General features: G+C 40.0%; 1 protein-coding gene across 5 annotated transcripts; it reads right to left on the bottom strand.

Moving 5' to 3' along the window:
* Window positions 1-63888: 63888 nt before the first annotated feature.
* LOC136866895 (gastrula zinc finger protein XlCGF57.1) lies at window positions 63889-276935 on the bottom strand. 5 transcript variants are annotated; one of them, XM_067143989.2, is made up of 6 exons: window positions 276806-276935; window positions 185074-185159; window positions 178692-178869; window positions 136375-136458; window positions 79762-79844; window positions 63889-66126 (listed from the first exon to the last, which is right to left on the bottom strand). In XM_067143989.2, the coding sequence occupies exons 3-6, from the start codon at window positions 178695-178697 to the stop codon at window positions 65127-65129; spliced, it is 1173 nt and encodes a 390-aa protein (XP_067000090.2). In that variant the 5' UTR covers window positions 178698-178869; window positions 185074-185159; window positions 276806-276935; the 3' UTR covers window positions 63889-65126. The 5 variants fall into 5 exon arrangements, 4 of the variants coding, with proteins under 4 accessions (XP_067000090.2, XP_067000089.2, XP_067000088.2 ...); XM_067143988.2 differs by having other exon boundaries at window positions 276752-276903; XM_067143987.2 differs by lacking the exon at window positions 178692-178869.
* Between the last annotated feature and the right edge of the window lie 11423 nt (window positions 276936-288358).

Below are 288358 nucleotides of genomic sequence, written 5' to 3'. Positions count from 1 at the left end.
AAAATGGTTTTCCGTGGTTTCCCATTTTCATACCAGGCAAATGCTGGGGCTGTACCTTAATTAAGGCCACGGCCGCTTCCTTCCCACTCCTAGCCATTTCCTGTCCCATCGTCGCCATAAGACCTATCTGTGTCGGTGCGACGTAAAACAACTAGCAAAAAAAAAGACCCGATTATTTACGTTGTTATTACTTAATCCTGTCCGTGCTACAAATTTAGGATGGGATCGTTAAGCGACCCATCTTGTTACAGAAGGTAACCAAGTCTAATCAAATTATTCCCATTTTCCCAATCACGCTAACATTTCCCATATATTATTTTACATTTTGGTACTCATCTTAGTTATTGGTAATCCATTGCAGCTTAGCAGATGAGAGGCTCCTTTCGGCCCCTATCCTCCGTACTACTCGCCCATTCTTGATGGCGGAATTCCACAAGTGACTTCCTGGCACATTACCATTTTTACACAAATACTTTAACTATCACACTACTTCACCATTGACAATGTTAACACTGAAAAGTTGACTTTTACAAAACAAATTAATACGCTAGACCCAAGATTTATTATATTACACTGTTTTAAGCTTCGTCCAATTACCGCACAAAAGGACTTGGACACGTACGACGAGGTGTCGAATTATTCGCCCGGCACGAGTGATGTTGTCCGACGCGATACGCCCGACGCAGTTTTCCCTCTTGAAGTGTTCATGATAGCGGTTCGATCCTTCTGAGTACAGGCTATTATTTCCCAGGTACTGTTCGTCACACAGTATTCTATTCTTGCACTTAGTGCTGTGCAGTTGAATTTTATATTAGTCACTCTTGCAATGCAATTAATTAACTTTACTACGATATTTGTAACTGGCACACACTGTCCTAAGTTAACAATTTTCTGTTCACGGTTTTCGAGCGTGGTCACACTTTATGAGTCCCGGCGGATGCTCGCACCAATACATGTTGAATTACTGTAAGCACGACAAGTTTGAATTCAGCTGCGGACGGTCGTTCAGCTTCGAAGTACAATTTCAAATCAAGTGAGACTAGCACAACTCCTAAGACTGGTAAGACTGGGGTAATGAGTGTTCCATGCGCTCGTATATATTGACGAAGCTTTCCCTAGCGCATTAACTGACGTCATATCCATGATGGAGGGGGTGGATTTTTAATATCGGGACTTGCACTCCGAATTGGCCGTTAAAATGTATATCAAATTAATCCACTCCGCTAGCATATCTGCTGGATTAAATATGAACTGACGATCATAGATTTAGAAGATACGGGTGGATTTAGCTCCTCACATTTCGCGCCTTTGGAAGCGTCCCTTACAACGTGGTTTTCGTCCAGCCAATGACATTCAAGCTGTCTGGTTTCCAAGAAATCCATCCTTCAATTTATTTAATTTGCCCATAATTATCGATTATTTTTCCATGCGTGACATCTAATAAGTTCATTACATTGATCCGTGTACTCACAATAATTTATTACTGATTACTTTCGAAGTTACATTGGTGTCTCATCCCCCATCTCTTAAGATGGTATCCCCGACTCTCCCTCTAAATTTTCGTGATTGGCCTACAAGTGGTCACGTGATTTAAGTTTCCACCTGCAATAACCTAGGCTAGCGAATGTCGTTGAAACCGCTGTACTTTCCATTCAACCTTTCCTGTAATTCATGACGTCGCGGAAGTTTCCGTTCGCCCAAAACATCCCAGCGCACTGCACGTGTGGCAAGCTTCCATTGTCTCAAACTACCCCCTTCTCTTTCTTACCAAGACTTATTTGTGGACTTGTATTTTTCCTGGTCGCCAAACTAATGGGCTCCCCTGCTGTGAAGCAGCTAAATTCTGTTGTGCCAGGCTAATCCGTCAGGCTCCAGTCTGTCGTGTTCCTTAGCTCATATTTCAACACTACACAGATGAAATATTTTCAACTACACTTCTGTATTTCAATAAATGTACTATTTCCCTTCATAAATCAAATCATGATTGACATTGGGCCTAAGTCACTCGGGTTCAATACTCATTGAAAACAGCTTTGATCTTAAAATGCAACAACCCGGCCTAAAACAATACTGAATCAGTTAAAATAGTTACGGTACATTGTGTATCTTCATGGGATAGTAGATACCTTTAGATACATATGCCAATATGCAAAATGTACATTGTGAATTACCCAATATCTTCATGGGATAGTAGACACCTGTAGATGCATATGCCAATATGCAAAATGTACATTGGGTATTGACCAATATCTCCATGCAATAGAGGATACCTTTAGATAGACTGTAGGCAATGGTATGATGATAAACGGGATTAAAAGCAGTGGCGGCTGGTGCAGAAAATCAGTTGTGTGCTGTAACCCATCCCTCGTCCAAAAATAAAAATATTTTGAAATATATGCGGTTTTCAAGAGGCTCTCCACTGAGCTTTTCATACTGAACAAGCGCGCAAACAACCCTAACAGAGTCCTCATACAAAACTAATTAAACACACAGCAACACCTGCAATCACAAAACATTCACGAACTCAGGAACACTTCATGTGAGTGCGCAGAAACAGAACTTCGCAACGTTATAAAAATCATTGAAATAAAATTAGCAACATCATAATGCAAAATTACATGTTATAGTGAAATTTATGTCCGCCTCCATAGTGTAACGGTTAGTGTTATTAGCTGTCGTCCTCAGGGGCCCGGATTCGATTCCCGGTACTGCCAGAAATTTAAGAATGGCATGAGGGCTGGTACGTGGTTGAAATGGTACATGCAGCTCTCTTCCATTGAGGGTGTGCCTGAGAAGAGCTGCACCACCTCGGGATGAGGACACAAGTTTGCTTAGTGAAATTTATAAACTAGACATTTTGTAATTAAAGGGCATCACAATAACATGCCCTTATTTTGACAACATAAAGTACATTTTTTATAGTTCATCAATTTACAAATTTGGCTATGGAATAGGCAAGTTGGGAGTATTAAAAGACCTGCAGCTGATGGCTTTCTCTACAGTATTTAGTTTCCCGTTTGCTTTGAGCGATCCACTCTTAAATACTACCGCTGAGTCACCTCCCACGTTCTCATTTCGGTCAAAATGCTGGTGTGATCAGTGCTGCCTCTATGTGGTCGAACAAAGACTCGCTGTGAAGGGATGTCTTGGCTGTTCTTTCCACAGCCTATCGAAGAAGTTAGGCACGCATGCGCAAAAGGCGGAGTTCCTGCTTTGTGGCAAAAGACTTAGAAATTCTCGCTGAGCCACGATGAGCTGAGATCTGCACAGCCAGCACCCGGCGTGGAGCGCACAACTAACGTGGTTGTGAGAAGAGTTGAATGATTTGTTATTCTTTCGCTGGCATTTTTTCATTGCACTGTATTTGATTGTAGATAATATTATTAAAGTAATTTATTTTTCAAATAGACAATGTGCTGCAGCACTTCAGCACATAAGGTACGGCCGCCCCTGATTAAAAGTTGGATTGAGTTTCAAAAATAGGAAAAGTCCTCTCAGTTTTAATTACTGCGTATATGGGGTGATGCCAATATGCAAAATGTCACAAATGGGCAGTCTTTTAATTCATAACAACACGTAAACATCTTACTTAATACGATTTAGGTTAATTTTTAATCATAATATTTTGCTTTATGATGCAGGTGTATAATATGCTATGTAAGTTGGGGTAGCTTATATGAACTTGTTTCTCTTTATATAAGCCTACAGCTGTGGAGATTCCTTTTTGTAGGTTGATAGTCAGATTCCATAAATTGTGATTTAAAGAAAAAAGCCGCTGGGTTGAGTAGCTCAGTGCTCAAATACGTCAGCCTTGTGTCAATATATTAACTGGCACGTAAAGTAACTTCTGCGGGACAAAATTCCGGCACCTTGCCATCTCCAAAAACTGTGCAGGTAGTTAGTGGGACATAAAACCGATAGCATCCTCACTTTATTATTACTAGCACGTACCCGAGGTTTCGCCTGCATTTATTAATTTAACCATTAGATGTTTTTGAACCATATATTTATTTTTGTAAATTTAGTAATACACATAGTTTTTAAATAAATTGTATGAAGTACATTATTTTATTTTTCATTTCACCCTTTCTCACCCTCATGCCTATGAGGACCGAACTTGGACTGTTTCCTATTCATCTTAGCGAACCCGATAACCATGGATTCTACATTGATATTGGTTGTTTTCTATTCACTTTCTTCCCCTGCCCCTTGGAATGTCTTACCCCACAGTACAGATAATAAGTCTTATGTGTACCAAGTTTAGTTGAGAGCTGTGTTGGAGCAGACACAGTACACACTTACATCTGTAATCTCTAAGTTTGGACATTTTATTTTTCACCCCTTCTAACCCCCATTCTGATTGGGGATGAAATTTGACTTAAATGGCATCCAGAGTATCCAGAATATTACAGTTCATCTCAGCGACCACGAAAACAATGGATTCGACATTAATATCAGTCGTTTTTATTTATTATAATTTTTTTGCAATCGGCTTTATGTCGCACCGACACAGATAGGTCTTATGGCGACGATGGGACAGGAAAAGGCTAGGACAGGGAAGGAAGTGGCTGTGGCCTTAATTAAGGTACAGCCCCAGCATTTGCCTGGTGTGAAAATGGGAAACCATGGAAAACTATCTTCAGGGCTGCCGACAGTGGGGTACAAACCCACTATCTCCCGAATACTGGATACTGGCCGCACTTATGTGACTGCAGCTATCGAGCTGGGTTTATCATATTTTATCCCCTCCCCTATGCTTGCTAGGGTTTCTTGCCCCACAGTATTTTTTTCTGAATAGTAAGACATATTTTTACCAAATTTGATTGAGAGCTATTCTGGAACATAAACTCATTCATATGCAATCTCGGTCATTTTGGACATTTTCTTTTTTCACCCCTTCTCATCCCCCCCCCTCCCCCGCCCCACCAAGCCCGATAGGGGCTGAACTTGAACATAAACGATATCTGGAGAGTCACTATTCATTTCAGCAACACCGAAAACTATGGATTCGACACTATTTTCAATTATTTTTATAATTCACCCCTTCTCACCACCCCTAATCCCTAGGGGTGCTAAGGGTGTCTGATTCAGGGATATGCACAACAACTCACCAATGTTTCATCGCAATTGGATGAATGGTATAGGAACACATATGGGACAAACAAAGACACATTCATTTTCATATACACAGATTATTATTATTATTATTATTATTATTATTATTATTACTAATGTTATTATTATTATTACATGGTCTGTCATGTGGTCAGCGTGAGAACATCTGTGGCTTTTGTAACCACGTCTACTGCAATTTGTATTGAACAACTCCTCAGTTGCTCTCATAAGGTTCAGAATTAAGATCTTTGTATTTGGGTTTTGGGTCACATAGCTGTAAGCTTTCATTAGGTAGATCATGGATTTGAATTCCACTCTCAGCAACTCTGCAGATGGTTTTACTGAGTAAGTGGTTGTACAGTTTAGGTCATGTAGTGTATGGCTTGCATTCAGGAAATAATGGGTTCGAACTGCACTGTCGGCAGCCCTGATGATTATTTTCTGTGGTTTGTTGTTTTCACACCAGGCAAAAACTGGGGCTGTACCTTAATTAAGGCCATTGTTGCTTCCTTCTCAATCCTAGCACTTTCCTATTCTTTTGTCGCCATAAGACCCATCTCATACCCTCAGAACTGGATTCTGAGCTGCTGCAGGGATGGCCTGTTGTGTTGTTTGTTGGTTTAATATAATGTTGTTTGTCCCTAGTGCTTGAGATTTCTTGGGGCAAACCCAGCACAGTGGGGCTCCTCTTAATTCTGTGCTTGAATACAGGCTACCCTTAACCTATGGAACAGATGGATTGACAGCCACTTCTAACTTGGAGAACAGAGGAGAGTAAAGAGGATGTGAGGAACGTTTGTCAACTCTAGAGCTGTTTTAATATCCATGTCTATTGTTGAGTATTCAGCCTGAAGGCTGGTCCAACCCTTTATAGCTCCTCCATCAGCCATCACAAATGGCCTAGGTGTCACTGAAGAGTTGTACCAGGGAAATGAGAAGTGAGATTTTTAGTTTCCTGTTGCTTTCCTCACTGAGCCAAAAATTGCTATTAAATATCAGTCTGCCAAGCCTACTGAAAATGATACACCAACTGACCCTATGGGCAATATTTTCACACCATTCATAACAGGGACTGGCTTCATAAGGAATGGCATTACTAGCATCGCTCATACCCAGTAGCGACGATTGGGGTGGGGGGTGCAGAAAATGTACAGACAACAAAATGTACCTGGATTTGTGGGATATAGTGGCGCGGGGGGAGTAGTGGGTGTATAGACATCGAAACTGGAAAAATGCTACAAAGTGGTAATTTTTTTATGCTCTCTGTGTGAATTTTGACAGAGAGGTAAAGATTTACAGTCAACCAATTTAAGTGCGGTAATAACAGCTTTTTGAGATTTTAATTATATACTGTACAATAAGTATGGTACCTCTAGGCCTAGAATAGAGAAAGTGAAATCTGTCTGAAGACGAACAAGAACAGAGAATCTCCTGAACAGAAGTACCTGGATACAATTATTGAAAGGTTCCAGACAATAGGCTGGTTCAGGATATAGAAAGAGGTGGCATACAGGGTTAGTAAAATGATGCTTAAGGAGGTGGAAAGGATGATAAATAAACTCCATTGTCATAAAGCAGTAAGAATAGATGAAATTCGACATGAAAAGATGAAATGGTTTTTTTTTTTTTTCTTTTTTGGAAAGTATGAAAATTATGGTGCTGTGAAGGATTAGTGACAGTTGCTATGGTTATTATAAACAAGTCTTTTATATTCTATGAAGATTGAAGTTTCCTTATACGGTGAATATTTTAAAATTATGATATTTTATACAATTTGTATGTATTTTATCTATACAGTGAAGAACTTGGCATATTAACACATTTGTTATTGTTCTGTACATTATCCAAAATTAACTTTATGTAGAATACATAACCTCTCTTGGCAATGAAAAGGACAGTGAAATGGACAAAGATTGAAAGAAGAAAAATACTTTTAGATGTGCTACCTGGAATGTACAAGGTATCTCACACAAAGATGACCAGCTGGACAACATTCTCGCAAGAAAAGACATTTTAATTGCAGCAATTTAAGAAACAAAAAGAAAGCTTCAGGGATCAAAAGAGACAGTAAATTATTTACAGTTTTACAGTGGGGTTGACAGAGATACTAGAGCACAGGCGGGTGTACTGCTCATGGTACACAAAAATTAAGATCAAGAATTGATAGCTACACTTTTTGGAATGAAAGGATTATCCAATTAAGACTAAAAGTATTCAGGGGTTATCTTACAGTTATAGGGGTATATGCTCCAGTGGAGGGCAATTCAAATGAAAGTGATGGGTTCTACAATGATCTGCAAAAGATAGTCAATAAAATTAACAAACAGGTTATGCTACTATTACTGGGAGACTTCAATGCCAGAGTTGAGAAAATTCAGAATCACATCGGAATCCATGGAGAAACAACCCGTAATAACAATGGAACAAAATTAATAGATTTCACTGTCTTCAATCAGTTAAAGATTATTAACACAATGTTCCCACACAAGGACACCCACAAGTGTACGTGGTCTGCACAAAATCATAAATCGATTATAGATTATATAATTTGTAATGGTAAATTGGCAGATTTAGTCTTGGATACAAGAGTCTATCGAGGCCCTGAGTTGGAAACTGATCACTATCTATTAGTAGCACCTATTCGTCTGAGGCCTAGATGGTATAAACGAAACAAACAACACAAGAAATTAAAACTTCTTACAAGGTTAACCTATTAAGAGACCCCTGGCTGTACCAGAACAGACTTAATAATCTTACACAGATGACACCAGTTAGTGGTAACGGAGTGGTCTAATTTGTGTTCAATTTTTAAAGCAGTCTGATTTTGAGAGTTTGGGAGTTAAGAAAAAATGGCAGAGGAAAAAGGGTTTAAGAATCTGGGATGAAGAGATTGAAAAAGTTATTTCAGACAAAAGAAATGCTTATAAAATTTTTTTGTCAACTGGCAAATTAGAAGATAAAATAGAGTATCACCACAAGAGAGCAATAGCAAAAAGGGAAGTGCAGAAAAAGCACAGAAAGAGTTGGGAAAACTTTGCTTCACAACTGGAGACTGATATAACAAGACCACAACCACAGACCTATAAAATACTCAAGAAACTAAATAATGATGTAAAAGAAGACATACGCATTAATGCAATACCTCTAACGGAGTGGCTCATTTATTTTTGGAACCTTTGGAGAGGTTCAAATATTGAGCCATTTCTTCTGCCAACATCTCTTAACAAGTCTTCGGAAACCATTACACTTGAAGAACTGGAGCTAATACTCAGAAAACTTAGAAATGGAAAAGCATCTGGAGAAGATTCAATAAATGCAGAATTATTCAAATATTCCAGTGCCATCTTCAAGCAAAGATTTCTCAAATTCATCAATATAATTTGGAATGGCAACAGACCACCAGAAAATTGGCAAAAAGCTATAGTTATTCCTCTTCATAAGAAGGGCAGTGTGAAAAATTGTGAAAATTACGGAGGGATAAGTATACTCAACTCAGGTTACAAAATTTACTCTAATATTGTCAGAGAAAAATTATTCAGGTATTACGAAAATGTGATTGGAAATGAACAACATGGATTTCAAAAGAGGCGCTCATGTGCTGATGCTTACTTTACCTTGAAAATCTTATTCGAAAAATGCAGGGAATTTAACTTGGAAACTCACATAGCATTTGTTGATTTTAAGAAAGCCTTTGACCTAGTTAACAAGAACAGACTTCTTAATATCTTAGCAGAAGATAATGTCCCACAACAGTTAATAGATAACATATACAACATGTACAGTGACAACCTTATTGCAATAACGTTAGGTAATCAACAGACTGAATGGAAACCGATCAGCAGAGGTGTGGAACAAGGTTATGGACTTTCTCCTTTGTTGTTCATAATCTATATGAACAACATAATACAGGAATGGGGGCATAAAAGGCATGGATCAATCCCAGTCAGCAGATATCTCACACATCTAGATGCCATACTCTTTGCTGATGATGTTGCATTGGTAGCATCATCAGAAGATGATCTTCAGTGGTCAGTATTTAATCTCCAGAAAGTCTCTTCAAAATTTGACATGATCATTACACTACAAAAGAGCAAAATAATGGCCTTTAAGGGGAAGGACCCTATCCCGAGTAAAATCTGTTTAGATAATAAAATTTTGGAAAGAGTCAACGAATTCGATTATCTGGGATTCAATTTATCTTACCAAGGGGAAACTGATATCTCTGCAAAATTAACTAAATTTACCAGAGCAACAGGAATCATAAATCATATCAGGAAGCCATCTCTTGTCCAAAAACACTCGCTTACCGTCTTTATAACACTTTAGCCAGACCAACCCTTTGCTATGGCAGTGAGGCATGGACAATAAGAACTCAAGACATTTCCAGAATTACAGCACATGAAATGACATTCATGGGCAGAACAGCAGGCTATACGAAATGGGATCGTATAAGAAATGAAGATGTGCTTAAGGGACTGAATGTGAAATCAGTAATCAATTATATCTATGATTACCAAGAAAACTGGAAACGTCATGTTCAAAGGATGGAATCTGGAAGACTACCAAAGGAAATCCTACGCTATCAACCAAGAGGACAGAGATCTATAGGACGTCCAATGAAGCGATGGAAAGAAAATGCAAGACAGTAATGGGCCACATGGCTCAGTACTTGGAAAGATAAAGATGATGATGATGATGATGATGATGATTATGACATAACCTCTCCTGCCTAAAGGCCAACTTCACCTTCCCGAGATGAAAAAACCTGTTCCCACAGATGAGGCCCTGTTGACAGAGTCACGGCGGTATAACCGTTACATCCATTATGGAGGAAATGCTGTGATTTCAGCTAGTCCATTAGCTGAGAGGTGGCAGCCCCACCAATGGTCTTACTTCCTTCAGGCTAGCAACCCATCGGAAGGACATTTTGATTGCTTTCAAGTCTTGCAAAAAGTAAAATGCAAGACCATAATGGGTCACATGGCTCAATACTTGGAAGGAAGATGATGAAGATGAAATGGAGTAGGAAGGCTGGGATGAAATTGCTACACAGAGTAATAGCATTACGGGTAGCGGGTAGAGACTCTCTTCGAGGCAGCTCTACTGCAGGGTGTAGCGATCCTGCTGACGTGAGTCCCAGATCACAATGACTCAGTGTGTAGCATCTGGTAAGGTTCTCAGCTGACTGTTATGAGTGAAAATCTCTACGACATCTGCAGTGGAGAAGATGGACTTCGGTATAGCGGAGTTGATGGAAGACGCAGCCCATTACTCGGGGATTAATAAGAGTGTACTAAATTAATCTGCTGCCTTGTAGATGAAGTAGAGGACTACTAAAGACAAGCGGAGTTCTTGCTGACAGAAAATCCCTGGATTGTGGTAGACCTAGCAAGTCAGCAGAAGAGGAAAATAAAATGGATTGCTTTCAAATGTTTTTAAATGTTTGATAAATTTCCAAATTATTTGAGAACTTTTAAGAAAAAGCGATTGATAGGGAATCTGCCACCTGCATTGATGATTCAACACAAAAACCAGCCTCAGAAAGAATAGTAACAATAATGATGTTATTTGCTTTACGTCCCACAAACTACTTTTTCGGTTTCCGGAGAGGAAAGAATAGTAAAACACAGACTGTGACCAACATTTCTGATACATTCGGAATTGGTGATGGCTCTGTAGGATGTGATGTTCCTCCAAAGTGTATTAAAGGAGACACTTTATAAAGACATCAGGAATACAATTTAAGAATTGGCACATTGAGTATATTAACCCTGACCAATAAAGTCAATGACATGATGGACCACAGGCATCTAAAGATCTCAGGCCTGAGTGAAACAAAATGGAAGGGTTGTGACACAAAAACATTAGATAATGGCTATAAACATTGTTAGAGTGAAAATAAGACAACAGCAAGGAATGGTATGGGGATACTCCTGCACCAGGACATTGACTGTATTTCTGATGTCACCTATGTTATTGAAACAATAATTAAAGTAAGGGTTGTTTAAATGAAGAATATCTTACAATTGTTCAGGTCTACGCTCCCCAACAAGGCTGTAGTGAAGAAAAAAGATAAACTTCCTATAGCAGTTGGAAGACAACATTGATGAAGAGAACCTCATAATGATATGTGACTGTAATGTCCAGTTAGGAACAGAAAGAACAGGATACGAGGCAACCATGAAACCATTTGGGTATGTAAGAAGAACTTTTACTTGTCCTGTGCTTGAGAAACAAAGTCTTAGTCAAAAATACACGGTTCCAGAAGAAAGAAAGTCATAAGGTGACAAGATACAGCTGAGATGGCAAATCAAAATCTCTGATAGAGTATGTTATTACGGACAGAGGTAGCAGGGCTAAAGTGAGAGATGTCAATGTCTTTCCAAGCTAATGTCTTGAAAGTGATCAATCAATCAATCAATCAATCAATCAATCAATCAATCAATCAATCAATCAATCAATCAATCAATCAATCAATCAATCAATCAATCAATCAATCAATCAATCAATCAATCAATCAATCAATCAATCAATCAATCAATCAATCAATCAATCAATCAATCAATCAATCAATCAATCAATCAATCAATCAATCAATCAATCAATCAATCAATCAATCAATCAATCAATCAATCAATCAATCAATCAATCAATCAATCAATCAATCAATCAATCAATCAATCAATCAATCAATCAATCAATCAATCAATCAATCAATCAATCAATCAATCAATCAATCAATCAATCAATCAATCAATCAATCAATCAATCAATCAATCAATCAATCAATCAATCAATCAATCAATCAAACAATCAATACTGATCTGCATTTAGGGCAGTTGCCCAGGTGGCGGATTTCCCATCTGTTGTTTCCTAGCTTTTCCTTCAATAATTTCAAAGAAATTGGAAATTTATTGAACGTCTCCCTTGGTAAGTTATTCCAATCCCTAACTCCCCTTCCAATAAGCAGATATTTGCCCCAATTTGTCCTCTTGAATTCCAACTTTATCTTCATATTGTGATCTTTCCTTCTTTTAAAGACACCATTCTAACTTATTCGTCCACCACTGTCATTCCATGCCATCTCTCCGCTGACAGCTCGGAACATACTACTTATGATATAAATGTTCATTCCAATAGATATTCCCATAGATATTTATTTACAATCCCATTTATGTGATTATCTCAATGAAGATCTTTCCTTGGCCATTTATATTGGTATTACATACCACTTAGTTGAGCAGCTTGTCTTCTTTTTCCCCAAGTCTTCCCAACCCAAACTTTGCAACTTTTTTGTAACGCTACTCTTTTGTCGGAAATTACCCAGAACAAATTGAGCTGCATTTCTTTGGATTTCTCCAGTTCATGAATCAAGTAATTGTGGTGAGGGTCTCATACACTGGAACCATACTCTAGTTGGGGTCTTACCAGAGACTTATATGCCCTCTCCTTTACATCCTTACAACAATCCCTAAACACCCTCATATCTATGTGCAGAGATCTGTACCCTTTATTTACAATCTCATTTATGTGATTACCCCAATGAAGATCCTTCCTTATATTAACACCTAGATACTTACAATGATCCCCAAAAGGAACCTTCACACCATCAATACAGTAATTAAAACTGAGAGTACTTTTCTTATTTGTGAAACTCACAACCTGACTTTTAACCCCGTTTATCATCATACCATTGCCTGCTGTCCGTCTCACAATATTATTGAGGCCATTTTGCAGTTGCTCACAATCTTGTAACTTATTTATTACACTATACAGAATAACATCATTTGCAAAAATCCTTATCTCTGATTCCACTTCTTTACTCAGATCATTTATATATATATATATAAGAAAACACAAAGGTCCAATAATACTGCCTTGAGGAATTCCCCTCTTAATTATTACAGGGTCAGATAAAGCCTCACCTACTCTAATTCTCTGAGATCTATTTTCTAGAAATGTAGCCACATATTCAGCCACTCTTTTGTCTAGTCCAATTGCACTCATTTTTGCCAGTAGTCTCCAATGATCCACCCTATCAAATGCTTTAGACAAGTCAATCACAATACAGTCCATTTGACCTCCTGAATCCAAGATATCTGTTATACCTTGCTGGAATCCTACAAGTTGAGCTTCATTGGAATAACCTTTCCTAAAACCGAATTGCCTTCCATCAAAACAGTTATTAATTTTGCAAACGTATCTAATGTAATCAGAAAGAATGCCTTCCCAAAGCTTCCATACAATGCATGTCAAACTTACTGGCCTGTAATTTTCAGCTTTATGTCTATCACCATTTCCTTTATACGGAGGGGTACTATAGCAACTCTCCATTTATTTGGTATAGCTCCTTTGATGAAACAATAATCAAATAAGTACTTCAGACAAGGTACTATATCTCAACCAAATGTCTTTAGTATATCCCCAGAAATCTTATCAATTCCAGCCGATTTTCTAGTTTTCAACTTTTGTATCTGATTGTAAATGTCATCATCGACTTCTTGTGGCAATTTACAAGTAGGAGAAGGAAACCTAAGATTAAGAACTGGAAACTAAAGGAATGGGATAACAAGTAACAGTTTCAAGAGATGAAAAATAATAAACTGCCAGTTTCTGAACCAAAAAGTGGTAATGAAGAATGGGACAACATGAAGAATGCTCTAATAAGTAGTGCTGTTGAGCTGTGTGGTAAAACACACACTAGAGGTAATGTAAAGTGAACTTCATGGTGGAACAACCAAGTAAAGGAAGCAATAAAGAAGAGAAATGGAGCCAGGAGTGACAGGGATAGAGCTAAACTCAGTAACTGAAGACAGAATGAAGAAACTTGAACAAGACAGAAAATTACAGATCAAATGAATTGTTTGTAAGGAAAAATAAAGATGCTGGGATGAATTTACACACAAACTGGAGGAATACTCTAAAGGTAAGATGAAGATGCTATATGGCATTTTGAAAAGAAAGAGAAATGACAAGGAAGACATTAGAGCTATAGAGACTGCTGATGGACAGATAGCAAGTCATGTGCAAGATGTCAGGAATGTCATGAATAGAGACGAGAATTTTAGGCACTAGAAGCAGTTATAATAGGCAGGCATATAGGCTCTTAAATTAGCCAAAATAAGCATGTAAACAGGCACGAACATGTAAAATAGGCAACAAAATAGGCATGAAAAGATGCTTATAATTTAATAACATGCTCGATTACTATAAAAGTAATTTACAACAAGCAACGTTTCAATGTTTTCCGGTAATAATCTTGTTCTCCTGTCGGGCAGAATGTTTTTACTGAGAGAAATCTCTCAATATCACAGGAAGTGATTGGACAAAACTTCAATATAGCCACTTCGTCTGGTTTTAGTTCAGCTGCATCATCTACCTCACCTCATAGCACCCTGGCTACTTTTACCGTCGTTTTCCATCATGGATCCTGCTGCAGGGCTCTTATGGAACGTTTTGCTGACAGCAGCTGCCTTCCCAAAGGTTCGGTCAGAATTTCTCCTGACTTCTTCCACAAACATAAATGACTCCACCTGGGGAAAAACCGCTCGTCTCCAACTCGGTGATTGCTCCTGGCAGCTTGTTGAAGTTTGAAGATGCTCCAGTTTATGCAGGGGGATATTAGCTCCAACCATTGTAGTGCACAGTCTATAGAAAATTGTTGTTGGTCGCTGTTCACAGTGGACTGGTAGAAAAGCTGCGATGACAACGCTTTCTGTACTCATGTTGAATGCATCGCAGTATTTCTACATTGACCTATATGGTATCTTTTCACATTTGATATGAAAAATAATGAAACTGACTTAAATTACAATGTTCTTATATTTCTACAGCTGGACTAATTGGCAATAATGCTTAGTATAAACATAATAATGGCTTCCAGAGAGGCCTGGTGTGGGTATTTTTCTCATAGATAGCCAATTCGGTGACCTGCATGTCTGTGAAGACGAGGACCCTACGTAGGATGATTTCTAGAGCTGAAATCTCCGACCCGACCGGGAATCCAACTCGGGATCCTGTGAACCGAAGGCCAGTATGCTGACTATTCAGCCAACAAGTCGGGCAGTATAAACATACACGTGTTTCATAAAAATAAAAGAGAAATACTATAAGAGGTGATGTTTCTAGAAGTAAGGACTGCCTGGCCGAGGCTCGGTTTACCCAGAAGTATGTGGGTTCGAATCCCCATCAGGAATAATACCAATATTAATGGTCCGTTATTGGACATTATAAATTTTCCAGCTATCTCATTCCTGGAAGCCAGCGTTTCGCCCTCGTGTGCTAGGCTGGGCTCATCAGTTGGTACCTAGCACACCTACCAAGACGCTGGCTTGTGCATACCTTGGAGGCCACTGTGTAGGCCAATTGTAGCTACTGGCAGTGCCAATGCACTATGAGAGACTTTGTCTCATTATAAAAAATTGATGCCTGCCTGGCCATCAGATGATATATATAAATTTACTCATTCGGAACAAATACTTCAGATTCACTATGGGAATTGACATCTATATCATCCCCGCCAGGAAGTCGTGAAATTTAAGAAACAATATTTCCACTTCCGGAGGTGCATATGGCCCTGAGGTTCACTCAGCCTACACCAAAAATGAGTACCAGGTTAATTCGTGGGGGGCAAAGGCGGCCGGGCATAGAGCTAACCACTCTACCCCATCACGTGCTGAGATTAACAATAATGGAAGCCTTTACCTTTCACTCCTGCAACGGCCTTCTTGGAGGTGAATTTGCATTTTCTTGTTCTTAGAAGTACAAAATTTTAAAGTAGGGACAACAGAATTCACAATTTACATGGAAATATATCCTCAGAAATGTTCACTTATAATCTGGAAGTTTCCTGTCAAGTTCGCCGGGTGAAAAAATCATAAAAATGACGTGAAGCAATACCTGAGTAGTGTAGAGGAGAGATCCTTCCTATATGCTTGCCAGAGACTCGTCAAGCTGCCTCTAGCAGTATTCTTACTTATATAGAAGAATTGAAACGGAGGCACTATAAATGTCAGATTTTTGAACATTTTATATGTTGCTATTCGCCGGCTTTGGTCAGCCAGGCCAACTGTCATGAAGAATATCTTCTGTTGCCTGCAATAGATCATGTGTGTCCACAAGGCTGCCACCCTCGATAAAAATGAGAAATAATACCAATATAATGGTCCGTTATTGGACATTATAAATTTTCCAGCTAACTCATTCTTGGTTGCCTATGTTTCGCCCTCGTATGCTAAGTTAGGCTCGTCAGTTGGGACTTAGCACACCACCCAAGACGCAAGGCTAGTGCATACCGTGGAGGCCACTGCATAGGCTATTTGAAGCCACCAGCAGTGCCAATGCACTATGAGAGCTATGTCTCATTTCCAAAAAATAGATGCCTGCCTGGCCATCAAATGATGTAGATGTTGATTCCCATAGGGAACCTAAAATATTTGTCCTGAATGAGTAAATTTATAATACCAATATAATGGTCCGTTATTGGACTTTATAAATTTTCCAGCTAACTCATTCTGGAAAATTTATAATGTCCAATAACGGACCATTCTATTGGTATTATAAATTTACTCATTCAGGACAAATATTTTAGGTTCCCTATGGGAATCAACATCTACATCAAAAAATGAGAAAACCGCGTGATTTGAAATTGTCGTGGCATGCGCCCACAAACTTACTTTTTGTCACAATTTAGCAAAACTCTAGATGGGATGCTAGAGCTTACGCACCCCAGACTCTTTGTTTGCCTCCACCCCCAGCACAATGGTCATTAACCGGACTTCACCAATCCAGACCAATGGCCTCTTCACTGGCCTGGTCTTGTAAAGATAGTCTTTGTAGCCTTGTTATACACCTATTTTAAAAAATTACATTTCAGTTGTAGTCCGCTTCAGTTGTGTAGTAGTTAGCGTGATTAGCTGCCACCCACAGAGGTGCGGATTCAATTCCCGGCTCTGTCACGATATTTGAAAAGTGGCACGAGTCCTGGAACTGCATCCACTCAGGCTGGGCAGGTCAACTGAGTAGAGGGGTTTTGATTCTCACCTCAGCCATCCTCGAATTAGTTTTCCGTGGTTTCCCACATCTCATCCAGGCAATGCCATCGTAGTTCAGTCCCAAGAAAAGATAAAAGGAACAAACGAACTTACCTCCTTACAGCAAGCTTGGGAGAAGACTACCTTTCCACCCATAGTGAAATTGGGATTTTTCTTTGCAATTACAGTTTTTTTTACGTCACGCCGACACAGATACCTCTTGTGGGAATGATGGGATGGGAAAGGCCTAGGAGTGGGAAGGAAGCGACCGTGGCCTTAATTAAGGTACAGCCCCAGCATTTGCCTGGTGTAAAAATGAGAAACCAAGGAAAACCCTGTTCAGGGCTGCTGACAGTGGAGCTCGAACACGCTAACTCCCGGATGCAAGCTCACAGCTGTGTGCCCCTAAGCACACAGCCAACTTACCCGGTGATTTTTCTTTGGGCATTGCCACAGGCAAACTTCTTCACAATAAATCACAACACGTTCTGAAGATAAAGCATACGCGTACTATAGTTCACATCGAGAAGGAGGTATAAGGGCTCGACGTTGCTTGGTTCTCGCATGTCTTAGAAGGTTGGAGGGGTTGAAGGCTTCGAGGTCAAATTGTTCCTCGTTTCTACTGATGAAAATTTCCCAAGACCTATTTCTGGTGACTTCCAAGAATTCCCATTTTTGTTCGTGGGGTAAACAGATCTTGAGAAATGAGAAGATAATACTGTCGAGCACAACAGTTAAAATATTATTCACTGGAAGAAAATCGGCTTCTTAAAAATAGGTTCAAAAGGCATCAAATAGGCAATTATACTCCAAATAGGCACAAACCCATGAAATGGGCATTTATAGGCACAACAAAAGCAACGAAATCTGGCTTAAAGGACCCTAAAATGGATTTATATCTCAAAAGCCTACGTTTCTGAACACAGGAATGAAATAGGCAAATAGGTAAATTCCCGTCTCTAGTCATGAAAGTACATTTTGATAATCTTTTAAATGGACCTATAAACTCAGAATCATATGATTGGTCAGGAATAACTGGAACTGATATACTGATTACTTGGAATGAGCACTACACCAGATGAAGAGTGGGAAATCAGCTGGAATGGATGAAGTCACAGCTGATATGATCAAACCAGGCTGACTGGTGGCCATCAACACCAAACCTCTCTCCAGTGCTGTGTTATTCGACAGGAGTAGGCTACCTCTCCCTGTCTAGACGCACCACACAAGCCGAACATGTCCTCGGAACCATACGTAAACAAGCAGCAGGACCATCTGGCGTCCAATGGATGTATCAAATTCTCAGTGTAGTGTGAGATGAAAAGCAGGTACATGAAGATTGGTCCAAGGGAGTAATTTTTCAAATATTTAAGAAAGGAAGTCATCGAAAGTGTTAGAACTACAGAGGCATTAAACTTCTGTCCCACGGTTTAAAGTTTATGGAAAAGATTATCAAAGCTACAGTCTCAACCATATTAGAGCCTATCTGAGAGGAAGAACAACATAGCTTTAGATCTCACAGGAGTGCTGTAGACCTGATCTTTGCTCATGGAGAAGTACAGGATAAAAATATGTTTATGGTCTTCTTGGATTTGGAAAAGGCAGTTTGTGACGGTCAGATGATCTAAAGAAGGACTTGAAAGAAAAAAAAGAACTAAATGGAGAGTTAAATGCCTTGATGTCTGTTGATGATGTAGTTATTGTGGGGGGGGGGGGGGGGGGGGTGAAGGACAGTAGGTACAAGACTGGCTCAACAAATGGGTGGCCTAAAAGTGAACAAAACAAAATCCACTGTCATGAAAATGAGTAGAGATAAAACAGGTTGTCAAATACACCTTGAGGGACATTTATTATTCACTTATAGAATGAGGAGTAAGGAATTCGAATAATTTATCAAGGGAAACGTTAAAAAAAAATACCAATTTCTTTGAAAACCTTTAAAAAACAAACAATCGATAAGGAATCTGCCACCTGGGCGACAGTCCTACATGCACATCATTGATGATGAATGACTAAACATTACAATAGTACAAGAATTAAAGTACCTTGGGAGCATGGTCTCAAACAAGGGTGGAGAGAGAAGAGGAGCGGAGCAGAGAGTGATCATGGAGGGAGAGACCTACATGCACATCATTGATGATGAATGACAGTACCGTCAGCCGGGGTGACAACGGTCCCAGGGATGACTCCGGTCAAAACTGAGGAAAAATGTTACTGAGGCTTATTTATATATTATATATTCAAAAAATCTCAATTTTCAAATTTCCCTCCAATCTAGGCACATTTTTCTTTCCAGAAAGGGAAATCAATCAATCAATCAATCAATCAATCAATCAATCAATCAATCAATCAATCAATCAATCAATCAATCAATCAATCAATCAATCAATCAATCAATCAATCAATCAATCAATCAATCAATCAATCCTAATCCGCATTTAGGGCAGTCGCCCAGGTGGCAGATTCCCTATCTGTTGTTTTCCTAGCCTTTTCTTAAATGATTGCAACGAAATTGGAAATTTATTGAACATCTCCCTTGGTAAGTTGTTCCAATCCCTAACTCCCCTTCTTATAAACAAATATTTGCCCCAATTTGTCCTCTTGAATTCCAACTTTATCTTCATATTGTGATCTTTCCTACTTTTAAAGACACCATCCAAACTTATTCGTCTACTGATGTCCTCCCAAGCCATCTCTCCACTGACAGCTCGGAACATACGACTTATTACATTATTATTATTTTCACTTATAGTGGTTACATAAATAGACTCTCAGTTAAATGGGACATGTTTCGCCCTCAATTAAGGGCATCTTCAGCCTAAAAACAATCATCAAGAGTACAACTAATATTAAATGTCGAAGCTAAAAGTTTAGCCAGTTATTAAAATTTGGAACATAAAAATGTGAAATGATACAATATATAAAGATTCTAATGGAAACACTGTCAATGATTAAACTAAAATCTTGTCGGAGACTAAAACTTCTTCCATTAAAATTCTAATTAAAACAGTTCATTTAAAATGTTAGTGGAATACCAAAATGGTAATAATGTAAAGCCAACAATATGAGGGCATGAACACAAGCATAAACATGATTGTCATAAATACAATATGTCCAAGGCCGCTGATGAAATTCGTGAGCATAAAGTGAGACAGTAGCGTCAGTTGAAAAATTGTTGAAGTGGCCTTTAGCACTGGTAGTAATACTATTAGCAGAAACCTTGTAAGGAAAAGTCAGTAGATACTGAAATAATGTTTTCTGTAAGAGAAGGAAAAGATGAATTAAGAAGTTGAAACGTAAGGAGAGAATTCAGATTACGTAATATGAAACAGATGAGGACTTACATGTTAGTTGAAAGTTGTTATTTGTTATCTAATGTTGTGTTGGTTACTGCCCTCCTGTTGGCTCTGAGTCTCATGTTGTAACTGTGCTGCAGAGGCGGAAGGGAATAGGGGAGTGTGGAAGGGAGGAGAGGATGGGTGGAGTCAATTGTGACGAGGCTGACAAAGGGGCGGAGACAACCGTATTGCTGGAAGTAGGCCCAATATCTGTAGGTATGGGTGGAGTATTAGAGTATGAAGAATTAAATGTATTAGGTATCCTAAATTTATTCCAACTAACTGACTTTAATAATTTTGGCATTAATTCATGTAACATACTTTTATTGTCTGTGGTTTCATTAAGATCTTGTTCCCTATTGTACGTCTGATCTAAATAGATATATAAACGTTCTAATTCGTTCAACATTCTCCCTTTTTCTATGTTTCAAATTATCACTAGGTCTTTCTCTATGGATTCAAATCTGTGACCAGTCTCCCTCATATGTAAACTCATCGCTGGGTATTTCCTATGTTTCTCTGCATTAACATGTTCCATGTATCTTGTCATAAAACTTCTCCCAGCTTGTCCAACATATGATAAATTACACTGAGTACATTTGAGTCTGTACACTCCTGATCCCAAATAACGATTTTTGTCATAATTAACTTTTTATGATTAAAGAATATGGACTGGTTAGTATTAGTAGTTCTAAAAGCTTAATTGAGGGCGAAACATGTCCCATTTAACTGAGAGTCTACTTATGTAACTACTATAAGTGAAAATAAAAGTATTGAATAGATGGAGTAAAAGAAAAACACCTTTATTGGTGTTGAAACATACCACTTATGATATAGATGTTGATTCCCTAGGGAATCTGAAATATTTGTTCCGAATGAGTAAATTTATAATACCAATATAATGTCCAGTAACGGACCATTTATATTGGTATTACATACCACTTAGTCGAGCAGCTCGTCTCCTTTCTCCCAAGTCTTCCCAGCCCAAACTTTGCAACATTTTTGTAATGCTACTCTTTTGTCGGAAATCGCCCAGAACAAATCGAGCTGCTTTTCTTTGGATTTTTTCCAGTTCCTTAATCAAGTAATCCTAGTAAAGTAAACTCGTGTCCTCATCCCGAGGTGATGCAGCTCTTTTCAGGCACACCCCCATTGGAGGTGAGCTGCATGTACCATTTCAAGCACGTACCAGCCCTCATGCCATTCTTAAATTTCTGGCAGTACCAGGAATCGAGCCCGGGCTCCCGAGGACTGCAGCTAATAACACTAACCGTTACGCTACGGAGGTGGACAAGTAATCCTGGTGAGGGTCCCATACACTGGAACCATACTCTAGTTGGGGTCTCACTAGAGACAAATTATCTCTCTCCTTTATATCCTTACTACAACCCCTAAATACTCTCATAACCATGTGCAGAGATCTGTACCCTTTTTTTACAATCATATTTATGTGATTACCCCAATGAAGATCTTTCCTTATATTAATACCTAGGTATTTACAATGATCCCCAAAGGGAACTTTCACCCCATGAATGCAGTAATTAAAACTGAGAGGACTTTTCCTATTTGTGATTCTAACCTGAAATGCGTTTTACTCACCATCATTTGCTTCAACACTTATTTTTTGACAAAAACAACAGTTGGCTAAACTGTTCATTGTCATCACTTCTAATGTCATCTGGAAGTGTTGTTTATTCCTTGTGAAGGTCTGTATGTAATTTCATCTTTATAAAAAATTGTTTTGTACCTTACAAGTGCAAATTTATAAACAATAGTACAATTGTGTGGTTTTTTGGGGTTACTATGGTCATGAGTATCAACTCAATGCAATTGTCTTATGGGTTATTTTAGATTACTCTTGTTAAATGTTGTATACAATTAATATACTTTTATTTTATTATTCACTTTGTTTGTTTCATACTTCCTGTTTGTGTCGTTATTTTAGTGTTAGTGGCAAAATGGTGAGGTCTGTCCTAGAAACTGACAGTAATTTTTCAGTTGTTAGTGACATTGCTGAGTCAGTTTTAAGTTTCTTGGAAGAAATGCGCTATTCAAAGTAAAGAAATGGCCCCACAAGAAAGAAGAGATGTTTTGTTGAGTCAGGAAAAAGTGTCTCTTTGGAGGATACTGAACGTTGTCCACCTCTTCAAGATCAGTTTCAAGCAGGAACAAGTGGTGAAACATCAGTGCTACCAGTTTTCAGAAAGAAGCAGAAAAGGCATACAAGAGAAGATTCATCAGACTCTGAAAATGATGTTGAAATTCATTTAAATGGAAGTGATGAAGAAACTTGGGAAGAGATGAAAGTAGGCATGAAGGCAGAAGAAGAAGAAGATAATGGTGAATGCTGTAGGAAACCAACAGCAGGAGACTATGTTCTGCTTGAGTTTAGTACCAAAAAAGCAAAAGTGTAATACATAGTAAAGTGATAGATGATGATGGTACTTGTCAAGAAGATGTCATGAACACTTTGTGTGACCAAAGAAATCATACATTTCTGTTATCAAAGTGAATGAAAGGTGGGAATAAGCTAAGCTTCTATACAAAGTTTACTGGCTTCAACTTGAAATGAGACAATTGTAAATGAAAAGGACAAATTAAACACATTTTAAAAAATTTTCTTTTATCTTTGTCATAATTGTAATTTTTAGCTTTAGACTATAGTTAAATATATGATTTCTTACATCAATATTCTTGTAGAAACATGTTCTGTTTGACCATAGTCACCCCCTACTAATTCTTGCATATTTAGTAACAATTGTTGAGTGATTTTAATACATGACCATAGTGTCCCCAGCCCATGGGGTTACTAATGGTCACTACATTTTTAGATGTGAGACAATTACCGGATGTTCGAAAAATGTATTTTAGTAAGGAGATGATACCAAACACTTTATAATAAATCATATTTCATTTTTACATGAATAACTCATAAAATGTGTGAGCTATTCAAAAAAACTGAAAAAGGTCACCTTAGTAACCCCAGTTGACAGTACATTACAACAGTACAAGAATTCAAGTATCCGTGGTCAAAAACAAGGGTGGAAAGAGAAGAGGAGCGGAGCAGAGAGTGATCATGGAGGGGGAGACCTATATGCAGATCACTGATGTTGAATGACAAACCATTACAACAGTACAAGAATTCAAGAACCTTGGGAGCGTGGTCACAAACAAGGGATAGACAATGCTGGTGAGAGCTCATTGAACACCACCCTATCCGGCAAGTTGGAAGACTTCATCATAATGAGTAGGGCCCAGATTTTTATGAAAAGTCATCTTTTACCTGAGTATTCAGAGACAATGCTTATTGACAACTAAATGTATTCTGCAATAAATTTGTTATATGGGAGGTTTTTAAAGGTCATCAAAATGCATTGGTCCTACACTTTCCAGAATAGTCATTTAGGTCCATTTTACAATTTTTTTAAATTTTCATATTATTATAGGCCATTTTTTTTATCAGATATGGTTAAACATTCATTTTAAACTTATTTTTTAGTATCTGTGTTTATAAAGTATGAAAAACATGTCAGCGTAAATATCCTTGGAATAACACATATACTGTAGTTGTGCAGTGCTCATCTGTTTTTCTTGACCATGATGTATTTATGTATGCAGTCTGCATCACTGATTTCTTGATATGCAAGTAAGTATTGCATCAGTCTCAGACACGAACCCGGGGTAATCCCCTCAGTGCCGTATGGCTTGTGTCGAGTTTCGCTGTATTAGAAGTGTTGACGCGGCTCTGGCCTCTAATCGTTCACTCAGTTAGGTGGCAACTGTAGAACTTTTAAGGTGTGTGTTGTACATATGTGAATTTTTTTGTGCAGTGCATTGTTCTGTAATGTGTGCAAAATTAAAGTCACTGCAGATAAAAGGTTCACCGTGCAACAACATTTTGGTGCAAAAACATTCCTGAGGTCTTGCAAATGTGAACAAAAGAAAATGTCCCCATTACTGGGAAAAGTAACTGCTTCGCTATCAAGTCATCTTCCTTTCAGAAACAATTGTGTACGTAATTGTTAGTGCAAATATTCATCTATAAAATCTGGTGCAATCCTAAATTAAGTGATTTCTGTGAATGCCACACTGGTCATACTATTCCAAACAAATCAACCTTGTGTAAAATCTACCTATCAAAAAGACACATTAAACTGAATACGTGAATGTGTGAAGGAGAAAAAATTTATGTATCAATTGACGACACTACACATGCAGAGGGATGTTATGTATGTAATGCAGTGATAGGCAACCTAGAAACTAATAGCCTTGGGCAAACTTTTCTTCCGACCTTAGATGTTTTGAAACCAGGTAATAGTAATAGGACATAGTTGTTTTCATTTCATCTCATGTTTGTGTATACGGAGGGTTATTCTTGAAGCTTGGGATTTTGCGTTAGTCATGGGTTTATTTTATGAACAAGGCTAGTAAACAGCGACCCGTGCGCGAGGCTTGCAAAGCTGGTCAGCAATATCATCGCCACACCTTCTGGACTTGTCGGAGAAGAAGGGAAGGGGAGTTGATGCTTCGATCTATCGAATCAGATACTTCGTTGTATATGAGTTTTGAGAATGAACTGTTACCAAGAGTGGGGGTGAGCCCGGATATATACTGATTCTCAACACGAGAACGGGAGCTAACGAGCTAACTAAGTACAACTTCTGCTGTGAAGCTAACATCCTAACGAGGTACTCCATCACTACTACTTCTACTGTGAACATCTACTTTGAGCGACGTGATTTGATTTTTGAAACAGTGTGTGGTCGCTCCGCGACATAGTTATTTTTGTACAATGTGTTGTCGCTGCGGTAATGTTATCGGATCTGCGTGACACGAAACAAGCTTACGGCTTGTGTTATATTCAGTAAATATGGTGGACGAAGAACTATGTTTAGTTCAAGTCTACGGAAATTTGGTACAAGTCTGTACCGTATAAATAGTATAGCTCAGTTGGTTTGAGATTTCTACTAATATGGAAAAATTCATATCTCTGAATTTTCTCCTCATATGATCAACGCTGATCAGTTATTACAAGTATAGGGCCAATGTCTAATTTAAAGACTAGGCATGTAGGAAGTGTTAGTCCAGATAGCCCGTGCCATATCAGAGAAGGAAGGAAGGATGTCCATGGAGCAGAGTCTAAATCGAGAAGAGAACGAGTAACCACGGAAACCAGATGACGTCAACGAAAGCTGTAATTGGTGAGCTTCAATTAGATAAAGCAAGCAATAGTAAATTCAGTAAATTCTAAATCCCTCCACGCTTTAAGGAAACTTTTCCGATTCATCTCATTTTTTTGTATAATAAATTCATTTGTATTTAATATTGCGTTAATTTTCTTTCTTAAGCGATATTTAATGGTTAATTATTTTAAATCATACCCCTGTGATTTATGTATAAGTCTCTATGCTAGTAAATATAAATTTTGGTTTACAGTTTTATTTAAAACTGTAACCATGGCGCCCAAACATTACATAGAGAAATGGGGAACCATGGAATGTTAATTGTTTCTATTTGCGTGGCAATTTGCGGGCAAGCCACAAATAGTTTATTTAATATTCATGTGTTCCAAGATAATAACTTTCATCTCCCCAAGTGTTATGATGAGAGGGAACAGTTACAATATCAACCAAAGGTCCTTAGATCATGCCCCTGTCGGGTTCAGTACTTACAGGGGATAGGAAGGGCTGTGAGTTTTCACCTTTGTTGTTCGTAGTTTACATGGATCATCTACAGAAAGCTATGAAGTGGCAAGTAGGGATTCAGTTAGATGGAAATGTGATACCATATGACATATGCTGATGACTAGGTCTTATGGCAGTCTGTGCTGAAAGCCTGCAATCGAGTATCTTGGAATTAGAAAATAGGTGCAGCAAGTATGATATGAAAATTATCATTTTCAAGACTAAAGTGATGTTAGTAGGAAAGAAACATGAGAGAATTGAATGCCAGATTGGAAATACAAAACTGGAAGAGGTAGATCACTTGAAGTATTTAGGTTGTGCAGTATGGTGAGATTGAATGAAGGTGCAGCAAAGCTATTGCAGTGAGCTTGCCGTTGGGATCAACAGTATTCTGTAAGAAAGAAGAAACTATCTTTACATTGTTCTGTTTTTAGGCCAACATAGCTGTACAGGAGTGAAAACTGGGTTGACTCAGGATATCGTATTCAGAAGTTGGAAGTAACAGACATGAAACTAGTGAGATTGATTGCTGGTACAAACAGGTGGGGACAATGACAGGAGGTTGTCAGAATGATGAGATAAAAGAAAAGTTAGGAACGGATTTGATTGATGAAGTTGAACACATAAACTAGCTCCGGTGGTAGGGTCATGTGAGGCGAATGGAGGAGGATAGATTACCTAGGAGATTAATGGACTTGATCATGGAGGGTAGGAGAGGTAGAGGGAGACCAATATGATCATGGTTAGACTAATTTTCTAATAATTTAAATGTACATGATATGGAGGTAAAGAAGACCACCGAACTTGTTACAAATAGAGGACTTTAGAGGCATTTAGTAAATTCACAGAGGCTTGCAGACTGAACACTGAACTGCATAACATTCTATGATGGAGACATGTATTGTAACGTGTTGGCGGGGTAAATAAATGAGCACAGCACCTGGTAGCGTCCTATTTCTAAGATTTATTAACTAAGCACTACAATTACAGATAGACACACACACAGACGATAGCCGAGACCACATCTTACGCAAGTACACTTACACTCACTCAGACGGTTCGCGCTCTCTCTCTCTCTCTCTCTCTCTCTCTCTCTCTCTTAGTTTCTCTTATGTTCCATCTACAATGACACACACGTATACACACACAGAGCCATCGATTATTTGCAGTACCCTCTTTCAGCCCCTCAGTCACACTCGTTAGCGCTGTCACGGTCCACAGCCTATACGTCAGCCTCGCAGGTCGGGATAGTATCCGCTGTTCGCTGTACGTCGAACCCCGTTCGCAGTCCGCACACGTCGGCACCCAGTGTTCCCTTCGCGCTGCTCCAGAACACTCCAGGTTCTCCTCCAGCAGCCAGCCCCAAGGGACACCCACGACATCAGGAAAACAGGAACGAGTCCTCGGCTCCACAGGCAGATACTTCCATCAGGCTGCACACTCCCAGGCCATCACTGACTGCGCTCCAGCGAACTCAACCTCGCTCTCACTCACTCACTCACTCACTAACTAACTCTCACTCTGACTGACACTCCAAGTTACTCCCCTCCTTATATACCTGCTCTGGGCCTTCCAGAACAGTCCTGATGCTAGATATATCCAGGAACCTCGCGAGATAGAAGACTCCAGATTAATAGTCGAGTAATATCCGTCGTCCCATGCGGCGCGACCACGGATAGAAGAGAGAAGCGCCGCCCCAGCACTTAAATTTTGCTCGCGGATTGGCGCGCTCGAGCGTAAGGGGGCTGGGGCGATGGGTGACGCCTCCGGCGCGTATCGAGTTGGCATGGCGGACTCTATAAACATTACATTGCCCCCTTCTTAAGACTGCTCATCCCGAGCTGCTCCACGATAAGCTGCAATATGGTTTGTTCGCTTGGCCACCACATTCCCATGGGGGATCCGCTGGGTCAGATCGACGGTGTCCTCGTTCCCGTTGATAACTATCAGCAAGTCTTCGCGTGGCAGCCAGAACTTCGGTGGTTTTCCTTTCCTCCACACCCGCGTCCACTTTCAGGGCTTGAGCGCCTTCGCAGTCCTCTGGTGTGATGCCGGGGACTGGTTTGCTTGTCCGAGATTTAGCCCTGCTGAATTTTCTTTTCTTCCGGGGTTCGGAATTTGATGTTCGTACCGACACGCAGCTTCGTGCCGGAACAAGAGTCCTGGTCAGGTGGCATCCTCGTTCGTTGGTAGGCCGATGACCTTCGATGTTAGGGCCCTTTAAACAACAAGCAGCAGCGTTCGTTGGTCACCGGTTCGTCTTCCATTGGTGCTCCGTCTCCTAGTAGGGGTCCCTCAGCCGTGCCGTTGCAATGGTTGCCTCTGTCTCACGGGCCATCGTCAGAGCCTGTTCGTAGTTCTCTTTCCTGCCGATCAGCCTCCCTGGACGGCTCTCAGCGCCACGTGGTTTATCACAGCCGTTAGCCGCCTCGAGCTTGATGTCACCTCGGGATAATTCTTCCACAATCATGTCTCCTGGTCGCTCGATCTCGGCGTCGAATTCCAGCGGCGTTATATCGGCGCGCTGAGTCCTCTCCTGCAGCTGGACTCGGTAGGTGGCTCTCGGTTGCTGGACACCACAGCGCACGTCGTGCACTCCCACAACCTCTTCGTAGGTAGGACTTGGCTGGGGGCTGCGTTGTACTGTCATCTTCTGTACACGTAGTCCGGCGATCGGATATTCGGCACTCTTCTTGGACGTCGATCCGGTCTCGAACTGGGTCCGGCATGTTCTCTTGGAAGTAATCCCGTCGTCACGTAGGGTTTCCAACTTCACGATGGTCGCTGCTAGTAGGATTCATTCGCGTCTCCACAGCCATCGTTTCTGCACGCAGGGCACTCATTTCCACCACTGGGCCTCGAACTCCGGACTCCACAAGAGCGGGCATCCCTTCGGACCTCTTCTCGTCCAGTTCGTTGTCGTCCCGTACTTCGTCATTGTCGACCTTGGTTTCGAGAGAGCGCACTTCGTTTTCTGACTTTAACGGCTCACTCTTCCGATCAATTAAGTCTGTTTCCAGCTGGTCCGGGATAGAACTCCGTTCAGATCTCAGTTCACTAACGAGTTCGTCATAGGTAGATAAGATTTTGTTTTCAAGCTCACTAAACTTGCTTAGAAAAATCTAAAGTTATTCGGAATTCATTTCACTCGAAGAAATTTCTGCCGACTACAAAATACGCAACCAGGTACACGATTCTGACTCCAGTTTTAACGTAAGAAATATCCACCAGTTTATCACACTTGTCCATCCCACTTCTGACGCCAGTTGTAACGTGTTGGCGGGGTAAATACCGTAAATAAATAAATGAGCACAGCACCTGGTAGCGTCCTATTTCTAAGATTTATTAACTAAGCATTACAATTACAGATTTACACACACGGACGATAGCCGAGATTACAACTTACGCAAGTACACTTACACTCACTCAGACGGTTCGCGCTCTCTCTCTCTCTCTCTCTCTCTCTCTCTTAGTTTCTCTTATGTTCCATCTACAATGACACACACGCATACACACACAGAGCCATCGATTATTTGCAGTACCCTCTTTCAGCCCCTCAGTCACACTCGTTAGCGCTGTCACGGTCCACAGCCTATACGTCAGCCTCGCAGGTCGGTATAGAATCCGCTATTCGCTGTACGTCGAACCCCGTTCGCAGTCCGCACACATCTGCACCCAGTGTTCCCTTCGCGCTGCTCCAGAACACTCTAGGTTCTCCTCCAGCAGCCAGCCCCCAGGGACACACACACACGACATCAGGAAAACAGGAACGAGTCCTCGGCTCCACAGGCAGATACTTCATCAGGCTGCACTCTCCCAGGCCATCACTGACTGCGCTCCAGCGAACTCAATCTCGCTCCCACTCACTCACTAACTCTCACTCTGACTAACACTCCATTTTTTTTTTTTTCTTTTTTTTTCGGGGGGGCCCCCGAAGCCCGCTCCCCCCGCGTGACCAACGACTCAATCTACATGGCCTCCGACATGCTATTATTTCTAAGAAGAAGAAAGAGATAGCAGGGAAGAGTGGGAAGTGATACAAGGAGTATCTGCCTGTTTCCATGTCAGACACGCTACCAGGCGAGATTGTATTAGGTATATGGTGTTGAAGTATGGTATTGAAGGGTCAGGGAAAAACCACATAGGCAGAAAGAAGAAAGAGCCTACATGTAAAACCTGACATCTTGTGATAGCACATGCAAGGATGTGGGCTGGAAAAAGACCAGAGGTTGTGTTAGTTAGGAACAGGTAACATGCACAATACATAAACCAATTCCTTGCCTTTCCATCACCTGGGGATCAGTCCGTCTGGGCACTGCTGTGACTAGCGCGGTCCTTGCCGGCTGCGGAGCCATGCGTCAAGTACCACTAGGGCCTGTCGCACGACTCCACCTCCTTGGGGTACCTCGTACCCAGTCTCCGATCCCGGAGAATGAGGCCAAGCCCGCCGAGGTGGGGGCCTCCTGGAAGGGGGTGGGTCATGGCGCCGGGCCTCCTTCCTCTCTGCCCGCGCCATGGCCCGGTAGACAGGGCAACTGCGATGGGAGGCCGGGTGGCCCCCCGAGCAGTTGGCGCACACCGGCGCGTCTCTAAGTGTTGCGCAGGCCGTGTAGTAGTGATCACCACCACAGCGGTTGCACCTCACCTCGAGCCCACAGCTAACCTGACGGTGGCCCCACCTCAGACAGCGGAAACACTGCAAGAGCTGCTGAGGGGGACGTTTCACTCTCACCTGACTGCCGCTACCCGCTGAGGTCCTCTCCTGATTGGCTCCTCGGTTGACTGCTGTCCTGGGAGCAGTCCTGGGTTGCTGCTTGGTGGTCCTCTCCTGGTGAGCCAGCGTCGCCTTCTGCTTCCTGGTGCGGCGTCATCTTCTTCTTCTTCCCGGGGGTTGCTTCTCGGCGGGGGAAGAGGCCTCGTCCTGGTGGCCCTCTTCCCGGCCTGGTGACCCCGGGGTAGTTGGTGGCTCCGCTGCGTCGCCATCTTCTTCTTTCCCCTGGCTGGCGGCGGCGTCGGTCGTTCCCGAGGTTTGCTTCTCGGCGGGGGAAGAGGCCTCGCCCTGGTGGCCCTCCTCCCGGCCTGGTAACCCCGGGGTAGCTGCCGGCCCCTCTGCGTCGCCATCTTCTTCTTTCTCCTGGCTGGCGGCGGCGGTGGCGTCGGTCGGTGCTAACACTCGACTGCGTTCCCTGTCCTGGGGGGCGCACATCGAGGTCTGCAACTCGACAGACGTGCAGGCAGGCTGGACCTGGGCAGCAGTATCAGTACGCCAGGGGGCGTCCTTCTCCACCGCTGTGCTGCTCTCCACCAACACGGGCGCGTTCCTGGTTTGCGCCCGGGTAACAGGCCCTTCCTGGTAGGCCTGCGTCTGCGACCACTTCGCCCTGGTTGTCGCCTTGTTGGTCTGCGTGTACTTCGTGGAGTACAGCTTTCCAACTGGAGTCGCGCCGTCGCGGCGCTCGGGAGCGCCGCCGTCGTCCTCGGTCGTTGGCTCCGTCTGCGAGGCTGCCTCCTGGTAGCCCGAGACGTCCAGGTGCTCCCTGAGTCCTGGTAGCCGGGCAACCTGGAACTGCTGGGACGCGCGCTCCTCGTAGACCCTGAAGCTGGCTGCGTCGTTAGGGCGGATGATGATCGCCCAGGAAGCAACCATAATGCCGATGATCGGCAGGAGTGGCTCTCCGATGAACTCCGCAGTCGCATTCAGGTGGTCGAAGACGCTCAGTGTCCCTTGGTAGTCGCTTTCCCCCGGCCGGTTGAACACCACCAGTCCCGGGCGTTCATAGCTGGGGACATCCGCCGTGTCGAGCGCGTCCAGCAGCTTCTCGACGGCTCCCTGGTAGTCGTAGTCGACCAGTCTCACTGGTAGGGTCGGCTTCTCCATCTTGGTCCTCCTGTAAAATAACCTGAAACAGAAGAAAGAGCGAGCACTAAGGAGTGCTACAGCTCAGACAATGCTCCTTCGAAAATGTACTAACAAGTACAGCTGCCTGACTAGTACTGGGAAAGTACAGAGCGCCTGGCAAGGAGAGAGAGAGCGAGCGGGAGGAACACGTCCTTCCACTACGGCTGTCGAACTCGTCCTGACTAACACTCCAAGTTACTCCCCTCCTTATATACCTGCTCTGGGCCTTCCAGAACAGTCCGGATGCTAGATGTATCCAGGAACCTCGCGAGATAGAAGACTCCAGATTAATAGTCGAGTAATTTCCGTCGTCCCATGCGGCGCGACCACGGATAGAAGAGAGAAGCGCCGCCCCAGCACTTAAATTTTGCTCGCGGATTGGCGCGCTCGAGCGTAAGGGGGATGAGGGCACGGCCAACTCGAAGTTCCGGCCTGCTACACATAACAGTTCCATAGTGATGACGTCAGTTTTTTTTTTTTTTTTTTTTTTTTTTTTAGTGCAGCGATATGTAGGCACGAGTCTTGTTTACATGGTGGTTTCGTAGCACGTTGTTGTTATTTCAACGTTATTGTAGGTGATCGTTCGTGTTAAAAGTCATAACTGTATGAAAACGCATCAGTAAGGTATGTATTTTCAGCAATAGTATTTGTTAAATACTATAGAATTCTAATTTGAGCAGCCTGATATTAGGAAGTACTGCTAGGTTATGTGATAGGTTAAGTGTACCTACTGAGCTATTATGAACTGTCTAAAGTACTCTAAAGTTTATCTTTTAATTATGATTATTACTATAATGTGTTAGTGTAGTGTATGCTCCTCTTTGCAAAATGGGGCGAACGTGTAGGCATACATCCAATTACCATTCAAATAAGGGGGTGGCTATCTTAACATTTGCGTTTCCTAGCTATAAGGAGAAGCGAGCAAAATGGATTTATACTATACACCGATCTAATTTTGAACGCAGTAAATATGCCTGTGTCTGTATTAAACATTTTTCCGAAAATCACATAATTCGAGTTGATGGTTCCGTTTTAACCGTGCCTAGGGTAAAGACAAAACTAACTGACGATGCTGTGCCAACTATATTTTCTGTGCAGCCGTCATATATGTCTCAACCAATACCTGCCAAAGGAAAATCGCCAGAAGAAGGAGACAAGATATCAAATTATGAGGACTTGTTGGGTAAGTTAGCAACCCTAAATGTACTTGAATTTTCTACCAAAATTGATGTCAAAAAAGGTTTTCTTTTACAAGCTTCAAACCAAATTCATACTTGCTAAAGCTGTGCAGAGAGGGGTTGAAACAGCCTACAGATTTTGTTTTTCAAATTGCTGTGGAAGGCTATACTTTATTTCAGACCTTGATGTCTGATTTAGATGCCTTTTTGAACACCGGAAGTCACAGGGATGTTTTTACAAACTTTTTGAAAATGAAAGTTGAAGAAACTGGCAATTACTGTGATAACCCTGATAAGTCTATGTGTGGTATAGAGTTCATTAATATTGTGTCCAACATCTGCCACATTTTCGGAAACACTTTTTGTAACAATTACTCAAAAATAATTAACAACAACAACAACACTGTGCGCACAAACAAGCGTAAAATAATAACATTTTAGAGACAACAGTTCGCTTATTGAGCATCAAATGATTTGTTATGGAGGGCTACATGTTAATTCAGGCCTTGATATCTGATTCAAAGATGTATTTTTAAACAGTAGAAATCGTAGGGATCTTTCTTTCAATGATTTGATAATGGAAGTTGTCCAACTCGTTGGCTGAACGGTCAGCGTACTGGCCTTCGGTTCAGAGGGTCCAGGGTTCGATTCCCGGCCGGGTCGGGGATTTTAACCTTAATTGGTTAATTCCAATGGCACGGGGGCTGGGTGTATGTGTTGTCTTCATCATCATTTCATCCTCATGACGGCGCGCAGGTCGCCTACGGAAGTCAAATAGAAGACCTGCACCTGGCTAGCCGAACCCGTCCTGGGATATCCCGGCACTAAAAGCCATACGACATTTCATTTTCATAATGGAAGTTGAAAAACCTGGTAATTTCTGGTAATTTCTGTGACAAGTGTGGGTGTGAGCTGCAGAGTTAATGAGTGTTGTGTCGAAGATCTATCATATCATGGCAACTATTTTTCCAAACTGTCATTCATAAATAATTAATAGCATTATGTGCTCAAATAAGTGTAATATAAGGGCATTTTAGAGACAGCAACAGTTTGCCTAGTGACCATCATACTACTTTTTAAATTGTGGAAAACTACAGATGAACTCAGACCTTGATATCTCATTCAGTGGTTATTGTAGAGGATGGTTGCGTAGTTGTATTTCCTCTTAAAACAATAATCACCACCACCACCATCAGTGGTTATTGTAGGGATGTTTCTTTCAATGTTTTGATAATGGAAGTTGAAAAACCTGGTAATTTCTGTGACAAGTGTGGGGGTGTGCTGCAAAGTTAGAGTGTTATGTCCAAGATCTATCATATCATGGCACATATTCTTGCTAACTGTCATTCATAAATAATTAATAATACTATATGCTCAAATAAGTGTAATGTGTAATATAAGGGCATTTTAGAGAGAGCAACAGCTTGCCGAGTGACCATCATACTACTTTTCAAATTGTGGAAAGGTACACGTTAACTCAGACCTTGATACCTCATTCAGTAGTAATTGTAGGGATGTTTCTTTCAATGTTTTCAATGTGTTGATAATGAAAGTTGAAAAACCTGTGACAAGTGAGGGTGTGTGCTGCTGAGTTAATGAGTGTTGTGACCAATATCTGTCATATTTTGGAAAATACGTTTTTTTAACTTATTCATGTGCTCAGACAAGCATAAAAGAATTGCATTGTTTTGAGAGAAAACCATTCGCCTATTCACCGTCATCGTACAGTCCAGGTGAGTAGCCTTCAGTCGAACATGTTACAATATGTAATATATTACCTTGAGTGCATATATTTGTGTATTCGTATGTATACTTTTGATAGTGTTTCTTCTGTGTTTTGTGTTTATAGGCTTATTATTGCATTTTCTTTGTCAAATTATGATAAAAGGTATCGTATCAGCAATATAGCAATTACACGCGACGACGGAGAGTGAGCACTATACGCGTGACGTCACAACTGTTGTTAGCAGGCCTCTATATATCAAGAAGGCCGTGGGTGGGGCGATGGGTGACGCCCACGGCGCGTAGCGAGTTTGCATGACGGACTCTATAACCATTACAGTATGATGTTGAAGGTATGTATATTCATCAAATAACTACCATAAATGCCTCAGATCAATATGGTTATCTGTAATCCAAGTCTCTCCTGCATTTGACTGAATAACAGTGAATTAACAAGATTATGCTTTTCTTGTTTTTCTTCAGTTGATACCAAATAGAATATCGTTTTTGTTTCTTTAGGTCTGGTTCTGTATATGTGTATGGGACTGTTACACCTTTCATTTTTATAATGTAGGTATTTTATTAATTCAAAAGGGGAATAATAAAGAGTCTTCTTTTATGGCATGTTCCGTGTGTCTCGGGAACGAACACGAGGCAATAGCGCGGCCGGGTGACTCATTTGCCGAGAGATATATTGCTTCATGACCGGCTAAGATGATCTAATGCAGTGCGGTAGCGATAACCGTTGCTTCACAGCAATAGTTCAGTTTAACATCTGCGCTATTGGTAGCATGTTCAATGAGTTCGCTTTAAAATAGCGTAGTTCAGTAGGAATACTAATCGTGTGTTTAACGAGTGATGTACGGCATACAACAGAACGGCGTGTATTCTATTGAGTTGTGCTATGCGAAGCATTCTTCTTATACAGAATGCCGCTTTCGATTCAGTCGCAAATTTCTTGGCATCCTCCCTCCTCATAGGAGTACGGTACGTAAGTTCCGCAACACCGGGCCCATTATTAACAAGAAACCACGCAGGAGACGAACCGTTTTAACAGAGGAAAATCTTGACGAAATAGGAGCTTTCTTGGAGAGAACTCCAGCAAACTCCCTGTCGCGTCTTGCCGTACAAGCTAATGTGTCATTATCTTCTGACCACAAAGCAACAAAACTTTTAAAAGAAAAACCGTACAAACCCACCCCTGCCCAATATTTAAGAGGGCCTGACAGTTTCGCTAGGGTTCGGTATTGTAACCGGTTGCTTCAGTCAGTTCACGATGGGTATGTTGACCCAGAAATTTTATTTTATAGTGATGAAGCAAGGCTACAATTAAGTGGCTATGTAAATAGTCAAAACAATCGCTACTGGTGTGCAGAAAATCCCCACCAGCTGAATGTCAGCCAACATCATGATGTAAAAATAGGAGTTTGGTGCGCAAAAAGTGCTCGAAGAGTTATAAGGCCTATAATTTTCCGCGAAACAATACGTGCTGATCGATATATAGACCTCATTCTCAGACCACTCTTTCAAAAGCTGACGGAAGAAGAAAGGAGTAATGGTTACTTTATGCAAGATAATGCGACGGCACACGCTACTAATCGGTCTATGGAGGTAATGCGGGAAGTTTCCGAAGAAAGTGTGGTTAATTATCCCCCTAGATCTCCTTATTTAAATCCCTGTGATCATTACCTGTTGGGGGATGCGTATGTGAACAACTCTCACACAAGAGAACGTCACACTGGCTGAGATTCACCGAGTGTCTGCAAATCTATTTACGAGGTGTCAGGCGTGTTTGACAGCGGGGCGACAATACTTTGAACATCAGATGTGATGCCAGGCAGGTTTTAGAATAATAGTTTCACTGGAAATGGATTTCTATAAGTGTGAATTGCCGTGAGTAGTGGGGAGGAAAAGCGATGGAGTGGCATTGCGCTAGCCTTGCTCCGAGTGGTGCTGCGGAACCAGCTAAAAAGAAAGACCCCGTATTTCGACCTTACCAGCTGCCCTGTTGGATTGAATTCATTTTCTATTTAATTCAATAATGGTATGAGATCTGACATAATATGTTGTATGGCCTCCGGAGAGTCCTAGTGCAGGTCCTTGGATTTTACGCCCGTACGGGACCTGCGCTTGGTGATGAAGATGGCCCCGTGCCAGGGGAATGGTTGAAATTCCCGACTGTGCCGGTAATTGAACCCGGGACCCCAGTGACAAAAGGCCAGTACGCTAACCATTTAGCTATGGAGTCGGACAGGTCTGAAATAAGATGTACTTAGTCCTGTAAAACTCAGGAACACACGGAGTGCTGTAATAGCTGTATAATATGACTCAGTACACTTATGGTGCCACCAGCAGGGAGAATTCAGGAACACAAGGAGTGCTGTGATTGCTGTCTAATATGACTCAGTACCTTTATAGTGCCAGCGGCAGGTGGACTTACTGAAGAACTCAGGAACACAAGGTGTGCTGTTATTGCTGTCTAATATGACTAAGTACCTTTATAGTGCCAGCAGCAGGTGGACTTACTGGAGAACTCAGGAACACAAGGTGTGCTGTTATTGCTGTCTAATATGACTCAGTACCTTTATAGTGCCAGCAGCAGGTGGACTTACTGGAGAACTCAGGAACACATGGAATGCTGTTTTTGCTGTGTAATATGACTCAGTACTTTTACAGTGCCAGCAGCAGGTGGACTTACTGGAGCACTCAGAAACACATGGAATGCTGTTTTTGCTGTCTAATATGACTCAGTACTTTTACAGTGCCAGCAGCAGGTGGACTTACTGGAGTACTCAGGAACACATGGAATGCTGTTTTTGCTGTCTAATATGACTCAGTACTTTTACAGTGCCAGCAGCAGGTGGACTTACTGGAGTACTCAGGAACACACGGAGTGCTGTAATTGCTGTCTAATATGACTCAGTACACTTATGGTGCCACCAGCAGGTGGACTTACTGGAGAACTCAGGAACACAAGGAGAGCTGTGATTGCTGTCTAATATGACTCAGTACTTTTACAGTGCCAGCAGCAGGTGGACTTACTGGAGTACTCAGGAACACACGGAGTGCTGTAATTGCTGTCTAATATGACTCAGTACACTTATGGTGCCAGCAGCAGGTAGACTTACTGGAGTACTCAGGAACACATAGAATGCTGTTTTTGCTGTCTAATATGACTCAGTACTTTTACAGTGCCGGCAGCAGGTGGACTTACTGGAGAACTCAGGAACACAAGGAGTGCTGTGATTGCTGTATAAATTGGCTCAGTACCTTTATACTGCCAGTAGCAGAGAGACTTACTGGAGTAATCGGGGACACATGGAGTGCTGTGATTGCTGTCTAGTATGTCTAGTATGTCTAGTATGTCTAGTATGTCTAGTATTATCCAGCAGCAGGGATACTTAATGGAGAACTCAGGAACACATGGAGTACTGTGATTGCTAATATGACTCAGTACCCTTATAGTGACAACAATAAGATGACTTCTTGCAGAACTGGGGAAGACAAGGAGTGCTGTGCTTGCTGTCTAATACACTACCGGTCATAAGTTTTCGATCACCTATGCACCAAACTAGATGCTTAATTTCAATGTACAAACACATCGTAAGAAATAAATAGACCAACAAAATATTTTTTCTCCCTCTGTCATTAATTAGAATACAATATGGTTTATATTTTAGCCTCTTCAGAGTATCCACCCTTTGCCCTCCGAACAGCTGCACAAACTCTTGGCATTCTGGAAATAAGATTTTGTAGTGTTTTTGTAGATATTGCAGTCCCGCAGCTCTGTAAATTATTCCATAACTCTTCATCATTAGTTGACCTCAGTTTTCTGACCTCCCTGTCCAGTTCGTCCCATAGCAGTTCAATGGGATTTAAGTCTGGTGACTGACTAGACCAAATCATATTTTTCAGTTCCCAACAATTCTCTTTTCTATTGACGTACCCTCTGCACAATTTAGAAGAATGTTTGGAGTCATTGTCCTGCTGCAGAACAAACCCACGACCAATAAGCCTCTTGCCAGATGGAACTGCATTGTTGATCAGTATCTTGTGCTATCCTTCCCTCTTTAATGTTCCATTAATTCGCACTAGATCACCGACTTTATCACCCGCAAAACATCCTCACACCATAATCGACCCTCCACTATGCTTCACCGTAGGTGTCACACACTGACTCTTCATACGTTCTCCAATAAACATTTGACGATGGCTGCCAAATATTTCAAACTTCGGTTCATCCGTGAATAATACCTTGGACCATTATTGCACGCTCCAGTTCTTATGTTGCATTCCTTTCACGTTATTTTGTGACCGTAATAAAGGTGTTTTGGCCGCTATGCGCTCCTTTAAACCTCGTACACGAAGACGGCGTTGCACTGTTGAGACAGAGATTGGAGCCTCTCGCATATTATTGACTTCCTCGTGAATTTCAGGTGACGTACGAGTCCTCTGACGTTTATTCTGTACACATATGAACTGATCTTCCCTATATGATGTTACACGGGGTCTTCCAGATCGCGAAACACCTGCATTGGCACCGGTTTGCTTGAACCGCTGCCATGTATACACCACTGTAGACTGGGCTGCACCAACACCCTTCGTGATGCAGAGCTACAATTACAGCACGTTTTTCAGTTCCAATCTCCTGTTTCCGTCCCATTAGGAGGTAATATGGTATGCACCTGATCAGATACACAAACACACTGCTAACTGCACACAGTGTACTGAAAACTAATGTGAATTACTTCCTACACAGACAGCTGAAGGAATGCAGCCTATTCGAGTAGAAACAACCTGGGTAAAGACACGTCAGTGTTGTTGTGGTTACTCATCAGCGACCCTCCATGCGGAGAACCGGTCAAATACACAACAGAGTCGTTCCGACTTTACATGTTTATGCTTGTTTTATTATCAGAACAGGGCTATGGTAGATTAATTAAAACTACATCTGTGTTTTAACCACAAATTCATAGTTGCGAAAGGTGATGGAAAACTCTTGACCGGTAGTGTATGTCTCCGTACATTTACAGTGCCAGCAGCAGGGAGACTTACTGGAGAACTCAGTAACCCAGGAATACTGTGATAGCTGTCTAATGTGTCTCAGTACCTTTATAGTATCAACAGCAGGGAGACTTACTGGAGAACTCGGAACACAAGGAGTGCTGTGATTGCTTTCTAATATGTCACAGTAACCTTATCGTGCCAGCGGCAGGGTGAAACTGGAGAACCCAGGAACCCGGCAGTACTGTGATGCTGTCTAATATGTCTCAGTACCTTTGTTGTGCCAGCAGCAGGTGGACTGACTGGAGAACTCAGGAACACAAGCAGTGCTGTGATTGCTGTATAATATGTCTCAATACCTTCACAATGAAAGCAGTAGGTGGACTGACTGGAGAACTCAAGAACCCAGGAGTACTGTGATTGCTGTCTAATATGTCTCAGTACCATTATAGTGCGGGCAGCAGGGAACTTATTGCAGAACAAAAGGAAACCAAGAGTGCTGTGACTGCTATGTAATATGTCTCAGAACCTTTAGAGTACCAGCAGCAGGTGGACTGACTGGAGAACTCAGGAAACCAGGAGCATTGTGAATGCTGTCTACTATGGCTCAGTACCTTTACAGTGCCAGCAGCAGCGAGACGTACTGGAGAACTCGCGAACACAGGGAGTGCTGTTATTGCAGTCTATTATGGCCCAGTACCTTCATAGTGCTAGCAGCTGGTGGACTAAGTGGAAAACTCAGGAACACAAGGAATGCTGTGATTGCTGTCTAATCAGCCCCAGTACATTCATAGTGCCAGCAGTAAGTGGACTCACTGGAGAACTCAGTAACACCAAGAGTGCAGCGATTGCTGTCTAATACTTCTCAGTACCTTTATAGTGCCAGCAGCAGGTGAACTGAGTGCATAACTCAAGAACACGGTAGTGCTGTGATTGCTGTCTAATATGTCTCAGTACCTTCATAGTGCCAGTAGCACTATGACTCAGTACCCTTATAGTGACAACAATAAGATGACTTCTTGCAGAACTGGGGAAGACAAGGAGTGCTGTTTTTGCTGTCTAATATCGCTGAGTACCTTTACAGTGCCAGCAGCATGGAAGCTTACTAGAGAACTCGGGAAAACAAGCAGTGCTGTTATTGCGATCTAATATGGATCAGTACCTTTATGGTGCTAGCAGCAGGTGGACTGAGTGGATAACTCAGGAACACAAGGAGTACTGTGATTGATGTATAATATGGCTCAGTACCTTTATAGTGCCAGCAGCATGCGGACTTAATGGAGAACTGAGGAACACATGGAGTGCAGTGATTGCTGCCCGATATGGATCAGTACCTTCATAGTGCCAGTAGCAGGGAGAATTACTGGAGAACTCAGGAACCCAGGAGTGCTGTGATTGCTGTCTAATAAGGATCAATACCTTTATAATGCTAGCAGCAGGTGGACTATCTGAATAAGTCGGGAACACAGGGAGTGCTGTGATAGCTGTCTGGTATGTTTTAGTACATTTATAGTGCCAGCAGCCGGTGGTATACTGGAGAACTCAGGAACACATTGAGTGCTATGATTGCTGTCTAATATGTCTCAGTACCTTCATAGTGCCAGTAGAGGTAAGACTTACTGGAGAACTCAAGAACACGTGGAGTGCTGTGATTGCTGTGTATTATGGTTCAGTACCGTTATAGTGCCAGCAGAAGGTGGAATGAAGGGATGACTCGGGAACACAAGGAGTGCTGTGATCGCTGTCTGATATGTCTCAGCACCTTTATAGTGCCAGCAGCAGGTGGACTGACTGGAGAACTCAGGAACACAAGGAGTGCTGTGTAATATGTCTCAGAATCTTCATAGTGCGAGCAGCAGGGAGACTTATCGGATCATTCAGGAAACCAGGATTGCTGTGATTGCTGTGTAATATGTCTCGGTATCTTTATGGAACCAGCAGCACGTGGAATGACTGGAGAAGACAGGAACCCAGGAGTACTGTGATTGCTGTCTAATATGGCTCAGTACCTTTACAGTGAAAGCAGCAGGGAGACTTACCGGAGAACTGGGGAACACAAGAAGTACCGTAATTGCGGTCTAATATGGCTCAGTAACTTTATAGCGCTAGCAGCAGGTGGACTGAGTGGATAACTCTGGTACACAAGGAATGCTGTGATTCCTGTCTAATATGTCCCAGTACATTTATTGTGCCAGTAGCAAGTGGACTCACTGGAGAACTCAGGAACACAAAGAGTGCTGTGATTGCTGTCTATATGTCTGAGTACCCTTATAGTATCAGCAGCGGGGAGACTTACTTGACAACGTGGAACACGAGGAGTGTTGTGATTGCTGTATAAAATGGCTCAGTACATTTATAGTGCCACCAACAGGGAGATTTACTGAAGAACTCAGGAACACATGGACTTCTGTGATTGCTGTCTAATATGGCTAAGTACCATTATGGTGCCAGCAGCATGCGGACTTAATGGAGAACTCAAGAACACATGGAGTTCTGTGATTGCTGTCTAATATGGCTAAGTACCATTATGGTTCCAGCAGCATGCGGACTTAATGGAGAACTCAGGAACACGTGGAGTGCTGTGATTGCTGTCTAATATGGCTAAGTACCATTATGGTGCCAGCAGCATGCGGACTTAATGGAGAACTCAGGAACACACGGAGTGCAGTGATTGCTGTCCGATATGGCTCAGTACCTTCATAGTGCCAGTAGCAGGGAGAATTAATGGAGAACTCAGGAACCCCGGAGTGCTGTGATTGCTGTCTAATATGTCTCAGTACCTTTATAGTGCCAGTAAAGGGAAGACTTACTGAAGAACTCAAGAACACGTGGAGTGCTGTGATTGCTGTGTAATATGGCTCAGTACCTTTACAGTGCCAGCAGGAGGTGGAATGAAGGGATGACTAGGGAACACAAGGAGTGCTGTGATTGCTGTCCAATATGTCTCCGTACATTTAAAATACCAGCAGCAGGTGGACTGACTGGATAACTCGGGAACACGCGGAGTGCTGTGATTGCCATCGAATATGTCTCAGTACCTTTATAGCGGCAGCAGCAGGGTAATTAGGTGAGAACGCAGGAAACTCGGAGTGCTGAGATAACTATCTAATACGTCTCAGTACCTTTATAGTGCCTGCAGCAAGTGGACTTACTGGAGAACTCAGGAACACATGGAGTGCTGTGATTGCTGTCTAATATGTCTCAGAACCTTTATAGTGCAAGCAGCAGGTGGACTGAGTGATAACTCAGGAAGGCGGAAGTGCTGTGACTGCTGTCTAACATGTCTCAGTACCTTCATAGTGTCAGTAGCAGGGAGACTTACTGGAGAACTCAGGAACACTTGGAGTGCCTTGATTGCTGTCTATTATGACTCAGTATCCTTTTAGTGACAAAAGTATGATGACTTGTTGGAGAACACAGGAAGACAAGGCGTCCTGTGATTGCTGTCTAGTACCGTTTGTCTCAGTACCTTTATAGTGCCAGCAGCAGGGAGAATTAGTGGAGAACTCAGGAACCCCGGAGTGCTGTGATTGCTGTCTAATATGTCTCAGTAGCTTTATAGTGCCTGTAGCAGGGAGACTTACTGGAGAACTAACTCGGAGATACATGGAGTACTGTCTTTGCTGTCTAGTACGTCGCAGTACCTTTATTATCCAGCAGCAGCGAGACTTAATGGAGGATTCAGGAACATACGAAGTGCTGTGTTTGCTAATATGACTCAGTACCTTTATAGTGACAACAGAAGGATGACATCTTGCAGAACTCAGGAAGACAAGGAGAGCTATGATGGCTCTCTAATATGCCTCAGTACCTTTATAGTGCCAACAGCAAGGAGACTTACTAGAGAACTCTGGAACTCAGGAATGCTATGATTGCTGTCTAGTACCTTTAGTACCTTTATAGAATCAGCTGCAGGGGGACTTACTAGAGAATTCGGAACACAAGGAGTGTTGTGATTGCTTTCTAATATGTCTCAGGTCCCTTATCGTGCCAGCAGCAGGGTAATACAGGGGAACGCAGGAAACTCGGAGTGCTGAGATAACTATCTAATACGTCTCAGTACCTTTATAGTGCCAGCAGCAGGTGGACTGACTGGAGAACTTAGGAACCCAGGAGTACTGTGAATGCTGTCTAATATGGCTCAGTACCTTAATAGTGCCAGCAGCAGGTGGACAGTCCGGAGAACTCAGGAACACAATGAGTGCTGTGATTGCTGTGTAATATATCTCAGTACCTTTATAGTGGCAGCATCAGGTGGACTGACTGGAGAACTCAGGAACGCAGGCGTACTGTGATTGCTGTCTAATATGACTCAGCACCTTCATAGTGCCAGAAGCAGGTGGACTGACTGGAGACCTCAGGAACACAAGGAGTGCTGTGATTGCTGTGTAGTATGTCTCAGTACCATCATACGGCCAGCAGCAGGTGGACAGACTGGGGAATTCAGGAGTACTGTGATTGCTGTCTAATATGACTCAGCACCTTCATAGTGCCAGAAGCAGGTGGACTGACTTCAGAACACAGGAACACAAGGAGTGCTTGTAATATGTCTCAGAATCTTTATAGTGCGAGCAGCAGGGCGACTTATTGGAGAACTCAGGAAACCAGGATTGCTGTTATTGCGGTCTAATATGTCTCAGTACCTTTACAGTGCCAGCAGCAGGGAGACTTACTGGAGAACTCGGGAAAGCAAGGAGTGCTGTGATTGCTGTCTAATATGGCTGAGTACCTTTACAGTACCAGCAGCAGGGAGACTTAGTCGAGAACTCAGGAAAACCAGGAGTGCTGTTATTGCGGTCTAATATGATTCAGTACCTTTATGATGCCAGCAGCAGGTGGACTGAGTGGATATCTCAGGAACACAAGGAGTGCTGTGACTGCTGCCTAATATATCCCAGAACATTTATTGTGCCAGCAGCAGTTGGACTCACTCGAGAACTCAGGAACACGGGGGTGCCGTGATTGCTGTTTAATATGTCTCAGTACCTTTATATGGCGGCAGCAGCAGGTGGACTGACTTCATAACTTGGGAACTCAAGGAGTGCTGTGATTGCTGCATAATGTGGCTTAGTACCGCTATAGAGCCAGCAGCAGGGAGACTTTCTGGAGAACTCAGGATCACAATGGAGTGCTGTGATTGCAGTCTAATATGACTCAGTACCTTTGTAGTCCTAGCAGCAGGTGGACTGACTTGATAACTTGGGAACACTAGGAGTGCTGTGATTGCTGTCTAGTATATCTCAGTCCCTTTATAGTGCTCGAAGCAAGTGTACTGACTGGAGAACTCAGGAACACAAGGTGTGCTGTGATTGCTGTCTAACATGGCTCGGTACCTTTATAGTGCCAGCAGCAGGTGGACTGGCTGGATAACTCAGGAACACACGGAGTGCTGTGACTGCTGTCTAATATGTCCCAGTACCTGTATAGTGCCGGCAGCAGGTGGACTTACTGGAGAACTCAGGAACACAAGGAGTGCTGTGATGGCTGTCTAACATGTCTCAGTACCCTAATAGTGCCAGCAGCAGGGAGAATGACTGGAGAACTCAGGGCCTATGAATACTGTGATTGCTGTCTAACATGGCTCGGTACCTTTATAGCGCCAGCAACAGGTGGACTGATTGGAGAAGTTACGAACCCAGGAGTATAATGAATGCTGTCTAATATGACTCAGTACCTTAATAGTGCCAGCAGCAGGTGGCCACTCTGGAGAACTCAGGAACACAAGGAGAACTGTGATTGCTGTGTAATATGGCTCAACACCTTCATACTGCCAGCAGCAGGTGGACTGACCGGGGAACTCAGGAACCCAGGAGTACTGTGATTGCTGTCTAATATGACCTTCATAGTGCCAGCAGCAGGTGGACTGACTGGAGAACTCAGGACCACAAGGAGTGCTGTGAAATATGTCTCACAACCTTTATGGTGCGAGCAGCAAGGAGAGTTATTGGAGAACTCAGGAACACATGGAGTGCTGTGATTGCTGTGTAATATCTCTCAGTACATTTATAGTGCTCGAAGCAAGTGGACTGACTGGAGAACTCAGGAACACAAGGTGTGCTGTGATTGCTGTCTAACATGGCTCGGTACCTTTATAGTGCCAGCAGCTGTTGGACTGACTGGAGAACTCAGGAACACAAGGTGTGCTGTGATTGCAATATAATATGACTCAGTACCTTTGTAGTCCTAGCAGCAGGTGGACTGACTTGATAACTTGGGAACACTAGGGGTGCTGTGATTGCTCTCTAGTATGTCTCAGTCCCTTTATAGTGCTAGAAGCAGGTGGACTGACTGGAGAACTCAGGAACACATGGAGTGCTGTGATTGCTGTCTAGTATGTCTCAGTCCCTTTATAGTGCTAGAAGCAGGTGGACTGACTGGAGAACTCAGGAACACATGGAGTGCTGTAATTGCTGTCTAATATGTCTCAATACCTTTATAGTGACAACAGTAGAATGAATTGTTGGAGAAGACAGGAATATAATTGGAGCCGTGATTGCTGTCTAATGTAGCTCAGTACCTTTATAATGCTAGCAATAGGTTTACTGACTGGAGAACTCAGGAACACAAGGTGTGCTGTGATTGCTGTCTAACATGGCTCGGTACCTTTATAGTGCCAGCAGCTGTTGGACTGACTGGAGAACTCAGGAACACAAGGTGTGCTGTGATTGCAATATAATATGACTCAGTACCTTTGTAGTCCTAGCAGCAGGTGGACTGACTTGATAACTTGGGAACACTAGGAGTGCTGTGATTGCTCTCTAGTATGTCTCAGTCCCTTTATAGTGCTAGAAGCAGGTGGACTGACTGGAGAACTCAGGAACACATGGAGTGCTGTGATTGCTGTCTAGTATGTCTCAGTCCCTTTATAGTGCTAGAAGCAGGTGGACTGACTGGAGAACTCAGGAACACATGGAGTGCTGTAATTGCTGTCTAATATGTCTCAATACCTTTATAGTGACAACAGTAGAATGAATTGTTGGAGAAGACAGGAATATAATTGGAGCCGTGATTGCTGTCTAATGTAGCTCAGTACCTTTATAATGCTAGCAATAGGTTTACTGACTGGAGAACTCAGGAACACAAGGTGTGCTGTGATTGCTGTCTAACATGGCTCGGTACCTTTATAGTGCCAGCAGCTGTTGGACTGACTGGAGACCTCAGGAACACAAGGTGTGCTGTGATTGCAATATAATATGACTCAGTACCTTTGTAGTCCTAGCAGCAGGTGGACTGACTTGATAACTTGGGAACACTAGGAGTGCTGTGATTGCTCTCTAGTATGTCTCAGTCCCTTTATAGTGCTAGAAGCAGATGGACTGACTGGAGAACTCAGGAACACATGGAGTGCTGTGATTGCTGTCTAGTATGTCTCAGTCCCTTTATAGTGCTAGAAGCAGGTGGACTTACTGGAGAACTCAGGAACACATGGAGTGCTGTAATTGCTGTCTAATATGTCTCAATACCTTTATAGTGCTAGAAGCAGATGGACTGATTGGAGAACTCAGGAACACATGGAGTGCTGTAATTGCTGTCTAATATGTCTCAATACCTTTATAGTGCTAGAAGCAGGTGGACTGACTGGAGAACTCAGGAACACATGGAGTGCTGTAATTGCTGTCTAATATGTCTCAATACCTTTATAGTGACAACAGTAGAATGAATTGTTGGAGAAGACAGGAATATAATTGGAGCCGTGATTGCTGTCTAATGTAGCTCGGTACCTTTATAATGCTAGCAATAGGTTTACTGACTGGAGAACTCAGGAACACGAGGAGTGCTGTGATTGCTGTCTAATATGAGTTAGTACCGTTATAGTGACCACGGTAGGATGACTTGTTGGAGAACATAGTAAGACAAGCCGTGCCGTGATTGCTGTCTATTATGGCTCAGAACCTTTATCGTGCCAGCAGCAGGAAGATTTACTGGAGAACTCAGAAACACATGGAGTGCTGCGATTGCTGTCTAATATGAGTCAGTACCCTTATAGTGCCAGCAGCAGGAAGTCTTACTAGAGAACTCAGGAACACATGGAGTGCTGTGGTTGCTGTCTAATATGAGTCAGTACCGTTATAGTGACCACGGTAGGATGACTTGTTGGAGAACTCAGCAAGACAAGGCGTGCTGTGATTGCTGTCTAATATGACCCAGTACCCTCATTGTGTCAACAGCAGGGAGACCTATTGGAGAATAACAATTCAAGGAGTACTCTGAACACTGTCTAATATGGCTCAGTACCCTTTTAGTTTTATCAGTAGGGAGACTTTTGGGAGAACTGGGATGAATATTGCCCAACTGATAGGCGCAACTGTTGTCTTTAAAAATGGAGAGAAATATCGGTTTTTCGATCATTCGTTTTAATTTACACACTTATCCAATAAATTATGTTAGAATTTTATAGTTCAACGTTTTGCTATCTTATTGCAAATATCAACGAGAATTGATTCACAAAAGATGAACGTAGATTATGTTTCACCCGGATATGAACTATTAACTAGTCTCTACATGGTGGTGAGCAATTTTTCTGGAAGGCCATCCTGATATTGCCTCCATAGATTTTCTAAAGAATAGAGGGTGCGGACGTATCGATGAAAGCTATTAATACTCAACTCTTCTGTCAGTAACGTACGCCAAGTGTACATCCACAGTTAAAAATGTTAGGGGAACAAATTTTTGAACGTATGCCATGTTCCACTGAACAATACCTCATATTGCCTACTAAACATTTGTTATGTACTGAACATAGATGGGTTCGCGTTCATTTTCAGAACACAAACGTATATGTTCAAATGGGGGCGAAAAGAAAGTGATAACAGTTCTCCGGGGTGGATTTTATCACAGTTGGAGAGCGTCAGTATGTCCTCCACGAGCATTTCCACGTGACATGTTCCGTATAAGTCGACGGAGGTCACGTTGCAGTACCAGTTCCCATTCTTCAATCAGTACCTGTTCGAGGTCTTGGGTAGTCTGTGGTGGTACAGGACGCCCACGAACACTTCTGCCCAGCCTATCCCACACATGCTCGATGAGCTTAAGGTCGGGACTCACCGCTGGCCATTCCTTCTCTTGAATGTCCAGTTCTCGCAAGGCAGATCTGGTGATGCGCACTACATTAGCCCTGGCATTGTCGTGCATGAGTACGAATTCAGGGCCAACGCCGTATGCAGCAACCAACACATCCTGTAGCAGTATCTGCTCGATGTACGCCGCAGCGGTAAGATTACCACGGACGACGACAAGATCCGTACAGCCATCAATACTGATGCCACCCCCACACATCACAGAACCTTGTCCGAATCGTCGGTTGCCTTCCTGGACAACATTTGGAATGTACGGCTCACCACGGCGTCTCCATACACGTTGATGTCCATCACGCCATGTCAGGGGAAATCTGGACTCGTCTGTGAACAACACAGGTCTCCATTGGTGAAGTGGACAGTTGACGCGGGTAAGGACAAACAGAAGGCGAGATGTGCGATGTCGCAAGGACACTTCTCTTAACCTGTTCATTACTGTCTGGTCAAACACTGTGACTCCGGTGACCCTCCTGAGATCTAGTTGCAGTTCTCTGGCAGTTGCTCAATGAAGCTGCAACGCACAGATGTTCAGATATCGGTTATCATGTGGGGTTGTCATGCCTCCACGGCCTTGTCCAACCCACCTTGTGAACTGGCCTGTCTCACTGTAGCGTTGAATAACTGACGGCGAGATACTGAAATCCACAGCAACACGACGAAAAGTCCATCTTTCCTGGATCAAAGTGACGGCCCTTGTGACTTGAACCTGCTTAAGATGTCTCATGGGATGTACTGATTGACGTACAACGTGCTCAAAGACCGCAGTAGTCCGTGTACCTCACGACACACGAACGCACCGCTATGCACTTTTCTTAAGGGTCACCTGACAGTTTAATACATAGCTACGCCTACAGATAGAGTATACCTTCGATTTGACATACGCGGAGTAGCTAAGGTCTCAAGGTGTGCTGTACGAACCATTGAACCCTATATACCAACTTAACATTCACACACCAGACGTTACAAAATATGCTCCCCGAATTTTTGAACTATCTAGAAATTATTTTATATAAATGATGGGAAGTACTTAGAATGATTTAAAATTATTTTGTTTCCCTATGCATTACATATTAACACTAGAACAGCGGAGGGGGTCAATATGACACCCACCTTCAATTTTTCTTTAATCACGTGCGCACTCTTGTATCATTTCCCTTCAAATATTTTGACTTTTCATCTTTTTTCGTCCCGTTCACGGTGCTGTATTGCACCCAGCAAAATATTTACATTTTCATTGATTTCTGATATGCCATACCCTGGACAGCGGGAGGGGTCATTTTGACACTTGTACAATATTCCTTATTACAGCAGTTTGCATTGTCAGGCAACAGTGTGTACCCGGCCATTATTAGGGACAACAATTCATGAAGGACACAATGTCAAAAGATAGATTTCGGGAGCTTCTCAGATTCCTCCGCTTCGACGAGAAATCAACCCGAGCTGAGCGCCTGTCAACTAACAGGTTCGCTCTTGTCTCTGAAATCTGAGAAAAATTCGTGGAAAATTGCCTTCGCTGTTACCGCCCAAGTGAAAATATTACAGTCGATGAACAATTACTTCCCAGCAAAACCAGGTGCAGATTTACCCAGTTTATGACAAACAAGCCCGACAAGTATGGACTCAAATTCTGGATTGCTGCAGATGTGAACTCAAAATACATCTGCAATGCTTTTCCATACCTTGGTAAAGTTGACGTGCGTCCCGATAAGCAGCCTCTGGGAGAGTACGTAGTACTTCGCCTCATGGAGCCGTTTCTAAACCAAGGGCGAAACGTGACGACAGACAGCTTCTTCACATCACTCCAACTTGCTAAGAAACTCCAAGAGAAAAAGACTTCATTGGTGGGAACAATCAACCCCATCCGTCGGGAAATCCGTACTGAGGTGAAGAAGTCCAAGTGTGAATTGTACTCTACAACCATCTTGCGACAGACTCGGAACCCACAATGCACCTTGACAGTGTACCAATGAAAGAAGAACAAGAACGTCCTTCTTCTCAGCACACGACACCTCAAGTAACAATCAGCACAGAGCGAAAGAAGAAGCCAGAAACTGTAACATTCTACAACGGCACAAAACACGGGGTAGATGTGGTAGACCAAATGTCCCGTAAATATACTACCAAGGCTCCATGCAGAAGGTGGCCAATGCATGTCTTTTACAATATCCTTGACCTAACAGCTATCAATGCTTGGGTCATTTACAAGCAAGTAACGGGTAGGAAGATAAAGCGGAAGAAGTTCATCATCCAGCTGGCAAGTGAACTAACAAGGCGGGGCGAGCAAGGGCAACAACAACAACAACAACAAAATGAGGAGGAAGTTGCAGGACCATGTCCATCTAAAAAGCGAAAGAAGTGCCAAGTTGGTCTGTGTAAAGGCAATAAGTCTAGCGATGCCTGCAGCAAGTGCCTCAAAGCAGTGTGCGGAAAATGTGCACGAAAAATAGAAGTTGTGTGTGCAAAATGTGTTTAGCGTGTTTTCAGTTTTCCTAAAGAATTACTGAAAATGTATAATCGTTGTAATATCGACGACTAACTAAGAAAAGGTGTTCAATTGGTTAATTTTGTGAAAACGTCTTAGAGAAACAGAAACATGGTGAGTTGTGTGTGAATATTCATGTGTCCATCAGTAATATAAAAGGTCCATACACTAATGTCAGGTATTTATGTGTAAAATAAAGTTGTACAAACACAGTAGAAGAAAATACATCTCTTTTTTGTGTTCTAATTTGAACGTTTCCGGTCAAAGTGACCCCTTACCGCTGTTCTAGGTATGTGAGATTTTCAGCTGTTCTAGTGTTAGTGTTAACTTTTCAGTAAATTCGAAGAGAAAGTATCTTCCCAGTAATTCCACAGAATGTTATTACGCAAGTATTAATGATCAGCCAACAAAAAATGACTTTTGTCTATCACTAATGTATAATGTATACGCAAAACGCGAAAATTTACTAATTCGTCTCAAAACGCGAAACCCTAAAATGTCGCGAAATAATCCACGAAATTATGTGAAAACACTATTTGATCAAAGAAAGGTGATTTAGAAAATGATGAATGTAATTCCCATCGTACGAGAACATTCAACTAGTGTTTAGGAATCTAGTTGGTTGTTCTTGTAGATATTGACGCGACTGCCGTCCTCCTTTCCTTGAAATCAGAAAGTGGACTTTCGTGGAAGCTACAGTGAAGGCTTTATGTATCCCAGTCAGCAATGCTGATAGTGAGAAGTCATTTTGAACGTACTGTAATCAATAATCTGACAAGCTCTGACTCCCAGTAATACCGAACTGATTTTTATCCGTCTTTTTCAGACTAATGGGTACAATATGTACTTAGGCTAGGCTCCACTTGTTAAAGGGACAAGATAATGCTTTCCAAGTATCCTTCCTTTGATATATGTAACTTGGCGTTTTAGCAGGGAAATGACTCTCGTGTTTATTGTGCATGTATAAATGTAAAATATATTTTACTGCAAATATGATATCAAGTATCTTTTGGTTTACCTTTTACTGCTGTAAAGTGGAAATGAGGATTTAGTGAAATAATTGATGAAATAAAATGAAAATAGCGAAAAATATACCGAAATGTCATATTTTAAATGACGAAATTAGTCAAACATTCCCACAAGTCCCTATTTTACGAAGGTGGAAAACTTTGGCTTCCGCGATCATAAATGTCGCTAGCTACAACTTTCAAGGGAAAGCTATTAGGCGGTTAATGCAATCAATCAATTAATACTGATCTGAATTTAGGGCAGTCGCCCATGTGGCAGATTCCCTATCTGTTGTTTTACTAGTCTTTCCTTAAATGATTTCAAAGAAATTGGAAATTTATTGAATATCTCCTTTGGTAAGTTATTCCAATACCTAACTCCCCTTCCTATAAATGAATATCTGCCCCAATTTTTCCTCCTGAATTCCAACTTTATCTTCCCATTGTGATCTTTCCTACTTTTAAAGACGCCACTCAAACTTATTCGTCTACTAATGTCATTGCATAAAATGAATTTCATTATAAAGCCCAGATTGTCGTAAGTATACTTTAAAGGTATGGTCAAATGTTTCACCTTTACAATACTAAAAGTTATATTATTTAATTATTTAAATAACTTTTTTAAAAATAACGGAACATGTTTCATCTATCTTGTAGACATCATCAGCCGAAAAGTTTTAAGATCAAGCACAAAAGACTAGGACAAAAAACAACACATTAAAATAATTCGGATTGCCGAATGCGTCAGTTGAAATAGTGAAGGATGTGCTGGAATCTTCTGAGCATAACACTTGAATACTGTAAAAGTGAAATTAAGAAATTGTACACATGAGACGATTCAATAAAATTGGTATTAAAGTCCTTCTTGACTTGATGGTGCTGTATTAACATACAGTATTCCGATGTGTCGGTAAGAACTTGATAATAAAGAGCACAATGTTTAGTTCCAGTAGCATAAAGACGATCGATAAACATGTGATAAACATGAGTGAGGATTCCTGTAAACAGATATTGAGATAATCTTATTGGCGTGATGATGTTGGCAATTCTTGTTAAGAAATTAGGCGGAATATCTGATCGTAATATCGTATGTGGAATGCGAAGTGGAGGGACCTAGAACCATAATGATAGGTATTATTAACGTTAAAAGTAGCATTTCATAGGTAGGATAATCAGTAAAATTGTTAACAAATCCAGTTGAAACCTTCTCAGAGAAACAACAAGAAAACAGATAACTACGCCACATTCACTTACACCAATAATAAGATTTACGAAATCACCAATATTCTTAAGAAACATAATGTCAATATTGCCTTTAAACAGTCAACAATAATACTAATTTCTTTTATAACCAGCATAAAATCAATAACACTGTGAACAAATACAACAAATCAGGTGTATATAAGTTAAATTGCAACCAATGTTCCGCGAGCTACATTGGGCAAACCGGAAGAAGCTTTTTAATTAGATATGAAGAACATGTCAACTCCGCCTAGCACAAAATATACACCGCCATGAGCACTCGTATAACAGAGTACAATCATTCCTTCACTTCCATAGAACAGGACTTAAAAAATTCTTTATTTTTCATAACAAGGGAAATTTACTCAACGTTTTAGAAAATATTTTTATTAGTATAGACCAAAAACGCAATCCTGCTTACAATTTGAATGCAATTTCAGAAACTGTGAATATAATTTTCGAGGCATTGCTCAACAGTTCCTATTTTGACAAACCTTCTAACAAGCTTCCACGCAGTCGTTCCCCGCCTATTGGTTCCAGCCTTCCCCTACTCTTCCCTCATACTAGCGTCCATCACACACGGCCTCCCTAGTTCGCCTCCGGTTAGCCACAAACATCCTTACCTCGCCGAGCTAGTCATTCCTGGGTTGGCGAGAACGTAAGTAATCAGATGTGCCGCATTTTATTTTTCATTTATTCTTCTTTTGTATTACAAGATACTTTAAAAACTTGCCTACTTTTAACGCTAATAATAGCCGTCATTCTCGTTCTAGGGCCCTCCACTGCACATTCTACATACGATACTACGATCAGATATTCCGCCTAATTTCTTAACAAGAATTGTCAACATCTTCACGCCAATAAGACGATCTCAATATCTTTTTACTGGAATCCTCGCTCATGTTTACCAAATGTTTATCGATCGTCTTTATTCTACTGGAACTAAACATTGTGCTCTTTATTATCAAGTTCTTACCGACACATCGGAATACTGTATGTTAATACAGCACCATCAAGTCAAGAGGGACTTTAATACCAATTTTACTGAATAATCTCATGTGTCCAATATTTTAATTTCACTTTTAACAGTATTCAACTGTTATCCTCAGAACATTCCAGCATATTCTTCACTATTTTAACTGACGCATTCGGCAATCCGAATTACTTTAATGTGTTGTTTTTGTCCTTGTTTTTTGTGCATGATCTTAAAAACTTTTCGGCTGATGATGTCTACAAGATAGATGAAACAGGTTCCGTTATTTTTTTAAAAGGTTATTTAAATGATTCCATAATATAACTTTTAGTATTGTAAATGTGGAACATTTGACCATACCTTTAAAGTATACTAATGCCATTCCACGCCATCTCTCCGCTGACAGATCGGAACATACCACTTAGTCGAGCAGCCGTCTTCTTTCTCCCAATTCTTCACAACCCAAACTTAGCAATATTTTTGTAACGCTACTCTTTTGTCGGAAACCACCCAGAACAAATGGAGCTGCTTTTCTTTGGATTTTTCCAGTTCTTGAATCAGGTAATACTGGTGAGGGTCCCATACACTGGAACCGTACTCTAGTTGGGGTCTCACCAGAGATAAAAATGCTCTCTCCTCTACATAGTTACTACAACCCCCAAACACCCCCATAGACACGTGCAGAGTTTACCATCCCATTTATGTGATTACCCCAATGAAGATCATTCCTTATATTAACACCTAGATACTTACAATGATCCCCAAAAGGAACTTTCACCCCATCAACGCAGTAATTAAAACTGAGAGGACTTTTCCTATTTGTGAAACTCACAACCTGACTTTTAACCCCGTTTATCATCATACCATTGCCTGCTGTCCAGCTCACAACATTATCGAGGTCACGTTTCAGTTGCTCACAATCATGTAACTTATTTATTACTCTACAGAGAATAACATCATCTGCTAACAGCCTTATCTCTGATTCCACTTGTTTACTCATATTATTTATATATATAAGAAATCATAAAGGTCCAGTTATACTGCCTTGAGGAATTCCCCTCTTAATTATTACAGGGTCAGATAAAGCTTCACCTACTCTGATTCTCTGATATCTATTTTCTAGAAATATAGCCACCCTTTCAGTCACTCTTTTGACAAGTCCAATTGCACTCATTTTTACCAGTAGTCTCCCATGATCCTCCCTATCAAATGCTTTAGACAAGTCAATATCAATACAGTCCATTTGACCTCCTGAATCCAAGATATCTGCTATATCTTGCTGGAATCCTACAAGTTGAGCTTCAGTGGAATAACCTTTCTTAAAACCGAACTGCCTTCTATCTAACCAGTTATTAATTTCACAAACATGTCTAATATAATCAGAAAGAATGCTTTCCCAAAGCTTACATGCAATGCATGTCAAACTTACTGGCCTGTAATTTTCAGCTTTATGTCCAACACCCTTTCCTTTATACACAGGGGCTATTATAGGAACTCGCCATTCATTTGGTATAGCTCCTTCAAGCAAATAATAATCAAACAAGTACTTCAGATATGGTACTATATCCCAACGCATTGTCTTCAGTATATCCACAGAAATCTTATCAATTCCAGCCGCATTTCTAGTTTTCAACTTTTGTATCTTATTGTAAATGTCACTGTTATCATTTGTAAATTTTAATACTTCTTTAGCATTAGTCTCCTCCTCTATCTGGACATTATCCTTGTAACCAACAATCTTTACATACTGCTCAATGAATACTTCGCTGATGATGATGCTTGTTGTTTTAAGGGGCCTAACATCGAAGGTCATCGGCCCAATGAATACTTCTGCCTGTTGAAGATCCTCACTTACACACTCCCCTTGTTCATTAATTATTCCTGGAATGTCCTTCTTGGAACCTGTTTCTGCCTTAAAATACCTATACATACCCTTCCATTTTTACTAAAATTTGTTTGACTGCCAATTATGCTTGCCATCATGTTATCATTGCTGCCTTCTTTGCTAGATTCAATTTTCTAGTAAGTTCCTTCAATTTCTCCTTACTTCCACAGCCATTTCTAACTCTATGTCTTTCCAATCGGCACCTCCTTCTTAGACTCCTTATTTCTCTATTATAATAAGTGGTTCTTTACCGTTTCTTATCACCTTTAAAGGTACAAACTGTTGTCACATTCCTCAACAATTGCTTTAAGCCCATCCCAGAGTCTGTTTACATTTGTTTTTACCATTTTCCACCGATCATAGTTACTACCACTCTGACTCTGCTCATGGAAGCACGCAAGAATATCGGCTTTCCGTTTAAGCGAATTTTGTAGGTGAACGGAAGCAGTGTGTGGTGTGTAAAAGTGCAGATCTGTGGAACTTGTGCCAAGGTTCAATTTGAGACCAGTTTTTAATCGATATCATTGTGTATATCAGCATAATATTAAAAATGGGGCGTCATCCTATTAAAGCTAGCAGCGGTACTGCCAGCAGTGGTGCCAACGAAATCGAACAGGTGGTGAGAAAGGTACTGGACGAGGCCGTGCTCTCCGAACGCTTCGTGGAAAGTATTGTAAGTGCATTGGCAAGACAGGTGACGGAAATTGTGGTGAAAGAACTTGAGCGTAGTCTCCAGTTCAATGCTGAATTGGTGAATGACCTAAACAAAAAACTCGAGTGCCGCGAGAGTGAAATAAAACATCTCAAAGAAGAAGTTGAGGCGAAGTGCGACTCCCTGGAACAGTACCAAATGAGGTCAAGTTTACGTCTGTTTGGTATCGATGAAAGTGAGGGTGAGAACACAGACGACATTGTTGTGAGCCTCTGCAATAAACTGCACGCCAAGGTAACCAAAGCTGACATTGACAGGAGCCACAGAGTAGGACCGAAGGTGCCAAGAAAACCTCGACCCATCATTGTGAAGTTCACGTCCTTCCCCTCCAGGCAAGAGTTTTTCACACGGAAGCGCCAACTGAAAGGGACACCTACCACGATACGAGAAGACTTGACTGCAACTCGTCTAGCAATTCTGAAGGCAGCCATCACTGTTCATGGACTAAGAAACACTTGGACTGATCACGGGGATATCATAATTAAGTTGGCAGATGGTACAAGGCGTCGTATCAACCGCATGTGTGATATTCCTAGATTGTAATCGGCAAACATCACCACATCAGTACAGAACTACATTCGCTTTTAATGTGAGTACCGAAATATTGTCTTCCCTTGCTTTCATAGTAGGAATTCACTACAGTTAAATTTCACTTTCTCTTTCTCCTCTCTCTCTCTCTCTCTCTCTCTCCTCTTCCTCCCTCCCATTCATCAATCTCCCATAACACACTTCCTATCACATCTTTTACTACATCAGTTATCTGTTTTCCAAGTATGACATCGCTAATTAGAACCCTCTAATTTAAAATTAGATTCATTTGTGTGATTTACCTTGTATAATCTGTTTGTAGTGTGTTCTGCCATTGTTATTAGCTTTGCACTGTCTTTTATTTCTCCAGTGATCAGTATTGCTTGAACTGTATTTAACCGTAGTTCTCTCGTTAGTACTGTTTTAGTTTTAATTTTCTGTTCCGAAGTTGGCATACCTTTTAACACAACAAGGGCATGCTTCTGACGACAGCAGGTCTAAGCGCATTCCTTTAATTCCATCCCCTTTGCTCCCCTCTTCCGTTAACTGCTCCATTCACTCACATAGGTGCTACAGCAAATCCAGGTACTATTTCAGCCGCTACTATCTTGAAGGAAACCGTGGACCAATTTCCAAGAGCTCGTAATGTTTGTCACTGTAATGTGCAGTCTTTGCTCTCCCAAACGCGCATGGATGAAATGCATATCCTGTTTTCTTCGCGCCAGTTCCATGCAATTCTTATGACTGAAACGTGGCTGAGCAGCAAATGCCCCAGTTCAGCTGTTGACATAGACGGGTACATCCTTCTACGAAATGACCGCGAGGGGAAAGGCGGTGGGGGGGGGGGGGTGGCTGCTTATGTTGCCAGAGACCTCAACCCTCAAGTAATTAGCCATTCACCTTCACAGTATGGACTTAAACCAGAGTTTTTGTTTATAGAGATAACACTGACTAGAACGAAATGCTTGCTAGGAGTAGTTTACAAGCCTCCGAAAGTAGGGTATTTGACTGACCTTCAGACTGAAATACTAAACCTTCTGCCAGACTATGAACACGTTATTGTAATGGGCGACTTCAACACAAATTTGTTAGACAGTACCGCAGCTTCAACTCGACAGTTTCGTAACATTTTCGAAGCATGTAACATGACAATTTTACCTCTCGGACCAACCCACCACACTAATAGCAGTCACACCCTTCTCGATCTAATAATAAGAAACAATTCAGCGAAAGTCCTGCAACATGGACAGACATCAGCCCCGGGGCTATCTGGACATGACATAATCTACCTGTCCTACCAATTACAAACTCCGAAACCAAGGTCGAAAATATCATTCAGGGACCTCAGACGAATTGACGCAGATAAATTAGAAGATGCTCTTTCCGTGCCGTGGATGGAGATAAATCGCGCCAATAATCTACAGGAAATGGTCTCAACATTTAATAACCTAGTAACGCAACTCTACGATCGGCACGCCCCAGTGCGTACGGGAAAAGGTTCCAGAGCTCCTAAGCCGTGGATAGATGACGAAATTCGCCACTTAATGGCTAAACGAGACGCTGCTCATAGACGATACAAGCACTACCCAACGGAAGTGAACCACCAGACTTATAAAATACTCCGTAATAAAACGACCTCTAAAATTCGAAGCGCTAGACTACGTTACGCCCATAACTTGATTAGACCTGACGTACGCCCTGCGACGATGTGGAAATCTATAAAATATTTTGGTATCAATAACCAGAAATCTAACGATGAACTAAATGTTAACGTAGATGAATTAAACGACCATTTCATCTCGCCAACGGGAATTAATCCGGTCGTAAAGGAGAAAACTATTAATACATATGATAATACGCCATCTCCACAAAGAGATCAATTTTACTTCAGTCACGTCACACCGCAAGAAGTGATTGACTCAATGAAACGCATCAAGACCAGGGCTAGGGGCGTAGATAATATAGGCCATGAAATGCTCATGAAAATTCTCCACCACATCATTCATCCATTGGTGAATATTTTTAATTACTCTCTGCAACAGGGGACTTATCCGGAAATATGGAAAATGGCCATAGTTCGCCCGCTTCCGAAAATAAGACTGGCGAAGGACGTCGGTGACTATCGGCCGATTAGCATCTTATGCATATTGTCAAAAGCTTTAGAATTCATAGTTCACAAACAAATTTCCGACTATCTTATTCAACACAATCTTCTGGATATCCACCAGACCGGCTTTAGACCGAGACACAGCACCTGCAGTGCATTAACACATGTGACTGATGACATAAGGCAAGCTATGGACAACAAACAACTGACAGTTCTAGTGTTATTGGACTTTAGTAAAGCTTTCGACACTGTTGACAGGGACATACTTATATCCAAATTAAATAGTTAAAATTTCTCCGCGAGTGCACTCCAGTGGTTCAGATCCTATCTCACCGGTCGCCAACAGTGTGTACTTAATAACAACAATGAATATTCAAATTGGCGTACGGTCGACGTAGGAATACAAGGATCTGTACTGGGCCCCCTATTTTTCTCTTTGTATATAAATGGCATATCTTCCGGATTAAAACACTGTAAATACCACTTATACACTGATGACCTACAGATATATATACACAGCAAACCCGAAAACCTACACTCAGAAACACGTCACCTGAATGAAGACTTGATGACCATAGATATATGGGCCAGAAATCATGGATTAAAATTAAACCCATCAAAATCCCAGGCAATAATTATTGGTTACCCTAAATTACTTTGCAAGCTCAATCGAACAGCGTTACCACAGTTGTCCATAAGTGGTACTCCCATACAATATAGCCAAAATGTAAGAAATCTTGGCATAATATTTGACGAACATCTGTCCTGGTCTGCCCAAACTATATCTGTGTGTAGGAAAATATACGGAACGCTACGCTGTCTCAGTAAATTCAAATTCACTTTCCCTTTTAAACTAAAGAAAATTCTTGTTGAATCACTCGCATCACCTCATTTTGATTATTGCGACATAGTTTACAACCTAGGAGTAGACTGGGGAAGGAAATTACAGTGCGCTCAGAATGCCTGTGTAAGATTTATCTGTGGACTTCGTTACGCTGACCATGTCACACCGTCTTACACGCGGCTCGGGTGGCTTCGCCTGTAAGAACGACGCACACTTCATACTCTTTGCTTCTTGCATACTATTCTTAAAAGTTCTCAACCAGCCTATCTCCGTGATCGAATAAAGTTCCTCTCCACAGACCATAACAAAAATACCCGATCCTGCAGCACCATGTTTTTATCCCTTCCTGTAAACAGAACAGCAATCTACACGAAATAATTCACCGTTACCGCAGCCCGACAATGGAATCTCTTACCAGTGGACGTCAGAAGCATGCCCAGCAGCTTAGCTTTTAAACATGCCTGTGTAGAAATACTAGGTAAACATGCATGAATCATCAAATTATTGCCTGAAAACACCTACTCCTACCACCTCTTCATCATCATTTCCCTCTTCCTTTCACAGATATTCGTCTTCTTCCTCTTCTTCTACTTCTTACTAATCCTTCTCTTCACTTCTCAACTGAAGGCGATATTCCGGTGTACTGTAGAAATGTATATATTTTATAAACTTTTTCTTAAGTAGTTGTTATAGTACTCATTATTTATAATGATATTCTTAGTACTCATTTTTCATAATTATATTCTCAGTACTCATTATTCGTAATTATATTCTTAGTACTCATTATTCATAATTATATTCTGCACTTTACGTACGATTTATATTATATAGATGATATGATCTTTTTTTTAAAGTGTGGTTACTTTTGTTAATGGTATTACTGTTACTATTGTCCATATTATCATATTATTGTCATCAGTAGTTATTAAGGGTTCTAGGTTAAGACTGGTTAAGTGTAAGAAAGGAAGTATATCCCTAACTTTGCCAGGATAAATAAAACATATTACTTACTTACTTACTTTTAAAGAACTGGCTCATGCCTGCTTTATCAGCCATATGGTACTGCCTAATAGCCCTACTTTTAAGACCTTCCTTTCTAACACATTTATTTTTAACGAAGACAAAAACACCTTCACGATCACTAATGCCATCTATTACTTCGGTTTCTCCATAGGGCTCATCTGGTTTTACCAGCACCACATCCAGGATGTTTTTTCCTCTAGTTGGTTCCATCACTTTCCGAGTCAGCTGTCCTTCCCATATTAGCATTTGAATTTGTTGGTGATGCTTCCTGTCGTTCGCATTCCCCTCCAAATTGACATTTGGCAAATTCAGATCCCTGCTACAATCACATTCCTTTCCATGTCGTTTCCCACATAGCTGATTACCATATAAGATTATTCTTAATCCATGTCAGCGCTACCATTTCCCGGTCTGTACACTCCAAGCTTCCTGTAGTTCGCATTCCCTTCCCAACTGACATTTGTTACATTCAGATTCCTTGCTACAATCACATTCCTTTCCATGTCTTCCCACATAGCTGATAACCTTATCAAATAATTCTGAAACCGTGTGAGCGCTACCATTTACTGGTCTGTACACTCCAAAGACATCAAGTTGCCTATTATCTTTAGAAATGAGCCTTACGCCTAGATTTTCAAGTTTCTCATCTTTAACTTTTTCGTAGCTTACAAGTTCTTCTTTCACCAGAATGAATACTACCTCTCCCACCATTCCTATCCTATATCTATGATACACTCTCCAGTTCTGTGAGAAAATTTCTGCATCCATTATATCATTTCTCAGCCATGATTCAACTCCTATTACAATATCTGGTGAATATATACCTATTAAATTATTTAATTCTATTCCTTTCTTTACAATACTTCTACAGTTCAACACTAACAATTTTATGTCATTCCTACTTGACTTCCAGATTTCTGTACCCTTATCACCACTCCCTAGACGTTTCCCTGAATGTACCTCGCTATTACACTTGCAAACAAATTTCCTAACTTCTACATACCACTGTGGTTTAAGTGAAGGCCATCTGAGCACAAAACCCTATCTCCTACCCACCCGTTAGGATCTAGAAATTTCACTCCGTTTCCCACATACCAAATCCATAGTCTCATTTAAATCCCCAATCACACTCCAGTCAGTATGCCTCCTACACAGAATTCCACTTATAACAATCTCTGCTTCCTTAAACTCCACCCGTGCTGCATTTACCAGGTCCCACACATCCCCAACTATGTAGGTACTTATATCAGCTTGCCTTACGTTGTTGGTACCAATGTGAAACACTACCACCTTCTCCTTCCACTCCTCCTTCTCTTCTACTTTCCTCAACATCTGCCTCAACCTATTTCCTGGATAACATTCTATCCTGGTTCCCTTTCCTCCACACACTTTCCCCACATGTCTAATGATGGAATCTCCCATGACCAGAGCCTCAACCCTACCCGCCTCATTTGATCCCCTCCCCTCCAGCTCGGCCCTATCATTCCTGATAGCTGCAGAAGCTACTTCCACCTCCCTTTCCTCCTTCGCATAACCCTGTCTTTTTCTATCATCTACTCTACATTTCCCATTCCTCCTACTTCCCCACATCTCAGCAACAGTTCCCTGTTCCTCATCCTCCTTCTGTTGCTCTACCTGGAGTGCCTTGTACCGATTTCACAGACACCTGTCCTGAATTCTGATCGTGAATATAGACCTTAGCCTTCAATCTCCTTCCCCTTAGAACATTAGACCACCTGTCTTCTACACCTCGCCCTTTCCCTCCTCTCCCTCTTGTACACCTACTGTAACCTGTACATTTTTTGAGGCAGGCCTATCTTCCTTCCTGTCTTCTGTGAGAATCCTATTTATCTCCCTCATACTCTCCAACTCCTCCCTCATACCCTTAATGCCTCGCCACACCCAGACTCCCTACACTTGCACTCCTTAGTCATTCGTTAGGGGAATAGTCAAAATAAATGGAATAATAAAATAAATTATGTGCAAAAATGAACGGAGGTATATACTCTCTGGGACAGTACTCAAAGATCACACGACAACAAGGTAATTAATATACGACTACACTACAATACTACAAACTAAGCAAGTCAAACATTTCAGGATAAGGGAGAAAAATTTTCGAGTTTTGAAATATAAATAGTTTGCTTGGGAATATTTATTATGGATGCTGTCCAGGAAAACTAATATATTACACACTATTAATACTACAATAAGTTAACACATTACTAAATGGTACATTCCCCATCTTGCAATCATTAAGAACCTAAAGAAATTGCTTTCTTACAAAGCTAAGGAGGGTATTTTTGAAGAATGCAGTACAAATGTACTCATCAGAAATTTAGAAATAAGTGCCAATAACAAAATTAAAGATCTAAACGTAAATGGACTGCAGCACGGGCTATAATAAACCTGACAGGAATGTAACAGAGGAGCGAGTACTCAATTCACCAAATTATATGAGTGAATTCATCTGTAAATACCAAAGAAAACAATGCTAAACTGGAAGGTAACATCGAGTAGATACTTTTGCTGATTTATTGTATAACTGTCAAGTACCAAGAATAAATCAAATTTTACATGGAGGAAGTTGCACTAAATAATTTTTCTAAATAGGTACACAAGTTTGAATCTCCTTCAAGACAGAAGAATTCTATGGTCACATGTCTCGTGCTGTGCCGTGATATGTCAATCTATCATAAATGGTAGCTTCCTCAACCTCTTCATAACCATACAAGACAACCTTTGACTCCTGTAGTTTGTACTGAATACTCCATCAGTTCACTTGTCAATTATTCCGAGCTCGTCATGCCTTAATACTTTTAGCTCATATTTCCATCAACCATATTTCTTAGGTCGTTTCTCCACAAGGATTCCAATCCTCCAATATATCAAATTCTCATTTACTGCAGTAGGTTGTACTATTTGCTTCTCTGACGCCCTTTACTCAAATAACAACTGAAACAGAAAGTACCTTACGGTGTCCTGCTGGTTCGTATTGCTACATCATCGAAGAAACTATAACCAGGGCAGGTAACCATATAGTAGACCAAGGCTGTCAACACTGATGTAGATTACGTACAACATTTTCAATTACCTAATATGTGATCGAGTTCACCAGTTAAAGTATTACGTTGTTTATAATGCACGAAAATCACACTACTTATATGCAAGCAACACAAGATCTAATTTCACAGTAGCATTCTCACTGTGAGTAAAATTAAACATCTATCGCCGACAACTCTACCTCTAATACATACTCACTCTGGATAGGACTTTATTATGAATGAGACAACAGGTGTCTCTTAAGATAACTCTCCCGTGAAAACATTTTACCACACTCATTACAGGAATGTGACCGAAAGTTAGTATGAACCTGCATGTGTCTTTTAAGATGAGCCTTATCAGAGAATGAATATCCACATATAGTACACCTGAATGGCCGCTCTCCAGAATGAATTCTCATGTGTCTCTTAAGACGAGTCACATCGAAGAACGAATTACCACACACCCTACAACAGAATGGCCGTTCTCCGGAATGAACTAAAAGATGGCTAGTAAGACTAGCCTTGTGAATGAAAGTAGAACCACACTCATTGCAACTAAACGGCCTCTCACCTGAGTGGATAAGCATGTGACCCTTCAAATTAGAGACCAAAGAAAAAGTACGACCACACACATCGCAACGGTGTGGACGGTCCTTTGTATGGGTTACCATATGGGATTTAAGCGAAGCCTTAAGTGAAAATGTAGCAGAACACACACTGCAACAATGTGGACGTTCACCAGTATGTGTGAGCATGTGTGTTTTCAAATTAGATCTCAGTGAAAATGATTTACCACACTGAGTACAGCCATGTGGACGTTTCTCGTAATGGCTATACATATGGCTCTTAAGACGAAATTCTTGGGTGAAAGTTCTACCGCATACACTACAAAAGTACGGTCGATAACCAGTATGTTTTAAAAGATGAGTCCTAAGATTATCCTTTCGGGAAAACACTTTTCCACATTCATTACAACGGTGTGGCCGGTTCGCACAGTGAGAAGGGCTGTCTTTTAAATTAGAATTTACATGCGATATGCTGTAACACTCCTTACACCGTAATGGCCTATCTCCTGGATGAGACAGGAGATGTTGATTGCATACTTCACAGCGGTACGGCCCTTCTCCAGTATCAGTTGGCAAATGCCACATATGCTTACTTTCTGTTTTTGATACCTCCTGGCTATTATCACAGGAATCCAGGGGACCTCTATACACCGCAACGTTCTTCACACTAGAAAAAAAAGAGAAACATTATGTTTTCTGAGAAAGAGTCCGTCATAAATTATGGTTCAGAAGGAAACTCAAAGCAGACACTGAATTACTTCGTCATATTACAAGGTCGTCTTTTCCATAAATAGAACATCTGAAGAGCCTTAGTCCAGAGTGTATTAAGAAGCACGTATTAAGAACAACTTGAGGGCGAACATACTTGCAGATACTAAACAACACTACCGCCTGTCTCCATCATAAGTAAGAGATGTTCCTGAAAATAGAACATACTGAACATAGCACTTAATACACAGGCACTCTATACAAATCACCAATGCTCTTCCATGTTATTCCGAGTGGCAAATCGGCCTTCAACCCTTGTTAATTGCATCAGCAGTTTCTATACGTTGATGATGACACGGATATCAACATCAGAGATTTTCTGACCATCCTTATAATCGTAGTGCTTTCAAATCTTCGGGCTCTGCAGAGCCTGAGCTCATGGCTGAGCAAGTCAGAGTTCCCCATTATTATCAGGTAAAGTCTAAACATAAACAAATCAAACTTTGGTACAGTATATACTCAAACCCTCTGTTAGACCGACAAGAAAAAGCAACTCTCTCAGGTCAAGAATATTAGCAATATATCCCTTATAGCTGTTAAGGGAATCACAATGCGGCTTTTGAGTTAGACGGTTGTAGAATGTTAAGGGGAAACCAGAATCCAAAAATTAACGTGGTACAAGCGCCTTTCGAACAATATTCTTTAAAAAATTACCAGACTTGAAATATTTTACGATCGGGTTTTAATCTCTCTCACTAATAACCTTCAGATGTGGAAACAAAGGGTTTTCGCCGATTACCGATGTACTTCTTTCAATAATGACAAGAAAGAGGCTGAGAAAACCTACATCTGGCAGTATCTCGAGGACGAAGTCAGCAAGATCCTTCCAGAGGAATTCAACGCATTGAACGAATATATAGACATAATAGGACCCAATACAGCTCATTAATGCACCAACCTTGACGGTAAACATCCAATAGAACTGTATATGTGAATACTAAATACTGGACATACCTGAACTCTACGACTAATCGGTCACAACATGGCGGTAAGCAGTGATCTCTGAGTGTAGCGTTCAATAACAATATGTGTGTGATGTGCAAAGGAAGTAATGATAGTCTTACTGCTTGGTAGCGAAGTGTCGGATCCGGCAGAAAATCTCGTTTCCGATAACCCCACTTTGGACTCTTCGTATCTGAGTTTCAAAGCAAGGTCTCTGGAACTTGAACCTTCATCCATAGATGATCCAGGAAATGCACTACTCGAGTTGATAAACATAAAACAAAATAATGTTGAAATGCCGAGACAACGCGAAAGTGATTTTGTAGAGGTTAAGTTTAGACATATCCGGAAACATGCCACATTTAAAGTAATCATTTAGTGACTCAATGTGCTGGATGTGACTCAGCCGAAAAGACAAAGAAAATAAAAAATGCCCTTACAGTAACAGTGGGGTATTGGGTACTGCTATAATACGAGTCGGTCACCTTGCACAACAGCAGTACTATTACAGAAAATGGTGACGCCTTGATTGTTCATAATGGCACAATTTGTCAACACTCACTGACATAATGGCCGAGACTGATAGACTTATTACTGCCCTAAAAGGAGGCTTCCAGTGGCAAGGCTGTGTTTCAGTGGCATTTTATATTAGCACGATGTGGATTATCGTTACATAGATGCAGTAAACTCCACTCTTGACTGGTTATTCCGTAATAGAGAAGTCCTTTTTGTAGATGCTAACAGTTGGCTTAGAGGCAGTGATTTTGGAAAAGATGGAGTACATCTAAACAGATAAGGAATCTCTAAGTTTTGCAAACTTCTCAACATAATATCTAGAAGAATGCTCTCGGGAAACTAATTAAGAAAACGAGGGGGTTGCAAATCCTAATGGCCGAAACGTAAGTGATACAGTATATGATTTAGAAAGTATAACCTATATCAGGAATGAAATACAGCATGTTGATAGGAAATCAGTTCAGAGGTCAGATACACAATACTAAGAAAGCACGAAAGACATCAATAAAAGGGTTAGGTGAACTCTTTAGAGGATACTATCAAAATGTAAATGGACTTCGAAGCAAACTAACTGAACTTAGAATTTCTTAATGTTTAGGTGACTATGACTTCATGATGTTAAATGAAACAAAATTAAATGATGAAATTAGTGATGAGGAACTAGAACTCGAAACGTATCTATTTTCAGATGTGATAGGTCTTCTTTAACGAGTATGAAGGCATCCGATGGGGGTGTAATGATCTCTATTAGCAAGAGGTTAAAACCTACTCTGATACCGTGCATTAGCACAGTTGAACAGTTGTTTGTGACCCTGACTTTTATTGGTGCTGTATATTTTCCACCCAGGTCTCCTGTCCAAAATATTTCGAACAATGCATTGCTGTTGAAAAAGTTATGTCAAATCTCGACAACCATTTATTGCTCCTTGTTAGTGACTAAAATCTACTACCTTAATTGGACAGTAAATGAAGAAACATCTTCTGGCCTTGTGTCGGTAGGTAACCTCATGGTGTAGTCCAGTTTAGTTATAGACACATTCTCTTATCTCTCTTTAAATCAGTTCAATGGTACCCCAAATTTTCTGAATCACATTCTCAATTTGGTTTTCAGTAACTCCAGTTCCATTGAAGTTAAATCGAGTAATGAAAGTATTGTCCCCCTCGATAGACACCACCCAGCGTTAGAGATTTCTTTACCTCTAAATGAGATATACAACCTGCTGACATTTATTTATTTTGACATTTTTATGGTGATTATAATGGACTTAACTAATACCTGTCACAGTACAGCTGGAAGGTGATGCTTCAGAATGTATCAATTGATAAAGCAGTTGAAACCTTCTATTCATTACTACATTTTGGCATGGAATTTAACATCCCTATACGAAATTTTAAGACTCCCAAATTCCCAAAACTGAAGTCACTGATTATTGAACAGAAGAAAGCACACAAGCGGTACAAAATATCAGGTCTCAATAGTGATTATCGGCATTTCTTGCAGTTAAGAAATGAATGCAAGTCTAAATCCAAATCTTTCTATGCAAATTATGTCTTCAACTGTGAACAAAGGATTACTTCCAATCCACAGAAATTCTGGCAATATATATGCTCTAAGAGGCCATCCTTCAACAGTGCATCATAATGAAGTTGCAGCAGATACTGGAGAAAACATTGTCAATCTTTCTGCTAAGCACTTTTCATTTCTGTTTACTCTTCTTATCAGAACAGTAAGAGCATCTCATATGATTATCCTTTCTCTTTCAATCTGTCAGTTATAAACATTAGTAAGGCTGAAATTTAAGAATTCAAGAATTAAGGGAAACTGCAGGACCTGATGGTGTTTCAAATTACCCCCTCGAGTACTGCTCATTTATATTATGTGAAGCACTCTTTTATCTGTTCAACTTATCATTAAACCAAGATGTTTTCCCAGAGGAATAGAAGAAAGGATTTGTTAGTCCAGTTTTCAAATATGGTTATAAAATTGGCATAAAACAATATAAACCAGTTACAATTTCTTCCCATATTTCGAAATGTTGACTAAACAATTCTTGACAAAATCACACCTCACTTTAGAAACATCATGAGCAACATGGATACTTTTCATGACGGTCAACCTGTAGCAATGTTCTTCTACTCTATCACTTCCTCATGGATGCAATGGAGAACCACTCTCAGGTGGACTGCATTTATACAGACTTCTCAAAAGCTTTTGAAACTGTTGACCACGATATCTTGCTGCAAAAACTAACAGGTTATGGAATTAATGGGCCTCTCCTCTTGTTTGGTGACGAATTGAATGCTGTAGCACACATGTTGTATTACTAAACAGCGATGATTATTCTGGTAGTGGACTGTAGTTTGGTTAAGCACGTGATAAGACCATAGGGCCAAGTCATTCACCAATATTACACGTAATGAAACTTTTATTACAATTGTACATGATTAACAAAATACATAGAAACTATTTACACGTTAAACAATAAACTGAAATGCCTGGATGGCTATTGATTAAGTTGGAGGCCATGTGGCCGTGAATGCATGTCTCGCCGACATGTTGTCTAGTTCGAGCCTGTCTCTTTTTCTTGCCGGAAACCAGATGCATTCTGGACACTCAATAGAGACGCGGACAAGAGCGCGCTCTGTATAAATTTTCTAAGAGGACGGAACATTCTCCCCTCTGTTGATTGCATTCAATCAAGACAAAATACAGTTTCAATGAAAATAACACTAACATAAAACAAAATGTCATCAGAATACAAATACATAATAATAAATGTTGCACTTAAATGAACGTCAATCACTAATTAACATAGATAAAATGAAACAGAACTGTACACTGGTGTGCAGGCTGATGCATAGTTTGTTTAGTTCACAGCTGCACAATGAGAGTTTTTGAATTGTTCATTTTGTTAAATGACTGTACAATATAACTACAAATACAACTTTATACACCAATCAACTAACTGACACTGTAAGGAATCATATTGTCATTTAAAAGAAAACACTACTCGATGGGAAGGGGACACAACTTCACTATTGGTCTCTTGAAAATTCCATGAGCAGTTTTTATGGTGACTGCTCGCACAAGTCCATCGAGACCTGGGTGAAGTTCCTCAATCACACCTAGTCTCCACTGAAGCGGGGGTAAATTGTCCTCCTTGATAACCACCACTGCTCCAAGTTGTATACAAGGTTGCTGGGAGGCCCACTTTGGCCTGTTTTGTAGTTGGGTTAAGTATTCCTTATGCCATCTGGTCAAAAGTGTTGCACCATTTGCTGCAACCGTTTCCATGCTGAAAGTTTATTGCTGGGTACAAGTGTCAGATTGGATTCAGGAATGGAATTCAAACTGCTTCCAGTAAGAAAATGACCTGGAGTCAAGGGTTGAGGGTCAGTCGGATCTGAGGATAGGACTGTAAGTGGACGTGAATTTAAACAGGCTTCAATTTGTGTGAGCACAGTACTAAGCTCTTCAAATGTTAATGATGAGTTTCCAACAACTCGATGCAAATGATATTTAACTGACTTGATGCCAGCTTCCCATAATCCTCCAAAATGGGGTGAACGAGGTGGAATGTAATGCCAGTTGATACTCTTGTTTGCCAGATTGCTTACAACTTCCTCTTGATGCTGCGGTGATGCTATGAATTGGTGAAGATCTTTTAATTCTCTATCGGCTCCAATAAACGTAGTAGCATTGTCACTGTAGATATCTGCGGGCTTTCCTCTTCTGGCTATGAAACGGCGAAGTGCGGCTAAGAAGGCATCTGTAGTAAGACTGCTGACTACTTCCAAATGTACAGCCTTTGTCGTGAAGCAAACAAATAGTGCGATGTATGCCTTGATACGGACATTGCTCCTCTTGTTAATTGGGCGAAGTAGAATAGGACCTCCATAATCAATGCCACAAACACTGAATGGACGTGCTGGTTGAACTCGATGCTCAGGATAGTCAGCCATGAGTTGATGACTAGTTACGCCTTTCAATTTGTAACATGTTACGCATTTGTGCACTTGCTGTCTGGCTACATTTCTGCCATTCAGAATCCAATAACGTTGACGAAGGGTTGCTAACAACAATTCTGGTCCTGCATGAGCTTGTTGTAAGTGTTCATGTTTGACAATTAGAGTCGTCAGGTGATGTTTTGATGGTAACAGTATTGGATGTTTGGATGAAAACGGAATCGATGCATTCTTCAACCTGCCTCCGACCCTTAGAATATTGTTGTGTAAGAAGGGACATAGGTTCCTTATCTGGCTCTTCTTAGAGACTACGCCTCCGTTTTTCAGGTCTCCAATCTCTTCTGAGAAGGCTGCATTTTGTGCAATACGAATGCAGACTTCTAATGAATGTTCCAATTCTTCAACATTTAAAGGCCCAATTTTCTTGTCCCTGGCATGCTTAGTGTTATGCAAAAATCTGTAACAATAAGCTATTACTCGTTGCAGTCTTATTAATGATGAGAATTTCTCAATAATAGTTTCAGCTTGTGTCACTACTAATAGTGTGGATGATTGTCGCTGCTCTGCTATGGCGAGCGAATCCTCAACATTGTTGTTCTGCGGCCAATTTAACTCAGAAGTGGACAACCAGGCGGGTCCTGACCACCAAATGGTTGAGTTTTGCAGATCTGCTGGTCTGACGCCTCGAGAAATCAAGTTCGCTGGATTATCTTGTGATGGTACATGATGCCAGTCACTAGTGTTCGTTGACTGTTGAATGTGAGCTACCCTATTTGCTACAAAGGTCTTCCAACGTGATGCTGGTGATGCTAACCATGACAGTACGATAGTGGAGTCTGTCCATAAATGTGTTTCATTAATGGCCAAGTTTAAGACTGGCATGGTTTTGTGTACCAACTGAGCTAATAATGCTGCACCGAGAAGTTCTAGACGAGGAAGAGTGACTCGTTTAACCGGAGCTACGCGCGATTTAGAGCATAGCAGTTTGACTGATACTTCACCCTCCTGATTCACTGACCGAAGGTAGATGCATGCGCCATAAGCTCGCTCGGAAGCGTCTGAAAATCCATGAACTTGAATATTTGCCAAGTCACCCTCAATTAATACGTGGCGTTCTACTTGTATATTGTCAATGTGTGCTAGCTGCATTTGTAATTTTGCCCAGTCTGATGCTAATGGATCTGGCAGTGGGTCGTCCCAGTGAAGTTGATGTAACCATAAGTCCTGCAAAAATATCTTGTATAGTATCACTAATGGACTGATCAATCCTAATGGGTCAAATATAGATGCTACAACTGACGTAGTGGTGCGTTTAGTAATGTTACTGTTCCCTGGAATGTGTTTGATTCTGTTTGCCACTAAGAATTTGTCTGACGTAGGATGCCATGATAATCCTAAAGCTTGTATGGTGTCATCATTATCAAACTGGAAAGGTAAATTAATTTCTCTGTCTTCAGGTGGAACAGCGGCAAGTATAGCTTGATGATTTGAGCACCATTTCCTGATGGGAAAACCACCTTTATTGAGTAAGGCTATGAGTTCACTTTGCAATTTTAATGCTTCAGCGATGTTGGACGCACCACACAGGGCATCGTCAACATAAAAATCCCTTTGTAAAACCGTTGATGCCAGTGGAAATGAAGTTGCTTCATCTTCTGCCAATTGTTTGAGGCACTGTGTTGCCAAATATGGAGCTGAAGCTGTACCATACGTGACAGTCAATAGTTCGTAAGTCTTGATAGCTGTTTGTGGCGATTCCCTCCAAATAATTCTTTGCAACTGCGTGTCATTTTCATGAACCCGAACTTGTCTGTACATTTTCGTGATGTCTCCCGTAAATGCAATGTTGTGTGTCCTGAATCTCAACACAATGGAATAAAGGTCTTGTTGTATAGTAGGCCCTACTAACAATGTATCATTAAGCGACACTCCAGTAGTAGTTTTGGCTGATGCGTCAAAAACTACTCTGACTGATGTAGTTGTGCTTTGTTTAAATACTGCGTGGTGTGGCAAGTAATAATGTTCAGAATCATTTGTTGCATGTAGGCCTACCTCCCTCATGTGAAGTAACTGTTCATACTCGGACATGAAGTTTGCATACTGTTCATGCAATACTGGATTTTTCTTGAATTTTGCTTCCAGTTGTTGAAATCGCTGTGTTGCCATATCACGAGAATTGCCCAAGGGTGATCGAGTTTCCTTACGAGGTAACCTGACAACGAATCTTCCTTCAGGAGTGCGTGTGGTGTTTTCCTTGAAGTGCTGTAAACACTGTTGTTCATCCTGAGTTTTGGGTTTAGTGTGCAATTCTTCTATTTCCCAAAATTTACGAAGTTGCGTGTCGAGTTGATCTTCCTTTTTGACAAAGAGAGAAGTGACTGTGTTGCATGCAGGATGGCTGTTTGACTGAGGGCATTTACCAGAAATTATCCAACCCAGATGAGTGTCCTGCAATACCGGGTAATCACCTGCACGTTTTTTCCCATCTGTCTTTAAAATGTTAAAGAACATCTCTGCACCAATGATTAAATCTACCTTGCCTGGACTGTAGAATTTAGGATCTGCTAGTGTGATGTCATTAGGTAGGTTCCACGATTTGTAGTCTAACTCCATGGAAGGCATTTCTCCTGTGATGGCAGGAACCACTAAACAATTTATGTTAGTGTTAAAATCTGATGTTGTGGACTGGAGGTGAATATCCACACTGTGTTTCAGAGTTGATGAAGAATTGTTAATGCCTACAATAGAAGTGGTGTCTTCTTTACATTTTAAATTTAGTCTGCTGACAGTGTCTGTAGTAATGAGATGAGTCTGACTGCCGCTGTCCAAGAGTCCTCGAACCTTGCGAAATTTACCACTGTGATCCTTGATTTTGACAATAACTGTGGATAACAACACATATGGTTTGTTTCGAGTACATGGATGTTCATTCTTGGTGGTTGTGTGAACGCTGGCAAATACCACCTTGTTGTTCGAAGTAGTTTCGTTAGTTGTACTAGACTTGGGATTTTCAAGATGGAGTAAAGTGTTGTGGGCCTTGTTGCATTTGCGACAGTGACTGGATGTACACTCTGACGTTTTATGTGATGCTCTAAGACAATTTAAACAGAGTTTGTTGTCACGAGCATATTGAATGCGATTTGACACTGTTAACTTGAGAAATGCTTCACATGCAAAAAGTCCTGGTGTATGACCTTGTTTACAATAAGAGCACTGATTGTTAATGCATGCAACATGTGTATAGGACGACGGTTTTTTCTTGTGTGAGCTTTCTTTACTACCGCGCACCTTGCCTTGACTGACAGATGTTTGCATGCTTTCAAGGACTTGGCAGCGATGTTCAATGTAAGATGTTAATTGTTTGAGGGAGGAATTTTTGTTGGCGTTTGCTTCTAGTTCCCAGCCCCTCCTGGTTTCATAATCAAGATGATCAACAATATGTTGTGATAATATTACTTCATCGAGAGGAGTATCTAATTTCAATGCTTTAAGTGCTTGTAAGTTGCTTGAGAATGTGCCGATGAACTGCCTGAGGTCTTCAGCGGTTTCATTCTCCACTGTTGCAATGTTTAAGATTTCTCTAACATGCTTTGCTGCTATCAGTCTCTTGTTTTGAAACCGATCACATAATAGGTTCCAAGCTACCGTATAGTTTGTTTCAGTAGTTGGAAGGTTCTGAATTAATGCTTTAGCTGAACCTTGAACTGCTCCTAGTAAATAGTGAAATTTCTGAATGGTTGCTAGACTGGAATTTTCATGCACCAATAGTTTGAAATTATCTTCAAACGACATCCAATCTTCATAGTTACCACTAAACATGGGTAGTTTAATCGCGGGTAATTTGATGTTGATATTTTCATGCGACGAATTGGAAGTGTTACTTCTGATACTACCGGCATTTTCGTGTTGGTCTGGCGACAATAATACCTGCATTTTTGCCTTCAAACTGTACACAATGTCATCTACTTCATCTCTATCTACCCCATGATATCGTTTACTATCCTCCACCTCAAGCTGCGATTGAACTAAATCGTATTTGCTTTCTAAATCAATAAGTGCATCATATCTAACCCTAATGTCTGCTAGGTTTTGAGTAGTGTCGTACTTTTCGACGAAAGTTTTGATTTTTGTGATTCTACCTTTCAGATAACCCCGTTGCTTGATCAGCTTTGCGATTTCGTTCTCGTCCATCGTAAAGCACTGGCTCACACAAATGTAAATAATGCAAGGAAAAGGTAATTAAAGGGAATCTGACCTTGTAAACTGAAGAGTCCCACGTTGCATTGTATGTTTCCAATCCTGCGGATATTTCACACGCGTTTCACTTTTGCCGTGTAATATCGGGCCCGGAAATGGACCAAAATGTTTGGTGACGAATTGAATGCTGTAGCACACATGTTGTATTACTAAACAGCGATGATTATTCTGGTAGTGGACTGTAGTTTGGTTAAGCACGTGATAAGACCATAGGGCCAAGTCATTCACCAATATTACACGTAATGAAACTTTTATTACAATTGTACATGATTAACAAAATACATAGAAACTATTTACACGTTAAACAATAAACTGAAATGCCTGGATGGCTATTGATTAAGTTGGAGGCCATGTGGCCGTGAATGCATGTCTCGCCGACATGTTGTCTAGTTCGAGCCTGTCTCTTTTTCTTGCCGGAAACCAGATGCATTCTGGACACTCAATAGAGACGCGGACAAGAGCGCGCTCTGTATAAATTTTCTAAGAGGACGGAACACCTCTCCTGGTTTGAATCGTACCTTAAAAATCGCCTGCAGATTGTTAAAGTAAGGATTCATTTTTCTGCACCTACTATTGTTACCAGTAGAGTTCCTCAAGGGTCTCATCTTGTGCCCCTACTGTTTACTCATCATAAATGACATAAAAAATATACTTAAGAATTCTGAATTGTTTTTGATTGCTGATGATGCAAGAAAATTATGCAAATTAACTGTCCACTTGATAGTTTAGAACTTCAGGAATATTTACATCATCTGGAAAAGTACTGAATTCGAACTGGGTTGAAACTTAATCACGAAAAATGTAAAATAATATCATGTTTTAAGAACAAGAAGAATAAATAATTTCAGTACAAATTTAGTAATAACATTCTAACTCCTGTTTCACAAGTTAACAACCTTGGTGTTTTCTTCAGTTATAACCTATCATTTAATGAACATATTGAAAATATTTGTAGAAATCATTACAAAGACTGGGTTGCATTACTAGATATTCCAGAGAATTTTCAAACTTAGCTACCTATCAATTGCTGAATGTATCTATGGTGCACCCTATACTAGAATAGTGTACACTTGTATGGAACCCCTCTCATCGACCTCTATCCATAGATTTGATTCCAAACAACGTAAATTTGTTCGTTTATATTCATTTAGAGCACGATTCTCATATGATAATGTTGATTATAAAGCCTTACAACAGTCTTTAAAACTGCACAGTCTGTCACAACACCGTGAATTCCTGGATACATTTACTGCTTGGTGAACTGCCCACAACTCCTTAAAAAAATTAACCTACATATACCAGACAGACTCACGAGGTTCAAGAATACACTGTCTACAAATTGGCATAGAACTAATTATGCATTCAATGGGCCAACTGAACGAATGTAAAAATTTCTAAACAAAGTGGAAATTGATATATTTAACTCTTCATTGTCAAAATTTAGAAATCACTTACATCCTCTCCAGAAGTGACTATTACTTTCCTGTGCTTATTTTTAATATGACCTGTGTATATTTCTTTACATCTTTTTTCTTCTTATACTCCACTGACCTTTTTGTGTGTATTTTGTTTTGTTTATCTTTCTCTTCTGTGTGTAAAATTGTATTACCATTAATAAAGTATTATTATATTACTGACACACCCGTAGCTGACTTAGCACTCTTCAGAAACTCGGAACTAAATTTTAGCTCAAAGCACTTGCCTTGCTGAACTGATTTACGGTTAAAAGCTTCTCAAAAGTTTGTTCAGACAGCAAGATCTGAACTGTGTACTTGTCTTTGTGACTGCTAAAAATCCTTTCGCATTCTGCATAGCTATGTGAAAATGATAAAATAGCATGCATCACATTAGTCTGTCAAACTTAAGTACACCATCAACTAATTTCATGCGGCCAACCAATGCCCACTGAACATCGATTCTTCCTTTTGCCATGTCTGTTTCTTCGAGCGGAAAGTTACAGAACTGGGAGTGCAGAATATCAGTTTCTTTATCCAAATGTTCCGTTTCACTAGTCAAAATGTCCGGACACTTGTTAATGAAACATCTAAGGCTAGAAAATTATGCCTTACTTATAGCAGAAATATTTGCAACATCTATATTAATTAAAACTCCGTCTTTGAACGGAAAGTTTTGTACCATGTTGTCGCATGATACATAGAAACACTTTCTAACAGACTTAAAGATTATGCACATTTTCTTTCAAAGTATTCACCAAACAAATTCCGAGTTCCCTATAATCAGATCACAATCATCCTTTTGATTTGCTGGAGTATGATAATCTACATCAAGGAGAGAGGGAAGCTTTTAATAACACGTGGTTTCACAAATCTTGCCATCACATTCTTCAATAGTTCCTCCAAAACTGACCTCAATAAGTGGATGTGCGGCCTACTTGACTGAAGAGCTACGTTTGGATTCTCAAAGATATCCATAAAACTTGAGAGAAAAAGGCAAAAAATTATGTAAATTTGATTAAAGGAACATGAATAGTCGTTCTTCGCGTGACAAAGCCTGGCTCATAATGTCATCAGTAGTTTCATTTCACACATACATATAGTTGATTCCGAATTTTGGTCCCTTCATGCATTCAATGAAGCACGGAAACTCTTTCCTATAAGCGCTTTTCAACAATACATCATATTTCTTTTTTGACATTTTCACAAAAACTAATATTAAGACATACAACCAAGAAGCACTACTACGAGACGCAACATGAGCACTTATGCAGGTGCCGCCCCGGGTAGATGTCTATAGCATGCTACATCTGAGGTTAGGTTTCTCGCTTGCGACTTCCGATTCCTATTATTAAGCTTTTTGAGTATTTAAAAGTAATAAATCATCCACTGACCAGAATTCAAAACATGATGATGAAGAATGAATTTAAAGCAATGAGTGGGTCTGACCTGACTTTCTCAAAAACTATCATAAAACAATATATTACTGACCAAGGGACTGCTTCTAAAGCACAATCCTGAATCACTGACGCCTGTAGGCTAAATGGATCCAAAATCGAGGTCTACGGCTCCTCATAATGGTACTTATTGTTAGTAAAGTAGAACCGTGGTATTTGTCATGTTGCAGCACAAATCACAAATAGCGTACACTCATGATGTTCCACACATTATGGTATCACTCACAATTATTGTACATCGCACAGGTTACGCAGACCTATGGTGATTCTCACATAATGGTGCCACTCATAGGCAACGCAAAACCATGGTGTTCCTCGCCTAGGTGTACTAATCATGGGTGCCCGTATTCCCGTGATGTTCCTCACATAGTGGAGACTAAACACAGGGAACGTAAGCCCGTGGTGTTCCTTACATAGAGGGTACTAATCACAGGCAACGTAAGCACGTAGTGTTCCTTATACAGTGGGTTCTAAACACAAGCAACGTAAGCCTGTGGTGTTCTGCACATAGTGGTATTAATCACAGGCAACATAAGCCCGTGGTGTTCTGCATATAGTGGTATTAATCACAGGTACTGTAAACCTACTGTGAACCACTCTCTGCTGCTACTAATCATAAACCTATTGTGTACCTAACGTAGCAGTAATGCTTGAAAGTAAAGGCGACACGTAGTGTTCCCCGTGTGATGGTACTAATCACAAGCAGCTTCATGGTTCTAATATAATCATCCCTTGTTCGCCCCTTTGGGTGGCTTCTTACGACAGGCAGGGATACTGTGGGTGTATTCTTAGTCTGTGTCCCCCACCCACGGGGTTGGTAAGTAAAGAAAGTTTGTGCTCCAAGTTAAGATACTTAGTATGAAAAGGGAGATTAATTTGATGAAAGTAGCTTGTTCAACAAATTCCACTGGGTATGACAGCGCATAAGTAAACTGTACTTACAAGTTTTCTTCTTGGAGACTTGGGGCTAGTTCACCAACTGAGTGTTCCTCTACGAATAACGTATCCTTAATGTCTGTAGAAGGCTACAAGAAAGAAAATTAAGAATAGCACAATACAAAAGTAAAGTGAATAAAATGTACAAATAAACATGAAATAGCTGATAAAATAAATTTCATTCTTCCAGAATAAAATATCATTAATTTATCTTCAATTTAAGAAAAGGAAAGAAAAAAAGTCATAATTTAAAAGGGAGATCGGAACATAAAAACTGAGAGGTCACATAGCTCCCCCTTCCCACACTGACTGCTGCAATGTTGTCACTTGGAAATATTACTTATATCTAGAGGATATTTACTATAACATCCACACAAGGCAACCACCAACTTTCTGAAAGTGAACCCATCAGAATCACAAAGCATTATTGCCATGTAAAGAACCTTGGAGTAGTATCAATAAATATTTCAATTGGTCGGAACACATGATAAAAAAAACTGTCGCGGAGTATTTTTTCATTACATAGTAAACACTAGCAAATTATTTCAGTCTAACATTCCCCGCCACGTCAGGTCAGGGTCATGCTGCTACAGCGTGTGACAGCAGACGGTATTACCTGCGACTGTCTGGCCGAGGGTCAAGCGGTCAAAGGGACACCGGCAGCTACAGGCAGAGGAACAATCACTTCGGAGGCCAGGTGAAGCCTTTGTGTAGAAATGAGACATAAATTCACCAGGAAGAACATGGTTAACACTATAGGTGGCGAAAGAGAACCCCAGTCCCAACAGCAGCAACGTCTGTACTTCAGAGAAGCGGTAGCAAAAGGCGTCTGTATTCCTGAGGAGCGGCTGAAGTTACACCTGGCAGCAGGTCTCTAGGACCTGAACAACAGCCTTTATGATATGCTACTTAAAAAGTTGTACACCCTGCTACAAGCGATGCACAGTTCCTTGGGGACTGGAGGAACTGTGTAAAATGGGTGACCAGTAACCAACATCATGAAATAGGCATATGGCCCTGACAGGAAAAGCAGAAGTGCTGGAAAGAATGCAGAAATGATATACACTATACTGGATAGGGGAAAATGGAGAGGGCCTGACAATTTTAAAACAGCTCGAAGAGTATGTGGATATGGTGGAGTACGAGTACATCAGTGACATGTTGCCATTGAGGCTTTCACGGCCCTCTTGGTGAGTGCTGGATGGTCCCAAGGTCCTGAGCAACTTTATCTATTTCCAAACCACCTAAATCAGCAACATCCTTCAATTAAATTCACTATGGAGATGGAGTCGGGCGGATGCCTGCCTTTCTTGGATGTTCAAGTAAGAAAGAAACCGGACAGCTCCTTAGGAAATACCGTTTATCGCAAGCCCACCCACAAAAAACGCTGTCTTCACGCAAATTCTCACCACCATCCAGCACAAAAACAAGGCATTCTCACGACACTCGCCAAGAGGGCGAGACGATTTGTGAGCCATCAAATATCCAGGTGGTGATGGATACGCTCAAATTCACGTTCAGGGGCAATGGTTACAGCAACTTGCAGATTCATACAGTCCTGCATCATAGAGAAATGACCTAGCAAAGCACACAGAAGGACGAGGTGAAGGGAACTGCCTACCTGTCTTACATTCACAACACCAAAGATCGAATTTCCACAGTCCTCCGCAAACACAATATAAAAACCGTCCTTGGCAACATTACTAAAGTTGCTCACAGTCTGAGTAAAACCAAGGACAAATTGTCCCCACTTGTACATCCTGGGGTATACGAAATTCCCTGTACTTGCGGTAAGGTATACTTTGGCCAAACATGCCGGTCCATTGATACTCGTACCAAGGAACATGAACGAAATATTCGTCTCAACCAGCCAGACAAATCAGCAATAGCTGAGCATGCTGTATCATCAGGTCATGATGTCGTGTACCAAGATGCTCGAGCTCTTACCCACACTAGACACTACAGGTCCAGGATTATATGGGAGGCTGCGGAAATACGTAGAAATTCTTAAATTTCAACAGGGACACTGGCTATCAATTAAGTAATACGTGGACGCCAGCCATTAAGGATTTACACAGGTAGATCCCTACCCTGTCCCTTCACTACTGTTATTTCGGTTTGGTGTCTTCCAAATTTGTACGTTCCTCATCACCAGATGTTTCATTCTAGGCTTGTGTCAATGTCATACTTTCATATGTGCATACACTTGTTATGCCATGTGACCTCAGACTGATTCTGATGGTTCCGTCAGCTTCCGCTTCGAACGCTACCGCTGTACTGTGGCTGGGGAGCCATCTGGTGACGAATGAATGTACCTCTTCCACTCCTATTGTAACGTCTAAATTCAAATCTCATTGTTTGAGAACCCTTTCTCCGGGACAGTCGCTGAAGACGCAGAGCAAAGTTCTCTTGACACAGCATTAGTCATCACATCTAGGATACACTGAGAATAATGACAAAAGGAAGGACTTCATAACGCCCAGAGACAGGGAACAAAGAGGAGGATGCTGAGGAATCTCTGGAGGAACTAGAAGAGGAGGTAACTGATGTGGAAGTGATTATCATGGGCAGGTGGGAAACGAACGGCAAGCTGCATACAGGAAAAGGAATAAAGAGGAAGAGAAACCAGTTGAGTTTTGTGAGAGGGATGATGTACAACACATGATTTGAGAAGGAAGTTACAAGATATCGTTTGAGAGACAGGAGAATGAAACTAGTAATTGATTACTTTATGATGGAAAGGACAAATTTCAGACAGTTGATGGATGTAACAGCTTTAGCAGGAGAACCATTCAATGGAGATCATAGAATTGTGATAGCAAAAGTGAGAATGGAGAAAATGGAAAAAAATTAAGGAGATAATAGCAAAATAAAAGTGAGGAAATTAAAAGATGAGAGTGTACAGGAAGAATTTCTGGAGAGCCTGAAACAACAAATTCCACTTACTAAAGTAGGAAATGCAGTTAAGATGAATTTTCCAACTTCATGTGGAACTGAGAGTGCCTGTGGTAGAACATCAATGAGCGTAAATTGAAAGGAGACACGTGGTGGAATGATAAGGTGAGAGAAGCAGTGAAAAAAAGAAGAAACCATGTCAATAATGGAAAAAATTATAAGAAAGAAAAAATGGAAGTATCTTGACAATGAAAGCAAATGTATTAAATTGGGAAGACAAGAAAAGTTGGGAAGAATTTACACAAAAACAGGAAACAAATATATTTGGCGATAAAAGAAAGCTATAGAGAATTATATGGAGCTATTTATAAATAAAATAACATACAAAGTAATAGAAGGAGTTTATATGAAGGTGAAGAAAGAGGATTGTGGAGAGTATATAACACATTCAGAAGAAATAAAGAGAATTTGGGAAACTGTGCAGAGGAGACGGCAGTACTACGGTATGTTGACTCAACAGCAAAAGATAAAATAACCATGTCAGAAATGGAATTAGCAGCCCATAAAATGAGAATGGAGAAGGCACAATGAAAGGATGAAATTAGTGTGGAAAAGATAAAGGCTGCTCGACGTATTTGACTGCAATAGGTATACAGATCGTTAGTGCATAATGAGGCAGAAACGTGTGCCAGAAGATAGGGGAAAGGGTATAATAATTCCAATCTTGAAGAAGGGGCACGAAAAAGTGTGTGTACCTACAGAGGAGCCACACTGTTATCACTCTAGCGAATATTAGAGAGGAGAATGAGAATAAAACTAGAAGCAGAGTTGCAAGCGGAAGTGGAAGATCTACAGTAGAGCCAGGATTTGGCCATGACATCCGCATCCGATAGTGTTCCCAGGGAGGTGTGGGAAACCAGACTCTGAATATGAACTGTAGAAATGGTGCAAGCAATGTACAAAAACTGTGTCAGCAGCGTACAGACTGACAGAACGGTTTAGAAATGAAACTGGACCGAGTGAGCCATGGCCATTTTTCTTTCGAATGTTTATAGAAGAAATTGAAAAGAAGACAAAGGAAGGCAGATTTCGAGACAATATTGTGGTCTGGGGAACAAATGGCAAAGAACAACTTGATGCAATGAACAAGGATATTGAAAAGTAAGGTATGAAAAGCAGTGCATAGAAAAGCAAGACACTGGTGATATCAGGAGGAGAAAGATGAGGGAAAGGCATTGTGAAAACTGGTGGTCAAAGCCTTGAAATTGTTGATAGTTTCAAATATCAAGGGAGTGAATTATTGCACAATACAAGGCTGTATATGGAGATTGCCACAGTACAAGAAACCTTGCGTGGGAAAAGGAAGTTCCAATTAAGTGTGACCTATACAGCCGAGCCTTGGACAATGACACGTAGGGAAGAGAGTAGACTTCAATGCAATGAAATACCTAAGAAGTATAATAGAAAAGACAAGGAAACACAGATTGAGAAACAAAGACTTGAGTAAGATACGTTCAGATTGGACAAAAGCAGTAATTGCACCTATCTATAAGCAAGGGAACTGGAAGATTGCAACAACTATCGATTAGTACACCAGGCAGTGTTCACTGGCATCTTGGAATGGACGGTTCGATCAGTGTTGGTGGTTTCAGACCACTCAAGGGCTGCCTGGATCAGATTTTCAGTACGCGCCAAGTAACTGAAAAAATGTTAAGAGAGGAATAGACAGTTGTGTTGATGTTTCGTATATCTAGAGAAAGCATATAACAGGGTGCCGAGGAGAAAGATGTTCGCCATACTGGGGGACTACGGAATTCATTTCATTCGTATCCTAAAGGCAAGGCCTTGTCTCTCCACTGCTGAGCGTTTCAAATCAACATATTTTTTCAAATTAAACCTGTCCATCACGGAACCCAGATACTTCTTCCTCGGCTTTCCTCTTCCCTTCTTACCCAGAACTTTTCCTTCCAGAATAGTCGTAAGAATGTATTACGTCGAAGTATGTGGCCAAAGGATTTGGTTTTCCTCTTTTCTACAGTGTTGATCAATTCCCTTTTTTCGTTTATTTCCTTAAGGACCCTATTGTTTGAATTTTTCTCTGTCCAACTAATTTTCAGCATCCTTCTCCATATCCGCATTTCCGTTGCTTCCAGGCATTTTATATCCCGTTTTGCTAAGACCCATGTTTCGCAACCCTACAACAAAACACTCCACACAAACATTTTGGAAAATTCTTTCCTAACTATAATGTTAATGTTCCTGCTTGTCAGAAGCTGCTTCTTGTTACTGAAGGCTTGTTTAGATAGAGCAATCCCCCTCCTGATTTCTGTGGTGCACCTGTTGTCCTGAGTGATAATGCTTCCCAAGTAGCAAATTTGACTGACTTCTTGTATATTTTCATCACCTGCCTCAATGTTTATTGGTATTTCCTCAGTTGATTTGTTGACAACTAATACTTTTGTTTTCAAGGTGTTCAGTTTCAATTATGATTCTTGTAGTGTTGATGTTAAAACTCATTGCATTTTACTTATTTCCCTCTCTGAATATGCAATTAATGCAATGTCATCGGCAAACCTTATACAGTGGATTTATTGTCAATTAATTTTAATTCCTTTGGTATTTTAATTAAGTTTTGATATGGCCTCCTCAATGAACATGTAGAACAATCTTTTCTCACTCCCCTTCTAATGGATGCTGTCTTAACATTACCACTGATTTCTATTGTTGTGCTTTTATATTTGTACAGGAGTAAAATGTGTCTTCTGTCTCTCCAGTCCAGTCCTATAATCTTCATGTTACTAAAGAGTTGTTTCCAGTTTACTTTGTCAAAGGCTTTCTCTATATCGACAAATGCAATGTATGTTTTCCTGTTAACACTCAGTCTTCTTTCTAGAATAGTTCATAATGCTAGAAAAGCTTCTCTTGTTTCCTTCCCAGTTGTAAGACCAAACTGATCTTGCGACGTATGGAATTAAGGGTAGATTATTAAAATCAATCAAAGACATCTATGTTGACAATTGGGCTGCAGTGAGAATTGATGGTAGAACGAGTTCTTGGTTCAGGATACTTAAAGGGGTTTGACAAGGCTGTAATCCTTCACCTTTGCTGCTTGTAGTTTGCATGGATCATCTGCTGAAAGGTATGAAGTGGCAGGGAGGGATTTAGTTAGGTGGAAATGTACTAGGCAGTCTGGCGTATGCTGACGACTTGGTCATCATGGCAAATTGTGCCGACAGCCAGCAGTCTAATATCTTGGAACTTGAAAATAGGTGCAATGAGTATGGTATTAAAATAGCCTCCCATAGACTAAACTGATGTCAGTAGATATAAATTAAACAGAAATGAATGTTAGATTGGTGAGACAAAGCTGGAACAGGTAAATAGTTTTAAGTATTTAGGTTGTGTGTTCTCCCAGGATGGTAATATAGTGAGATTGAATCAAGGTGTAGAAAGCTAATGCAGTTATCTCGCAGTTGCGATCAGCAGTATTATGTAAGAAGGAAGCCATCTTCCGGACGAAACTATCTTTACGTCGGTCTGTTTTCGGACCAACTTTGCTTTACGGGAGCGAAAGCTGGGTGGACTCAAGATTTCATATTCATAAGTTAGAAGTAACGGACATGAAAGTAGCGAGAAGTTTGCTGGTAAAACAGGTGGGAACAATGACAGAAGAGTACTCGGAATGAGGAGATAAATGCTAATTTAGGAATGAACTCAATGGATGAAGCCATACGCATAAACCAGCTTCGGTGGTGGGGTCATGTGTTGCGAATGGAGGAGGATAGGTTAGCTAGGAGAATAATGGACTCTGTTATGGAGGGTAAGAGAAGTAGAGGTAGAGAAATATGATGACAAATGTTAGACTCAGTTTCTAACGATTTAAAGATAAGAGGTATAAAACTAAATGATGCCACAGCTTTAGTTGTGGCGACGTTTAGTAAATTCACAGCGGCTTGCAAACAGAACGCTGAAAGGCATGACCGTCTATAATGATGATGTATGTATGTTAGAAATGCGATGTAAACTTATGATTACATGTTTTCTGTTAATTTTATTCCATAAATTGTACAACGGCGCTTCATAATATGGTTTGGCATAATAGCCCGAGCACTACATATAAGGGAGGCAATAAAACATATAACATCAGAAACATAAGAAAATGATGCTGATGATAACTTAATACACTTACTAGAAATGATTAACAAAATTAAATAATTTTTATTAATGACTTTCTTTTGTACAGCGCACGACTCAGGCAATGAAGCCTGTTATTATGCCAAACCATATTATACACAATGCACAAGACAACTGCCCTTAATTCGTAATTCTATACGTAATTAGGTAAGTTAAACTAGATTTAGCTGTAGCCAAAACGCGAATTTTAAGGTGAAGGACATATCCTTCATGGATACTGTACAAATGTACTAATTTCTTAAATCTATGCACCATTTATAACATCTCTTTTCATATAATTTTTCTACAGGGCATGTTTCTAATTAGAGCCTCAAGGGTACATTTGCAGGTATGAATGAGTTACCATAACATGCCAAACTCAGCCAGGAAGAGGGAAGCTGTCTGGGGAGGACAAAATTTCAAGGTCTGTTCTCACATAACTTGGGGCACCTGTAGACAAGCGAGGTCGGGATTCCACAACAGTTGTTTACGATAGGGGAGTGATATATGGCAATACCCTCACAGGCAGAAAGAGCTATGTTACCATAGTCAAAGATGGGCAGTATAAACACAGCACAAGTAAGTTTATCACAACCGAGCTCGATAGCTGCAGTCGCTTGAGTGTGGCCAGTATCCACTATTCGGGAGACAGTAGGTTCGAACCCCACTGTCGGCAGCCCTGAAGATGGTTTTCCGTGGTTTTCCATTTTCACACCGGCAAATGCTGGGGCTGTACCTTAATTAAGGCCACGGCCACTTCCTTCCCACTCCTGGCCCTTCCCTGTCCCATCGTCGCCATGAGACCTATCTTTGTCGGGACGACGTAAAGCAACTAGCAAAAAAAAAAAAAAAAAAAAAAAAAAAAAAAAACTTTATCACACTTAATGGAAGGAGATCCTGTAAACTGAGGGAATGCAGGGAAATGAAAAATGGTGATAAATTTCCTTGAGGCAAAATAAAACAATATCTGTTACATGTTGCTCATCTCAGGGGACCTCCATCCATACTTCACATCACATGCTGCATGATTGGTAGGTTACATCACCTGGCTATCCATCCATACTTCACATCACAGCCTGCACGTTAGGCAGTTTACATTCCTTTGCAATCCCTCCATACTTCACATCACAGCCTGCACGGTTGGCAGGTTATATCACCTGGCCATCCCTCCATACTTCACATCACAGCCTGGATGGTTGGCAGGTTACATCACCTGGCCATCCATCCTTACTTCACATCACAGCCTGCACGTTTGGTAGGTTACATCACCTGGCCATCCATATTTCATATCACAGCCTGCACGTTTGGCAGGTTACATTCCTTTGCCATCCCTCTTTAATTCACATCACAGCGTGCACGGTTGTCAGGTTACATCACCTGGCCATCCATCTATACTTCACATCACAGCCTGCACGTTTGGTAGGTTACATCACTTGGCCATCCATCCATACTTCATATCACAGCCTGCACGTTTGGCAGGTTACATTCCTTTGCCATCCCTCTTGAATTCACATCACAGCGTGCACAGTTGGCAGGTTACATCACCTGGCCATCCATCCATACCTCACATCACAGCCTGCACGGTTGGCAGGTTACATCACCTGGCCATCCATACTTCACGTCACAGCCTGCACGGCTGGCAGATTACATCTCCTGGCATACTTCATATCACAGCCCGCTCAGCTGGCAGGTTACATCACCTGGCCATCCATATTTCATATCACAGCCTGCACGTTTGGCAGGTTACATTCCTTTGCCATCCCTCTTTAATTCACATCACAGCGTGCACGGTTGGCAGGTTACATCACCTGGCCATCCATCCATACTTCACATCACAGCCTGCACGTTTGGTAGGTTACATCACTTGGTCATCCATCCATACTTCATATCACAGCCTGCACGTTTGGCAGGTTACATTCCTTTGCCATCCCTCTTTAATTCACATCACAGCGTGCACGGTTGGCAGGTTACATCACCTGGATATCCATCCATACTTCACATCACAGCCTGCACGTTAGGCAGTTTACATTCCTTTGCAATCCCTCCATACTTCACATCACAGCGTGCATGTTTGGCAGGTTACATCACCTGGCCATCCATCCATACTTCACATCACAGCCTGCACAGCTGGGAGGTTACATCACCTGGCCATCCATTCATACTTCACATCATAGCCTGCACAGCTGGCAGATTACATCACCTGGCCATCCATCCTTACTTAACATCACAGTCTGCACGGTTGGCAGGTTACATCACCTGGCCATCTATACTTCACATCACAGCCTGCACGGTTGGCAGGTTATATCACCTGGCCATCCATACTTCACATCACAGCCTGCACGGCTGGTAGATTACATCACCTGGCCATCCATCCATACTTTATATCACAGCCTGCTCAGCTGGCAGGTTACATCACCTGGCCATCCATCCGCACTTCATATCACAGCCTGCTCAGCTGGCAGAATGCACCACCTGGCCATCCATCCTTACTTCACATCACAGCATCCACGTTTGGCAGGTTACATCACGTGGCCACCCATCCATACTTCAAATCACAGCCTGCATGGATGACAGGTTACATCACCTGGTCATCCATCCACACTTAACATCACAGCCTGCACGTTTGGCAGGTTACATCACCCGGCCATACACCCATACTTCACATCACAGCCTGCACAGCTGGCAGGTTACATCACCAGCTATCCAAACTTCACGTCACAGCCAGCGTCCGGCTCCATGGCTAAATGGTGAGCGTGCTGGCCTTTGGTCACAGGGGTCCCGGGTTCGATTCCCGGCAGGGTCGGGAATTTTAATCATCATTGTTAATTTCTCTGATACGAGGGCTGGGTGTATGTGTCGTCTTCATCATCATTTCATTCTCATCACGACGCGCGAAGATCGCCTACGGGCATCAAATCGAAAGACCTGCATCTGACGAGCCGAACATGTCCTCGGACACTCTCGGCAGTAAACCACCTGGCCATCCACCTTTACTTCACACCACAGAATGCACGGCTGGCGGGTTACATCACATGGCCATCCATACACACTACACACACAGCCTGCACGGCTGGTATGTTACATCACATGGCCATCCGTACAAACTTCACATCACAGCCTGCACGGCTGGCAGGTTACATCACCTGGTCATCAATCCACACTTCACATCACAGCCTGCACGGCTGGCAGCTTATATCATCTGGCCATCCATCCATACTTCACATCACAGCCTTTACAGCTGGCAGGTTACATCACCTGGCCATCCATCCATACTTCACATCATGCCTGCACGGCTGGCAGGTTACATCACCTGGCCATCCATCCATACTTCACATCATGTCTGCACGGCTGGCAGCTTATATCACCTGGCCATCCATCCATACTTCACATCACAGCCTTTACAGCTGGCAGGTTACATCACCTGGCCATCCATCCATACTTCACATCATGCCTGCACGGCTGGCAGTTTGTATCACCTGCCATCCATCCATACTTCACATCACAGCCTTTACAGCTGGCAGGTTACATCACCTGGCCATCCCTCCATACTTCACATCATAGCCTGCACAGTTGGAAGGTTACGCTACCATCACACATTACGTTAAACACACACTTTCATTATGGATAGCATCCAAATCGATGGCATCGAGCAGCAGAAGGCTTTCAAATACGAGGGTTGGGGCAAAAGTCATGGCAACTATTCTTTTTCTCGAAGATACCGATCCGGTTGGAAAATCTGACATTACAGACGAAAGGACAAGGTGTTAACTACATGTATGGACAATGAATAGCACTGAAATATAGTAACACACTAATTTATTACGGTAGTATACACGGCAATATGGCCTTCCCGGTACAAAACAATGACAACACAGTACACACAAATTTGACATGACACACCTGGGCCTTAAGACCCTCAAAGTAGTCCCCTGCTACTGACACCACGCGCTTCCAACGATGTGGGAGGCGCTGAGTATCATTTGCCTGTTGGCGCACAGCATTAGCAACGTCCTCTCGTGTTGAAAACCGCCTAGCATATGGCGGTTCCTTAATCTTTCGAATGAGATCAAAGTCAAAGGCGAAATGTCGGGAGAGTACGGTGGGTGCTCCAATTCTTCCCATCACCAACGTCGCAGTAGCTGCCCTACACACTCTGCTTTATGTGGTTTTGCATTATCGTGCAGAATTATTGCACTGCCTCCCAGATCCGGACGTTTCTCCCGAACGCCACGTCGTACCTGTCGCAAGAGGGAGTCCCTGTAGTAATGTGTGGTCACTGTTCTGCCATGTGGAACAAAGTGGCGAACAATGACACCCCTAACGTTATACGCGACGGTCACCATCAATGCGACTGGGGAAGGATTCTGACGGACCTTCTGCCTCCTTGGTGATCCAGAATGTCGCCACTCCGCGGACTGACGTTTCAGTTCTGGTTCGTATGCCCTGGCCAAAATCCATCGATGCCGATTATTCGTGACAATAATTGATATCCGTCCTGTTGCCAGCGTGCAATTTGGTCGGAGCACATTGCATAGCGCACCCGCCTTTGAACTTCCGGCAGTGAATGCGGTACCCACCGCGATGCGATTTTGCGCAATTGCAGCTCATTACGCAATATCCTGTGAACAGTGCGTTTTTCAATGCCACATGCCCTCTCTAACTCCAGTAGCGTCCATCGTCTGCCTTCATCCAGGAGCTGCTCGAAGACGGCACGTGCCACGTCGGTACGCACACTGAAAGGTCGTCCCGAACGTTGCTCATCACTGGTTGACAAAGGTCCTTGCTGAAACATTCCTACCCACCATGCTACTTTACGGTATGGTAGGGCATTATTCCCAAGGACTTCCACTTATTCACTGTGACATTCCATCGCATTTCTCCCTCGGAGAACGGCTATTTAATGTAAGCGCTCTGCTCAAGACGGGTTACTTCACTCTCACAAGACACTCACCAAGTGACTGATTTCACAGCCCTCGCTGCGCTACTACTAGCTATCACAGAGCCATCTGTTGTTCTGCATACACACTATGCCTATAGAACTTCCATACGACACATATACGTTTGTAACCCGTTCACATATCTACGAGAAAAAAATAGTCGCCATGACTTTTGCCCCAATCTTCGTATCTTGGCTCATGCCGGCCCCGCTGTTAGGGGTATGTTGCCTGTCTCTTTTCCGGAGCCCCAAGTTCGATTTCCGGCCAAGTCAGGGATTTTTACCTCGATCTGATGCCTAGTTCAAGGTCCACTCAGTGTACATGATTACAGTGGAGGAGCTATCTGACAGTGAATTGGCAGCCCCGGTCTAGCGAGCCAAGAATAACGGCTGTGAGGATTCGTCGTGCTGACCACATGACACCTCATAATCTGCAGGGCTTTGGACCGAGTAGCGTTTGCCTGGCAGGCCAAGGCCCTTGGGGGCTGTTGTATCCTGGGGTTTGGGGGTTTATATCTTGACTCAACCATCATTGCACCCTCGGTACTGAAACAGCCAAGCATGTAAACATTCTGTGGCTGACTGGTGTGCTCTGTGACAAGAATGTTTCTTCCTATTATTCCTTTTGTTTTGTTTTTCGAATTGAGCCTCTATGATCTGGGTGTTAACAACCAACCTCATTCTCGTCTGCCGACTCTTGTTTTTGCTAGGGGATTTACGTCGCACCGACACAGATAGGTCTTATGGCGATGATGGGATGGGAGAGGCCTAGGAGTTGGAAGGAAGCGGCCGTGGCCTTAATTAAGGTACAGCCTCAGCATTTGCCTGGTGTGAAAATCGGAAACCACGGAAAACCATCTTCAGGGCTGCCGACAGTGGGATTCGAACGCGGTATCTTCCGGATGCAAGCTCACAGCCGCGGCCAACTCGCCAGGTTCTGCCAGTATCTCTAAAGCCCCTCTCCCTCTTCTGGGTTCTGTCTCCACCATCAAACCCTGTCATTGATTTCATCCTCCGTAATGCCCACCTCACATTCCTGGAACTATCTCAAGCCTTTGGTTTTAGCAAATTCCAGACTTTTTGTGAGCGGATCTTCTCTTGTTGTTGTTCCATCCTGCTGTATGAACCTGCCCGTCTGTTCTCTTTTATGTAGTTGACTAACTTGTACTTGTGAAGCGTATAAGCCTTCCGGTCTAACAAGAGTGCTGTAATGTCTTCATTTGGCTCCGAAACTCAGCACCGTCTTATTACAAAAGTTTTTAGTCAATTGGAATGCTCTCTGGGTGTGGATAATGGTCACTTATTGTTCTAGTCCATTATCTTGGTTTACTTCACCCAGGTACTAAATCGTCTTATCTTTCAATGGTCTGTTAACATCACTGACGTTAGTCATTTATTTTGTCTTCTCAAAGGCAATTTGTAGTCCTACTTTCTTTTGAGCTGTTCTGTATTGAACTGCACCGAGCTGCAGTATCCAGCTTGTGCGTTCGAACCCACTGTCGGCAGCCCTCAAGATGGTTTTCCGTGGTTTCCCATTTCGACGCCCGGCAAATGGATGTGGAAAATTAGTATGAATGCGTGAGCAGTGACAATTACATTATAAATTTGGTCATCAATTAAATAACCACATGTCCTTTTGAGATGTATTTAAGGTCGGGCCTGCCCCCTGATAATAATTAAAGGCCCGCGGTATTTTGACCTCCCCATTCCTAGGCCTTTCCTATCCCATCGTCGCCATAATACCTATCTGTGTCGGCGCGACGTAAAGCAAATAGCAAAAAATGTATTGAAGTGCAACTATAAGAAATAAATTGACAGTGCAATTACATTAGTCTTGGGACTAGTTCCAGCCACTTAATGGCCATCTTTAGCCAAAACAGACCACGTGATAACTAATGCATATGTAAGATAAAGAAATAAAGGAATAACTATAATATTAAAATACACATAACAACAAAAAGTATGGTTGTGACCTTCTTGTCACAATATGATGTAGTATTTAACTTGAGTTAGGACCTCAAGCAATCTCTAGAGTGAAATACACATCACATCTAATGTACGATGTAGAACAAAACACTGACAAGCTAGAGGAAGCAGGCAGGCCATGGAAACAGAGGAATGGGTAGGGAACAAAACACTGACATGCTGTAGGAAACAGCCAATGGAAACAAAGGAGTAGGCAGGGAAAAGAGGACGGGGATAAAGAAAGGGAGGAATGGCAGGGGTAGGGAGTGGGTGGGGACGGGAGGGAGGGGAGGAGAGAAGGGGTATCTAAAGTGGAGCAAAAGGATGAAGAAAGAAAGACTGCTGCTGAGAGGGGAATTTAAAGAGATTATAATAGAATTATTTCTCAGACATGATTACTAAAGATAGGAATTAAAAGGTCAAATAAAATGTTTGATTTCTCTGAAATTTGATTTTGATTGAAGTTAGGATTGAAAAACTGTTCGCAGTGGATAAATCAATTTTCCATAATTTTCTATAACTGAGCATTTTCATGTCTTGGTCAATATTAGTCAACTTATAGTTCGTATCACCCATGCGCTGTCCCATGGCCGAAAACCTGTTATATTTCAGGACGGTAACATACTCTAAGTGTCTTGTATAGAAAATCCCACCTGTTTGACGAACATAAGACGCCTCACAATTATTGCAATTGAGTCTATAAACACCTGACTTGGCGAACCTGTTGCTATGATTAATAGAATTCGTATTGTGTAAAATATCTGCTTTTCTATTATAAGTTTTGAAGGCTACTTTGACGTTATGCTTTTTAAATATATTCATGATTTGGCAGACTTGCTTATTACTAAATGTGAAAGTAGATAACAAATTGTTGTGAGTTTTTATTTTTGTTAAGGTGGTTGAAGGTTAGTGTTTATGGTTATTAATGATTTTCTCTTTAAGGAGCTGTTGTAGCCATTATATTTAGCTATACTGTGAATGGTGTTTAATTTGATTATTTTCAAAATGGTTAATCCTGTCCGTATTGACTTACATTCAAATTTGTATATTACACTTTCCCGCCAGGCTAGACAATTAACGAATAAATTTAAAAACACAAAAGTAAAAACATCCAAAATATCTAAGTACTTGAAATTTTTTAGAGAATTGTCTAGCAAATAAATGAATTTCAAAACATTTGAAGTCGATAGAGACGAGGGGCATGAGAGGGTGACTTAGTTGAAAGTGAATCCGATATATTAGGAAAAGTCGTCTGAACCAGGACTTGTATGACCTTCATCTGCAGATTACGAAATGTTCCGGGTTTGGTATGGGAGGAGTGTATTTCATTCTCAGAAAGAAGCAGGAAGGAAACTCGAATCACTGAAGGGGCGAAAAGAGGAAGCAGGAAACGATAAAGAAGATGGAATAGTAATGAAACCTTCCAGTTAAGGATTCAATAGATACCGAATGTAGCTGTAAATAATAGCAGAGGTAGAACAGGTCATATCAGAAGTGGAATTTGAGGAGCAAGAAGCGACAAGGCATGGCGTAGGAAAAATACTGTCTAAGATAATAGAGTACAAAGATAAAGAAGCGATCATAATGAATAAGAAAATTAAAGTATTGGGAAGGAAAATCGAGAACAAAAACATTACAGTAAGCAAAGCAGATATACGATCGTTCTAATGAATGAACAAGAATATATTGATGAAACAGAGGAGTTTCTAAGGAATGGCAAGTTCACTTTAATTAAGAAAGATCCGACGAACGTAATTCAAAAGCATTTTAAAAAGATGTTGAAAGAAATAGGATTTGTTTTAGACGTAAAGAATGAGAATAGTCTAATAAATACGAACCCGGGAATGCCCACAAAGAGGGCATGGCCCAAAATCCATAAATAAGGCATTCCCATAAGACCGATAGTAAACTATAGAAATAGTCCGACGTACGGGTTAGCCAAACTTATACAGGTACCGTATTCTTCAGAAAGCATTTTAAATTCACAACGGAGCCAATAGTCAGTAATACAAGCGATTTCTGTAATGTAACAAGGAAAATTACACAATTCATAGTCTCAATATTAAAGATATGTATTCCAACATTCCCATCTCATAAATATTGTCAGAAGGAATTGAACAGAACACAGCGGTTTTAGTAAAATAGAGATTGAGGAATTTGTCAAGTTGTTTGCGTACATGTTAGAGAACAATTATTTCGGATTTAACATCAAAATATACAAACAGGAAAAGTGGTTGGCTATGGGTTCCCCGGCGTCGGGTATTCTGGCGAATATTTACATGGACTATTTGGAATTAAATAAAATAATTGAGAAAATCAAAGGATCATTAAAATGGTTGAGATATGTGGACGACGTTTTCATTATTATAGATGAAAAAGAAATAGGTCCCGTAGAAGTATTAAGAAGGGTGAACGAAATAGACAAGGATATCAAATTTACAATGGAGTCAGATGAAGGAGGATCGCTGAACTACTTAGGCGTCAAAATAACGAGAAATGGTAGGGAATTAGAGTACCAGGTTTTTAGAAAAGAAACAACCACTAGCACTGTACCGGGAGGTACACCTGAACGCCGTGCATTTAAATGAAGCACCTTGAAGAACGCTATCTATCACATAAAAACTGAAACAACTAGTACAAGAAGTTGGGACGTTGATCAAAAGATGTCACTACTAAAGTGATAAGAGTAATGTGTTGTTTTAAGGTTTCCTAAACTGACTGGATTTCTTTTGTTTTTTGGGGTGTATCACAGCTTGCAAAAACTATTTCAAGAAGTTTGGACTTTTCACCATAGATGTCTCTATTTAAGAACGGATGTCATGCACTCTGGTGCAAAGTGGAATAACTAGAAATATAAAGAAATGTTGTGTTCGTAGGTTTTCTGAACTGAATTGACTTCCTTCGTTTTTGATACTTCAAAGTTTGCAACACTTCTTACTCATCCCGCCAGCTTTGGAGTCTGGCCAGTAAGAAATTTCGTGTATTTATTTTTCTGCCAATCATAGGCTTCTTGTAAATTTTCGACTGTCGAATAAAAACGAGAGGGTGTGTCTGGTTTTAGTCCAGAGCCTTCTCGAACCTTCCTCTCGGGTTTAAAGCTGATGCCATTTCGAGCTAACTTGTCTCAATGATCGTCGTGCTATTGAGTGTGTGTGCTAAGAGAGGAGGCGGGGGCCTCATTCTTCGGCAGGCAGACCTCTGTAGTTAACTCCGCAAGCATATTCGAGGGGAAGGTTCCAATCTTGTAGCAGTCAATTTCCGAACATGTAAACCTTCTTCCTTCTCATGTAATAGTTCGAGTAGATCAAGAGTACTTACTTGAAATTCGGGAATAGAGAATGCGACACCTTCTCGAATTCCCTATCAACTTGTATTTGAGATGACTATGTTTTTGTAACCGTTTTCTATCTGTAAATTGTAACTGAACTTGTCCACCTAGTCACCTCAGTAGTTTAGGATTAGCCACAAGTCCAAGTAGGGTTTTAAACTCTTGATTTCAAGGAGCGCACGTGTTCGCCTCCATACATTTTGTTTTTGGGACCAGTAACTGAACCTGTTGATTTTCATAAAGGCCCAGTAGAATGGGTACTAGATACGCCTGTGTAAACTTAAAGAGCAACTGATATGGTCTTGTAAATTGTAGGTTGTGCCTAGAGAGGCCGGAAATTGATATTTTATTTAGCAAAGACGCTCTAATCTCTAGTGCAAAAGGTAAAAGTTGTCTTGAGTAGGCGGTTAAGGTTTGGTAGCGCAGAGGCTAGAGGCTCTTTTAGTAATGTAATAGATATTTGTGTGATATTGAAGGGTGCCTTTCAAAGGCCATATCTTGTAACCTTTGGAGCAAAGTGCTCTTCGACATTGTGTCTTAGAATTTCCTGTGAAAGAAATTGGGAGATTCGTCTCCTTGACTATCTGCCTAAGCGCAACATTAGTAAGGTTGGGAATTTTGTAAATTATGAGCTTCAAGCTCAGGTTGTAACCAAATATTTCTTGCTTTTTCCGTTTCTTTTCTATTTTGTACAAACTACCTGTGTACCTGAAATCTTGTTGTTCGTTAAAAATTTTATCCGAAAAGAAATATAACTATTATTTTAAAGTTTTAAACTAAGCTTTGACTATCGTACATAAACCCGCACCTTCTTTCACATCTGCGTTCCACAGAATACCCCGGAACAAGCACTATTATTAGGAAGGACTCCAACCATCCAGGGCAGCAGAAGGAGGCAACATTTTACAGTATGGTCAGTAAGGCCTAAAATTTTCCTTAAAAAGACAAGCTTTCGATAAAGAGATTATTACCATATATGAGATCGCGCAGAGAAATGAATATACAAAGAAATATGTAGATAAAATAAAGAGCAAGTTAATAAATAAATAAATAAATAAATATATAAATAAATAAATAAATAAATAAACTCTGGAAAAGGAAAAGAAAGAAAGAAAGAATGTAACGGTAATAACATTCCACAACACACTCATGCGGAATAAAAAAGATCTTTAGTTATAAGGGCATTGACATTGCGTTCAAGACAAACAACAATAATAAGATAAATTTTCAATTCACATAAGGTTATTGGGTCCAGTATGTTCAATAAATCAGGAGTATATTGCATCAAGTAACAAAGTTGTGAGAATAAATATATTGGACAATCAGGGAGGAGTTTGGAGACGAGATACAAGGAGCACGTGAATGCAGTAAGACGCAAAAGGTTCTCAGCAATGAGTGAACACATGGAAGAATACGATCATAATTTTACGGAAACAAATAAAGATATGGAAATACTGCACATGACATCGAAAGGAAAATTAGAGACGCGCTAGAGAAAATAAGTATATACAGGGTCTTGGCAAGGACTTTCTCGCTCGACGAGTGACGGGCCGCGCATGCGTATGTACGGCAGAATACGGTGCTCAAAATCATTATTATGCACTTTACTCACCAATTTATGCTGAACATGTTCCCCATGCGCTGCCCAACATAATCGGCATCTCCTAATGAAGTTTTCGGTTACTCTGCCAAGTTCTTCAGCACTGATGGATGCAATTGCAGCTCTTATTATTGTCTTCAAGTTTAGTGTGCGAGGGTTGTTCCCATAAACTACATTTTTTAACATTCCCCACAGTAAAAAACACATTCCATTAAATCTGTGCTACGAGGGGGCCACAGATTTGTACTTATGATCCTCGTACCAAACACACTTCACAAAGGACATAACGACCTTTAGGTCTATCTTTATTATTTACTGAACCTGTGCGTTTGAATCTCTTGGCCAGTTGATTTATTGTCCGATTGATAGGTATGGTTCTCCCTGAAAATTTCGCTCGAAACATTTGTCTTGTCCTAGCGCACGATTTTCTGCACTTAATGTGAGTATTGTGCAGATATACACGTTCACGTAACGAATATTTCACACACATTAGAGGACTATACACATTCACAATAAAACACCATACAATACGACATACAGTACGCAGTAGCTTCATTGAATACCCTACCATCTCGGAGCTCAGCTCTCAGCAACTGCAGGAAGTGCCAGCGGCCGGTAGCGGCGTGTCATCGGCGGCCAGGGCCGAGCGAGAAAGCCCTTGCCAAGCATAACTAAAGACCCTGTATACTGACCACAGAAGAAAAATGAAAATAATTTAAATAAACCACTGAATGATGAAAATGCGATGCACAGATTATCATACAACCATATAAGGAAGAAGGGGAGAAAGAGAGATATTCCGATCGTTCACACGCTCCCCCTGCCGCCCCTCCATTACGTAACAGCGCGCCTCGTGAGGTCATTGACAGCAAGCAAAGAGCAAGAATATCTTTGATTCAGAGTAGTGTAATGATATTTCGCTCGTGGATAAATTTGGTAACCAGTTGGAACTGAAGTAAATAAATTTCTCTAATCATCTGAGACGTCGTCCTTTTCGTAAAATATGTCGCTAAAAGTTGGTTATAGCATTACAACCCTCCTCTCCAAAAACGTTTTCGGAACTGGCTCTTTGCTGTGGAAATCATTTTCAGTTAATTCGTTAACGGACGTGATTTCTCCCGTACTACTAGTAATTTGGGACTTACTCATTTTCATAGATTATATTTCTGCCTGTGGACTGAACTGAAACATTTCAAAACTCCACACATATATTTGTTAAATAAACGTGAATACATTTTTACGGTCCCTGATGTGTGCCGCGCTCTTGTCGCAGCGAGCTAAGCAGGACGATCCCACCGCTTTTTGTCCAATCAGTATACGGACGGCTAGCTACAATAAACGAGAAGCCATGATGCAAACCAGTTCGTTTGTGGAAGTAATAGCGAGTAGACACGTTGGCTTGCCTCAAAAAATGTTGGCGCCTGGGTGGTAGATTGACCCACGATAACAACCTCACCACGTGAGTTTTATAACCCTCAACCATTTATGTATTCTGGCATCGTTCTATTGTGTCTTCAACTATGAATTAATTTTAGGTAACCAGAGAGATGTGTATGCTGTGAGTATACTATAATTTGGAACATTCTCGCTCGACGTTGGACATCTACAAGTAAGCACTGCAAACAACATTGAATTAAATAGACATGTTGCTGTGTAGGCTTTTGGGCTTATGCCGTGTCAAGAAAATAAGGTGAAATTCTGGACGTTCCGCAGGGAACATGTCCATAAATACGGGCCGTGAAAGCATCCATGGTAACATTAAATTAAACTTCTGTGATGTCTAAATAAATCTCCGTCGAAATGTTCATGTAATTTGTGCCTTCTGTATTGTGGAACTTAAAATCTTCATGCGGCTATCGGATGTTTAATAAATAGGAAAGAAATAATGACATGGAATTAAAATCTGTCGGCGAAATTAGCAAAAATTACTTTGTGAGTATTCTTTCTTAAAGTAAAAGAAAAAGGATGTTAACTTCATTATATCATTTGCCCACCTGTAGATAGGCTATGCCTGCGTATGAAATTACCATTTATCTCGTATATGTGTCATTAAGTATGTGGGACTTCGCATGGCATGCAATTCTAGGTGCTTTTAGCTTACTTATGCTTAATATTTTTCCTTATGTTAAATTTTCCTGGTAATCTTTTGCGTGGGTTGGTATTCTTTTGTTTTTGGTGTTTGCCCCTTTGTTGCGGTCTTACGCCGCGACTGGCCGTTTACTTTGTTTACCTGTGTTGTTGTTGGTTACCATAGCAATGATCATGATGATGGATTCGGACTGAAGTGGGTGTGGCGCTACTAGTTTGGTGGTTGGCTGAGTAATTAATTTCGGGTTTCAAAACTTACTAACGAAAGTTTCCTATTGTTTACTATTTTTCTGTTTAATATATTATCTGTCTGGTTTGATGTTTCCTGTGTCGTGGAGACATTTGTGTTCCTGAAAGTAAGTTGTATTGGGCTAGATTTTCATGCTATACGAAGGCCTGCTCACAGAAGGTTCTCCTGATTAAAGTTTGATATCAAACTTGTAAATATTTATTTCCTTTTTTGCTCAGATTTTGAAAATAAGGTACGAAAAGCGGATCCGCGTTTTAGGTTTAAACTTAACTTTAATTGGACAATGACAATTCTTATTTGTTCATGTATTGTTATCATAATCTAGGTATCAAGATCAATGGCTTTGTCATTAATAACATCCGATTTGCTGATGACATGATTGTGTTATCTTCAGATCATTATAAACAACATCGTGAGGACCAGTGAAACCTACGGTTTATCCTTGAATATTAACAAGACCAAGATGACTGTATTCTCAAAAACACCAAAACAGGCCTCTCTTTACGTCAACAACAACATCGTCCAACAAGTATCTTCTATCAAATATCTTGGAACTCTAGTTAACCAGCATTGTGATTCAAAATGCGAAATCTTATCCAGGATTGGACAAGCAAAAAGTATGTTCAATACCATGAGGACCTTATTCACCAGCCGAGAACTCAACCTCCAGCTCAGAGTTCGAATGTTACGGTGTTATGTCTTTCCTGTCCTTCGGTATGGTTTCGAAGGGTGAACGCTTAGCCCTTTATTGGAGAAGCGTATTGAATCTCTTGAAATGTACTTATGCAGAGGAATACTCCGAATATCTTGGGTAGAAAAGAAGACAAATGAAGAAGTCCTCATCATCTTGAACAAGAAGAAAGAGCTTCTCAATACCATCAAGGAGCGTAAGCTCAGCTATCTCGGGCACATCATGAGAGGTGAACGATACGAACTTCTCCGACTGATCATTCAAGGGAAGATTGGTGGGAAAAGATCTGTGGGAAGACGGAGAAATTCCTGGCTGAAAGACTTGCGGCGGTGGTATGGACATACGTCGATAGAAATCTTCCATGCTGACGTTTCGCGTGTAATCATAATCAATTGGATCGCCAAACTTCGAAGGGAGACGGCGTGATAAGAAGAAGATTGTTATAATTTTAAGGACAACGTCACCTTTTATATTTCTCGTCTATTTTTTTTCTCGTTGGACTAAAATTTAAATTTAATCAAGGCATGGTGTCTTCTTTCATAAACTACAGCCATTTAGCGCGGTATCTGGTAATATTATCCACGTTCTTTGGGTGTTAATGGGCCTGTTTTCGGGTAAGTACATTTTCTGTGCTTGACGCTTCCTTGTTTGTGATATCTCTGTTTGTTTTTCCTTGCTCCTTTTTCACACCAGCTTAGAGGTGGTACCAGCTGGTGCATTTCTTCCTGACCGCTAGTGTAATTGGGGTTAAATTTCGCTGGCGGCTCAGTAATTGGTAGCAGATGCTCTGCTTGTATTGTTTTTTCTTGGGCTCACAACTAACTACTGTCCTTTTCTTTTCCCGTTTTCTGGGTAATGTTTTTGTGATGGCCTTAAGTGACACGGTTCTGAATGCAAATTATTTACTGTGACTGTATGGCTGTTGTAAAAAGAAGTGCGTTATCTAGTTTAACCTGTGAATCTACTGTTTCATGTCACCGTGTCCTTGAGCCATGCTGTGTTGACTGATGGTATGTTGCGGTGTACCCTTCCTTACTGAATTGATGCTTTCTCGTGGTCTGTATCTTACGCCCTATTTTATCTTTATAAACTGACGAGTTCTGCATGTTATCTATTATTTGAATTTAATAATATGCTTGACGTGTTTGAATAGGTCGAAACTATGCCTAATTGTGCACTGAAATTGGATCAGGGCCATTAGTGTACCACAATTCTTGGGTGCTTGGTATCCTTCTGGCTAGTTACCTGCTGGGTATTTTTTCTACCTGTCTGTGTAAATTGTTTACCGTTCTGATGAAAAGTAATTTTAACTTTTCTTGGTGAGCTTATCTATTCAGTTATCTGTCGTGTGAAGTTTATTACGGTTTCTGTTTTCTGAGTGATATTCCGCGCTCTGGAAACATCTTATTATATTATCTGGCTTGGACTTGTGTTTTGCCTCCCAGATCTAAAGTTCTTATTATTATCGTTCCGGGGTTACCCATGGAACGCAGAGGTGAAAGAAGGTGCCGGGGTGAAGGGGTCTAACTACAATGTCAAGAAAAGAATTTAAAAACTTAACTGAAGGTCATATTTTTGAAAAACAACAAATTTAACTTTTCACTTAGTGAGATAACAATGATGTAGCAGGTATCATGACAAAGTTTAGACAAGACAAGAAAATCCAAAATTTAGTGACTGTTTAGTAATCTGGGCTTCCAGCCCCTCGCTTCACAGTTCTTGAGCACTCAGCTCAAATTTACAAAAGAGCACAATTTTACTCAAGGGCAGAAATCCCCCAATACATGGAGCACTTGCTCCAACAATGACAATCTCAGACCTCCCAAAGGCACTTTTACAACACTTGAAAAAGAGGTAACATGCTCTCAGTTCTCAAGCCTATTCAAGGCAACACCAAAAATATCTTACACCTTTTGGCCTTCCATAGCCCAACTTACAAATTGAAAGAGGGTATCTCGTACCCAACCTATAGGTCCTTCGTGTCAAAAGAAATAACAGTTAAATAAATGGCCCGACCACAAAATGAAAGGAGGCAAATGCATGCGCTCCTAGATAAGAATTATTAAAACTTAAAGGGCACTAGGCCATGAAACAGGGGCTATTCCCAAACTATGCAGGTGACTCGCATAAGAATAAATTAAGACTTTACGGAAAGGAAGAAAAGCAGTTACAAAATGTAGTCATCTCAAAACAATATGAAAGGGAGTTCGAGAGGGTACATCACTCTCTATCCGCGATTTACAGTTAAAGATTTTATGAAGTTATTACATAAGTCGGCGGAAGTTACATTTTCAGAAAAGTAGCTTAATAGTTAAAGTTTCGGACCTCTCCCTCGGATTAAACTGCAGAGCTAGCAAGAAATAAAGATGTTAAGTGGTCATTACCTTGTCGGTGTACAGCTGCCTGAGGAACGAGGTGCCTCCTGCCTTCTGCCTGACACACACACTAGTTCAGATGACGATCAATTGGCCAAGAGACGAGAAAATTTGCAGTTTATAAACCCTCGGGGAAGGTTCGAAACCTTTCACGAATAAACCAGCCACACCCTCTCAATTTTATTAGATAATTTAAAGATTACACTCGAAATCGAAGAAGGCGGTGATAGGTTGACAATTAATTACAGTAATTTGGGATTGGCTAGATTCAAAACTGGCGGACAGAAAAGATAAATATTGCCAACCCAAAAATAAATTAGCATCATTTTAGTAAAAAAACCTTATGAATACAAAACTTATTTAAATCAAAAGTTCTTTCACTTCGCACCAGGGTGCACGATCATAGTTTTTTTAGCAGTGACATCTATGGAAGAATGTCCAAACTTCTTGATGAAGGGCAAACAAAACAAGTAGAAATGCAGTTAGTTCAGGAAACTTCAAAACAACAAAATTTCATCAGATTTTATTGGTGACATCTTCAGAGTAAAGCTCTAACTGGTTGTATTATTGGTTTCACCTTTGGTAGATAGAGGAGTTCTTTTAGGCGCTCATTTTGAACGCGCAGCGTAGAGGTGTACCTCCCGGTACAATTATTATTATTATTATTATTATTATTATTATTATTATTATTATTATTATTATTATTATTATGATTTCCTGCTTGGTGCTTCGGCGGTGTACCAACTAAATATTATATGAGTGACTACCTTTATTTATGTTTCCTACTGCATTGCGACTGGCGTGTGAACTTTATCTACAATTTAACTAATCTTACGAGTATTCATCTTATATCTGTTCCTATGCATATGTGCTCTGGTGCTGAGTTACATGGTGATTTGTCACACACACCCACCGTTACTATCTGATCTTCCCTTCTAACTCCTGGCGATTTAATGTGGTTGACGTGTGTGTGTATATATATTTTAAATGCTATGTACGCATATATTTTTTGCTGGTACGTACCTGTGGTCTATTGGTATTGTTCTCATGCCAGTAACTGTGTCCTAGTCATTAACACCAGTGCTCGTGTATCACTTAAGGTGATCTTAAATTTAAACCAATTTGTGGTGCTTGAGTAAGTTTGAGCCTGTTATTTTTCTAAAAGATTAACTTTTATATATCTTTTAAAGAATTTCAAACTCTGTTTAATTACTTACTTTCTAAAGTGGTCCTGGCTTGTAGTATGGTGCCCTATATTTACCTCTAAGCAACTTAATTGTGTTGTTCAACCTATCGTTAGGGATGTGCTTCTATTCCCGCCGTGTGATTGCAGTTCGGTGCTGATTGTGAGACTCGTGTGTGCATATCGCATGAATGGTTTCCCATTTTCACCCTGTTCTCGTAGTTAGTATCGGTTGGTGTGTTGCTATGGTACTGATTGTTGGCATTTTACTCATGTTGTGTACTTACCGGGCGGTTATTGGTTATGGTTGGGCACTATTGATCGGTATTAGTGTGAATGACCTGTTAGCCTTGTGCTTGGGCTTACAAGCCGTTACTGGTTCTCCACGTCTATTATTGGTTGCTTGTGTTTATCCATTTCTGATGTGTCTTGTGCCCTATTATGGATTGTATTTTTCCGCTGGTTGTAGAATATCCATCTGGTGTGTGGCCTGCTTCATGTTTCCTAATTGTGAATTTTCAGTTGTGAATTTATTAACCTAACCTGTCGTTCCAGAAAAAAAATTGTGGTTATCATCTTGGTGTAAACGTTGGTTGATGTTTTTATCTTTCTTGTGCCTGACTGTTCTCTGTATAGTTAGTTTGGTGCACTGCCGTAGTCATTGTGTCCTTGGAATCCTTCTGTTCTAAAATTTTGCCAACCTAGTCTTACTTTACTTTGCCTTGCTCCATTCTGAGTTGTATATTCCATGTACCCCTACCTTATCTACTTGTTGTGTTGTTGCGTTATGCAGTAGTGTTATAAAACTGAGGATGAGAGATCCTTTTAGCCTAGTAGGTTTGGTCATGGTCCTGAATCTGGGAGATGTGTCACAGTACCGTGGGTTGTTTCTGGGGTTATGTTTTGGGGGTGGCATGATGGCTTCAAGGCATGTCGTTGAGGATAGTAAGTAGTCCATTTTGTGCTGATGCATGTTCGTTGAGGTTTATCATGGTTGTGTTGTTATTTTATTGTGTAATTAATTTGTTATTGCATGTCAGGTATGTGTAATGTAACAAAGGCTTTTCAGTCTGTCAAACACACAGCAAATACAATGTAAATTAAAACACTATAAACATATCTGTAAAACACACACAAACATACAAAGAATGACATGTTTCGTTCTACGAGAACATCCTCAGATTCTATCAAATCACTTAAAAACAAGCTTATATATGTACAGTATTGTTTACGTAGCGTAAACTTGTCAATAGTAGAAAGATTAGTGAAGTAATGGCAAAAATACAATATATACAATTATTAGTATAATGAAAAACTTACGTATTTATCTAGACTGCGATGTTGAGTCTGTTAATCTAGGGTGAAAATTCGCGAGTTTTTTGTGCTCAGCGTTTTCTGGACTTTTCTGTTTAATGATTAGGTTACATATTTTATTGTCAATGACCTTCTGTTTCCGGAAACCTAGATTAATTAACAGATCAGACACTGCCTTTTCAAGGAATGAAATAAATCTGCTAGAGAAAGGTCTCAAATTCAACTGCCAGGAACGTCATAACGAAAACAACATAAAACAGCTCATCACTGACGTAGAAATTGCTTGCGACAAAATACCCTCTCCACAAAGAGAAATAATAAAAAACGTAGCCACCAACGAAGCCCTAAAAATAATCGCACATGAAAATTCTACTAAAAAACCGAATTACGCCACTCAATACTCGGCATTGAAAACAGTTAAGAACAAAACTAAAAACGACAACCTTATCATCACGAAAGCGGATAAAGGTAACACAGTCATAATGAAGAAAGACGAATACATAGAAAAAACAATAGAATTTATCAACAACAACGGTATTCAAGAATTGCAACGCGACCCTACAAATAAATTTCAAAACCAAATAAAGCAAGCTATCAAGGAAACATACTTAATTTTCACAAAACAAGAAAAAGAAAGCCTCACCATCAAAAATCCTAAACTCCCCACACTAAGAACCCTGCCCAAAATACACAAAGAGCCGTGTCCCATTAGACCAATAGTAAATTTTAAAGATGCGCCAAGTTACAATTTAAGCAAACAACTGAACATCATTCTAAAAGAGAAAATTTCACTTAAAGGAGACAGATCAATTAAAAACAGCCTAGAACTAATTAAAGAATTAAATAAACTTAAAATAACAGAGAACACACGTTTGATATCCTTTGACATCACTAACATGTACACCAACATACCAATAGATGAATCCATTAAAATTATCGAAAACCTTCTTAAAGAAAACACCTCTCTACAAGAAACCAAAGAAATTATTAACCTTCTTAGAACAACACTACACCAAAATTGCTTTGCATTTAACGACAAAATCTATTGCCAAAACGAAGGGCTAGCCATGGGCTCACCGTTATCAGGTATAATAGCAAACATTTTTCTGAATAACTTCGAAAACATCTTTTTAATGGGCCAGCTTTCTAAAGGAATCTTACATTGGAGCAGATTTGTGGATGACGTCATATGCATATATGATAATGACGTCACTAATGCAGACCAGTTATTAAACACTCTAAATTCGTTACACAAATCCATCAGCTTCACAATGGAGCCAGAAAATATCAAGAAAATAAACTATCTAGACATCACAATCAACAGGAATAATGACAACCTATCTTACAAGGTATACAGAAAGCCCACTCAGACGTCGCACACTATTGACAACAACTCGAACCACCCATACAGACACAAAATAGCAGGACTGAATACAATGATACATAGAGTTATTTCCATACCAATGAGCACAACAGATTTCACTGAAGAGATGCAAATCATTAAACAAATCGCGAAAGAAAACAACCATCCTCCAGGCACAGTGGATAAACTATTAAATAAACATAAGAAAAGTCGCCGGGAAAGCACCACACACGACAAAGAAAACTACATGGTTCTCAACTATGTTAACAATAACACATACAAAGTAGCCAACATTTTCAAGAAACAAGGTTTAAAAGTAGCTTTTCGAACGAATAACACACTGCAGAGACACTTCAGCAGGTGCAACCTAAACAAAAACGACCCTTTCTCAAAGTGAAGAGTGTATGAACTCAAGTGCCAAGAACCTGACTGCAACGCCACATACATAGGTCAAACAAAACGTAATTTCCATACAAGATACACAGAACACAAAAACGCGATCAGATATAATCGGCATTCAGCCTTCGGGGAGCACATCTACAACTGTTCACACCATTTCACAGACATCAACACTGATCTAAAAATTTTACACTTCGGAAATAAAAGTAAATCTTTGAATATAAAAGAAGCAATAGAAATTTACGTCGCAAAAAATGCTAATGCCAATAACCTGAATGAGCATACACATTTAAATAATTCCCCCCCTATTCGCTCTACTCACATAATATCTCACAACACCTACTCATTAAATTGCTTCTATCGTAATAATAATAATAATAATAATAATAATAATAATAATAATAATAATAATAATAATAATACCCGTGCGGGGGATTTACCGGTTACCTCCATCGGGCGCGTCCCATTGGAATTGGGGAAGCTCGCTGGCTCTGCCGCCAGCAGAGTCAGAGGGTAGTAGGGAAATAAAATACCACCGTGAAAAAAAACTGGTCCCTTGCCAGGGTTACGGCGAAGACTGGTAAATGACCAGAAGCCAGAAAACAATTTGAGGCAACCTCTAGGGCTAACAACCCTAGTTGTAAAAGGATGGGTACCCGTCCAAAACAAAGTCAAGTCAAAAAGCATGATGGCATAACATTTCAAGAAACATACCCCAGGGGGTAAATCTTCGGAGAAATCCCTTTCGTGGATGCCACGGCGCACGAGTCTCGTTCGGATTCTGGGGGAGACTCGACATCATGCAAGAGACGAGTCGGAGCGTCTCGGTGTACCCCGAAGAGACAAAAACTCGGGCCAAAATCTAAAACCTTTCTAGCAACTTTCAACATAAATGAACTTACATAAACTGGCAAGCTGAAAACCCCCACCAAAGCTCTTCATGAAAATCAGATATCCATAATGGCCCTACAGGAAACAAGGTACCCAGATGAAGAGATTTTTGAATCCGAAGGCTACCGATTTTTCAAGAGCAAAGCGCAAAGAGCAATCCTCAATGGAGCTGTGATGCTTGGAACTGCTTTTGCTGTTAGAACCAAGATCCTTAAATCGGTTGCAAATTTCGAACCTGTGAATGACAGATTGTCTATACTCACAATTAAATGCGCGAACAAAACCTACGCCTTAGTTAACGCACATGCTCCTACAAACGATAAGAAGAAGTCTGATCCAGACGAAGTTGATAATTTCTGGGACCTACTGGATGAAAAATTATACAAAATCACCTAACACCATGTCAAGCTTCTTTTGGGTGACTTCAATGCCCAACTAGGTCGTGAACAGAAGTACAAGAAAGTTATAGGAAATTACCCTGCTCACAAAAGAACCAATCCCAACGGCAAAAGACTGGTGTCCATTTGCGAAAATCCCAACCTGCAGGTCATGTCGACCCACTTTCGCCATCTACCCAGAAAGCAAATGACTTGGCGTTCTCCCGTCCAAGCTCTCGGAGAGTTCCAAATTGATCACGTTGCAATCTCCAGGAGAAACAGCCCTGAGATTATGAATGTGAAGGTAAAGAAAGGCATCAATGTGGCCTCAGATCATTATATGTCTCTTATCAAATTCAAACCGATTCCCGCAAACACAAGGAAGACAACCAAACAGATCACAATATTCGACAATGATAAACTTCAGCAAAGGGTCGAGGAGTTCCAGGAGAAGGCTAGACCAAATGACTGTGACTTTAACAACGCCAAAAGTCTCCTTGTTGAGGCCGCCAAAGACGTTGCAGAAATCAAGAGAAGGAAAAAGCATGCCTGGTGGAATGGTACCTGCGAATCAGTCCTCCAAGAAAGACTCAATGCATGGAAACAGTACTCCTCTACGAAATCAGAAAATGATTGGGAAACCTACAAAACCCAACGTGCCCAAGCAGCTAGGGTGCTCAGAACTGGGAAACGTAAATACGAAAAATCTCTCATTGAAAAGATAGAACAAAACTTTAGGAAGAATGAAAGCAGAGAGTACTACAGAGCATTCAAACGCAAACTCACTGGCTATAAACCACCATCTCTATGCTCTGAGCGAAAGGACGGCACACTGGCGACGTCAAATGAAGAAAATTGCAGCATTCTGACAGATTACTTCAAGAATTTACTTAATTGCTCTAAACCGCAAAGCGCCATTGAGACCAAGGAACCCTTACTCAGGTACCCAGATACCAGACCACCCGACAGAGATGAAATCAATCGCCACATTGCCCGTCTCAAAAATAATAAAGCGCCGGGGGAAGACTCAGTAGTAGCAGAACTATGGAAATATGCCCCAGAGGAATCACTTGATATCTTGCAAAAGCAAACAGAAGAAATTTGGAACAAGGAGACCCTACCCGAAGATTGGAAAATAGCTTCGATCCATCCACTACACAAGAAAGGCAGCATGAAGAACATCAACAACTACAGAGGAATATCTTTGCTACCCGTGACTTACAAAATTCTATCACTTGCCATCCTGGAGCGTTTGGAATTACAAGTCGAACATCAAATAGGTGAATACCAAGGAGGGTTCAGAAAAGGTCGCTCAACAGCTGAACAGATCCAAAATCTCAAAACGATAATCAGATATTGTACACTAAGGTCCAAGCAGTACGTGTCTGTCTTTGTGGACTTTAAGAAAGCGTACGACTCCATTGACCGGGAAGTCCTGCTAAACATCTGAAATGAATTCGGAGTTGATTTGAAACTGCTAGCATTAATTAGAACCACCCTGACCGATACAAAATCCAACGTGAAGTTCCACGGATGTCTCTCGCATTCCTTTGACATCAAAACAGGAGACCGACAAGGTGATGGGCTATCCCCGATACTCTTCAACTGTGTTCTTGAAAAGATCATCAGAACCTGGCGGGTGAGATTACAGGAAACCAATTACAGTCCATTGAGAATAGGAACCAAATCCAAGGGGATCGCAACAGACTGCTTAGCAATTGCCGATGATATTGCTGTTCTCTCAAACGACATAGAAACCGCTAGAGCTCAAGTTGAAATTTCAAAGGAAATTGCCGAACAAACTGGTTTGCAGATATCGTTTGAGAAAACAGAAGTAATGACTAACATCAAAGAGGCTCCACCAAAACTGCATACAAAATACGGGGACATCACCCGAGTAGACAAATTCAAATACCTGGGTGAGATCATCATGAAAAATGGACTGGACAAAGAAGCACTTCAGGAGCGAGTACGCAAACTGGAAATAGCCTATCAAACATCCCGCACAATCTACAACAAAAAAACCTTTCCCAAAACACCAAGATACGTCACTATGAAACAGTTCTGCAGCCAGTAGTTCTATATGCAGCCGAAACCCTGTCTCTAAATGCCAACAAAGGACTCCTTGAAGAACTGGAGAAAAGAGAACGCAAAATTGTGAGAGGAATCTTGGGATCAAAGTACAAAATGGAATCCATCAAAAGAGATCCAACAAGGAAGTCTACAGCAAAATATAGAAAATTACCGACACAATCAGAAAAAGACGGGCACGATTTTACGGTCATCTGAAAAGAATGGACGGAAGAAAGTTAACTAAAGAAATCTTTCACTTTTTTGATTCAAACCCCAAAACCACAATTCCCTGGTTTAGAAATACCTAAGAAGACCTGCAAATGCTACATATCTCAGCTGAAGACGCCCTTAACAGGGATCTCTTCCGCAAGAAAATATTGACGAACGGGCTAAACCGAGACGAGCAACCGAAGAGAAGACACGGTGCCCCTTGGACAGAGGAGCGTAAGCAGTCCCACTCACAAAGAATGAGGGAAATTTGGGCTCTAAAGAAGGCCAAGTTCAGTGTCAAATGCTACAAGACTTAACGTGGTCCTTGGTGGCCCCAGCGAATTATATATAATAACAACAATAATAATAATAATAATAATAATAATAACAACAACGTCCCTTACTTTTTTCACCTAAAAAAATTATTAATTTGCATTCATCTATATCACATAAAAGAACATTTAACTTGAAAAAGGTCAATAACATCTCTTCCCTCCCCAATGTTGATGGAAGGTAAATTGCTTTTTTTATAATAATAATAATAATAATAATAATAATAATAATAATAATAATAATTATAATAACATCCCTTACTTTTTTCACCTAAAAATTATTAATTTGCACTCATCCACATTACATAAAGGTACATTTAACACGGAAAAGGTCAATAACATCTCTCCCCTCTCAATGTTGATAGAAGGTAAATTGCTTTTTTCATAATAATAATAATAATAATAATAATAATAATAATAATAATAATAATAATAATAATGTTCCATTATTCACCTATAAATAAAAAAACAAAAACTTTTAATTTGGATTCATCCATATTACATAAAGGTACAATTAACATGAAATAGGTCAATAACATCTTTCCCCTCTCCAATGTTGATGGAAGGTTCCACAGCGCTCCAGCCGCTCCGCCCAACATCTCCCTCCCCTCTCCACTCTATAGTCTACTCAATTTAATCATCCAATAGGAGAGATCCACATCGCTCTACAAGGCCCCTCCCTTTCTTGCCCTCCCCTCTGTACGCGCAGCGTGGCTCACCACAAACTTTCCATGACCACAGTCCTGAAATAGTGTTTGGTGACAACAGACTTAACATCGCAGTCTAGATAAATACGTAAGATTTTCATTATACTAATAATTGTATATATTGTATTTTTTGCCATTACTTCACTAATCTCTCTACCATTGACAAGTTTATGCTACGTAAACAATACTGTACATACATAAGCTTGTTTTTAAGTGATTTGATAGAATCTGAGGATGTTCTCGTAGAACGAAACATGTCATTCTTTGTATGTTAGTGTTTTACAGATATGTTTATAGTGTTTTAATTTACATTGTATTTGGTGTGTGTTTGACAGACTGAAAAGCCTTTGTTACATTTAACTAAGTCAACACTGGAAAACATGGCATCTTTTTTAACAACAACAACAGTAACAACAACAACAACAACAACAACAACAAATGTCAGGTATGGGCAGTGTGTTGCCTTTAATTGTACCTTGTGTCCTTGTAGATTTGGGAATAAACCCTTGCAAAGGGTCTATAAGTCTGATGGAATGACATTGTTATATGTAAAGTACTTGTTGGCTTGTGTGTCCTAGATTTTTCATTTCATGTCGCCCTGCATGACCTGTTGACCTGTCGTAGTCTAGTGTTGTACTGGTACGACTGTAGAGCTCATTTAATGTTTATCTACCACACTATGATGTTTTTCTTTCTTCAGTAGATCTTAATTGTCTCTTGACATGGTTGATAGGTCTTCTTACCATTCTGTAGGGTTACTAGATAGGTATGGGACTATTAGTGGTCTCAAGTCACCCAACTGATGGATTATGGGGTCTCTCCTTCCTTCTTCATTGTCTTTGAGCATTTGGTATCGTCCTGATTCATTTTTTTACCTCTTATAGTTTATTTACCTGGTCTCCTGGGGAGTTGGAGGAAGTACCTGTTTAGCCACGTGGCGACAGGGTGATGAGGTTGTCACGTATTAATATACCGGGTGATGCAGAGGCCCCTTTTCAGCCAACCGGTAGATTGTGTTGTGTGGGTCATTGCTCCTATTTCACTTAATTATCTGGTTTGAGGTGTAAACTATTGCCTTTTCTTTTCATTTAATCGGATGTACTATATGAAGGTATACTGTTGGTAATTCTATGAAGTTGGGATTGGTTTTCCCTCCTATCCATTTTCTATTCCGTTATTCCTATGGTGTTAATGAAGGTATTTATTCTTCTCCATTGTAGTATTATTCTCGGCCTGGTATTGTTGATGGTTCAAACTTAAACGCGTACCCACTATCTGATTGAAATAGAGGTCTCCAAATGTAGCTGCTAACGTTACCCTTGTCTTCAATATCATTACCTCTAACCCTAGGATATCTTCATTTTTACTAAACATGTAATTGGTGGGTGTTATTGATTAATTAGTGTAACTGGTCCTGGTCCTTATTCTCCTTCAATTAGGTTTTGCATGGTGTGATGTGGAAAGTTGAGCTTGTGTGTGTTGAACATTTATTTAATGTTGTAGTTCTGTATCTACTGAGTTCTAAAATTTTGAATTTAATCCAGATTTCTAGGATTATGCCTGTGTAATGACTTCTCTTCTAGAAAAGATTTCTCTTGATCGATATCTAATTGTCTTCCGTTTATGTGGCTGTGGTCAGATGCTAAACTGCCTTTGAATGTACATCCGAGCCATGCTTTGCTTTTCTGTGAGTATGACGTTAGGACTTCTGTGTGGTGTTGTTACCTAGTTCGGTGTTCATCGTACCTTGGTTAATGTTTGATGCTCTTTGTAATGGGTTATTGTTTAGTGGTAATTCTGAACCTGTGTATTTGGTTGCTGGTTGAACTGTATGTTGAAACTTGATTTTATTTAAACCTTTGAAGTTGAGCATTTATATTCATTGTTCTCATTCCTGTATTGAAATTATCTCTAAGTTTTACTGATGCTTCCTCTTGAGTACTGCCCTTGTGCGTGAACATTACGTGGATTCTATGTTCCCAAGTATACTATGGTCCTAGTCCATCGTGGGTAGCTTTAAACTAGTGTTTAAATTAATATTTGGGTTTTCGTTATCTACGAATTTTTAGTCACCAATTTATTCTTTCCTTTACTTATTGGTGTTCTGGTTATCACATAACGCTAGCAGGTATTATGAAAAAGAAGTAGACAATACGCTTCTTTGTATGAAAATCTAATTATTGGAGTTGTAATATGTAACAGACTTGACTAGAGGTATACAGCTAGGGTTACCAACTGTCCTGCTTTTGCCGGACATGTCCTGCTTTTCAATAATTTTGGTTATGTCCTGCCGGCATTTCTAATTTATCGACATTGTCCGGCATTTTTCGTTACAAGATTGCTCACTTAGGTTTTAGGCTGAAGACAGCATGTTATTGTATCGTACATCAACTCCATGTGCTCAGGGCGCTACTTCCGAGGGTGGAAATAAGTAATACTAATATTCGATATATTGAACTCGAAGTCCAGGCATCGATCAACCAATCAACGCGCTTCAATTCCACGTTTATGTTGAGAGAAACCGGAACTGTCGAGAGCTACAGTTTACATGTGCTTGCCATATGATTTGCAGCTATCGTATTTGGTTATCTGGTTGTTGCCGTAAATTATAATGCGAGTATGCAGCGAGTGGAGTGAAATATTAATCTCATTGCATCCTATTATGTACCGGTATGTCATCTTTGCAACCTGAAAGGAGTGAATCTAAAAAAAAAACTGTGTAAATGTTTGGATAAACTAAAACATAAGTATCCTTGCTTTACTCACGGACGCAGTGAAAGTGAAGCGAAATGTGCAGTGTGTGATGGTTATGTTAATAATACCAATATAATGGTCCGTTATTGGACATTATAAATTTTCCAGCTAACTCATTCTTGGTTGCCTGCGTTTCGCCCTTGTGTGCTAAGTTAGGCTCATCAGTTGGGACTTAGCACCCCACCCAAGACGCAAGGCTAGTGCATACCGTGGAGGCCACTGCATAGGCTACTTGAAGCCACCAGCAGTGCCAATGCACTATGAGAGCTATGTCTCATTTCCAAAAAATTGATGCCTGCCTGGCCATCAGATAATACAGATGTTGATTCCCATAAGGAATTTAAAATATTTGTTCCAAATGAGTAAAATTTATAATACCAATATAATGGTCCATTATTGGACATTATAAATTTTCCAGCTAACTCATTCTTGGTTGCCTGCGTTTCGCCCTTGTGTGCTAAGTTAGGCTCATCAGTTGGGACTTCGCACCCCACCCAAGACGCAAGGCTAGTGCATACCGTGGAGGCCACTGCATAGGCTACTTGAAGCCACCAGCAGTGCCAATGCACTATGAGAGCTATGTCTCATTTCCAAAAAATTGATGCCTGCCTGGCCATCAGATAATACAGATGTTGATTCCCATAGGGAATTTAAAATATTTGTCCCGAATGAGTAAATTTATAATACCAATATAATGGTCCGTTATTGGACATTATAAATTTTCCAGCTAACTCATTCTTGGTTGCCTGCATTTCACCCTCGTGTGCTAAGTTAGGCTCATCAGTTGGGACTTTTTGGAAATGAGACATAGCTCTCATAGTGCATTGGCACTGCTGGTGGCTTCAAGTAGCCTATGCAGTGGCCTCCACGGTATGCACTAGCCTTGCGTCTTGGGTGGTGTGCTAAGTCCCAACTGATGAGCCTAACTTAGCACACGAGGGCGAAACGCAGGCAACCAAGAATGAGTTGGCTGGAAAATTTATAATGTCCAATAACGGACCATTATATTGGTATTATAAATTTACTCATTCGGGACAAATATTTTAAATTCCCTATGGGAATCAACATCTGTATTATAGGTTATGTTAATGTCGGATACAAAGGTGTTGGTGACTTGAAAAGACACATTAACAGTGAAAAACACAAAAAGACGGTGAGAACTAGGTAAATACTGAGACTTTTGTGAATCTGTTGACGTAAATTATCTGCAGCTTTTAAATCATTCTACGACTAGGTGGTTAACATTGTATCCAGCAGTTGAAAGAATCCTGCAATTGCTCCCAGCTCTGAAATCCTACTTTCTTTCTCAGGGTAGGAAGTCAATGCCTTCATCAATTAGAAACTTCCTTGAAAATGACTTTTCAGAGCTCTATCTTTTGCTTCTTTCCTCAACCATGAACTTTTTTCACTATAAAATTTTGTCACTTGAGAAAGAACATAATTCAGTTGTAGAAGTGCTTGAACTATTAGAATCTGCCCTATCTTCATTGAAAGGCAGACTTGAAGGTCAATTCATTCCCCTTAAAGTTAGACAGATGTTACATACATTCTCAGAAGATGGTATGGATAAAGAATGCGAAGTGTTTATGGAGAATGTATCTTGTTTCTATGAAACCTGCACTGAGTACTTTGATAAATGGATGCATCCTATAGAGGAATTCAAGTATTTCAAATGGTTGAAACTTCAAAACATTAAAGACCTCAGCTTTGACGATATTGCACCATGTATTCAGTATTTACAGTCAAAAGGTGTAGAAATAGATGATTCAAAATTATTCGACCAGTTCTGCAACGTAAGGGCTTATTCTAAAACTTCAACTTAGGATAAAGATACAACACTAGATCGACAATGGCCTGTTTTATTTAATAAGTGCCAGAACATTGAGGTATTTTCTGAACTTTTGAACATTTGCCATACCAGGCAGCAATGCCTACACTGAACGTGTGTTTTCATTCATAAATGCTCAATGGACGAAGGAAAGGAACCGTTTGTTGGTAGAATAAGTGAAAGGAATGTTACTTGTGAAGTTCAATTTCAAAGATGTGTCGTGTGAAGAATTTTATAAATATGTACTTCAAGAATATAACTCGCGTTTTCTTTCAAAAGTAGGTTCTGTTGAAAAATACAGCTTCAAGGAAATGAACTGCAGCAAGGACTGATCATTAAGTAAGGTATTTCCTTTTGTAAAAAGTTGTGTGTAATATATGTATAATTTTGTTATCGATTGAAATTGTCAGGCATTTTTCTTAAATGTCCCGCTTTTTGTTAAGCAATGTCCTGCATTTGGAAATTTTCAGTTGGTAACTCTATATACAGCCTGAAGAGCGTAAATTCATGTAAACCTATTTGTCATAAACATTAGGCAATAGGAACTCTGCTAGGTGCATGATGTGTTAAGACAGACAGGTACTTGAAAATTTAAGCCGCAGTTACAATGAACTTAAGAAATGAATGTAACCTTGAACAGACTCTGGTTCGGTACTCTTAAGTGATGTGTACTGGTGGTCATATCAAATGTGAACATTTAGACTGTTTCTTGACCACTAATCTAATGTTGGAGTATATGGGGACTGTTCCAGCATTATGTATTCATAACCATCCTCTCCGGCTCTTTGCTGTGGAAATTAATTACTCACTTTTAATTACTGTGTTGATGGGATGAAAGTTCCTTTTGGGGATCATTGTAAGTATCTAGGTGTTAATATAAGGAAAGATCTTCATTGGGGTAATCACATAAATGGGGTTGTAAATAAAGGGTACAGATCTCTGCACATGGTTATGAGGGTGTTTAGGGGTTGTAGTAAGGATGTAAAGGAGAGGGCATATAAGTCTCCGGTAAGACCCCAACTAGAGTATGGCTCCAGTGTATGGGACCCTCATCAGGATTACCTGATTCAAGAACTGGAAAATATCCAAAGAAAAGCTGCTCGATTTGTTCTGAGTGATTTCCGACAAATGAGTAGCGTTACAAAAATGTTGCAAAGTTTGGGCTGGGAAGAATTGGTAGAAAGAATAAGAGCTGCTTGACTAAGTGGTATGTAAACTCTTTCAAGATTAAAATTATTGTGTCTACCTATTCAATACAAAAATATATTTTTTAGTGTTAAATTCTACATGAATGAAACACACCAGTTAGGGACATGTTTCGCCCTAGTTCTGGACATCTTCAGCCTATATATATCCTAAGGTCAAGAATTAAAACTATAAACATTGGAACTTATAGTAAACTAACTTAATACTAAATACAGTTGTCTTATGCTATTTACACAGTTTACAATATGTACAGTATGTACAATAAGTGCATCAACCTTGCCAGAATTTATGAACACTGAATTACATTTTTTACAATGACCAGACCTTCAATTGCGAATTGGATTGATCATAAATTTGAATTGGGGCTTCTCAAATAGTATTGACTAGAATTTATCACTGCGTGAGTTGGGGTTTCTTCAGCTGTTATAGTCGCCTGAATCATGATGTTGTAAAAATTCTTATGGCCATGGGGCACTACGTGTAGGGGGCTTGTCCTTTCCCCTGGCCTTCCACAGATACTGTAAAGGTTTATGGTAAATAAATAATGAATGAATGAATGAATGTAAGTGGTATGTTCCGAGCTGTCAGCGGAGAGATGGCTTGGAATGATATTAGTAGACGAAAAGTTTGAGTGGCGTTTATAAAAGTAGGAAAGATCACAATATGAAGATAAATTTGGAATTCAAGAGGACAAACTGGGGCAAATATTAATTTATAGGAAGGGGAGTTAGGGATCGGAATAACTTACCAAGGGAGACGTTCAATAAATTTCCAATTTCTTTGAAATTTCCAATTTCTTTGAAATCATTTAGGAAAAGGCTAGGAAAACAACAGATAGGGAATCTGCCACCTAGGCGACTGCCCTAGATGCAGATCAGTATTGATTGGTTGGTTGGTTGATTGATTGATTGATTGATCATTTTCAATTAATTCATTAACGGACGTGATTTCTCCCGTACTACTGGTAATTTGGGACTTACTCATTTTCATAGATTATATTTCTGCCTGTGAACTGAACTGAAACATTTCAAAACTCCACACATATATTTGTTAATTAACGTGAATACATTTTTACGGTCCCTGATAAGCAGGACGATCCTCCCACCGCTTCTTGTCCAATCAGTGTAGGGATGGCTAGCTACAACAAACGAGAAGCCACGATGCAAACCAGTTCATTTGTGGAAGTAATAGCGAGTAGACACGTTGGCTTGCCTCAAAAAATGTTGGCGTCTGGGTGGTGGATTGACCCACGATATCAACCTCACCACGTGAGTTTTATAACCCTCAACCATTTATGTATTCTGGCATCGTTCTATTGTGTCTTCAACCATGAATTAATTTTAGGTAACCAGAGAGATGTGTATGCTGTGAGTATACTGTAATTTGGAACATTCTCGCTCGACGTTGGACATCTACAAGTAAGCACTGCAAACAACATTGAATTAAATAGACATGTTGCTGTGTAGGCTTTTGGGCTTATGCCGTGTCAAGAAAATAAGGTGAAATTCTGGACGTTCCGCAGGGAACATGTCCATAAATATGGGCCATGAAAGCATCCATGGCAACATTAAATTAAACTTCTGTGATGTCTAAACAAATCTCCGTCGAAATGTTCTTCATGTAATTTGTGCCTTCTGTATTGTGGAACTTAAAATCTTCATGTGGCTATCGGATGTTTAATAAATAGGAAAGAAATAATGACATGGAGTTAAAATCTACCGGCGATATTAGCAAAAATTACTTTGTGAGTATTCTTTCTTAAAGTAAAAGAAAAAGGATGTTAACTTCATTATATCATTTGCCCACCTGTAGATAGGCTATGCCTGCGTATGAAATTACCATTTATTTCGTATATGTGTCATTAAGTATATGGGGCTTCGCATGGGCATGCAATTCTAGGTGCTTTTAGCTTACTTGTGCTTAATATTTTTCCTTATGTAAAATTTTCCTGGTAATCTTCCTTTGCGTGGGTTGGTTTTCTTTTGTTTTTGGTGCTTGCCCCTTTGTTGCGGTCTTACCCCGCGACTGGCCATTTACTTTGTTTACCTGTGTTGTTGTTGGTTACCATAGCAATGATCATGATGATGGATTTGGTCTGAAGTGGGTGTGGCGCTACTAGTTTGGTGGTTGGCTGAGTAATTAATTTTGTGTTTCAAAACTTACTAACGAAAGTTTCCTATTGTTTACTATTTTTCTGTTTAATATATTTTCTGTTTGGTTTGGTGTTTCCCGTGTCGTGGAGACATTTGTGTTTCTTGAATTAAGTTGTACTGGGCTAGATTTTCATGCTATGCGAAGGCCTGCTCACAAAAGGTTCTCCTGGTTAAAGTTTAAATCAAAGTTGTAAATATTTATTTCCTTTTCATGTTCAGATTTTGAAAATAAGGTATGAAAGGCGGATCCACGTTTTAAGTTTAAACTTTAATTGCTTTCTTTACTTGCATTCTTCAAACAGCCCCACCTACCTGTCGTCCAGTTTTAGGCTTCTTCCTTCGTTCCACGAAATTAACACTCGTTCCGGATCACTACTTGAAATAGCACTGCATCGAACGAATACCTACAGCCATTCATTTCTGGTCTCCGCTACGAGGTTATGGAATATGATCCCAGATGATATTAAAAAGTCTTGCTCGTCTAGGACAATTAAAACAGCCTACCGTAAATTCCTCCAGAGTGCATACAATTCACTCGAATGAATGTAAGAGTGAATGACGTGTGAATGAAACCAATAATGACGTACTAGATTTAAGTTCTTAGGCTATCCCATTTACGTTCTTACTACTCTCATTTAACGCTATAGACTGTTCATACAAACAGACTACATAGTAACATTGATTTTAGTTCACTTAAATCGTAACATACATACATACATACATACATACATACATACATACATACATACATACATTATCATTATAGACTGTTATGCCTTTCAGCGCTCAGTCTGCAAGCCTCTGAGAATTTACTAAACGTTGCCACAATCCTGGATTTGCAACTAGTGTTGTGGCCTCATTTACTTCTATACCTCTTATCTTTAAATCATTAGAAACCGAGTCTAACCATCGTCGTCTTGGTCTCCCTCTACTTCTCTTACCCTCCATAACAGAGTCCATTATTATCCTAGGTAACCTATCCTCCTCCATTCGCCTCACATGACCCCACCACCGAAGCCGGCTTATGCGTACAGCTTCATCCATCGAGTTCATTCCTAAATTAGGCTTTATCTCCTCATTCTGAGTACCCTCCTGCCATTGTTCCCACCTGTTTGTACCAGCAATCATTCTCGCTATTTTCATGTATGTTACTTCTAACTTATGAATAAGATATCCTGAGTCCACCAAGCTTTCGCTCCTGTAAAGCAAAGTTGGTCTGAAAACAGACCGATGTAAAGATAGTTTCGTCTGGGAGCTGACTTCCTTCTTACAGAATACTGCTGATCGCAACTGCGAGCTCACTGCATTAGCTTTACTACACCTTGATTCAATCTCACTTATTATATTATCATCCTGGGAGAACACACAACCTAAATACTTGAAATTATCGACCTGTTCTAGCTTTGTATCACCAATCTGACATTCGATTCTGTTGAATTTCTTACCTACTGACATCAATTTAGTCTTCGAGAGGCTAATTTTCATACCATACTCATTGCACCTACTTTCAAGTTCCAAGATATTAGACTGCAGGCTTTCGGCACAATATGCCATTAAGACCAAGTCGTCAGCATAGGCCAAACTGCTTACTACATTTCCACCTAACTGAATCCCTCCGTGCCATTTTACACCTTTCAGCAGATGATCCATGTAAACTACAAACAGCAAAGGTGAAAGATTACAGCCTTGTCTAACCCCTGTAAGTACCCTGAACCAAGAACTCATTCTACCATCAATTCTCACTGAAGCCCAATTGTCAACATAAATGCCTTTGATTGATTTTAAAAATCTACCTTTAATTCCATAGTCCCCCAGTATGGCGAACATCTTTTCCCTCGGTACCCTGTCATATGCTTTCTCTAGATCTACGAAACATAAACACAACTGCCTATTCCTCTCGTAGCATTTTTCAATTACCTGGCGCATACTGAAAATCTGATGCTGACTGCCTCTCTGTGGTCTGAAACCACACTGGTTTTCATCCAACTTCCTCTCAACGACTGATCGCACCCTCCCTTCCAGGATGCCAGTGAATACTTTGCCTGGTATACTAATCAATAAGATACCTCGATAGTTGTTGCAATCCTTCCTGTTCCCTTGCTTATAGATAGGTGCAATTACTGCTTTTGTCCAATCTGAAGGTACCTTACCAACACTCCATGCTAATTTTACTACTCTATGAAGCCATTTCATCCCTGCCTTCCCACTGTACTTCACCATTTCAGATCTAATTTCATCTATTCCTGCTGCCTTATGACAATGGAGTTTATTTACTATCCTTTCCACTTCCTCAAGAATAATTTCACCAACATACTTTTCCTCCTCCCCATGAGCTTGGCTGTTTGCAACACCACCATGATGATTTCCTTTTACATTGAGAAGATGTTCAAAATATTCCCTCCACCTCTCCACTGATTCCCTGGGATCTATTATGAGTTCACCTGAATTACTCAAAACACTGTTCATTTCCTTTTTCCCTCCCTTCCTAAGGTTCTTTATTACTGTCCAGAAAGGTTTCCCTGCTGCTTGACCTAGCCTTTCCAGGTTATTACCAAAATCTTCCCATGACTTCTTTTTGGATTCAACAACTATTTGTTTTGCTCTGTTTCTTTCATCTACGTACCAATCCCTGTCTGCCTTGGCCCTTGTTTGGAGCCATTTCTGATAAGCCTTTTTTTTACATTTACAGGCTGCTCTTTCGTCATCATTCCACCAAGATGTTCGCCTTTTCCCATCTTTACACATAGTCGTTCCTAGGCATTCCTTTGCTGTTTCTATTACAGCATCCCTGTATGCCACCCATTCACTTTCTATATCCTGAACCTGCTTACTGTCTACTGTTTGAAACTTCTCACTAATCATATCTATGTACTTCTGTCTAATTTCCTCGTCCTGGAGACTTTCTACCCTTATTCGTTTGCAGACAGATTTCACTTTCTCTACCTTAGGCCTAGAGATACTTAGTTCACTACAGATCAGATAGTGGTCTGTATCATCGAAAAATCCGCAAAAAACTCGTACATTCCTAACAGATTTCCTGAATTCGAAGTCTGTTAAGATATAGTCTATTATGGATCTGGTACCCCTAGCCTCCCATGTGTAGCGGTGAATAGCCTTATGCTTGAAGAATGTATTCGTAACAGCTAAACCCATACTAGCACAGAAGTCCAGCAAATGCTTCCCATTCCCATTAGCTTCCACATCTTCCCCACATTTACCAATCACCCTTTCGTATCCTTCAGTTCCATTCCCAACTCTCGCATTGAAATCGCCCATTAGCACTATTCTATCCTTGCTGTTGACCCTGACCACGATGTCACTCAATGCTTCATAAAACTTGTCAACTTCATCCTCATCTGCACCCTCACATGGTGAATACACGGACACAATTCTTGTCCTAATTCCTCCCACTGACAAATGTACCCACATCATTCGCTCATTTACGTGCCTAACAGAAACTATGTTGCGTGCAATGGTATTCCTTATAAAGAGCCCTACCCCAGACTCTGCCCTTCCCTTTCTAACACCCGTCAAGTACACTTTATAATATCCTATCTCTTCCTCATTATCTCCCCTTACCTGAATATCACTTACTCCTAGCACATCCAGATGCATCCTCTTTGCTGACTCAGCCAGTTCTACTTTCTTTCTTCCATAAGCCCCATTAATATTGATAGCTCCCCATCGAATTCCATTTCGTACGCCAAGTTGTTACCAAGGAGTCCCTCGCCTGTCAAATGGGAGTGGGACTCCATTACTCTCATAGGTGCGAGGCTTGCTTAAATTGTTCTGAGCTCGGTAAATTCATGAAGCAGGATGCTGCCCTACTTGCACATAGTCAAAGTGAGGATCTCTCCTCTAACGGGTTATGGACCACCGGTGAATTGTATAGTCCTAGCCGCCTGAGCACAAGGAGGGCCACGACTCAGAAGATGTCCGAAATGCCCACTCCCATTCCATAGCAACTCTCAGGACCACTTACTAGGCCACTCAGCCGTTGCCCATGGTTCACGAACTAGGACGTGACTACAGTAACCCACAAACATGAACTTTAGCCTTATATTTGAATAAGTTTTTCTTTAAGCTAGTTGTAGATATATTCTTTAGGTTATAAGGTGATATATATTTTTTTGTTATTATCCACTCTCTATTTACCCTATAATTTTTCATCAGTAGTAACCTTAATTATTTGTATTATTGTAATTCCTTATCTGACATACATATCTCAATAACAGTAATGGATTACAATGATACTTTAGATTAATACTGTAAAAATAAAAAATTGTATGTGGTTAAGTGTAAGAGAGGGCCAAGAGCCCTAACTTTGCCACTTAATAAAGACACAAATAAATAAATAAATTTATAAATAAATAAATAAATAAATAAATAAATAAATAAATAAATAAATAAATAAATAAATAAATAAATAAATAAATAAATAAATAAATAAATAAATAAATAAATAAATAATTGGACATTGACTATTCTAATTTGTTCATGTATTGTTATCATTTTTAAGGAAGACATCACCATTTCTCATTTAATGTTTTTCTTGTTGGATTAAAATTTAAATTTAATCAAGGCAATGTGTTTTCTTTCATAAACTACAGTCATTTAGCGCGGTATCTGGTAATATTATCCACGTTCTTTGGGTGTTAATGGGCCTGTTTTTGGGTAAGTACATTTTCTGTGTTTGACACTTTCTTGTTTGTGATATCTCTGTGTGTTTTTCCTTGCTCCTTTTTCACACCAGCTTAGAGGTGGTACCGGCTGGTGCATTACTTCCTGACCGCTAGTGTAATTGGGGTTAAATTGCGCTGGCGGCTCATGTTGTTTGTTTATTTAAAGGAATTTGAGGGCTAGCAAGGTCATAACGTAACCGGCACCATAGTAGTAGCTTGCCCCATAAGGTCACTGACAGCAAGCGAGGACATATTGTTTGGTTCAGGCCAGTGCTATATCATTTGAATTTGTGGATAAATTTAGTTAAAACTGAAGTAAGTAAAATAAAATTCTCCGGTCATCTGAGTTGTCGTATTTTTTGCAAAAAAATGCCTCTATAGTTGGTTTGTTGGTTGTTTATTTTAAAGGAATTGGAAGGTTAAAATGGCTAGCATGCTCGGATGGGATTAAGAGGAGGAGGTTCCGATTTATATGAGAGATCTCAAAAATATAGCAGTAAGGCAAGGGACAATAATTGGAATACATAAGGTAATGGAATTACAGATTAGAAGTTTAGGACTTAAGGAAAGGAGAAATTTCCAAGAAGAGAGCAGAAAGTATTTTAAATTCAACATAGTGACTAACTGAATAGGTGTTATTTATTTATTTACTTACGAATCAAAAATGATTATATTTCAAGTGTTTTATTAAATGACAAAGTAAATGTAAATTTAAATTTAGACACAAAGAAACATTTTATTTCTTTTTTAGATGTAAACAGGGGCGTAAGTTCCAAAAGCAGAGCAGATTTAAATTTTAGCATATAGTGCCTAGTTTAATAGATTTTATTCAGTTATGATTTGAAAATGTCTATTTTAAAGTCTGTAATAAATGACATAGTAAGTAAGTAGAAGTTGAAACACAAAGAAAGATTTTAATCATTTCAAGATTTGTATATGATTGTTCTGTTGATAATTATATACAGGGTTATTCACCTTATGTGTTACACGGCAATAACTTCTAAACCATTAAAGATATCGGCATTCTGTTTTCATAATCGTAAATGGTACCCAGGGCCTTGTAAAATAACGTGCTACTTAGTCTCATGGGGTGATTAATAACCGAGATATTGATACTAACTCCATATTTTTAAATGGAATGGTACAAATTCATACAGCTGGCCTAGAAGCTTAACTGTGTACAAGTTCAAATATGTAATTATTTTCAAAATCAGACAATTACTTTTTGAGATATAATTAAGAACAGCATGCGCAGTTTTGCATGCCCCATCAGATGGCGTGAAGTCAGGCAAGGACAAATTGACGCGCAAGCAGTTGCCTGGGAATGAGTTCAGCCACAGAATGGATATAAAGCACGTAAGCACTTCGTACACATGTGATGGGTTTGCAAAGTGTGTATGACAGGCGAACTCAGGACAGGGAGGGTTGATGTGTTTAAAAGGAAAAAAATAAGTACTTTGCCTTGAAAGGAACATAACAAAAGCTATAATTGTCACTGGTTTTAGTGTACAGTACATACTACTGTACGAGTTGAGAAATAAACATAACACAAAACATTGAAAGAGCTCCTTGTAGAAAATCCAATAAATAATGTCTGAGGTAGACTTCATTGGAAATGATCCTAAGGGCGTAGGCACGAGAACATAACGTCTCTTCAGTGTAAGTGTTATGAAGCGGACATTTTGTATGTAGAGAGCGTGTTGGCAACAAGTTCAGTAATTTATGTGGCAAAGCCACCCGTGGCCAATCGTTCATTAATTGGAGACTGAATTATCACAACAATAAAGATATGAGGTAGGTGATGTTTGAAAACGTGCGTCTCAGTGATCCGCATACAAAATGTGTCTATTTTTTTTTCCTATTTGCTTTATGTCGCACCGACACAAATATGCCTTATGGCGACGATGGGATAGGAAAGGCCTAGGAAGTGGAAGGAAGCAGCCGTGGCCTTAATTAAGGTACAGCCTCGGTATTTGCCTGGTGTGAAAATGAGAAACCACGGAAAACTATCTTCAGGGCTGCTGACAGTGGGGCTTGAACCCACTATCTCCCGATTACTGGATACTGGCCGCACTTAAGCGACTGCAGCTATCGAGCTCAGTTGCCTATTTAATTATGTGCTCGAAATGTTGACCATCAACGGCGATGCACATTTGAAGTCGTGTCGCGAGGGATGATGTCACAGACCGAAGAGTTTCCCTTGATATTGCAGTACATGCTGCGATGATACGTCGCTTGAGATTCTGTGGTGTTGTTGGAGCTTGTGCGTAGACTGTGTCCTTGCATGTACACCAGAGGAAAACGTCCAGTGGTGTCAAATCAGGTGACCGTGCTGGCCACCTGATGGCACCTCCACGTCCGATCCATCAACCGGGGAATATCTCGTTTTAATACTTGCCAGGCCACAAGCGAATAGTGGGCAGGAGACCCGTCATGCTGGAACCACATATCCTGTCGTATGTTAAGGGGTACGTTTTCCAGGAGAACCGGTAACACTTCAGATAGAAATTCAGCATATCTGTTCCCCGTTAAAGTACCGTCAAGAAAGTATGGCCCTACTACATGGTCGCCGATTATCCCGCACCATACATTGACTCTCCATTGCCGCTGATGATCCACCTGCCTGAGCCAGTCTGGGTTCTCACAAGACCAATAGTGCATATTTCGTAAATTGATATGTCCATGGTTACTGAAGGTCACTTCGTCAGTGAAGAGAAGTCTCTGCAGGAAGTTCCTGTCGTCCCGTACTCGCAAAAGAACAGCACGGCAGAAATCCACACGTCTATAATCTCGCTCATCAAGTTGTTGATGCAAAGATATGTGATAGGGATGAAACTTATGTCGCTGAAAAATGCAAATGATACTTGCCTGGCTTATCCCGGCATCACGTGCAATTGCATGTGAGGAAGTATGTGGATTATGGGCGACGGCCGCCAGAACACCTATTGCCTTCTCTTCCCGTGTCGCTGGTGTGCGCTTGTTTCTCTTCACATTATTATTCCAGTGTCCGTTATGCAATAACTTGCGGCAAAGAGGTCGTATTGTCATATGTGACGGATGATCCCGGGCGGGATACCTCCCAGCATACAGTTGCGAAGCTCTCCTAGAACTCCTTCCACACTCTCCGTACAGTAGAAACATTTCCAGTTTCTCTTGGTTTGTGTAGGGCATTGCATAAGTACTCCAAACGCACTCCAAAACTGTACTGTACGTAACATGAGGCCCGTGCGACACAGGGTGGAGAAGACCTCTCCCTCCTACGCCCTCTAAGAGCAGCTACACTACCTTCCCTTACAATTTCCATTTGTTTGAAGAACGTGTGTCATTCACACTGCGATTGCATGTCAAAATCCACATTTTCAAACACTATGTCTACTCCAGAAGAGTAATGCTTATACGTTTGCACTTCCAGTAATGCATCTTATTGTTCGGATTCCTCTCCGGATGTACGTGATTAAGACACTCGAAGGGGTACAGAGAATAGTAGTTGTTATTTCATTTCTGGGGCTTGGACATCGTGGTCGTGTAGTCCAATGTGCTTGTGTGTGTGTGTGTGTATGTGTGTGTGTGTGTGTGTATACGGGATGTCTGTTAGAATGTGTAAGATAACTTGTGTTATTGTGGTGTCTGTAGTAGTGTTCTGTATTTGTAATTCAGCTGAGGAATTGGGATGGAGGAAGCCGCTGTTTTAAGGAACCATCCTGACATTTGCCACGGAAACACTTCCAGGATAGGTGAGATGGGTATCGAATCCACCTCTTCTCCGTTTTGCCTCACGAGACTGACAGTACCCCATTCTAGCCCACCAACCAGAATTAAATTGCTTACCAGAGCCAGGAATTGAACCCGGACCACCATGGCTGTTTGTTGTTATTTCATTTCCGGGGCTTTGACAGCGTGGTCATGTAGCCCCGTTTGCTTGGGTGTGAGTGTGAGTGTGAGTGTGAGTGAGTGAGTGAGTGAGTGTGTGTGTGTGTGTGTGTGTGTGTGTGTGCAGTACACAGCGCACCTCGTTTTTTCATGCGAAGGAGCAGTGTTACCAATGCTGGATTATTTGGGTTGGGTTAGGTTAGACATGAGGAGACAAACAGCTTGACTTATTATGTGGGATGTTCAGAGCTGATCATGGTGAGATGGCAGCAACACTATTATTTATTTATTTTACACGCATTAATCTCCGCGGAGCTCAAGCGCGACTGTAGTAGCGTGGATTCGGGGGAGCGCAGGTTAGAGTTCTGCCTCTCCCAACCTGAAAGTGATTTTCATGGTGTCCCATGTTCAACACCAGGCAAATGCCGGATAGGTACCTTCTGGGATAGGCCACGGCTGACGTCCTTTTCAAATCCTTCCCATTCCCATCCGTCGGAAAAGACGCTAAACTAAGTGCAACCTGTTACACATGGATGTCAAAACAAAACAAAACAAAACAAAACAAAACAAAACAAAACAAAACAAAACAAAACAAAACAAAACAAAACAACTTTAATCTCCCATCCCCGTTGTGAGTTTGCCAGTCATACAATAACGTTGTACACCCAGGGTATGTTACCATACATCACATTATGTTTACAGTACATGCTGGTATCTGTTCTGTGGCTCAACTCACTCCCAGGCAACTGCTTGTGCGTCAATGTGTCCCTGCCCGACTTCACGCCGTCTGATGGGGCATGCAAAACTGCGCATGCTGTTCTTAATTATATCTCAAAAAGTAATTGTCCTATTTTGAAAATAATTACATATTTGAACTGTACGCAGTCAAGCTTTTAGGCCAGCTGTATGAATTTGTACCGTTCCATTTAAAATATGGAGTTAGTATTAGTATCTCTGTTATTAATGTCCCCATGAGACTAAGTAGCACGTTATTTTACAAGGCCCTGGGTACCATTTAGGACTACGAAAACAGAATGCCGATATCTTTAATGGTGTAACGTGTTAGGTGAATCACCCTGTGTATATATACCAATGTACCAAATCCAATGTTTATTGATGTTTTTGCACCGCTGAAGAAGAGAGTAAACATGTACGGTAATTATCGACAAGGCGGGAAAGTGCTCTATAGAAATTTGGTGGTTAATTTGTTTTTAAGTTCTTCTCTAGACAGCGGGATGAAGAAAGCACGGACCATGCTTGGGCATGTGGGTGTATGGAATCTTGATGGACTCTGTTAGTGGTTTACACAGTTGTAGCTCAATGAACCACGCTGTCTGATGATAGATCTGTTCTCCGATTCTAGTGTAAACTTGGTCAATGTGATGGCACTTTCGTTCATGATCACAAGAGAGGCATTCACATATCTTGTCCAAAAAATAATGTTACTAAAGATGTTGTTTATTAATTTTGGTGTGTTCTAAATGATCCAGACAGATTTCAGCTATGCCAGTTATCAGATAGGTAACCCATCTTACTGATAAATGGTATTGTCAAATGTGAAATAATTGTTATTCGAAACCTTTTTTAGAATAGAGATGGCTCAGGCCACTATGTTGTGAAAAATGGGACAAACTTTTGAAACTGGCATGCTTGGGTACATGTTAACAAAAAACGATGGAATGGAGAGAATAGTTAGGTTGAATAGTAAAATGATTTAGTATTTCAACCACTTCATTAGTGTTCTTAATGGAGTTCCCAGATAAAAAAAATGGTCCTTTGAGGATATGTTGGATTAACTCAGGAATTTTATTTGAAAGGCTGGGTCTGTAATTAATCATGGGTCAAATAGAAACATCAGTTTTATGTATTTTGGGAAGAGCTCTGTCAGTCGGCAGGCCTGGATTTTTACTAATCACTTTTTCTTTCATTGTCAGTTAACCCTCCGTCAGGCGCACCTCTGAACGAAACAAAATCAGGCGCAGCCGGCCTGAGAGGCCACCCATATATTTTAACCCCTCCTCTCTACCTAATAGTTTGCTTAGGATCTAATACTTTGCTAGGATCTAAGGAAGGCAAATATACCAAACTAACGGGAAAGAAAGTGTTTATTACATGAAATAAAGCTTAAACTAAAACAACAAAAATTGATCACTTATCACAAAAGAAATGTTAAAATTAGACGAATTTAACATTATAAAAGAAAAGAACTGAAATACAAAGGTAAAATACACTGTCTTCTGACGTGGGACCATCATTCTTTGCCGCAGATGTGAGCAGAAACCTACGATGAATCTTCAGAATCAGCAGCTGAATAACAGGTCTGGCACAGCGGTTTTACGTGGCTTAGACAGATTGGTTCATGGCAATTATGACACTCGTAATTTGTCATCCTTCTGAATCCTGTTTCAGCCATGCATGTACCACACTTGCGTCTTTTGGGAGGTATGGAGGAAGACGTTTCACGTTCTTTTCGGGGCAAAAACCTTTTCAAGAGCATTGCAGCTGAGTAGGCATTAAACTTGTGTTCAGACTTTGCCGGGCTAGATGTCCAATCACTAGTTGATGAGACAAAGTTTTGAGGAAGATTCTCCTTCTTAGTGCTTCCAGTCCATTTCCAATCAAAATCACTTGGGAATTTATGCCGGCTATGTTCAGACAGGCAAAGAAAATGACCATCTGCCAGCGTCTTGTGTTCCGGCCCACATTGAAAGTTGCAGACATTTGGTCAGCTGTGTCAACTCCACCTTTGGTTATACTGTAGAATGTAATCCCTTCTGGCTTCTTCTGCACTCCAGTAGATTGATCAATGGCATCAGTTTCACAAAGTGATGAAATGAGAATTACATTTTTCCCTTTCTTTTGTATGTATGAAATCAAAGTGTTACCATTGTTGAATCCGAACAAGCTGCTATATTGATCCCTCCCTCTGACATTGACGAAACTGGGCGGCAACTGCCTTTTATTTTTTCTTACTGTCCCAACATATGATAGCTTCTTCTCTTTCAAATATTTACCAGATCAATGTCTGAAAACCAATTGTCACAGGTTATGTTACGCCCTGTCTCAAAAATAGGCTCAGCCAATCGTTTGACCACGTCACTTGGCTTATTGCTTACTTTATATGGCCCTTCAGGCTGTCTTCCTGCATAAATTTCCATATTGTATGTGTAGAACATTCTGGCATCAACAAGGGAAAATATCTTTATCCCATACTTGGTGGGTTTAGATCGTATGTATTGTCTGAAACCGCACTTTCCACGAAATCCTGGCAACATCTCATCGATTGTGACATTTTCTCCCGGAATGTAGTTCTTTTGACAGTTGTGAACAAAACAATCAAACAGTTCATGGATTGGGCAAAGTCGATCATATTCTTTCCGTTGTGAACGGTTGGTACGATCGTCAAAACGAATACAACATATGAGGAAACTGAACCGTTTTATACTCATCACGAGGCCAAATTTTTCAATCCCATCTCCTTCTGTTACCCATAGTTCCTCCAGACTCTGACTGTTCGCTCTGTAAGCTCCAGCCAGGTATAATAGACCAATGAATGCCCTAATTTCTATGAGGTCTGTTTCCCTGGCATCTCTATCTCTGGCAAATTTGGCTTTGAATGAGTCAATATATTGGTTGGTATATTTGACAATCAATTCCAAAATATCTGTATTGAACAAACATTCCCAACATTGTAATATAGTTTTACAATTTCTTGCATCTCCTTTTACACCTGGAAGGTGTGTAATGATGTTGTGACGTTGTGCACGACGAACAGCAGCCGGAGATGGCTTTTTGGTCCACTTTGTCTGTTTATCTTTTCCAAGAAAAAAGGCATCCGATATGTTCTCTTCTCCTTCGTCTTCCTCACCACTAGTCCCTCCTTCCTGTTCAGTTTCTGAGTCCATTTCACGTTCTTCAACCTCGTCCTCAGAAGCAATAATACCAATATAAATGGTCCGTTATTGGACATTATAAATTTTCCAGCTAGCTCATTCTTGGTTGCCAGCGTTTCGCCCTCGTGTGCTAGGGTGGGCTCATCAGTTGGTACCTAGCACACCTACCAATACGCTGGCTAGTGCATACCGTGGAGGCCACTGCGTAGGCTAACTGGAGCCACCGGCAGTGCCAATGCACTAAGAGACTTTGTCTCATCACTAAAAATTGATGCCTGCTTGGCCATCAGATGATATAGATGTTGATTCCCATAGGGTACCTGAAATATTTGTCCTAATGCCGGTGGCTCCAGTTAGCCTACGCAGTGGCCTCCACGGTATGCACTAGCCAGCGTATTGGTAGGTGTGCTAGGTACCAACTGATGAGCCCACCCTAGCACACGAGGGCGAAACGCTGGCAACCAAGAATGAGCTAGCTGGAAAATTTATAATGTCCAATAACGGACCATTTATATTGGTATTATAAATTTGCTCATTTAGGACAAATATTTCAGATACCCTATGGGAATCAACATCTATATCCTCAGAAGCAATGTCGCTTTCTTCACCCAAATCCTCAACTAAAGCAGGATCATCACCATTATCCTCAAGGAGGATGCTTCGTATTTCCGCAACATCCTTGGGGTTGGAGACAACATACAATTTTTGGGCCATTTCAGCAGGAAATGTGAAACTAAAGATATAAATACTTAAATTAGTTATCGATGTAACGTTATCAGGCGCACTCAGCCTGAGAGGCCAGGTTCAGAATAGCACTTATTTCTAAAGATATTGATGAATTTTCACACAGAACAAGCTTATTTTGAGTACAATTAACCCTTGCAATAAAAATATACTGAAAAAACTCACCTTGAAAATTATGACGTAATCGGGCGCAGTCGGCCTCGCAAGCCGCAGAAGTTACAGGCGTGCCGCATGGAGACTGGCAGTCAACTGAGGTACGGTGTCTTATGCACTGCCACGAGTCAGGAAACTATTCGTAGGGGCGGCCTGCTGGGGAGTGGGGTGGAGGGAGGGCATGCCAGAACGTGTTTTCCTGGCCTCTCAGGCCAGCTGCGCCCGACAGAGGGGTTTTTTTTTTTTTGCTAGGGGCTTTACGTCGCACCGACACAGATAGGTCTTATGGCGACGATGGGATAGGAAAGGCCTAGGAGTTGGAAGGAAGCGGCCGTGGCCTTAATTAAGGTACAGCCCCAGCATTTGCCTGGTGTGAAAATGGGAAACCACGGAAAACCATCTTCAGGGCTGCCGATAGTGGGATTCGAACCTACTATCTCCCGGATGCAAGCTCACAGCCGCGCGCCTCTACGCGCACTGCCAACTCGCCCGGTGAGTGTTTGTTTAAACTGATGCTGAATCTATAGCATAGGGTCTTTTTTGATTCCACTCCTTTGTTTCCATGGCATGCCTGTTTCCTCTAGCATGGCAGTCTTTTGTTCTACATCAGACATAAGATGTACTTAACATCACATTTTGACAAGAAGATCACAACCATAATTTTTGTTGTTATATACATTTTAATGTTATAATTATTCCTGCAACATTGTTTTTATCTTACATACATGTTTTAGTTACCACATCTTCTTCTTTTTACGGCTTTTCCCACACCTGTGGGGTTGCAGGTGCAAACTGTTGCACACATGGATTTGGCCCTGTTTTGTGGCTGGATGCCCTTCCTCATGCAAAACCTATATGGAAGGATGTAATCACTATTGCGTGTTTCTGTGGTGGTTGGTAGTGTGGTGTGTTGTCTGAACAAAGAGAAATACCCAGTCCCCGAGCCAGAGGAATTAATTAAATGATCAAAATCCCTGACCCAGCCGGGAATCGAACTCAGGACCCCGTGAACTGAAGGCCTAAATGCTGACCATTGAGCCAGACATGTTAGTTATCACATGATCTGTGCTGAAGATGGTCACTGAAACTAGTCCCATACTATAAAGACAGCAGTCGGCCGACCCCAGAGGGGCCATTACCCTGCAGTGTGGGTTGTGTACCTCACAGGCACTACATCCATTTTCAATTCAACCCTTCAACAATTTCCCTTACTCAAACTGTATTTCCTTTTAAACTTCAAGTACATTGTCCTTTATTATTTGCTATACCTTTATTTACAGAGTGTGGTATTCTGCCACAACATGCCTTATAATGTACAAACAGTTTAACATGTTACATAAAATAAACTTAACATGTATTACAGATAACTTATCACACACACACTAAAATGCTAAAATATACACATATAAATAAGTTTTTAAATCACATTAAAAGGACAAAAAGGGAAAAAACTGTTAAAGACAAAAATTTATTAGGCTGTCATCCATCCAGTTGCCCTCTATGGTGCAGAGTATTGGCGTAAAAGTAGAACATCGACTGCCGTTATGGAAACCAGAATGACCGAACAAGCAGCTGTACAGTTTGGGTCATGTAACTATCAGCTCGCATTCAGAAGATAGTGGGTTCGAGCCCCACTCTCAGCAGCCCTGACAGTGGTTTCCCATTTGCATAGCAAGCAAATGCTGGGGCTGTAAAGGCCAAGGTCAATTCCTTCCTTCTCATTCCCATTCCACTGTCAGCAAAAGATCTATTTGTGTCGGTGCAACATAAAGCACATTCTAAAAAGTAAACCAGAATGCTTCGCTAGACATCGAGATGACACTCCAAGAATGACATCTGCAGTAGACATCACAGACAAGTTGAGGAAAAGCCAGCTACAATGGTAGGGACAGGTTTTTCGAATAGACAGTACATCTGTCGCAGCTGCAGGAAGACCAAAGCAGTAACTACTAAGTTTTAAAATATCAACACAATTCAAAAGCGCTGGTACCAATGATATCACATGATATGGAGATGAGGTCTCTGGAACCATCGTACCTTGCAACTACTTCTGAAGAAAATGAAAACTTGCAATCTCATATATTTCCACTAATACCTTCAAAACACATCCTTTGAAATGGAGGTTCCCAATAATGAAATCTGCTCAGCTGTTATCCCACAATTTCCATCATCAGACAATTGCTTACCTCAAAAGTATCTTCCTGTGATGGCCCTGGCTCTGCTAACTCAGATCCAGCTTCTTGTTTGAGAGGTGCAAGTTCAAAATGTTCCTGTGAAAGAGAAAATGCATCTGCCAATCTAGTCACAATTCATGTCATGTCAGCTCTAAAACTTCATTAATGCTTTAGCGAAAATTCCTACATGTAGAGGAACCTTAAAACATGTCAGCATGGAAAACTAGATGTCCTGTTAGAATGCTAGGAGATATTTTAGTATTATTTAACAATTATATCGTCCTCCAAAATATCACTGTGACATCCAAAAAATGTACAGAAATACTGACATTCTACTCATCCTACAGAAAGAAACTCTCAAAAATTGGAAACGTCGAACTTTACTAATGATATCTTTTGAATAGAACACCGGCAAGTAGAGCTCAGCACATCTCACCTCAATCTGAAGGCTAGCTGGATCCTCAAGAGATCTACCATCAGCTGTCACGGAGAGTCTGTATATCATTAAAGTATCAAATCAAATCAAATCAAAATCTCTTTATTTGCAAATGAGGTGTCTACCTCGGTGGCAAATGGTACACTAAAATACATTATTGTCAAGCACTAAATATTAAATTAACAAGAGAAGAAAATTTTTCCTATAATACAATATTATACAATTTACGCTAACAATGTTTTCTATTAAACACACAGCTCATCCTTAATAAATTTATATTGTTTACAAAATTCTAATTATAATATCTCCAGTACTACTTACAAATATAGTCAACTGATATACAGTATGTGGAATTGCTTCAAATGATACTATAAAACTGGTATAACATTAATATTTACATTGCATTTATTTATTTACTATTTTTTTTTACCCGTTCTGGATCCTAAGTAGCATAACGACCTGCTGCGTCTTAACCAGAGCCCCTTTTGCCACCACTTTTCAGAGTTCCTGAAGGGCCTTCACAGCTACCGTAGCGGTCCCAGGGCCCTCGAAGTCCCCACTGTACTTCACCCCTACAGGCAGTCCCCTACTTTGGCTGTCCAAACTCCTTAGACCAGGGGATGGAATTAATTTATTCACACACATTTTTTTATTTACAATAACCTGCACCGGTCGAATGCCCTCTATCACTTCATTTATTTTCTCTGTTGCTGTTTATTCTCTTCTTGAATATCTGTACAGATTTTGGAAAAGGATCAAACACTACCCCTGGTAAACTGTTCCACTCCTTCACACCCTTCCCAATGAAGTAATGAGCAGAAAGGTAGTTTCCTGTTACTTTCATTTCCTAGCTAGACAGTGCTGTTACATATAACTCTACTAAGCCAAATGAAATGTATACATAAATCAACCTTATGCACAACACTTACTGGAACTGGCTGTACTGAGAATGGTGTTACATGCACTGCTCAGACCTCAGTCACTTTCATATTATCATAAGACTGAAGCATAAAAATACTTGTTTCTGCCCATTCCAGAAGACATTCTCCATTGCATACACTCTACATTTCCAGAGCAGCCCATGCCACATATAATTTCGGAAGGAAGTTGTCATGTACAAAACCCCTAAATCTCATGAGCCAACCCCTGTATATGCATACAATCATATGAAATAATTCTTACGTTGTCTCAAGCACTTTGATGTGTAAATGCTCTGCCATCTAGTGCATTCTCAGTATGGAGTTCATTTACAGAAACAGTCCCTTAACATATCTGAATCAATTCTGGTTTTGCCTGCCTCACAGCTGCTATTTACTGTCTTGAGGCAGTTCAGTTAACAACAACATTCATCAACGCTTTTGAAATGTAAAAAACATAATGTGAAATATGCAACCTTATTAAAGTCACATTCTAGAGAAAGATGTGTTTTAAGCAATCTACTGCGAGGATGTGATGTAGTGCTCTGCGAGGAAGTGTCCACTCTCTCCTCCCTGACCATAAGTGTTGAGTCAGGCATGTAGAGGAGTACAACACCTCTTTCACAATCTATTAGGTGAATTTTCACTTTCTCACATGTTGGATTCACAAAATATGGTCAGAAGTGGAGGCTGAGGACATTGTAATACAAGTAAATTTACTAGTCAATGTTCATTAACATAGGAAAGTCTAGAAAATAGTGACATATTGCCTTAAATATAGAAATGAGTGAAAGATAATAAAATTAAGGAGAGTGTGATAAAGTGATCCACAAAAGGTAGAGGGAAATGACAACAAAGAAAAGTTTTAATGTGATAAAAACTGACGAGTCCGAGCGCCGCAGCCTAGCTGCTGTAGAGACCTTCAGAGACCTGTTTCTTTCTATCAGAGGAATAAAATTAGCTTACCATGGTTCTTCTAGGACATATTTTGCTTAGGAGACTAAAAAGGGACAAAACCTAGTGTGCTACACACTGCATCCTGCAAGACAACTGTACAGAATTTGTGCTATACAAGTAAGCAGAATCATCGAAACAGCTCTTTCTAGGCAGAATCATGTGTTACCACTTTCAAACAAACTGTACTGTAGGTGTACGGCAGCATTCTTGAAAACATTACTGGACATGACATTGTATTGTGTCGTGTTGTACTGAAAACTGATATCCGATACCATCCCGCACAAATGTTCAAATTGCAAGCAATCAACTTCATTTTCTGTATCAAAATTTAATCACTAAGTTTTACAATATTTACAATTCTTCCACACATGCTTTTTAAACATGTTTTTTAAACAAATTCCCATTTCCTTATTTTATTTCATTTCAGAAATTGAAACAAAGCTCCCTTCACAAATATTGATCAACAATCAGCTTCAAAGTTCCACATTAGACTCAATCCAAGACACCATAAGCAAACTCATAACATATAACAACTTACCTGGAAGGAACAGAAGATAAAACATTCAATAATTTGAACAGTATTACGAAGTCATTTTTTAAAACTTTTAACCTCAAACAGACATTTTAATGAAACAAAATGAAATTTTTAACAACTATTCAAATGAATAGACATAGTTTTTAAGCTACCAACTATGTAATCATCCGTTCTCATATCATTAACACACTAACCCCTACATTGTTTTTAATATCATTTAATTTAATTGGTATTTTTAGTAGTTTTTAAGTGAATCAATGTACCTGCAAATTAATGTGTTTAAAATCTTAGCAATTCACCTAAGCTACAATAACAGCTGAGGATGTTCCTAAATAAGGAACGAAACATGTACTGTTGAAAAATAAAAAATTTGCCAAAAGGCAAGAAAAGTATCAAAACAGTGGAAGAATTTTAAATATTGTAAAAGTGATTAAATTTTGATACGGAAAATGAAGTTGATTGCTTGCAATTCTAAGGCCAACCAGGCAAATAAACAAGGCAACATCTATTTCAATCTAAAGGTAAAGGTAGCTAAGTTAACTAAAGACATAGATTTCTTAAAGAAATGTCTTAAAGACAACCTAGTTCCTAAATTTCTAAGTAAAACCCAAAAGAAACACGTACCCTCCAGGCACCACTTTGAAACACAAAAGAGAGTCAATCAAATATGGCTAAAAAATGAAATAAAGTACATTTACAGAAAGAAAGCATTTCTCAATGGTAAAATGTATTTGGCACATCTCCAAAGTACAACACTACTGTTACCCTTAGAGTGGGATTCGTTTCAAAGTTACACCCATGAAAAAATGGATATCATTTTAAGTAAAAAACAGGAAACCCTTAATAACAAATTAACATCGTTAAAAAATGCCAAGATAAAAAATGAAAATGGCAAAGCTTACTCTTCAAATTCAGAAAATGAATTGGAGGAATACCCTTTGCCCGTTTAGAATATTTCTAAGGTTAATCTCACTGAGGAAGAAATGAAAACCCTAAGTCAAGGCCCTAATTTCAATTGGATAGGTAGAATCAAAGAAAAAGAGCTAATAACTACCATTGCAGAAGTAGAAACAGCTATACAAAAACTCCCTAACAAAGTTCAGAGTGACGTCAGACACGAGGTAAAAAAGAAAATTCCGAACCTAGTAAGAGGCTTAATAGTTTCCCATAACAGACATAAACCTACTTCAAGTTTATCACATAAAATAAAACAAGAGGAAATAGTAATTACCAAAGCGGACAAGGGAGGGACAATAGTAGTTTTAGATAAGGAGGAATACATCAAAAAAACAGAAACTTTCTTCAATAATAGCACTTTTTCGGAAATAGATCGAGACCCAACAACTAAAACTCAGAAAGAGTTAAAAACACTATTAAGAAATGCAACCTTTATTTTAAGTGAACAAGACGCCCAAAAACTGATAAACATGAATCCTGGCCTTCCAACAGCAAGAGCCTTACCAAAGTTACATAAAGAAGGAATTCCCATAAGACCAATAATAAACTTCCGCAACAGCCCTACTTATAAAACATCGCAATACGTACATACATTCCTAACCAAACATTACGTTTTTCACAACAAGACACCAATAAAAAATTCAGTAGACTTTTGCAAAGTACTCAAAAACTTTAAATTAACACCACATCAAGTAACATGTTCCTTTGATATCAAGGACATGTATACAAATATTCCAGTGGACGAAACAATAAAAATCATCAGGAAGAATCTTAGAGAACATAAACAGCTCGGCATACCAGAAGTAGAAGATTTCATTAATCTACTTAAATTCGTTACTAAGCACAATTACTTCACTTTCAATAAAAAAATATATAGACAAGAAGGCCTCCCAATGGGTGCTCCCACTTCAGGCATTTTAGCCAATATTTATCTTGATTACCTCGAACATACCAAAATAATAGGACAAATAGAAGGTCTCAATTTATGGATACGCTTTGTGGACGACACTTTTGCCGTAATAGATCGAAGAGAGAATAACAGTGACGATATCCTCAATAAATTAAATACACTTGATTCCAGAATAAAGTTTACATTAGAGAAAGAAAAAGAAAGCTCCATTAACTTTTTTGACATAAATGTAACATGGAAAAAGGAAGAGTTTGTCTTCAAGATACACAGAAAACCCACTTTTACTCCCATTACAATAAAGAACTACTCATTGCACCCAGAATCACAAAAGAGGTCAGCTTATTACAGTTACATATATAGAGCGTTTAATATACCCCTTACACACACAGAAAGAGAAAAAGAACTGCTCTTTATTCGCAAACAAGCCCAATACAATGGTTTTGAACCAAAAATAATAAACAAAATAATCGGTAAATTCAAACAGAAATTACAAACTAACCTAAAACCTGAAACAAAAAAGAAAGACAAATACGCCAAGTTCACGTTCAATAACCCTAACTTATACACAGTAAACAATTTGTTTAGAAAATATAATTATAAGATCGCATATTCAACCAGCAATAACACAAAGCATAAATTATTTAATTACAATAGTGTTAATTCCCTAGGAAGAAACAAACATTCTGAATCAGGAGTTTATAAATTGAAGTGTCACCAATGTAAAAAAAGTTGTCGGACAAACAGGGCGCAGTTTTACTGTAAGATACCAGGAGCATGTCAACGCTGAAAGACATAAAAAAATTTCCGCGATGGGTCAACACATGAGTTCAACCGGACATCAATTCACAACCATAGAGCTGGATTTAACAATATTGCATAAAATAAACAAAGGAGCTCTCCTTAATACTTTAGAAAATCTATACATTTATTTAGAACAAAAAAGTAATCAGGACAACAACCTAAATGAAACTATTGACATCAGAAATCGTATATTTGAAGGGGCACTATCAAGTCTTGAAATTTTAGGCAAAAGACGCAATACAAATAGTAAAAGGATAAATAAGACCGAACCTCCGCCATTTTGTACATCCCCTCTCCCTAGCCCTTCTAAAGTTGAAGCCGTGACAGTAACCAACACGCCCCCTCCGCTCTCCGCAACCTTGCCTCCCCGTAAGGAGGAGCATACAACGGAACGCACACACCATTACTATACAAGACGCAAAGCAGCAACAAACGTCCCTCCAGGGTCACAGTAGAATTGGAATCTAACATAGCAAGGTAAAGAACATTTTTACACACTTAGTTATTAAGACACATGTTTTTTAAACAAATTCCCATTTCCTTACTTTATTTCATTTCAGAAATTGAAACAAAGCTCCCTTCACAAATATTGATCAACAATCAGCTTCAAAGTTCCACATTAGACTCAATCCAAGACACCATAAGCAAACTCATAACATATAACAACTTACCTGGAAGGAACAGAAGATAAAACATTCAATAATTTGAACAGTATTACGAAGTCAAACATTTTTTTAAACTTTTAACTGCAAACAGACATTTTAATGTAACAAAATGAAATTTTTATCAACTATTTAAATGAATAGACATAGTTTTTTTTATTTTTTTTTATTTGCTAGTTGTTTTACATCGCACCGACACATATAGGTCTTACGGCGACGATGGGACAGGAAAGGGCTAGGAGTGGGAAGGAAGCGGCCATGGCCTTAATTAAGGTACAGCCCCAGCATTTGCCTGGTGTGAAAATGGGAAACCACGGAAAATCATTTTCAGGGCTGCCGACAGTGGGGTTCGAACCTACTATCTCCCGAATACTGGATACTGGCCGCACTTAAGCGACTGCAGCTATCGAGCTCGGTAGGCATAGTTTTTAAGCTACCAACTATGTAATCATCCGTTCTCATATCATTAACACACTAACCCCTACATTGTTTTTAATATCATTTAATTTAATTGGTATTTTTAGTAGTTTTTAAGTGAATCAATGTACCTGAAAATTAACATGTTTAAAATCTTAGCAATTCACCTAAGCTACAATAACAGCTGAGGATGTTACTAAATAAGGAACGAAACATGTACTGTTGACAAATAAAAAAATTGCCAAAAGGCAAAAAAAGTATCAAAACGGTGGAAGAATTTTAAATATTGTAAAACTTAGCAAATGTTCAAAGTCGTGAGTAGCTGACCATACCTCTATGACAGAGACAAATTCCTTCAGAATGTGGTGTTCGTATGGCTATGGTAAATTCCATTTTCAAGTGATTCTGGGATCACATCCTTTTTATCACTCAGGGCCACATCAAAACTGAGATTTCCATCACAGTGAGGCTGCAGTTCATTGTAGGCAGAAAGAAGAGCACACAGACAAACAAAGCTGAATTCCATACAGGTTGGGCTGTGAAAGTTTGGAAGGAAGTCATATTTTCAGATGAAAGCCATTCTGAAACTTTTGGTCAGCGTGTTCCTAATATGCCTAAACAAATGTCTGACAAAATGCCACAAGTACAAATGTAACAAGCGAGGTACAGTAGTTTCAAACACCTTGCACAACATCAAACATCCAAAACGGTGAAGACATTTTTGAGGACAAAGACACTGAAATGCTCACCCAATGAATGTAAGAGCCATTTGTCAGAAGAATCTGGCTATATCAAAGAAAGTGGGGATGATGTGTTTGCTTATCACAGTGTGGTTTCATGATAAAGACATAAAGAATATTTGCATAAAATTGGTGGAATCCATGACAAAACATGCTGCTTTCTTTTGAAGGCACATCAAGTATTAGGGTATGACCTCTGGTAACTGCAGAACTGATTCTCCAGATTAAGAGGTTTCGGAATGTTTAAAGTAACCTGGAAAGTGAATCTGCAATGCTCTTTATTGAGCCAGTGACAGCTATGTTCAAAAGATGCATGATCTGTCCTCTGAAACAACACAGCGTTAATAGGCCCTCAACACACTCTCCAATAAAGGCAGCAACCTTCCATACCCCAGAAAAATCTGCCAAGAGGAAATAATTACAAATAATGAAAATCATTGCGAGTCTGTTTTGAAAGTAATCTTATGAAAAATGTAAGAAGTTTATTTTACTTTTCCACCTATTCAATACAACTCAATATTTAAGTTAGAGTTACGTGTACTCTAGCCAAAAACTGGATCAAGATCACCAAGGACTTTCGTGTAGCGAATGGCGGGAGGTAATCAAGATGACATCAAACGTTCCAGGCAGAACACAGGATAGAAAAGTCTATCATAAATGCACCAGAGAGAAAGAAACATTGCCTCATGTCCTGGGATCTTGCCCCTACGGCGAAGTATGGAGAAAGTCATGTCACCACAGGGTAAGATCCCTGATTGCAGAAGAATTCCGCAGTATAAACTTCTGAATACATGAAAAAGTCCACATTTTGTTTGTGGCAAACAGCAGAATATGGACTGCTATAATTGTCTTTATTTTTTTTTTTTTGCAAGTGGCTTTACGTCGCACCGACATGGGCAGGTCTTGTGGAGACGATGGTATAGGAAAGGGCTAGGAGTGGGAAGGAAGCGGCTATGGCCTTATTTAAGGTATAGCCTCAACATTTGCCTGGTGTTAAAATGGGAAACCACGGAAAACCATCTTCAGGGCTGCCGACAATGGGATTCGAACCCACTATCTTCCAGATGCAAGCTCACAGCTATGCGCCCTTAACTGCATGGTCAACTCACCTAGTTGTCTTTCAAGCTAATTACAAGAAAGGGTTCATTATCGATCTGATTCAAGCACCATGTCGGCCAGCCTACTGAAGTCCACCTAGAGAAGCAGAACATCTATGCACCAACCATACTACTGTACAAAATCTAGCTGAATGAAAGTGAGTTTATCAGCCTCGTGGGACTATTACCTGGCTTGTTAGAGTTCAAGCTGTCTATGAACAGTATTCTGAGATATCACTTGTTCAGAACTTCCTTCTACCACTATAAGATAAAATGTCTGCAGCTCTACTTTGTCAGCTGGGCAAGAAACATATCTCACTTACTGTGAGGTTCCCCTTAATCTGCATGCTATGGTACATTATGAACAGAGCCTGAGAGCCAACTAAACTGTTCACTCCATTTTCAATAATATTACCAAAGGTCTCACAACTAAACTTCTGCTGAGATAAGGGTAGTAATGGTACCGCACCTTCTTCGCAATGAACACCACCCTTCACAGAATCCCTCATCACAGGGTATAGTTCGTACTGAACCACATTTCATCAAACCATGACGCTCGTTTCAACTACATGGTGACTGTTAACAAGGGAGTTGGCCACATGAGTGGCAGCTGGATGATAGTGTTATTGCCAATAACATCTAGGCACCACTGAAACATCACTTGATAAGCAATAGGACTCAAAGCACACACAAATTCAAGACAGTATCCTATCCAAAGGCTGTGGGTTATTCACTTCTTCAACATAGGACATGCAATACTATCAATATCGGTATATATATATATATATATATATATATATATGCAGAATATATGTCTGTGTATTCCTTATACAAATCCATGTCATTTCCCCAATCTGAACCAAATTTTGTATATCCTGCAGATGACCGTGTCTACAGGAAATTTTAACAGCCCTTTCCATTCGAGTGATTTAGGCCCATTGGCACATTAGCATAAGCTCATTTTAAGTCACATGATACAAAGAACAAAACTCGGTTTAAAGCCATTATGGATATACTGGCACCACACTACCCCCAGTCTAGGAATCACATAAAGAAATGACTGGCCATAACCATGACGTCAGCTCATACATCCTACAGCAGAATACAGGCCTCGTGTTCGGAGTAGGCACATGTACGACTGTAGGCAAGTCTAAGGAGATATTCTGCTTAAGCATTTCAAACTCATAGCTAGCGGTAATCTGCCAAGATACTCACTGTTTCTGGAACCACATTTCCATACTCCAATCAGCATAATGACTGTGAATAAAGCCTAAATGCTACTTTCGATATTTACAATGTTTAAATATTTTACTCATAAATTTCTACACATATGACGTACTGTATGGATACAGGCACTGTGGGGGAAAGCTATCATTAACACCTCTAGGGTTGGAGGTGAGGAGGAGATGGCATATGAAAGTAATCCAAAATAGTGTCAAATCCATAGATTTTTGGGGCTGCTGAGATGAATGGTGACACTCTGGATGACGTTTAAGTCTCCAAGTTCAGCCCCATTGGCTTGGAGGATGAGAAGGCATGGTCGACTTTTGGATGAATGTGTATATGTTCCAGCATAGCTCTGAACCGAACTTGGTATACATACGACTTACGATATGGAAATCAATTCTGTGGGAGTAAAACACTCATAGCACCCCTTTAGGTGGTGGATGAATGGGGTGAAGTATAAAAATAACAGGAAATGACCAATATTAATGTAGAATCAATAGTTTTCACTGAGATGAATAGTGACACTCCAGATGTGTTCAAAACCATGTTCAGCCCCATAAAAGCATGGAGGTGAGAAAGAGTGAAAAAGAAAATGTCCAAAATGACCAAGATTACAGATGAATGTGTGTGTGTTCCAGCATAGCTCTGAACCGAAACTGGTACAAATTGAATTACTAACCGAAAGAAATGACTGTGGGTGCAAGACACTGCCAGGGGGCGGGTGAAATGTAAAAACTAACCAAAACCAACTAATATTAGTGTCAAATACAAAGTTTTTGGGGTCACAGAGGTGAACTGTGACACTCTGAATGCTGTTTAAGACATAGTTCAACCCTACTCAACATGGAGGTTGAGAAGGGGTGAAAAAGAATCTTATGGAAATTTTCGAGCATAGCCCGATTTTCGGGGGGATGAATGATGAGACCTGTGGAGAATCTCTTTTAAATAATGTTTACTGTATGGTGTAAAATATTATTGTAGAATATTTTATTTGTATTCCCTTTATCTACCTAAGTGACTACTAGATTGTAAATTATTATTATTATGGTTAAGTGATATCTTGTAATGTTCCGGAAATTATGTGAAGCGGACTTTTGGAACAGGGTGTGTTGGCCCCTGTCGATTCTAGCAGCATGTCTTTACTAATTCTGGAAGACGGAAGGTTCGCGATTAGGGTTTGCCAACGTTCTGGAATATTGTGAAAACATCGCGACTTGATAAAGAGTTTTGATTGGTGGATCTGGGTGGCGATGAGAAAGTTCCTGTGCTCTGATTGGTCACTCGGTAATCTCACCGGGGCCAGCCTTGCCTTTTTAAGAGAGTGAGGCGAGATTTCGTGGTCTTTCGTTCTCTCATCAGTCCAGCGATCAGATGCACATCGGCGAATCCTCGCTCCCGGGATGGCATACCTTGGGGTAAGCACTGTTGGTTTCAGTTCCACCTTAATTTACATTTAATGTTCGCTTGTATTTTCACATAGGAGTTACCCTACTCGCCACTCCATTTCTCAGATGCCTTAGTAAACGTGTTAACTTTCATTTAATATTGTATTTGTATCCTGTGGTTCCAAGATAAGCTTTGGGCACAATATGACATTAAGACCAAGTCACCAGCATATGCCAGACTACTTACCATACTTCCACCTAAATTAATCCCTCCCTACCACTTTATACCTTTCAGCAGATGATCCATGTAACCTACATTTTTTGCTGGTGGCTTTAAGTCGCACAGACACAGGTAGGTCTAATAGCGATGATGGGATAGGTGAAAGATTACGGCATTGTCTAACCCCTTTAAGTACTCTGAACCATGAACTCATTTTACCATCAATGCTCACTGCAGCCCAATTGTGAAGATAAATGTCCTTCATTAATCTAAAAAATCTATCTTTAATCCCCCAGCCCCCAGTATGGCGAACATAATTTCCCTTGGTACCCTCTCATATGCTTGCTCTGGATCTACGAAACACAAATAAAATTGTCTATTCCTCATGTAGTATTTTTCAAATATCTGGTGCATACTGAAAATCTGATCCTGACAGCCCCTCGGTGGTCTTAAATCACACAGGTTTTCATCCAACTTCCTGTCAAGCAGTGATCACACCCTCCTGTCCAAGATGCCAGTAAATACTTTGCCTGGCATACTAATCAATGAGATATCTCGATAGTTGTTGCAATCCTTCCTATTCTCTTGCTTAGAGATAGGTGCAGTTACTGCTTTTGTCCAATCTGAAGGTTCCTTACCAACAATCTATGCTAATCTTATTGCCCTATAACCGGGCGAGTTGGCCGTGCGGTTAGAGTCGCGCGGCTGTGAGCTTCAATCCGGAAGATAGTGGGTTCAAATCCCACTGTCAGCAGCCCGGAAGATGGTTTTCGGTGGTTTCCCATATTCACACCAGGCAAATGCTGGGTCTGTACCTTATTTAAGGCCACGGCCATTTCCTTCCCACTCCTAGGCCTTTGCTATCCCATCGTCACCATAAGACCTGTCTGTGTCGGTGCAACGTAAAGCAACTAGCAATTACTGCCCTATGAAGCCATTTCATCCCTGCCTTCCCACTATACTTCACCATTTCAGGTCTAATTTCATTTATTCCTGCTGCTTTATGACAATGGAGTTTATTTACCATCCTTTCCACTTCTTCTAGAGTAATTTCATCAACACCATTTTCCTCCTACCATGAGCTTGGTCGTCCACGACACCACCAGGATGATTTCCTTTTGCGTTGAGAAGATTTTCAAAATATTCCCTCCACCTCTCCAGTGATTCCCTGGGATCTATTATGAGTTCCAATGGAATTACCCAAAACACTGGTTTTTTTCATTCTCCCTCCCTTCCTAAGATTCTTTATTACTGTCCAGAAAGGTTTCCCCTGCTGCTTGACCTAGCCTTTCCAGGTTATCACCAAAATATTCTCACGATTTCGTTTTTGGATTCAGCAACAATTTGTTTCGCTCTGTTTCTTTCATCTACATACAATTTCCTGTCTGCGTTGGCACTTGTTTGGAGCCATTTCTGATAAGCCTTCTTTTTACGTTTACAAGCTGCTCCTACTTCATCATTTCACTAAGATGTTTCCTTTTACCCACCTTTACACACAGTTGATCCTAGGCATTCCCTTGCTGTTTCTACTGTAGCATCACTGTATGCCACCCATTATCTTTCTATATCCTGAACCTGCTTATTTTCCACTGTTTGAAACTTCTCACTAATCACATCCATGTACTTCTAACTTCCTGGTGCTGGAGATTTTTTTACCGTTATTCGCTTGCAGACAGAATTCACTTTATCTATCCTAGACCTAGAGATACTTAGTTGACTACAGATCAGATAGTTGTCTGTATCATCGAAAGTCCCCAAATAACCTATACATTCCTAATGGATTTTCTGGATTTGATTAAGACATAGTCCCTTATGGGTATGGTACCCCTACCGTCCCATGTGTAGTGGTGAATAGCCATATGCTTCAAGAATGTATTCATAACTGCTAAATACATAACAGCCCAGAAGTCCAGCAAACACTTCCCATTCCTACTAGATTTCATATCTTCCTCACATTTAGCAATCACCCTTTCATATCCTTCAGTTCTGTTTCCAACTCTCGCATTGAAATCGCCCATTAGCACTATTCTATCCTTGCTGTTGACACTGACTACAGTGTCACTCAAAGTTTCGTAAAACGTGTCAATTTTATCTGAAAACACTGAGACAATTTTCGTCCTAATTCCTCAAACTGCCAAATCTACCCACATCATTTGCACATTTATGTGGCTACTAGAAACTATGTTGCATGCAAGAGTATTCCTGATGAAGAGCCCTACCCCACACTCTACCCTTCCCTTTTTAACACCCCGAATGCATTTTATAATTTTCTATCTCTTCCTCGTTATCTCCCTTTACCCGAGTATCAGTTACCCCCAGCACATCCAGACGCATCCCTTTTGCTGACTCAGCCAGTTCTACATTCTTTCTCCCGTAAGCCCCATTATTAATGATCGCTCCCCATCTAATTCCATTTTTTTGCCAAGTTGCTTCATAGGAGTCCCTCGCCTCAATCTTGAGTGGGACTCCCATAGCTCCGAGGCTTGCTTAAAATGTTCTCAGCTTGGTAAATTCATACAGCAGGGTGCTACCCTACTTACACATAGTCAATGTGAGGATCTCTCCTCTAACGGGTTGCGGATCACTTCTGGATTGTATAGTCCTAGCTACCTGAGCACGAGGAGGGCCACGACTCAGAATACATCCGAGATGCCCATGCACGTTCTGTAGCAACTGGTATCCCGACACTCAGGACCACTTACTAGGCCACTCAGCCGTTGCCCGTGGTTCATGAACTAGGAAGTGACTACAATAACCCACACCACGCACCTAACTTAAACTTTGACAATAATTTAACACTATTAACCCAGTTTTGTACTGCATCTCTTGTTGCTTTTCTTTAAGTGTTGTTTATTTATTTGACCACAAACCTATTTATTTTTCTGATCAAACTTATATTTTACTGTGTCAGCATTATTTGTCCAATTCACTAGGGGTATGCATCTTTGTTTGATCTTTAAGTAAAATCTGTTCCATTTCACTTTTCTCTGGTAGGAATTTTACGGATTTTTTATGCGCAGCTTTCCATCAATCCAAATGATTAGGTATCACATAAGTGTCCCAGTCTTGTTGTTAGCTGAGAGTTGGGTTCATTACACTTCTTTTGACGTACTCTTGATACAATTAATTTTTAACAACTTGCTTTACATCTCACGGACATAGATAGGTTTTATGGCGATGGTGGGATAGGAAAGGGCTGAGAGCGGGAAGGATGTGATCGTGGTCTTAATTACAGTACAGCCTCGGTATTTGCCTGGTGTAAAAATGGGATACCACTGAAAATCATCTTCAGGGCTGCCAACAGTGGGGTTCGAACCCACTATCTCCCAAATGCAAGTTGATACCTATGTGATACAATTACATCTGATAAATGAAGGTTACAGATATCTTTACAAGGTCATGAGGGTATTATTTAGTGGTTGATGTAAAGGTGAAGGTACACAGTTCCATGGTCCAGTGTATGTGACTCGGACCGAGGCCACTTGACACGAGAACTGGAAAGGATTCAAAGAAAACCATCATGATTTGTTCTTGCTGATCGCGAACATAAGAATAGTGTTATGAAGACTTGACAGTAAGACGGTGCCAAGCAGTATTTCCCGAGCTGTTAACAGAGAGAATATTAGTAGACGAATAAGCATGAGCAGGGCTTTTAAAAGCAAGGAAGATGAGGATTCAGTGTGAATTCAAGACGGAAAAACTGAGACAAACATTAGGTCGAGGAGTAAATGATTCATCACTAGTTCAGAGTTCTTTCAAATCACTTCACAAAAGACTTGACAAACAAGTGATAGGGAATCTGCTGCCAGGAGACATAGAAATAATGTTTTGTTATGTGTGATCAGTTCACATGGCTAACTCCCTTAGCCACACTTCAAACATTATAGACTGTTATGCCTTTCTGTCTGCAAGCATCACTGAATTCACTACAATCATACATTATTTTGTAACTAGCTCTGTTTAGTTCCATACCTCATCCCCCCTTACCCTCCATGACCAAGTCCATCATTCTCCTCAGTATCCTATTCCCCTCCATTCACCTCACATGATCCCACCACCAAAGCCGGTTTGTGTGTACACCTTCATTCATGGGGTTCATTCCTAACTTAGCCTTTAGCTCCTCATTCCAAATACCATCCTGCCACTGTTCCCACCTGTTTGTTCAAGCGATCATTCTTGCCACTTTCACATCTAATGGTTCTGTAAGAAAATATTTTCCACCTAATCGATACCCTTTTATTTTGCCTTTGGGAATTTATATCATTAAATTTGTACTTAACCAGAACTACTTTTTATTTAACAACAAAATATACCAACAGTATGGCCTCCCCATCGGTGCCCCAGCCTCAGGAATACTAGCTAATATATATATGGACCACTTGGAATACTCTCACATTGAAAGCCACATTAAAAGGGCTTGATTTGTGGGTACACTATGTAGGTGACACATATGCTATAATTAATAAGGATTTTAATGACAGTCTTAATATTTTGAATGTCCTGAACACCTTAGACCCAAATATACAGTTTATTATTGAGGAAGAAAAAAAAAATCTACCAACATTTTAGACATTAAAACAAATAGGAAAGGAAATCAATTTTACTTTGGAATACATAGGAAGTCTATATTCACTCCAACCACGAAAAATAATAACTCTTTACATCCTCACTCACTGAAGAAATCTGCGCGTTAAAGCTTTATTAATAGAGCCTCTGAGGTTCCTTTAACCAACCAAGAGAGAAATAAAGAACTCGCTTTTATCCGACAACAGGCCTTGATTAACGGCTTTAAAATTATTAACGTGTTAATCACCAAACGTAAGTGCAAACAACAAATAAATTTAGTAAAACAGTCTGAGAAAACAAAAAAGTACCCGAACTTCACCTACAACAATCCTAATATTTACACAATCACAAATTTATTTAAGAAGTACGACATCAAGGTAGCGTTTTCAACAAATAACAATACTAGGCACAGGTTTTTCAACCATAACACAGTTAACAAGTACAAAGAAGAAAGTTTCCAAGATTCAGGAATTTATAAGTTTATTTGCTAGGCCACGTATGTAGGTCAGTCTGGACGGAACAAGGTATCATGAACACGTCAATGCGGAAAAATATAGGTTTTCCGCATGGGAGTACACATGAAAGAGATGGGTCATAAATTTACAAACAAGACCTTGTACCGGTAATTATTAATACAGTAGATTCAATAAAGGAAGACTGATGAACAGTTTAGAAAATATCCATATTTTTCTTCATAAGCTAACAAATAAGGACAAGAACTTAAATGATATGAATAAACAGAGAAATCCCTTCAACGAACATATATTGAGATATATGGATTTATTAGGTAGGAAACAAACACGCCTAACAAGTGTAACAAGCAGGCATGAGGACAGCCAGAAACCCCCTCCACGGGAGAAACAACAGATGACGACATGACCTTGCTTCCCCTCCATAACACGCTAGCAAGCAGACCATATCACACCGCTATTACACCAGATCAAGAACATTAGATACAGACCCAGAGTAGATACAAACCCACACCCGTAAGAAAGTGAATCGGACGGGGGTAAGTAAAAAAATTTCTGTATCATTTTCCATTATTTCAACATGAAGTAAGTTCACAGACAACACTTCCGGAGATGATTTCAATTAACTGGCACATATTTTTCTGCCGGTTACAGATTGTGCAATAAGCTATCCAACCTGAAATGTCTGTGAACACAACTCCTAACTTAAACCAACAGTGAATTCATCTTTTGAACTTAGAAAAGGACAAACAAGTGGATCAACCTTCTCTATAAATTTTCCAGCACATAAATTTTTCAGCACACTACAATGCGACTAGGAAGAAGACTAGAATTCAATGAAAGAAGAAGCACACTCTAGTTATAAGATTTCTTCAAGATTACAACACCCACTTCTAGTATTAAAACAATAATTGATTTTAATTTCTCCTTCGGGACTTAAATAGATACTAAAGAAATTTTAGCTCAATAAGATAGAAATTTTCAACTAATTTTAAATTAAATTCCTTGTAACACACGTACAGTTCTTGCCGCAAAGCCCCCCTCCAACCCATACATCCTTTACTAACAATAGTTTTAAAGTCAACAAGGATTTTATTATGTGCTTACTTTTTATGTTTTTTTTATCAAAGCTTTCTTGTATGCAGCTGATGATGATCACAAAGCGATTGAAACACGTACTGTTATTTTTAATGATATTATAAATTGCTGAAGGCAAAATAAAAAGGAATTGATTAGGTGGAAAATATTTTCTTATGAAACCATTAGACTATATCATCGATACGACTATGAAGCCGATAGTTTGTAATACGAATGCTAACCAGGCAGGAAATAGCGCGGACACCTACCTAAGGCTAAAGGTGAAAATAGCAATAGTAAGAAAAAAACATTGTATTTCTTAAAGAATGGCTAAAAAACGACTTAGTACCTAAATTTCTAAAAGGGATTCAAAAGAAAAAAAATATGTTCAGAATTTCAACCCGCAAAACAGAAACTAGTTAATCGAACTTGGTTAAAAAGGGAGATAAAATTCATGTACAAAAAGAAACAATTTCTCAACTGCGAATTATACTTAGCACACCTGACAGCTTCAGCTAACCTATTACCGTTAGAATAGAATTCCATACTTAAACATAGTAGGGATAAAGTAGATAACTTAATGGAAAAGAAACAAGTCACACTAAACAAGAAACGAGAGAAAATGGAAGTGGACAATCTGAAAAAAGGAATAAGCCGCAGTTTAAATCAACCTTTGATCAAGAAAGATACCCATCCACAGTTTAAAACGTGTTGGAAAACAGTTTTCACAGAACAAGAATTACAAATATTAGGTAAAGGCCCGAATTATAATTGGCACAGCTCCAACAAAAGTAAGGATCTAACCCTTACAATTGCAGAAACTGAAGTAGCCGTACAAATTCTCCCAGCCGAAGTACAAAACGACTTGAGGTATGAAGCAAAAAAAAATCCCTTCCCTAATAGACGGATTTAAGAAAAATGATAACACTAGCATAAACAATGAATTACAATGCAAAATCAGGCAAAGTGGTGTGGTCATAACAAAAGCGGATAAGGGAGGAACAATAGTCATACTAAATAAAACTGATTATATTGAGAAAACCGAAACATTTTACAACAATAGTAAGTTCAAGGTCATAGATAAAGATCCCACCTCACGGATTCAAAGAAATTTGAAAGGATTTCTCAAACAAAACTGCTTTCCTTCTAAGTGAGCAGGAATCACAGAAAAGTGAATATGAACCGAGAACCTCCTATGGCAAGAGCCATGCCCAAGTTGCACGAAAGGAGATACATATTAGACCAGTAATCAATTTCCGTAAGAGTCCCACGTACAAAATGTCGCAATATATTCATAAGTTTTTAATACTAAAACCGCCGTGAAGAATTCTAGTGATTTCTGTAAGATGATTAAGGACTTTAAACTTAATCCTCCTTATGTTACTTGTTCATTGATATAAAATACATGTACACTAATATACCCATTGAAGACTATTAAGATAAAAAAAAACTATTTTTTTAGAACACAAGCAGATTAGCACACCCGAAATAGAAGATCTGATGACAATACTTAAATTCATACTTAACCAGTACTTTTTTCTTTAGCAAAAAAATATCCAACAAGATGGCCTCCCCATAAACACGGAGAGCAAAGAAAGTGAATCGGACAGAGGTAAGTTAAAGAATTCTCAATCATTTTCCATTATTTCAACACGAAACAAGTTCATGGACAACACTTCCGGAGATGATTTCAATTAAGTGGTGCATATTTTTCTGCCAGTTACAGATCGTGCAACAAGCTATCCAACCTGAAATGTCTGTGAACACAACTCGTAACTTAAACCAACAGTGTATCCACCTTTGGAACATAGAAAAGGACAAACAAGTGGATCAACCTTCTCTATAAATTTGCCAGTGCAGTACAATGCGACTAGGAAGAAGAATAGAATTCAGTGAAAGAAGAAGCACAATCTAGTTAAAAATATTTCTTCAAGATTACAACACCCACTTCTAGTATTACAACAATAAGAGGTTTTAATTACGCCTTCGGGACTTAAATAGATACTAAGGATATTTTAGCTCAATAAGATAGAAGTTTATTAACTTATTTTAAATTAACTTCCTTGTAACACCCGTACACTTTCTGCCGCAAACACCCCCCCTCCCCCCGTCCGACCCATACGTCCTTTACTGACAATAGTTTTAAAGTCAACAAGGATTTTATTATGTGCTATTTTATGCTTTTTTATCTAAGCTTATGTGTATACAACTGATGATGATCACAAAACGATCGAAACACGTACTGTCATTTTTAACGATATTATAAATGCCAAAGGCAAAATAAAAAGTATCGATTAGGTGGAAAATATTTTCTTACAAAAGCATTAGATTATATCATTGATACGACTATGAAGTGGATAGTTTTTAATACTTTCACATCTGTTACTTCTAACTAATGAATAAGATATCCTGAGTACACCCAGCATTTGCTCACGTAAAGCAAAGTTAGTCTGTAAACAGACCGATTTAAAGAGAGTTTCCTCAAGGAGGAATTGAAGTGCAATTGTCAACACAAATGCCTTTAATTTTACCTTGGATCCCATAATCTCCCAGTAAAGCTAAAATCTTTTCCCTCAGTATTCTGTCATAAGACTTCTCTAGATCTACGAAACATGAATATAACTGTCTGTTCCTCACATAGCATGTTTCAATTACCTGGTACAAACTGAAAATCTGAACCTGTCAGCCCCTTTGGTTTGCACCCTACCTTCCTAAATGCCAGTGAACACCTGGCCTGGTATACTGATCAATGAAATACCTCTATAGTTATTGCAATCCTTCGTGTACCCTTGCTTATAGATATATGTAATTATTTCTTTTGTGCAAACAAATGGTACCTTACTAGCATTCCATACCAATCATATTACTCTATGAAGCCATTTTATCCCTGTCTTACCAATGTATTCCACCCTTTCAAGTCTAATTTCATCTATTCCTGATGCTTAACGACAATGGTGTTTACTTACTGTCCTCAAGCGTAATTTCACCAACATCATTTCCCTTGTAACCATAAGCTCTGTCAGGCTGATAGAAATACATTGAGAAGATTTTAAAAATGTTCCTTTCATCGTTCCAATGATTGCAGTTTGAAAATTTCATAAAAGTTTCTAGCAACAGGCCACTTCTTTACCAATTCACATGTTTTGGCTCCTGTGGAAAAGGTATGTCCCTGGACTGGAGGAGTTTCTCTCTTACCTTCCTATTACACTTCACAATTTTAGGTCTAATTTTATCAATTCCTTTTGTTTTATGAGAGTGCAGTGTATTTAGCATTCTCTTCACTTCTGAAATATAATTTCACTGTTATCATTGTTCTTCTCCAGACAGACACTCCGAAGAACATAATTTAACCCTACAACCAGTAAACGTCACAATTGCGATGTATTACTGTGTAGCTCTACCGCTAAAGTCACCATCCCGATGCATTATGTCAACGCTTACTAATCTCGTGATAGCTCCTTTATTCATTGGATATTATACACCACTTTATAGAGGAAAATCTGTTTAAAATTATAACACATTGGTACAGTCATGGAGAAGACTGGCATAAGCATGGAAAAAGAACAGTAATGTTCTTTGTTGTGGTTGCTTCCATGGTATTTGTATCTACAGAAAAATGAGTGAATTGTCATGAAGTAGTTAAATTCCTGATTTTATTAGATTTAGAGGACGAAGAAGATATTGATGTCCTTCTGGAAGAAGCTGGTACACCCCCCAGGAAAGGAATGCGCTTATCTGTTCAACTGCAGAAAAAATCAGGCAGCCACTTCTCGTGCCCAGGATGTAATTGTGGTGTTCATCATACATTAGAAGATTATTGGAGACCAATGAAGACAGGAAGAAAGAGAAGCCTCACCGAAGATGCGGCGGATAAGGCCAACTAAGCAGTCTGTGTTTTGGAATGATGTGCATTCAGTTCTTTTTCAATTCTCATACCTTTAAAACTGTTCAGAATGGTGTATATATTCTTGATCAGCATGAAATGACACATATTTTTTATATAATATAACAATGATAAAGCTGTTTTTTACCTCTGTGTTTCCTGGAACTTCATGGACTATTTAGACTTTTTTCCTTTTGCGTGGGATATTTCATCAATACACCCTTAAAACACTAAATTGGTCAGTTTGATTTCTTACTATATTTTTCTCTATATTTTTCTGAATAAAATGGCATGTAATACTTAATTATTAGTTAACTATTTTGATTTTGTGAGAAGTTGCATGCAAAACTCCCAGAAATGGTTAGCGGTTGGAGGTAATATAGTCATTAGTCATGAAGGTACATTTCCACAATGATTACAGGAATCTTTAAGCTGATGACCATCATTCAAAATCCTCTGAAAACCTGCAGGTGACTGAATAGACTTACAAAATCTAGTTACCGGACTTGACAATAATTATCTAATAACTTTCAAGTTACTTCAACAAACTGTACATATTTATTGACAAATAAGTAAGAAATTACTTTGATTTTTGAGAAGAGACTTGAAAGAAAAGTGTTGTTCTTTTATCTTCACAAATGGCATGAACAACACACACATTACATTTTACAAGTACAATATTTTATTCAGTTGACCCAATTCCTGACTATTCTGTATGAGTGACGGTAGCAAAGAGTATCACTGTCCCATGCTCGTATGGAACTCTGTGGAAATACGGGTTTCCTCCAATTTCATTTGCACCCATAATCACTGTTCACCGTATTTCAATAACCAAAATAAGCTCAATCAGGGATGGTAATTTATAGGCTGTGCAAAAGTTCACTGAGTAAAACATCTAGTCTCTTACATAGAAGTGTTTGCTCACACTTGCTGTAATTTAAGTACTAGTACTTATAGTTTGTTGAGTAAAGACACTTGACACAACTGAGGTGAGTAATCACTTCAGTTCTCCAGTATTGCCTTGAAGCATTAGTGGTGACTTTAAACATTTCCAGTACTCTGTATTTTGGTTGAATAAAGACAAGTACTGCCTTAAATTAATAAGTAAGCTCTTAAATATTCTCAAGGTAGCTAAAGTGAATACTTGTTTGTACTTATCTCACTTTAGAAATGATGTAACTCATGAATTTATGCAGCAATCGACGGTCTGCATTTATGACCATCACCCAGGAGGCAGTTGCTTTTCCTTCCCCTGATAGTTTATTCCAATATCCTACTCCTGAGCCTATAAATGAACATTTGCCCTCCTAATTTATCATCAATGTACATTGCGTGCCCTTGGCATCACCACATTACTACTGGCTGAATGTCATTCCCTGTGAATATCCAAAATCAGTGGCAGCAAGCATATTTGGCCTGCTCTGTTCTATTGCACTGGACATATGATAATTGTCCGCTAAATTTAATTAGTTATTCATCAAGTGCAATGACTTCCAATAGGGAGTATAAAGAAGAAAATTTATCAAGCCAATGTATAACGAAAGGAGTAATCTTCTTCAACTAATCAATTGCATTATCAACAACAGCATTGCTTGTAAAATATAAAAATTGGGATATGAGAGAAAATCAAATCAAATTCTACTCATTATTTCTAAGAAAATTGGGGTCTCAATATATTTAGCGTTGCTCCAATATAATTGAACATCAGAATGCCTTAGTTTCATCCCCAGTAGTGTCAAACCACTTGTCATTGCATATTCAAATTCTCTGATAGTTTTTCTGTAGTGTAAATATTTGTTTCCTGTGCAATGTGGGAAAACAATGGGTTCATAAACTCCACAAACATAGAATCATCTAAATATTTGTCTCTCAGCTCTCCTGACACCCTTGGAGAGCCCATAAAGTGTTGAATAATTGGTTGGTGATCACTATTACTAACTCACACCCAGTTACCATGTTTGGATTATCACACTGGGCTTTAGGTATGATTTCACAATCATGCCATATGAACTGTCACTTTCACATAAAATCTCTTCTTCAATATTATATCAATCACTGTCTAAAACATATTCAATTAACTCAGCAATAGCATTGGTGTCACCAGCCTTTACTACACCCAGATCTATGGCTTGGAATCTGCCCAAGAGCTCTCATAGTGCATTGTCACTGCCGGTAGCTCCAAGTAGCATATGCAGTGGCCTCCACGGTATGCACCAGCTATGCATCTTGGATGTGTGTTATTTACCGACTGATGAGACCAACTTAGCACACTGGGGTGAAATGCAGGCAACCAGGAATGAGTTAGCTGGAAAATTTATAATGTCCAATAACGGACCAACTATACTGCTATTACAAATTTACTCATTCGCAACAAATAATTCAGGTTCCCTATGGGAATCAGCATCTTTATCAGCTGAGGAAATGTTTGTGCTTCCAGAGGCTACACTACTGGGCAATAACTAATAGTACAAGTTCTTAGAGAGATAGCAGTAAACAAATCACATTCCTGTTCTATTCATAGAAGTTTGCAAAATGGAAATTCTTGCAGGGATGATCAAAATATAAGCTAACGCATACAGCTTAGTGGAGCAAGCGAATGTCTCATCATGTGAATTTAAGGCCAGGCTAATGCTTGCGTGAACATCACGTCAACTGAGTCAAGTGGGTTAACACCTAGGTACTTATAGTGTCCTTACACCCCATCAACACAAAAACTGAGAGGACTTTTCCTCTTGGTGAAAATACACCTTGACTTTTCATCACATTTTGCCTCTGTCCATCTCACAAGTTCCCGTGCAATCACTCACAATCCTGCAACTCATTTAGCATCATCCACAAACAGCCTTATCCGTCATTACAGTTCCTTACTCATATCATAAAGGTCCCAATAACACTGCCCTGCGGGACCTGCCTCTTAATCATTAAAGGATCAGATAATGCTTCACCTAGTCTAATTCTCTGAGGTCTATTTTCTAGAAATGTAGCCACCCATTCAACCACTCTTTCATCTAGTCCAATAGCCCTCACCTTGATCAGTAATCTCTCATGATCAACAGCGACACAGTCAATTTGACCTCTTGAATCCAGGATATCTGTTGTGTCTTGCTGGAATCCCAGACGTTGAGCTTCAATGGAATAACTTTTCATAAAATTGAACTGCCTTCTATCAAATGAGTTAGTAATTTTGCAAATATATCTAATATACATGAGTTATATTTTTGGGCTTATGCTATGTAAACAATTGTAAACACACTCAACGATTCGAAAGGAACCTTGCCTTTCTTCATCAGGAGACAAAAGAGAAAAGAAACGACGTATTAATGGTTGCTAAATTTAGTAGATTACGACGCACGAAGGTGTGTCCTATTTCCTCTCTCACTTTTCTCTTAACATGCCGGGACCAGCATATACTACCAAATTTTGTTATGTTGAAGCATACCTTCAGAACACCAAAAGCTATGAGAATCAATCATCGAACTAGCAAGATGTTATTGACAGAGAGGTTACAGCAGACTCGTCAGGAGTTGGACTCAATCTCGAGGGAGTTGCTACAGCTGAATCTACGCCTCTCGAACCTCGTAAATGAGGAATTATGGAAGGTTTTTGATTGTATTACTGCAGTGCAAGTCAGAAGCATACTAGATCAGGTTAGGGACAGGCAAATTTCCAAATATGAAATGTCAGATGCAGAAACCACATGCCATTAGACATGATCCCAACAAAGTTGTCGTAAATTTGTCCTGTATGCCTTTGAATGAAACCCAACAGGCAGTTCTCACCAAAGGTCTCAACTTTGCAGTACCGCCTAGAAGAATTCCAATTGAGGAACTTATTACATCTATAGAATCCTTGGTACATAACCTCACACCTGAAGAGGCTGAGGAAGTTAGACAAGAATGTTCCAGAGTTCTCAAGACCGCTAATCCACCTAAGTCAAACTTAAAACAAGGCAAAATCCAGGCGCTAAAAGATCTAGGGGACAATTCTGATGTAATCGTTCTCCCCATTGACAAGGGTAACGCGACAGTGGTGATGGATAAAGATGATTATGACAACAAGATCTTTTCTTTGTTAGCTGATCCTATATACAGGATTAACAGTCGTGATCCCACAACTCGCTACTCAAATGTGACCATCAAATTGGTCAAGCAATCTTCTACTCCAGAAGATACAGTGAAGAGTCTCCTTCCAGGGGATGCTATTCCTCCGAGACTGTATGGGCTTCCCAAAATACATAAGGAGGGTGTTCCTCTTAGGCCTATTGTCAGTATGATTGGTTCCCCAAAATATGCCCTTTCTAAATATTTAGGTAGCCTTCTTCAACTACACCTGAGTACCACCCCTTCCTATATTAAGGATTCCATACACTCCATTGAGAAGTTAAAAACTGTTACAAGTGAACTATGTAGTGTGAGTGGAATGTAATTTTTTTAAAGACTTTATTGGCGACCTACTATATAATGTTTTATTTATTATGACCAAACCTGTACTGTTATTTGTAGAGCATAAGATAACGTAATGACCTAACCTGTACTGTGTAAGATTGGTGACGTGCATTTGTAAATAATAGAATTATGTTCTATAGTTCCTGGAAAGATCCAGAACGTGACATAACTTTTGCACAGGGTGTGTTACTTTGTTTGTAATGTATTCTAAAAAATATTTCTGACTCTTCTGGAAATACGACATTCGCGATCAGGCGTATTCTAAAATGTTAGTCAAAGTTCGCGATCGAAAGTAAGGTTGTGATTGGTGAGTCTAGGTGGCGATAGGGAACTCGTGCAAGCTGATTGGCTGCCTCCAAGGCCGTAAATTCCTATATATAGTGAGCGAGGCAGTGTTCGAATGAATTCTGTATTCTGAAATCTGTCGGTCTTGGTCTATCTGTCTGCGAGCAGCCTATCTGGTTGACGTCTCCCGGTTTCCGGGATGGCACTCTCCTCGGGTAAGCACTCTTGAATTCCGTTCCTGCTAAAATTTCCGTAATGTTCCGATTTGCTTTTCATACAGGAGTCTGCCCTAACCTCGCCTAGATTCACCAAATTAGTTACTTATGACGCCTCAGTTTTTCAGCTGGGCTTACCGGTTCGTTTCCGAGGCATTCCCATTTCTTGTTTCACTAAAATATGTAGAATGTAGTTTAATAATATTTCCCTTGGGGTTTGCCTCTGGTAGTTCTGTATCACTTTAGGTACGCTAAGTTTCGGATAACCTTTTTCACATCATTGTATATTGCATTGTACAACTGCATTGGTAAATAGATGTATAGTTGATTTGAAATTTGAATTTACCGGTACACTGCTACGAAATAAGCTCTCTATATCACTGAACTTATAGCTCGTAACTTGGAATTGTATGTGAAATGTATTTGTAAAATTATTTGGTAAATAATATTCTTCAAATCTAAGGATCACGGCCATTTATTTCGGAATCCGCTATCTAAGCCATGTCCATGCCTTTGGTAAGTTCCCAGCCCTTTTCATCTTCCCGGATTGTTGTTCACTAGATGGCCCTACTGATATTTACGTACATGTTTTGTTGAAGATCCGCGTAAAGGGCCCCATACACGCGCAGACTTAGTCGGAGGTAAGTCTGCGGAAACCAGTCTCTTCAGACATGTCTGTGTGTATGGCCGATAAGTCTGCCGACAAAAAGTCTGCATGCAAGTCTCTGACATTCTGGCGCTGCTTGAATTCAGCCGGAGACTTTGCGACGAAAGCGCTATCTCCGAGTTGCGGCAATAAATGTAAACGTGGTAACCTACAAATATGAAAACTGAAATATTTTTTGCGCGTCTTTTTCGTGCAGAGCGCTACATTATGTCCAAATAACAACTCATATTCTATACCGAATATCTAATTAATTTCAACCATCCGAAGCGCAAAAAACAGAAAACAGCTGAGCGCGTCGTATTCAACTTCCTCGGTAAATATACATTTAGTCTGAGCGTGTGTGTGCAATTGCATACTTCCGACTTACCTCCCGGAGGCAAGTCTGTGCAGGTAAGTATTCCAGAAGTCTGCGCGTGTATGGGGCCTTAATGCCACCTACTGTTCCGAGTGTGTAGTGATTTCTTATCTTGTGTAGTTTGCTCTTACCTTCCCCTTTTAACTCTGTTTGTGCCTTGTTTGGTGTTACCACTGTAGTAGAGGTAACATTTGGTAGCAGAGGCAAGCGCTAGATTGCGGAGGAAGAAAAGTGAGCCGTGATCACACCTAACCTAAAACCTCGTAAGAGTTGTGGTTCGTATACCGTTTGAAATCTCGTTTCTACCTGTCAGGATGGCTCGTGCTGTTCCTAATCCTTTCCATTTGAGAAAGGAAGAACTGATTTACGAGTTAAAAATTCGCAAAATTAGTTCATCTGGCAATGTCAGAGATGATGATAACCTGTTGAAAAAGTCGCTTAACCTACCTATAAACATACCTGACTTACCTGCAGACGAGTTGCGTGAGTCTTTGACCGTGATTAAAGATAAGTTACTTGAATTTAACGCCATTCTTGTGTCATTTGGTGCTTCTAAGCCCTCGCATGGCCAATTAGCCCGGGTTGAGGGGCAGTTATTACATTATTTAGACAGAATTAAGGATTTGTTGTCTCGCGAATTGCCGGAAGTTGAGCGGCAGAAATGTCAAGCCTTACTAGAACAGTTTTCCACAGTTTTCAACAGAATCAGTGGTTTGCTTGAAGGCAATAAGTTAAATAACACCGTTTCTCAAGTTCAAGTGTTGATCCCATCTGGAATGAGTGACAGTGTTAATTGTGGTGAGGCATTTGGTGCTGCCCAAGTGTGCGATCTGACACCTAGTGCTGGTGGTAGGCTTATTCAGGAGTCTGAGGTGGCCAATGCTGCCTTGGGATCTTCTGTTTCATTGTCTCGAACTAGGACACCTGTAAGTCAATCTAATGATACATCTCTTTTGCATGTTGATAACCGTACAAGTTTTCCTATGATTCCTGCTAATTCCGTTGAAGCTTCTATTCCTAATCAATCCGGTTCTGATTCAATCGTGCAAAACCACCCCCCTGTCTTACCGCCACCTGTATCAAGTTGCATAACCTCTACACAACCGGTTAATGCCCAAATGGTCTCTCAGATTAGTGAGAACCTTTCTCAAATTAGGTTGTCTGCGCCCGTAACATTGCAGGATAACGTTAGTCCTAACCTATCCTGTACTCTGTCCTTTTCACAAGGGCACCCGAATCAAAGGTATGATGCGTCACTAAACCCTCTGGACATTTCTAAGCCTTCCCAAGCACCCCCTACACCTGTCTTTCCCCAGATTTTCTCCAATCTGTCTCACCCGTTGACCACTGAATTCAAGGGTCAGGCAATTGTGTATGGTCTCAGTAACGACAACGTATTTCAAATTCTATACCCACATGTCTCTGGAGCCCTTTCTGAGCACATTGTCAGAGCCATTGCTGAAAGATGGTCAGTAGATCAATTTCATGCCCATGTTCTTGAATATTTCATTCCTGCTCGTGCCTTGTCGGCATTAGTGCAGCAGCATATTTCAGAGTACAACATCTTGACAAGTCACTATCTGAATATGTTCAAGACATTAAGCTCCAAGCTAAGATATTCCAGCTCCACTATTCAGAGGCTCAGATGGTTGACAACATAGTTGAAGGTCTCGCCCCAAACTATAGATCATATCTGGCTCTTTCACCCCGACCAACAACGTTCGCCCAGTTGGAAGCCGTCACTGTGTCTGCTGAAGGCATTTGAAATGCTGACCAGTTACGCCTTGCATTAGCCCCACCTCCTATAACCATACCCCCTACTCAGGATTCTAAAACTACCCCGTCACCTGCTTCCAACTTGCGTAATCCCTGTTCATGTTTCAATTGTAGCTCTACGACGCATCTCAAGCGGGATTGTCCCAAGGCCGGGACATTAGGCAATAGGAAACCTGCGATGGGTGGAGGCTCTTCCACCAATACTTCTTGCCGTAACTGTGGATCAATTAGGCATTTCTCTAGGCAGTGCCCACGTAACACTTCTGGCTCTGGACCCCTAGGCCGTAGTAGTGCTAGATGTCTGACTGCCGGTTCTGCTGACAAATCCCAAAGCATGGTTTCTTGTCTTGCCGATCATGACTGTACCTTGGTTAATTTACTTAATTCTGAGGCTAATGATTGCTCCCAGGCTGACTCGGGTCTTCATTTCTTACAATCTTGTAGGATTTCTGCCATACCTTCTTGTAAACTACCATATTTATGCATAGAGGTAAATAATGAACCTGTCTGTGCGTTGCTAGACTCTGGGAGTAGTGTGACCTTGATGAGTGAGACCTGGTATGATTCTATGAAAACTGTTTGCAAGCTACCTACATTACAACCCGTGTTCTTAACCTGCCATACTGCTAATTCCAATTCATTGAATATTGTAGGATCCCTAGAGGTCAAGATCAGAGTCTGTGATTTCACCTGGAAAATGCCAGTACTTGTGGCAAGAGATTTATCCTGCCAATTCATTTTGGATGCAAATTTTATTGCTAAAACAGGCATGAATTTGGACCTCCAGTTCAACAGATTCCATTTTAAATTTTGTGCAAGAACCTTTGAGCTGTATGATCACTCCCCTATTCTGCCTTGCCAAGTTAACACTGTTCCTGAAGATTCTGATGAACCCAAGGCTTTTGATTTTAATCACTTACCCAAAGAGCAGGCCAATCAACTTAAGAAACTCTGCGATAAGTTCCCTGATGTCTTCACCGACAGGTTAGGCGTCACCAATGTATTAGAATACAAAATTGAGGTTACAGATAACATACCTGTTCGCTCTCCTCCGTACCGGTTGTCACCTCCCAAAATGAAAGCCTTGAAGGCTATCATTGATCAAATGCTCGCTGATGGAGTGATACGGCCTTCCAAGTCAGCCTATTCTTCTCCAATGTTTCTGGTTCCCAAACCACAAGGTGGTTATCGGCCTGTAGTGGACTATCGGATGTTGAACCGTAAGGTAGTCCTCCAATCTGTCCCACTTCCTGATTTGCACTCTTGTTTTTCTTTGTTCGCTAATGCAAAAATTTTCACAACTTTTGATTTAAATCAGGCTTATTACCAGATACCCCTTGCCGAAGAATCCAAGCATCTCACTGCATTTGCAACCGATTGGAACCTATATGAATTCGAACGCGTCCCATTTGGCCTGGCAACTGGAGCGGCCGTCCTTACACGGTTACTAGATTATGTCTTATCGGACATCAAGTTCAAGTTTGTTTATAATTACCTTGATGATCTGGTCATTTTTAGCGAAACCTTCGAGGAACACCTACTCCATCTCAACGAAGTGCTGGAAAGACTGCGTAAAGCAGGTCTAACCCTCAAGGCATCCAAGGTTTCCTTCGCACAACACCAGATGTCCCTCTTAGGATATATCGTGTCAGGGAGGGGTGTCTCATAATACCAATATAAATGGTCCGTCATTGGACATTATAAATTTTCCAGCTAACTCATTCTTGGTTGCCGGCGTTTCGCCCTCGTATGCTATTCCCTATGGGAATCAACATCTATGTCAGCGGTGTCTCAATCGATCAGTCTCGTACTGCCGCCATCCAGAATTTTCCCCCTCCAACGGACGTCAAGGCTGTAGCCAGATTCATTGGCATGGTGAATTTCTTTCACAAATTCATTCCTAATTTTGCTGAACGTGCAGCTCCATTAAATGATTTGAGAAGAAAGGATGCCAAATTTGTGTGGGGTGATGCCCAACGTGAAGCCTTCATGGACTTGAAATCTGCCTTATGTAACGCCCCTGTACTGGCTATGCCAGACTTTTCTAAACGCTTCATCCTTCAGACTGACGCCTCTTCCTCAGGCATATCCGGAGTTCTTCTACAGGAATTTCAAGAAGGGTGTCGTCCTATTTCTTATGCTTCCCGTGCCCTGAATCCTGCTGAGCGCAATTATTCCATTTATGAGTTGGAAGCCCTGGCGGTTGTCTTCTCCTTAGAACGCTTCAGAATGTACCTGGAACATCTCCCTTTCGATCTCGAAACTGACAATCAGGCGTTGAGTTGGGTACTGGCCAAGCCGTGAACGACCGGTCGTCTAGCACGATGGGCAGTGCGCATCTCAGCCTTCCAATTTGAAGCCCACCACATCCGTGGCACGGAAAACGTTGTGGCTGATGGCCTCAGTAGGATGTTTCATCCAGACAGCTCTGACCCTCAATCCGAGCCAGTAGACTCATCCCCCGAACAAGTATCAGCTTTTGTCAATGTAGTTCTCACTGGCTCTCCCTTCCTTTTTAAGGATATTGCCAAACATCAAGAGGATGATCCTGAGTTGAAGGCCATTGTCGACAGGATTAAATCCGGTGAGCATGTTAAGCCCTATTTTCTTAAGAATGGTGTCTTGTGTTGTCCTGCTCGTGGTCGCAGAGACCCCAAAATTGTAGTCCCAACTAACCTGGTCCTGGCTCTCTTCAAATACTTTCATGAATCCCCAGTGGGCGGTCATCTGGGCGTTTTCAAAACAAGAGAAAAAATCTGTAATCACTTCATTTGGAAATCCATGGATAGTGAGATCCGTACCCTTGTCAAATCCTGTAAGATTTGCAACATCAGTAAACCTGCCCCAAATACTCGTCTAGGTCTCTTGTCTTCTGAGCAAGCTTCTCGCCCCAAGGAAAGACTGTTCATAGACTATATTAGGCCTTTCCCAAGTTCTCGGAATGGTCATCGTTTCATACTCGTGTGTGTTGACGCCTTTTCGCGTTTTACGTAGCTGTTCCCCACTCGGATGGCTAACGCCAACACCACCATCTTGTGCCTGAAACAGATATTCGCCTCGTTTGGACCCTGTCAATTCTTGGTAAGTGATAACGCAAGAGCCTTTACTTCTGCCCAGTTCCGGAATTTCTGTTTTGATCTATCCATTGCTCATGTAACCACTACCCCGTATTACCCGAAGCCAAATTATGCTGAGAGAGTGAATCGTAACCTGCGATCTGCCCTCATCGCTTATCACTCCTCAGACCACTCCAAGTGGGATTCCTCATTGAATTGGTTGTCATTTGCATTGAACACTGCTGTCCATGAAAGCCACAAGCAAACCCCTGCTTCGTTGATGTTGGCTTTTACCTCAAATTCTCCTCTATCTAACCTATGGTCAATTAATGATCTTCTGCCCGACGATGCCAGCCCAGAAAAGATCCGAGCTAATTTGCACCGTGCATGAAAGAAAGAACTTGAAAGTTTATTACGCTAAGGTCCAGCGTAATTACAACCACGGGCGAAGGCCGCATGAGCTCTCTGTGGGTGACCAGGTGTTTGTTAAAACACATCCCGTCAGTAGTGCTGCGGACCATGTTATCAGTAAGTTGGCCCCCAGGTTGCGAGGTCCCTGCACCATCTTAAAGTTCCTTACCCCGGTGACATTATTGGTGAGTGATCCCGAAAGGAAAAGGATCAGCAGAGTTCATCTCTCCCAGGTCAAGGTACCTTAAGTCTGGTAGCGAAGGGTAAATACCATTGTTGGTGACCTTGTAGATTTAGTTGTAAGAATTTAGTTATAAAATAATTTTATTGTAAGGTTATTTATAATGTTTTAGTTATAAGATAATAATAAGTTTTATTGTAAGTTAGTTGTAAGTAATTGTGTAAGTGAATACTTTAGGTATCCTCTAGTGTAATAGATTTAGTATTATAAGTTAGATAAGTTTTAGTTTAGGGTCACTACTTGGAATTTTCTTCCTTTTACGGTCAGGTTTAGGGCACCCTCCTGTAGTTTCTTTTCACTCCCACCATAATCTTGTCACGTGAATTGTAGATAGCAGTGCTTACCCCGGGGCTAGTGCCCTAATATCCCTGGTGTGCGAGGGAGAGTCCCTACTGCATACTTATTAAGCCACGCATCGGGTGACTCTACGCGAGATCTTGAGCCCAGCAGCATACTTTTACCTGAAAGTATTCCCCTGTCTGCTGCAGTTTGTGTGTGTTACAGTGGCTGCAGTGACCAGCTTCTTCGGACAGCAACCTGAAGTGCCAAATTGGGAGGCACACTGTGTGCCTTGGGCGTCGCCATCCAGCACCACTATCCTGTGGGGAACATCCTATTAGTGGCAGGCGGACTGGAAGGTGTCTCACCCCGGCTCATTTGGTGCAAGAGACCACTGAACTGCATCTCACCTAGGTGTCGGGTTTGGACTGACATTGAATGGAGGCTGGCGGCAAACGGCTGTGTCGGGAGCCGCATCACCAGCTAGAACCTGTGGCCTAGCTGTGCTGTGACTGTTGTGGGAAAGTAGTGCAAAAGTGTTAGCAACAAGTGAGAAGTTTTGGTATTTCTAACATTTGGCAGAAAGTATGGTGTACATGATTTGGTGGACAGAGTACAAATTGTCTAATCATCTGTGAAAGAAGGCGTTTTGAAGTGCAATGTGACAATCCATATGGATTTTGTGATATTTATTCAAGAGGTGGATCTATATATTATGTTTGAAAATTATGTGACACTTTGTGTTGTGTTGTTCAAGAAATCAGGTGTGTTAAAGTAATGTACCTTTACTATCGGTACTGTGTGAAAACGTTCTATCGCTTGCTCCCCAGTGAGGTTATATTACTGGTCGGGGGGAGGAAGATGTTACAAGTGAACTATGTAGTGTGAGTGGAATGTAATTTTTTTTTAAAGACTTTATTGGCGAAGTACTATATAATGTTTTATTTATTATGACCTAACCTGTACTGTTATTTGTAGAGCATAAGATAACGTAATGACCTAACCTGTACTGTGTAAGATTGGTGACGTGCATTTGTAAATAGTAGAATTCTGTTCTATAGTTCCTGGAAAGATCCAGAACGTGACAACTTTTGTACAGGGTGTGTTACTTTGTTTGTAATGTATTCTAGAAAATATTTCTGACTCTTCTGGAAATACGACATTCGCAACGTCGTCATGCGGTATACTACATTGTTTGTGCGGGTCAGTTGTGCGCGGCAGTGGTAATCAATTGTGTTCGCTTATGTGTAGTGAAGCAGTGGTGAACCATGGAGACCGACAGTGGAGGAATGTTAGTATTGTCCGGGTCAAAATTACGAGTGGAATGGAGATTGTCATACCCATGGATGAGGAATCCATAACTGATTCACCTAGTAATATGAGACAAATGCAAGGCTCTCAGTCAACTGAGACTGATTCACAGCGTCGTAATACGGAAGTGTCAGATCATCCTAATACAGAACAACTTAACAAACAACCCGAGGTGTCAAAAGTAGTTTCCCCCCCGGAATATTATAATCGCTTTCACCATGGACCATACGTTGTATTCGTGAAATCCAGTAACGAACAAAACATCGGTAGTTTACACCCTATGGCACTTGGTTGTCAATTCTATGAAACTAAGTTAAACGTCAAATCGATCCAACGCAAGGGACGAAATAGACTTCAAGTCACTCTCCATATGGCTTCTCAAGCCAATGCCTTTTTGAGCAGCCCTATTCTTGAAACCCTAAAAATTAAAGCCTATATTCCATCTTCGCAAGTGTTGCGAGTAGGAATAATTCGGGGAGTCGAAAATGGTTTAACTAATGAAGAAGTTCTACAATACTTGGAATCTGAAGCACCAGTTAAGAGCGTTCAACGACTTAATCATCGCGCAATTCAAGATGGAGAAACCCAATACCTCCCCACGGGTTCTATTAAAATAGTTTTCAGGGCACAAACCCTTCCATCCCATGTTGCCTTATATAAGGTTTATATGGAAGTTGAACCCTATATTTTTTCACCAATCCGCTGCCGCAAATGCCAGCGCTATGGACATGTAATACGACAATGTCAGGCCAAAAATGCACGTTGTGGAAAATGTTCTCAGCAGCATGAAACCCAGGCTTGTACTGAGCAATTCACGCAATGTGTTTACTGTAAGAAAAATCATGTTACGGGTTCCTTGATCTGTCCTGAACACAAGTATCAGGTTCAAATTAAATGGTTAATGAGCACCGAATATCTGTCTTTTCCTGAAGCTAAAGCTCGAAGCGCCCTTCCAATTTATCATTCTGAGCAACAGGAAAATCAATTCCCTCCGTTGCCATCGAATCCTCCATCCCCCCCCCCGACATCTAATCCTTGTAAACGTAAGTTTACTCAGGTCATCATGCAATCTCCCCTTCCTACACCTGAGCCTGGCTTTGATAAGCAAGGATATATGGCCGTACTGCGAAATGAGCATTTGATTCCAGTCAATTCTATCCCATCAACAAGTACAATGCACCAACCTACGCAATTACCATACCCATCAAGTTCGTCACAATCTAATGGGCAGCCACTTTCTGCAGCCCCTCAAGGCACAAACTATCCTCCTACGAAGGAACGACTTCATCAGGAAATTCAGCAATTGCTGGTAATGTTACTCCAAAGTATGAGCCATGAGCCACAGATACACCATGTTCTATATAAACTAAGAGATCATATAATGAACATTCTCGTATGATTCAATTATTACAATGGAATTGTCGAAGTGCCCCCTCTAAACGACATGAATTACAAATTCTCATAAATGAAACGCAAGCTAATATTATTTTCTTACAAGAAACGTGGTTTCAACCACATTTTTCTTTTAGATTAAGAGGTTATCAAGTATTCCGATGTGATGGTAATGGTTTTGATGGAGTAGCCACATGTGTACAAGATTCACTACACTTCACACAACTATCTTTGCAATATATTATTCCTCACACGTATGCAGTAGGGATCATTCACCATAATACTTGTTTTATAAATATTTATTGCCCCCCTCGCATTTACGTTACTCAAAATCAATGGACACAATTTTTTTTCCAGCAATTCGCACAATTCCAACACCTTTTTATTCTCGGTGATTTCAATTGCCACCACACCGAGTGGGGGTGTACAATTGACACGATAAAAGGCTCCAATTTACTTGCTACCTCCAATCATCAGAATCTGTTTATTTTAAATGATGGTTCCCCAACCCGTTTAACTCTGCCTGGATCCCCACCCAGTTCCATGGACCTTACATTATGCCGCACAAATATGGTTCCTATAACCACCTGGCACACATTATCCGACACCTACACCAGTGACCACTTACCAATTGTTATAACATATGGGAATCGGCCAATAACTTCCCAGTATACGCCACCTTCCTTCACAAGCAATGTCCGATCCTATAAAATTTTCAATATTTTAAATTATCAATCATATCTCAATCACATTCTACAGCAGGAACACGAGTCACCTATTACCTTTTCAATATTACTCCCTTATTTAAACCAATATTTAAATATGTTTCATCCGTGTAGACCGCTTAAGGTAACGAACCCCCCACAGGAGTACGAAATAAAATGGTGGGATAAAGAATGCCACAATCTCATTCATAAGAGAAAACAATTATTTAAACAATATCGCCAATCAATGACCCAGCATCATTATTTCCAGTTACGAAATCATATAGCAAAAACAAAGCTTGTCTTTAATGCCAAAAAACAAAAAGCTTGGCAAACCTTTATTTCTACTCTAACTCCCCAGTTACCAGCCGCGAAATTCTGGAACGTTATCCGCATGATAACTAGAACATTCCAATACCAAACTCATTTTTCATATCCGCGACAAATTTTAGAAGACTTTCTATATACCCTCGCCCCAGTATCAGTAAATCCTCTCTTTCTACCTAACTTAATGGACAATTCTCGTCAATTTACTTCATTATTAAACCCAATTACATATAATGAACTTCAATCTGTATTATGCACCATTAATAGTTCATCACCAGGACCTGACACCATTACTTATCTTATGCTAAAGGCCCTTCCCCCCCCCCACGTCCAACTTTATTTACTACAATATTACAATGGTATTCTTGAGTCGTTACAAGTACCAATAACATGGAATGATTTTTTCATAACCCCTATTTTGAAACCCACAAAACGACCTACAGACCCTGAAAATTATCGTGGCATTGTACTGGGATCATGTACACGAAAAGTTTTCTGTAAAATCCTCATGAAACAAATGGCATGGTTATTAGAACATCGTTATTACCTATGTATCAATTCACTTTTAGACGTGGTCATAGTACACAGGAACCTATCATTATTTTCCTACTCGATATTTTATTAGCAAAATGGCGGAAACAATCTACCATTGCAGTCTTTTTAGATATTAAAAGCACCTATGATGCTGTGTTATTGCATATCCTCTGGGAGAAATTAATTATTTATGGATTCCCCATCAGATTTCTTTCTATTTTAAATCAACTATTCACCAACCATCGGTTAACCATCAAATCAACTCAACACACAACTGAAAGCCGATATACATCACAGGGATTACCACAGGGATCGATATTAAGTGGAATTTTGTTTGCTCTTTATACGAAAGATCTAGAATCTATTGTGACACCGCATGCTCGAATTCTAGCCTTTGCGGATGTCTATGTCATTTATTATTCCCACCCAAACATTGACAATTGTAGAGCCACAATATCTCATGTTTCGAGTTTAGTTTATCGATGGTTAACGACCCACGGACTTTATCTTTCTTTATCTAAGTGTGCAGCGATAATTTTTACTAATAAACGAACCTTTGATAGAAGTCCTATTACTTTTGATACTTATAGCATAACCTTTGTCCCACAACACTTATATTTAGGCATCTATATAGACCGAAGACTTACGTGGCAACCCCAAATACAGTATTTAATTAGGAAATCTCATCGCTACATCACCATATTACGAACGGTAACGAAACGTACATGGGGAGCTGACCCCTTGTCAGCATTACAATTATATCGTGCAACTATCCGTTCCACACTTGATTATAGTGCACATATTATCAATTTAGCCTCTAAAAACAGTTTATTAGCCTTGGATCGTTTACAATTTTCTGCATTACGTATCAGGGTGGGTGCCCTCCGAACAACACCTACTAACGCTTTATTAGTAGAAACTACAGAAGAACCGCTGCCCATTCAAAGGATAAAAATTTTGAAAAAATTTCTACTTAAACATATTAGCAGATCGGACTCTCTTATCGTCCCCAAATTAAAATTATTATATGAATACTATCAACAGCGACCTCCACCTAATCATCTGTACCCCGCCATATATATGGCATATGCTGAAATGCTCCATATTGCTGAGATTATATTACGAACACCACGCTTAAATATGTACTCCTATAGCTACGATATTCAAACATTCCGTCCATCAATTATCATTGTACCTTTTGATTCTTCGAATCAAACAATGCATGCACCTAACCTCATACCATACGCTCATAAGAAATTTAAAAGTTTAATTACTTCACCAGATTATCACATTTTTACCGATGGGTCAAAGTCGTGTACTGGAGTTGGAGCAGCATTTTTTGATCCACAAACACAAACTAGCTTTAAATATCCATTGCCTAATAATTTAACTATCTTTACAGCAGAACTATATGCCATATATCAAGCTCTATTATATGTCCAACAATTGCATTCCAGAAAAATAAATATATTTAGCAATTCTCAAAGTGTGCTACAAGCTCTACAATCTTTCTCCCACAGTCAAAATATATATGTCTACGAAGTTAAACATCTCCTTTATCAACTCGAAACATCTGACTTTGTTATAACGTATTATGGATTAAAGGACATAGTCAGCATGTAGGCAACAACATGGCCGATATAGCAGCCAAAGAGGCTAGTACAGATACCACGAACTTATTACAAATCAAAATTCCGGTCTCAGATTTCCTTCCATGTATTAAACACGAAGCTCAACACGCATGGTACACACAATGGCGTATATCAGCTGGTACGAAAGGCCAATATTATTACCAAATTCAACCGAATATTCCCACACTCCCGTGGTTTGCAAACGGTAAGTACACACGACGTCACATCACTAATATAATTAGATTACGCTTTAATCATTCATTAACCCCTGTATACTTATCTCGCTTTCACATTACGAATGACCCAACTTGTTCCTGTGGAGAACCTTATGGCGACAGCGACCATTTATTTTTCCAATGCCCCCAGTATGCACACTACCAGGCAATTTTAATGAAGAAATTAATTAAAGAACACGTACCTTTACCTACACGACTATCAGTCTTGCTGTCTCAACCTTCACCTATTATCATTGCTATTTTAAACGAGTACCTTGATAACACTCATATCAAATTGTAGTTACGCTTTAGATTTTCAGTTGTTTTTTCGGACATGTTTGCGAAGTGGCATTTCTATACGTTCCTGGTGAGTGTATCTCGCCCCAAGAGTTTTCCTTAGTCCTAATCTTGTATAGTGTATTACGGATATGCTGCTAAAGAACCATAAAATATCTGTGTATTCGAACTGTGTATATAATAACATATTTTCATGGATCTACACACAACAGACACAATAGTACACTTTTCAGTTTGTCTATCTAAGTGTATTTGTGTCTAAAATGATAATTAATTATGTAAAGGTGTGTTGATGTGATACAAGTGAAATATTACCTTGGACTTGTGACTGGGAAATAATATATTGAATCCCAAATAAATATACTCAAGACAAGACAAGACAAGACATTCGCGATCAGGCATATTCTAGATTGTTAGTCAAAGTTCGCGATCGAAAGTAAGGTTGTGATTGGTGAGTCTAGGTGGCGATTGGGAACTCGTGCAAGCTGATTGGCTGCCTCCAAGGCCGGAAATTCCTATATATAGTGAGTGAGGCAGTGTTCGAATGAATTCTGTATTCTGAAATCTGTCGGGTCTTGGTCTATCTGTCTGCGAGCAGCCTATGTGGTTGACGTCCCCCGGTTTCCGGGATGGTACTCTCCTCGGGTAAGCACTCTTGAATTCCGTTCCTGCTAAAATTTCCGTAATGTTCCGATTTCCTTTTCATACAGGAGTCTGCCCTAACCTCGCCTAGATTCACCAAATTAGTTACTTATGACGCCTTAGTTTTTCAGCTGGGCTTACCGGTTCGTTTCCGAGGTATTTCCATTTCTTGTTTCACTAAAATATGTAGAATGTAGTTTAATATTATTTCCCTTGGGGTTTGCCTCTGGTAGTTCTGTATCACTTTAGGTACGCTAAGTTTTGGATAACCTTTCTCACATCATTGTATATTGCATTGTACAACTGCATTGGTAAATAGATGTATAGTTGATTTGAAATTTGAATTTACACTGCTACGAAATAAGCTATGTATATCACTGAAGTTATAGCTCGTAACTTGGAATTGTATGTGAAATGTATTTGTAAAATTATTTGGTAAATAATATTCTTCAAATCTAAGGATCACGGCCATTTATTTCGGAATCTGCTAACTAAGCCATGTCCATGCCTTTGGTAGGTTCCCAGCCCTTTTCATCTTCCCGGTTTGTTGTTCACTAGTTGGCCCTACTGATATTTACGTACATGTTTTGTTGAAGATCCGCGTAATGCCAGCTACTGTTCCGAGTGTGTAGCGATTTCTTATCTTGTGTAGTTTGCTCTTACCTTCCTCTTTTAACTCTGTTTGTGCCTTGTTTGGTGTTACCACTGTAGTAGAGGTAACAAAAACTATATCAATTCAGCCAGGCGATATCCTGGTGAGTCTCGACGTGGTGTGTCTGTTTATGAGAGTACCTGTTGATGGTGTTATGACTCTCATTAAGGCATTTCTATCACTGCATGACCTCTTCCTACTTTCTCTGGATTGGGACATATTATGAACAGACAGATGATGTGGCCATGGGAAGTCCTCTCTCTCCTGTTGTGGCCAATTTCTTCATGGAAAACTTCGAAGAGAAAGCTTTGTCGTCAGCACCTTGCAAACCGAAGATCTGTTGGAGATATGTGGACGATACATTCGTCGTATGCTCAGAAGGTGAAGACAATCTTGGTCACTTTCTGGATCACCTTAATCGCCAGCACCCTTCCATTTGTTCCACTTTGGAAATGGAATCTGATGGCAAAATACCATTTTTAGATGTTCCCATCACCATGAGGATGGAACTTTACACACAGCGCGTATCGTAAGCCTACACACAGCAATATATATCTCCACGCAGATTCTCACCATCACCCTGCCCAGAAACATGGTATCCTTACAACGCTGGCTACCAGGGCCAGGAGGATTTGTGAAGTGTCAGCTCCACCAGAGGAAATTAACACCTTGAGGACCACCTTTGAGAGCAATGGTTACAGCAGAGCTTTTATCTCAAGGGTTCTGAAATCGACACATAATCGTACGTCTGTTAAGGAAAAAGATGTAAAAGGAACTGCTTACCTACCTTACATATATAACACGACGGATCGTATTGCTAAAATCTTATGTAGGTACCATGTACGAACGGTTTTTGGAACATCAATTAAGATTAGGCAACTCCTGCGACCAACTAAGGATAGTTTTGTTTGTTTTAATGTTGTCAATCTCATGTTAATTTTAAGGACACTCCTCTTAAGCATTACTTTGTCAATTTGTAAATATATTTTTCATCTAAACAGTGTTATGTGGCTGAAGATGTTGATAAAATACGAAACATGTACCACTTTTAACCATTAAATTGCCTTAAGCAATCATTGTATCCACTAGGTGGAAAATAATAAATACTTAATTGTGAATCTATTGAAGTGCGATACGGACCATGAAACTGATTTTATGTAATTATTTACATGGCATAAGCCCAAAAATAGAACTCATGAATAGTTACATGGGCTGTGAAAGTCTAAACGGTAGTATATAATATAATCAGAAAGAATGCTTTCCCAGAGCTTGCAAACAACAGAAGTGTTACAAGGACAGAAAGAATATTAGCCGAAGGCAATCAAACTTTCCGTGTGATTTGAAAGGGACAGTGTCAATCACCTGAGAGATCAGTGTGGGATTTTACTTTTTTTTTTCGGAAGTAGGTGAAATGAGGGGAAGCACTTAGTTCCACCAAAAGATGGAGATGTTTCCGCATTTTCTCAGTGATTCTGAATTCCAGACAGGTGTCGCTGGTGACTGTAGAAAAGTCTCCAGGACTAACATATAAATAACGTCGCTGATAGAGTGATAGGGAAGGAGCACAAAAGGGTAAAATTTCCATTTGATTCATGAACCATGGATGAGGCTCGACTAAAATGGTTTCAAACACTCACAATCATCGGTGCATCAGACAAATTGGTGTCACCAACAGCACACAGGAGGAGTCGAACAACAGGAGACCAGAAGAGACACCTATTTTCACATCCGTTGGCAAAACCTTGTACACGGTCAGTGCATTTTTTCCAGGACAGTTCCTGCTACAACTCATCAAGTAGTGGGATCAACCTTCGACTGAAAGAGAACTTGAAATTAATTTCTCCAAGATCAACAGCCTAAGAATATTATTCAACGCCAAAGTCACATAATTAAATATTTTGATGTGAGCAATTAGTCTTCAAGCTCAAAATGTATGTTTTAGATATGGATTCAGTATTTACTGCACATATTTTAAACTCATCTGTATGTTAACTTTCGACATGGTACTGTATTTCATCTTAATTACCCCTGACTGATTTGCCACTCAAATTACCCTTTATTCAGCAAGTGTTGTATATTATTCTTGATCATATTATTTTGTCTTTTGCTAACTAGATGATGATGTCCTAAATGCAGACAAAACATTTCTTATTTTAATAAGTACACGTTATTATTAAAGAAGTAAAAACTGTCATATTGTAAAGGTGGAAATTTCCACTAAATATTTATAAGGCTTAAAGAACTCATGAGGCGGGAGTCCATCTGTATCAATAAGTTCATTCATTCATTCATTCATTCATTCATTCATTCATTCATTCATTCATTATCATTATAGACTGTCATGCCGTTCAGCGTTCAGTCAGCAAGCCTCTGTGAATTTACTAAACGTCGCCACTAGCCTCTATTTGCAACTAATGCTGTGGCCTCATTTAGTTCTATACCTCTTATCTTTAAATCGTTAGAAAATGAGTCTAACCAACGTGTCTTGGTCTACCTCTGCTTCTCTTGCCCTCCATAACAGAGTCCATTATTCTCCTAGGTAACCTATCCTCCTCCATTCGCCTCACATGACCCCACCACCGAAGCCAGTTCATGCATACAGCTTCATCCATCGAGTTCAATCCTAAATTAGCCTTTACCTCCTCATTCCGAGTATCCTCCTGCCATTGTTCCCACCTGTTTGTACCAGCAATCACTCTCGCTACTTTCATGTCTGTTACTTCTAACTTATGAATAAAATATGATGAGTCCACCCAGCTTTCACTCCCGTAAAGTAAAGTTGGCCTGAAAACAGACCAATGTCAAGATACTTTTGTCTGGGAGCTGACTTTATTTTTACAGAATACTGCTGATCACAACTGCAAGCTCACTGCATTAGCCTTACTACACCTTGATTCAATCTCACTTACTATATTACCATCCTGGGAGAACACACAACCTAAATACATGAAATTATCTACCTGTTCTAGCTTTGTATCAAAAATCTGACATTCAATTCTGTTGAATTTATTACCTACTGAAAACAATTTAGTCGTAATCTATAATCTTCATTTCCGTATTGACAATTGCACAATTAAAAATAGGAGAGGATTTCCACCAATCAATACTTATTTATTGTATATATTAAACTACAGGACCGGTTTCGACTTCATATTCAAGGTCATCTTCAGCTGAACCATACATACGTATTTATATAATGAAGCTTTGATTAAGATTGTGGTGTTGAAGGAATGCCATATGATGATGATGTACATTTAGTTACATACAAATGGGGCACGGCAAGTCTTAGCGTGAACTGGCGTGTATGTCATTCTGTACAATATTGCAACTGTATGTCTAAAATGTTGAAGGTCTTAAAAACTAGTGTATAAAACATGTCTTTTCCTAAACTAACTTATATATATGTACAAGATAAAAACAATATATAAAAACACTTCATGCATATGAACATTCGTTCTTGCTTGGTGGTCAATACATCGACTAACTTCCGTATTTAAGTCTTATTCACAGTTGTACACTTCAGCTGCTATTCTTGGAGTTTGTAAAATTGCATGGATAAAAGTTTTGTCTTCCTGTGCGTATGTGAGATAAAACACTTAATTTTAAAAAGGTGCCAAATGTATGGATGAAATTCAAGTAAAATATGTTCAGCTCTGCTGTGTGTGTTGCCCTTGTATTAGAACCAATTCATGTTGTCTTTTTGGCGTCCGTAAATTTGGATGACATTGGTTTCAAAGTAGTGGCTCCTTTCCCATTTGTAGCTGTGCAATGATGTTATGTTTATTGTTGTTGGTGTAGCTGAGTTGTGTTTGACATGCGAGCTTGTAATGGTACAAAACTTTTATCCATGCAATTTTACAAACTCCAAGAATAGCAGCTGAAGTGTACAACTGTGAATAAGACTTAAATACGGAAGTTAGTCGATGTATTGACCACCAAGCAAGAACGAATGTTCATATGCATGAAGTGTTTTTATATATTGTTTTTATCTTGAACATATATATAAGTTAGTTTAGGAAAAGACGTGTTTTATACACTAGTTTTAAGACCTTCAACATTTTAGACATACAGTTGCAATATTGTACAGAATGACATAAACGCCAGTTCACGCTAAGACGTGCCCCATTTGTATGTAACTAAATGTACATCATCATCATAGGGCATTCCTTCAACACCACAATCTTAATCAAAGCTTCATTATATAAATACGTATGTATGGTTCAGCTGAAGATGACCTTGAATATGAGGTCGAAACCGGTCCTGTAGTTTAATATATACAATAAATAAGTATTGATTGGTGGAAATCCTCTCCTATTTTTAATTGAACAATTTAGTCTTCGAAAGGCTAACTTTCATACCATACGTATTGCACTTATTTTCAAGTTGCAAGATTTTAGACTGCAGGCTTTCAGCACAATCTGCCATTAAGACCAAGTCGTAGGCATAGACCAGACTGCTTACTACATTTCCACCTAACTGAATCCCTACTTGCCATTTTATACCTTTAAGCAGAAGATCCATATAAACTACGAACAGCAAAGGTGAAGGATTACAACCTTGTCTAATGCCTGTAGGTGCCCTAAGCCAAGAACTCATTCTACCATCATTTCTCACTGAAGTCCAATTGTCAACATAAAAGGCTTTGATTTCAATAATCTACCTTTAATTCCCTAGTCCCCCAGTATGGCGAACATCTTTTCCCTCGGTACCCTGTCATATGCTTTCTGTCATCTTCATCATCATTTCATCCACTTTACGATGCGCAGGTCGCCTACGGGAGTTAAATCAAAAGACCTACACCTGGCGAGCCAAACTTGTCCTCGGACACTCCCAGCACTAAAAGCATACGCCATTCCATTTTCTAGATCTACGAAACATAAACACAACTGCCTATTCCTCTCATAGCGTTTTTCAATTACCTGCTGCATACTAAAAATCTGATCCTGACAGCCCCTCTGTGGCCTGAAACCACACTGGTTTTCATCCAACTTCCTCTCAAGCACAGATCGTACCCTCCCTTCGAAGATGCTAGTGAATACTTTGCCTGGTACACTAATCAATGGGATATCTCGATAGCTGTTGCAATCCTTCCTGTTCCCTTGCTTATAGATAGGTGCAATTACAGCTTTTGTCCAATCTAAAGGTACCTTACCATAACTGCACACTAATCTTATTATTCTATGAAGCCATTTCATCCCTGCCTTCCCACTATACTTCGCCATTTCAGATCTAATTTCATCTATTCCTGCTGCTTTATGACAATGGAGTTTATTTACCATCCTTTCCACTTCCTCAAGCGTAATTTCACCAACATTTTCCTCCTCCCCATGAGCTTGGCTGTTCGCAACACCACAAGGAAGATTTATTTTACATTGAGAAGATGTTCAAAATATTCCCTCCACCTCTCCAGTGATTCCCTGGGATCTATTTTGAGTTCACCTGAATTACTCAAAACACTGTTCATTAACTTTTTCCCTCCCTGTCTAAGATTCCTTATTACTGTCCAGAAATGTTTCCCTGCTGCTTGACCTAGCCTTTCTAGGTTATTACCAAAACCTTCCCAAGACTTATTTTTGGATTCAACAACTATTTGTTTTGCACTATTTCTTTCACCTACGTAAAATTTCTTGTCTACCTCGGCCCTTGTTTGGAGCCATTTCTGATAAGCCTTCTTTTTACGTTTACAAGCTGCTCTCATTTCATCATTCCACCAAGATATTTGCCTTTTCCCATCTTTACACACAGTTGTTCCTAGGCATGCTCTTGCTGTTTCCACTAGAGCATCCCTGTATGCCACCCATTCTCTTTCTATATCCTGAACCTGCTTACTGTCTACTGTTCAAAACCTCTCACTAATCATATCCATGTACTTCTGTGTAATTTCCTCGTCCTGGAGATTTTCTACCCTTACCCGTTTGCAGACAGATTTCACTTTCTCTATCCTAGGCCTAGAGATATTTAGTTCACTACAGATCAGATAGTGGTCTGTATCACCGGAAAATCCCCGGAAAACTTGTACATTCCTAACAGATTTTCTGAATTCAAAGTCTGTTAAGATATAGTCTATTATGGATCTGGTATCCCCAGCCTCCCATGTGTAGTGGTGAATAGCTTTATGCAGAAGTCCAGCAAATGCTTCCCATTCCTATTAGCTTCCATATCTTCCCCATATTTACCAACCACCCTTTCGTATCCTTCAGTTCTATTTCCAACTCTCGCATTGAAGTCGCCCATTAGCACTATTCTATCCTTGTTGTTGACCCTGACCATGATGTCACTCAATGCTTCATAAAACTTGTCATCTTCATCCTCATCTGCACTCTCACATGGTGAATACACTGAGACAATTCTCGTCCTAATTCCTCCCACTGACAAATCTACTCACATCATTCGCTCATTTATGTGCTTAACAGAAATTATGTTGCTTGCAATGGTATTCCTGGTAAACAGCCCTACCCCATTCTCTGCCCTTCCCTTTCTAACACCCGTCAAGTACACTTGATAATCTCGTATCTCTTCCTTCTTATATCCTCTTACGCGAATATCACTTACTCGTAGCACATCCAGATGCATCCTCTTTGCTGGCTCAGCCAGTTCTACTTTCTTCCTTCCATAAGCCCCATTAATATTGATAGGTCCCCATCGAATTACATTTTGTTCGCCAAGTTGTTTCCAAGGAGTCCCTCGCCTGTCAAATGGGAGTGGGACTCCGTTACTCCCATAGGTCCGAGGCTTGCTTAAAATGTTCTGAGCTCAGTGAATTCCTGAAGCAGGATGCTACCCTACTTACACATAGTCAGATTGAGGATTTATCCAGTAACGGGTTATGGATCACAAGTGGATTGTACAGTCCTAGCCGCCTGAGCAAAAGGAAGGCCATGACTCAGAATATGTCCGAGATGCCCACTTCCATTTCATAGCAACCGGCATCCCGACTCTCAGGATCACTTACTAGGCCACCCAACCATTGCCCAAGGTTCACGAACTAGGACGTGAATATGGTAACCCACACCAAGCTAAATATAATAATATGAAACATATAATTAGAGGGATGTACTATAAACACTATGCCTGTACGGGATATGGGCGAACCGCATTTCAGTTTGTGGACGCCGCCTGTATGCTATGGCGGCATGAAGTTTGTGCGTGTTTATAGGCAGTTGCACGTATCTCATATGGTTCCAGTGCCCTGTTTGCAAGGTAGTAGTTTATCTAGTGTCCACTAGAATGCAGCAGTTATAGGCAAGTTTAAACTGAAATGATGAAAAGGATTAGTTTCTCTTTGCCTTGACCTCTACCGAAACGCTCGGTGTGCCGGGTGCTGAGCACGCCAAATCATTCACGCTATCAGCTGTGCTATTGTACAAACATGTCCAACTGACTGATAGTGATATCTCGGATATTTTGTTGTTCAGAAATAGATCACAGTCATGAACACTCTGCTTATGAACCAGATAACATATCGAGTGATAGTTCAAGCACGATTTTTATTTGTAATGTCACTTTCGAATGCAAGATTTTAGCTGCGTTTTTCACTCTGAATACAAGCGATATAAAATACTTTACCTCTCCAGGAATTTGGGCTTATGATGATTCACCTGTACTGCAAAAACAAAGTAGATAGTGATGCAAGGAGTGTAAGGTTGGACTGTTTTCAGAGCCGTTATACCAAAACAAACTGTTCCTAAATAGGTAAAGTTATACTTCAAATGCAATTGTGCCTATTTGTGGCTTATGCAGCCACAGTAAATGAGTCATTTTTATTGTCTGAGCGAGCTTATTGGTATAACTTGAATGTAAAATATATTTTCACACTTTTTATGTTTTTCATAAGACTCGTGTTATTAAATTACCTTAGATATATACGTCCTGACTGACACCTTCATATGATACAAAAATGAAGTACCATATTTTTTTGTGTTGTGTAATAATGTAAGAACCTTTTCACTGCCAGGGTCCATGAAATCAAATTATTCTTTCTGGGACTTAATTTTTGATGCTTTGCAGTAGTCTACTTACAATGTTAGAGGGTTCTTCTTCTGTCTCCACAGCCCATGCTGGCTCACATTTGACAAACACAGCTTCCTCCATACTTTTTGACATACCTGCAAAATATAAGCAACAGGGCTTTAAAAACAAGTCCATTGCACAAATTAAGGATTTTTTTTTTTTTGCTTGGGGCTTTACGTCGCACCGACACAGATAGGTCTTATGGCGACGATGGGATAGGAAAGGCCTAAGAGTTGGAAGGAAGCGGCCGTGGCCTTAATTAAGGTACAGCCCCAGCATTTTCCTGGTGTGAAAATGGGAAACCACGGAAAACCATCTTCAGGGCTGCCGATAGTGGGATTCGAACCTACTATCTCCCGGATGCATGCTCACAGCCGCGCGCCTCTACGCGCACGGCCAACTCGCCCGGTAAAGGATAATTTTACTGTATTCATAATGCTCATTCAAACCATTCCAGTAGATGTGTTTAGTCATGTCACTGGTAGTGATTCAAGACAAAGTAAAGAAACCGAAACCACCTGCTCCACTGAAGAAGAATGTAATAGTAAACCTCACAGACAAGCCACTCAGTGAACCTACTACCTCGGTCTTGAGAAAAGAACTCAACTACGCAGTAAATCCGAACAGCATACCGGTAGAAGAAATAATTAGCAAAGTAGAAATTGCAATCCGGCACCTTCCTACCGAATTTGCAGAGGAGATCAGACAGGATATATCATGTCTACTGAGATCCGCAAAGCCGCCGCCATCCAATTTGACTAAAGAAGAAATTCATGCCCTAAAAACACTACGTCAAGATACGGAAACAATTATCCTACCCGCAGATAAAGGCAACGCTACGGTGATAATGAAACGCACAGACTACACTCGGAAAATAGAACAATTACTCACCGATTCTACAAACAGGAAAATTAGGAACCCTACCAACCTCATTAAGAACAAACTCCACACACTAGTAAAAAATTCCAGTATCCCAGCCGAAATACAGAAGAAACTGATATCCTCGGACCCGATACCTCCAAAATTGTATGGCCTGCCTAAAATCCCCAAAGAAGGCATACCTCTGCGACCTATCATGAGCGCTAGGCTATAGGCTCTCCCACGCACGATATCGCCCGCTACCTAGCTGGACTACTTCAGCCACATACAGGAAACACTGAAACCTACGTAAAGGACTCCCGACATTTCATCCAGCTCCTTAAGGACCAATCAATTGAAAGTACGGACATATTAGTAAGCTTTGACGTCACGTCACTTTTCACCAAGGTGCCGCTAACAGAAGTATTTCCGCTTTTAGACCAGAAACTTCCAGAAGACCTGTCAACACTAGCTAAAGAATGCCTTAGCGCCACATATTTCTATTTCAACGGGGAGTTCTACGAACAGACAGAAGGGGCCGCGATGGGGTCGCCACTCTCCAATAATAGCAAACATGTATATGGAACACTTCGAACAGAAAGCCTTAACTACATCTGTCCTGAAACCGAAATGTTTTCTCCGTTTTGTGGACGACACTTTTGTAATCTGGCCTCACGGGAGCAATAACCTACAGCTATTTCTCGACCATCTCAACTCCATACACGTAAATATTCAGTTCACCATGGAAATAGAAGTAGACGGAAAACTACCATTCCTGGATGTGCTAGTACGCAACCCCAATGGGACGCTGAGTTGCGCAGTATACAGGAAACCCACTCACACAGACTTGAACCTACACGCCTCGTCTCATCGTCACCCATCACAAAAGCAGGCTGTCCTAACATCACTAGTGAACAGGGCCATAGCGATATCTGACGCAGAGCACCTCGAGGAAGAAAAAGAACACCTCACAGAAACCGTTAGGAAAAATGGCTACTCGCTCAATAACATCCGACGAGTCCTTAAAAAATCAGAAGAGAACAAAGAAAAGGCCGCCGCAGGAGAAAACACCGGGAAAGAAGAACTGACCCGCCAGGAAACAGCGATACTGCCATACATTAAAAACACTACAGACAGGATCGGCAAGATACTGGACAAATACAACATAAAAACTATCTATAAACCTCACCGTAAGCTAGCCCGTTATCTACCACCAGTAAAAGACACAATAGAATTACAGGCCCCTGGAGTGTATCACATTGAATGTAGCTGCGGAGCTCGTTATGTAGGTGAGACAAAACGTCTGATCTCCACCCGCCTAAAAGAACATATCCATCACACCAAGAACCAAAACACAGATATTTCAGCAGTAGCCAAGCATTCCTACGAAACTAGGCACGGAATATCATTTCACAAGACCAAGATCCTAGCAGCTATCCCTTGGAATCTGGAAAGGAAAATCCGCGAGGCTATCGAAATCAAGAAACATCCGAACAACATAAATTTAGGAGGAGGATACAAAATCAGTAATTCTTGGATGCCTATCATTCATAGTTTAAGACATACAGACCACAACATAAACACACGGGCCACAACCCTATTACATAACAGCGCGGGCAAGCCCCCACTACCTGGCTGTGACATACACTTTCCAGAAGTCTCGCGAGACAGCCAGGGCTTACGTCAGCCAGAAAGGCTAGGATATAAAAGGCCAAGATCAAGGCCACTCTAGTAGTGTAAATTCTGCCTGAGAGACTGATTACCTCGGATCGAGTAGGGGTATTTCAGTCGCCTTGACAAAGATTACTGCAATGTATTCGAAACGTCGGCAAACTGTACGTGATATGCGTACAAGTACAACACGGTTCAACCCGGAAATTAAATTAAATAACTTCTATTAAATGCAGTTATAAGGTACAAAGGCAGAAGATTGAAGGTGTCCACAAAAGAAAGGCTATAAGAGACAACGATGGGCCTGTCTCTGCTTTACACACACAATTCACCTGCTCCGAAATATACGAGTTTGATGAAACTTTGGCCCAATTAATTCAATATGTAGAAATACAGGTAGCACATTTTTAATGGGAGAGTATATTAAGGAATGAGAAAATCAGACAAAAATGAAGTGATGTTATACTTTAAGTAGCAGAGAGGAGAAATCTTTCCTTTATGCCATGCTGGTACCCACCAACCTACCCCTATATGTACACTTATTTACATAAAAAATAAAAAAGATTATATCAATCTGGAAAATGCAAGCCTTGTCTGTGTTCCTATCCGCTGGAGCTGATACGATCATTGTCTGTGTTCCTATTGGCCACAGCGTCTGACAGCAACATGTATGGACACAGAGCTACCATATTATGTGGAATGTCTGAAAATGTGGCATGTACCTGCAACATCAATATACTAAGTATAAAACGAGTACAATACATCCATTATTTAGTCAGAACAACTCGTCACTATCCTATAGTCTAACTAATCCATACCAATAGCCAGTACTGGCTCTGGGTAGACTGGAGTCTTTATAGCTCTGATCTGGGGGCTTAAACCACCAGACCTCCTCTGAAGGTCTGAACTGCACATTCTTGTTTTCTGTTGCAATTGGTTTCATGCCGCACCGTCACAGATAGGTCTTATGGCAACGATGGTAGAGGAAAGGGGTTGGTGTGGGAAGGAAGCGAAAGTGTCAGGTACAGCCTGGTGTGAAAATGGGAAATCATGGAAAACCATCTTCAGGGATGCTGATAATGGGGTTCGAACCCACTATCTCCAAATATAAGCTTCTTAACTGCATGGCCAACATGCTTGGTAAACCAATGGCCTTAACACTAGCCAATAATATCACCTGATAAAATTAGACAAATGGACTTGTCCCTAGCCAATAATGTAATCTAACCAATTGTCTTATCACTAGACCAACGGCATTGTACACTGAATAACCAATAGTCATGGGTTGACAGTAAATGTGATGTTAATAATGAGTTATTCCTCCGAGAGCCCTCAAATTGCCAGCAATACAGCGAGGCATTGATCTACAAGGTGTTGGAATCATTCTGGAGGGAGGGATCTGGACCCACGCATCTTGCACTGGTAAACACAATTGGTGTTGTATAGTTGGTACAGTGTTCATGGAGCATACATCAGCATCAACAGCATTCCATAAATCCTCTAATGGATTAAGATCGGGGCATCTGGAGGGAGAATCCATTGTTGTAACTTACTGGAGTGCTCTTCCAACCACCTGCATGCCACCACACAGTGGTGACATGGCGCATTGTTCTGTTGAAACATGGCATCACCACCAGGGTACTCTAGGGCCACAAAGGGATGTAGAAGGTCTGAAAAATCTCCACATAACATGCACCTGTCAGCACTTCCTGCAACCAGAAAATTGGGCTTAAGCGCGACCACGAAACTGCTGACCAGACCAGAACTGACCCACTTTACACTTGGACACAACCTTGTTGACACGCAGGATACATTGTCATGCGCCCATCAGCTCGATACAACTGAACCCGGGATTCATTGGACCTTACCACACGCCGCCAATGTTCCATGTTCACAGGCCCATGCACGTTATTCAGCTCTGTGTACGGGTGTCAGGAAAGGGACATGAGTTGGTCGTCGGGTGGTGAAGCCTATGCAGTACAGTTGCCTCCTTCCTGTCCTGGTAGAAATGGGTTCCTCAATCCCAACAGTGAACTGCGCAGTGATCTCACTCACACTAGCCCATCAAGAGCCGAGAATGGTTCTGCGGAGGTAACGACATACATTCGTTAAACGACTGTGGTCTTCCCGTGCGGCAGTTTATGTGGGTGGTAACATTCTCTCAACAATATTGAAGATCCACCCTCGACACTGTTGACCTCAAAAACCCAAATCCACGTGTAATTTCAGCAATGCTATAACGCATACGCCGTGCGCCGATAATTAACCTATGTTCAAGGTTGGTTAAATTGTGACGTGTCACCATCTTCATGACACTGGTGTCTGTGACGGATTGCTCAGCTATGCCACAGAGAGCCACAATGCTCAGGAGTCATACTCGACAAATTTTCTAATGGGACTCACCTTCCCGAGACTTTTGGCCACTCGGTGTAACTACCCAATAATCGTACCATATAGACCAATGGTCATGTAACTACTCAATAATGTAACGCAACTAGACCAATTGTCTTATAACTAGCCAATAATTTAACCAAACTAGACCATTGGGCTTATCACTGCCCAATACTGTAAACAAATTAGAACAAAGATATTGTCAGTACACAATAATCTAACCAAACTAGAACCATGATACAGATGCTGATTGCCATAGGGAATCTAAAATATTTGTCCCGAATGAGTAAATTTATAATACCAATATAAATGGTCTCTTATTGGACATTATTAAATTTTCCAGCTAACTTACTCCTGGTTGCCAGCGTTTAGCCTTCGTGTGCTGGGTTGGGTTCATCAGTTGGTACGTAGCACACCTACCAAGACGTTGGCTAGTGCATACCGTGGGGGCCACTGCGTAGGCTACTTGGAGCCACCGGCAGTGCCAATGCACTATGAGAGACTTTGTCTCATTACCAAAAATTGATGCCTGCTTGGCCATCAGATGATATATATGTTGATTCCTATAGGGAATCTGAAATATTTGTAACCAATGAATAAATTTATAATACCAATATAAATGGTCCGTTATTGGACATTATAAATTTTCCAGCTAACTCATTCTTGGTTGCCAGTGTTTCGCCCTCAGGTGCGTCTTGGTAGGTGTGCTAGGCACCAACTGATGAGCCCAACCTAGCACAGAATAATACTTACGCCTATACTCAGCTGTTTTGAGAGTGTATTAAGAATTCATTTCTATATTGTATAACACGTGAAAAAGTATACGCCAGATTTTAACAAAATCTTTTTATGATCAAACAACAAAAATTTTAAGACATTGAGCAGTTTACTAGATAGCAAATGTGGTTGTACAGAGACCAACTAATAGGCATTGTATTTTGAGTATTAGAGTAAGTTTTAATTTCAGACTCAACAAATTGTCATATCGTTATCAATTAGACGATTTATATTTAATAGGGTTTTAAAAAATTTGTTAATGATAAGTTTGTTAACGGCAAACCATAAGTGTAAGTTCTGGAAAAATGTTACCAATCAATCTTGTAAAAATATTCATGGCTGAAGATGTTAAAAAAAATGAACGAAACATGTCCTATGTTTTTAAAATCAAGCAATAAAATAAGGATGAGATCTTAATTTTGTATTTGCTTTTTAAGTATTGAATAGGTGGAAATCTAAGTTTTATTATTCTCCTTTTAACAGACTTTCAATACGAGAACAAATTAGGATAGTCATTTGCAACATGCCACTTAGTCGAGCAGCTCGTCTCCTTTCTCCCAATTCTTCCCAGCCCAAACGTTGCAACATTTTTGTAAAGCTTGTAATGTGAAAATGGGAACTGGTATTTACTGGACATAACTGAATTATTACATCAAAGCATCTAAGTGTATTTATTTATTCATCTGTCATGTCGACATGTTGATCCAGCCGTTATCTGTATTATCGGCCATTGTTGGAACTGTTTCCTAACTGTGGAAGTTACCAGACCAATTTAATTCAAGTTATCTATCCATTATTGTCAGGCATTTGACTGGACTCTGTAATGCGCCGAATTATCATTTGTAACTTCTGCGCATTTTCGCGGTGCACGCATTGAATTATGGGACTGGCTAATCGCCTAGCTCGGTGTGAGCTCAGTAGTCTGCAGTAGTCTGCTCGCCGCTACTCTCCAAGATGGCTGTGTTGTATGATGCTCCCAAGCAGACGCCTTGGCGAGAAGGGGAAGCTATTATAATGGAGTTTGACTCCGGCGGTTAAAGAGTAATGTGAGGGCTAGGCCCTGTTATTTTTTTTTTTTTTTGGAAGTTATCCAGTGTGCTCCAACCTTAATATTTTCTTAATGTAACATGTAAACTTGGTGCAGTGTGATAACCGTTATCGGTATTAAAAGTTTCAAGTGTCTTGTAAGTTTGGATATCTTAACTCCAAGTAAGTACTGAAAATTATAATTTATTGAAGGGATCCCATTCGTTCAGGCACTAGTGTGAGTAATTTCATCGTGGACATGAGCGACATTATAAACGACAAATTTGGTATAGTGTAACCTTATAAGCAAAATTTGATATATATTTGAAAAGAAATTTAATGTAATGTAGGGAGCTCGGGATCGCTAGTTATGCATCTATGAGGTGATATTTTGTGTAAGTGATTTTATCTTACGTTTTTGTCGGTGTGCATTATTGCCAACTGTTTTTCCTTATGTTCATTATGGTGATGAATCTTATTATTATTATTATTATTATTATTATTATTATCTTTTATTTTTTTGTAATTCATTTCGGTGCGTGCTTTCTCCCTTAATTTTTTCCTGGTTTGTGGTTTTTGCTGTCTGATGTTGTCCTATTGCCTTCGTGGCTGGTTATCTGTACGTGATAATTATCGCATTGTTACGGGCCTTAATTAATGACACCTCATATTCGCATCGTAGCGCATTCCACGGCCCCCTCTGTTCTAAAGTATGTAAACCGCTGGTGAATTGATTAAGTAAGGCTAATGTAAACTGGTACTATCACCTCTTGGATAAATAATAATAATTATTAATATTATTTTAATAACTTAAAATCTTAAAATTGAAATTTGCTGGTCAAAATTAAGTTTAATAATGGGAGTTTTCTTTCGTTGTCTTATTATCTTTTCTCCCATTGTTTGTGTTCCTTGCTTTGGTCTTTATTACGTCATGTCATCCCTTCTTATCTAATATGAAGATACGTTAATATTTTGGGTGGCTTTGATGATTATTTTGGGATCTTGGCTTCGCGTCGGTAACGGGTAGCTCCTGTTGGGTGTTTCAGTGTTCTTTATTATTTTTATGAGTGCACCGTTAATTGTAAATTTCCTTTAATATACTTCTTTTGTTGGAGTTGCTGTGTGCTATTATCTTATTGTGTTTTCATCTAGCTCGTTTCTTTGGAGTAATGTTTATTCGCGGTTGGAGCCACTAATTTTTCTTCTTTTACGTGTGTGCTTGTGTGCGTCTTGTAATTTAGTATTTTAGTAGTGTAGCAAATTTCAATTTTAAAGTGATTTTATATCGCGGGCCCGCATATCGGTTGCAACCAATTTTTAAATAATTTTAATGTTTCTATATGTAAGGTAATGAGTTATTAATGAATTTTCAAACCTTAATTTTGGCGGAAGCCTATGTTAATGTGAGCTTCATTTCTCCTTAATTTCAACCTTATTTTAAAATATTGTTTTTCTCATTTAGTTTGATTGCATTCTTAAATTTTAGAAAAAGGGATATATATATATTTTTATTCTTATTTTATACCATTTTCAAATGACATTTGCTTAGTAAATTTTCTTCATTTTTAAATTTATCTGGTGTGTCATTTAGTAGCTAGCAGTATTTACCTGGCAACCTGTCAAAGTTATGTAAGACCCTGGCCTTTTTATTCTCGTCTTTGCCCTCCACGCTTCATATTTTTTTTAAATGCTACTGCCCTTCGGTAAGTATTGTGCTTGTTTTCTTCTTGATGTTGGTCTTTTTCAATTGGATGTTTTGTTTACTAATTGGTAAGGTTGCAAAGCTAATTGTCGGAAGTCACCCAGAACCAATCGAGCTGCTTTTCTTTGGATATTTTCCAGTTCTTGAAACAACTAATCCTGGTGAGGGTTCCATACACTCGAACAATACTCTAGTTAAGGTCTTAGCAGAGACTTACATGCCCTCTCCTTTGCATCCTTACTACAACCCCTAAACACTAACATATTCATCTGCAGAGATCTCTACCCTTTATTTACAATCCCATTTATGTGATTACCCCAATGAAGATCTTTCCTTATATTAACACTTAGATACTTACAATGATCCCCAAAAGGAACCTTCACCCCATCAACGCAGTAATTAAACCTGAGAGGAATTTTCCTATTTGTGAAGCTCACAACCTGACTTTTAACCACATTATCATCATACCATTGCGTACTGTCCATCTCACAACATTATCGAGGTCTTGTTGCAGTTGCTCACAATCATTTAAATTATGTATTCCTCTATAGAGAATAACATCATCCACAAAAAAACCTTACCTCTGAATCCACACCTTTACTCATATCATCTATAATTATAAAAGGAAGTGTTTGTCTGTCTGTCTGTCTGTCTATCTGTCTGTCTGTGCGCGATGCCCAGAAAAATCTACTGCACGCAGAGATCTAAAATTTAGAACAGAGCTATATGGAAAGGGGTCCAAATGCACCTCGAAGCCGGAATTTTCATTTTCACTTACGTTTGTGAGTTACGAACGAAAAACCATCGGAAAACATGCATTGGGATATGACAATCCAACGTGCTGTCACCAACATTAAATGCATAGAGTCACTGTCGCTAGGCAACGTACATAAGATAGGTAGAGAACACAATATTCAAGGAGCCATCTTATGTCCAGGACGTAGGAAGCTGTTTTTGGTCTTATATGGTGTGAGGGCATATTACACTTCTGATTCTCTGCAATGAACACAGCTCTGAAACTGATGACGAATATTATTGAAGCCACCATCATTACTGAGCTTGCTGCAGGCTAAGTAGTATTCTTTGGACTGTAAGTCCATTGAATAGGAAGCTATTTTAGGTCCGCGACACGAGGAGTCATCAGCCCGTAATATTCGGAAGTGTTTGAGTGTATGTGTGTGAATCCCAGTCAAATCTACGGCACACACAGATCTGAAATTTTGACATAGGACAATCAGTAAAAGTTGTAGGACTCCATCTTCGAAAACGGTGCTTTTGCCATTGTCAACTGTATGTGGATTGTTAAAGAGTTCGAAAGGCAAACACAATACAGTATACGGTACATCTCACCTCCAAAAGAAAGGACATTAATATAGTTTATTCCGAAGCTCTATAAGGAAACAATATATTTTGTATTACATAACATGTCTTTTACATGTTTCTAATATTATCTGTACCATCCATCAACCCGGCATCTTAAGCATTGAAAGTAAAAATATAATAAAAATAAAATATTGTATTTCATGCAATTTACGTCAAAACGATGTGAGTTAATAAATATGTTTTTATTTGCTTTTAAATAAATAGGTTAGAAACATCTAACGGTTCAATTAATAAACGCGGGCAAAGCCGTGGGCACATGCTAGTTTATATATATAAGAAAACATATAGGTCCAACAATACTGCATTGAAGAACTCCCCCTTAATTATTACAGGATCAGAAAAAACATCCTCTAGTCTAATTCTGAGATCTATTTTCTAGAAATATAGCAATCCATTCAGGTACTCTTTTGTCTAGTGAAACTGCACTCATTTTTGCAAGTAGTTCCCCATGATCCACCCTATCAAATGCTTTAGACAGGTCAATCACGATACAGTCCCTCTGATCTCCAGATTCCATGATATCTGCTATACTTTGCTGGAATCCTACAAATTGAGCTTCAGTTTATTTACAAACTAGAACGGAAATGTCACCAAACAATATTTCAACCAAACTAAAACAATGGTGTTGTAACTAAACAATAATCTAACCGGACTAGTAAAATGGTATTGTCACTACATATTAATCTAACCAAACTACACAATGTTCTTGTCACTCCACAATAATGTAACCAAATAAGAACAATAATCTTAAAGCTACACAATAATCTACCAACACTAGACCATTGGTGTTGTCACTACACAATAATCTAACGAGACTAGAACAATGGTCTTGTCACTACACAATAATCTAACCAGACTAGAACAATGGTCTTGTCACCTCACAATAATCTAACCAGACTAGAACAATGGTGTTGTCACCACACAACAATCTAACCAGACTAGAACAATGGCCTTGTCACTACTCAATAATCTAACCACACTAGAACAATGGTCTTGTCACCAGACAATAATCTAACCAGACTAGAACAATGGTCTTTTCACTACTCAATAATCTAACCCGACTAGAACAATGGTGTTGTCACCACACAATAATCTAACCAGACTAGAACAATGGTCTTGTCACCACACAACAATCTAACCAGACTAGAACAATGGTCTTGTCACCACACAATAATCTAACGAGACTAGAACAATGGTGTTGTCACTACAGAATAATCTAACCAAACTAGAACAATGGTCTTGTCACCAGACAATAATCTAACCAGACTAGAACAATGGTCTTTTCACTACTCAATAATCTAACCAGACTAGAACAATGGTGTTGTTACCACACAATAATCTAATGAAACTAGATCAATGGTCTTGTCACTACACAATAATCTATCCAGACTAGAACAATGGTCTTGTCACTACACAATAACCTAACGAGACTAGAACAATGGTGTTGTCACTACAGAATAATCTAATGAAACTAGATCAATGGTCTTGTCACTACACAATAATCTATCCAGACTAGATCAATGGTCTTGTCACTACACAATAATCTATCCAGACTAGAACAATGGTCTTGTCACTACACAATAATCTATCCAGACTAGAACAATGGTCTTGTCACTACACAATAATCTAACGAGACTAGAACAATGGTGTTGTCACCACAGAATAATCTAACCAAACTAGAACAATGGTCTTGTCACCAGACAATAATCTAACCAGACTTGAACAATGGTCTCTTCACTACTCAATAATCTAACCAGACTAGAACAATGGTGTTGTCACCACACAATAATCTAACCAGACTAGAACAATGGTCTTGTCACCACACAATAATCTAACCAGACTAGAACAATGGTCTTGTCACCACACAACAATCTAACCAGACTAGAACAATGGTCTTGTCACCACACAATAATCTAACGAGACTAGAACAATGGTGTTGTCACTACAGAATAATCTAACCAAACTACAACAATGGTCTTGTCACCAGACAATAATCTAACCAGACTTGAACAATGGTCTTTTCACTACTCAATAATCTAACCAGACTAGAACAATGGTGTTGTCACCACACAATAATCTAATGAAACTAGATGAATGGTCTTGTCACTACACAATAATCTAACCAGACTATAACAATGGTCTTGTCACTACAGAATAATCTAACCAAACTAGAACAACGGTCTTGTCACTACACAATCTAACCAGACTAGAACAATGGTCTTGTCACTACACAATCATCTAACCAGACTAGAACAATGGTGTCGTCATCACACAATAATCTAATGAAACTATATTAATGGTCTTGTCACCACACAATAATCTAACCAGACTAGAACAATTGTGTTGTCACCGCACAATAATCTAACCTGACAACAATGGTCTTGTCACCACACAATAATCTAACCAGACTAGAACAATGGTCTTGTCATCACACAATAATCTAACCAGACTAGAACAATGGTGTTGTCACCACACCATAATCTAATTAAACTAGATCAATGCTCTTGCCTTAATTTAAGATGGGACTATTGCGCTGAATGAGTAATATCGCTCTGTAAACATCCAACTTGATTCGCATGACACCTTTCAGAAAGCTTTTGGCTTTGAAAGAAGCAACTAGGAAAATAAGTGAATTCGAAGACGTGGTTAAGTACCTTTATGCTCACTTGAACTTTGCTGTAAGAGCTGCCAACCCTCAGACTGTTCTTCAAACGCTGGAGGGCATTTTCCAGGCATTGAAATTGCAAGTAACAGCAGCAATTGGTGACCTGAGGTAACAACTAAGCATGACTGAGAACTAAGTTCAAAAAACAGGACCAGGCAGAGCAATATATTCGCCGCAATTGCCTACTGCTACACGGTGTCACGGAAGAAGTGTCCGAAGATATGTATAACAAGTCTCTGGACATAATCAAAAGTGAATTGTCAATTGAGCTCTCAATGAGTGACGTTGACCGCTTTCTCCAGCTGGGGCGCCGAAGCCGGACATCTGCACAAGTGGTTACGCTAGGAAATCACCCAATTATAATCAAATTCCTGCGCTAACACGATCGAGATCCTGTGTGGAGCGCCAAACGTGCACTCAATGGGAGCGGATTTCCCCTCACAGAGTCCCTCACAAGTGTGAGGAAAACTATATTAAATCATGCCAGGGATTTCTGGGGACCAAGATACTGTTGAGTCAGGACATGATAATATGTGTTTTAAAAGATAACACAGACTCAAAAATGCACGACAGCGCAAGTAAATGCCTTAGGTGTCTAGGGTGAATGAATGGACTGTTCACTTCTATTATGTGTGTTTTCAATACGGCAGTTCACATGTGTGTGTGTGTGTGTGTGTGTGTGTGTGTGTGTGTGTGTAATAGTCAGTGGATGCATTCTGTGGTGTTCTCAGCTTAAACTCATCTTATTTTACATACTTATTATAAGTTTTCCTGTTATATTGGTAGACGAATCTATCCCTTGAACCCACATTCTTCACCTCCCCTCTTAATCGAACCCTCACCCCTCCAATACACTGAGGCAACAGGATCCATTCTGAGACAACAGCTGGTGAACTACCTGAGAGCTTTCTCCTGTTGTCACCTAAACTCACTATCCATTGCAGCTCACTTGGATGAACTACAAACTATTTTTGAAATTAATAAGGTGCATTGTATTTGCATATCAGAAAGATGGTTACGCAGAGATTTACCATTTTGCCCTGTAAATGTCGATGGATACTCGCTCTTGCGACATGACCGCACTGACAGATGAGAAGGTGGAGTAGCCTTTTACTACAGGAATGATTTAAAATGCAAGATAATCTGCACCCCGGACCAAAGCCTTTCCCTGCGACCTGAGTATGTTTCTTGAACTCAACTGTAATAAGAAAATATTAATATGAGTTGCAAATGAGGCATGTAATATTTGCCAAACGGAGGACTTCGAAACAGCTATAACAGACCTTATCTAGGTCTACGAAGATGTCATAGTCATGGGTGACTTTAATACTGAGTTGTTAAATCAAACTAGTGAATCGATAAGTTGTGTCACATATTAAATGCTCTGAGAATGGAAATCTTACCACTTATCACTAAGAACCAATTCAACTGCTGCTTTTTGTGCACAGATGTGTATGAGATAACATGGGCAACCCGGGACATAAACAGAAGAATGCCTGTCCTTCACAAATTTGGCAAGACCCTTATTTGCCCCTATCACTGTGTATGCGTTCTCAGATGAAAAAGAAATGCAATTTTCCCATGGAATGACTAAATAAGACAATTCACTATTAATAACAGAGAAAATTCCCTCACCTGTATTGTCGGTACTCTGTAACAATGACAACAGAAGAGTTGATATTTGGCTTCTCTTGAGCAGTAAAGAAAGAGACAACTATAGGATAAAATTTAACTGCATTTGAATCCGTACTACCATCAGTAGGAAAAGAATAAAGCGCTGTTTGCAAGAAAAGGCATTATTTGCAAAAGTTCTCTTATTTTCTTTTTTCCTCAGATGCAGTCTAAAACAGAGATTTTAGTTCATGCACAACCATATGTCTGAGAGTCGGAGAACACTGATCTTTCCAGCATGGTCTGAAACTGATACCGGAATATTATGCCCCAAAAGAAATGATGTGAACAGCAATTCGGTATTTGTCACCTCAGTTTCATTACTTTTTACGAAGTTAGATGAAACACACTGGTTTCGTAATTTTGATTCACCATATGTGTGATATTTCTTGGATTCTATGTGGCTTCTGCAATCATCTCGTCCACCGTGAGCCACAGAGAAATCACAAGAACAAACACTGCAGAACACGTGGTTTTCAGTAAGACGTGAAGCAAGTAGGCATGTAACCGTCTCGATATTTCTGTAACACGGCTGCCTTCTTAGGAGACGATGCAATTTGACAATTGCTCCGCTTCATTTTACAAAGACCAGGATAATTAGAATTGAAACGCGCTAAATATACCACTCACAACAGAGAGAGAGAGAGAGAGAGAGAGAGAGAGAGAGAGAGAGAGAGAGAGAGAGAGAGAGAGCGGAATACACGTACTGGAGAACAGCAGAGCAAGGACTTCATGCGTCATTCTAGCTAAGAGAGCAGCGTGTATCTATGTAGCTGACCACGATTTCAAAACGCTCACGGGAAACAAAAGGAAGTGACGACCAAATAACTGCCAAATATGTTTAGTTGCCAACTTACAAACATTGAAACGAGGAGGGTTGACCTAATGCTCTAAGGGATTTAGCACATTTTACATCTTTCCTTTTTTCGTAGAAATTATTTTTGTAGTGTAGATGTTACTTTTCCGTAATAATTTCCCCTTTGACCGTAATGCCGTATCGCCACGTGAAATCCGTAATCATTACGGACAATCCGTAATAGTTGACCCCTCTGCATTAGTGTAAATCTCAACCTCCTGATGTCATCACACAGACACACAGCTCACAGCCGCAGAGCCCGTGCTATACCAAAATGAACACTGTCGAGAAGTATGGACACCTAATCTTTTTTTTTCTTTTTTGCTAGAGGCTTTACGTCGCACCGACACAGATAGGTCTTATGGCGACGATCCTAATCTAGTGATCAGAAATTGTATACTCCGACCTCTCCTACGAAGATGAGAAGTGGTAGCATGGAATTGAACCGAGCCCTTGGAACACGCAATCTAGCCCTTTCGGCCCTGATTTATTATTTTTCACACAAAAAAATTAAAACCTGGTATTGTACATCTAAAAGCTTTTATTTAATCAGGGAAATACAAGAAAATTAATTTACACGCATAGTTTTTCAATTAGAGGATGTACTATAAATAGTACATCAGGTTTAAAACATGGTATACATTCACATACGTAAGCACAGTTTCCCTTGTATCTTCTGTTCTTTTTATCACAGTTTACACAGAAGAAACTCTTTGTAGTAAATTTAATTACCTTGCAAACTTAGTTTTATTAATCAGTTAGGTATCTAACGATTGTGGAAAGCCTTGAAACAGTTATGTTTTGTCAAACATAAGTGAACATCACATTCACATTTCTCACACTTCGTTTTTGACCGTTGAGTACACATTTCTTTCTTGCATCTTCCTTGATTGTCGGCTATTGTTGGCCAATGACTCACACTGTCATATCTACTGTCATCCACTGGTCTTACCTCCTTCTTCAGTTTCTTCTTGTAAGAAACAGTGACAGGAGACTCACTGCTCGGTCTTCCCCTCTTGGAATTCAATGCAGGAACACCAGCTTTAGCTAAAGCTTCGGCGATATCAAAGGAAAATTCTAGCAGATCCTTCTGTTCCCTTTTGGAGACAAATTTCACCTCTGCATCTCGCTTATATTCTAGCCAATTGTTAGTGATCGCAAGATTTATAAAGTGGAATATAACTCTCAAAGTCCATTTGCGTGACCGAATGAAGATCCTGTAGAGTTGAACCAAGAAGTCAGCTTTATCTACCCCACCCATTGAGGAGTTGTAGCATCTTATCACTTGAGGCCGGATCACTTGTTTATATACCTTCTCACTTTTGCTCCATCGTTGAACACTGTCTGGCTGTCCCTTCCCCACTAAACTCGATGCCATAATTACTGTCTTGTTGTCATTCCACTGAGTAATGACTATTTTGTCATCGTCATTTACAGTTTCATGTATGATACCACGTTCACTATTTTTTGGAGCAACTGGACATTTTTTCATTCGATTTTTTTCGAATTGTTCCCGAGTAAAAGATACCTTTTTCCAGAAGATGTCGGATAATTTGGATGGATCTAAAGTAATCATCGTCATACACTTTATAGTTTTCATTAGGTGGTATTCGTTCACACAAGTGCGCCACTACTGCTCCAGTTATACCAAACTCTTCAGTCAGTTCAGGTTTAAGAGGTGTTACTATGCCTTGGTACACAATGTAATCATAAACCAATCCACTCTCACCACACAGAAGGTAAGCTTTCACCCCCCAAGGATATGGTTAACCTTTTACGTATTGCTTGATATTCAAAGATCCTCTGAAAGGAATAATTTGCCCACCAATACACATATTCTCTTGAAGATGGAGATCATGGTATCTTGATTTTACACTGTCAGTGATCGGTCTAACCTTCCATAGTCTCATTACTACTGTCTGGTTTATCAGTTGCTAAATGTAAATTGTTCCGTAATTTTTCAAAACGGTTGCGCGACATCAGATCAGCAATCAAAGGAATACGTGTCAATGGGTTCCAAAACAATCTCAGCCTGGGGAAATTCAGAACACCCATCACAATATGCATTGCAATTAGCTTTCGAATCTCTGTAGGATCAGTGGAAAATTTGCTGCTGCCCGTGTTTCTAATATAGTAGTTGTTGGTGTGGAAAGCTATGCTTATATACCATCTAAAGTATTCATACGGTGTACGTACATCTTCCCCATCATCTCGGAATGGTGTTCCACGCCACGTATTATCTTCTGGGTTTTCAAATTCCTTTACTTTCCACTTCTCAGAAACAGGTACACGCTTCGTCTGTTTACTCTGTTGTGAAAATTCGTCATCAGAACTGTTACTGTCACTCCTAGCATTTTCTATTAGATCAGGGGTAGTTCCATGAACAGTATTACCATCAGCCCCAACACCTTCACAAATGACAGATCTTATTGATTCAAACTGTCTTTCTTCATCTTCTTCTTCTCCGTCAGATATACAATCCAGATCAGATATCTCACCATTCGCTCTAGTAGGTCTTCCAGTTCACCTTCCGATAATGGCGTATTTTTGTCAGGACGTCTTCTCTTACAAACCACGGGATCTCTTGAACAGCCTACACAAAAGAAGGCACAATAAGAAAAATGAAAGTGTAAGCACTAGTTCCCATGATACTTGGGAAATTATGGTAGAGCAATAATCCCTTTGGTGGCATCCACTTGGAAACAAAACATGCCTTCCATTATTTTCCTTTGGTATATCCGTGGAAAATGGTGTATATATATTTAACTTAAAAATATCAGGCTAAATATAAATATATTGATATATACACGCACACATTAACTTCAAATACAGTCCTATACAAAATGAATATCAAATACAGTGTAGAGTACACATGCACTAACTATAACGCTGGAGACCTGTTGTACTACATTTAGTACATCAAGTTGTTGCGCATATTAGATGTATTGTCGTGACCCTAAGGGATGTACAACAGGCTGAGGACTTGGGTTCGGAGTTCTGGGAGCGTAGAGTCAGACTGGCAAGTTCATTAATAATTAAATTCTAAAAACCCAGAATATTCACACAATGATATATACAATAATACATATAACACAAAATCTCTGACACCAATTACCCTTCTCGACTTCAGGTCTCTGTGAAAGTCTTTAAGTCTTGTTCCTAGTACACACAAAAATACTTATAATACATATATTTACTGTTGAATACTTAACTACGGAGTATAGCTGATTCTTGTACAGCTGACGTCTTCACTCTTCTCTTCTTGTCTTCTCCTCTTCTGCGTCGATATCCCTGGAACTCGTTACTCTTAACGGTGATGTGACTTCTCCCAATTAAAATTGAGCTGCTAGTCTATAAGCTGATATTCCAACACCTACTTTGACAATCGGTGTGGAGAATCTTTTTGATTGTTCAGCAACAAATCACACTCAGTTCAAGAGCCTGATAATCCTCTATCATAATATCACTTTACTGCGTACTGCGACTGAATGCTAAATCTACCAGCACTCCAACAGTTCTCCCTAATTAACTATTCACTCTCCTGCGCGATACTACCGACAGTCGAAGAGCCTCCTCTGAGGGGTGAAAGTCAAAAAGCCTCCTTCGAGGGATCACAGTCAAAAAGCCCTGTTGTTTACAAGTTACCGAGTCTTATAGTTTCTTATATTCTTTCTCGAATAATCCCACTGATTCATATACCACCACCACAAGTCACTAGTTCACGTCACGACTGCACTGTTCTCCGATTGGTTCTCTGATATGGAACCACCCAGTCACGTTGCATTAAACACATTGTTCCAGAACACTTACACGACTCTTACACGTGACTCTGTATATTTCCAACCCAAAAGAAGTGCGTATTTTAGCTTACACAATGTTTCACAATATTAAGAGACAAAGCTCTTGGGTTACGAGCTCCCAAAGCAACATCGAATATTCTAAATCCTTCTTTGAAATATTCTGTTATTTCTCTTATTATTATTATTATTATTATTATTATTATTATTATTATTATTATTATTATTATTATTATTACTGTCATTTATGAATTGTGTTGTGAATGTACACAAACTTTCCTATAATTTCTCTTCATATATATATGCGTTCATATGCCTGCTACTTTTAAATCACAGACTTTCTACCCTGTAGTTCGCGGATTCGAATCCCGTTCGAACCCGTTCGCTCTCTCGTTAATACGCGGAAGGCGCGTCGTGAGCCGCCGTTCACGACAGTATCTACACTGCTTTTCTGAAATACTTATTGCACCAGTTATATTACAAGTTATCTCTAGTTAAGTTATACACAACAAGAATGCCACTAAAATGTACATTTGCTGAGAAGTAAAACAAATAATGTAAGCTTACCAGGAACAGCATCGCTTCTTTCTGCCATCTTGTTTTCAAATGTAGTTTTCAGGATAAGCGCTAGATGGGAGCTGATGACTAAATTGGCAAGTGGAGAGGAAATTATACTATATTCAGAGCACCAGGGCTCAAGCATCTCATCTTGCATGCAGAGATAATAAATATACAATATGATGTACTTTTTTAGTACGCCAGGGCCGAAGGGGCTGCTGATCAGAAATTGTATACTCCGACCTCTCCTACGAAGCTGAGAAGTGGTGGCACGGAACTGAACCGAACCCTTGGACACGCAATCTAGTGATCAGAAACTGTATACTCCGACCTCTCCTACGAAGCTGAGAAGTGGTAGCACGGAATTGAACCGAGCCCTTGGACACGCAATCTAGTGATTAGAAATTGTATACTCCGACCTCTCCTACGAAGCTGAAAAGTGGTAGTACGGATGCAGAAATTTTCTCGAAGAACACGTGTTTATAAGTTCTTATCACAGAGACAGGGTAGGAATGGTAGGAGGGAAGTATTCATAATGATGAAAGAAGAAATTGTAACCTACGAAAAAGTTAAGGATGAGAAACATTAAATTCTAGGCGTAAGGCTCATCTCTAATGATAGTAGGCAACTTGAAGTTTTCAGGGTGTACAGACCTGAAAACGGTGGTCCTGACACTGATGGGAAATTATTTGGTAAGATGACCGGCAATGTGGGATACAACACAGAAAGGAACCTAGGAACATGGTTGTGGCATGTGATCTGAGTTTACCAAATGCCAATTGGACATGTATTGCAAACGATAAGAAACATGACCAACAAATGGGAAAGTTAATCTGGGAAGGAGAGCTGAATAAGAAATTCATGGAGCCAACTACAGGAAAGAATATTCTGGACATGGTGTTGTAAAACCATATGACACTTAAGAGAAACTGAAGTAATAGATAGTATAAGTGATCATGAAGCTATTTTGTTGTAGTTAAAAATAACATGATAGAAAGGACTAGTTTTAAAAGTAGGACTATCAGGCAACAACCTAAGGTTGATTAGAAAAGCATGGGGCAGTTTTCAAAAGCAATTACGATCAGTGGAGAATGGTAAGAACCCATCGGATGGGTTTAAAGCAACTGATGAGAAGTGTGAAAACAGGTATAAAGCAGTAAAGACCCACTAACATATATATATATCGAAGAAATAAAGAGATTAAGAAGTAGGTGTATGTGAGAAAGAAACAGTTAGGAACGTTTAAGGAAGTAAGGAAAGATTTAAGTAACTTACTAGGAAAATGGTTTAACAAAGAATTGTCAGCTAAGGATAAAGTGATGGCAAACATAATTGCCACTCAGGAACTTCAGGGGAAAATGGTAGGATATGTACAGTTGGAAGAGCTGAAACAGGATTCAAAAAGGACATTCCAGGGATCAACAATGAACAAGAGCAGTGAACATTTGAGGACCTACAGACGGCAGAAATATTTCATCAGTAGTACGTAAAGATAGTTCAACGTATGGATAATGTCCAGGGTGAGAATGTGACTAAGCTGCTGAAGAACTGAAATTTAAATTTCATTGAAAAAGGTACAAAAGTACAAAGCTAGAAATGCAACTGGGACTGATAAGATTTCAGGGTATATACTCAATGCATTGGGTTGGGATACAGAGCCACACGTAAAAAACTTATTTAATCATTGTCTGCATGAATGAGCTATATCACATGAATGGAGGTGTTCTGTAGTAGCCCCAGTTTGTAAATGAAAGACTGATAAACATACAGCATATAATTACAGGTCAGTCAACTTGATAAGTGTTGCTTGTAAACTATGGGAAAGCACTGTTCCTGATTTTTTACACACACTTGCAAAATTACAAACTGATTTGATATAGGGCAGTTAGGGTTTATCAATCAATCAATACTAATTTGCCTTTAGGGCAGTCACGCAGATGGCAGATTCCCTATCTGTTTTTTCCTAGCCTTTTCTTAAATGATTTCAAAGAAATTGGACATTTATTGAACATCTCCCTTGGTAAGTTATTCCAATCCCTAACTCCCCTTCCTATAAATAATTGCCCCAATTTGTCCTCTTGAATTCCAACTGTATCTTCATATTGTGATCTTTCCTACTTTTAAAGAAGCCACTACAAACTACTAATGTCATTCCAAGCCATCTCTCCGCTGGCTGCTCGGAACATACCACTTATTACATGTTATAAACCTGATGATTAATCAGTATTGAAAGTTGTTATGACTTTAAAACAAATGAAGGTATTTATTAAACCACCTATTCAATACTTTATGTCCACTTATATGTGGTTACAAGTACATACTAACACTTAAGACTTTCGGAACATGTTTCGCCCTCTTTGTAGGGCATCTTCAGCCTTCATACAATCTTAAAAATATTACAAATAATATTAAAAAAGAAGCTAGAAAATTAGACGTAATAGCCTTATTACTTAAAATACACCTAATACGAAAATGGAACACATTTGATAAAACCATGATAACATGTCAATAGAGCATTTTCTATGGTCATTCTAAAACCATTTGGTCCGAGACTAAAACATCTTCTTATATAAATTTTGAAGTTCTAATAAAATGGTTCAATTAGATTAGCTGTTATTTCTCCTAATTCACTAGTATATACATTTTTTCTAACAAAATAAAGGCGATATCCCAAGCACATAAAAATATGTCTTGTAAAAGACGGTCTCTGCTTTTGTCATTAATGTCAAGGTAGTAAAACACTCGAAAGGTAGTTGTAAATGATGTGGGGACTGAAGCCTCGGTAAACGATCGTGGATAATGTGGAACATCATGCACGCATAATTTTGAAGGGGATCCTTGCCAAGAGCTTCCAACAGTCTACTGGATTAATCGTTCTGTGTTTGTTATAAGCAGTTACACACTACCTTCCCTTTTTTGGATGATTTCCGTCAAAAGAGTAGCGTTACAAAAATGTTGCAAAGTTTGGGGTGGGAAGATTTGGGAGAAAGGAGACGAGCTGCTCGACTAAGCGGTATGTCTTAGAAACCACTAAAGGTATTTATTAACCAACCTATTCAATACTTTATGTCCACTTATATGTGGTTACAAGTACATACTGGTGTGTAACTGGCGTGTAGTTACACTTCGAGTGTTTTACTACCTTCATATTAATGACAAAAGCAGCGACTTTGACCATGTCTTTTACAAGACATATTTTTCTGTGTTTGTGATATCACCTTTATTTTGTTAGAAAAAATTATATACTATTGAATTCCGAGAAATAACAGCTAATCTAATTGAACCATTTTATTAGAACTTCAAAATTGATATAAGAAGAAGTTTTAGTCTCGGACCAAATGATTTTAGAATGACCATAGACAGTGCTCCATTAATATTTTATCATGATTTTATCAAATGTATTCCATTTTCGTATTAAGTGGACCAGTATTTTAAGAAATAAGGCTACATGGCTAATTGTTTAGCTTATTTTTAATATTGTGTGTAATATTTTTAAGATTGTATTAAGGCTGAAGATGCCCTACAAAAGAGGGCGAAACATGTCCCGAAAGTCTTAAGTGTTAGTATGTACTTGTAACCACATATGAGTGAACATGAAGTATTGAATAGGTGGTGGAATTATTCAGTAAATCCTACCCTTGTATTTTCCTCATGGTACTTTCAAGTACCTAATACTTGAAACAGAGATATTTCATTTTTGAGGTTGGTATTGATGAAAAACGCGGGACATAGTTTTATTCTTAGGAGTGTAGTCATAGTGTTACCACTGTAAATAAATGACATTTTGATTATTTAATAATAATAATAATGTTATTTGTTTTACGTCCCACTAACTACTATTACGGTCTTCGGAGACGCCGAGGTGCCGGAATTTAGTCCCGCAGGAGTTCTTTTACGTGCCAGTAAATCTACCGACACGAGGCTGTCGTATTTGAGCACCTTCAAATACCACCGGACTGAGCCAGGATCGAACCTGCCAAGTTGGGGTTAGAAGGCCAGCGCCTTAACCGTCTGAGCCACTCAGCCCGGCCATTTTGATTATTTCTTAGCTCCTGTTGTTACATTCGACCTGCAAGTAATCTTAGTACATGTAAGTATGCTTCTGTATTGCAACAAGATAATCAAATTGATGAAATTTGCAATTGGTGTGGATTTATAGCTAGTAAATGGCGAGGTACTTAGAAGTACCGTAAGGCCATATGTTAGTCATATCCAAAACCGAAAGTAATGCTTTACTGATGCAAAATATTCGGCATTTGTGAAGTTTTCTTCAATAATTTAAGAATATTTCTCCAAATAAAGACATACATAATCTCAAGTAAAAGTACTCGTACCTATGACATTACAGGTTTGCAATATGTGTGACAAAACAACCAGGTTGACTGATGATGATATGTGTAAGATAATTATAGAGGACTTGCCAGAAGATGATTCGGAAAATACTGATATAGAGGAGGAAGAAGATGATCCGGGTGCAGTTACGACCAATAGTTCTACTTTATTTGATGCCATTTTGGATAATGAAGTGGATGCTATAACTCGTGAAGCTGAGGACGGAAATGTTGGAAACTTCTCCCGAGAACCGGACGTAGATGTGGATCCAGTCCCGTCTACCTCAAAAGCCTCTCCGATAATTAATATTGACAGGAAATGGAGGAAACGATATTTCGAAACCAGAAGTCAACAGTACAGTATGATTGAAGGTTTGTACATTATTGAGAACTACCAACGAACTGCACTGTTACCTATTGTTGCCTGTATGCTAATAATACGTCTTTTTTCCCCCAGGTCCAACAGAGGAAGTATTTTCTTCATGTAAAACAGCAACAGATATAATAATAGCCGTGCTTCAACCGGTAATTGAAAATATCATGTTTCAGAGTGCCGGGCTGAGTGGCTCAGACAGTTAAGGCGCTGACCTTCTGACCCCTACTTGGCAGGTTCGATCCTGGCTCAGTCCGGTGGTATTTGAAGGTGCTCAAATACGTCAGCCTCGTGTCGATAGATTTACTGGCACGTAAAAGAACTCCTGCGGGATTAAATTCCGGCACCTCGGCGTCTCCGAAAACCGTAAAAGAGTAGTTAGTGAGACGTAAAACAAATAACATTATTATTTGTTTCAGAGTAGTTTGTATGCAACGCAGAAGGGTAAGACCCTAAAACTAAAAAAGAGGAACTATTAGCATTTTTAGGTGTACCGGGTGGTACACCGCTACGCCGCACCATTAAATCTTGCGCCAATAAAACCTCCTCTACAGGAGAAACTTGGAACTTAAAACTGGAACTACTTATAAATTTTCTCAGAAGACGTCACTACAGTAATTTTTTTATGGTGAAGTTTCCTGAACTGTGTACATTTCTACTTGTTTTGTTTTCCGTTCGGCAAGAAGTGTGGACAGTCTCTCATAGATGTCTCTGCTAAAAAAAACTATGACCATGCACCCTGGTGCCAAGTTAAGGAACTTTTTTGAAGAAATTTTGTATTCATAAGTTTTCTCTTTACTAAATTTCGTTCATTCATTTGTGGGTTGGCAATATTGATCTTTTCTTTCCGCCAGTTTTGAATTTAACCAGTCCAGAATTTCTGTAATTAATTTTCAGCCAATCCCGTGTTTCTTCTTCGATTTGATGTGTAACTTCAAGCGACCCATTAAAATTAAGTGGGTGTGGCTGTTTTATTCATGAAAGGTCTCGAACTTTCCCCGAGGGTATATAAACTGCTGATTTCCACGTCTCTTGGCCACTTCATCAACAACTTACTTAGAGTGCGGACCAACGAGCTAGAATAACATAGAGGGGCTGTATACCTGACATCAGCGCTCCCTGCTTGAAGCAAGTTGATAAGGGGCAGCCATGTTAACGGTTGTCAAAACAAAGCGAATTGGCGCGAGAGCATATGTTGAGGTGACAGGGAGATCGTGCATGCCCATTTAATTCCCTAAGTTTTAAGAAGTGAAAACATAGATTCCTCGCTTTCAAGAATGCCAGCCGTAAGCTCGGCGTATGGTTGTACTAATAGGAGTAATAAAACCAAGGATATATCGTACTTTAAGTAAGTATTACTGAATTATAGCCGAGATTCCTTTTTGTAATTTCTGTTTGTAAGTAAATCCATTTTATTGTTTACTTACGGATAGCCACGGTAATTATTTGTCGAATTTTGTTTCAGATTTCGTTTAAAGAACAAGGAATTAACTGAACAATGCGTTGTGAGGGCGAAAAGAGATAAATGGTATTCCACTCAATTCAGTTGCTTATGCTCTGTACATTTCCAGCCCTATTTAATTTTCATTCACATTTACAAATAAAGGAAATGGAACGCCCACCACCAAGAAAACGTAACCACAAAAAATCACTTATTTCGTTCAAACGTACACCAAGTATGATAAATACAGCATTTTACTGCTATTTATGAAATGTATACAGCCTTTATTGTAGATGTCTGTTGCCTTGGTTTTTAAAACTACGCCACACTTCATAATGGACAACTTTCAAGCTAGTAATAATAAATAATTACACTAAACGATTATTGTGGTAAAGTATTCATGAGCCGCCTCTGTGGTGCACTGGTTAGCGTGAGCAGCTGCCACCCCTGGAAGCCCGGGTTCGATTCCCAGCTCCGCCACCAAATTTGAAAAGGAGCACGAGGGCTGTAACGGGATTCTTTCAGCCTGGGGAGGTCAACTGAGTAGAAGTGGGTTCGACTTCCACCTCAGCCATCCTCGAAGTGATTTTCCGTGGTTTCCCACTTCCCCTCCAGGCAAATGCCGGGATGGTACCTAACTTAAGACCACGGGCGCTTCCTTCTCCCCCCCCCACAAGGCCCCTGTTCAGCATAGCAGGTGCAGCCCTCCCTCACAGTTGTATCCTCCGACCCAATGTCTCACGCTCCAGAACACTGTCCTTGAGGTGGTAGAGGTGGGATCCGTCGCTGAGTCCGTGGGAAAAACCAACCCCGGAGGGTAAACAGATTAAGAAAAGAACACAGTACTCATGAGGATGGAATAATTTTAAAAATATTAACAGAACCTATTATAGGTCCCTATGATTTTAAGGTTTCCTGTCATAAATATTTATGTCCATCGTTTTTATTCTAATTTACGCTCAACCAGAACAGCCAAGCAGGGTAACGCTCTTGTTCCGATTTCAAGGCCTATTCGTATGTCACTGTGCGATGATTTCGAACTACCCTACAATCAACTAATCGTGATGTTGGCCTCGTGCCGCAATATGATGAAGTGGCGGTATTCGCTTTCATGCTTCAAGCTTTCGGCAACGGACTTTAATTCTCCCCCAGCGATTCTAAAATGCGCATTTTCTACACTTTTCGTCATTTAAAGGCCATGCCCCCTTGTTTGTGTGACAACAGGAAACATGGCGGGCGTTCGTTCTATTAGGTTCACCCAGGCAGCGCTTCCGCCTCTCTATGTTATTCTAGCTCGTTGGTGCGGACGTAAAAGCAGGAGGCGGAAGTGCCCTTTTCATCAGGCAGCAAGACTTCAGCAAGGTAATGGCCGTTTAAACATCTTTATTTCTTGCTAGCTCAGCAGATTAACTCGCTGAAAAGGTCCGAAACTTTTACCATGTAACCTATCTTTCTGTAATGTAATTTTCTGCCGGCTTATGTAAATATCTTTAACTGGAAATCGGGGATAGAGAGTGCTTTACCCTCTCGAGCTCCCCTTCATTTTGGTTTGAGGTGACTATGTTTTGTAACTGGTTTACTTCCTTTCTGTAATGTATGACATTTTTCTTATAGTGTCACCTCCATAGTTTGGGAATAGCCCCTGTTTCATCGGCCTAGTGCCCTTTAGGTTTTAAGAATGCATATTTAGGAGTGCAAGTACACGCCTCCATCCCTTTTGTTTTTCGGGCCATTTACTTAACCTGTTCTTTTTCTGCTAAGGCCCAGTAGGTTGGGTACGAGATACCCCCGTTTCTTTTGTGTAAGTGGTGCCTTGATGGCAATTAAGGAAGTCTTGTATTTTTAATTGCCATGTTATTGTTATCTCACTAAGAATGTGTCAACTCATTGCTTTACGAAAATATAACCTTTCATTTCAGTTAAAAATTTTCTTGACTAAGTAGTTCGACCCATTCACCCCGGCACCTTCTTTCACCTCTGCTGTTCCACAGACACCCCGGAACATTAGGCATTAATTTCTTTATGGGTTATCATAAGCTTCCTTCATGGAAAAACTACTGGTCAATAAGTGAAGACTTAGGAATCCCGCTAATTAGAAGAACAATGAGCCGGGACAGGTTTGACACCATACTCACCATGTTACACATCAATGACAATTCTAAAAGTCCAGAAAATAACACGGACAAGCTTTACAAAGTTAGGCCATTGGTAACAGCATTAAATTGTCATTTTCCAGACATTTACAAGGGAACAAGGGAACTTAGCATCGATGAGTCAATGATTTTGTTCAAGGGAAGGAGTAGTATCAAGCAGTGCATTCCCATGAAACCAATAAAAAAGGGAAACTGTGGTGCATTGCAGATCAGAGGTGGTACATTCTGATTTTTTTTGCTAGTTGCTTTACATCGCACCGACACTGATAGTACTTATTGCGACGATAGGACTGGATAGGGCTAGGAGTGGGAAGGAAGCGGCCGTGGCCTTAATTAAGGTACAGCCCAAGCATTTGCCTGGTGTGAAAATGGGAAACCACGGAAAACCATCTTCAGGGCTGCCGACAGTGGGGTTCGAACCTACTATCTCCCGAATACTGGATACTGGTCGCACTTAAACGACTGGAGCTATCTATCAAGGGAAGAATCAGGCCCTAGAACAAGAATCCAGAATTATGGGCTTGGGGAAAGTGTTGTGCTGAGCCTATCAAAGCTATTCTGTGGACAACTCAGAAAATTGTACTTTGATAACTATTTTACTTCTCTCCCACTTCTTGAAAGGTTGAAAGAGGAAAATACTCTAGCATGTGGAACCATTAGAATGGCTAGAAAGGGAATCCCACAGAATTTTATGCCTAAAAAGGAAATGAAAAGGGGGGTGTTCTGACCATAGAATTTCTTCGATGGACATCAGTGTTGTCTCTGTGGAAAGACAGTAAAAGTGTGTGCTTAGCATCTAATTTCCATGGAACAGAAGCCGAAACTGTTTCTAGGAAACATAAGGATGGAAGTAATGTTACTGTTGATTGTCCGGTAGTTGCGCAAGACTACATTGCATACACGGGCGGAGTGGACCACGTTGACAGACTTCGAGGCGTAAATGGTTTAGACCGTCGATCCAAAAAATGGTGGCATAGATTATTTTGCGGAATGATTGAGATGGCATTTGTCAGTGCTTACATTACATACTGTATTCTGCATGAAAAAATCCCTCTAATGGCATCCCGGCGTAATGTGGCCCTAGGACTGATGAACCAGAAATACACTGACTGACAGAGCAAATGCAACACCAAGAAGGAGTGGTCAGAACTTTATGCCAATTGCAGGGTAGACTGACGTCACTGAGGTATGCTCATGATGTGAAATGCGCCGCTGTGCTGCCCACGTAGCGAACGATAAATGGGACACGGCGTTGGCGAATGGCCCACTTCGTACCGTGATTTCTCAGCCGACAGTCATTGTAGAACGTGTTGTCGTGTGCCACAGGACACGTGTATAGCTAAGAATGCCAGGCCGCCGTCAACGGAGGCATTTCCAGCAGACAGACGACTTTACGAGGGGTATGGTGATCGGGCTGAGAAGGGCAGGTTGGTCGCTTCGTCAAATCGCAGCCGATACCCATAGGGATGTGTCCACGGTGCAGCGCCTGTGGCGAAGATGGTTGGCGCAGGGACATGTGGCACGTGCGAGGGGTCCAGGCGCAGCCCGAGTGACGTCAGCACGCGAGGATCGGCGCATCCGCCGCCAAGCGGTGGCAGCCCCGCACGCCACGTCAACCGCCATTCTTCAGCATGTGCAAGACACCCTGGCTGTTCCAATATCGGCCAGAACAATTTCCCGTCGATTGGTTGAAGGAGGCCTGCACTCCCGGCGTCCGCTCAGAAGACTACCATTGACTCCACAGCATAGACGTGCACGCCTGGCATGGTGCCGGGCTAGAGCGACTTGGATGAGGGAATGGCGGAACGTCGTGTTCTCCGATGAGTCACGCTTCTGTTCTGTCAGTGATAGTCACCGCAGACGAGTGTGGCGTCGGCGTGGAGAAAGGTCAAATCCGGCAGTAACTGTGGAGCGCCCTACCGCTAGACAACGCGGCATCATGGTTTGGGGCGCTATTGCGTATGATTCCACGTCACCTCTAGTGCGTATTCAAGGCACGTTAAATGCCCACCGCTACGTGCAGCATGTGCTGCGGCCGGTGGCACTCCCGTACCTTCAGGGGCTGCCCAATGCTCTGTTTCAGCAGGATAATGCCCGCCCACACACTGCTCGCATCTCCCAACAGGCTCTACGAGGTGTACAGATGCTTCCGTGGCCAGCGTACTCTCCGGATCTCTCACCAATCGAACACGTGTGGGATCTCATTGGACGCCGTTTGCAAACTCTGCCCCAGCCTCGTACGGACGACCAACTGTGGCAAATGGTTGACAGAGAATGGAGAACCATCCCTCAGGACACCATCCGCACTCTTACTGACTCTGTACCTCTATGTGTTTCTGCGTGCATCGCCGCTCGCGGTGGTCCTACATCCTACTGAGTCGATGCCGTGCGCATTGTGTAACCTGCATATCGGTTTGAAATAAACATCAATTATTCGTCCGTGCCGTCTCTGTTTTTTCTCCAACTTTCATCCCTTTCGAACCACTCCTTCATGGTGTTGCATTTGCTCTGTCAGTCAGTGTAAATTCCTCTTCCAGGAAAACTTTCACGTGATATGAGGTCACCAAAGTCACCAGAGCATATTTGTCTACCAACAAGGAGGAAAACAGAATTATTTGTGCCCAGTGATGTCAGACTAAGTAATCGTGGAAATCATTTTGTTGTTTTTGTAACAAACCATGGTCGATATGAGGTGTGTTCGAGAAAGAAGATGCAGTCAAGACCTTATTCAAAGTGTACTACATGTAGTGTGTTTCTTTGCTGCAATGAAAAAACTACTTTGCAGAGTATCATAATGTGTCGGTTGTATAGGATGCATGCAAGATGTTCTACATATGAACTATAATATTAGGAAACTTAACTCTTATTACACATATTTGCTTTAAATTTTGCGTTTACATTTTTGTAATAGTTTTAGGTACGAAAAACATGTTCTACTAATATTTTGAGACAATAAAAGTGATATAATTCCAAAATGTGAACATTCTTATGTACCCGAATATGAAGCCTCCTATATGCCTGACGGTGCTTAAAAGTACCAGGCCCCAAAATATACCGAAAATTAAAATTATGAATTGAAAGTATTAGCATTTACTATTTGAACATATTCCATTAGAATAAGGTGAAAAAATCAAGTATACTTATTATATTTCACTATTTAGGCAACAAAGGTTTAATTGATACATTCATTGATTTCTAAGACAGACTATTTAGTCGACCAGCTTGTCTTCTTTCTCCCAGTTCTTCCCAGCCCAAACTTTGCAACATTTTTGTAACGCTACTCTTTTGTCGGAAATCGCCCAGAACAAAATGAGCAGTTTTTCTTTGGATTTTTTTGAGCTCTTGAATCAGGTAATCCTGGTGAGGGTCCCATAAACTGAAACCATACTCTAGTTGCGGTCTTACCGCAGACTTATATGCCTTCTCCTTTACATCCTTACTACAACCCCTAAATACCCTCATAACCATGTACAGAGATCTGTACCCTTTATTTACAATGCCATTTATGTGATTACCCCGATGAAGATCATTCTTTATATTATCACCTAGATACTTACAATGATTCCTGTATCGGGTGGTACACCTCAACTCCGCACATTCAAAAGATGCGCCTTAATGATCTATCCAATCAAACGTGAAACTGCTACTGCATGAAGTTGGAACTTTAATCAGAAGATGTCACTACGGAAGTATTAAGTAATTGTGTTACTGTGAAGTTGCCTAAACTGACTGGATTTATTTGCTTGGTGTTCGTTTACTTCAAGAAGGTTGGACATTTCTTCATAGATATCACTACCAAAAATTATGGTCATGCGCTCTGGTACAAAGTAAGAGAAGTTTGACGGAAAGAAATTTTGTGTTTATAGGTTTTCTCAAGTAAATCAACTTTCACTTGTTTTTTATATATTTCAAGGTTTGCGACACTTCTCTCTCATTCCGCAGTTTTTGAATGTGACCAATGACTAATTTTCTGTACTTAATTTTCAGCCTATCACAGGCTCCTTCTTGCTTTTTGGATGTAACTATAGAATTAACCAATAAAATTGAGAGGATGCGTCCGGATTAGTCTAGAATCCTCTCGAACCTTCCCTTCGTGTATATAAACTGCGCCTGTTCTGGCTACCCTGTCATTTGATCGCCAAATTTCTAAGAGTGTGTTAAGACAGGAGGCGGGGCGCCTCATCCTTCGCCAGGCAGTTCATCAGCCGAGGTAATGGCCATCAGTTTTATCTCTCTGTAGCCACCTCCGCCGACTTACACGAGGGGAAGGTCCGAATTTCTAACTATGTAACCGTTCGATGTAAACTTCTTCCCTTTCATGTAAAATTTCGTAAGTTCCCAAAACTGTAAATCGAGGATAGAGAGTGCGTTACCCTCTCGAATTCTCCTTCAACTTGGTTTGAGGTGATTACGACTTTGTAACTGTTTTTCTTCCTTTCCGTAATGCATTAAATTAACTTTTATTCGTGTCACCTCAGCATTGGCCAAGAGCCCCTTTAGGATTTTATTCTTCATAATTTAGGAGTGCAAGTGTACGCCTCCATTCATTTTGTGTTTGGGCCAGTAATCTAACCTGTTCTTTTTCCATGAAGGCCCAGTAGTTTGGCTACTAAATACCCCTGTAAAAGTAGTTGGGCCTAGAGAGGCCAGAGAGTGTAAGGTTTTGTAATGTTGTCTTATGCGGGCGGTTGTTGCAGGGCCTGTAAGATCTTTTCTAAGTTAACTATAATATTGAGGAGTGCCTCTGGAAGGATGTAAATTTGTAGGAGCACAGTGCTCTTGAATTGGGGGATTTCTGCCCTTGCCTAAATTATACAACTTTGAAATTATAAATTTGTAAACTAGGCGCTTGAAGCCCAGAATCTGTAAAATTCACTAATCTTGGATTTTCCTGCCTTTGTTTCAAGATTGCTATTTGTACCTGTCATGTTACGTTCACTCAGTGAAAAAGATTAAGTTTGTTTTTGGAAAAGAAATATAACCTTTTAAAGTTATAATTCAATTTTTGACGTAGTTAGACCCATTCAAGCCCACACCTCTTTCTGATCCACGGATATCTCCGTAACAATTCCCAAAAGGAACTTTCACCCCCATCAACGCAGTAATTAAAACTGAGAGGACTTTCCCTATTTGTGAAACTCACAACCTGACTTTTAACCCCATTTATCAACATACAGTTGCTCACAACCTTGTAACTTATAAATTACTCTATACAAAATATCATCATCAGCGAAAAGCCTTACCTATGATTCCACTTCATTACTCATATCATTTATATGAGTAAGAAAACATTAAGGTCCAATAATACTGCCTTGGGGAATTCCCCTCTTAATTATTACAGGGTCAGAAAAAAGCTTCACCTACCCTAATTTTCTGAGATATATTCTCCACAAATATAGAAACCCATTCAGTCACTCTTTGTCTAATCCAATTGCACTCATTTTTGCCAGTAGTCTCCCATGATCCACCCTATCAAATGCTTTAGACAGGTCAATCGCGATAGTCCATTTGACCGCCTGAATCCAAGATATCTGCTATATCTTGCTGGAATCCTACAAGCTGAGCTTCAGTGGAACAACCTTTCCTAAGACCGAACTGCCTTCTATAAAATCAGTTATTAATTTCACAACCATGTCTAATATAATCACAAAGAATGCCTTCCCAAAATTTACATGCAACGCATGTTAAACTTACTGGCCTATAATTTTCAGCTTCATGTCTATCACCCTTGCCTTTGTACACAGAGGCTGCTACAGCGACTCTCCATTCTTTCGGTATAGCTCCTTCGACCAAACAATAATCAAATAAGTACTTCAGATATGGTGCTGTATCCCAACCAATTCTCTTTACTATATCCCCAGAAATCTTATCAATTCCAGCCGCTTTTCTATCTTTCAACTTTTGTGTTTTATTGTAAATGTAATTGTTATCATATGTAAATTTTAATACTTCTTTAACATTAGTCTCCTCTATCTGGACATTATCCTTGTAAACAATCTTTATTTAAAGCTGACTGAATACTTCTGCCATTTGAAGATCATCACATACACACTCCTCTTGTTCATTAATTATTCCTGGAATGTCCTTCTTGGAACATGTTTCTGCCTTAAAATACTGTGACCGTTCACAACGTCACCTATAGTATGTCATGATACCCAGGAGATTAAATATGCCGTTTTCCGCGTCATTCTGCGGTAAAAACTGTCCAAGTTACGATTTTCCCACCCGCTCCGGGAAACGAATGGCAGTGCTCTGACTCGCGCCACCCAACTCTAGTTGTCGGTAATTAGCAGCGAGGCGGTGCAGGAGCGCTTGTACTTTAAGTTTTCTCACTCCAACTGCGTGACAGAGAATCTTGGTCACTAGTAGAGCTCCTGGAGTATGTCCAACATAAGGACTAACATTATACCGTATTTCCCTCAGTCATTCACCACTGCCAACTCATCGAATTCAATTGTTTTTCTCCAGATAATTAATATAAATCGCGAAATACTAAACGGAGAATCACAAGTAAACAATCATTTGAATCAGGTAATTTTACACATAATTATGAGGCCGAGAAGTGCTCTACATAATTGAAACAACGGTAGCTACGCCGTAACAAGGGCGCGTCTTAATGGTTACCAGATGTTGGGTACCAACCGTGGCAGCCAGCTCAAGGATTACCCTAGCGCTCGTCATCATTCACCGACAGAGACAAAAGGACGTTTTTAAGATTGCTTGAGAATCCATGAAGCTATTTTTAATAATATTCACTCAGTGAAAATGGGAATACAGGAGCTACAATTTGATATTCCGTTCGTCACTCTACGTTGCGTATTACCGGAGCACATTTCGAGAAGGAGGTGTGTTTTTCCCCCACTGCCAGCTTCAGGGCATCTCGCCTATCACAAGTTCATTTTCAGATCGACGTCAGTTCGTTACCTGTTCGCCGTGATTTGTGTGTGAGTCCTTTATGAAGAAATAATTCTGTAGTGTGAACAGTGTAATCCCGTGATTGATAAAAGTTGTGTGTGTATGTGGAAATAACCACAAGCTGATTAAGCTATTTCGTATAGTGTGCCGCTAACAAGTATAGTAGGGACGATACGAAACCATAATGATCACTGTCCGTGTGAGGAAGACGTCGTGCATCGAGCCTCATATATGCCTAAACTAATAGAGCTGAATTAACATAAATAGGCACGTATTTAACTAAGTGCGTGGAGCGAGTGTTTTAGATATGAACGGAAAATATTACGAAAGTGAATGAACGGATCATTGTCGGCATGATTAAGGGCAGTGCCACGTTAGATCAATCACTAACGCAGCAGAGAGCTCGACTTACGTATGACTAAATGCAGTAGAGTATGCCTGAATTACTGTTGTGTAATACGAGAGTGCTAACACATTAGTAGCGTATCCAGTGACGTTTCTAAATGAACCAGTGGAGCTTCAGGACCTAGAGTAGAAGGATAGGTAGATGGGGAAGGAATAATGTCGGGCTTCAGAGACATAACAGTCATTGAGCAGATCCAACCATATATTTAATCTGTGATGTGTAATATAAACTAACGCGTTCACATGAAATAACTTCCCCTCATTTACACAAGGAGTCTACACGAGCGTCGGAGTGAACGAGGTATCTAGCTGCCTGCCGGAATTCCGCCCTGTGTAGCAGAGAGAACGAGACATCTAGCTGGCTGCCGGAATTTCGCCTGGTGCAGCAGAGATCGTCTGGAACGTCGCACGAGATCAAGCCGTCATGTTCGTGACTTGCCAGTCGGTCACCAAAGGACTTCACATCGTTGAAGGCATCATGCAGACCGAGTAAATTCATGGGTGTGCCCTCCTGAAAAGCTGTGTTCGTGGTTCCTGAAGGATGAGTGCATTCTCAATTATTAGCAGCTTTGAAAGTCGTCTCCTAGTGTAAATATAGATTAATTTGCATTAGATGTAACGTAGATCGCCAATATGCTATTTCAGCTGAATAACAGCATTTTATTTGATAGGTTTTTATAGGAAATATTTCTTCATGGTTGGGGCAACCATACTTCATTTCTGTTTATTTATACGAGATTGCATTGCATGACGTAGATTTAAGAACCCTAGATTAACTAAGTGCGAAGTGTCGTAAGATAAATATTCTGTATAAACGACTCAGACCCTCACCAATTCACCAGATAACAGAAGTCATCACAAGTTTCGCAATATGTTGATTGGACGCTTCGTATAATTTTATAGGAAAACCCCATTTCGAATTTAAGACATCGGAGACAGCGATTGAGACATCAAATTGGAATATGCATTGTGTAATTATTTAGCTCGGGATTTGCTTGAAACAACTTGACCCATGTATTAGGATAATGTGCCAAGTGGCTTGTTGTCAGCGTGTCGGAGGGTAAGAGACAGATTATTGTCCAGGCTGTAGTTTGGACACGGTATTGCGAAACGTAGATATAGATGAAGCTCCTTTTGAGTTAAATTGATCAGTGCGAGGAATATGCCGCGCTACAGGTTTTATAATTAATGCCGGAAGTACATACGAGATGTAAATAACAGGAAAGGAATGGTGTATTCTGCTATGAAAGGATAGATTTAAAGGAACCCAGAAAAGGAGACCCGTTGTGTGTTGAAAGTGAACCAGGCCACGGCTGGAGTGATTTATGATGCTCGGCAAAAGGGGACGGAGACCGGCCCAAGCACTCGCTCTGTCGGTGAAGAGTAGAGAAGAGAAGTATTGTTTGTCGAATTCCCCTCGAGACAATGACTCAAGCTATTATTTATTATTGACACCGTCGATTGAGCTCCATTATTCTGAGATGAACGATCCCACCAATTTCTTCTTTAACCACTTGAAACGACTAGGGTTACAGATTACCACATTTATGTCTCAGGAGACCGAGGTTCGCTCCTTGGATACAGTGTAAGTTTGTGTTCACTCTTACTTCCGACAGATGGATTGAACTTACTGCAACTTCATTTAGTGTATTTAAAGTGCATATGTTTTGTATATTTTATTACAGGAAGTGCCAATTATATATTCATGAGATACTGGATGTTGAAGTCGTTTCATGTTTTTTGTATACAGGGTTGCAAAGTTGTACATATGTCATGTGAATATATTTGCTGGAATCCTAATGAAACAACCGTGTGTATTACATTGCATATTCAGCAATGATTAATTTAGGGAAATGATGTGATACGACTTTCAGAGGTTCGGAAATGTAGTCATAGAAACGTACGTTCACTTCAGTTCATAGGATATCGTAACTTGATATAATTTGAATATATTAATTCTCGACAGGGAAATAGAATTATAGCGGGGTATGCCCATACTAATTAAATGTGTGCGCAAAGTGATAAGTGTAAGTGCAAATAATTCGAGAGGAAACGCCTCTAAGTTTGAAATAGTGTAAATTGTTCAAGAGGAAACGCCACTTAAATTTGAAATAACTGAACGTAAGATGAAGTGCAGAACGGGACTATAGACATTTATCAAGTCTAGACCACCCTACAGATTATTTGTAAAGTGTCGTATGACATATCCATGTGTATAAGATGTGTTTCACTAGTATATTAAAGTTGTTATACAACATATGGTTTCTCTTCTCATTAGTAATGAACTAGTGTTCCTCTCATAATTAATATTCCCCTACTATAGAGATTATTAGAGGATTATCGTACGATCCAGTCAGACCCGAAATGCTCTCCGGCTAAGCTAGCGAATCATTCTAGTAGCGGAAGATGAGACTTCGATAACCGGACTGAGTTCGAAGCTCATCGGAGGTGCTCCACTCTAATATCATATTTCTGAACCACGGTAAATCGTACAGGTACAATTGGACAGGTACAATACCTATACATACCCTTCCATTGTTCACTAAAATTTGTATGACTGCCTATTATGCTTGCCATTATGTTATCCTTAGCTGACTTCTTTGCAAGATTCAGTTTTCTAGTAAGTTCCTTCAATTTCGCTTTACTTCCACAGCCATTTCTAACTATTTCAATCCAATCTGCCCCCCTTCTTAGAGTCTTTATTTCTCTATTACAATAAAGTGGGTTTTACCATTCTTTAATACCTTTAAAGTTACAAACCTGTTTTCACATTCCTCAACAATTGCTTTAAACCCAGCCCAGAGTCAGTTTACATTTTATTCACCGTTTTCCACCGATCGTAGTTACGTTTTATAAACTGCCTCATGCCTGCTTTATCAGCCATATGGTACTGCCTAATAGTCCTATTTTTAAGACTTCCCTTTCTATCACATTTATTTTTAACTACGTCAAAAACAGCTTCATGACCATTAACACCATCTAATACTTCGGTATCTCTATAGAGCTCATCTCGTTTTACCAACATGAAACATGCTAATTTAGCATGGTTTCTAATGTGATTATACCGATGTCTCCGAGAGTAGGTATCTGGCTGTTCCAATAGTTATTGTATTTCAACCTTCTGTCGACAGAGGGCAGCTCCCTCTGTCGCGAGCGTGAAGGATCTTTTCTCGGCGAGACCTTTTTAATATCTTCTCCTTGGAGTAATGTTGGGCTGTTTATGCTGGGGAATGAAGAGATGAGTCACACACACACAGGAGTGGCGTTTTTTCTTTTCTTATGGTGGTTTTATAAGTTTAAAACTATGCAAAACTGCTGCATCATTTCCATGCTTCGATGAATGATATTGACGGTAATGTAACGTTTTAAATTTATTTCATGTATTATCTTTCTTTTTATTATGGCCGACCGAAGTCCATCTCGGTACTCGAGGCGAGAATGGCATGTGTATGAGTTGTGTAGGTGATTGTGGTGCGATTTTAAATGAATTTCTCGATGAAACATTTTGCCATTATTTGGAGGTATGGTCTGTGTGTCGGCCAGAAGGTCTATTCAAGCCGTACGCAGTATGTTGGTGATGGATCTACGCGTGACCGTGGGGTCACAAACGTCCTACTGTCATTTGCCCTAGGTGGGCTATATATCTACTATTGACGTGAGACCTTACTGATGAAATGTTGAACTGCACTCTACGAGTTGCCTTGATTTTATTTACTCGCACCAAATCTGCCGGAATTATTTGCCTTTGGGGGCAAAAGGATCGCGTGATTGAATGAATGTGTAGTTGAATGAGCTGAGTGCCAAGATGACGTATCGGTCTGTTGAATTTGTCTATTTGTTCCCTATCGCGCCTCTTTTTCTCCTGGGTGCGAAGTCTTTATTTTGTTTGGTGTGCATCCTAGTTGTTTACGACCTGGAGCTCGCCATGTTGGTTTATTTCTTTCATGGCCGTGTGCAGGTCCATGTTTTCTGTTATTGTTTTGCTTTGCGTTCATTGCTCCATGGAGCGTTGTCTTTGCCCCTCGTGGATTATTTCCTTGGTCCGGCAGTTTTCTGATTTAATCACTTTATTATTTTATCTGCTCCTTGGTGTGTGGGAATCGATATGAGAGGGGTATTGTTAAAAAAAAAGATGGATACTGAAAATGACTCCCACGCTTGAAATTGCGTTTCTATTCCTCGCCGAAGGAAAGATTGAATAAAGATTGAGTTAATGATATTCATCTCGCAGTTTTTAGTAGCGAGGTCAGTGTGGAATAAATGCTATCATCTCAAGAGTAACTGTACCCTATGCATGTAAGAAAAGATGAGGTCACGAGACCTTGGTACGATTATCTTTTGGGCTGACGCCGAATATGTATGTATTACCTTGTTATTATTACTGGTTATTTCAACTAATTAATCCCTTTGATTTACGTTACATTACAATAAATTCTCATCTATCATGTATACGGATTTTTACTCGTAGTAGTGTTAGTTGTTAGCTTTAATTGTTTGGGGAGAATAACGTTTTCAGCTCAGGGCTATGTCTTTCGCCCTTCCTGATCGGGGATCCACGGCAAATTTGTTTCCCTACGATGGTCGTGATTCACTATGTGTGTCCTTTAGCTGGGAGGGTGTGGCTCAAGCACCACATTGTAACCTTCCAGGTTTTGACACCCATATATGTTATTTACATAGCCCAAATTACGTGATATCATACAGTATCAGAAGATCTGTCATCGGGAATATTTAATTGACATCTGTAAATGTTATTACAGGTGATTGTGAATCTATGTAATATTCAAAACATGAAAGTAGCGAGAATGATTGCTGGTACAAACAGGTGGGAACAATGGCAGGAGGGTACTCGGAATGAGGAGATACAGGCTAATTTAGGAATGAACTCGATGGATGAAGCTGTACGCATAAACCGGCTTCGGTGGTGGGGTCATGTGAGGCGAATGGAGGAGGATAGGTTACCTAGGAGAATAATGGACTCTGTTATGGAGGGTAAGAGAAGTAGAGGGAGACCAAGACGACGATGGTTAGACTCGGTTTCTAACGATTTAAAGATAAGACGTATAGAACTAAATGAGGCCACAACACTAGTTGCAAATCGAGGATTGTGGCGACGTTTAGTAAATTCTCAGAGGCTTGCAGACTGAACGCTGAAAGTCATAACAGTCTATAATGATAATGTATGTATGTATGTACGTATGTATGTATGTACGTATGTATGTTACAGCATATTTTATTATTTATACAATGTTGAAAGTTTTTATTATGTTCTGCATTTGGTCTATACTGGAAACCTACAATTGTCATTTCACCCCATACTTTGTATAAGGAAGTGTTATCCTTGGAAGCCTGGGAAATTAGTATGGGTCAGTGGGTAAACCGTGAGCTTGTCTGAATTAGACGGACACCCTGCGCGAGGCTTGCGACGTGGAGATGTACACCTTGTAGACACGCCTATCGCACTGGTGAAGAGAAAGGATGGAAAAAGGAGATTGGCTCGCAAGCAGCGAACAAAGGAGATTGGATAGGAAGCAGAGACCCGGCGGAAGGGGAATGAGCATATAAAATATCGGACGCAGCTGAGCCATTCCCTTCCAAAGCCTTATACGTGACGGTTGTGTTCTGGTAATCTCCGTGGTGTTTGGTGAAAGCGTGGGGACTGTGGTGCATTGTTGCGAGTGCATTGTTGTCTGACTTGGTGTTCTTCGTCCTTGCTGTGTGCCTTTTATCCTTTCCTTCTGTGACTTTTTTTTAAATCATGGCGTTTGCCCCGCCGGGAGGCGGGGGAAATATTAGCTCCCTTCCGTCAAGCGCTTCGTCTTCCTGTGCTTCCCTTAACCAGTGGCCGCCTCTTCCTGAGTCCAAGATTCATGTTCTACCAGATGTTGATCCATCCTTGCTCCAGGCTGTAATTGATGAAACGTGTAAGTCACACAAATTTCCTGTTTGTAGTGATGCTCCTGCTTTTAAGCTTTTTTCTAATGCTAAACGCAAGGTAGCTGAGGCCCAATTGAGACGGTCTAAGCAGCGGAAAACTAGGAATATAGCTGCTCCCCTACCTCTGCGGAATAGTTTTCAGGTACTTGAGTCCTTGCCCACCAGTGGTAATAACGACAGTGCTGCATTTATTCCCGCTCAGACGAACCCAGGAAATGTGTCTGAGTCCCAGCCTGTTTCCTCCCAATCCCAACCTGAAAATGCTCAGGCTGGGATTCAAGAGGGCTCGAACCCTGGTGGGCCTGTGAGTGAGAGCATGGAGGTTTCTGCCCCTCCGAAAATCTCTGTTCCGCCCATTGTTGTTTATGACAAGGCCAATTATCAGCGTCATTTTAATTATCTCAAAACCAAGTGCACTGGGGAAATCAGGGCAATAAATCAGAGAGACTCAATAAAGTATCACGCTGAAAATGAGGACTACCTCCTAATGAAAAAATATTTTGAAGACTCTAGTAGTGCTCATTACACGCACCAACTCCCTAGCAATAGGCTGCTTAAAGTGATAATTAGGAATATTGTTCCATCAGTAGGCGTTGACTGGGTTCGAGAAGAGCTCATGGCGCTCAGCTATGAACCCCGTGATGTCTACCAGTTCACCAGGAAAGACCCTGTGTCTAATACACAGATACCGCTGAGCGTCATGAGCGTGACCCTCCCTAAGACAAAATTTTCAGAGACTATCTACTCCCTGAAATATTTGTGTGGTACGAGGGTTACCATTGAAGCCTATCAGGGAAGAGAGGGTCCCTCTCAATGTTTTAAATGCCAACGGTGGGGTCACACCGCCAATTATTGCCATATGCCTGTAAGATGCGTTAAATGTGGTGACAACCATCCCACTGCAGCTTGTCCTTTAACCCCCGAAGCTAAGGCCAAGTGCGCTAACTGTAAGGGTGAACATCCAGCCTCCTGGAGGGGATGTTCGCTCTTCAGGAATATCATGGAGGCAAAAATGGTCAGAGAGTACGAAAAAGCCCAGAAAAAACGTACTCTCCTAGCAAAGGAAGTAAATCCGAATATTACCTTTGCAAATGCAGTGACTGGCGCTACCCCCCCACCTACCGAACCCACCCCCTCATCATCCTCCTTGGGGTCTGATTTGTCAGGCCTTAAGGATATACTGGACATCTGTAGGCAGATCAATTTTTCGAAATTAATGCCGATACTAAAAGATACCACTTCCAAACTTAAACAATGTCAGAATACATTTGACAAGATTACCGTTCTGATCGGTGCTGCTTTGCAGTACTTCTCAGAACCTTAAATCTTTAATTTATTCTGACAATGGACTTGACAGTCTGTGCTTGGAACTGTCAGAGTATTGTTAATCAGAAATATGAACTCGAGTCGTTTATTTCTGATTACAATATTGACATCATGCTGCTAGGTGAAACGTGGCTCAAACCCCCTCACATTTTCAAAATTAAAAATTTCACTATGTACCGTGAAGACCGGCTTCACGCTGAGGCGGGGGGCGTGGCGGTGCTGATTAAGTCTAGCCTTACTCACCACCTCATTGACCCCCTCCCTCAGGGTGTAATAGAATCTCTTGGTATAGAACTCCACCATGGCAACTTCCACTACAGGCTTATTGCGGCCTATTTATCACCTAATGCTCCCCTTCATACTTTAGAAATTGAAACATTATTAAATAACAATGGGAACGTTTCATCTATCATCTGTGGTGACATCAATTCCAAGCATCCTGACTGGAATTCACGAGTGACAAACCCTAAGGGGAGAATACTACAACGTTTCGTAAGGGATAGTAATATTAAAGTTCATGGTCCGACTGAGCCCACTATTTATACGGCTCGCGGACGTCCAGATGTAATTGACATTGCGATATCTAAATATTATGCACCTAGCATTACTTTTTCAGTCCCAAATGTATTAAATTCTGACCATGATCCCATTATTTTCAATCTTGCCTGGTCCCGCCCACAGGCGCCATCTCCCATTGTTGACCGCATTCCTATGGATTTTAATAAGTTCCGATGGCACGTCAACAAAAATTTACAGCCTTTCGAACCTCGCAGCAGAGAGGATATTGACCGGGCTATTCAACATCTTTATAATAAGATGGGGAATGCTCGCAAATATGCTTTAAATGCTGCACGAAATTCCATTTCGGCCCATGATAACAACAATGGGATGCGCAACAATGGCATTCGTACTCCCGCCCATCATGGCGGGAACGCGACTGGCCCTGGTTGCCATCCCAATATTAATAATAATAATAACAATAATAATAATTGTACCGGGCGGTACACCTCCACGCCGCTAATTCAAAAGGTGCGCCAGTTGAAACTCCTCTGCTGGAGGAAACCTGAACTTTATTGACGGTATTAATTTTCTACTTTCTCAGAAGATGTCACTACCTGTAAATTTCGGAGTTTTAGAACTGTGTCATTTTTGATGTGTTTTTGTTTTGCTTGAAGTAAGCAGTGTGAACTTTCTCTTCTAGAGGACACTACTGAAGAACTACAATAGTGCACCCTAGTGCGAAGAAAAAGAACTGTTCTTTGGAGAAATTTTTATTTCAAAAGTTTGTTTCTTGTTAAATTTCCTTCTGTTATGGTTTAAGTCGGCTGTATACCCCTCTCTTTCTCCTTGTTTTGTATTCAACCAATCCCGAATTTCTTAACTTAATTTTCCACCAATAATGTGTTTCTTCTTCATCTTGTGTAGGGGTTTCTCTTTATTCTCCAATAAAGTGATTGTGGGCGGGTGTTCTCATTCCCCTAACGCCTAGAACCTTCCGCGAGAGTATATAAACTGCTGATTTTAGGGTCTCTAGGCCACTTCTGTTCCATCTTTCAGTGTGTAAAGTACATAGCAGGGGGCGGGAAGCGCCTCTTTCTTCGGCAGCGGTCAACAACAAGGTAATGGCCAGTTAATAACTTCTTTCTTTACTAGCTCAGCAGTTTAACTCTCGGGGCGGGTCCGAAGTTTTTCCGTTATGTAACCTTCCTTAAAAATGTAAAGAATCTGGTATCTATTTTACCTTTTAAACTACGTATTGGGATAGAGAGTGCTTAACCCTCTCGATCTCCCACTCATATTGTTTTGAGGTAAACTTTTTCTCAACCTATTCTTCCTTAACATTATGTAAATTTGTTTTTTTTTCTAAAGTCACCTGCGTTGTATGGGATTAGCCCTTGCATCAGTGGCCTAAGAGCCAAATTAGGTTTTAAAAACAAAGTGTATTAGGAGTGCCGATCGCCTCCTCTCAAATTGTTATTTTGGAGGTCATGTAATCAACCTTCTTTTCATTTAATAGACCTCAGTAGGTTGGGTATTTTACCCCTGTGTCTATGTACAGTGAGGACAACTCGAAGGTGGAGTTTGGTGTGGCCTTTGAGAGGCTTAAAGTTGAGAGCGAGTGGCTCTTTTTGAAAATTGAGTGTTGTATGCCTCGTGGAGGCTTTTCAGTGTAATTTGGAGCAAGGGCTCCTAGGCATGAATGGGGTTTTCTGCCCCTCTGTTGAAACTTGTGTTTGGGGTAAAACTGAGCTGATTGCCCAAGCATTGTGAAGTCAGGGCGCGAAGCCCAAATCCTGTAAATATTGTAACTACCCTTTTGACTTGCTACTTTGTACCTGCCATGCTTGTTTTTTCCTTATTTTGAAAAGAAAATATAACCTTGTTAAATTTTAAATTAATTTTACTTTCGTAGCTTGAGACCCGTTCACACCCGCACCTTCTTTCACCTCTACCTACCACGGAAAGCTCCGTAACAATAATAATAATAATAATAATAATAATAATAATAATAATAATAATAATATCACGAGCCATCGGGACGATAATGGTACACCAGATCTCCTTAAGGATTTGATCTATATTAAGAATAGATATAGGAAAAGATGGCAATTGTACCGTGACCCTGCTGAACGGGCGGAATACTACGAACTCGCCCGGGAAGTCCGCAAACGACTGCTGGAGCGCAAGATTGAAAAATGGGAAGAATTCTGCCGCTCCCTTACAGAACATGAGCCAGATCGCAATTTCTGGAAAACCACCCGCTGTCTGACTCGAACCCGGGAACCTAGCCGAGCTATTCACGGCACTAGGGGCCTGGTATTCTCCCCTTATGATAAAGCTGAGGCCTTTGCTGATTCTATTGAGAATCAATGTGTGACACATGACGATAATAACGATGACAATGACGAACTACGGACTCGTGCCGCACGAAGAAAGGTCTCAACTTTCATAAGACAATGGACTCCAGACAATGACATCGAAAAAGTGACGCCTGCAGAGGTCCGCAAAATTATCAAGGGCCTTAAAGAGAATAAGTCTCCTGGCGATGACCGGCTATCCAACAAAGAAATTAAATTCCTGCCTTACAAAGCAGTATTGTTTTTGGCATCCATCTTTTCGGCCTGTTTTACCACGGGGTACTTTCCTAAGCTTTGGAAAACAGCTAAAATAGTGGTTCTTCCCAAGCCTGGAAAGGATAAATTATTCCCGCAAAATTATCGCCCTATTAGCCTGTTATTGCACTTATCTAAAATTTTCGAGAGACTTATTCTCAAAAAACTCAATGGTCACCTTCTACGACAAAGCATAATGAGACCGGAACAGTTCGGATTCCGGTCAAGACGTAGCGCTCCTCTTGCAGTGCTACGTCTTGCTCAGTATGCTACTAGGTCGTTTAATTTACGCCGTACAGTCCCCGCAGTGTTCTTTGATATTGAAAAAGCTTTCGATACGGTTTGGCACGACAATCTCATCTCAAAATTAATAGGTAAATATCATCTTCCCCCCTACCTAGTCAAAATTATTCACTCCTACCTATATAATAGAAAATTTTACGTGTCCTGTGATGGAGAAAAATCCACCCCTCGGTCTCTGCAGGCAGGAGTACCACAGGGTGGAACGCTGTCCCCAACGTTGTACGGCCTATATGTAAACGACCTACCTATAGTTCCGGGAGTAGAGATACAGCAGTATGCCGATGACATAGCCGTCTACACTACGAAACGACGGAGATGTGATGCCATTCGGCTGCTGCAGTCCTGGATAAATTGTTTTAGGGACTGGTGCAAAATTAATAAAGTTAAAATAAATGCCGATAAAACGCAGGCAATCCCGTTCACCTGGAGAATACCTAGACTTGACCATCTTAGAATTGGCAACACTGTCCTCCCCTGGGCCCGTGTTGTCAAATATCTTGGCCTTCATTTAGACAGAAAATTAACTTGGAGCAACAATGTGAACCAGGCCCTACAGCGAGTATCAGCAAGGGTGGCCTGTCTTAAACCATTGCTCTCAAATAAATATATCTCTCCTACCATAAAGAGAAATATTTATTTAGCATGTGTGAGACCCATCCTTCTGTACGGCTGTGAGGCCTGGGGCTACACTGCCAAGACTCACATACGCAAGCTACAAACTTTCCAAAATAAAACTCTGCGTAAAATGATTAAGCCACCTTGGTATGTTTCGAATATCAAAATTAGACATGACTTGCGTATCCCAACCATTCGGTTCCAAATTAACAAAATTGCTAGGATGGCCAAGTCTAGAATACTTTCGGCCCAGTCAAACGACCCAGGAGTCTCTCTGCTAAAACGGATTATAAGAACCAAGAAGCCTAATACCCGGTATAAATTTAGAGGCCCTTGGCTCACTTATAACCCATAATTTCGGTATTTTCCAAATTAAACTAAACCAACACTAATTACTAGAAATCTGCCCTGAAAACGCCCGTTTCTTAAGAATGCAATGGTATCCCCTTCCTACCGCTAGTCGAAAACAAAATTTTAGCGATGTTCGGGGGTTTCACCACTGATTTAGGGACTCACTCCCCTAAAACAGATAGTTCCCCCCCCCCCAGTGCAAGTAACAGTGATTTTCCGTCTCATCGGTATCCCGCGGAAACAGATGAGTAGAGGGGCAAAATTTCGCCCCGGGGCTCCCAGCTACTTGCTCACAGCAAAAAAAAAAAAAAAAAAAATCGGACGCAGCTCTCATCGAGGAACAAAAACTAGAACAAAAACGGAGTTATATTTTCGGAACGGAACTTATTATCATTGTGGAACTGATTTATGTATTTCAGTATATATCGGCAGTATTTCTCAGAACTTCAATGTTTATAGCGGTACACAGTACAGCGATACTGTGATACTGCCGAAACAGGTCATACTCTACTACTCACGGTTCGTGATATATTTTACGACTGTGTGGACAAGGAACTTCTTTCAGTTCGAGTGTGCTATACGCAGTATCGACTTTGTATTCTTACAGAAAAACAGTTTAGTTGGTGTGGATATTCAAATTAAGAAGGAAAAATTCATGATGTTGGATTTTCTCCAACCAAGATCATTTGTGATCGTATTTCATAGAAGTAAGGTCGATGTCTAGCTTACAGACAAGGCAAATAGGGAGTGTTAGGCCCAATAGACCTAAATGGATTACCCGAAGGAAGGAAGGATGTCCATGGAGCAGATCTACCACGGCGAAAAGGGGAACGAGTAACCATGGAAACTACAGGACATCTGAAGCAAATTGGTGAGCCGATGTTAGATAATGCAAGCGGCGATATATTCCATTAACTTCAAATTAAATTTTCCAGGCTGAAAAGGAGCTTTTCCAATTCATCTCGTTTTTCTGTTTTAATGAATTCAGTTAAAATTGAGGTTAACATTTCACATCCCACCCCTGTTGCATTACAGAACCTTTTAAACTGTAAAGCTGTATTACATAGATAAGTGGGAAACCACAGTAGAGTGGTAAATATGATTCCTATATGGTGGCAATTTGCGGGCGATCCACAGTTCTTATTTATTTCCTTTATTATATGCTACATGCACAGTCACATAAATGTCAACCAAACAAGGAGCTGTTGAAGGGAGTGTTACAACATCCAGGATATTTTCCCTCTAGTTGGTTCCGTCACTTTCTGAATCAGCTGTCCTTCCCATATTAACTTATTTGCCATTTGTTGGCCATGCTTCCTGTCGTTCGCATTTCCTTCCAATTGACATCTGGTAAATTCAGATCTCCCGCTACAATCACATTCCTTTCAATGTCGTTACCCATATAGCTGATTATCTTATCAAATAATTCTGAATCCGTGTCAGCAATACCATTTCCCGGTCTGTACACTCCAAAGATATCGAGTTTCCTATTATCTTTAGAATCCTAGAATTTCATGTTTGTCATCTTTAAATTTTTTGTAGATTACATATTCTTCTTTCACCAGAATGAATACTCCCCGTCCCACCATTCCTATCCTATCTCTACGATGCACACTCCAGTGCCGTGAGAAAATTTCCGTATCCATTATATCATTTCTCAACCATGATTCAACTCCTATTACAATATCTGGTAAATATGTATCTATGTCTCAAGTATTATTACAATATTATAAGTCCACCTGTTCAATACAATACAATATGATCCACTATTTCATATGGTCAAATATTTTTTATACATAATACATAAAAGTCAAAGGTACATGTTTCACCCTCCTTACGGGCATCATCAGCCTATATCAATCTTAAAATAATACATATACTTATAAATTATAGGTTAAAATGTTGAAAAATGGTTTCGTAAAACATTATACAATAACATCTAAAACAACGATAATGCACCAAAGTATGTTAAAAGAGAGTGAAATTAACAGTTTTGAAGATTAAAACGTGATTAAACATGAAGCTTTGAGAGTCTAAAACTAAAATGGATCCATATTTTTATAATATCATTAAGACTGTGAAGGCCTTGAGTATAAATACAATCATCAAAGGGGGATGTTTCTTCAATTCCCAAGTTGAATCCAAGGTGGTAAAATCACTTTCAGTTATTTAAAACGGAAGTGTGAATGTAATAAACAATTTTAAAATGTATATGATTGGGAGATCTGAAAGTCGAGAAGAAAATGGAACTTCAATAGAAGGCGTTGATGAAACGTATGTCAAAGCTATCACAAATAAGCAAATAAGCTATCACAAGCAACGCCTTCTATTGAAGTTCCATTTTCTTCTCGACTTTCAGATCTCCCAATCATATACATTTTAAAATTGTTTATTACATTCACACTTCCGTTTTAAATAACTGAAAGTGATTTTACCACCTTGGATTCAACTTGGGAATTGAAGAAACATCCCCCTTTGATGATTGTATTTATACTCAAGGCCTTCACAGTCTTAATGATATTATAAAAATATGGATCCATTTTAGTTTTAGACTCTCAAAGCTTCATGTTTAATCACGTTTTAATCTTCAAAACTGTTAATTTCACTCTCTTTTAACATACTTTGGTGCATTATCGTTGTTTTAGATGTTATTGTATAATGTTTTACGAAACCATTTTTCAACATTTTAACCTATAATTTATAAGTATATGTATTATTTTAAGATTGATATAGGCTGATGATGCCCGTAAGGAGGGTGAAACATGTACCTTTGACTTTTATGTATTATGTATAAAAAATATTTGACCATATGAAATAGTGGATCATATTGTATTGTATTGAACAGGTGGACTTATAATATTGTAATAATGCTTGAGACATACGTCAACTTCAATACGGAACCAAAATGAGAATAGTTACTTGTAAATATGTATCTATTAATTTACTTAATTTTATTCCCTTCCTTACAATATTGCTACAGTTCAACACTAACATTTTATGTCATCCCTACTTGATTTCCAGTTCCCCGTTCCCTTATCACCGCTCCATAGACAACCCCCTTTCCCTGAATGTACCTCTTTATTACCCGTCCGAACAAATTTCCTAACTTATATGTACCAGTGCAGTTTAAGTGAAGGCCATCTGAGCGCAGATCCCTATCTCCTACCCACCCACTAGGATCTAGAAATTTCACTCCCAGTTTCCCACATACCCACCCCATAGTCTCATTTAAATCCCCAGTCACCTTCCAGTCAGTATCACCCCGACACAGCATTCCAATGATAACAATCTCCGCTTCCTTAAACTTCACCCATGCTGCATTTACCAGATCCCATACATCTCCAACTATGTTGGTATTTATACCAGCTTGCCTTACGTTGTTGGTACCAACGTGAAACACTACCACCTTCTCCTTCCCCTCCACCTTCTCTTCTACTTTCCTCAATATCTGCCTCAATCTAATTCCTAGATAACACTTTACCCTGATTCCCTTTCCTCCACACACTTTCCCCACATGCCTAACGATGGAATCCCCCATGACCAGAGCCTCAACCCTACCCACCTCATATGATCCCCTCCCCTCTTAGTCAGCCCTATCTTTCCTGATAGCTGCAGAAGCTATTTCCCCTTCCCTTTTCTCCTTCCCATGACCCTGTTCCACCTGTCTTTTACTATCCCCTACTCTACTCTACATTTACCTTTCCTACCTCTGCCCTTTCTCCTACTTCCACACATCTCAGCAGCACTTCCCTGTTCCTCATATTCCCTCTATCGTTCTAACTGGAGTGACTCGTACCGATTTCTCACAGACATCTGTCCTGAAATCTGATCCTGAATAGAGCCCTTAGACTGCAAACTCCTTCCCTTTAGAACTTTAGACCACTGTCTTCTACAATTCCCCCTTTCCTTCCCCTCCCTCTTTTACACCTACTGTAACCTGTACATTATTTGAGGGATGCCTATCTTCTTTCCTGTCTCCTGTGAAAATCCTAATTGATCTACCTCAAACTCTCTAACTCCTCCCTCATACCCCTCAATGCCTCACCACTACCACAGTTCCTACACTTGCATTCCTTATCCCTTCTTTACAGAAAAAATGAAAGGTAAAAGAAAAGGAAAATAAAATAACTTATGTGCAAAAAATGAACGGAGGGAAATACTGTCTGAAAGAGTACTCAAAGACCACATGACAATAAGGTGGTCGTACTTTATGTTTATCCTACAACACTCTAATATGATAAAAACTACTGTTAATTACTGAATACCGAAAGGAATACACAAGAATTACACAATTTTAAACTGCAATTAAGCCTATCCTAAGTACGACAACAGAATTTTAGTAAGAGAGTTTCTACGTACTCCTCTCCTATACTACACAAATATTTCAGAATAATAAATTAAGTACGCTAAATTCTAATGAGAATTTACTTGTATACTCCTGTACAGTACACTACAATAATTTTAAACTACGTTCAGACGTATCCTAATTACAATACCGGTACAGTATGTCACTACTCAGCACAAACAGAAATGAAAATTGCAAGTTTGAAATTTGCAAGAACTACTGTACTCAAAGATTACCAGCAAAGCTAACTGCTTAGACAGATTATTATTAGTACTATGCTCTAATAGTTACACACAACGATACACACGAATATAGCAGGCAAGGTAAGGTACTATCTAAATATACCGTATCTACACTACAATTCTCAGCTGAAATGTGGTTATATGAATTTTTACCGCTGGTGAATTACTATTATTTTCCCTACTACGCGGGACGGAGAATAAAAGTGTCCTTAAATGCAGAAAAATAAGAGGTTGTATACAATGATTTCTGTCAAAACTACGCCGCGGGCTTGAACTGCAATATTATTGGGATATAGGAATTTGATTATTAACTTTTATTCGATGAATAAACGAAGGTGGAAAGTACAAAGTATGCAAGGAACTTAGACTACAAATTATCGGAATAAAGCAATCAGCTAATTTTGTATTTGTTTATACAACTACCATGTGCATGCAGCAACAATCGTCATCAATCCAAAAACTGTCAAGTACCGTAATTATCCAGTGAAAATACCGATTATTCTCTTTAACTTCTTTTTAAATCGAAGTTTACCGGCGTATCGTGTTACTTAATTTAATAAATTATTACCTTCGTGATAGTTTGAACGGATATCTATACGAAATACCGAAAATGTTGCGGCGGAAGTTACAATGAGTTACAACTCCTTATGATAATCTGCCTTTCTAAGTATTATACCAACGAACCTACAGATATTTCAAAATATTGTTTTAAAAGTTAATATTATTGCCTAAAGTATTTCCTAAACCTAAATTATATATATATATCGTATAGTTGTACAAGTACACCAAAGTTAACAAATAATCAAATGGAAATATCAAAATTTGACAACCATTCCAGAGCACATGGTGTCACTTGGTGCAGAGTCTTCACACCACCGTCAAATGCACGAAGTGGGCACTCCTGAACAATGTGTTGTATGGTTTGGTCCTCCACTCCACAGTCACAGGCAACAGATGTACGGAAACCCCATTTCTGTAACGTGTGACCACACCTCCCTTCACCCGTTCTAATGCGGTTCAGCTTCGACCAGGTTTGGCGTGGTAGCTGGAATCCATCTACCTTCTTTTCAGGATCTTCAACCAGGTGAGCATTGTTGGGTGGATGTTCGTTACAACGTTGTTGCCACTTGGAGGTCATGTCGAAAGAACTGACACCTTTTAAATCAACCCAAGGTGGCTTGCGTGATTTCAAACGTGATGTTGTTGGATCTTAAAGGGCATCATACAACGGAGAGTTCTTATGAGAGGTGATCTTGAACAAGCTGACCTCAGCTGCTTTCCTCGTTAGATCTTGCGGAGCGATATTAGCTAGGACTGGTAGCCACTGTGTGGGAGTAGATCTAACAGTAGCAGTGATAACTCGCGTGGTCTCGTTGAGTTGCACATCAATCTTAGTGGTATGAGTAAACCTAAATTTGAAACAAGGTACACCTAGATAGCCTACTTAACCGAAAAAACGTAATCTACTGAACACCAACTGAATTACTTGTTATAAAATTCAAATAAATACCACTACTCCCAATTTCTACCAACAAGCACTAAACACCAATATACAAATAACACTAAATGGATCACCTCCCCAAAACCCCATGGCACTACAGCCCTTGACGGTCCTTGGCCTACCAAGCGACCGCTGCTCAGTCCGAAGTCCTGCAGATTACGAGGTGTCATGTGGTCAGCACGACGAATCCTCTCGGCCGTTTTTCTTGGCTTTCTAGACCGGAGCCGCTATCTCACTGTCAGGTAACTCCTCAATTCTAATCACGTAGACTGAGTGGACCTCGAACAGCCCTCAGGTCCAGGTAAAAATCCCAGACCTGGCCGGGAATCGAACCCGGGGCCTCCGGATAAGAGGCAAGCACGCTACCCCTACACCATGGGGCTAAATGGATCACACACACACAAAATTAATCAATTTCAATAGGTTTAGCATATCTGATAGCGTAATAACTCCCACTTCATGCACATAAATGATATGAGTAAAGAACTGGAATCATAGCCACACAGGTGGCCAAAACGGAATATTTCATCGTCACATTCTCGGGCGGTGGGAGTGATGACCAGCTTCCAAGATCACGTTCCTACAGCAGCGCTCTCCTAAAACCACACGACATGTTCCATGCCAGGCTGCTGAGAGTGGTAGGTGCAAGCAGAGCTCGCATCTGGCAATTCAGAGAGTGATGTGTCAAGTGACAGCGAGTGCCTACACTAGCGGTGATACCACGAGTATCAACAAAGGTAGGATCTGATGGCCTATGGTGCAAACTGGACTAAATGTACAAACTGAAGATGTAAATAATCTGTCAGAGTATTTTGAATTGTTTACCGCCCGCCTTTAGTCGAACTATTAAGTAGGGAAACCAACTCAACTGTTTCTAGAAAGCACGCCCACTTTCAAACTATATTCCAGAGTGATTCTATGAACTGATATGCAGAAAGATGAAATTATGACATTACTTGTATTCTTTATTTTGCAGAGCATTTATCAGTTACCTGACAACAAATGCTCTTCATACACAGATATTAGAGACCCCAGTACTTTTGGAGTTCTTCTCTGAAATAATATTTCATCTCCTTTCCACAAATTTCTACACTTTGACAAAAAGAAGCATACAATAAATCCACAAGTCATTCAAAAAGCTGAAACCTATTCCGGATCACTTCAACAGGAGATTCTGGAGTGTGTAAACACCTGAAAGCAATCTGTCTGTAGATGAGTCTCTTATGTTGATGAAGGGACGTTTATCATGTAAAGAATTTATATCGTCCAAGCACTCAAGATTTGGTGTGAATGTAAGTCCAGTTATGCGTGCAATTTCTTGGTGTACATAGGAAAAGGCACCCTCTTTGCTGAATCTCTAAAAAATGAACCATATAGATCTAAAGTTGTTTTGCAACTCATTACAAACAAAGGGTAATGCACAACAATGGAGAACTGATTCTCGAGCCTAGATCTCTACTACTAGACGTGCGATAAGGAGACATCATGTCAAAATAGACACCGCATTCCATTGGAAATAAAAACGGCACACTCAGAAAACGGAGAATAAGTGGCAACCTATGATGGGAAGCTCAAGATAATGAAGTGGAAGTGCGCCTCACAAGAACTATTTAAGTTTAAGAAATTCATCTTATATCCATATTGAACTGAGAGCGTGAAAGGGGTAACTTATGGGGTCCACCTTTTGAATACAAATAAATATTATAATGGTTAAGTGACAACATGGTTACTTAGTATAAAATAAGAGTAAAAAGGGGGAATAAAATAGTGAATAGAGAGTTCTGAACATGACAGTCATTATGGAGGATTTACTCCTATTTAATCATAATGTTATAATATTTTATGAAATGTATACGCTTGTATGTATTATCCGCATACTTTGTGTACGGGAGTGAGGAGTAAGGAGGGAGCTGTCCCGGTATCGATAGTGCTGCCCGGTGCTGCTAACTGACTGAAAATGAAATCTGAATTGAATCGAGAATATGATCGATCGATATGAAATTTCTAAACCGTTATCATCTTTAGCCAACAACTATGTCACATACACATTATATAACATTATAAAACATTTCTCGATGCGAATCTTATTCCTAGCATGAATTCTATACTTTGGCTTTGTTGTGTAAACAACAACAGTACTGCTTGATGATGCTTGTTGTTTAAAGGGGCCTAACATCGAAGGTCATCGGCCCTACAACAGTACCAGTACGTAAAGTGTACGCCAGATGTCGCACAACGATGCTTAAGGGATTCATAGTTTGTGTTTCAAAGGTTGCCACTACGAATCTCGAAGATCGCCGAGGTCGACCGATTCAGCACTAGGGTGTAAATGCACCAAGACAAAGTGTGCGGATAATATGTACCTATGCTTATTTCGCACATTTTCGCTGAAGATGACGCTAAATAGCGTTGAAACTAGTTCAACGTAAACATTTTGTAACTTAACCATTATAACATTTATCTGTATTGAAAAAGGTGGACCCTTAAGTTACCTCTCTTACGTTCTCAGTTCAATACGGATATAAAATGAAATTCTTAAACTTATATGAAGCAGCCAACCAGGCAAAATCGATACCTTACCAATACATGGGCTTAAAAATTAACATACATACACATACATTATCATTATAGACTGTTATGCCTTTCAGCGTTCAGTCTGCAAGCCTCTGAGAATTTACTAAACGTCGCCACAATCCTCGATTTGCAACTAGTGTTGTGGCCTCATTTAGTTCTATACCTCTTATCTTTAAATCGTTAGAAACAGAGTCTAACCATCGTCGTCTTGGTCTCCCTCTACTTCTCTTACCCTCCATAACAGAGTCCATTATTCTCCTAGGTAACCTATCCTCCTCCATTCGCCTCACATGACCCCACCACCGAAGCCGGTTTCTGCGTACAGCTTCATCCATTGAGTTCATTCCTAAATGAGCCTTTATCTCCTCATTCCGAGTTCCCTCCTGCCATTGTTCCCACCTGTTTGTACCAGCAATCATTCTTGCTACTTTCATGTCTGTTACTTCTAACTTATGAATAAGATATCCTGAGTCCACCCAGCTTTCGCTCCCATATAGCAAAGTTGGTCTGAAAACAGACCGATGTAAAGATAGTTTTGTCTGGGAGCTGACTTCCTTCTTGCAGAATACTGCTGATCGCAACTGCGAGCTCACTGCATTAGCTTTACTACACCTTGATTCAATCTCACTTACTATATTACCATCCTGGGAAAACACACAACCTAAATACTTGAAATTATCGACCTGTTCTAGCTTTGTATCACCAATCTGACATTCAATTCTGTTGGATTTCTTACCTACTGACATCAATTTAGTCTTCGAGAGGCTGATTTTCATACCATACTCATTGCACCTATTTTCAAGTTCCAAGATGTTAGACTGCAGGCTTTCGGCACAGTCTGCCATTAAGACCAAGTCGTCAGCATAGGCCAGGCTGCTTACTACATTTCCACCTAACTGAATCCCTCCCTGCCATTTTATACCTTTCAGCATATGATCCATGTAAACTACAAACAGCAAAGGTGAAAGATTACAGCCTTGTCTAACTCCTGTAAGTACCCTGAACCAAGAACTCATTCTACCATCAATTCTCACTGAAGCCCAATTGTCAACATAAATGCCTTTGATTGATTTTAATAATCTACCTTTAATTCCATAGTCCCCCAGTATAGCGAACATCTTTTCCCTCGGTACCCTGTCATATGCTTTCTCTAGATCTACGAAACATAAACACAACTGCCTATTCCTCTCGTAGCATTTTTCAATTACCTGGCGCATACTGAAAATCTGATCCTGACAGCCTCTCTGTGGTCTGAAACCACACTGGTTTTCATCCAACTTCTTCTCAACGACTGATCGCACCCTCCCTTCCAAGATGCCTGTGAATACTTTGCCTGGTATACTAATCAATGAGATACCTCGATAGTTGTTGCAATCCTTCCTGTTCCCTTGCTTATAGATAGGTGCAATTACTGCTTTTGTCCAATCTGAAGGTACCTTACCAACACTCCACGCTAATTTTACTACTCTATGAAGCCATTTCATCCCTGCCTTCCCACTATACTTCACCATTTCAGGTCTAATTTCATCTATTCCTGCTGCCTTATGACAATGGAGTTTATTTACTATCCTTTCCACTTCCTCAAGCATAATTTCACCAACATCATTTTCCTCCTCCCCATGAGCTTGACTGTTTGCAACACCACCATGATGATTTCCTTTTACATTGAGAAGATGTTCAAAATATTCCCTCCACCTCTCCAGTGATTCCCTGGGATCTGTTATGAGTTCACCTGAATTACTCAAAACACTGTTCATTTCCTTTTTCCCTCCCTTCCTAAGATTCTTTATTACTGTCCAGAAAGGTTTCCCTGCTGCTTGACCTAGCCTTTCCAGGTTATTACCAAAATCTTCCCATGACTTCTTTTTGGATTCAACAACTATTTGTTTCGCTCTGTTTCTTTCATCTACGTACAACTCCCTGTCTGCCTCGGCCCTTGTTTGGAGCCATTTCTGATAAGCCTTTTTACGTTTACAGGCTGCTCTCACTTCATCATTCCACCAAGATGTTCGCCTTTTCCCATCTTTACACACGGTTGTTCCTACGCATTCCCTTGCTGTTTCTACTACAGCATCCCTGTATGCCACCCATTCACTTTCTATATCCTGAACCTGCTTACTGTCTACTGTTCGAAACTTCTCACTAATCATATCCATGTACTTCTGTCTAATTTCCTCATCCTGGAGATTTTCTATCCTTATTCGTTTGCAGACAGATTTCTTTTTCTCTATCCTAGGCGTAGGCCTAGAGATACTTAGTTCACTACAGATCAGATAATGGTCTGTATCATCGAAAAATCCCCGAAAAACTCGTACATTCCTAAAAGATTTCCTGAATTCAAAGTCTGTTAAGATATAGTCTATTATGGATCTGGTACCCCTAGCCTCCCATGTGTAGCGGTGAATAGCCTTATGCTTGAAGAATGTATTCGTAACAGCTAAACCCATACTAGCACAGAAGTCCAGCAAACGCTTCCCATTCCCATTAGCTTCCATATCTTCCCCACATTTACCAATCACCCTTTCGTATCCTTCAGTTCTATTCCCAACTCTCGCATTGAAATCGCCCATTAGCACTATTCTATCCTTGCTGTTGACCCTGACCACGATGTCACTCAATGCTTCATAAAACTTGTCAACTTCATCCTCATCTGCACCCTCACATGGTGAATACACGGACACAATTCTTGTCCTAATTCCTCCCACTGACAAATCTACCCACATCATTCGCTCACTTACGTGCCTAACAGAAACTATGTTGCGTGCAATGGTATTCCTGATAAAGAGCCCTACCCCAGACTCTGCCCTTCCCTTTCTAACACCCGTCAAGTACACTTTATAATCTCCTATCTCTTCCTCCTTATCTCCCCTTACCCGAATATCACTTACTCCTAGGAAAAATATATAAGGATATAAGGTCCATCAAACAGTGTATTACACAGAATTTAACATCTATTATTTTGAAAAGCGTCATGAAACAACGCTTTCTTCCTCCAAATCAACATAACGTTCAGTTTAGAACAAACAGACTTCGGCTAAAGATTGAACATAATTTCTTTATAAGAAAAGTCGTTTTTAAATCATCGCTTGTATGAGGTTCACCTAGAGGCCGCTACCTCACTCACAAGGGCCCAGTAGAATCTCTTTCAAGATCAAGTCCAAGTTAAGCTGTTCAATATACCGTATAAAACCAGATAACGCTAGAGAAGAAACTTGAAGCACTTAAGGATAATGTAGCTCATAAAAATTACCCTTCTAAATCTAACAGTAAGAGTGAACTCGTTCATGATACTTTACAACAATTCCACCCACCAGTACTTAATCTTTCCGACACCAAACTAGACGAGGATGATAAAATAATTATCTCGTAAGGCGCAAAGCACAACTGGCCTTGTTTCAACTCGGTCCAAACTCGTAGTCAAATCAGAAGTTGCTATCAATGATGCAATATGACCTACAAGACGAACTCAGAATGGACGTAAAAACACAATTTAAAAAACTTATTTCTCTAAAAATCTCATCGCGTCCCCTAACACCAGCAAACAACAACAACGATTCTCTCACTGAAAGAACACACATTCTTAATCTTAAAAACACTTAAACATAACCAACTCATTATTACAAAGGTCGATTAAGGCAACACTACAGTCGTTACGAATAAAACAGATTACGTTCAGAAAACCAAGAATTTCTTTGATAATGACTCCTTTTCGATAATTAAGAAGGACCCGACACAATCAATTCAAAGACAATTGAAACTTTTTTTTTTTTGCTAGTTGCCTTACGTCGCACCGACACAGAGACACAGATAGGTCTTATGGCACGATGGGAAAGGAAAGGGCTAGGAGGGGGAAGGAAGCGGCCGTGGTCTTAATTAAAGTACAGCCCCAGCATCTGCCTGGTGTGAAAATGGGAAACCACGGAAAACCATTTTCAGAGCTGCCGACAGTGGGGTTCCAACCTACTATCTCCCGAATACTGGATACTGGCCGCACCTAAGCGACTGCAGCTATCGAGCTCGGTCGACCCAAAATAAACTACATGCCAAGCCCTTTATATAAATTATCCCAACTTATCCACAGTTTCTCAGCAAATATTATAAATTATATTCAAATAAATATAAAAGGAACCCTGTAGAATTAGTTAAAAACTAGACAGTTTCAAAATTCAACCATATCATTCAATGCACTCCTTTGATATAGTCAACATGTATCCCAGTATAAAAACTAATTCATTATTCCCGATTATCGAAAAAACTTACTCGCTAACAGTCAACTAAGTAAACTTGAAGTTCAGGACATCATAACCATTTTAAGATTACTAATTAAGAATAATTGTTTTACAAACGAGAGTGTTTGGCAATGGGGTCACCGGTCTCGGGAATTTTGGCACAGATTTACCTTGATATTATAGAGTATACCACCATCGACAATAGCATTAAATATGTTAATATTCAGTTCTGGGCTAGGTATGTGGATGACACATTTATAATCCTGAATGAACGCTCTATAGATTCACCATCCACCCTCAAAAACCTTAATAGTATCTGTACTGCGAGGTACACCTCAACTCCGCACATTCAAAAGAAGCGCCGTAATGAACACTATCCATCCAACAAAATGTGAAATTGATATTACAAGAAGTTGGGACTTCAATTAGAAGATGTCACTACTGAAGTACTGAGTAACTGTGTTGTTGTGAAGTTGCCTAAACTGACTGGATTTATTTGCTCTGTGTTTGTTTACTTCAAGAAGTTTGGACATTTTTCCATAGATGTCGTAGTTAAAAATAAATGTGATAAAAATGAATGTATTAAAATTAGGACTATTAGGCAGTACCATATGGCTGATAGAGCAGGCACGAGGCAGTTTCTAAAAAGTAAATATGATAGGTTCAAAACGGTAAATAAAAATGTAAACAGACTCTGGGATGGGTTTAAAGCAATTGTAGAGGAATGTGAAAACAGGTTTGTACCTTTAAGGGTGGTAAGGAATGGTTAAGTCCCACCTTGTTATAATAGAGAAATAAAGAGACTAAGAAGGAGGTGCAGACTTGAAGGAAATAGAGTTAGAAATGGCTGTGGAAGTAAGGAGAAATTGAAGGAACTTACTAGAAAATTGAATCTAGCAAAGAAGGCAGCTAAGGATACCATGATGGCAGGCTTAATTGGCAGTCATACATTTTTTAGTGAAAAATGAAAATGTATGTATAGGCATTTTAAGGCAGAAACACGTTCCAAGAAGGACATTCCAGGAATAATTAATGAACAAGGGGAGTGTGTATGTGAGGATCCTCAAAAGGCAGAAATAATCAGTCAGCAGTATGTAAAGATTGTTGGTTACAAGGATAATGTCCAGATAGAGGAGGAGACCAATGCTAAAGAAGTATTAAAATTTACATATGATAACAATGACATTTACATTTTACATTTACAGATCTCTGCACATGGTTATGAGGGTGTTTGGGGGTTGTAGTAAGGATGTAAAGGAGAGTGCATATAAGTCTCTGGTAAGACCCCAACTAGAGTATGGTTCCAGTGTATGGGACCCTCACCAGGATTACCTGAGTCAAGAATTGGAAAAAATCCAAAGAAAAGCAGCTCGATTTGTTCTGGGTGATTTCCAACAAAAGAGTAGCGTTACAAAAATATTGCAATGTTTGGGATGGGAAGAATTAAGAGAAAAAGGAAGAACTGCTCGACTAAGTGATATGTTCCGAGCTGTCAGCGGAGAGATGGCGTGGAATGACATTAGTAGACGAATAGGTTTGAATGGCGTTTATAAAAGTAGGAAAGATCAGAATATGAAGATAAAGTTGGAATTCAAGAGGACAAACTGGGGCAAATACTCATTTATAGGAAGGGGAGTTAGGGATTGGAATAACTTACCAAGGGAGATGTTCAATAAATTTCCAATTTCTTTGAAATCATTTAGGAAAAGGCTAGGAAAGCAACAGATAGGGAATCTGCCAAATAGGCGACTGCCCTAAATGCAGATCAGTATTGATTGATTGATTTTAAAACGTAAGATGATGTTATAATCTGTGCCCCTTCCTGATCTTCACTCTTGTTTTTCATGTTTTCGGAAAGCCAACTTCTTTACCATCTTAGACCTTAATCAGGCGTACAACCAGATCCCTCTAGCTGAAGAATCGAAACATCAAACAGCTTTTGCCACGGATTGGAACTTGTATGAGTACAATCGCGTGCCTTTCGGGCTCCCCACGGGGGCAGCAGTTCCCACTAGACTGCTACATATGGTCTCGTCGGACATCAAATTTGAATACTTGTATCACTATCTTGATGATGTCATTGTATTTTCTGAGACCTTTGAAGACCACCTAGACTATCTAAAGGAGGTACTCAATCGCCTTAGTGAGGCTGGGTTAACCGTCAAATTATCCAAGGTAATTTTGCTAAGCCTTCCATGTCGTTCTTAGGGCATATTGTGTCGCCCGATGTTGTTTCCATTGATCATTCTAGGACACAGGCCATCCGCGATTTCAAACCTCCTAAGGACATCAAAGGTATTGCCAGATTTATAGGCATGGTGAATTTCTTCAGGAAATTTATTCCTAACTTCGCTAACAGAGCGGCGCCCTTGAACTTACTACGTAGGAAAGGCGTCAAATTTGAATGGGAACCGTCTCAGCAAGCCGCTTTCGAAGATCTGAAATTAGTTCTTTGTAACGCCCCCGTTGTACCAATGTCTGATTTTTCGAAGAAATTCATCATCAAAACAGACGCCTCGTCATCTGCGGTTGCTGCTGTTCTGTTTCAGGAAACGGAACTCGGAAGACGACCCATCGCCTATGCTTCTACGACCTTATCTGCTCAAGAGGCCAAATATTCCATCTATGAACTTGATGGTTTGGCAGTTTTGTTTGCACTAGAGAAGTTCCGCCTCTATTTGGAACATGTCAAATTCGACTTGGAAACAGATAACCAAGCCTTAAGTTGGGTATTATCTAGGCCGCGTCGTACTGGTCGTATAGCCCGCTGGGCCATCAGGATTTCTGCCTTCCAATTTGATGTGAGGCATATTCGAGGGTCTGAGACTGTAGTGGCGGATGGACTAAGCCGCATGTTTTCTCATGACGTGGAGACCACCGAAATAGAAGATAGTTTTCTCTTCCTAGCCCATACCTTCGGGCATTAATGCCATTCTAACTGATGCCCCTATGTTATTTCGTGATATTGAAAAATACCAACGTGAAGATCCTGTGCTGGCTCCCATACTGGAAAACCTTTTTTCTGGGGAACATGTAGTCGCATATGTGTTGCGAACCGGGGCTTTGTGTTGCCGGTCGAGGAATGATCAGAAGATGAAGGTAGCAGTTCCCGCTGTGCTTGTGCCTATGATCTTCAGGTACTATCATGAGACCCCATTAGTGGGGCATTCAGGTATCTTCAAAACTTGGTTAAAGATCCGAGGAATGTTTATTTGGAATGGTATGGACGGTGAAATTAGAGAAAAGGTAAAAGCTTGTAAATCTTGCTTGCTTAGTAAGCCCACCATGTCCACTAAGCTAGGTCTATTGTCATCTCATCAAGCGTCTCGCCCCGTGGAACGTCCATATATAGACTACGTTGGACCTTTCCCACAATCAAAGGGAAATCCAAATAAATTTATTCTGGTGTGTGTAGACGGTTTCGCTAGATTTTCCTGGTTATTTCCGACTAAGCTGGCCACCGCTCAGTCTACTATTTCTTGTTTGAATACCATGGTAAAAAATGTTGTTCCTGCGGGCAAGCTTCCCCCAGATCCCATGGGCTGTGTGACATTCTTGATTTCCTAACGCCTGTTATATTATTAGTCAGTAACCCAGCCACAGAGATGAGCTTTAGGGTTCACCTCTCTCAGGTGAAACATGTCTAATTTCATTGTTCTTTACTTTAGCCATTAAAATTTTGCAGGAGTCGAAGGTTATCTCTCTTTGAAGAAATTATTTTAAAATCACATTGATAGATTCGAGGCCTTCTGCGCCATGTTTGTATATTAACTGATATGTACGATCTTCCCTCTGAATTTTCCTGTGGTCAATTCCCTGGTGGCCATTACAAAGCCCCCGTCTCCTGCATCCATGCATTGACACACACTCACCATCAACGCCGCACGCACCTCTGCCTCACACCAATAAATATCGTACTCTCAAAACTCAGGCAACACATCTCTGTCGCCAAGATATTGTTTCAGTACCCCCTCACCCGTCAGCGGCCGACTTTCAACATCTGGCGAGAGATACCAGAGTGGGGTAAGGGCCCAATCCACTCTAGTGAAGATTCCTTGTGGAAGGCGCGCTGGAGCACCATCCCTCCGGCAAGGGCTAAGTTGCCGCAACCCATCTGGGGACTGGACATCTACATCTGATCTGCAGCGACCTTCACCACGACTACCCCCACAGTAGCGGGAGAGTTGTATATGAGGGTACTTGAGGGGTACGGGCGACCTCATCTGGGTATCGGCAGTGGGGTCAGATCTTGCCGTTAAACATTATCAGCATGTTATTAACTTCAAAGATCTCAAGGAGACTTTAATCTGGATTGCCAAATTTTCTTCAAATGGACTTTCGGAAAATTCTCATCACCTTAAAAATTTCAATGAAAATATTTTTTCTCTTCAATCAAAAATCTTCTGTGTCACCCCAAGGAAGGACCTTTGGGGGGGCCTATACCGAGAGGTACACCTCAAGTCTGCACATTCAAAAGAAGCGCCGTAATGAACTCTATCTATCCAACAAAATGTGAAACTGCTACTATAAGAAGTTGGAACTTTAGAAGATGTCACTACTGAAGTATTGAGTAATTGTGTTGTTGTGAAGTTGCCTAAACTAACTGGATTTATTTGCTTTGTGTTTTTTTACTTCAAGAATTTGGACATTTCTCCCGTAGATGTCACTACCAAAAACTATGGTCATGCCTATCACAGGCTTCTTTTGGGTTCTTTGAGTGTAACTTTCGAGTCGGCCAATAAAATTGAGAGGGTGTATCCGGATTAGTCCAGAATCCTCTTGAACCTCCCCTTCGTGTATATAAACTGCGGCTGCTCTGGCTAGCGTGTCATTTGATCACCGAATTTCTTAGAGGGTGTGGTAAGATAGGAGGCGGGGCACCTCATTCTTCGCCAGGCAGTTCATCAGCCCAGGTAATGGCCATCAGTTATCTCTCTGTAGCCACCTCCACCGACTTACACGAGGGGAAGGTCCGAATTTCTAACTATGTAACCAACCTTTTCTAAAATGTAGATTTTTGTTAATCTAATGTAAAACTTCATAAAGTCTTTAACTGTAAATCGGGGATAGAGAGTGCGTTACCCTCTCGAGTTCCCCTTCAACTTGGTTTGAGGTGACTACGAGTTAGCACTATTTTTCTTTCCTGTAATGTAATAAATTAACTTTCTTTCGAGTCACCTCAGTAGCTTGGGATTAGCCCCTGTATCATCGGGCCGAGGGTTTTAATACTTCATTATCTAGGAGCACAAGTGTACGCCTCCATTCATTATGTGTTTCGGGCCATTTCTTTAACCTGATCTTTTTCTACAAATGCCCAGTAGGTTGGGTAATTGATACTCCTGTATAAAACAGATTTTGTATATTGTGCCTTGAGAGGCCAGAGATCATAAAGTTTTGTGTAATGTTGCCTTAAGCGGGCGGTTAAAATTGGATGATTGTTGAAGAGCACGCCAGCACTTTTCTAGTTTACTGTAATATTGAGGAGTGCCTCTGGAAGGCTGTAAATTTGTTGGAGCACAGTGCTCTTGAATTGGGGGATTTCTGCCCTTGCCTAAATAATACCACTTCGAAATTGCGAATTTGTAAACTACGGGCTTGAAGCCCAGAATCGTTCAAGTTCTGAATCTTGAATTTTCCTATTTTTGAAATTGTCATTGTACCAGTAACATCATTTCACTCAGTGAGAATTTGTTAAGTTTGAAATTCTGAAAGAAATATAACCTTTATTTAAAGTTTTAACTAAATTTCTGATATCGTAGTTAGACCCATTCAACACCCACACCTTCTTTCACCTCTTTCTGCTCCACATATATCTCCGTAACAGTATCGATCACAACATTAAATTTACCTGAGAATCAGAGATTATTATTATTATTATTATTATTATTACAATGTCCACCATGCAGAGGCTGCCACAAGAACAAAGTATGTCCACTACACAGTATTTTGTCTTCTAAGTTACTGCTGACTTTGCTACTGTGCCAGGTAGAAAAATCGCCACAAGGCTGGACCTAACAATCAATAGACATCCCTCTTCATTTACATGTAGTATTTATAGAAAGCCCACTCAAACGGCCACTACTATAAGAAATGACTCATTACAGCCTCAAACATGGATACATATAACAGCTTGGTAGATCGAGCATTCAGGATTCCAGGAAAAAACTTCAATAAGGAACTGAACACCATTCGTTCTATAGCAAAATTTAATGGATTTAATGAAGCCTTTTTTTTAAAAAAAATCAATAAATTCAAATATCGCCCAAAAACCACCTTAATGAAAGACAAAACTAGCACTGCCACGTTCTCAAAATTTACCCCTCATTGGGAAATATATAACGTCAATAACGTTTTTAAAACGTGATGTTAAAATAGAGATCCTGCATAACTCTACACCAATAAATAAAAGTAGTCCTTTTTCAAAATCAGGTGTATATAGGTTTTCAACACTGCAAAGTTCTTACCTAGGTCAAACAGGACGTAGTTTTAAAATTAGATATACGGAACATGCCTATGCTATAAAGCTTAACCGATTTTCTGCAGTCGGCCTACATATGAAAGAATTTAAACATAACCTTACTGAAATAGATCAAGATCTTGAGATATTAGAGGTTCTAAATAAAGGATCCTCACTAGTTGTTACTGAAAACCGCTATATTAATTCAGTCAATATTGTAATTCAAACTTAAACTTAAATCATATCTCCGAGAAACCAAACATCTTGTTCGATTTTCTCATTGCATTTTTTAAATATTAAAATTCCGAATACTAGATCTGTCTTTTATATTATGCGTAATACTTTCTCGAGCCGCGCACTTTCACCGCATCACCCTCCCTAATTCCCCTTCCTTACATTCCTCACATCTCCCTTACCGCTCCTCCTCCCTCTCTCTTCCTACCCCAACACTAGCTGCTTCCCTGACTCGAGCTTATCCATCACGCGCAGTTCCTCTTCATCACGCGTCACAGCTCTGCCGTCCGAGGTGAGTCTCATTCAGTCATAGTCCAAGCTCTCTTTTTCTTCACTATTTCAACTTTTAAAAATATCTCCTTTATACAACGCAGGTCCCGCATTGAACTGCGAACATCGTAGAAATCTCGACTCAAACACTTGGTCTCCACCTTACACAGACCGGTGCAACGTAAAAACAATTGACCAAAGACAACAGCACAGCCATGATGTAAGACTAATTTCAAAGCTATCAGAGGAACATCTTACGCAAACTGAATATTGTACTTCTGTCAAAAGCTGAATGAACATTTTTGCCACACTCTTAGTTAATAAGTGGCATCATTTAATGAAAAAGTGACTACAAATTCGAATCTATGACTACCAAGTTCATCTCGGACTTAAGAGAAGTTTTGAAGTGTCATTTGTATTTTTAAAAGATTATGTTTGTTGAGTGTTAACTCGTGTTTGTACAATTAGATTACTCTTTTAATTCACCATCCATGGGTTGTTTTGATAATGACTGTCACGTTCTGCACTTGTGATTGAATATCTATTCACCATGTTATTCCCACTTTTTACTCTTATTTAATCGTAATGTTATTATATGTTGTGTAATGTATACGTTTGTATGTATACTCTTATGCTTATTTCTCACATTTTGGCTGAAGATGACAGTAACTAGCGTTAAAACTAGTTCCAAGTACACATGATGTAACTTAATCAGTAGAACATTTATATGTATTGAAAAGGTGGACCCTTAAGTTACCTTTCTTACGTTCTCAGTTAAATACGAATATAAGATTAAATTCTTAAACTTACATGAAGCAGCCAACCAGGCAAAATCGATACCTTACCAATACTTGGGCTTAAAAATCAAAATTGGGAAAATATGCAAGGATATAATGTTCATCAAACAGTGTATTACTCAGAATTTAACCCCTACTATTTTTAAAAGCGTCACGAAACAACGATTTGTTTCTCCCTATCAACATAACGTTCAGTTGAGAACAAACAGACTTTGGCTAAAGATTGAACATAATTTCTTTATAAGAAAAAGTCGTTTTTAAATCATCGCTTGTATGAGGTTCACTCACAAGGGCTCAGTGGAATCTCTTTCAAGATCAAGTCCAAGTGAAGCTGTTCAATATACCGTATAAAACCAGATAACGCTAGAGAAGAAACTTGAAGCACTTAAGGATAATGTAGCTCATAAAAATTACCCTTCTAAATCTAACAGTAAGAGTGAACTCGTTCATGATACTTTACAACAATTCCACCCACCAGTAATTAATCTTTCCGACACCAAACTAGACGAGGACGATAAAATAATTATCTCGAAAGGCGCAAAGCACAACTGGCCTTGTTTCAACTCGGTCCAAACTCGTAGTCAAATCAGAAGTTGCTATCAATAAAATGCAATATGACCTACAAGACGAACTCAGAATGGACGTAAAACATAATTAAACAAAACGTATTTCTCTAAAAATCGTATCGCGTCCCCTAACACCATCAAACAACAACAACAAGGATTCTCTCACTGAAAGAACACACATTCTTAATCTTAAAAACACTTAAACATAACCAACTCATTATTACAAAGGTCGATTAAGGCAACACTACAGTCGTTACGAATAAAACAGATTACGTTCAGAAAACCAAAAATTTCTTTGATAATGACTCCTTTTCGATAATTAAGAAGGACCCGACACAATCAATTCACAGACAATTGAAACAAATTTAAAAAAACACATATTTTCTCCTCACTGAACAGAAAAAAAGTTAATCACTACGAACCCGGGTTTTACGACAGCTAAGGCACTACCCAAAATCCACAGGACCGGTGTCCCACTTCGACGCATAACAAACCACAGGCCAAGCACTTTATATAAATTATCCCAATTTATCCAACAATTTCTTAGCAAATATTATAAATTCTCTTCAAATAAATCTACAAAGAACACTGTACAATTAGTAAAAATCTAGACAGTTTCAAAATTCAACCATATCATTCAATGCACTCCTTTGATATAGTCAACATGTATCCCAGTATAAAAACTAATTCATTATTCCCGATTATCGAAAAAACTTACTCGCAAACAGTCAACTAAGTAAACTTGAAGTTCAGGACTTCATGACTATTTTAAGATTGCTAATTAAAAATAAGTATTTTACATATGATAAGGTCATTTACAAACAAGACGGTTGGCAATGGGGTCACCGGCCTCGAAGATTTTGGCAGAGATCTAACACCATCCCTCCTCAAAAACCTGAGTAGTATCGATCACATTAAATTTACCTTAGAATCAGAGATAAATAATTCTATTAATTTCCTGGACCTAACAATCAATAGACATCCCTCTTCATTTACATGTAGTATTTATAGAAAGCCCACTCAAACGGCCACTACTATAAGAAATGACTCATTACAGCCTCAAACACGGATACATATAACAGCTTGGTAGATCGAGCATTCAGGATTCCAGGAAAAAACTTCAATAAGGAACTGAACACCATTCGTTCTATAGCAACATTCAATGGATTTAATGAAGCCTTTATTGAAAAAATATTCAATAAATTCAATTATCACCCCAAAACCACCTTAATGAAAGACAAAACTAGCACTGCCACGTTCTCAAAATTTACCCCTCATTGGGAAATATATAACGTCAATAACGTTTTTAAAAACGTGATGTTAAAATAGAGATCCTGCATAACTCTACACCAATAAATAAAAGTAGTCCTTTTTCAAAATCAGGTGTATATAGGTTTTCTTGTCAAGACTGCAAAAGCTCTTACCTAGGTCAACAGGACGTGGTTTTAAAATCAGATATACTGAAACTGTCAATGCTATAAAGCTTAACCGATTTTCTGCAGTCGGCCTACATATGAAAGAATTTAAATATAACTTTACTGAAATAGATCAAGATCTTGAGATATTAGCGGTTCTAAATAAAGAATCTTCACTAGTTATTACTGAAAACCGCTATATTCATTCAGATCAATATTTTAATTCAAACGTTTTTCAAAAATAATAAAATTCCGAAGAATAGATCGGTCTTTCATATTATGCGTAATACTTTCTCACGCCACGCGCTTTCACCGCATCACCCTTCCTTACATTCCTCACACCTTCCCTACCGCTCCTCCTCCTTTACTCTCCCTTTTTACCCCAATACTAGCTGCTTCCCTGACTCAAGCCTGTCCATCACGCGCAGTTCCTCTTTATCACGCGCCACAGCTCTGCCGCCCGAGGTGAGTCTCATTCAGTCATAGCCCAAGCTCTCTTTTTCTTCACTATTTCAACTTTTATAAATATCTCCTTTTTACAACGCAGGTCCCGCATTGAACTGCGAACATCGTAGAAACCTCGACTCAAAAACTTGGCCTCCACCTTACACGTTACGGTGCAACATAAAAAGACCACAGACAACAGCACAGCCATGATGTAAAACTAATTGCAAAGGTCTTAGAGGAACATCTTACGCAAAATGAATATTGTATTGCTGTCAAAAGCTCACAGAAAATATTCGCCACACTCTTAGTAAACAAGTAACATAAGTTAATGATAAGTGACTGCAAATTCGAATCTATGACTACCAAGTTCATCTCGGACTTCAGAAAAGTTTCAGTGTTATATGTATTTTTAAAAGATTATTTTCGTTGAGTCCTAACTCGTGTTTGTACAATTAGATTACTATTTTAATTTACCCTCGATGGGTTGTTTAGATAATGACTGCCAAGTTCTGCACTTGTGATTGAATATCCATTCACTATTTTATTCCCCCTTTCTTACTCTTATTTAATCATAATGTTATAATATTTTGTGTAATGTATACGTTTGTATGTATATACTTATGCTTCTTTCTCACGTTGAAACTAGTTCTAAGTAAGCATGTTGTATCTTAATCATTAACATTTTATTTGTATTGAATAGGTGGACCCCTTAAATTACCTCCCTTACGTCATAAGAGCTACACATGGTGTCATGTAGGGTGAGAGGGAGAGAAACCACAAAACGTAGGTTAGCTACTGACTCCAACTGTCAGATGGGCAGAACTGACCTGAGTGATCCATATCTTGTAAGCTATCGCAGTACTCATAAAAAACTGAAAAAGTACTACCAAACGCACTTCCACCATACACTGGACATATGTTGCCTAAATTCCGACTTGTATAGGGTGAGCAAGAATTCCCCGTACCCCTCTAACTGTTTAGTGTCAAATGTTATTTATGCTACGTTATTTATGTAGGTTGGTAGCTATATTACAAGATATGAATTGTTGGACTCAAGTGTTGGAATACATATCGTGCAGTTGGACATTCGAGTGAAGCCATGGAAGACATGAGTGGTAAGAGTTACACTAATGAGGAGAGGTTAGTGGCAAGTGTGTTGATGCATGAACGACAACGTGCAGGGCAGACAATGAGACAGATTATGGGAGCATTCCAGGAAATATTTCATAAGGCTCCACCGCAAAAAGCAACACTTATCAATCGGGACAGACGTGCTCTTGCCTCGGGCAGTGTTAAAGAGAAGCTGCGGAGTGGAAGGAAGAAGGGAGATATGAGAAGAAACATGTGCTGGAGGCTGTGTTTTGGTTGAACAATCTCCTATCAGTCGACGCGTGAACGTGCTTCGGAACTCTGTATACCAGGGACAGAGATTATACAAAGAAAAGACCTTAAATTCAGACCTTTTCGACCGACGTTCGTTATCGGATAGAGACAGGAATGAGCGCGTTAACTAAATTACCAAATACACCTAAATAACACTTGATACCAAACAGTTGCAGGGGTAGAGGGACTTCTCGCCCACGCTGTACAAGAAGTCAAGATATCCTTTTAGAATTCCAGTTGGGATTTACTGAGAACATCATAATGGAGTACAACGAACGTGAAAGACCGCAGCCAGCCAGACCTTCAAAGACTCCTTCTCCAACAAGAATCAATGACCCTCACCATCCCTCATGCAGCATGCAAGGAAAACACTACTCCATGGTGTGTTGTATGTTACTGAATGGGACAGAGATGAGAAACTGGGTACAAGTATAAAGTAAACCTGTGCGCCACACCTTACTTCCAGCGCTACCAAACAGCTGTGGACTTCTGAGGACTAATCAATCAATCACAACTGATCTGCATTTAGGGCAGTCGCCCATTTGGCAGACTCCCTATCTGTTGTTTTCCTAGCCTTTTCTTAAATTATCTCAAGGAAATTGGAAAATTATTGAACATTTCTCTTGGTAAGATATTCAAATCCCTAACTCCCCTTCGGATAAACAAATATTTGCCCCAATTTGTCCTCTTGAATTCCAACTTTATATTCATATTGTGATATTTCCTACTTTTAAAGACACCACTCAAACTTATTCGTCTACTGATGTCCTCCCACGCCATCTCTCTTCTGACAGCTCGGAACATACCACTTAATCGAGCAGCTCGTCTCCTTTCCCCCAAGTCTTCCCAGCCCAAACTTTGCAACATTTCTGTAACGCTACTCTTTTGTCGGAAATCACCCAGAAAAAATTGAGCTGCAATTCTTTAGATTTATTTATTCCTTGAATCAAGAAATCCTGGTGAGGGTCCCATACACAGGAACCATACTCTAGTTGGGGCCATACCAGAGACTTATATGCCCCCTCCTTTACATCCTTACTACAGCCCCTAAATACCCTCATAACCGTGTGCAGAGATCTGTACCCTTTATTAACAATCATATTTATGTGATTACCCCAATGAAGGCCTTTTCTTATATTAACACCTAGGTACTTACAAACCAAACCAAAAGGAACTTTCAACCCATCAACACAGTAATTAAAACTGAGAGGACTTTTCCTATATGTGAAACTCACAACCTGACTTCTAACCCCATTTATCACCATACCATTGCCCACCGTCCATCTCAAGACTATCAAGGTCACACTGCAGCCGCTCACAATCTTGTAACTTATTTATTTCTCTGTACAAAATAACATCATCTGCAAACAGCTTTATCTCTGATTCCGCTTCTTTACACATATCATTGATATATATAAGAGAACATACAGGTCCAATAATACTGCCTTGAGGAATTCCCCTCTTAATTATTACAGGGTCAGATAAAGCTTCGCCTACTCTAATTCTCCGAGTTCTACTTTTTATAAATATAGCCACCCATTCAGTCACTATTTTATCTAGTCCAATAGCACTCATTTCTGCCAGTAGTCTTCCATGATCTACCCTATCAAATGCCTTAAATAGGTTAGAGTTTACAGAAGTTGAAGCAATGTTTCAAGATTTATGAATACAAAAAAGCTATTGTAGAGTATACAATCCGTGTTGTGATTGCAAGACTTAAGTTATTTTTATCCTTTAGTTAAATGTATTATTTGAAGAGGTATTAGTGAGAATAAAACAATGCCCCGATTTAACATTACTATGGACGCATCCCCTTGTATTTGGTACTGTAATATTTTTTATAGGTTAATACAGAGTCTGTATTTTTGAAATCTGGTTAAAATACTAGACTATACAAGAGTATCTTACTGTACGTTTCCTGCTGAAGAGTATCTTACTGTATGTTTCCTGCTGCTTTCCTCACCAAGCACAGGGCCTTGCCTTTGGTACAGTAATCATTTGGATAGCTTGATACATAGCCTGTATATTTTTAAATCTCATAAAAAATACCTGCATACAAAAGAGTATCCCATTGTATGTTTCCTGTTGCTTTCCTCACTAAGACATAGGCTTTCCCCTTGCCCTTGGCACTGTTATCATTTTAATATCTTGAGATAATGTATTTTAATATGATAAAAATACCCGACTATATAAGAGTAAGTTCCTGTTGCTTTCCTCGGCAAGCCAGAGACTTTGCCCTTAGTACTGTGATCATTTCCAACAGCTTGATACAGATTCTGTATTTTATGAACCTGATAAAAATACTACGCTACACAAGAGCAACTCAAATATGTTACTTCCCAGTACCTTATGGAAAATGTTCCACTGTATTAATAGCTGCTCATAGCACTTGAAAGGTTAAAGAAACTAAACATCAAGTGAATTATAATTGTTGTGAACTTCATTTTTCCCCTACGTTTGATTAGCACAGTATCCTGTCAGACACACACACCCAGAATGTTAATAGTGACTCATGAATGATGACAGGCAGAATGTCCAACCTCACCAATCTATATTCTAGACTATTTCTATAAAAAGAAATTGAATTTGTCCTCTACTGTGGGTTTGCTATTTATGCTGAATTTATGTGGCTGGAAGGAAGGTGGATAAACTACACAGTTTCTTTTGTTATAGGAGGAACATGTCACAGTAATGAAACCTGTGATTTGCGCTTCACATATTTTTTCTTTTCTCAAAGTTACGTTAATAGTAATTCAGTTAAACATGAAAGTGACATCTTTTATGGGGAATACAATTACTTTGCAATGCCAGCTATCTTAATGGTAATGTACTTTGTATCCGTATAGCCTATAGATACCCCCTTTAAATCTTTACCTATCAAGTAATAAGTTAGCAGAGTGGTTAGGCTAATAAACTACAGACTCCAGAAGATAAATGGTTCACTGACCTATCATAAGAAATTTATAACAGGTAGGTTAAATTTGTATAAGATGCAAATACATAAGATCTAAATAATTGGAAGATAGGATATGAGGAGACAGATGGAGTGAAGGCAGTAGGATAAGGGGAGTGCAGAGATAAAAGAAAAGTAAATCAGTAAACTATTCACTAATTTTAGTTTCTCCCCATCCAAACCCCTAAATGCCAGGCAGGACCCACAAGTACAACGTCATATTGAACACGGTTATTTAATGCTATTGATGGTGATTTGTCCATCATAGACATTAAAACCTTGAACAGGCCTCTTATTGTTATTTGGCAGAAATACTCTAAGTGCCTATCACATCCCGACATGCACGGAGCCTATGGGTGTCAAGTAGAATAGCTTGCACCAGGCGGACACTCCCAACACTAGAAACCATACCATCAAAAAAGAATCAATTAGCTGCATGAGCCAATGACCCCTAATATGTCACAAAATTACCTTTCAAGGTGGAATTACATCTAACGAGTGCTGAGCAGGGACATTCACTTTGTTTCTCAGCCGAATTACTCATTGAGCAGAAGATGTGATCACACGAGGAAAAGACAGTGGCTGAGTAAGTTCACTGTAATGTTTAAAGGGTACAATAGCATGGTTCCATGAAGGAGGAAAATGTGAAAAGTGAGTCTTTAAACACTTCTGCAACATGATCATACTTGCCATAATATAGGAAATCGAAGATGAAATTAGCAATAACACAAAATAATTATGGACAATGTTATGTTCTGAACCATCTACTAAATATACTTATCCAGTACTTAACATTATTTTATTAGGAAATGCATTTGTTGCAGAGCATGGCGTAACTATTCACTACAATGAAAGTTCCAATGAGAAGAACAGCTGTTCTCTCCAGAGAGTATATATCTCTGTGTCGTCACACTGTTGTTACTAGCGCACTCACTGTATTATTATTTTTAGATATACTACAGAAAAGACCATGGCTATAAAGAAGAGATAATAAAGGAGGAACTGCAACCCTGTTCACGGGAGTTTCAAACTGAAAATCTCAAAGAATATAGATCTTTTTTGAGACTGGTGTTAGAACAATTTAAAATTTGCTTGAATGGGTAATTCCTAAAATTCAAAAGCCAGACATTGTTTTGCAAGCTGCTATTCCAGCAAAAGTGTAAATACAGGTCTCTTGCAAGAGGAGCCAGATATTTGGAATATTACCTCAGAGTGTTGCAACCAGCTACAAGTAAATTTACCCCAGAAGTTTTGGATGCTATTTACAAAACATCTAGACAATTACACTAAATTAAATAAATTTAAAATTTTAAATTATATTTACTGTAAATATATATTTATTCTTTAACTATTAAATCTCTTAATTATTATGATTTAAACCTACAAATCCAATATCGATGCAATCAAATGAAGCAGAAACAACTGTGGCCAGTTTATCAGAACAGTATGTTGGACTGTGTCAAGATGTAGTGTACTGTACAGTAGCATACGAGCAATATCCCATTAGAATTTAGCGTGCTTATTTTCTTAATGTAAAATATTTCTGTAGTATCGGTATAGCAGAGGTATCCGTAGAAACTCTTACTAAACATTTTGTTGTTGTAATTGTGTAATTCTTGTGTATTCCTCTTGGTATTCAGTAATTAACAGCAGTTTTTTCCCATTAGATTGTTGTAGGATAAAAATAGACTACAACTAAGTAGTATTGTAGTGTAGTCGTATATTAATTACCTTCTTGTCGTGTGATCTTTAAGTACTATCCCAGACAATATACCCCTCCATTAATTTATTTTTTGCAAATATGTTATTTCATTTTTCCTTTTCATTCTTCCCTTAAAGAATGGCTAAGGAATGCAAATGTAGGAACTGTGGGTGTGGGAGGCATTGAGGGGTATAACGGAGGAGTTGGAGAGTTTGAGCGAGATGATTAGGATTGTTAATAAACTTAACCATGATAGGTTAATATTGTGTTTGGTCCGTATTGACTGGTCTGAATGTACAATATAACTATTTATAATAGTTTATTTAAATCCGCCTTGATCAATACACTCATTAAATGAAAGAAACATTATTTATTAAACCATACATGTTTCGGGAAATCTCAACCATTCCCTTCATCAGTGGTTAGATCAAAGAATAACATAATATGACACAATCTTTTGTTTTACAATTTGAAGGAGTATTGTGTCCCAATACATCATGTCAAAGAGTAAAGAGAACTTATGAAATATTATAAAAATGATCAATACATACAATTTTGGTTGAACTGAATGAGAAACACTATACAAATTTATGATCTTCAAGTTTTTCTTCTTTTCTTCTTCTTTTTGTTCCTTAAATGATTATATGCTAGCCTAAACAGTGGGTTATCTTCTGTACTTTTCTCATTTAAACTTGATTCAGAATTACATTTTTGTGTAAGGTAAATTTCTAAATTTTCCAAAACATTCATTAGTTTTCCCTTTTTGGTCGAATGTAATAATTTCATGTCATTGGAAATGTCTGTAAATTTATGATTCATTACCTTCCACCATGGTTGAAATGAATCAAATTTACAGACATTTCCAATGACATGAAATTATTACATTCGACCAAAAAGGGAAAACTAATGAATGTTTTGGAAAATTTAGAAATTTACCTTACACAAAAATGTAATTCTGAATCAAGTTTAAATGAGAAAAGTACAGAAGATAACCCACTGTTTAGGCTAGCATATAATCATTTAAGGAACAAAAAGAAGAAGAAAAGAAGAAAAACTTGAAGATCATAAATTTGTATAGTGTTTCTCATTCAGTTCAACCAAAATTGTATGTATTGATCATTTTTATAATATTTCATAAGTTCTCTTTACTCTTTGACATGATGTATTGGGACACAATACTCCTTCAAATTGTAAAACAAAAGATTGTGTCATATTATGTTATTCTTTGATCTAACCACTGATGAAGGGAATGGTTGAGATTTCCCGAAACATGTATGGTTTAATAAATAATGTTTCTTTCATTTAATGAGTGTATTGATCAAGGCGGATTTAAATAAACTATTATAAATAGTTATATTGTACATGATTAGGATTCTCAGAGAAGACAGGATGCCCTCAAACAATGTATGTTACAGTAGGTGTAAAAGAGGGAGGGGAAGGAAAGGGGGAACTGTAGAAGACAGGTGGTCTAATGTTCTAAGGGAAAGGAGATTGCAGGCTAAGGGCTCTATACAGGATCAGATTTCAGAACAGGTGTGTGTGTGTGTGTGTGAGAAATCAGTATGAGTCACGCCACGTAGAACAAACGAGAAAAGATGAGGACCAGGGAAATGTTGCTGAAATGAGTCGAAGTAGAGGGAAGGGAAAAGGTAGGAAAGGGAAATGAAGGGTAGAGGATAGGAAAAGACAGGTGGAACAGGGTCATGGGAAGGAGAAAAGGGAGGAGGAAGTAGCTTCTGCAGCTATCAAGAAAGATAGGGCTGACCAGGAGGGGAGGGGATCAAATGAGATGGGTAACGTTGAGGCTCTCGTCATGGGGCAATCCATCGTTAGACAGGTGGGGAAAGTGAGTGCAGGAAAGGGAACCAGAGCAGAGTGTTATCCAGGAATTAGTTTGAGGCAGATGTTGAGGAAAGTAGATGAGAGGGAGGAGGGGAAGGAGAAGATGGTATTGTATCACATTGGTACCAACAATGTAAGGCAAGCTGATATAAGTACCAAGATAGTTGTAGATATGTGGGATCTCGTAAATGAAGCACGGGTGATTTTAAGGAAGCAGAGATTTTTATCAGTGGAATACTGTGTAGGAAAGATACTGACTGGAGGGTGATTGGGGATATAAACGAGACTATGGAGTGGGTATGTGGGAAACTGGAAGTGAAATTTCTAGATCCTAATGGGTGGGTAGGAGATAGGGATCTGTGCTCAGATGGCCTTCACTTAAACCGCAGGGGTATATATAAATTAGGAAATTTCTTATGAAAGGTAATAGGGAGGTACATTCAGGGAAACAGGGTGGCCTAGGGAGCAATGACAAGGGAAGAGGGATCTTGAAATCAAGTAAGGATGACATAAAAATGTTAGTGTTGAAATGTAGAAGTATTGTAAAGAAAGGAATAGATAAATATTTACCAGATATTATAATAGGAGTTGAATCATGGCTGAGAAATGATATAATGGATGCACAAATTTTCTCAAGGAACTGGAGTGTGTATCATAGAGATAGGATAGGAATGGTGGGAGGGGGAGTATACATTCTGGTGAAAGAAGAATTTGTAAGCTATGAAAAAGTTAAAGAAGACACACATGAAATTCTAGGTGTAAGGCTCATTTCTAAAGATAATAGGCAACTTGATACCTTTGGAGTATACAGACCGGGAAAGGGTAGCACTAACATGGATTCAGAATTATTTGATAAGATAATCAGCTATGTGGGAAACAACATGGAAAGGATTATGATTGTAGCAGGAGATCCGAATTTACCAGATGTCAATTGGGAAGGAAATGTGAATGACAGGAAGTATGACCGACAAACAGCAAATAAGTTAATATGGGAAGGACAGCTGATTGAGAAAGTGATGGAACCAACTAGAGGAAAAAATATCCTGGATGTGGTGTTGGTAAAACCAGACGAGCTCTATAGAGAAACTGAAGTAACAGATGGTATTAGTGATCATGAAGCTATTTTTGATGAAGTTGAAAATAAATGTGATAGAAAGGAAGGTCTTAAAACTAGGCCTATTAGTCAGTACCATATGGCTGAAAAAAGCAGGCATGAGGCACTTCCTAAAAAGTAAGTATGATCAGTGAAAAATGGTAAATGAAAGTGTAAACAGACAATGGGATGGGTTTAAAGCAACTGTCGAGGAATGTGAAAACAGGTTTGTACCTTTAAAGGGTAAGGAATGGTAAAGACCCACCTTATTATAATAGAGAAATAAAGAGACTAAGGAAGAGGTGCAGACTGAAAAGAAATAGATTTAGCAATGGTTATGGAAGTAAGGAGAAAATGAAGGAACTAACTAGGAAATTGAGTCTACCAAAGAAGTCAGCTAAGGATAACATGATGGAGACATAACTGGTGGTCATACAAATTTTAGTGAGAAATTGAAGGGTATATATAGGTACTTTAAGGCAGAAACAGGTTCAAAGAAGGACATTCCAGGAATCACTAATGAGCAAGGGGAGTGTGCATGTGAGGAACTTCAGAAGCCAGAAGTATTCATTCTTCAGTATGTAAAGATTGTCGGTTACAAGGATAATGTCCAGATAGAGGAGACTAATGCTAAAGAAGTATAAAAATTTACATATGATAACAATGACATTTACAATACAATACAAAAGTTGAAAACTAGAAAAGCAACTGGAATTGATAAGATTTCTGGGGATATACTAAAGATAATGGGTTGGGATATAGTACCATATCTGAAGTACTTATTTGATTATTGTTTGGTCAAAGGATCTATACCAAATGAATGGAAAGTTGATATAGTAGCCCCTGTGTATAAAGGAAAGGGTGATATACATGAAAATTACAGGCCAGTAAGTTTGGCATGCATTGTATGTAAGCTTTGGTAAGGCATTCTTTCTGATTATATTAGACATGTTTGCGAAATTAATAACTGGTTCGATAGAAGCCAGTTCGGTTTTAGGAAAGGTTACTCTACTGAAGCTCAATTTGTAAGATTCCAGCTAGATATCTTGGATTCAGGCGGTCAAATGGACAGTATCGTGATTGACCTGTCTAAAGCATTTGATAGGGTGGATCATGGGAGACTACTGGCAAAAATGAGTGCAATTGGAGTACACAAAAGAGTGACTGAATGGGTTGCTATAATTCTAGAAAATAGATCTCAGAGAATTAGAATAGGCAAAGCTTTGTCTGACCCTGTAATAATTAAGAGGGAAATTCCACAAGGCAGTATTATTGGACCTTTATGATTTCTTATATATATCAATAATATGAGTAAACAAGTGGAATCAGAGGTAAGGCTTTTGGCGGGTGATGTTATTCCGTATAGAGTAATAAATCAGTTACAAGTTTGTGTGCAACTGAAACATGATCTCGATAATGTTGTGAGATAGACAGCAGGCAATGGTATGTTGATAAATGGGGTTAATAGTCAGGTTGTGAGTTTCACAAATAGGAAAAGTCCTCTCAGTTTTAATTAATGCCTTGATGGGGTGAAAGTTCCTTCTGGGGATCACTGTAAGTATCTAGGTGTTAATACCAAGAAAGATCTTCATTGGGGGTAATCACATAAATGGGATTGTAAATAAAGGGTACAGATCTCTGCACATGGTAATGTGTGTGTTTAGGGGTTGTAGTACGGATGTAAAGGAGAAGGCATATAAATCTCTGATAAGACCCCAAGTAAAGTATGGTTCCAGTATACGGGACCCTCACCAGGATTACCTGTTCAAGGTCTAGGAAAAATCCAAAGTAAAGCAGCTCGATTTGTTCTGGGTGATTTCTGACCAAAGAAGCGTTACAAAAATGTTGCAAAGTTTGGGCTGGAAAGAACTGGGAGAAGAAGACGAGGTGCTCAACTAAGTGGTATGTCCGAGCTGTCAGCGGAGAGATGGTATGGAATGATATTAGTAGACGAATAGGTTTGAGTGTGGCGTATTTAAAAGTAGGAATGATCAAAATATGAAGATCAAGTTGGAATTCAAGGGGAAAAACTGGGGCAAATATTCATTTATAGGAATGGGAGTTAGGGATTGGAATAACTTTCCAAGGGAGATGTTCAATAAATTTCCAATTTCTTTGAAATCATTTAAGAAAGGGGTAGGAAAAGAACAGATAGGGAATCTGCCACCTGAGCGACTGCCCTAAATGCAGATCAGTATTGATTGAATGAGTGATGTATAATAATCTGTGGGTATTACTGTACATGGTGAGTGCCAGATAATACAAGAACACTCCTACACAATTGACTTGACCGATTACACTGACCGAGTGAGGCACGAGGAGAGTGGGCATGTAGTAGGTAGCGAAGGGACAAAAAGAAAAAGCAGAGCTGCTACTTCAAAGCAGCTTCATTAAATGCCCTGGTGTGACGGCCTCAGACATAGCAGCTTAGTTCTATGGAGCATAAACAGGCTTATGAAGCATGAAAAAAACAAGAGCACTGCTATTGCTAATCTGCTCTGCTGTTGCCAAGTACACACCCGCATATTGGTAGCGTCGGTATGGTTGTGATCTAAGCGACATCTATACAGATGTAGAAGACTCAATTTAGAAGGTGAGAAAATTGATTGAACGAATGAGATCACTTCCTTTATTTTGGAAAAGTAATTGTAAGTAAGTGTACTTCAATAGTTTCAGACTCTACAAGGGTTGATACCGCAGATGGATCTTACATCGATATTTTCTCCCTGTCAATATCATTAGGAATTGTGCATATACCTAACCTCAATATTTATTGATATCACCTTTCAAAATCTATATATATATATATATATAAAATAACTTGTCCTGACTGACTGATTCATCATCGCCGAGCCAAAACTACTGGACATAAGGAAATGAAATTTTGAGGATATATTCATATTAAGATGTAGGTGCTCGCTAAGAGAGGATTTTTGGATATTCCATCGCTAAGGGGGTGAAAAGAGGGGTGAAATTTTAAAATGAGTGTATCTATATCTCACAACTTTAAAAGTTTACAGATGTAAAAATTGGTATTAGAATCTTCTTTAAAAATAAGGAAACACATATTTTTTTGTTTTCAGAAATTCCCAATAGGAGGGGTGAAAAAGTGGTTGAATGCCTTTAATCAGGATACTGGTACTTATATCACAGAAACTGAAGATAATACAGACCTGAAAATTGGTAGTTTTGTTCTATTTTAAAAATAAAGAAACACGTATTTTTTGTTTTTGGAAAATCCAAGTAACAGGAGGGTGGAAAGGGGGTGAATTTTTAAAATGAGTGCATCTATATCTCAAAACTTTTAAAGTTTACAGATGTGAAAATTGGTATTTAGAATCTTCATTAAAAATAAAGAAACCTGTACTTTTTGTTTTCGGAAAATCCAAATAGGAGGGGTGAAAAATAGTTTGAATGCTTTTAATGAGGATACTTATATGTCAGAAACTGAAGATACTACAGACCTGAAAACTGGTATTTTTTAATCTCTATTAAATATAATTGCCTGCTGCCATTTCTTGATGGATACAGTACTTTTGTACCCATCTCTTAGCACAGGCCAGAGTAAAGTGTAGCTTCCACCAAAGTCCCAGTCTCATCCATGGCTGTGACAATATGGAAGCTGCTGGGGTATGGGTGGTGCTGAGTAATGACATTCAGAGCACGTCTAGTGCATCTGAGTGTTATGAAAGGTGTTGCTCATAGGGTCAGTCGTGCTGCAATAGCACTTTCTGACCCAGTGAGGAAAGCAATGGCAAACTACCTCACTCCTCGTCTTGCCTAGTACGCCTCATTTTGGTACTGCCATTGGTTTTTGCGGTTTCCTTATAACCTCATAACTTTTGGTGGTGCTATTTGAGGATCCAACCAGCCTCTGGGCTGATGACCTAACAGACAGACAGACATTAAATATAAAGAAACGTGTACTTTTAGTTTTCGGAAATGTCACTTGGGTGGATAGGGGTGGTAAAAGGGACAGAAAATGATGTTGAATCTTTTAATTAGGGTACTGATATCTCAAATGAAGATGTTACAGACGTGAAATTTGATATTTGGAATCTGCTTTAAAAGAAAAGAAACACGTATTCTCGGAAAATCCAATGAAGGGGGGGGGGAGGGTGTGAGAATTGAAAAATTAATTGACTTAATTGTATGAGAATACATACATCTAATAAAAACTAAAGTTGTTACAGACGTGAAAATTGGTATTTTGATCTCCTTAAAAAAAAAAAAAAAAAAAAAAAAGCGCATTTTGGGGGGAAACCATCTTGGGGGCAGGAGTGAAAAGGAGTCGAATTCCTTTCATGAGCACACATAAATCAAAAACTGAAGAAGTTAGAGTCGTGATAATTGGTATTTAGACGATCCTTTACTATTAAAGAAACAAGTATTTTTGCTAGAAAATTCACTTGGTTGGGGGAGGGGGGCAGGAGTGTGAAAGGAAGTGAAAAGAAGTGAATTACTCTTATGGGGATACTTATATCGCAAAAATGAAAGTAATAGACGTGAACATTGGTGTTTGGAATCTCCTTGAAACATGAAGAAGCAAGCCTTCTTTTATTTTTGGGGGGGGAGGGTAAATAAACTTAACGGCGGTGGGGTGTAAAAGGAGGTGAGACCAATTGATTTTACTTTTCATAATGTACGTATAAGGAGCCTCCGTTGCTCAGGCGGCAGCGCGCAGGCCTCTCAGAGTTGGGTTCCTTGGTTCAAATCCCAGTCACTCCATGTGACATTCGTGCTGGACAAAACAGAGGCGGGACAGGTTTTTCTCCGGATGCTCCGGTTACCCCTGTCATCATTCATTCCAGCAACACTGTCCAATATTTCATTTCATTTGTCATTCATCGATAATTGTCCCGGAGGAGTGCTTCGGCAGCCGGCACAATTCCTAATGTTGCCGCTAGATGGGGCTCTATTCATTCCATTCCTGACCCTATCGAATGACTGGAAACAGGCTGTAGATTTTCGATGTACTTATTCTGATCATAAACCGATCATTCTTAATCTTTCCTGGGTTCGTTTTCAACAGCCATCTCTTCCTTCGGAAAAAGTTCATAGATTACAGTAGATTCTCGTGCCATGTAAATAAAAGTTTAAACACATTTGAAATAAACGACAGGAATGAGATTGACCGTCAAATTGTTCACCTCTATAATAAGGTCAGTAATGCACGGAAGTATGTCATTCGCATCGCCAGAAATCCCGCACACTTGCCTACGCGCGACAATGGTGCTGGTCACATTGTCAACAATGACAATGGCAGCAGATGTAATTTATCGCCAAGTAGCGGTCTTGCATCTTGCTGTGGGGTCCAGAACATCTATTATTAATAATAATAATAATAATAATAATAATAATAATAATAAATATTCTGGACCGTCGTCAAATGTGCGAACCGCGCTGGAAACGGGTCCTGGACGAGTATAGACTAAGAATGCAGTCCGGCCGCGGTTTCAGTACCGCCAAGGCACCCAAGACGACACCACGCCGGATCTCCTGAAGGAACTGATCCATATTAAAAATGCTTATAGGAAAAATGGCAAAGATTTAGGGACCAAACTGCCCGGGAAGTACGAAATCGATTGCTGGAAAGAAAGACTGAAAAATGGGAGAAAACTTGCCGTAATCTATTAGAAAACGAGTCAGATCGTGAATTTTGGCGGATTCTCTCAAAAACCAATCAGATCGCGAATTTCGGCGGATTATATATAAAACAATAAGTATTCAATTATAAATTTCAGTATACTGTAATACCGTAGCGAAGCACGGGTATCTTGTTAGTAATATTATAAATGTGTTCGTCAAATCAGTACTATCGATTAAAAGGATTGTACGAGATGGATAAAATATATGGCAATAATAAGACAGAGGAGAAAAAGTTTAATCTGTATTCTCACAGTTGGACTAAACATATATGGTTGCCACTTTGTGAATGAAGCAGTTGAAGCTGCTTGAAAAAAATAATTATCCCATGCCCAGTAGTAGGGGTACTTTTTGTATAATCCGCCTGAGCGCTTATTTCTTCGAATGGACCGATATTACTAGTCTACTTTTACAATGTACGTAAACATCCTAATTTTATATCACTATGTACACTTACGGTATTTTTACGAGAAAAATAAATTTTGCCCTCCATAAGTTTTATTTGTAGCAACATTTTTCACAACTTTCTCTGGTAGTATCTTACACTTTTCTTTTTCATTTCGTAGGTACAAATATTTATAAAAACACCTTTCGTGGTATTTCTGCATTCTCGAGGGAACATTAAGATGTACATTCATTCCCAACCTCATCTTTTCAACTTTCCTACATGTTGCACATTTCACAATCATTAGATTTTTTTTTTTTTTTTTTTTTTTTTTTGTTGTTAAAAATGAAGCCATGTTTTCCAGTGTTGACTTAGTTAAATGTAGCAAAGGCTTTTCAGTCTGTCAAACACATAGCAAATACAATGTAAATTAAAACACTAAAAGCATATCTGTAAAACACACACTAACATACAAAGAATGACATGTTTCGTTCTACAAGAACATCCTCAGATTCTATCAAATCACTTAAAATAAGCTTATATATGTACAGTATTGTTTACGTAGCGTAAACTTGTCAATGATAGATAAGTGATAACATGAAACAGTAATGACAAAAAATAAATTATATACAATTATAATATAGTGAAAAACTTACGTATTTATCTAGACTGCCGATGTTAAGTCTGTTGTCACCAAACACTATTTCAGGACTGTGGTCATGGAAAGTTTGTGGTGAGCCACGCTGTGCGTGGAGAGGGGAGGGCAGGACGAATACATAGAAAAAACAATAGAATTCATCAACAACAACGGTATTCAAGAATTGCAACGCGACCCTACAAATAAATTTCAAAACCAAATAAAGCAAGCTATCAAGGAAACAGACTTAATTTTCACAAAACAAGAAAAAGAAAGCCTCATAATCAAAAATCCTAAACTCCCCACACTAAGAGCCCTGCCCAAAATACACAAAGAGCTTTGTCCCATTAGACCAATAGTAAATTTTAAAGGTGCGCCAAGTTACAATGTAAGCAAACAACTGAACATCATTCTAAAAGAGAAAGTTTCACTTAAAGGAGACAGATCAATTAAAAACAGCCTAGAACTAATTAAAGAATTAAATAAACTTAAAATAACAGAGAGCACACATATGATATCCTTTGACATCACTAACATGTACACCAACATACCAATAGATTAATCCATTAAAATTATCGAAAACCTTCTTAAGGAAAACACCTCTCTACAAGAAACCAAAGAAATTATTAACCTTCTTAGAACACCACTACACCAAAATTGCTTTGCATTTAACGACAAAATCTATTGCCAAACAGAAGGGCTAGCCATGGGCTCACCGTTATCAGGTATAATAGCAAACATTTTTCTCAATAACTTCGAAAACATGTTCTTAATGGGCCAGCTTTCAAAAGGAATCTTACATTGGAGCAGATTTGTGGATGACGTCATATGCATATATGATAATGACGTCACTAATGCAGACCAGTTATTAAACACTCTAAATTCTTTACACAAATCCATCAGTTTCACAATGGAACCAGAAAATAACAAGAAAATAAACTATTTAGACATCACAATCAACAGGAATAATGACAACCTATCTTACAAGGTATACAGAAAGCCCACTCAGACGTCACACACTATTGACAACAACTCGAACCACCCATACACACACAAAATAGCAGGACTGAATACAATGATACATAGAGCTATTTCCATACCAATGAGCACAACAGATTTCAATGAAGAAATGCAAATAATTAAACAAATCGCGAAAGAAAACAACCATCCTCCAGGCACAGTGGATAAACTTTTAAATAAACATAAGAAAAGTCGCCGGGAAAGCACCACAAACGACAAAGAAAACTACGTGGTTCTCAACTATGTTAACAATAACACATACAAAGTAGCTAACATTTTCAAGAAACAAGGTTTAAAAGTAGCTTTTCGAACGAATAACACACTACAGAGACACTTCAGCAGGTGCAACTTAAACAAAAGGACCCTTTCTCAAAGTCAGGAGTGTATGAACTCAAGTGCCAAGAACCTAACTGCAACGCCACATACATAGGTCAAACAAAACGTAATTTCCATACAAGATACAAAGAACACAAAAACGCGATCAGATATAATCGGCATTCAGCCTTCGGGGAGCACATCTACGACTGTTCACACCATTTCACAGACATCAACACTGATCTAAAAATTTTACACTTCGAAAATAAAAGTAAATCTTTGAATATAAAAGAAGCAATAGAAATTTACGTCGCAAAAAATACTAAAGCCAATAACCTGAATGAGCATACACATTTACATAATTCCCCCTATTCGCTCTACTCACATAATATCTAACAACACCTACTCCTTAAATTGCTTCTATTGTAAATAATAATAATAATAATAATAATAATACACATTTAAATAAATCCCCCTATTTGCTCTACTCGCATAATATCTGACAACACCTACTCCTTAAATTGCTTCTATCGTAAATAATAATAATAATAATAATAATAATAATAATAATAATAATAATAATAATAATAATAATGTCCCTTACTTTATTCAACTAAAAATTATTAATTTGCATTCATCCATATTACATAAAGGTACATTCGCATGGAAAAGGTCAATAACTTCTCCCCTCTCCAATGTTGACGGAAGGTGAATTGCTTTTTTCATAATAATAATAATACCGTTCCGTACTTCATTCACCTATTATAAATAATAAAAAATTATAATAATTACATTCATCCATATTACATACAGGTACAATTAACATGAAATAGGTCAATAACATCTCTCCCCCCCCTCCAATGTTGATGGAAAGTTCCAAAGCGCTCCAGCCGCTCCGCCCTACATCTCCCCCCCCCTCTCCACTCTATAGTCTATCCGATTTTATCATCCAATAGGAGAGATCCACATCGATCTACTAGGCCCCTCCCTGTTCTGCCCTCCCCTCTCCACGCACAGCGTGGCTCACCACAAACTTTCCATGACCACAGTCCTGAAATAGTGTTTGGTGACAACAGACTTAACATCGGCAGTCTAGATAAATACGTAAGTTTTTCACTATATTATAATTGTATATAATTTATTTTTTGTCATTACTGTTTCATGTTATCACTTATCTATCATTGACAAGTTTATGCTACGTAAACAATACTGTACATATATAAGCTTATTTTAAGTGATTTGATAGAATCTGAGGATGTTCTTGTAGAACGAAACATGTCATTCTTTGTATGTTAGTGTGTGTTTTACAGATATGCTTTTAGTGTTTTAATTTACATTGTATTTGCTATGTGTTTGACAGACTGAAAAGCCTTTGCTACATACACAATCATTAGAATCGGTGTCAATTCCTGAAAATCACCCAGTTTACCTAATAATCCCCATTTTATCACAAAAAGTAAACAAAATTGTTGTTTACTACAAAATAAATCATAAATCCTCCCATATAAATTAGCAATGAGCATTTAATAAACATGATGGAAATTAAACATTAGTAATTGTGAAGTAGTCTCAATACTCTGCTGCCATCAGTTCACAAATAGCTGAAAGAAGAAGCAGACACATCATCAAGCAAAGAGTTTCAACTGCTCTACCGAGGGAACGAGCTGCTTCTTGAAGCTGCTTGACAGACAAAGCAGTTTATCCCACGCCTATTAGTAGGCATACTTATTTGACCGAGAGTTTGAGGCACGTTTCTATCCAGTCACGCCCGAATCACTCCCTAACTACTAGACCGCGTACTGAAAGTACTTATCAATAGTGATCTGCGCAAATGACACCTGCAGTCGCGAGAATCGGTTCCTACAACTCCGAGGCCGCACTCAATGTCTCATGCGAGGAATGAATCCCACGAATACGTCACCAGAATATGCTGGTCTCACTTACTAGAGCCAAGGTCAGACTGACCTTGACTAGTGTGAGTCGTCGCGTATAAGTGTAGCAAATTCGAACATACAATATTCACTTTTTTGTATACAATATAGTATGATATAACACCCATTTAAATTGCTTTTTATGAATGCATTTATGCCACATAATAGAGAAATAACAATTTAACTTGGTAGGCTGGAAATAACAATACACATTTCGACACTGGGTGTAGCAATTGACATTGTTATTTATGCTTATACTGTATTTTGCTTCTACTGTGATTTCCACATATTGCCAGTATAAATGCATAAAGTCTGTGGAATTAAGTTACATTTGTAATAGGTAGACAACTCCTTTTCTAGCACACCTGTCTTCCATTACATTTAGTTTGCAAGGAACATTTCATACTAATATTAATATAAGAAACTGTTAGAATTACTGGCGGGCCAGTGGTGTAGGGATTGCTTGCCTGCCTCTTACTCGGAGGCCTCAGGTTTGATTCCTGGCCAGGTCAGAGATTTTTACTTGGATCTGAGGGCTAGTACAAGGTCCACTCAGCCTACGTGATTATAACTGAGAAGCTATCTAAGCGTGAGATGGCAGCCCCGGTCTAGAAAGACAAGAATATCGACCGAGAAGATTCGTGCTGACTACACTACAACTCGTAATCTGTAGGCGTTCAGGCTGAACAGTGGTCGCTTGGTAGGCCATGGCCTTCAGGGCTGATAGGCCATGCGGTTTGGTTTGAATTACTACTTTTTGTTTTCATCACTGCTTAACACTACGTAGGTTCTCTCTTGAGTATAATTGTATTTTGTTGAAACAGTCATAGGGATTGCTTGCCTGCCTCTTACTCGGAGGTCCCGGGGTCGATTCCTGGTCAGGTCAGGGATTTTTACCTGGATCTATTTTTTTTTTTTTGCTAGGGGCTTTACGTCGCACCGACACAGATAGCTCTTATGGCGACGATGGGATAGGAAAGGCCTAGGAGTTGGAAGGAAGCGGCCGTGGCCTTAATTAAGGTACAGCCCCAGCATTTGCCTGGTGTGAAAATGGGAAACCACGGAAAACCATTTTCAGGGCTGCCGATAGTGGGATTCGAACCTACTATCTCCCGGATGCAAGCTCACAGCCGCGCGCCTCTACGCGCACGGCCAACTCGCCCGGTACCTGGATCTAAGGGCTGGTTCAAGGTCCACTCAGTCTATGTGATTACAACTGAGAACCATCTAATTGTTATAATCCCCATAGAAGTTCTGATTTATTAATAATCTATACAATTTGATTAGTTTCAAACATAATCTTATATTCTTATCAAATTACAGTCGTATTAGGATATGTGACTCCAGGACACTATAATGAGAGCAGGCATGGATTGTATGTGCGTGTTTATGTATCTGCATCATACACAGGGTGAAGCGTAATTCACGCACTTGGGCGTCGCAGCGCGACTCCTCACATGCCAGCAATAAAAAAATGTCTCTCACAAAAGTTCGTCCTGCGAGTATACCCGGCAGAAAAAGGCCGTTGAAAAGTGGCAATCTGGCAACACTGTAACCACATGTGGGGTAACTACCTTTGTCAGCACATATCAGCCGTGCTGTTCAGTTGGTGTAGTGGATAGAGTTTTGGGTTAGCATGCAGGAGGTCGAGGGGTCGATCTTGGGTTGAGGCGTATGTTTTTTTATTTTGTAAATGTAGTCCAGGTGGCATGGTATCTAGCATGTTAATCGTCAAGAGCGATTGCAGCGGGTCCGCTAGAACCCATTTGCACTTAGATACCACGATCGTAGAAATGGACGAACAATCGTTTTCATTGTTCAGCTTTGAAAAACAGTCCAGCTGTGTGGTGTAGTGGTTAGTGTGATTAGATGCCACCCCCGGAGGCTCGGGCTTGATTCCCGGCTCTGCCACGAAATTTGAAAAGTGGTACGAGGGCTGGAACAGGGTCCACCAGCCTCGGGAAGTCAACTGAGTAGAGGTGAGTTCGATTCCCACCTCAGCCATCCTCGAAGTGGTTTTCTGTGTTTTCCCACTTCTCCTCCAGGCAAATGCCGGGATGGTACCTATCTTAAGGCCACGGCTGCTTCCTTCCCTCTTCCTTGTCTCTCCCTTCCCATCTGCCCGTCCCCCACTAAGGCCTCTGTTCAGCATAGCAGTTGAGGCCGCCTGGGCGAGGTACTGGCCATCCTCCCCAGTTGTATCCCCGTCCCAGAGTCTGAAGCTCCAGGACACTGCCCTTGAGGCGGTAGAGGTGGGATCCCTTGCTGAGTCCGAGGGAAAAACTGACCCTGGAGGGAAAAAAAGATTAAGAAAGAAGAAGCTTTGATAGACGCCCATTCCACGTCGTGGGGGTAAATTTATTCGCTGTTCACGATTAAGATGCCAGATACCATACCACATGGACATTTACGAAATAAAAAACATACGCCTCAACCCAGGATCGACCTCTCGAACTCCTGTATGCTACCCCAAAACTCTGCCCACTGCACCAACTGTACAGCATGGCTGATACGTTTTGACAGAGGTCGTTACTCTACAAGTGGTTACAGTGTTGCCAGATTGCCACTCTTCAACGTCCTTTTTCTGCCGGATATGCTCGCAGGACGAACTTTTATGAGATACATTTTTTTTTATTGCTGGCATGTGAGGAGTCGCGCTGCGACGCCCGAGTGCGCGAATTACGCTTCAACCTGTGTAGTGCTACCAGTTTCTCGGAGTCGGGCGGGCGGCATATGGCATCGAATCTTCGCTATTCCAGTCGCAATCGTTCACTACTTATCACGTAAGCCGATTACTCGGTGTTAGTTCGCCTTAAACAAAAAATGTAGCATACCTGCCAGGCTTAAGAACCACGGGTCCCAGTACCTAACAGCATGACGACCAGTTCGACAAGAAACTTACAGCGGGCCATATTACATATTATTTAACACAGTCCTAAGACCACGCCATTCCAGTTGCATATTGTGCAGAAGCAACAGGATGGTCTGAATACCTTAAAACTGATCACAATAAACACTAGGTATATTCACATTTTAGCACTAGTGCTTCTCGCAGCTGCCAAAAACTAACTGAACTCCAACTTACCTTCAGCTTGCACAAATGGCTTATAAAAACCAAATGTCAGGACAATATTCTCACCTGGCCTATATTCTGAAATTAAAGTTAGAAACTAATTGGTGCAGACAACTAAGAGACTACTTTCAGTCCACCGCACTGTTCAGTATTGATGTGCGAAAGGGATATCTGGAATCGTTTGTTTGTGGAGAGCGTATGGGCTTTGTTATTTCACCCAGTCACAAGTTTTATAATAATTAATTTAACGCGCACAATGTGCAAAGAATTACTATACAAAACATTAATCTTCGTTGCAAAATTTCACCAGTGATTCTGATCGCTGTTTACAATTTAAAACATGGTACCTAGTACAGTGTGCACCACATCTTAAACATACACAGTTGAAACCTGGTCCATGATAACGCTTTATATTGCACAGTTTATAATGGAACCCATGAACGGAGAACCTTGTCAGCAGGTGTCGCAGTTCATATCCACCTTAATCCCACTCGCGATTTAGCATGGCATCGGTAGAGTAGAAATCTTCCCAGATGTCAGCCTTCTTCGATCGTAGGTCTCGAAGCAGATGTATATAGGGTGTTGTTGCTGGAAGTAACAACTGTAACCTTAGCTCTTCCACATAAAATCCCTCTCTGGATAGCTCATACACGAGCCGGGAAGGAGAATATTTGCAGAGGCACAGAGCCCGTTTCAAGTAGATTGCCTTCAACTTCTCGATTTTATCTAACTGTTTCATACTCAAATGTTCCCAGATGTTTTCCAAGCCATATGTTGCTATAGGGCTGATTTTTAGATGAAAAAGTTTTATGGCCGTTCCTAAAGACAAGTTTCTCAGATGCTTAATGTCAGATATTGCGTTTATAGATGCACTTAGGCGGTCCATGAGATGGAGGGTGAAAACATTACCTTGGGTTTGAAAAATTACACCCAAGTATTTAAAATGCTTTACGGACTTAAGTTCTTGGTCTTCATGAGGCCCCCTCTTCTAAACGTCATGGAAACTGTTTTTTTCTACATTTAGTTTGAGATCATTTTTATTTATCCAGCCTACTATTTGGTTGAATGATTCCTGGAGTTCCTTCTCTGACGTTGATGTTAAGACCAATTCATCAGCGTACATTAATAGTTTGACGCTTTCCTGGTTTACCAAATTTACTATGTCTGCTGTCGCAATGATGAACAGTAATGGACTTAACGGGTCTCCCTGTAATACCCCGGTTGTTTGTTCCAAAATAATAGATTTGGTAATGCCATCATCTACTTCTATTGAATTGTTGAGCAGTAGGTTCCTAATCAGCGGTATAAGGTAGTTGGTACTACCAATGATACTCTCCAATTTTTCTAACGGTATGGTTCTGCTTATGGTGTCAAAAGCTTTCGAATAATCTATAAAGATGGCATGCAATTTACCCCCTGGTTTCTTTAAGGCTTCTTCTATGTCATTCTGGAGACAGCGGATAGCTTAAGTCGTTGATTTTCCTTTTCTAAATCCGAATTGCGACTCCGGTAGTTTAATAAGACGTTTACCTACTAGTGAAGTTAAAGTCTTTAGTAGAGTACATTCTACCGCTATTCCTCTATATGAGTTGGGATCTGCGGTATCACCTTTGCCTTTATATAGCATATTAATAGTAGATTTTCTCCAGGTGTCTGGTATCTTACCTTGCCGCAAGCATTCATTCATTAGGCGAGTGATGGAGTCACCCATATTTGGGAAAGCAGCTTTAAGATGTTCATTAAAAATATGATCTGGACCAGATGACTTGTTATCTTTAGATGCTGTAATAATTGATACAACCTCATCATCATCATTATCTAAAGGCTTTGCCTTGTTGCTGCAACCATTGATCTCTTCCCTCTGCGATCCTTTTCATCTCTCCATAACCTTGGCATCCCATCATCTCAACTACCTCTTCAATGACCTTCTTCCGTGGTTTCCCTCTGCCTTTCTTTCCCATCACCTTGCCTTCGAACAGGTTCTTTATGAAGTCATTATGCCGGAGAATGTGACCGAAAACTGACGCTTTTCTCCTTTTTATCGTTGGTATTAAATGTCTCTGGGTGTTTATTCTCTAAGCACTGCTTCATTAGTTCTCTTCTCAATGCAGCTAGTTATTGTCATCTTCCTCCATAGATACATTTCCACTGCCTCTAGTCGTTTCATGTCCTCCTACAAGAGAGTTCATCCTTCACAGCCATATAGCAGCACACTCCAAACGAACGTTTTGATAAACAATTTCTTTTGTTCAGTATTTAAGGATTTATTAGTTAAGAGCTGCTTCTTCTCCTCAAAGGCTTTCTTACACAGGGAAATCCTTCTTTTTATTTCCACAGTGCATCTGTTGTCATCGGTAATAACTGATCCTAAGTAGCAGAAGTTGTGCACCTGTTTTATAAAAATATTTCCAATTCTGAGCTGTGCCTCTGGCTTCATTTTAGATTTGCTTACAACCATAACATTAGTTTTATTTACATTAATGTTAAGTTGGAAATCTTTTAAGATGGATGTTAGTTTGTTGAGCATGATCTGCATGTTCTTCTCATTGTCAGCCAGAAGTGCAATATCGTCGGCAAATCTAATACAGTGTACAGTTGTTCCATTTATTTTGATGCCAGGTGTTTTTGATTTAAAAATTTTCATGGCCCCTTCAATGTACAGATTAAATAGAAATGGCGATAAGGAACACCCCTGTCTTACTCCTTTCCTGATCCTCACCTTGCATACTTTTTCATTACTTTCGGTGTTTATCCTTTAATTGATGTAGAGGTTAAGTATTGCTTTTCTGTCCTTCCAGTCCAAATGAATGTCCTTCATAATTTTGAACAGTCTTTTCCACTGAACATTGCCAAAAGCTTTTTCCAGGTCTACAACAGCTATATATGTATTTCTGTTAAGCTCCAGTCTTCTCTCCAAGATGGTTTTAAGTGCTATAATAGCTCCTCTCGTTCCTACTCCCTTCCTGAACCCAAACTGATCATCATCTATATTCTCATTAATTGAAATTCGTCAATTTCAGGGATTATTTGAGAAACTGGCACGAAATAATTAGTAGGTCATGTGTCTCTCTCTTGAAGCACTGCACTCAAGTGCTTTTAACAAACTTCCATTGGTAAGTTCCTGTAGAACTTCGGTTGTCTAAGCTTCAGAGCCAGGTAAGGATCTAGACCGGCACGTTCTATAAGTTTCTTTTCTTCTTCCTCTCTATAATGATTTTTGGCTTCTTTTAGTGGTAGTTTGTATGCTCTCCTTTTACTGGCATATATTTCAAGGAATTCTTTCGTTTTCTCTCTTCGGGCTGTATGTAATGCTTCCAGCACGTCTCTACGACATTTATAGCTTTCCTTGGTGAACCAGGGCTGAGATTTCCTGACCACAGGTATTGTAGGTAGAGTAGCATTCTGCAGCAGTACTTCTAGATATAATGCAGCCTCATTAAGATTACCCTCTCGTAATAGGTTAAGTATCGTTTGATTATCTTCACCACAGATAAGAGACGGATTACTTTTTCTACTTATTTTTGTACGGTCTCTAACTGCATCAAGCGTACTAGGCCTATTCTCCAGCTGTAAGGAAATTGCAACTGGTAGGTGTTTCCGTTGCGCCTCGAGAATAACCTCCTGCTTGATCGGCACAAACTTAGAGTTTATAAACACCAGATCTATTGTGCTAGCACCATTATGAGACATGTAGGTATTCATGTCAGAGGCATTCACTGATAAGAACTTAACCTACTCGAATATCGTCACTGATAAGAGCACAATTATAAAATGGAACAACACTGAAAGGTAGAGATGGTCGGTAAATCACAGCCTGTTACTTTGTCACCGATATTTTTCTGTCATCGATATATTAGATACGCTGCCACGGAAGTATCTGTGACAAAATATCGTTTAAATTGAGTACTTGGATCACGCTCACAGGGCTATGTTATCCGCTGTAGCTCAAGGTCCATATCCGTTTTTCATTTAGCTGTTACCTATGGCGATATTATATATATGCATATTTAAATATTATTATTATATTATATATATACATTGCATGGAAATCTTAAAAGACTCACTGGAAATACTACTTCCTTTATGGACCAATCTCTTCAACAAATGCCTGCAATCAGGGACAATACCGGAAAGCTGAAGAACTGCGAAGATTAAAATGCCATACGAAGGCAAGGGGGAAACAAATGACACAAATTCATGCAGAGGAATAGCACTGGAGAATAACATCTTCAAAATATATACTAAAATACTAACGAGGAGACTTGAACAGGAAGTAGACCCAAAAATACCAGATTGCCAATTCGGGTTCGGGAAGGGTAGAAACACAACACAAGCTGTAAAATTTCATCCGAACGAGATGGAATCAGCACTAAGAATGCCCAAGGGAAAATAATACGCAGTTTTCATTGATTACAAAAAGGTTTTTGATCTTATAGACAGAAAACAACTACTGCAAAACATGGAAGACATGATTGGAAAGACACACTACATTAGTAAAATAATAGGAGACATCTTGACATACAACGACATTGTAGTAGATGATGGAACAACAACATCTAACAAAATCAGGCAGACAAATGGTGTACTACAAGGGGACCCATCAGCCCAACACTGTTTAATATAGCCACAGCGAACATCACCAATATCCTTCGAAATATAATGGAGACGACCCTCCTGATGTACGCCAACGATATGGTCATAGCGGGCCCCAACAAAGGGGAATTACAGACGACATTAAAAGTCCTGGCAAAATGGGCACTGGAGAATGGTTTCGAGATAAACATGAAGAAATCAGCACAGATGACATTCAGGAAAGTTGGAACAGCATCAGCAAAGGACACGCTGTTATTGAACAACGAAGAGATGGAAGTGGTTAATAAATACCTAGGCATCACCCTGCAGACAACGGGTCGATCATTCAGCTACCATGTGGAAGACAGGATAACAACAGCTATTAAAAACATATGTGGACTGAAGAACCTTCATCGCTTATTGCTGAATACAGCTATGACGCTTTTCGACGCCACAATAACACCAATAATAACATATGGCGTAGAACTAATATGGGAAAATCTAACGTACAAGAACCTCGAGAGAATTGAAAAGGTGAAAGCAAGATTCATAAAGCACTGCCTGCGAATAGGGAAGCATGCACCATCGAGACTTGCCTATGAATTATCAAGGGAGACCTTCTTCATAGAGGATATCAGGTATAAGCTCAGCCTGCCATCTACTGACGCTTACCAGGCACTTCTAGCTACTAGACAAAGGAAACGAAGGGACATCGACCTGGAATTTTACAGTACCGATGCAATGCAAGACAGATCATGGACAAACGCTAACGAAGAACAAAGACACACAATCACAAGACTGGCCATTCATGGCTACCACCACAAGTTATGTAGCAATAAGAAATTCCATCTACCAAACGAGAATTACATATGTTCACCATGTGGAAAGTGCTGCGAAAAATACCGTATTGTGTTGTGTTCAAAAAGCATCACGCAAATTAGCAAAGAATAATTTTAAACATTTGATGTAATCATATTGTATATGCCCTTCCGGGTGCTTTTCCTATTAATTATAAAATTGTTAAATTATACATTTTATCATAGTGTATTTATGAGCACAGTAAAATGGATTCCTGTCTAGCAACTCTATATGTCAATAGTTAGCTCATGCTTCATACATAGCGCGAATCGAACAGATTAGTCCTCAACTGGCAAATGAGGCATGTTTGAATACAATACGTTTTTTTTCAGAAGCACCTGTCCGATTTTCAAAATGATTCATTATGTTTGTAAATTTAAGGCTATGTGTACAAAATATTGTGATCATTTAAAAAAATCGAAGTTAGTACCATGACCCCAGAAAATATTAACGTCATGACACAGTGCATTAGCCTTTTGGTACCATTACTGAAAGTGAAAACAAAATGTCAATACCGGTACCTTTAACCGTTCACGAGTTATTTGAGGTGGACAACTTTGCCCAATAGTCCTGTACATGGGAGATTTAGTGATAATAGACCGCTTCTGGCCCAGTTGCTAATGAGCAAGATGGCCGCTATACATGGGCTCTTATGGAACTAACCCACCGAGAGCTGGACCAGAAGCGAATGGGCAATATGGCGGCTATATATAGGCTCTAATGGAGAAAGCTGGTCTAGGGTAGGATAGGCGGTATACATAGGACTTAAGGAGATGGCCTAAGGCCTAATGCACAAGATGGCGGTCGTGTACAACTTCTTAATGCTAGGGCTCCAGAGGCAAGACAGCCGCCTGGGAGGTATGCTGGTGTTGAACAGGTGTATGTGTTACGTAGTGTACTGCAAGCCAATCAGGACGCTAGAAGGTGGAAAACTGCCATTAACACCACTGCGAGGGTTGTAGCCCCGTCTGACCGAAGTGTAGCAAGTTCTCTACACCCTCTGTGAGGGCTCTAGCATCGACAGATCAAAGCCTGGGAAGTATGCTGGTGTTAAAAAGGTGTATGGTTTACATAGTGTACTTCAAGCCAATCACGACGCAAGAAGGTAGAAACCGCCATTAACACAGCAGCGGGTTCTTGTTCTTAGCTGAGTAACACATGTGCTCCGGTGGGTAATCAGATGTATCTAGATGTTCTATAAAGTTTAATTTGTCCTTGTAGATGTCTTCAGTCTGTACTAAATGTAAAAAAGAATCAGTGTCCATGTACATAAGTTTTAGATTTTCAGTCCCATAGTAGGGAAGTAGAACGCCGTAGTGATGGAAATACATAAGCGTTTTGGAAATGTCTAGTACGCTCATGCCAATATAGATAGGTTTGTTGAAGACTAGTTTCCGCTTCGCCATATGAATAGCCGCCAGGTTGGGTCCGAGGATCGTTCTGTCGATGAAGGTAGGTTTTGTACGAGTTTTTCTACTACCTTGCTATCTGTTACAAGACGTATGTTTATCCGTTTGCGAATGTTTTCCATGGTTTTTCCGAACATTGCATTATTAAAAAGTTTATAGAGGTCCTTCTCGAAGTCGTTCTTAGCTGGTTTTCTGATATCGTTATTAAATTCTACGTAACAATTCAGCCAGCGTGACTGTCGAAATTTCAGCGCTCGATGTACCTTCTTTAGTTGCAGTCCATGGTTCAAAGCTTGTTGGAGGGTCATGTAATGTACCACGTAATGTTCTTCTTTTCTAAGATGAGTTATTCATTTTTTCGTTACAGACGACTCAGCCGGTTTCACACTTTCTGGAAGGAACGGTAAGTCATTATGAAGCGCATGTAGTTTAGGAGGATACTCAACGTCTACTTCTAAAAAGTAGCCGTACGGATCGTCTTCTTCCAGCGTATTTAGATTAATAGTGTCTGGGGAGACCCACTGAAATTCTCCGTAAGGAAGGGGATGGCACATAGCCCAACCATACTGATTGGTAACATCTTCATCTATATATATAAAAGCAAGTCGGGCTGGAGCGATGTATATATAAATATTTAAAAATGAAAAAAGACGTGAATTAATGAGGCACTTCCAGAAATCTCAGAAATTTGAAACTTGGTACGGGAGAAACTGATGACCCTAGGATCCCTAGAAAAATCGGAAATTCTCAAAATTCCCTGAAGGGGGCACGCTGGGGGGGCTCAAATGTTGGGCTCAGCATAAGAACACAGTCGTATAGTATATCCAAAACGATAACCTATAGGTTTCGTGAGATTAAAAATTTTCGGGAATTTCCTCATTTTTATCCCCCATCCCCCAAATCAAGATGGCAGCACAACCTGCCAGACGAGGTAGACAATTGAAATTTGGTTAAATTATAGCTTTTGGTCCCTAACCGACGGGAAAATTCCAAGATGTTCAAATTTTTCACTTTTTACCCCCAAAGATATCGAAATACGGAGGCAATTTTAATGACTGTGCAGACATTCCTTTTGAGCTCTTTTTTGGCTAAACGGTAAGTCGTATCACAAAACGGATGGCACAATGTCTCTTCAATTCGGAGTGATCTACAACTTTGGTCCTGTGACATTTTGTCGTATCTCTCTCCCTTATACGTTAAATTTGGCCGTATTTCTGGATTGTTCGTAAATTTGGTGATTTTTACGAGTATACTTCATTGTTTGACACACTTATAAGAATGATAGGATCATTACGTTGGTTGCGCACATTGGCACGATTAAGGGCCATATGTGGACCAAATTTCATGATTCTAGCTTATACATAAGTAGGCAAAAAGTAATGTAAATGTGTTAAAAATGAACCTAAATTTCACCCTATTCAAATTTTGAACTCAATTTACCCACTTAATATGGGAGATACGATGAAATAGTGCGGAAACAAACATGTAGAGCGATAAACGAGACGTCTGATGGCGCAAACCGTTTCTTAATATCATGAACCGTTTAGGAGATATGGATCTCGAAGTGGAAGTCTGCACTTTTCAACGTGCTCATGCTTATCCGTCATCTATATATATAAAAGCAAGTCGGGCTGGAGCGATGTACATATAAATATTTAAAAATGAAAAAGACGTGAATTAATGAGGCACTTCCAGAAATCTCAAAAATTTGAAACTTGGTACGGGAGAAGCTGATGGCCCCAAGATATGGCCAGAAAGTGCGTCTTATCGTACAATCCGTTTTTCGATTTGATGTACCGTTTAGCAGCAGTTATTCTGTAAATGATGGTTAACATCCTTATACTTCCGTATGACAACTATATTCTTTCATTGACGTCGATTTGTAGCAATCTAGAAAGGGTTTGTCTGCCATTGGTATTAAATACATTGCAAATCGATAGTGACTGTCAGAATGACAGCTTCTGCTATTGTTTTCAGTCCTCCCCACATCGACTTTGACAGGCAATAAGAATGGGGTCGTCCTCCATCTCTTGTGCACTATTTTAATGCATAATTCGCTTCTCGATTCGACTAGCAGAACTCTAGGGAGCGTGTCTTCCATTATAAACAAATTGACCCATCTAAAATGTGACTGACGATAGGCATAGTGGCCTGCTATTATAATGGAATCTCACCAACTCGGTGTGACTGGCAGGTAGCTGACTGGCATTAGAAAATGCGTCTGCCATTATAAAGATAAGAACGCAACTCACTTTTGACTGGCAGTAAGGAAGGTCCTTGCAAATATAATAAAAGTTCCTCAACTGTAATCTATCTGAAAGTAGGAATTGGGGTCTGCCATTGTAATGAAACCTCCCCAAATCGATTTTGGCCGCGCACTAGGCAATGGGGTCTGCCGTTAAATGAAAATTACTTTCTTCGTTGTGAATTGCAGTAAACAAGTGGACTTGCCGTTATCATCGCAATTCCGCAAATCACACTTTCATTGGAAACAATGTCTGTGGATTTCACAATACTGATTCTCGGATAAAGCCAAGACAAACCCAATTTAAAAATCTTATTCACTTAATATGCACTAATTTACTTCGATATCCGTATACAATGTAGAGTACCGTAGCGAAGCACGGGTACATTTGCTAGTATGTAATAAACTGGGATGGTTTTTCAGGATCGAAATCCGACATATACTTATTATTACCCTCTCCATAGCGATGTGATACTTGACATATCCCACCTCGTATACCAGACTCTACCATAAGTAGCTGATTGTAATCTCTTAGTAACTCCAGTTTAATACCTGTATAGAGCAGCATAGCGTCCCACGTAAGTTCGGGCGCAGTGAAGTAGTGGGCCGGATCGACTCTATGGGTTTTCATGGTAGTAGCACGAAACGTTTCGAAAACATCTGCTAAGAGAAGTCAGTCAGAAGTCAAGTAGAGATCGCTGTATTAAAGTTTTTATGTTAAAATGATTCCACACGTTGTTTGTATGTTCACTGATATCGTCTTGTTTTAATTTGCTGAAGAAGACTTCTTTAGGGGGGGTAGACATTTTTCACTTAATTTTTCCCAGGAGTTCAGGTAATCATACGGAAAGACGCCTTTTCGTGTCATTAAAACCGAATTTTCTCGTCCAGAGTATTTGGTTGTTTCAGAACACAACGTTAGATTTTTTACTAGTGTATCCAAGCTGCTAGCCATGAACCATACGTATCTACAAATCTAAGCTCTATATTGCCAACATATTTAGTAAAGGAGATGTACTTCTCTTCAGAACTAGGAATAACTTCTTCTCGCTCAGTAGTGCATCCCAGCTGCCTAACTATAAAGTGTCCTTCATACCCGCTAAGATTGTGTGTAAACACTGGGATGTAACTAGCCTGTCTACACTTTAAATTGCAAGTGTTGTGAGAGCTTCCGCGGTACTCTCCAGTAATATGACTATGATCTCGCACTTTCCAGTTATCCTCGGTAAATTCTCTACAACATAGGTAACAGCTCGTAGACGCCTGTGCCGGTCTCAAGCCCGGATAAAGGAGGAGAGGCATCCACAAAGCATTTAGCATTTATAGTTAGAGTTTTAGATTCATGGTATACTCAAGCTTTGATCGGTCGATGCTGGAGCCCTCGCAGAGCTGCCTCTGTGGATCTGTGGTAGAGTGTCGGCCACCGGATCCCAAAATAGCGGGTTCAAACCCGGCAGAGGTAGTCGGATTTTTGAATGGCGGGAAAAAGTCCATTCGACACTCCATGTCGTACGATGTCGGCATGTAAAAGATCTCTGGTGATACATTTGGTATTTACCCGACCAAATTAATTAAATCTCAGCCATAGACGCCCAAGAGAGATCCGGTTTACTCTAGGTCCGCTAGATGGCAGACAGAGTAAACCGGAACGTCGTTCAAAGATGGCGAATCGAGTAGCCGGAATTGTTGGAAATCTGGGTCTGTTTTGGTTTGTTGTTATCGTATGTAGTCGGTGTAATTTTATGAAATTTGGAGATAAAAGTTAGTTTCTTTGTAGAATATACGCGAGTGTATTATATGAGTCAGTGGATACACAGGATCTGTAATTATACGCACTAATGTGATAATGTGCTTGTTTTGTTCGTGTTTTTACCCATTAAGGAACATGAGTGCACTAGGTGGATCAGTTTTTAGTCCAACTATGGCAATGCCTCTCATACAATATTCTTAAGTTTCCTACGGAATAGAACATTAGAAGAGAAATCGATTAGGAATATACATCGTGATTATTTTGAAATCCATGTCAAGACCGTAGCGTGTATACATCATTTTGAGAATAAGTCTGAGGTTATAGAAGCCAGTTTTCTACTTCCAAACTATTCGTGTTACTCGAAAAATATTAACTTAGTTAGAATATAATTGATATTGTGTTATTCCGTCGTTGTCTATGTGCTTCAAAGTATGTAGTGATTTTATTTTACAATAATCTGTGCTTTGCCTGCGGAAATGTTTGGCTGGATCTTGGAGTATAACAAAACTTATAAGTGTGACAGATGGAGCAATCTGTATACTGTTACACAAAGGAAATAGTGACTTAGAGGGATTAGCTGGGTTTGTAACGTAGGGTTTTCCTCTACCAACACCTTCCGTTTCATGCTGTGGCTATCTGTTATCAAGCAGACTGCGCCGAACTGAATCTCGTGCATGTGGTTAAATATCAATGTTTAGTCAATAGAGTTTTTGCACTCTTCTTTAATGGGTAAAAACCTATTATATCTTTAGTGTCTGAACGTTTCATTACTAAGGTTACTATCA

This window comes from Anabrus simplex, chromosome 3 (genome assembly GCF_040414725.1).
Source record: "Anabrus simplex isolate iqAnaSimp1 chromosome 3, ASM4041472v1, whole genome shotgun sequence".
Classification (NCBI taxonomy): Eukaryota; Metazoa; Arthropoda; class Insecta; order Orthoptera; family Tettigoniidae; genus Anabrus; species Anabrus simplex.
This window is presented reverse-complemented; position numbering and strand designations above follow the sequence as displayed.

Excerpts from the sequence above, each read along its gene's own strand:
- LOC136866895 (XM_067143987.2), bottom strand. The coding sequence starts at position 185,157 with ATGTCAAAAAGTATGGAGGAAGCTGTGTTTGTCAAATGTGAGCCAGCA. Across the intron at positions 136,459-185,073 it reads AAGAAGAACCCTCTAACATT|GAACATTTTGAACTTGCACC; the intron begins GTAAGTAGACTA and ends TCTCTTTCACAG. Across the intron at positions 79,845-136,374 it reads CACAGGAAGATACTTTTGAG|CCTTCTACAGACATTAAGGA; the intron begins GTAAGCAATTGT and ends TCTTTCTTGTAG.